Raw genomic sequence first — 243,793 nt, 5'->3', positions numbered from 1 at the left:
GGGATGAGATGGAACCCTGGAAAGCCCCAGAGGCATCTGTTCCCCAGTACCACGTTCCGAAACCTACCTTTGAAGTAGGTCCAAACCCACCACGGGACAGTGCCTCCCAGTCCCAACCCCGAAAGGCAATCCAGGATACCATGATTGATGGTTTCAAATCACACCACGCTGACCATCTGCTGGCACATGCATTTCAGCAAGGTGACCAAGTCAAATTCAGTCTTATAACCAGTCCTGAAACCAGATTGTTTGGATCTGTTCCAATCTGAAGGGCTGTTTTTTTGTACAATATGTTTTAGTCCTGAAAGAGTCTCAAAGTGGCTTACAATCATCTGCCATTCCTCTCCTCATGACAGGCACTGTGAGGTAGGTAGGGCTGAAAGAGCTCTGAGTGAACTGTGACTGGCCCAAGGTTACTCAGCTGGCTGCATATGGAAAATAAATGGGGAAACAACCCCAGTTCTCCAGATTATAGGCTGCTGCTGCTCTTAACCACTATGCCAAGCTGTTTTCTTCAGGAATCCCTGAAATTGCCCAGTCCCCCTTGTTCAGTCACCTTGCACAAGCATGGTCCATTGGAGAACTCAGCACTCCCCTCCCCCAAGGTAAGCAGCATTTGTTTCAGGCATGATGCTTAGATGGTTTTAAAAGATTAGCTTGTGGCTTTTAGCCCAGGAGGCAAAAAAGCAAGGCATCACAGAGGCCAAAGCTCCCCCTGGGTCTAATGGGATGCATTAGCCCTCTGGACTAATGCATCCCATCTCCCGAGTCTCTCCAGGATGTAAACATTTAAGGGGGAAAGATCAAGCTCTAACATTCTGTGTCCCACATGAAGGGCTGAGGTAGAAGGGCAAGGATACTACATAAGTGAATTATATAATATTATTTATATATTTCCAGATTTCTAAGCTGCCCCACTCCCAAGTTGGTCTAATACTTTATTTTTTTTATAGCCTGCCCTTCTCAGTTGGCTCGGCAGGTAGCAGCAGAATACAACATGTAAAACAATATATCCATACTACATACGTATAGACCAACACGGCTACTCATTTGAATACACACGTTGAAGTCATTATACTAAACCAATCTAGAGTCAGGGGCACCTTTAAGACCAACAAAGTTTGATTCAGAGTGTGAGCTTTCGTGTGCACTCATGTTTCCTCAGATACAATGTCCAATATTGAGATTGAGATTGTAGTGATTGATATTGTACACAGTATCTGGTATTGATTGATATTGCATTGTAGTGATTGACATTGTACACAGTATCTGGAATTGATATCGTATTGTAGTGATTGACATTGTATACAGTATTCGGTATTGATTGATATTGTATTGATTAACTGACATTGTACACAGGATGTGGTATTGATTGCTATTGTAGTGATTGAAATTGCACACATTAGTATCGATTGACGCTGAATACAGTATTTAATATTGTACTGATTGACGTTGCATACAGTCTCTGGTGTTGATTGTGCATTGTGTTGATTAACTGACATTGTATACAGAATCTGGTATTGACATTGTATTGTAATGATTAATTGAAATTGTATACATTATCTAGTATCGATTAATTAGTGTCGTAGACACTATTTGATATTGTCTTGACTGGCATTGTATACAGGCTCTGGTGTTGACTGATATTCAATTGCTGACCTGCTATTGTTTCTGAGGAAGCTCGCGCCTTAACTCAAACCTGCCCGGACGCTAAATTAGTCCTGCTGCTTCAGACCAACCCGGCCCACCCCCCTGGCATCTAGTAACATTCTCCTGTGAAAAGAGCCGCCTTCAGAAAACCTTGCAGAGGTTGCTTCTCTGCGACCGACGCCAAGGAAGCGCGACCCTCCTTTTCCCCCTGCAGACTCAGAAGCGAGCAGAGGCGTCGCCGCGGTCCGCGCGTCACGTGACGGGGCCGCGCCCGCTCCTGCGGCCGGACCGGGCGGTCACGTGACGGGGCCCTGGCGTTGCCTTGGCAGCGGCGGAGGCGGCGGGCGTCTGAGGCGCTTCTTGGACCGCTGGCCGGACGGAGCGCCGCCTGCTGCTGCTGCTGTTGCTGCTGCTGTCCGGCCGGGTAAGTGGAGGCGGCGGCGCCTGGTTAGGATGGGGGTCCCGAGAGCGTGGGGAGGGGGGCTCAGGGATGCACAAGGGGCGATTTAGGGCGTGTCCTCCGCCCACTTTTGGCTGTGGGGGGGGGCCGCGTGGGATTGACGCCCCCTCGCTGCGGGCTCCCGCCTCTTATTTTCTCTTATCTTTTATTCGTGACGGGCATGTTTTATTCAAGGCGCGTGCCCGCTTCCTCAGCCGGTGGAGCAAGCCTCGCAAGGGTGCGGAGGTCAGGAGCGAGTAAATTAGTAGTGAGTGAGTAAACAGCCTTGCAACAGCTATGCAGCCCGGGGGATGAAGGCTGGATGGTGCCTTGCTGGAATAGCGGATAATAATAATGATAAACCACTATCTAATCGTTATGCTGTGGATTTGTTGCAACGCTGTTTGCTGCTAGTGGTTAGGAGCATGGATTTCGAATCTGGCGAACCGGGTTTGATTCCCCGCTCCTCCACATGCAGCCAGCTGGATGACCAGGAGCTAGTCACAGCCTTCATAGAGCTGTTCTGGCCAGGCAGTGATATCAGGGCTCTCTCAGCCTCACCCACCTCACAGGGTGTCTGTTGTGGGGAGAGGAAAGGGAAGGCAGATGTAAGCTGCTTTGAGACTCCTTCGGGTAGAGAAAAGCAGCATATAAGAACAAACTCGTTTCTATTATGTTTAATACATTGAAACAGATTTCCTCAAATATTGGATATAGGGGGCAGTTGCTAGGAAGATCTAATTAGAGTTAAGATGCAGGAGTAAGTGAGCAATAAATAACACATTTGGTAAGACATGTAAATAGCAGCACATTGGCATACATTTAATAAAGGAACAGATGTGAGAATTAACTTTGGCACTTTTTAGACCAATAAAAGTTTAATTTCTGGGTCTGAGGACTGAGTGACTTAGTGTGTATAATGAGATAAGAAGCTGATATCTCTGTTAAACCCTGGGGGTTCCATTGTTCGAAGTGTTGTAACAATTTTGTAGTGTTCGAAGTGTTGTAACAATAATTTAGCAGTCTCCCATTCCAGTCTCCTTCTGAAATTCCTTTGCAATGAAACAGCTGCTTTGAGGTCTCCTACTGAGTGCCCTGGGAGGTTGAAATGCTCTCCTATAGGTTTCTCAGTTTTGTCATTCTTGATGTCATATTTGTGACCATTTAGCCGTTGGCCTATTTGTCTTCTGTAAAGAAATGAAAGTCATTGTTTGTATTTAATGGTATATTCAATGTTAGAAGATGAGCAAGTGCATAAGGCTGAGATGGTACAATTGCTTGTCCAGTGATTGTGTTGTCTGGATATATGTGGCAGCAAAGTTGGCATCTGGGTTTGTTGCAAGTTTGTTGCATCCCCATGCTGCCATGGAAGCTTGATGGGTGATCCTGGGCCAGCCATGCACTCGCAGCCTACCTTACAGGGTTATTGTGAAGATAAAATGGAGGAGTGATTGATATAAGCCACTTCGGGAAGAAAGGTGGGATATGACATAAAATGCAGCCTTTAGCTAGAGCATAATATTCATGCATTGATTATGAACAGAATAGAACATTTTAAAGTATAAAAACAGTATTGATACATTGACATCCGTTTCATATAATGGAATCCCATTTTTGACCACTGATTATCTTTGAGTGTGCTCTATATACAATAGCATAAAATTTAGCAACCTGCCTAAAAGGGGCCTCTTTCCTTTGCCACAGGAGGGTTTTTTTCTTTCTGAATTGGCACCAGCCTTACCGAGTAAAGGGGAGATAAGACTAGCTCTGGACGACATACAAAATGGACATCTAAATAACACATGTCCGACAGTCTCCAGAATTGCAGAGACAGACTCCTTCAGTTCTAGGGATTTTCTCATACCGACCCTCTAAATTCACAGAGGGGAGAGCCGAACAGATCACAAACATGAATGCCCTTCTGTGATTTTTTTTATTTCCAGGTAAGAGAGGTATTCAACTGAGATTTGAATACATCTCAAGCTTGGAGGTGTTAAATACTCTGGGTAAAATAGAATATAACAACAACAACAAGCCTTTAATAGCATATAAAAGTACAATATAAGAAGGGAAAGTGCAAAAGGATCCACTGCTAGAGAAAACAAAGCAAAGATCATGTTTTAGAGTAAGACCTAATACATTTACGATTTCTCATGGCAAGATATAAAAACTTTGCCACTGGTTCAATTAGAATAAATAAATAAGGAAAAATGTTAAATTTGTAAATTATTTCATTTATCGTCTGCCTTGCTCATTAAGACACAAGATAGCTTCCCCCCCCACCCTTCTTTTTCCTTCAAGTCATAGCCGACATGGGTTTTCAAGGCAAGATATGTTGGGGGTGGGGTGGGGGTTAGCCATGGCCTACCTCAGTGTAGCAGCCCTGTACTTCCTTGCTGATCTCCCATCGATGTCGTAAACTGGTCTGCCTCGCCTGAGCTATCCAGGTCACAATTACAAAGCGATGTGATGAAGACCAGCAAGTGCATAAAATTAATGATGCAATAAAACTGGGCCGCACAGAGACGTTTTTAAAAAGGATAATGCAGCTGGGCCCTCATCTGGATAGCAGAGGCGAGCCCAGTCTTGCCCGATCTCGGAAGCTGAGCAGTTTCAGCCCTGGCCGGTATTTGGAAGGTAGACCACCAAGGAACACCCGCATTGTGAGTTGCCTCTTGCCTCAAAAACCCCAGGGGGTCGCCGTTGACGGCCAAACGAAACAAAAGCCACTGGATCACACTGAATTAGAAAGCAATGAAAGACAGTATCATGCATCACGTAAAAGATGCAGCGCAGAATATCTCTGTTTGAACTAGTGGGGTCTGCAATCCTCCCAGGGGTTCAGCCACTCTGGAAATGAGTCAGTGGAGTGCAAATATTTGAAAAACTATCCCAAGCAATTAGTTTCAGGAGGGAACAGGAGAGAGCCTGTGTGCAGGCTAGGATGTTTTCTTCCATCCCCCATTGCTCACAGTCTTTTGACCGTGCCTAACCAGCCGCTGAGATCTAAGGCTTTCCCTCCCGCTGAGCCTGAAGCCCAAGATGACAAACAAGATCAAAGCCAGCATCCTCCCGGTGCTCACAGAGCGCTTTGCTGACCTGAGCTGCGGCCAGAAAGCGCCTGCCAGCGCAACACCCACCAGAGAAGCCTCGTAGAGTTACGGCCAGGTTGAAGTTGACTGGGGCTACGCTGTCAAGATTAGGGTAGGTTTTATTTCCCGGTGGGTTTAATAATTTGCAGTGAGGTTGTCCTGTGACTTTTCTTCCCGCAACTGACCGGCCTGCGCCAGGTAAAATGGATTCTTCGTGCTCTGGGAAAGGGAGGGCCACAAGGGTAGCATTGCTGAGTGCAGCTGCGATTCAAGAATGGGTGCTTGGATCCTCCTCCTAGGGGCCCATTCAAGGATTTCTCCTTGCAAAATCCTTTCAGTGGTGGGAAAAGCGTAAAACTTGCTCCATAAGCTGTCCCGCATGATGGTGACACAAATGTGACATTAATGTTGCGTTGTTGTGTTGTGTTCATGGGCTGGGGAAGCCATGGTCAGTGGTGACGTGTGTGTGTGTGTGTGTCTGAGTGTTCATACGGGTTCTATTTTGATACATACGATGTCCTGTTCTAAAGACTCAGGACAAACCAAAAGACAATTGGGGAGAGGGGCTCCAAGAATCTGGCAAAGTAAAATAAAATGCTGTTAGATCCATTGAAGAAGAAGAGTAATATGCCGCTTTTCTCTACCAGAATCGCCTTCCCTTTCCTCTCCCCACAACAGCATATAAGAACCAACTCTTCTTCTTCTACTACTATGTTTTTGCCAGGCACAAGCTGTTGGAGGTGCCATCACCCTGGGGCTGAGGTAGCCATTTTGTATTTCAGGACTACTTACGGTACTGTCGAGAAAGTGGCTCGATCCACATACAACAAAACAAGCGTGCCTTACGTTGTAAGGTCACATGCGAAGCACTCCTAGTATATGTTCTTGTGACTGAGGGAGTCTGGCAATATATTTTAGATTTTACTGTATGGTTGATTTAGAAATCTGCTTCGCTGAATCACTCACCATCCCGTCCTGACCCAGCTCTTCTTGGCCCAACGAGAAAGGATGCAAGATACAAAAGAGGCAATTTTGACTCCTCCTGTCGTAATAATAGGGGCACCCTATTAAATCCATTTGCCAGAGGTTTCAGGGCTGAATGTACTCTCTGTGCAAAGTATTGTTTGATGCACCATGCCAAAATGAAGTGTAGGCTCGTGGCACCTTCAAAGGCCGATAAAATGTTATTCCAGCCTAAGCTTTCATGAACGAAAGCTCACTTCTTCAGATGGAAGATCAGTGTAAGCCCCTCTGGGCCCCCTCTGGGATCAAAGGTGTGGGGTATATAAGTGAAGCTAATAAAATGAATAAGTAGAAAGGGGAAAAGAACAGGCCTGTAACCAACACAATGATATGGAATGGATAAATCAAAGCAAGAAATGTAGCCACCATAAACTGCAGCCACACACAAGCAACCGTGGACGCAGCTAGCATATGTTGTGGAACAGGCTGAAGTAATCAGGAAGTCTCCCCCGTTTCCCTCGTTCCACAAACGCTGTAAAACAAAATTGTTCAGGAGGGTGTTTTTACAAAGGGGATAGGGCTAAATATAACAGAACGGCTCAGGAAAATGCTTTTTATAAAGGGAAAATTGGGGCTGTAATCTCCGCTCCGCAGGTCCCGTGCAGTTCTGACTGCTTTGTGTTCTGATTCTGTAGTTCCATTTTCTGCATTGTTTGACGTATTTTTATTTTTTATAACCCTAGCCATGTCTCAAGCTATTATGCTATTTGACTGTGTCTCCATTGGAAATTTTTTATGAGGAGATTGGATGAGCCCCTGTGTGTGCTTTTCAAGTCCCTGAGAAGGTGGGGGGCTGGACTGGGTGGCCCTTGGGGGTCTCTTCTGGCTCCGCATGATACTGATTGCATTGCTTTTACTGTGCTACCTGCCTTGAGTCTCAGTGAGAAAGGCAGGTGATACATAATTTAAATATACATATATATCCCAGAATCAAAAGCTGGTCTAGATTGGGAGAAGGTGTTGGTTTTGAAGGTTAGTAACAGAAATGGGCAATTTCAGAAGCTCCATTTTCAAAATTTTAAGCTCTGGACTGGGCAGTTAATGAAAGTCAAACTCCTTTGTGCTATCATCAGATTGATTACCTGTAGGAAATGTGGGGGTTCCCAACCTGGAGTGGAGAAGCAAGGAGGATGAATGAGACTGGAGTTCTGTTCTCAACAAACCTGCATGTTCTCTCTCTCTCTCCTACTGGGAACTCTCCTGAACATTGTGCCTTTAAAAATAAATAATGCAAATAGCGCTTTTCCATGTGCAGCCACGTTTGCATATCTTTTAGGGGTAGCTCTGGCAGAAACAGAGTGTATTTGACATGGATGACTGCCTGGAGAACAATAAAAAGAAGAAGAGGTACAGAAGAGGTGGGGTTGTGGTTCAGTGACCAAGCACCTCCTTTTCCTGCTGCAGATGTCAGGTTCAGTCCCTGCCATTTCCTGAAGGATCTGAGCAGAGCACCAAAGACTTAGTTAAAGAATGGTCCTGGGGTCCCTCCTGAGCCAGAGAGAAAAAGAGTTTGAAGGCATTTGTTACAGTGAGGTCAGAAATGTCAGTTCTCTCCTCCAGCAATCTGAAAGAGCTAAAGTCTGTCTTCTGTCCCGGTTTCCAGGTCTTCAGACGGCTTAGATGAGTAGTCTGCAGTTTAGCAAGCTATACTGTGATCAAGATAGAACACGAATAAATCCACAAAGCACCTAATATTGTCATACTGATACAGTTATCTGTATCTTTTTCCTGTTTCCTGTAAACCGCTCTGAGCCTTCAGGGAGGGCGGTATATAAATTAAATAAATAAATAAGAGGAGCTCTGCTAGACCAGCATCCTGTCTCACACATTGACTCACCTGTTCCTCTGGGTGGCCAACAACAGGGCACAGAGGCTGAAACCTTCTCCTGATGTTGCCACTTGGCTCTGGAATCCAGGGGATTAATGCCTCTGAACGTGAAAGTTCCTGCCAGTCACTATGGCTAGCAGCCATCGAAAAAGTCCCAGATTCTTCCGCCTTTCCTCATACGGAAGGCCTTTAACCCCCAATCGTCTTGGTTGCCCTCTTCTGTACCGGTGATAATTAAATATGGCATAACGTTTTATTCTGCCCTTGCTCATCCAGCTTGTTGTTATTCCAGCAGAGAGGGGAAAAAAGGATTGCCAGCTACTTATAAAAATACATTCTGAGAATATGACTTACCTTTCCAGAGATGTTTATACAGGGGTAGTCAAACTGCGGCCCTCCAGATGTCCGTGGACTACAATTCCCATGAGCCCCTGTAGGAAATGCTGGCAGGGGCTCATGGGAATTGTAGTCCATGGACATCTGCAGGGCTGCAGTTTGACTACCCCTGTGTTTATATATTGTTAATTTTGGCAGACAGATTCTGCGCTTTAGGACACAAATACCAATGGGTGGGATAAAACTAGGCCGGACCGTCTCTAAAAGCTGGCTTTCCTTAACTCTTCCCTGCAGCTTATCATTCACCATGAGTACCGAGTTGAATGTCCCCGCAGACCCTCCTGCCTCTGCCTGCTGTTCTGAGCCTGCCGCCAAAGGTATGGACTACCGGGATTGGGTCCGACGCAGCTACCTGGAACTGGTTACTTCCAACCACCATTCCGTTCAGGCTCTCTCCTGGCGGAAGCTCTACCTGAGTCGAGCCAAACTGAAAGCCTCCAGCAGGACCTCTGCATTGCTCTCTGGATTTGCCATGGTATGTTTTTTCAGTCGCTTAGTCACCGTCTTCTGCTGGAGGCAGGCTTTCTCGATCACAGTGTCGTGAAATCCTGGGGTTTCTTAAAAGCCCTGCAAGGGTTTTCTGAACGGGTGGGCGTTAATTAATGTATATTTATATATTTCTTAAATTGTTAAACCTTTATCGGGTGATGTGACCATATATGTCGAGCCACTCACCCTTCCCAAAATGGCCAGTGATGGGCTTGGGTGGGGTGGGGTGGGGAGGGGAGGGGCCTTGGCTGGGCATGTCCACAGCAATACTTCCCAACCATATTCTGCACCATTGCACCACTTCTGGGGGTTCACAAAACCTGAAGAATGTTTCAGGGGTTTCTCAACAGTAAAAAGATTGAGGAAGTCTGATTGAGAGGTCTGTGCACCTCTCTTTTTCGATGCTGCTGGGCATATCGCCCTCGAATGTAGAAAGCTTACCTGTGATCCCCTCCAGCTTTCCCACTCTTTCTAGAAGTGTCTGCAGCTGCTGTTTGGCTGGTATGCGACTAAGAAGAAGAAAGTCAAAACCCTGAATGGGCCAGATGAGAGATATTAGTCCTACAACACTGTTTTTCTGTGCAAATCTCTCCTTTAGCAGTTCATCTTCCCTAGATCAGAAGAAGAGTTGGTTCTTATATACTGCTTTTCTCTACCACAAGGAGTCTCAAAGCGGCTTACAATCACCTTCACTTCCTCTCCCTACAACAGGCACTATGTGAGATGGGTGAGGCTGAGAGAGCCCTGATATTACTGCCCGGTCAGAACAGCTTTATCGGGGCTGTGGCAAGCGCAGTCACCCAGCTGCTTGCGTGTGGAGAATCAAACCTAACTCACCAGATTAGAATTCAGCTCTCGTAACCACTGTGCCAAGCTGGATGGGCACAGGGTGGGAAGGGAAAACCGGTGAAAAGTAGACAGTGATAAGAGTAAAGCAGTAGGCCTTACGACCTTTCTCTGTCTTTCTCCAGGGAGGTAGTGCGAATTCTCCACATTCAGGTCCCCTGTCCTCCATATTTACCCCATCCAGTGAGGGTGAGAAACTGATTCACACATTACGAAATACAGAAAGCTTCAAAATAGGCCACCCACCCTGTGCAACAGTCAAACATGAATTGCATGTTCTCTTCCATTCTAGCACACACAGTGCCCAACTGAGATTGATCCCATGGTGGATGTGGGAAAAAGGCTTCAGCCTTCATTCCCATGTCATTTCCCTGATTGAAAATGGCCCCAGAGGACACATGGGCTTCCAGAACTGGCCGTGTAACACTCCTCCCCCAGAGCATTACAGTTTAAGGAAACAGCTGGGGAAGGAAGGTTTTTCCCTCTTGGAGGCTAGTGGGAGGAGAGTGCCTGAAAGTAGTGTAGACAGACACAGCAGCAGATCAAGCAAGGAAAGGAGACTGAAGGATTTGACCTGACCACCTTGCTAGCTCTGCCCCCCTCCCCCGCCCTGTATAGGCGTGTTCTCTGTCCCTCATTTCCAGCATAAACAAGGCAACGAGCCCATGCAGATTCCCAAGGGAATCTCTTCGCCTTGCCAACACAACTTTAAAATTCAGTTTCAATCGGACATCCCCCTGTGTGGCTTACATCAAGCCTAATGTGTTGCTTTGTTGAAGCTGATGTTCTGGGAAGTCCTATAGCCCGCATGTGCCATGGACAGAGATGTCATCACTGCGGAATGGAGAATGCTGCACCTTTATGTTGGGGTGTATTGACCAATGTGGCATTCCAGGAAGCCGTGAGCTGCCAGGAAGGAGTCCTTCTGCGAGCCGCTTCAAGAAACCACAGAAAATAAATTCTCCCTGTTTGTTCAGACCAGAAGTGAGCGTCTCCCCTAATCTTTGGTCTGCATCAGATCGGAAATAGGGTAGCCTGAAGATGTGTTTGCGGTAGGCATTGACATCTGGGGAGTCTTTGCACGGTGCTGATGTAAGGATGGGGAACTGTTTCCTTTTTGAGGAGTCCTGGTGGCACCATGTAGGTTGCTGCCGGTTGGCATATTTTATCCAGGGAGCCTGTTAACTGGAGCTCAGTTCAAGGCTTAGGAAAGCCTGGAAGCTTTCAGTCAAATTCCAAGCACAGGAGGGAACCTTTGAGCCAAGCTACCTTTGTTCCTGTCAAAGACACTGCAAGGTTTACTGTGATGTCCAAGTGTGGCCATAGAACAGCAGTTTCCCGGTTTATTTCATCCATTCTTTGGGATTCTATTAACGTCTCTCAACTTTTAACTGGTTAGGAAGATTTGCCTTCACTAAAATATACCACTTTTTAGAGACACTTAGTTTCCAGTTTAGGAATTCCCTGCCACCCACCGCTTCCTAGGCTCTAGAAATTGCTAGAGTTTTTAAAGGCTGAAATCCTGCTTCTTTAACAAAAAGAAATTCTCTTAAGGCAATGAGTAGCTTAAGGGTTGTTTAGCTTGAGGACTCCCTTTCTTTATATATCTGGGCTGTTCATCTTGACTGGAGTCTCAAGCCCTGCTTCAGAGTGTTTTCAAAACGGTGGGTGTGTTTCTGATTCACTCCATAATACACTCACACATCTTAAAAAAAAAAAGAGGCCTTTTTGATCCTTGTAAGTTTTCCCTACCTGTGGGACACACGGCTTGGGGGAGAGGATTTTTGGCGAGAAAACGACATGGCAGGAAATGACTAGAAAGCCCTCTTCCCCTGCGAGCTGCTCTTAAATCACAGTCCAAGTGTGTGCATTCACCTTTAAAAAAAAAAAATCCCCAAAACAATGCCGGAGCATAACATGATGTACTGTTCTGCCTGATCGCCTATCCGGAAAGCTTTGTTTCTCACCTAGGGCGTGGTCCTACATTAGCAATCCCAGCAAGCCCATTTTCAGGGTGGCAAGCAAATATTCAACAGGAGGTGTTGATGCTTTTCAGGTGGCCATGGTTGAAGTCCAGCTGGAGATGCAGTACCAGTACCCTCAGATGCTGCTGATCGCCTTCAGCGCCTGCACCACCATCTTGGTGGCCGTCCATCTCTTCGCCCTTCTCATCAGCACTTGCATCCTGCCCAACGTGGAAGCGGTAAGTAACATCCACAACCTGAACTCCATCAGCGAGTCTCCCCACGAGCGCATGCATCCTTACATCGAGTTGGCGTGGGGCTTCTCCACTGTCCTGGGGATCCTCCTCTTCCTCGCCGAGGTCGTCCTCCTCTGCTGGATCAAATTCCTGCCGGTGGACTCCGTTTTGAAGAACGACACCACGGTCGTCCAAAAGCCGAGCAGCCACACGGGCTGGCAGGCGGCCCTCATCTCCACCATGATCATGGTCCCCGTGGGGATCATCTTTGTCGTCTTCACCATCCACTTCTACCGGTCGCTGGTCCGCCACAAGACGGAGCGTCACAACCGAGAGATCGAAGAACTTCACAAACTGAAAGTGCAGCTAGACGGGCACGACAGGGGACTGCAGGTTGTTTGATGGACAGACACATCTACCTGCCCGGTTGTATGCTCAGCAGAAGTTTGTCACGACAGGGATGAATGAAAACAGATGCAGAACACCCCCTGGAGACCTGTAACCCTCGGTCACCAATCTTGTCCTGTTTGATGGCTTTTTGTAGGTCTGGACGAGCCACCTTCTCCGGTCTTTTATGTCTGAAAGCAACACTGCCAGGCTGCGAAAGCCAAAGGTGTCATCTGCATCCCAAGAATTGTCCGAAGACGGGCTTGATTTTCAAATTAAAACCCAATTAAGCTGTCCTTTACAATCCATTTTACTTTAGTAAGGTAGGGTGAGTGTTCTGGGGTGCTTTTTTTTTGTTATTGGAGGAGGCAGAACAAGGGGAGGGGGAGGGGAGGGGACAGAACAAGGAAAGAACTGTAAGTTATCCAGAACTTGCACATTGGCAGTGGGTTCACACCTGTTTTCAGAGACGAGTTGTCAAGCAGCAGTGTGTTCCCATCCGTTGGGAATCCACCAAAGCCCATGAAATGCAGTCATTCGACATCTTTTACAAGGGGGTTCACCTGGAATAATGATGGGGAAGAACGTTCTAGCCATTGGTTCAAGCTTGTTCTTCCTTTGATTTTGTCTGCACTTGTTCCATACAGCCTTGGTAAGGGCATCCTTCCCTATCCTATTGTTTACTTCACTGAGAAGGGGAAAAAAATCTTGTTGGTCAAGAAGCTCCAGCGCTATTGGGTATTTGGAGCATCTGGGTATCCTTGGGAAGGCCAAGGTAGGGTAGTTAGAAAAAGGGGGAAAGGTTTTAAGGAGCCCCGTGTAGAATTTCACGAGAAGACTCGCTTTTAGGAATTAGTCCTTGGACTGGCAAGGAACAAGGACCTGAAGGACTAGCAAGGCAGGCGTCTAGGACAGGCACATCCTGACTGCAGGGACAGCCCCGTGGCGGAGTCCATGGCTTTGCAGAAGATTTGACCAAGGAGATGCACATTGTATGAGTCAGTACCACTAAGCAGAAAACAGGTGCTGTTATCTGCTGTTGCCTCCCCCCGTCAAAAAATATTACTGGACATAAAAACAAGGAAGAGAGACAATTTGGGGAGGGTCTGAATCAACCACGTTTTTTCACAGCATTGTGGTCCCTGAAGCCCTGCTGCTTTGACCAAGATTTAAGTTCTTATGTATCATCTGTATCTTGCTTGTGTGCATTCAAGGGGCAATTAAGCTAGCTGAAATAGGAATGATGAAGATCCATCTGTAGTCAAAAGCCTCCTTCCATTGTCACATGATCGCTAAAGAGATGTGGTAAAGATGACTAAGGTAAATCTGGAGAAATTAGCTTCCAAGGCAGCTATTCTGTGCTCATTTAGGAGGAAGCCGCATTGAATGTTATAGCAGTGGTAGTCAACCTGTGGTCCTCCAGATGTCCATGGACTACAATATCCATGAGCCTGTGCCATGAGCGTTCGCTGGCAGGGGCTCATGGGAATTGTAGTCCATGGACATCTGGAGGACCACAGGTTGACTGCCCCTGTGTTATAGGACAAATTTCCAAGTAAGCACATGCCTTCCAGCTGTTATGCCATCTCATCCTGCATATCAGGTCTTTGCACATCCTCAGAAGTGCTGTTTAGTATGGACTTGAGGGGTGGCACATAAAAGGTTTATGGTCCCCCTGACCACTGCACTCTTTTTTAAAAATACACTGTCCGCGGAACAGGGTTATTTGAAGAAGCAACTCCGTGCACTCACCTATTTCACTGTACATTGCTGCCAAAACATTTCACCAAGATTGTTAACTGCATAACGATACTATGTACCTAACGGCTATCCCTTATCCTTCCATTTCCCTGCCTGCGGAATACTGGTAATTCTAGTAGAACAAATAAGCATATAGTATTTATGACGCATACGAATTGTGAAATCCACCTAAACTGCCAGTTATTAAATACTTCTAAAACCATTTTGGGCAGTGTTTTTCTAAAGGAAAACATGACTTTCTTCTTCCATTAGCGTTCGAATGACTTGCTTAAGGGGAAGGCGAGGAGCGTTCCCAGGGGCTTTTGTTCCATGGCCCCGAATCATAGACCCAGCATGTATTTTTATCCGTGAGATCTTTTGACAGCTCCAGTAATTCAGCGGGCAGTTACGGTGCATATGTGGCAGAACAGGAACGTGCAGTTCCACAGTCATGAGCTGTAGCCGGAGCAAATTGTGTTCAGGAGCTTGAATGGTACAGTCAGTGCTTGGCACGCCCATGGCGAACGAGGCAGCTACGTTCTCCGTGCCTCTTTCGAGTCCCAAGTTCTTCCGGAGTCTGTCGGAAAGGGCCAAAAACCTGGGAGGGCCATTGCCTGTCACAGCGGCAACTTGCTCAATGAGATGACCCATTTGCTTTTTACCCTTGTCACTTCTGCCCACCCCCGCCTGCATCTCACAGAACTAGAGGTGGTGCCTGTACAGCTGGCGCAGGATCCTTGGGTGAGAGACTTCTAACAAATCAAACTAAATCTCAGAGGTGATCTATTGAGGGAAGGGGCACGTAGCGAGAACTGCCAAGTCACAGACACTGTAAGGAAAAACATTCTGGTAGGTTGAGCCGTTGGCATTCACCGTATACGTGGGAGTGTCTCTCCTTTTGCATGTGAGCGCGCATGGGTGCGGATGACCCAGGAGCCAGAGCAAAATAACTTGGCCGTTAATTGAGGAAAACAAAGAGCGGAGCCGTTTGAAGTCCGCAGGAGCGCCTGACCATGCTGTGTGCTCGAAGAACGAAAACATTTGACGTTGGCGGGAAGAAGCAAGCCCTCGCACTGCCCAGTTCAACAAGATGGATCGGAACTATCCGACCCGTTTTCCACAAATGCTCAAAAGTCCTTTCCCAGCCATTCCTACCCGAGAGCATTTAAGTGGAGATAAGAGATAGGACGTAGGGCCCTCCGCAGGGCCAAAGGTGTGCTCTGTCACTGAGCTATGGGCTGTACCATAAGGTATCTCTGGAAACAACAGATCCCTTCCCTCCTGTACCATCCTCAAGGGAGCAAACTCTGCAACTGGACTGCAGTCTTGTGGCCCTTCCTGGCATACCCAGGGAACTGCTGATTGCCACTGTGGGATGGCAGGTGAATTTTTTCCAGGCCAGGCTGGATTCTGGAGATTTTGGGTGATGGTGGGGAATCATTTGGGCATGAAATTGGGGTCACTGTGGGAAGGCAGGTAGTTGTGAGTCCCTGTATTGTGCAGGGGGTTGGACCCTGGAGGTCCCTTCCGACTCTTATGTTTCTATCTAGGGCAAATGAGCTGGAGACCAGAGAAAATGGGACCCTCCACCTCTATGCAGGATGCACAAGCTGCTTGTCCATACAGAATCTATCTCTCTACCTCTTCACTGCCACAGCATGTTACTTCAGTGTACAAAATTGGTGTGTGCTGTTACACGTATACAAACAGATCTTTCCTTGTAGGAATGCTTTACAGATTCTATGAGGAAGCCTTAACCTCTTTCAAGAACTATCAGTTTTGCCCCCCTGTTCAAGTTGTAGAATTTCTGACACTTGTCGTCCTTAGTGTGTACTTTACCGCCCGGATCTTTTGGAAAACAAGCAGCTTAAGTTCTTAAAGCACCTTTAAGGCTCTTACAGCGGCTGCAAGCAAAGCAGCTAAAAGCCATTCCATAGTTATTAACTATAGATTAAAAAAACATGTTTGCACTTTTTTTTTTTTCAAATCTGTGCAAGCATATCCAGGAACTGCAGAATGCCTTTTGAAAGTCCGCAGCCCAGCCATTTCCTCTGTTAGGGATTCTTGCTGTGTATGGTCATTTCAGCACCCATTGATTCTGTTCTTGTGACCCGGTGCAGTGATCTGGACAACACAGGTGTGCTGGAACATTGTTGACATGCATCTTTGCCCATGGCCTACGTTACTTCCCCCCATTCGATGAGCTGATAGCAGCATTTTCAGCCCCAACAGCGAAGGTCACATGGAGCCATTGGCTGGGGGGTCTCTCTGCCCCTGCCATTCCAGGTCTTCCAGCCTGTGTCTTCAAGCCCTCCCTCACCTTGATTCATCCTCTTATTCAATCAGTTCTTGTCCACCTCCACCCAGACAGGTCATTTACATGTAGGCTACACGGGTCTTTCTTCAAGCTGCTAGCTGTTCTTTCAGTTGTGGCATCCTGCTGTCCCCCCCCCCCCCACACACACACACAAAGGAAGCTGAAGCCAGTTGCTGGTCTGTGCCTCCTGCTGCATGGGGGGGGGGGAACCTAAAAGTTCTGACATTTGCTTTTGCCTGTTCTGTGGCTTTTTGGGCCTGGAAGACCATTATTGTCTGAAGCTGGCAACGCTACCTAGGTCTAAAAGTTTATATCTCACAAGTTTGGGAGGAGGGGAAAGACTTTTGTCCTGAAACACAAAAGGGTGGCCCATTAAAGCAAGCAGTATTCAGCCTTGGTACAAAGTAGTTCTTCAGCACAGCAGCGTTCAAATGGCATTCTGGGGTGCGCATTCCTCCGCAAAAAGATCAGTAATGGTAAAGATGACCTCCCTGCCCTTTGCTGTCTCTTTGACAAAGGACAACTGCAGAGGGTAAGACAAGAATAGCCTAGCTGGATCAGTCCAATAATTCATCTAGTCAGCTTTCTGTTCCCCACCATAGCCAACCAGGTAGCCTTGGAAAGCCACAAGGGCCAAACACCTCCATTTTGCCTTTCCCCACAAACAACTGCCGCTCAGAGAGAGACAGCTTTGGAGCGTGGAGCTTTCCTTAGCCATGATGGATTTCTCCTCTATGCATTTACTTTTTCCTGGTGAAAAACCATCTAAACCAGTGTGCACTGGTGGTATAAATTGGATGTCCATTATGTGTGAAGTATGTGTCATTGAGTATGTTCTGAACCATCTGCCCACTAATTTTGATGGGTGATCTTAAGTTATAGAATAAAATATAGAAAAGTTCATTTTCTTCATACCATGTATAACTTTATAAACATCTCTATCACATCATACCCCCAGTGGTCATGTTTCTATGCTTTTTAGCCTTGATTCATAAGGAAGGTGCCCTAGCATTTGAGATCATTTCTGCTGCTCTTTTCTGTACCTGTGAGATTGCTGTGTGTGCAAGGGTGCACTGACAGTTCACGTGGAATGAATGTCAGGCCCAGCCTTATCCTTTGAAAACATGAGTTCTAGGGCAGATGAGGAGGGCTTCTTTAGCAAACAAATCACTGGAAGAAATTCCCAATAAGTAGGACGCTTGGAAAACCCAGCATTCACAGAATACTTTTTACAACTTTGCTTCTTGGAAAGAAACGAAACAAGGCAAGTTCATAAAAGCTCTACACTTTAATTTTCAGTTAACAAAACAATCAAATCTGGCTCACCATTCTTTCTCTCCAGTGTTTACATGGGTGTTCCCTGGAATGTTAGGGCAATTTGAAGCAGCTTTCTACCCAGTTCTTCTTGCTCCCCTCCATCACTGAACTCCTGAGACAGCTCTCTGAAAGTGGCACAGATCCGGCGACCTGTGATATGATGCCGATGAATGGCATGTTTCCATGCGTAGCGCGCAGGGCCATACAAAACCACCAGCGATCTCCTAGGCAAGTGGACAGCAACAGTAATGTCTTTGGACGGAACCAACCTTGTGGCAGAAGAGCAGTCCGCTTCCCATCCAGTCGTGATTCTAAGTCTATCAGAAGTAAAACCGGTTGGCTGATGATGCTTCTGAGAGGCAGAGAGAGATCCAGAGGCACGCAGCTGCCCTGTTTCACTAAGGGAAGTGGGGAATAACTGGACACTGTCCTCAGAATCACAAGACATGGAAAGCACCGTGCTTGATAGCAAGTTCACACTCACTAGGCGCTCCCCCCAAAGCCACCAGTCGTCCAAGTGAGGGTCAATGGCGGATCCTCTCTCAGGGCCGTAATCCAAATTGCACTGCTCAACGGGAGAGAAGCCCTTCAGTGGGGAATGGTTTTTCATCCGTGTCACAAGCTCCTGGCTGAATTCAGGCAAGCCGGAAAAATTCGCCACTTTCAGTTTGTGCTTCTTGAAGTTGACTTTGGGGCCATAGTCCTATTGAAAAGGGGGAAAGGGGGAGAAGATACTTGAGGTTGCATGGAAGCATGGCTATGAAAATTAGCTGTGAAGCCCTTGTTCAAGTCTTGCTTTAGCCAAGAAGGGAAGAGCTGGTTTTAGCCCGGTACCTCTTTTGTTCAGCTCTCCACCTTTAACGTGGAAATAATAATTCTGATCCACCATGCAAAACTATTGATAAGGATTTCTGTGGGAATGGTTTTGAAGCCCTCTGAAAGGTTGCGAGCTGTGTATTCCTCACATCTGTAACCTCACGGTCTGCAAGTCTGATCTAGTTCAGAATTAACCCTAAAATAATCTCACGGTGCCATTTTTTAAGTGAAGGTTTCTTGTCGTGAGGAACTGGAAAAGTGCTGGCAGAACCTGCAGAACTATCAGAATCCAGAGGAGTGCAAGGCTACATTTCTCGTGACTGGGATGTGAGGGCTGAATGCTCTCCACAAATCTGCACCCTGCCCTCTTAAGTTGTATAGAAGCAGAGTAAATTCTGCTATTGGAGGCGGCAGAATCTTTAAAATAACTAATTATTTAGAATCTTGTAACATTCACGAGATGTGGTGACAGTTGGTAGCTGGAGGGAGTGTTTAAAAAGAAAGTCCAGACTGTTTTGTAGAAGACAGGCCTATCAATCACTATTAATCGTGAGAGTTAGAATTTGGAAGCTCTATCTTCAGAGACCTATGGGTCTGAAGACCAGGTACTGGTGATAAACAGAAGTGGGTATCATCTGTGTTCTTTCCCAGAGGCATCTGGCTTGCAAATCCTGATGGACTTAATAAAATCTTTTAAATCTTCTAAACCATTAGAAGCAGTACATGAAAAGAACTCTGCTGGATCAGACCCACGTGGACATCTCGTCCAGCATCCTGTTTCGGAGGCAACCAACCAAAAGTCTTTCTAGCATTGCTTTTCAGGCATTGCAACTTTAAGCATAATTGGAGGGGAAGTGGGAAAATATTCTCCTCCTTCTGCCATAACACTGGAATTTGGGAGAACACAATGATTCAGGACAGGGAACAGGAAATCTGTTTCACCTGACACAGAATTGACTTGTAAAACTCATTTCTACAGGAAATTGGGGTGTCTACCAGCTTGAAAATGGTGGCTGACAAATTTACGGGAGAAAGCCATCATGGCTAATAACGACTGTTAGATTAAATGGAACCTTTGTGTTTCCAGGCACTATGCCTCTGAATAGATGGGGGACAAAAGCCAAGTGAACTTTTAGCCTCTATGTCCTTGTTTGTGGACTTTCTAGGGCATTTTGGTTGACCATTGTGGAAAACAGGCTACTGGATTAGATGGACCTTTGGTCTAATCTACAAGGGCTCATATATATATATTTTTAAATGAAGGAGATAGGCATAAATACATTTGCCCAGGTTGGGGTAAAAAAGCCAGGAAGACGGAAGGCTTCTGCGCTAGGAGAATTTTCAGCACAAGGACAAGACCTGCTTTTGTCGGCCAGATTGCGATGGCTTCCAAGCATTTTGATCCATCAGCTTCACCAGCTTGCTCTCCTCCTCTAGGCTTACAAAGTCTTGCAGCAAAAAAACTCCTGGAAATGGAAAGGCCCAGCCTGCAAATTCCGATTGCTCTTCTCCCACGGCTAAGCCCGCTAGTGGACAGTAAACAAAGTTCTCTCTTTTCTGAGAAAAAGAAGGGAGGGAGGGAAGAAAGAGAACATTTTCCATTTGAATACGGTTGTACAAAAAATAGGTTATTGACAGTTCAACCTACTTTGAAAGATTCCACTTTACATAAGCGTAGCATCCTTACTGCAACCTTGCTCAACTTTTTTGCCGTTGAGAAACCCCTGAAACATCCTTCAGGCTTTTAGAAGCCCCCAGAAGTGGTGCCACTGTGAAGAATATGGTTGGGAAGCATAGCTGTGGACACACCCACCTGGCCCTCTCCTCTTCCCACCACATCCATGCCCATCACTGGCCATTTTGGGAAGGTGGGACAAGTTGACATAACCATATGTGGTCATATCTCCCGATAATTTTTTAGCAAATTAAAAAAAATATTTTAAAGATTAATTAACTTCCATCCATTTAGGAAACCCTTTGAGGACCGTCAAGAAACCCCAGGGTTTCACGAAACCCTAGTTGAGAAAACCTGCCTTACTGAATGAGCTGTCTTTGAGTATAAGTCTGTGTGCTGCATTTTGGGATGATCAGCATTCTCTATTGGAGGGCAGGCTGCTAGTTTGCATTAACTAGCTCCATCAACAGAAGCAAGTCCTTTCATTGTATAGAACTGGTTTTGAGTTATTCCCTTCAAAGTGAAGGGAAATGATGCTTGCTTGTTCTTCATCATTCAATTAATGGAATTTGGGAGAACATTCTAACTAGAGGATTCCTTTAATCCCATCTATGTTCCAATTTTTTATTGATAAAATGTGTAATATTAAATAGAGCACATTTAAAACAGGATAGATGCAAAGTATGTGAACCATTTTCAAGCATGCAATCAGAAGTGTGTGAATGTTACAGTGAGGATTTTCTAGGATGAAAATGATGTGTAAAATTCTTTCCTGAACCATCAAAAGGGCTAAATGAAGCAAAGCTACTCCATCCACTTGCAAGGAATGGAAATACATAGGGATGAGGAAGGAGCGCAAAAAACTAGACAGCCTGTTCTCTGGAAGGAGGCATGAAAAGAAAGTAATCAAGGCCGGTGGTTAAATATTTCACCAGCATTTGTTTGACTTTAAAAATTCTCTTACTAAAAACATTGGCAGAATAACGGTCTGAAATAATTTACTCATGTCTTAAAAGCTTCCCATTTCCTGGCGTTTTGTTATAAAAGGAGCAGAGATTGTTTTAAAACTATAAATACCTTTTGTAAATATGTTTATCTTAATATCGTTTGCATGTCAGAGGTCTTAATCGTGGCTGAAGGTTCTGCTCTGCTTGTTGTATTCCTTTACAGGCTCTCTTCTGCTAGTTTAAAAGTACTTTGTTGAAGGTATGCTAGAGAAACCAGAACTGTCTAGCAGTTGGCTGTGATCAACAGTTCAGAATCATGAGATATGGCAGGCCATGGACTGTGAACACAAAGGGTTCATATGCATAAATTTCCTTGCATGCGTGTGCAAAACAAAATGCAGTCCACGCTCCCTTCTTGAGAATTCGGGTAGGGAGGACCTGGATTCTGAATGTGCAACTCAAGCAATTAATACTAAAATTTTAACAAGGCATCTTCTTGCTACTCCCCCAAAGCAAAAATAGCAACATAACTGGGACAGTGGTTTACCAGGGACAAGTTCCAGTTGTACAGGTGATGTCCTTGATAAATAGAAACTGTATTTAGCCTTTGATAGCGCTATTTGGATATTTTTCAGCTGGCTAAGTGCCCTTGGAAAGCTCACAGGTGGCAGGATGTAACAGCCATATGCATCTGGTTCTACTGCCTTTGATGGAGGCTCCAGGTAGCATCTCATACGTTGATAAATTCTTCTATGTCTTTGTGAGGTAGTAGTTAAGAGTGGCAGACTCTAATCTGGAGAAACTGGTTTAATTCCCCACTCCTCCACATGCATTCATCTGGGTGACCCTAAAGCTGTTCTTGCAGATCCACTCCCTTAGAGCTCTCTTAGCCCCACCTACCTCAGAGGATGTCTGTTACGGGGAGCGGAAAGGAACAATGTTTGTAATCCACTTTGGGACTCCTTCAAATAGTGAAAAGCGGGGTACAAAAACAGCTTTTATTCTTTTAAACATAATTAAGAACTCGAGAGGCTGTGAAAGCCAGGAAGTCACAGGCCGAAATCTCATCATGCCCATGATTTGGGCAGGATAGTTCTGCCATTCCGATTTGCGGAGTTGTCTTAATGGTTAATGATGTAATATCATGTGAAGTGCCTGGGGCAGTGAAAAAACCCAAGCTCCCCATACATTGCTAAATATGGGTTTGGAGGGGTCCTCACTGTTATGATTTTAAAAGTGCCTGAAAACCATGGCACAGGTGCCAAGTGCAATCTTAGGGGAGATATTACCCCTTCTCTTCCCCACTATGGGTTAAAACAGCTCTTCCGAGATGGGCCCTGCCAATGATGCACTCCTACCTCATGTAAAAACAGCAGTTTTAGTACGTAAGGCTCCACAGGATTGTTAGCTTTGAATAATACTTCAGACATGTAACCCTGTCCACCTGCTGCAACAAGAGTTTCTTTGGGGCACCTCCAGAACAAAGATTTATTGTGGCAGAAGCTTTCTTGCACTCTTGTCCACTTTATCAGATGCACACAGGGCTGTCCTCAGCTGAGCATTATATATAATCACTCAGTGAAGACATCATCAATCCATAAAAACATCAGTTAACAGATATAATACATACTCTGCTAACTAAAGACTGGGGGGGGGGGATCCAGTGACTCCATTCAACTGCTGTTTTCCTCCATCAGAAACTGTGTATGTGTGTGTATGCTATCTGCCTAAAACTACCTACTGAGACATATGTATGTTTTTTTCAGTTTAGGATATTATGTGTAGGGAGATAATGTGTATTGTATATAGACTCTATGTACTAAGGTCTGTCAACAGAGGACAAATTATTTCTGGACAACTGATGAGGAAGAGTGAGGTTCTTTTTCTTGTCTATGCGGGGGGGGGGGGGAGTGGAATACAATTCTGCAAACATTGAACTCCCAGATGCCAAGAGGTATTTAATACTGTTTCACGTACTCCTTCCAATTCAAGGCAAAGGAAGGGTCCCAAAAAAACACAGTAAAAGGGCCTCTTTTAGGTAGCCCCACACTTGAAAAAGAATAAACTAAGAGATACTTTAGTTGGTACTAAAAGAACAAAATGCCCCCTTGTTGCTTAGCACAGTTACTAATGGATTTTTTAATGTGAACTATGTACATGTACATATTAAGAGTATCAATACAAGTATGTACACATAAATATTAAAAGTATCAATACAAATATAAAAATCACAGCAATTTTGTGGCACCAGAAAGGCAAAATTTTATTGCTACATAAGCATTCATTATAGCACTGGAGGATTCATCTTTCTTGCTGCTACTAACAGAACTACCTCCCCCATCTCTGCAGGCATGCTTGTTAAACAGGCGTCCAGAAGCACACCAAAGACTAACAACATTCATTCCAGTCTCAAACTCCCACATCGGGGCTGACTTCCTCCTTGTTCAGAAAACTGCAACAAACAAAAAAGAGCTCTGATGCAGGAAAGCTCCAGTAAATGAAGTTTTGGGTTTTGTTTTTTAAAGGTGCCACCGGCATCCTGTTCCAATTTTGCCACCCCAGGCTAACAGGGTCTGGCATCAGATTCAAGCGGGTTGGTCTGAAGCAGGAGAAGTCCGGGGGCACCTTTAAAGTCCGGGGAGAGTCCGGGGGCACCTTTAAAACCAACCAAGTTGGAATCAAAAGTATCGCTTTCGTGGGCACGCACATTTCCTCGGATACAATGTCCTGGGGTGGAAATAATCAGGCAAAGCGTTGAGAGTAAATCAACACAAACAGCATAACACAAATGGGTAACAGATCCCAGAGATTTGAAAAAAGAAAAAAAAAGAAAGGGGGGGGGGGACCCAGCAATTTCGCTGCGTTTGCTTTCACTCGAGATCATCTTAGGCCAGCAGCTAGCGGGGAAACCCAAGCAGCATCCGAAAAGAGAAAGCAGATCGCGAAGGCTCACGTGGGAACAACCCGCGGCCGGCCCTGGCGGAGACGCCCCTGGGCTGCTCGTGTTTTTATACCAAGCTCAACTTCTCCCCCCCCCCCCCCTACAAACTGGGTCGCTGCACACACAAAAGGACGTTCTGCACATGCCCAGAGGCCCGCGCGCCGCCTCCCTTTTTCAAGATGGGGGGGATAGTGAGAAAGAGAGAGAGAGAGAGGAAGGAGGGGGAAATGTTTAGAAATAAAACCAAAATTCGCGGGCGGGAGTGCGGACGTGCGCGGCCCCCTCCCCTTCCTCCTCCTCCTCCCCCGCCCACCCCTCTCCCCTCTCCCTCCGCCCGGCCCCTCCTCCGTGATGCCGCGCTGGGTACCTGCGGGGGCGGGGCGGCCTCCTCGCAAAGCAGGCAGGAGCGGCTTCCCTGGCACCCGCAGGCCCCGGGCCCGGCTGAGGAGGCGGCGGCAGCAGCGGCGGGGGAGGCCCCGGCGACCCTTCGTCCTCCTCGTCCTCCCCGCACCGCCTCCATCCCGCCTCGCTCGCTCGCCCGCCCGCCGGCCGGCCTTCCGCGCCCCTCCCGCGCCTTCCGCTTCCCCGCGCCGAGCGAGGCCCCGGCGCCTTCCCGCCTCAGGTGAGAGGAGGAGTCGCCTTGGCCGCCGCCTGCCGGGCTCGGGCCGGGGAGGAGGAGGAGATGGGGGGAAAGCGCGGGAAGGGCGCGCGAGGGAGAAGCCGCCTCGTCGGCCCGGCCTCGTCGGGCCCTTTCATAGGCCCAAACCGCTTGACTGACTCGGATCTGGGGGGGGGGGGGGGGACTGGGTCGTGAGGCGCGGGACTCGCTTTCCCGGCAGCGCCCGGCCGGCCTTGCCCGTAGGAAAAGCGTTCTCGGGCCGCGCGGGGCATGGCGGGAGTCGTAGTGGCAGCGTGGGCCGCGGTTTTAAAGATGCCGTTACTTGGAAGGTGAGCCCTCCACCCCGGCTCTGCGCGCCGCTGGCTTTCTGCCGGGGAGGTCGGAGGTGGCTTGTGTGTTTATTTATTTATTCTTTAAAAAAAAAAACATTTGCATCGGGCGAGAACGCGGGGGAGAGGACAGTAATCCAGCCAGGCGACCTCCCTCCCGAAAACCCCCCATCCTCGCCCGTCCATCTTCGTTTGCAACAACAGGATTCCCACAATAGGGCGACGGGGGGGGGGGAGGCCAGGGAGCCCATGCTTGACCCCGCGCGCCCCTCTCCCCTGGCCGTGGTTTTCCCGCCCATTTTCCCCTTCCACGGCTCGCCCCCCCCCTCCCCAATTCCCAGGCAGAACGCAATCCTCCCAAAGAGTCTCTCTCCTAAAGCGCCCTCTAAACCGTGCCGTTGCAAAGGGGCAGATGCATCGCATAAACAAACACCCGGGCATGGGTGCATTGGGCGGGAAGTTAAGCGAGGAGTGATAAGACAATGAGCCCCGGCCCCAGTTACCCTTCCAGCGAGAAAGGTCTGTGATCAAGATCTCCATGCCCAGCATGGAGGGAAATCCATTTTGTCCCCGCCCCATACGGGAGCCTGGAAGGTTTCTGTTGTGTTTGGAAGGAGGGGTGCAAATATTGTAAATAAATATCCCCTCTTCCTTCCCCCTGCTCAAAAACACAGTATCCTATCAATGGGAGTCACAAGGCATCGTCCCTGACCACAGAAAGCCAGCCAGGTTCCCTGTTCATCACAAGGGTGCTTTTCCGGCTTAAGACTTTTTTTTTCAAACCCTGTCCCCTTTATAAGATGTATTTTATGTTGTATAAATAAAAATGCACTGTGAATATTTTGAAACAGAATAGTAAGGCATCTGTCTACCCCCAATAAGTCAGATGGGTACCTCCCCATCAGACCCCCCCCCCCGCCTTCTGGGGTAGACTAAAATTCAAAACAAAGAAAAGCTCTTTCCTTGACCATGCACTGTTATGGAATTTAACTACAGATTAGTTACTGCAAAGTGTAGCTTTGAAGCCATTGTAAAGGAGAGAGTGCCTCTGTGCTTGTGCAAAGCATGGCTTTAGGTAACTGTAGTGCCCCATACACTATACATCTGGTGGAGGAAAACATCTCTCTGGTTGTTAGGCAGGAAAAGACACATAGTCACACTCACTCACAAATGCACACATGAATTTCGAGCAATCCCTGGAATATAACTAGCAAACCAACACTTGGTGGACCAACAGATGCATCTGTTGATTTCAGCAGGCTTCACTTGTTTATGTTGCCTTTCTTGTGTAGGTCAAACAGCTTACAAATTTGCCTGTAGGCCCGATGTGTATGTAAATTGCTGTCAAGTTGTAGCTAACTTATGGCGACCCCAACAAGTGAGAAGCAGAGCTGGTTTGCCATTGCCTTCCTCTGCAGAGTCTCCCTGATCCTACTCAGTTTACAAAATCTGATGGGATTGGGCTATACTATGCCAGCTTTTCTACCATAGGAGAGGCACTAGTATGTTCATACGATTTGAATTTATCTTATACCTATAAAACCTTTAGGTGTTTTTAATTCATATTGTATTATTAATAAATACTGGCATTTTTATAACTACATCATATTTTAGAAACTCTGTGGTGCACCCTCATTAGGCCTACAGGCATTTTCCTTTTTGTTAAACTTATATGGTTCCTGGACATTTCCAAGCCACTCATCGCTGTCATAGAACATAATAGTCTGACAATATTTGGCTAGTATGACCCCGCCCCCTCCCCGGAGCAATATACTGCTGAAATGCTGGGATGTATTCAATTCCTCACCCAAGTGGAGGATTGCCTCTTAGCCATGAATAGATTTCCCTTATCTTCTCACACCCGGTTCGAGTCAGGTATTCACCACAATTAAAAACCTCTATACATTGATATATTTTTCCTGTTCCCTCAGTTCAGATCCTTTTGAACATTACAGATTTCCCTATGGTAGCACGCTAGCTCACTATACCTGCACCAGTAATGCTCACACAAGGGTTGACGATGTCATACAAGCCAATGTCCTGAACTTTAACAATTATCAAAAAGGAAATAATACTGAGTGTATTTGAATAATAATAATAATAAATAATAATAATGTTTGAAAAGCATTCTTAATCAATCCAGAGCTTCTACTTTTCAGAGCTCTTCCCTTGACTCCTTCCAGCTGTTAGGGTTTTGACTACACTGATGTCAGCATCTTCTCATCGTGATCCATCAGCAGGGGCCCCTGTCACTCGGGTATGACGCAGCCAAGTATTGCTTCCCTCCACATTCACCACAGTGTGACTGGTCAGTAGGACTTGCACCAGGCCTTTCCAGTCAGATTTCATGGGCTTGTGTTTCCAAGTCTAATAAACCCAGTCTCCAGGCTGGTACTGATGGACATCAAGAGGGACTGGTTGTCTTGCTATCACATACCTTATAAGAGAAGATAAAACAAGACTGCAAGGCAACAACAGTCTCTTAACATTGTGTCACCTATTTCAAAAGTTGCATTCCCCATCTGTCTCGCCATTAGAAAAGCCTGCCATACAATAATTCTAATGGGGATATGCCTACCTTTCCTCTTGGAACCTGAATGCATGTAAGGGGTAGTAGCTTGCAGCCATGAAAGTGTACAGCAGATGTGTCTGGGGTTCCAGGGCCCACCCAAAATATGGACAGGATCTCACCTTTTCCAATCTCAGTCCCATCCCAAGAAACGCAGGGGTGTAACCGGATCTGACATTGATGCTGTGTGACGCCAGATCTATAAACAACGAATCCTCAACCCTGCAGGTATACTTTGCAGGGGATGAGGTAGATCTGGCATGTGTGACTGAGACCTGGATCACAGAGGATGAAACATTTGTCCTAAAAGAACTTGCCCATCCCAGGATTCCTGGTCCTTCTTCAGTCCTGGACCTGGGGTGCCTGCCTTCAGAGACTTAGAGATCCTGATGGATTCCAGAATGCTCTTTGGCACCTGAAGACTCACAGCAACTTGTTAGGTGAGACTAGCACAACTGGATGTCAGCTGCCATCGACAACATCACACCTTGTTGCCCTCTTTTCTCCTGCCCTAAGCCAGGTCCCTGGTACACTGATGAGTTGCATGAAAAGAAATGTGAGTTGAGATGACTAGAGTGAATCTGAAGGAAAACTTGTGAGAAGGTTTTGAGAACATCTTATAGGACGCTTATGAGATGGCAGTGAGAACAGCTAAATGTGAGTTTTATGCTGCTTCCATTGTGTCCATTAGCTCTTGCCCAGCTCAGTTGTTTAGTAGGGTAATTCAGTCCCTTACCGCCCTCCGCGAAAGGTGCCCAAACAATAGTCAATTGGGGATCAGCTGCGTGGCTTTTGCGAGCTGCTTTGCAGATATAATCTTGACACCCCGCGATGATCTTCCCCCAATTGCTAATACGGTAAAGGAACTGGAGACCCCTTGGCCATCTTCAGAAGGAAGTTTTGACAGCTTCAGATGCCAGCCACTTGCCCATTAGACCCATGCCCCTCATGGCTCCTCAAAACATGCTGCTTGCACTGTGCGATCTCACAGCAGTGTTTGATGTGGTAGGCCATGAGCTTCTTGCTAAAAGCTGAACCCCTTGAAGATGGAGGTCCTGTGGCTGGGCGTAAAAAGACCAGATCAGAAAGTGTGCTTACCCAAGCTGGATGGAGTACAGCTTTCAACTGCACAGATGCCCAGGAACTTGGGTATAATTTTTGATGCCCCTTATCTATGGAGGCTTAAGTTATGAGACTAACGCAGCTGGCATTTTTCCATCTTTGCCAGGCTAAGCTACTAGCACCCTATCTGTCCCTGGTACACCTAGCCACAGTGATCCATGCAGTGGTCACCTCCAGACTTGATTAATGTAACTCACTCTATGCGGCCGTTCTCCTATCCCTGCTTTGGAATCTGCTACTGGTCCAGGATGCGGCTGATCAGGTCCTAACCCAAACACCCTGGAGGGCTCGTATATGGCTGGTTCTCCGGAAGCTTCACTGGCTCCTAGTTGAATTCCAAACTGTGCGGTATAGAAGTCCCAATTTAAATAAACAGTGTGGTTTCTTCACAAAGTTTAGCCAAAGTCATTTTTAAAGTCCAGTTCTTTCATTTAATATTCACTTAATATGTTTGCTTAATTAGACCTCCATGGGACAGGTCCAGTCAAATGTTTCATTTGGCTACCAGTTTAGCTGACCTGAATAAAATCTGAATTTTTCTGGCTTTTATTTGGGGATAGTCAGCTGTATTGATCAGCTTTCCATTTTGCTCCTCTCTTTCCGCGCAAGAGGAAGTGAAATGGAATGTTGAAATGGCTGACAGCCATTTAAACCTAACCACTTGGCAGGGCCGCTTGGACTGCTGGGTTACTTCTTTTTGCAGTTCAGTTTAAACTGAGCTGTAATGGGAGGCAGCCTGGCATCTACAGTGCTAAGTTTTCAGCTTCCTTCGCAAGTCTATTGGACTCTCAAAACTTCATTTTTAGAGGGTAGCAAGAGCTGTACTATGAGAATTTCATTGGGAAACCTTACCCCATCCATCCTACAGCCCTGATCTTGTCCCTTCAGACTTCTTTTTGTTCTTCAGGGAAGGGCTAGAGATGGAACATTCTTCAGGGAAGGGCTAGAGATGGAAACTTCAGAACTGTATAGGCATAGATCAGGGTTTTGTGAAACCATGGGATTTCTTGACAGCCCTGGAAGGGTTTCCTGAATGAGTGGGAGTTAATTTTTTAAATTAAATTTGTAAAACATCAGGTAGACCTGCTCCCCCCCTCCCAAAATGGCCAATGATGGGGCTGGAGTGGGTGGGGAGGGGTCCCAGGTGGGTGTGTCCGCATCTCTGCTTCCCAACCATATTCTGCATGATCATGTAACTTCTAGGGTTTCTTGAAGCCTGGAGAATGTTTCATGGGTTTCTCAACAGTAAAAAACTTGAGAAAGGCTGACGTAGATTGAGGATATTTCCAGAAACACTTTGATATTATTTAATAAAGGTTTAGCAGAGAATGCAATGAAGCTCAAAACCACAGCTTTTGGCTCAAGCTGCTGAGGGTTCTCTATTCTGTCTAAAAATGCAACTTTAAGAAGAAGAGCTGCTTTTTTGTACCCTGCTTTTCACAACCAGAAGGAGTCCCAAAGTGGCTTACAATTGCCTATCCTTCAGGTGAGGCTGAGAGAGCTTTGAGAGAACTATAAGTGGCCCAAGGTCACCCAGCTAGTTGCATGTGGAGGAGTGGGAATCAAACCCAGTCATCCAGATTAGAGGCCACTGCTCTTAACCACTACACCAGGGGCTCATGGAAATTGTAGTCCATGGACATGTGGAGAGTCAAAGTTTGGGCACCCCTGCACTACACTAAGCTGTCCTTATGATCATTGAACTGTTAGGTTTCAGTGGTGATCCTTCTGTCTTTTAGAAGTTTAGGAAGAGACAAATTCCAGTGCAGCAGCCATCTTAATCTATTGCAGCAGAAGCGAAAGACAAGCAGGGTGGTATCTTAAAGGTTGATGAATGTTATTATAGCATAAACTTTGTGGAGTGGAACCCACTGTTTCACATGTAGTAAAGTGAATCCTCATTCAGGAGAACTTTTTTATGCACAGAGGAGGAGACAATTGCAAACAATGGTTTAAAGACTGATGAATGAAAACGTATACAAATAAACAGTGATTGTTCACAGACTGCAGGAGAATCTGAAGACCAGGTGTTTGTGAAGATGCTGTGTTCAAGCAAAATCAAATGTTTAGGCTACAAACTAAATATTTGGGACATTTACATGATCTTCTTAATCTCTGTTTATTTTGCTAGGAAGGTTTTGGAAAGAGTTTGGACAGCTCTGGCTGAGCAGAAAACTGGAAGAGATTTAAAATGTCCAAAATAACCACAGAACTTCTGTTGGAAAGAGCAGTGCCCAAGTCCACAAGGCTGAGGAAGATCAAAATTCTGAAGTAAGTTCAAGTGAAACATTCACAAAATCCCAGATCTTGGTTTGCGAAGAGAAAAAAAAAACTTGTGATGTTTAGGCAATCACAGTTTTGCCAGTAAGTTATATTGCAATTCCTAGCGCAAGGATGCATAGTTAAGACACAAGGCTGGACAAATTAAGTTGCCAAAAATAAGAAAAATGCAAGATTGAGAAAATACTGCCAAAATTAAAGAAAATGCAAAATCATGCAAGTATTTAAATTGCATTGCCAAAAATAAATACAAAATCAAGAATGTATTTTCAAGTAATGCATCCTTTTGTTAGTTCAGCCACAATCTAGACTCATAAAACTATTGGCCATTGTAGTCAAGCTTAACACGATTTAGGCTTAACATGGCCTTTATAATATCTGCAGTATTCATTTTTAAGCTTGGTGGTTTTTGTAAGCTGCCTTGAGGGCTTTTAAAATGTGGAAAGTGGGATATAAATAAAGCCATAATTTATTCAGGGGCTGCCACCACTGAATAGCAACAGATGCAAATTTTGATTTGTAGGGCTTTGGAAACTGCAAGCAAATACTAGAAAAAAGAAGATAGTGAAATTTTACACTGTTTGCTAAGGCATGAAGAAAAAGCAATAATGGTAGACATTAAAATCCCTCTTTAGATCTACTAAAGAGGCTGATGGCAGCTTTGTCTCAGTGAACCCAGCCAATGAATAAAGCTGTCGGGTTGATTCTGGAGAACTTGCATCTCCAAGGGCCTATTTCTGTTTTGGGGTTCTCTTATTGTATGAGCTACACCAGAGGTCCCTAATCTTTTTGAGCCTGTGCGCGCCTTTAGAATTTTGATATGGCATGGTGGGCCAACAGACACCAAACAGCTGCCACAGGAGGTGGAGCCAGCTACAAAATGATGGTCATAGCTTTACTTCATTCATACAGCAAAGCCGGTATGGCAGCTGTTTCCAAAGCAACATTTAAATCTGCACAGCCCATCAGCTTTACAAGAGCCATTCAAACCCATGCTGGGCAAAAGCCCTACCTGCCCCTAAAAACATTTGGCAGATGCCAGAAAAGGTGTTGGTGGGTACCATAGCAACCACCGGCAGCACATTGGGGACCCCCAAGCTACACCATTGGTCCATGAAGTTCAGTACTGTTAACTTCAGATAGCAACATGCCTCATGATCTGATCATAGCCATGCTGCCTGAGATCCTTTTAAGTGGAAATTCTAGGGATTGAATCTGGACCTTGTGCATGCAAAGCGCATATTCTGTCACTAAACTACTAAACCTCCCTTGCCTCTCCAGAGGGGATTTGACGTACTAAGTAAGTAAATAAAGTTTATCGCGTATGACCATAGGTCCAAAACACACAAAAGCAAAATACATTCCGATAACAATTCAACACACCAAAGGGGGGGAAAAGATATATACCATGTGCAAGATACCTAAGTAAGCAAATATATCTGAATTAAGATACCAGCTTGTATGTATTGAATGGTGCCACCTGGGATACAACTGAGGGTACTTTCACCTTTTTATCTACTTTGCAATATTTGAACTAGTAGCCACAGCATGAGAACATATCGAAGGGCTACTATAAGCATCATCAAGCCTGCTGCTAAACAGGGGAGGCAGGCGAGCCTTGATGGGATGGGGTTGAGGTAACACGCTGAATTGAATCAGATTTCACTGGAATTTTTTTATTTCCAGCCTGTCCAGATTGCAGATAACAACAGAAGATTTGGAACCACAGCTGTTTTCTCACCTGCGCCACCTTCAAGAACTGGACCTGTCTGACAATCTGCTAGAGCGGCTTCCTGAAAACCTGAGCCTGCCGAACCTCCGCATCCTCAATTGCAACAGCAACCAGCTCGAAGATGTCACTGCCTTGCAGCAGTTCCCACAGCTGGAAGAACTAAGCTATACGAACAACGTATACCTAACAGTGAGTAAAACAATGGGGGATCTGCAGGAGTCTTATCAATTTATGGGATTGGATTGTTTTGCAGCCACGATTGTTACAGTGAGGAACTGTCTTACTCTTTTATGCCTCTCGCGGAGCACTTCACTTTGTGAACACAAACGGGCTGGTGACCTCTGGCCTACATGATTCGCCTGGGCCTGGTAGATTGAGCTCCCAGAAGAACTACGGGCCCTGCAAAAACTAATGCAGTTCCACAGGGCCTGCAAGACGGAGCTCTTCTGCCAGGCTTTTGGTTGAGGCTAGGCTGAGGAGACATCACTGCCCCTCCTCCTCTGTGGCCCCCCATATTTCATCCATGCGGGTTAACATCTCCAGAGAGGTATCTGGTAACATCTTCTCTTGCTGGGTGTTGGTAGCTGGGGGATTAGTTGGAGCTGGGGTGGGAGGAGGGTATGTTATTGTTACAGCATTGTTCTTCACTCTGCGGGTGCTAATCTGCTTGGGGTCCTTGGCCTCAGGGAAACACGCCTGGCCTTGATCTAGTCAAAGCTACATATACTCAAGAGTTCTTCATTGCAGTGTAACAATACTTAATACTTGGCTTAAAATAAAGAATCTGAAATTGTGCTATAAATCTGTTAGTTGGGACCCAAACAAATTTTCAAGCACAGATAGCTCCTCTGGAGATGAATCAGTGGTTCCCCAACCACAGAGACCTATTAGGAATGTTAGGCATCCCTTCAGCCACAAGCTTGGTGATTTCTTCTTTTTTTCCTTGGGTCTGGGGATATGGGCTGGGGTGTCACTGATACATGGATGATACCCAGCTCCATCTGTTAATGAGCAAGCGACCAAATACCTCACCTGAGTCTTTGGCCAGGTGCTTGGGAGCCATGTTGGGATGGCTTCCGCAAAGTCACCTGAAGCTCAACCTCCACAAGATGGAGGTCTTGAGTCATGACCCGTATTGTACCTTAGTTTGGTCATTCTCATACCTTGTCTCATTTCATGGGACTTATGCATGCCAAACATGACAGATATTACGGTGTACTCCTGAGCAGAGTTACATTATGTTATTTTGCTAGGATTGTACTGTCTGTCAATTACCGTATTGCTGTTGGAAACGCTCCTTGTATCCAATCCAGAAACCCCCTATTCTTTTTTAGAAAATAGTTCAATTCATTCTTGGCAGATTCCACCCTTCTGCTAAAACCATTCTTGGTCTCCATCCATTGACGCCTCCTCCAAGTAGATTTCTCCTGGACTTGTTTACAACTCGGATTACTTTTGTAGCCATCTAGAAACTTTCCACATCTCGGTATACTATTGTCTGCTTGACCAGACCTTCCCAGCAAACTTTAGCCCTCATGCCAGAAACAGAGCAAAAAATCAGAAGGGCAGGTAGGAAAAAACTGAGACAGGCTAAAGATTAGCCATCTTCTCACAAAAGCTTACTACAGGTGATGCCTTGAAAATATATATGAAAGTAGGGACCTCAGAGAATGTAACAGAAGATTTGATACTTGACTTCGAAAAGCTTAAAGAGTAGATTCTCATGGCTGTTTTTCCTTTTTTTTGCCTCCCCTCTCCAGCCTAGTGATGACTATAAGGTCATGTTTCTTCTGCGAAATCTCCGACAGCTGAATGGCAAGGATGTCACCAAGCTGGCCAATCATGTGAGGGTGGTCAACAGTCGTGAGCTGACCACCAGGGTAAACTGGGCTGATGCCTCTTTCGTATAGCCATATATGGTGGTTGATATGGCATTAGAGCCAGATTTACGGCTTTTACATCGTTTTTTACTGGTAGAACTTCACTGTAAAGGGGTGTATCTGAACTGTGCATATATTAAGTGAATGCGGATGTCCTATATCTGTAGCCAGCTTGGATTGACAGTGAAGAAACACAGGCACAACTGTACGTGATGGGCCGCTTTTGTTTGCATTTTTGAAAGGTTTTCTTTTAGATAACCTGACATTTCTGACGAGTCACAGGAATGAGTACTCTGCACCCTATCTTGCTTGATGTGATTGTTAACGATTCCTGGTCCTTCTGCTTCCACTGTTTATCTGTCTCCAGGCCCTGTTTCAGTGCTACATCTTTTTCAGACTGCACTGTGGAGTGCTTCCCAGCAAGTATTTAAAACGGTGCTTAAAGCACAGAGCTGCATGTTAGGATCTGTAATCATTGTCACTGTGTTGTCCTATACCTGTGGGAGGATTGTAAAGGTGCGAATTGCCAGTGAGCTCCTATAGGGGTTTCCCCACCCCCATTTTATTGTATAAAATCTGTCATTGTTTTCACATTGGCACTGTGCAAAGGAGTGTCCCTCTGACAATCTGTATTTGGGGATTTGCATGGGCAAGAATCTAATATACGCCCCATTAAGCAAATCTCTCTGATTTACTGGATTTCACTTTTGACAACCAGTGGAACTGGGTCCCCAATTGTTATAGCCAATTTGCATGCCTCTTTTCATATGGTGTAAGAGAGCCAGTTTGGTGTAGTGGTTAGGAGTGCGGACTTCTAATCTGGCGAGCCAGGTTCGATTCTGCGCTCCTCCACATGCAACCAGCTGGGTGACCTTGGGCTCGTCACAGCACATAAAACTGTTCTGACTGAGCAGGAATATCAGCTCTCTCAGCTTCACCCACCCCACAGGGTGTCTGTTGTGGGGAGAGGAATGGGAAGGCAACTGTAAGCCGCTTTGAGCCTCCTTCGGGTAGGAAAAAGCGGCATATAAGAACTAACTCTTCTTCTAATATTTTTAAATTTATTTTGCAAGTGCTCGTTTTGATACCTGACCATGTTCTCAGAGGGAGGTACTTAATTTATAGTATCACTTAAACAGGATTTAATTAGCAACGAGACCTAAACTGGTCAGCAGAATTGTAAAACAATCTTAGGAGTCTAATCAGGGGGAAACCCCTGATTGAACAGATGGGTTTTTTAAGCCCCCTGGATCCTGCAAATCCTCCAACACAACTGCCTGGTTAATATCTCATGGTAGTTTTTTAAAAAACTTTCCTGTGAAAATGAACTAGTGACTGCTTGACAGTTTGTGTTTTGCTGCATTATTGTAGAAATTTCATTACATACTGAGTATCTATTCTTGGAGCAAGTGAAGTATAAAACTAAAATTGTATCAAAAAAAAATTCAGCACAGTATACACTAGAAAGTCAACACAGTAGATCATCCTGTGTGTTATTTTCAGATGAGTTCAATATGCTTTTCCCTTTGTCCAGGTCACTGCTCACTGGGGGAAAAACTTCCGTAACCAGTTACCTAAAACTTTGTCTCCTGAGCAGCTGAAATCAATCAGGAAAAAATTTGTCAAGTCTGCACAAGCCCATGTCGCATATGGACCCAGCTCACTCAGTGACTTTACCCGATGGCGGGTAAGTTTGTTCCCATACCCTTTCTGCAGTCCTTTAAATGCAGGGTCGAAATATTTATTGTAGTTTTTTCCCCCTACTCAAAAGTGAGTCGCCATAGATCTTCAAAATTAACATACAGAAAGCAGGCAGTCTAATCCTTCTTCCTAGCTTACCAATTTCCTTCCTGCAAGGCAAGACGAGGCAGCTAGAGCATACCAAAGTCAGGAACTCAAAAGTTGAGCTATAAAACAATATAAAATTTTAATGAATATTTATTAAAGTGCACAAATATAATGTTAAAAGCAAAGTAAAAACTATACAGATCTAACTGCACATGAATAGACCAAACGTGTTTTGACCCTCATGGGTCTTCCTCAATGGTCAATATTATTATACAATGCACTCCTATCTAAAACCAATTCTGAAGTTTAGCTGGGTGGTCAAGGGAAATCTCTTAGGTGTAGCCCCAACAAATCCTTCTATAGTGTTTCTTTTTGGAGCCCACCTTCTAAGATATATAATGTCTAGGACCATCACTCTCAGCTATTACCTTATTCTGCATAGACAATGCATTACATGCGTGTTAGAAAAAAGCTTTGGTGGACTCCGAAAGATGTCATTGCTTTCTTCCAGTGGCTACAGTCTTCGCTCATCTTACTTGACTAAGCTCACTGGGGATGCTATGGCTGTGTGAAACCGTGACTTCCTGTAAAACTAACTTTGTGTACGTCAAACCTGACAACATGCACAGTCAGATAGCAGATGCGTAACTACTCCTAGTACTCTTCCAAATAAGCAGCTACAGGAAGATCCAAAAATCGACTGGGCGGTGCTGACAGGCCTTGGCGGCCCCCGTATTTTTCGTTAAATGTAACCAATCTTTATTCTTCCGTTAGGTGAAAATGATTGCAGAGGAATTCTTGACCTCACTGATACAAGAAGATAACCCCGCTCCCGAAGCAGGAGAAAAAACGGAGGAAGAGGAAGAAGAAAAAAAGGAGGAGGAGGAAGACAATGAAGACAAAATTGCAGAAAGTACGGCAGAGACTGAAAACAAAGCTGCTTCTAAGGTCAGGACTCTGGCAATGTACCTACAGAAATATGCCTTTCCTTTTCTCAGGAGTGTCTTGGTGACCCTCGGGGCCTCTGTCTGTGCTCTTGAGGAGAGACCTCAGCTTTGCATACCGAGTGGCCAGCTTTGGTTCACAGCATAGCTGGAGAATACTTCTGCTGAAAAGCTCACCAGTGGTGGAGCTCAGTCCAGGCCTGTTTCATAAGCCAGCATGGTGTAACAGTTAAGGTGTTGGACTAGGATCTGGGGGACCCATTCAAATCTTCACTCTGTCACAGAAACGTCCTGGGCAATCTTGGCCTGGTCACATGCCATCGGCCTAACCTACCTTACAGGGTTGTTGTGATGATCAAATGAAGGAGAGGAGAAAGATGCAAGACACTTTGGGCCCCCATCTGGTAGGAAAGCAGGGCATAAAAGCAAGTAAATAACAGACAATCAGATAATCAGACTAGAGGTGTTACTTTGAGTTAAAAGCAAAAAGAGAAATTAAAAACAGAGTAACGACTATTAGAAAAACAAGCCAAGGGCTAAATCAGCAACTGGGCACTTCTCCCTGCTGGTAATTCTAACAGGAAGCCAACAGGAAGAGGTCTTCAGCCTTCAGCGTTGATACAAGAGGAAGATCAAGGGAAGCTGCTACCACACAGAGACATTCTTGGTTTCAGGGAACATTTGACCATAGTGGTCACGTAATGTGCAGTTGACTGGGTGCTTACTCCTTTGCTGGGGGGAATGTGTGGCTCTAGGGCATGGGATGCCACGCTTTTCTATCAACTCGCTCCTTTAGCATGTCACTCCCAGTCTGTGGGACATAGCTGTGTGGGATACCAAATGCAGAATTCTCTTAACTCCTTCAGGAAAAAAAAAAACGATAGGACTGTGCTTTGGATACAGAAATACTTATAATGGAAGGCTATTTCTGTAGGTCGTTCAGGAACATACGTGAAGCTGCCTTTTGCTGAATCAGATCATCAGCCCATCAGGGTTAGTCAGATTGGAGCAGCTCTCTAAGGTCTCTGGTAGAGGTCTTTTGACTGGAGAGGCTAGCGATCTTCGGCATGCAAAGCAGAGACTCTGCCAATGAGCCCTAGCCCTTCCCTTAGGCTAAAGGAATGTGGCTAGTAGAGCAAGTTGTAAAACCGGTTTTAGTGTAATCTTTTAGTTTTGTTGCAAGAATTAATGAGCTGAAGTTATAAAACATGCATGTCCCTTGATATTTGCCTTTCCAGGGCACAGTAACCCCCAGCAAGAGGAAAGGGGCTCGTTCCAGAGGAGGATCTGGGAGCAAAAGATCCCGTTCCCAGAGCAGCTCTAAGGAGGAACCATCTCCCAGCCCTAAGAAGACCAGCCGCTTGCAGGACGAGCGCAGTTCTGAGGATCAGAGAGCGTCTCGCCCGCAGACCAAGGAATCCCAGCCTGCCCAGGATTCTGAAGGGGCCCATCGAAATGGAGGGCGTATTCCAAAAGCACATAGCCACAAAAGGTCCAGTCAGCAGAAAGAGGAGCACAAGGAGGAGGAAGAGGAGGAGGAAGATGATGATGATGAAAAAGATGTTTGTAGCACCCCGGTCAAGGACTTGGAAGGCGAGGTACAGGGATACCTGTTTGATGGAGGGCTTGCTGGCACTAGAGAGTTGCGCGTTCCCTTTTTAAGACAACTGTTTTAATTGGCTGGCTGTATTGACATGCTGGGGGCGGGGGGAATGACAACTTAATTGTTTGAAGTTTGTCCAGATTCTGATATTTGAGGGGTGGCTATTAAAAACCCTTTCATAGGAGCTGTCAAATAATAAGAAATAATTTCCTTCTGTTTGAAAACAAGTATAAACGTTTATAAATCAACAATTGCTTGAAATGGGACATTTAGGGTTTGTAGTAAAATATTGTGTCAAAAGAGATCAGGTCTTGCATCTCAGTTTGCTGCCAGATATATTCTCTGAGGTCTGGGATGATCGAATGCCACTCCATTAAAAAAAGTGGAGTATAAACTTCCAAAGTTTTCAAAGAATGGGTGGGTAGGTAGGTAAATGTGTTCTGTCCCATGGGCTTAGAGCAAATGATGCTATACTGGATGGTGAGCTGGTTGGGCTTTTGGTCTGATGTCGGCAGGGACTCTTGTTGCTTCTTGTAAAACCACTCCTTCATCTCTGCCACTGGCTCTGGGATTTGTATTTGAAGCGGCCTGCCTTCTTTGCAGGAGACAATCAGCCTGGAGCCGGTCCATTTTCTACAGTGTCACAGTAAAGGAAACAATCGGGATGACTTCAAAACCCAGCTGTGGGCCTGTGTCTTTGAGCCACCCTTGGACTGTGGGACAAGAAAAGGTGAGTGTGGTTGATGCAGACCCATAAGTTGAAATGCCAGAGCAGACAAGGAAGAAGTTTTATACTGCTAGCCCTATGTGCTTGCCTTGTGAGGGGGTAGAGATATGCAGACATGACTCATAATTGGCAGTCCTGCTCTCTGGTTCTTTAATGGGCACTGGTATGGATCCAGCCAGCTTTTCCACCCATTAACAAGGAAGGAAGGAGTCCCCTTTGGCCACCAAAAAGGCTGTGCTGGGGATCCTGGGGCTTTCATAAACTCCCATTTGGGACGGGTGGCGTGATAAACACTGGAACCGTGTGAGATCAAGTGAAAACATTTGTTTGGCTCCATCCCAATGTTAATACGTTTCCTCGCTGACTAATTCCATGGTATAGCCTATTGTAACCCAAGTGTTCAGTGTTCTGTAGATCAAACAGTTCTCCCCAAAGGGCTTATAATTTAAGGGAAAATTGGAAGGAGGTATTGAATACCTCTGCCAAGCGCTTCGGCGCTGGTACAGATACCTGTGTCACTTGCAACATGAGGCCCACGATAGTAGGAGACGACCCATCAGTCAAGGTCCAGGAAAAATGAAAAGAAACTGGAGATGGCAGTTTATTTCCAACAATGTTTAGTAATCTCAGCAAACAGTCATAACCAGTCCCTGTTTGCTGAGATTACTACACTTAGTCGGAAATAAACTGTTTGCCATCGTCAGTTTCTTTGCATTTCTCCTGAACATGAGGCCCGCAGCAGGCTGGGTGGGTGCCTGGACTCCATCCCAACTTAGAGGCAGTGTCTCCCAAAGAACTTCTCATCCTCTATAAAAGCTTCCAGTTGTACAATTGTCTCCCAACATTGGCAGATGCTTCAGTTCACTCCTTCCAGTTCCCTTGGCTTCTCTTTATCCCACACTCACCTTAGCCCATGCTCACCTCAATCCCGGTCTACCTCCCTAGTCCCCTGCACCATCAGCCCAAGTGTCTCTCAACAACTGGTCCCATTCTGCCTCTCCAGAGTCCCACCACTATGAGCTAGCTCTAATGGGATGCCCTCGTGCCATACAGCAATGGCCTCCTGCTGTGGGCATTCCTGGCCAGCTGGCCACTTACCCACCTTGCTTCCTACAGTTTTCCCCAGTCATCTGTGATGGTCCTTTGTGATCCATCTCTGTTATCTTGACAAGGAACCCTGTCCCCCTTGGCCACAATCTTACTTATTGGTTAGATTAAGTCTTGTACTTTTGTGAAGTAACGGTCAGTTTCACAGCAGGATCTAATCTGCTATATCAAAGGAAGTCACGGAACACCAAGGCTTGCTGTAAGGATGTGGAAAATCTACCCCAGTCACCAAGTATTTTTATTTATTTATATTTATATATATAGACTGCCCTCCCCGAAGGCTCAGAGAGGTTTACATCAAACAAGAACAATACAAATAACTCCGTTTATAATAATACAATAATAACAATAACATTATGAACAATACAACATTGGGGAGAACAATAAATCAGCGCTTACTGATGGCCCAGGGAGTGGGCGAGTCTGCAGTGATGGTGATCAAACAGATTCGCCACAGGCATGTCATGTTTTCTTGATAAAAATCCCACCTTACTATCAATTCTTACAGTTTAATCTGCTGTGCAGACAGGTGGAAGAAAACACAGTGCAAAGGATGTCAGCAAATGCTTCTAGTCTTGTAAAGCTGTTTTGTATTCAGTGTGTAAACGGTTGTTTCAGGCGACAAAGAACACCTAAATTCTTGCCCCCGGGAGTTTAATACGTTATTTGCCACAATAAATTTCCAGTCATTGCATAAAGAAGCTGTAAATAAAAGAGTGTGTCCTGATGAATAAAGTATAGTCGCTAGCTATCTACTTATGGGGTAAAATGCGATTGTCAGTGAGAACAAATGGTATAAAAGGTAAAGGTATCCCCTGTGCAAGCACTGGGTCATGTCTGACCCTTGGGGTGACGCCCTCTAGCGTTTTCATGGCAGACTCAATATGGGGTGATTTGCCAGTGCCTTCCCCAGTCATATCACACATTGAAAATAGTATAGAGCAGGGGTAGTCAACCTGTGGTCCTCCAGATGTCCATGGACTACAATTCCCATGAGATCATGGGAATTGTAGTCCATGGACATCTGGAGGGCCGCAGGTTGACTACCCCTGGTATAGAGATAAGAGTGATGGCAAGAGAGACACACATACATTCCCCCACATCTCCGAGAACCGAATTGAGATGGAATGAAAGCATGCAGGTGAAAGTCACCATGTGCTTAATTTTTGCAGATCCAGTGGTGAGCTCATCTAGGACAGCAGCTACCTGTGGCGGGGACTCTGTTTGTCTGGTCGACTGTGAGACTGGCATTGTCTTGAAAAAGTACAAAGTGACTGGAGAGGTAGGAAAGGGAGACCCGCTGCATTTTTTGTGTGCAAGCATGAACATTAGTTGGGTTTTGTTGACCAAGGAATAGTAATGATGTCCTATGATGCACTATCTGGGTTGAGTCTAGAATACTGTACTGTAGAGCAGTGGTCCCCAACCTTTTTATCACCGGGGACCGGTGACAATTTTACTGAGGCCTGGGGGAGTAGTCTTTTGCTGAGGGACATCACTGCCACCACCTGAGCCCCTGCTCCACTTGCTTTCCCGCTGGCACCCCTGACTTCCCGCTGCCCACTGGGGGGCTCTTGCCAGCAACAGCTGCATAGTGCCACGCTGAGGGGGAGCCTCAGCCATGGCGGCCGCTGGAGAGCATCAGTGAGCAGCAGCCAGGGAGGAGAACGAGGAGGAGCCGCGGCCTGGTACCAACTGATCCATGAACCGGCACCGGTCCCCGGACTGGGGGTTGGGGATCACTGCTGTAGAGCATTCGGAATCAGACAGCAGGAAATTGAATGAAATGTGCAGGGGCAGCCCTTTTCCTCCTAGCTGTTCATGTCCAGAATCTGAGTTTTTAAATCTTTCGGCAGAATCTGCCTGTACATTTTAATCTCTCTGGCTGAAAGGAGGCAGATTTCAGACAACTCTGCTCTATGAGCTCATGGTTTAAAAAGGAAAAGAGCTCTGGAACAGGAGTGGCAGCTAAAATCCTCACACTGAGTCCCACTGTCCCTCTATTGAAAGTCCTTCCCAGCGACAGATGCTTAGACACCTCAGAGAATCAGAGATTCCACTTTGGCTGTCACTTATTTACCACCATTAATTTGCCTGATCTTTTTACAGACCCTTAAGTTACTATGCATCACCCAGTGATAGTGCTCTATTAGGCATTTTGAGAAGAACGTCTTCATCTCTTCTGAAACTGTTGCCCGAATCTTCATTGAGCAACCCCAAGTTCTAGTAGTACGGGAGAGGGAGAATTTCTTTCTATCCACTTTCTCTGCCTCATGCATCATTTTGTCACCTTCTATGATGTTCTTGGTATTTATAGGTTTTTTAAACTGTGGATCCCCACTTTGCCTTTCACAACAGAGAAGGTGCCTCAACCCCCTGATCACTTCAGTTGCCCTTTTGCAGGTCTTCCAGAGCCTGTGTTTCATTTGGCTTTGCTGTCTCAAGCAAGGTGTTTTATTTATTTGCAGGAGTCATACTTTCTTCGCCTTATACACCAGTTTTGTCCCCGTTATAGGATGTTTGGTCTGTTTGGCTGTTTTAAATCCAAGGATTGCATTTCTATGAAATCGAAACCTCTGTAGTTTTTTTTTTTTCATGTTTGCAGCCTGATTTCTGAACTGATGCTTCTTTCCCCTCTGTTGTTTCCGGCAGGAGTTTTTCACTGTCACATGGACGACCCTCACAATGGTGACCAGTGATGGGCGCAAAAAAAGGCACAACGTCCTGGCTGCTGCCGGGAGACGAGGAATTGTGAAGCTGATTCACGTGGCCGCCGACTACTGCTATGGGGAAATCAAGGCTCACAAGAAGCCCATCGCTACCGCCTGCTTCAGTCCAATCACCGAGACACATCTCTTCAGTAAGCCTCCCTCTCTGCGTCATTCGGGAAGCTCTGGGCTTGTCTCTCAAAAGCAGGAGACAGCTGCTTTTGCCTGTTCTATGAGTAAGACATGCATGCTACAGGTAATTTTACACCTGTAACCATCACATGTTGGAAATGCACCTCAGGTCTGTTAAATTATTCAAACGACAAACCGTGCAGATGTTTGCCTGAATGTGCGTTCAGTTGCCTTTTGGTGTATCCATTTTATGGACCTGCAATGCAGCAAACAATCAGCATGCTTCGGCTGGGCTGACTGCAGTGGGCTGTGATCTAGTACGCAGTCTAGCCGAACCACTGTGACGTTAAAAACAGTAGTACTGGGGAAGGAAGAAGGGAAGTCTATTTGGATAAGGGAGCCTTGCAGATCAAAGGAAGTCCTAAGCACAGGGAGAAAGAGCTCAGGAAATGCTCAGGAGAAGGCTTCAGTCTCCAAAACCCTGTCCATAGTCCTTACTCCCCTTTGGCCACTACCTTTAGACGTAGTTCTATAGCAGCAAGGGCTAGAAACAGATCCCTGCAACAGTGTGGGAGCCCTTGATGACAAATACTGTGATTTCATAGACTCATTTGGAAGGGACCTCCATGGTCATTTAGTCCCAACTCCCTGCAGAATGCAGGACATTCGCAACTACCTGCCCATCCACAGTGGCTCCAGTTTCCTGCCCAAAGGATGCCCCCCCCAAAGGTCATAAAGCTGAGACAAAGGACTATGCAGTTGTTCCAGTCTGTGGTCTGATTTTCAGAAAAGGATCCTTTCTCAGAGCCTAGGATCACATGACCTTGCTGTGGACTCAGCTGATTGGGCAGGAGCTGGGTGTGAGCATGTATGGACCAAGAAGGGCAGGGGTGCCTGAGAAGGCTGCCTTTATGGATTATGAGTGCCTCACCAGGCTGTATGGTTTCTCCTCCCTCGCCCTCCAGCTGCCTCCTACGACAAGAAAATATGCGTGTGGGACATTGGAGTGCCAGACTGCGACTATAATTTCAAAGAAAGGTAATGATCTAGGAGCTGCCTTTCAGGCCTCAAGAGGTGCAAAGTACTATTGGGAAGTGGGAATTCAGATGTGTTTTCGTTTGGCAGGCAGCTGATGGTGCTGGAGACAATTGCCACACCTTTGCGGATCGCCCTCGTCCCCTCTTGCCCAGACCGGTACTTGGTGGCCGGCTGTGAGCAAGGCTGTTTTGCCTGGGATATTAGACTGGATGAGAAGCAACAGAAAAACAGGTGAGTCGCATTTCCCCCCCCCCGAGGCAATAAAGTGGAAAGGGCTCTTCGTTTGTACAACTTCTGCGGCACTTTTCACGAGCGAAAAAGCCAAACCAACCCCCTCCAAGTTTCTCCTAGGCTACCTCACAGGGTCGTTGTGAGGATAAATTGGGCTAGGCAAGTGGCCCAAGACCATTTAGATTTCCTGTATTCAGCCATACTTCCAGTGAGGTATTTTGGACAGTATTGCCACTGCCCTGGTTTTGTTTTTATGTCAAGCCCACGAAAGCAGAGAGGGCTGCTTGAGGGACGATTCACAATGGGAGGGTTTGTTTGCTTCCTTCCCCTGTGACTGTGCTTTTTCCATGTTTCAGACCTCACGAAGTTGAGTTTCAGTTCCCGGATGATGAAGGGAATGAGACTTCTTCCCACCGGGTGGATGGTCTGGCCTTTTTGAATGAAGACATTGTGGGTATGGAACCTGCATACCCAAAAAGTTTTTAATTTTTGCTCATGTGATCATGTTCTTGAGAGCTAAAGCCCCATCTGCTAAAACCAAATTGACATTTAACCTTGTAGCAGGTAGATGAAGAACCAACCATAATTTGCTGTCCTAAATAGAGTTTAGGCCTTTCTAAGTGAATTGAAGTCAGTGGGTTTAGAAAGGTGTAACTCGGTTTGAGATTATACAGAAAAAGAGGACAGATGAGCAGAGAACTTGGCTTTGGCATGCAGAAGGTCCCCTCCAGGTTCAATCCCTGGCAGTTCCAGTTAAAGAAGTGGTTCTCAGCCTGGGGGTCGAGACCCCTTTGGGGGTCAAACGGCCCTTTCACAGGGGTCTCAGTAGGGCAAGCAGTTTGGCCGGTGGGGTGGGGGGGGGTCCCGCCACTGTTGTCGCTCCTCCTGAAGTTGCCCGCCAATTTATATACAATCATGAACAATGTATCTTCACGCCATTGGTCAGTTACAGTTTAATTTCTGTGAAGGAACACTTGCATAATGGGGGTCACCATAACATGAGGAACTGTACTAAAGGGTCACGGCATTAGGAAGGTTGAGAACCATTGAATTAACGTATCTCAGGCAGGAGCTATTGAGAAAGACTTCCCCTTCCCAGGACCCTGGCGAGGAGCTGCCAGGCAGAGCTGACAACTCTGGGTTTGCAGGACCAATGAAAGGTCTGCTCTGTGTGTAGGTGCAGGCTGCTTTACTCCATATGCCCTCATCGCTGCCCCAAGAGTCAGGCCCATGAGACCATGAAAAATTAGGTAAGGACATGGCAGAAGCAGAACGCCCCAGAGTCCCTGGATTGAGTTCTTTTCCCAGCCACTGGATTGCAGTACTCCCCCCCCCTTTTTTTTAAGGTTACCATAACTGACATCCAGTTTTCTAGGAAAAGATGTTATAGCCGCAAAGCCTGTTTCCCTCTCCCCTCCACAGTTAGCAAAAGCTCTAAGACGGGGTCCATAAACCTTTGGAGCTGGAGCCGGTCTTTCAAAGAACAAGGGAAGGGGTCTCGGAGGACAGTGCAGGCAGTCATCCTGGCCGAACTGGAATGGTCCTCCACAGATCTGCCTTACCTCACCCTCAGCACGTGCCCAAGTAAGTGGCAGCCCTTCCGCTTCTGTGAGTTCCGCCCTTAAGAAACCTTCTGACTGAAACCACGCACTGTGATTTGAACGCTCTGTCTTTGCTGTGCTCCTGCAGCGGAAGAGTACGTATTCTGCGGCGACGAGAAAGGAAGCGTGTGGCTATACGACCTCAGCAACCACTTGTCGGCTCTGAGCGCCACCAAGGAAGACCGTGCGACCAAGAGGATAGGGCCCTCACAGGTAGGGGGGCAAGCTCACCTTGTGGGATTGGTGGCTTAGGCCCTGTGCACAGAGGCAGAGCGATAAGACGTGCCTGGATCTGTCCAGTAGCAGAGAAGAGATGCTTGGGTATAAGCTCTCACGAGTCAAGGTTCCCATCATCAGATATCTTGGCTTTCGAAAGCTCATACACCCCACCCACCCAAAATTTTGTCTTTAAGGCAAATCAAACTCTTCTCCTCCAGGCAAACACAGATCTCCTGAAATAATCACTTTCTAGATTAAATTGGTAAGCAACACAAAAAAACTTTTGGGCTATCGGGAGATGTCAGATTGCAGATTAGTTTCCTTAGAACAACTGCGTAAGCAAATTCCTTCCAAGGAACAATCAGATCAATGCATGAAGGATTTTCTGGCATTTCGTTTTTTTTGTTTTTTTTTTGCTCAGTTTTGGTGTGCTTCCCATTCACTACTGAATTATTGTGCAGTACAGAAGCTGAGCAGGGGGGAGGGAAGTGAGGCTGAGAGCTGCAGTTATGCAAAACTCGCCTCTGCATCTGGCACAGTAGGGTCAGGGAGGCTGCCCTCTATAATCCAGAAGGGGCAGGAGTGCTGTCTTTATTCTGGAGCTATATCTATGGTCAGGCTGTTAGGTGGCATCTTTCCTTTGGGCCGAGTGGGAAGAAAGATGATTTCCTCACATCTAAGCTTCCCAGATGATGATACAGAAACCTGCATGCATAAACTTCCCCCAGCTCAAGCAGCCCACTGACAGCCCAGGTCTTTAAAGAAAATCGAACTGCTTGTGGGAACAAAATGTTTAAAGGGTGCCCTTGCACCCCTTTCTGGCAAGTGAGGATTTGTTTTACAGTAAGGCTGGAGGGATTATGTACTCCACGCATAGTTTAGGGCTTTAAAAGGCTTTAGTTCCTCTGTGGTGTATATAGTCAATGGAGCATGTAACACTCCTAATGACAGTTCCTCTAGAAATGGATCCATCCAGTTCATTGAAGTATAGGTCCCTGTTCATGTGAACACACACAGTAATAGTTCTCCACCCTTGCTTTTTGCCTGACAGTCTGCATACTATCTTGGTTTTCTTGTCCCCTTGTGAACATATATCAGCACACAGCCTTTGGTGGCTGCAAAATACAATGTAAAGGTAAAGGTATCCCCTGTGCAAGCACCGAGTCATGTCTGACCCTTGGGGTGACGCCCTCCAGCGTTTTCATGGCAGACTCAATACGGGGTGGTTTGCCATTCCCTTCCCCAGTCATCACTGTTTACCAGGCACACCTAAAAGGTAAAGGTAAAGGTATCCCTTGTGCAAGCACCGAGTCATGTCTGACCCTTGGGGTGACGCCCTCCAGCGTTTTCATGGCAGACTCAATACGGGGTGGTTTGCCAGTGCCTTCCCCAGTCATTACCGTTTACCCCCCAGCAAGCTGGGTACTCATTTTACCGACCTCGGAAGGATGGAAGGCTGAGTCAACCTTGAGCTGGCTGCTGGGATTGAACTCCCAGCCTCATGGGCAAAGCTTTCAGACAGCTGCCTTTCCACTCTGCGCCACAAGAGGCTCTAAAATACAATGTAAAACATATCAAAAAAGTGTCAAGAAGCCAATGTAAGTTGCATTTCTTGGCTTGCGAGTGCCTCCTTCTCTCCTCCTTTGACTCTACGCAGGTTCTCAAGTGGCCGGAACTGAAAGCAAACGGAGAGCCATTGACAGACGTCTTGGTGAACAATGTGGTCGCAGACCCCTCCTTCACGTACCTGGTGGCTCTAACCGATGTAAACATTGCTGCGATATGGAAGAAAGCCTAGCTGGCCTGGCTTGCTCCCCCTCCCCCAGCCCCCACCCCAAGGAGAGGAGACTCATTTTTCGTCCTGTTTCAGTAGTGCAGTATTTGTGACCGTTCACAGAGAATAAGCAGAAGGGGAAGTTTTAAATTCATGTTCTCAATGCAAGAAGAAGAGGAAAAAAAATCAACAAAAGGGGTTGGTTAGAACCATGTCTTGTTATTGCCAATACCTGCATCTCTTAACTGTGAGTTTGCTTCATTGGTGTACTAAGTGTATTTGTTTTATAGAAAGACAGTATTTAATAAAACTTGATACCAGATTATCTCAGGTTTTTTTAAAAGTTAAAAGTCAGGAAGAGTGAATGGTTAGGGAACGGAATGATATCCTTTTAGTTACATATCCTGCCCCTTCCTGATATTGTAGCAGAGGTAGCAGTGGATTAAAAATAACAGAAAAGGTTTTAGAAAACCATAACACGCCAGACTCCAGTCCCCAAAATCTGCCATCCCAGTTAATCGCCCAAGTGTTCTTGTATTTTGTCAGCTCAGAACAGACCGTTCCACACCTTGCATCCACAGGAGCGCATGCCCCTTTCTGTACTACTAGGTTTGTTTTTTTTAAGGAAGAACAAGTGAACATCCCAGTACAAAAATAATTAGCATCTCACATATTACAAACAAATTTTTATTAGCCAACAAACACATCTAATCACTGAATGAAGCCTATACAGAAGTCAGGAAATAACATTTCCTGAAAGCAACAAATTAAGAATGACAAACTTAAGAAACTAGTTATTTACAAAGAAAGGTACTAAATGACAATGAACTACTCAATTCCTTCTTGTTTGTCTTTAATGGCAACCTAAGAGAGAGAGAGAGAGAGAGAACACTTTATGCAATCTGAGCCATCTACTTTGTGATTGAAAAAGCAGAAAAAGATAAAAAGGAAGCAGCTTAGAATTTGAAATTAGGCTGCTGTTGGTGTGGACAGCAAGGCTTAGATCTTCCAGGTCCTGCCAACATCAGCTCAGCTTAAAAATCACAACTCTGAACAAGTCCCCGGCGACATGGGGGAACTGGCTATCTTGGAGGACTGGGAGAGGGAAAGACCTGCCATGTGGAAGTTGTGTTGCTGCTGTGCTCCATCAACAGCCACGGCAACAAGGGGAAACCACACAAGCCTGTCTTAGTGGGAAATGTCCATGTTTTGAAAGCAGGGTCAAGATTCAGTGAGAGATGCCAGCTTACCCGAAACCTTTCCTCCAGCAGGGAGAGCTCGCTGATGAGATCTGTGATAGCATTGGTGAAGGCTTCCTGGGGACTGTAGTCGGGAGTGGTCTGGACCCGAATGATGATCTTATGCTCAAGGGGGTGAGGGACTTTGTATCCTGCAAACAACACCTGTGGATCTTTCAATAACTGCCTGAAAAACAAGAAAGGACAGGCAAAATCCAGCACTTTCACAGTGCGGCCAGCAAGATTTGTCAGGAAGCTCAACTGCAAAACAAAAAAAGCAATGTCCTCCCTTTGTTTCCCCCAGCAATCTGTATGTCCCTGTGCACATAAAAGTTCTACTTGGTTATGAGAGCCAAAGGCCAATGTATTATTTATGAAAAATATTTACAAGCCATCTCTCCCAGCTCCCCACTTAGCATGAAAATGATGAAAAAACCACCAGCACAAGCAGTCTATTAAAATCCTTAATACATAAAACCAGCACAGCATAAAATCCTGTCATCAAATCAAAACAGAGGGCAGCACAGGTTTCTCTCTGAAAGATGGACCCCAAAACGTGAACCAGAACGGGGAGGAAAAAAGGATCCCTTGTACCACCATTTTATCCAGATGGTGCTTCTAAATAAATGCCGTAAGTGGTTACTCACGATTTAATGATATTCCCAAGCGTGTGGTCTTCCTTGTTGATGGTAAACAGACAGGCATTTGGTACTTTGGTATCCTTGTTTATTGTAATCCTGGAGGGGGCGGGGTGGAGGTAAAAATGGTAAGGTAAAAAGGTTTAAAAGGCAGTGTTTACACCACTTTGCTGCAGGGTGGGCTTGGGGAAAAAGTGGACTCAAGAAGCACATGGGGATAGGGCCGTGGCTCAGTGAAAAAGCATTTGCTTGGCATGCAAAGACTTACAGCTGGAAGAGACCTTCAGGGTCATCTGGTCTAATCCAGAATCAGAATCACAGAATCCTAGAGTTGGAAGGGGCCATACAGGCCATCTAGTCCAACCCCCTGCTCAACGCAGGATCAGCCCAAAGGTAATCCCCTGCAGAATGCAGGAAACTCACAACTCAAAAAGGTGCCAGAATCAATCCCTGCAGAGAAAGACCTTTGTTTGAGTCCTTGGAGTGACTGCCAGTCAGAGCAGACAATACTGAACTTTGAAGGACTTGTGGTTTGATTCCATATAAGGCAGCTTCAGATGTTCACACCTCCCCTGCCCATGTATAACTAAACCTCTGAAATACCAGTAGACAATCTGCCCTATACATTACAATGTGAGAAAATAAAGAGCTGAATTCTCTCCTTTTTTTGGATACTTACATCTTTGCCACTCTGAGCTGAATAACCCAGGTTAACCGGATCTCGCCAGATCTCAGAAGCTAAGCAGGGTCAGCTCTGCTTACCATTCAGATGGGAAACCACTGACGAAGTGTAGGGTTGCCACACAGAAGTAGACAATGGCAAACCATTGTCAGCGGCAACCTGATTGAACCTTACATATATTTTATACACTGCCATTTGTTTATCCCTGACTACCTTTCCTCCCACTTTCTAAACCAGCTTGGTGTAGTGGTTAGGAGCACAGACCTTTAATCTTGGTGAGGTTTGATTCCGCACTCGCACATGCAGCCAGCTGGGTGACCCTAGGTTCGCCACAGCACCGATATAGGTGTTCTGACCAAGCAGGAATATCAGGGCTCTCTCAGCTACCCCTACCTCACAGGGTGTTTGTTGTGGGGAGAGGGAAGATGATTGTAAGCTGCCTTGAGGCTTCTTCAGGTAGAGAAAAACAGCATATAAGAACCAACTCTTCTTCTCCCCCCTTTCTCCCTCACCATGCCTGGAACTTCAAGACTACTTGCTCATCCTAGCTATATCCTGGGATTCCATGCAAAGAATGGTCTTTCCTTGAAATCCTTTCATTAGAGATGCCTGGGGGCTTTATTATGCATACTTTACAGCCTTTCCACATGTGAACACTTATCCAATCTATACAAGGAGCAGTAAAAGCACTTCACAGATGGTGAACTTTGGCATCTGAACACCATAAATTCCCTCAGGCTGTGTAACTGCTCTGGGGACTGCTTCGGGTTTTCTGCTGGACAGACCTCAGTGCCAGTAAGTCAAAGACATTTTAGAAAACAAAATAGACTCTGGGTCTATATATGATCTATTAAACTTCCCCAAACCAAGTCAGACCATTGATCCAAGTTGCCCAGTACTGTTTACTGACTAGCAGTGGTTCTCCAGGGTCTCAGCATGCAGAGAAACGACTTCCCCAATACCTGCTACCTGAGATCATTCATCTGAGGACTGAACATGGGACTTTCTGCAAGCAAACTACCTCACTTCATCAGTAAAGCCTTACTGCTAACTAGCACTTCGTAGGTTTGCTGATTCTTCCCCATATATACTGCTGGGGCTGAATTGTAATGGTGAAGATAAAGCAATCACAAGAAACTGCCTTATACTAAGATGCCTCATTCATGTGGTCCAGTTTTGTCTGTATTGACGGGCACCAAGCCAAGTACCCATTTTATTAGAGAAAAATATTTTCCAGCAGCCGAACCTAGACATTTTTATCTTCCGTGATGTCCAAAGGTAGCAGCCACCTCATTTTTGGACCATCCCCATTAACCCGCCTCCCTATTCTTTCCTCACAACCCCAGTCAAGAACCTTTTTGTAGGGTGTGTATGTAGTCAAGCACCTTTTTGTAGGGGGTTTGTGTAATCAAGCACCTTTTTGTAGGGGGCACCTTTCATATTTCTCCCCTCGCTTAGCCTCCACTCCGCACTCCATGAATCAGATGATTTCAATGCATATTAAAAGAAATGGAGACTGCTCAGCAAGGTCTGCGGACGTCTACTTCAGACTCAAATGCTGAGACATGACCCTGAACATGCCTTGGGGTTGCACTCAGGGTTGGGAAATGCCTGGAGCAGCCATTTTCTCCAGGGTAGCTTATCTCTCGCCTGGATATGAGCTATAATTCCAGGGGATCCCCAGGTGGGATCCCTATTTCTTTGAGTTGCCAGCTCTGGGCTGGGAAATACCTGGAGACTTTGGGGGTGGAGTCGGGAGTGGGCGGGATTTGGGTGGGGAGGAAGCTCAGTGGAGTGCAATGCAATGGAGCCCACCCTCCAAAGCAGCCAGGGGGCAACTGCAGGGGACCCCAAACCCCCTTGGGACCGGCCTCCCTGGCCAAACGCCCTTTTCTCTGCCCGCCCTCCTTCTTTCCTCCCTTCCTCTTCTCCACTCACTTTTGCTCTCCCTCGAAGAGCAGGAAGGACTCGAAGGCCGGAGGCGCGTTCATAACTCCCCGCTGCGCTCTTCTCCTTATCCGAGGACTTCCGCTTCCGGGTCGGAGTGCGCGAGTTCAACTTCCGCCGTCACGAGACGGTCAGGAGGCAGCACCAGAGAGGCCGTCATGGGGAGGCCGGAAGACTGCGCTAGGGCATCACCCAGAGGGCGCCAGGGGTATCGCAGTCTGCCGCCCCTCTTTCAGTCCCGTCTGGTTGAATGTCCTCGCAGCTTCGCTTTTTTAAAACTGCATTTGTTCAAGGCAGTAATCTCTTTAGCCTGGAGATAAGCTTCATTTCCAGGGGATCTCCAGGTCCCACCTGGGGACTGGCATCCCTACTTCTTTGGGTTGCCAGCTCTGCGTAAGGAAATATCGGGAGACTTTGGGGGTGGAGCCAGGAGTGGGTGAGATATGGGGCAGAGAGGGACCTCAGTGCTATGGAGTCCACTGTTCCAATCAGCCATTCTCTCCAGGGGGAACTGGCCTCTGTTGCCTGGACATGTGCTATAATTCCAGGGGATGGCATCCCCTGGACCACTTTAGGGACCAACAAAATTTCAAGGAAGATTTCACAGAATGACCACCGATCTCTGGGTTACTGGAGAAAAACAGCCATTTCAAGCTAATGCTAACTATCATGGGAATATGGAAACATGCACAATAAGATGAACCAGAATGTGGGAACTGAGCAACACATCAAGTGGCTGTTGTACAAGAATTGGGCAGGCCAGCCCTGCCCAGTAGGGATGCTAGCCTCCAGGTGGGATCTGGGGATCCCCGGTTCTACAAGCTCATCTCGATCGATAGAGATCAGTTCCCCTGGTATTCCCCAGCCCAGAGTTGACGACCCTCCTGTCCAGTGACCAATGATTTGTTATAACCAAAAGGCAATTTATGCACACTCGAGAAGATAATTGGCATATATTCCTATTATTTTGGGTGGTCCACTTGGCACTTTGTTGTTACCTCTTATTGCGATAAAAGTTGATTCAAGTGGGTAGCCGTGCTGGTCGGAAGTAGCACAAAAAACCAGAGATCTTAAAGGTGATACTGGACTTTGATTATGTTGTACAATAAAAGTGTTACTCGGCTTAAATGAGATCTCCCTGTTGTGTCACGATGGGACATAAGCCATGGTCCTATTTGGGCTTCAAAGTCACCCCTTCCACGGCAGGCACCCATTTTGCTGTGCAAACAGGAACTTTAAAACCGCTTGCCTCAAGAAATCTCCATTCTGTTCCCAAGAGACCTTGAGCTCTGCTTGAATTTTCTGGTCGCGTGCAATCATTGTTACAAAGCTGAGGAAGTCTCACGACGAACCTAAATATGACCTAGGATATTAGTCTTTGGCTGTTTTGATGACTATTAAAGACTCTGAAGACAGGAATTTTGTGTGTGTGTTTAATGTTATCCTCTAGTTGGAACACACGGATGTTTCTGTGACCTGCAAACTGTACTGAGTCACGTGGTTTTCTTCCTGCGTGCATACTTCCTTCCGCGGGTGTGTTATCTTGATTCTCGAGCCATTTGGCTAGGGTACCACAGGCTGTTCTCAAAGTGCATCTCTGCCGTCTCATATTGTGAAGCTTTTTAAAAACCATTAGGCCAAGAGAACAGCTTCAGATTTGAAACTGGGGATGAAGGTAAGTGGTAATGATGGGCTATGAGTCATACATGAATTGAAGCTCTTCCTAGAAATGCTTTATTGTGCATTCAGGGTTTCTCTGGCTTGGAGGGTGGTCGTTTCCATGCAGACCCCCCCCCCCTCACACACAAACAGCTGACACACCCATGCCTCTTCCCTTGTCCCTCTTAGCCAGATGGCAAAAGCACTTATGTATTCATCTTCAACTTTGCAACAATACAGGGGGAGAAATGGCTCATTACCTAGCTGGGAGAGAGGGAATTGCTTCCAAAGTCCCATTTAGTTCAGCATCCTAGTTTCTATAAGGGTTGACTGGACACCCCAAAAGGCCCACAAGCCAAACTCGAAGGGCAAAGCCTCCCATTGTAGGTGTCTGCCACAGAGCGACTGGTCATCAGGGAGATATACTGGCTCTGAATGTGAAGGTCCCATTGTGATTAATACCCCCGGATTGACCTCTCCCCCGCAAGTTTGTCCAATGGCCTTTTAAAGCCATCGAAGCCAGTGTCCATCATCACAATGGGGGCATAAAGGGCCATTAGCCTGGATGGCTTTATAAACACCCATCAGTGGGTCTCTTTATCCCAGTTCAGTTCTGAGAACACACCGGGGGCAAACTCACTCTCCCAGTTCAGTTCCGAGAACACACCGGAGGCAATCACTCTATATGCTAAACTAGGAGTGGTCCAACTTCTGGGCCTTCTGAGAAGCAACCCCCACCCCACCCAAACACACAAGTGCTAGTCCAGAGAGACTGAGTCCCAGGAAGTTGGCCACAGTTCCGATGGATGTGGCAGAATCAGGGCCTGGCCCGAACGACTCGTTTGTGCCAGAATCACGTCTGCAGATCCACCAGGCAGTTCCGCTCTTGATCGGCCAGATTCCTCAAGCGGGAGAGTTCCTTGTCGTGAGCTTCCTCCAGATCCTGCAGCACTTGGAAAAGCTGGGCGGGGCCATCGGAATCTTCGAGACCTGCATCGCGAAAGAAAGATGAATCAAGGGCTGAAAGAAGCCACTCATAGCCACTGTGAAATTGTGGGTGGGCTGGGAAATTGTGTTTCCCTTGGTGCCTGCATAAGAGGTACCAACTATCACAGCATTTCCTCCTTTCTGACAGCAATTAAAGAGTCATACCTTCACTTTGGTTCAGAGGAAAGTCCCCTCCCTTTTCCGGGGTCAACAATTCCAGAGACTTTTCCCTGCAAATGAGGAACAAAACAGCCCCCATTGTCACTTGTGAAATTAAGTTCCAAAGGGTTTGGCCCACTCCACACTGCAAGTTGATGGGCAGCACCTAGTCAGCTTCAAGCACTACGCCTGTCTGCAACTCGTGCTGGGCTGGCCCAACTGTGGCTTCTCCAGCTGTCCATGGGCTACAATGATCATGAGGCCCTGCCAGCATGGGAAATGTAGTCCGTGGACATCTAGAGAGCCACAGCTGGGCCACCCCTGAACTAGAGGATATTGCCAGCCTGATATATGCAGGAGGACTTCAGTCCCAGCCAGCTCAATGAGGCTGACACCATGGTAAGGACAAGCAGCATTGCCACTAAAGCCACCTAAGCACGTGGCCGAAAATCAGAGGCAACTCACTTCATCGCCTCTCGGACTCCAAGGAGATGCCGGAATATCGAGTGAGCTTCTAAGTCTGGGTCCAAAGGGTCGTTCCATTCCCGCAGAGTAACTCCATGCCGAGTTTTGTCGCAGCCCAGATCTAGAGGCAAAAGGCAGGAGTGATTTATTTTTTAAAGGGCATTCTTCTTTAAGCAATCAGACTTAGACCAGGCATCCCTGTGGGCACCATGACTCCTACCAACCGCTTTTCTGACACCCACCAAGTGAGCACTGAGCAGGGGGTTGAACTGGATGGCCAGGTGAACTAGATAGTGCCTTCCAACTCGATGATTCTATGGATGTCTTAGGATGAACGTGCATTGAGCAGGGGGTTGGACTGGATGGCCTCAGGCCCCTTCCAAGTCTACGGTTCATAGTTCATCGGTATAATACGGCGGCAAAGAGTGCACTACCGGTTTTGTCCTTTTGGTGGCAGCAACTCCACTTCTCTCCCCGGAAGATGCCCGGATGGTAGGAGCACAGCATCCCCGTGTTGTTCACGCAGACCTTCCTCAAGGCCGACAGCCACTGGTTGAGCTCGTTGACACACTGCAAAACAACCCCGGAGGGTTAATGCCTGATTAAGTGCTAGCTAGCATGACATGGAAAAAGCACATTGTATTTCAACATCAGATTGACTTAGCCCTGGTTAAGATCCAAGACACAGAAAGGATCCCATGGTCTAGCTTGCCAAGCTAATTTCTACCTCCTAGAAACCACAAGGAAAAGCTGTGGTTGAGCTAACCCTGGTTGGTACAAACCACGGTTTGCATGCCATTCCTAAATGAAGTCCCTAACATTTTGAGCCTGCGGGGTACCCTTGGAATCCTGAAACGGCTTGAAATAGCTGCCACAAAACAGATGCCACGTGAGGCAGAGCCAGCTACAAAAGGGCTGCTGTAGCAAGTTCCGTCACACAGTGAAGGTCTCTGTACTGCCATGGTGGCTACTGCCAAAGCAACATTTTCAAAAATCTGCACAGCCAAGGAAATCTCCAGTAGCCAATCAGAAGCGCTGCTGGGCAAAAGGCTCAACTGGCCTCACCCACCTTCTAAAAACACATGCCAGGAAAAGCGTTGGGGGGGGGCACCACATTGGGGGACCCCTGGTTTAGCTATTCAGACATAACAGTTAACACTGGTTAAGGAAGAGGGCTTGAGGCAGGTTTTGGAGGCTCACATCCAGAAAGCCCTTCAGGGGTCTTCTCTCCCCAAGCATGCACACTCCTCTTCCTTTTTGAGTTCTGACTACCCAGCCCTACCCAGATGGATAAATAAAACAGAGCCACATGGCCCAGGTTCTCACAAACTGGATCTCTTGCCCGTTTGGGGATGGAGGCCTGTCGGACTCCTTAACATCGCCGGTGGCCCACCACTGCCACGGTCGCTGCTCCAGCTTTTCCCTCCCACCTTCCACCTCTGGCTTCCAGGACCTTGCATTGCAGGTAAACGGTCTCCGCCTGCCCGGCCTCGTCCGTGTAGACGATCTGCATGACGTGGGAGTTTCCAAAGCTTTTCTCTTCCACCTTCTCAGCGGCCCGGATGTTGGCCACGGTGATGAAGGAGCTTTTCTGGAAAGGAATCCCAAGATCAAAAGCTGCCCCCAAGCCTGCACGGCACTTCTGTCTTTTGAAGGGAGACTTCTGAAGGTTGTGCGCTAAAATTCCAGTTCTGATGGCAAAAATCCAGTTCTGGTGGAACCTGGGGCTCACTGAAGAAGAGCTGGGATTTTGTACCCCGCTTTTCACTGCCGGAAGGAGTCTCAAAGCAGCTTACAATCACCCTCCCTTCCTCTCTCCACAAGAGACACCCTGTGAGGTAGGTGATGCTGAGAGAGCTCTGAGAGAACTGAGACTGTCCCAGCTGGCTGCACGTGGAAGGGTGGACAATCAAAGCCAGTTCTTCAGGCCTGATGTTCTTGCCGAGTCCTTCTTGTATCTCCTGCACCAGCTGGCCTTTAGGGCATTGCCAACCAACGGTAGGCTGAGGAACGCGGCCTCTCTGCTCTGCCACATGGCCAGTTTCTAGTTCCTCTTGCCATCCCCGTGAGCACCTTACCTTGGAGTTGGGAGTCTTGGCATAGCTGAGGGCCTCATTCGTGAGGGCAAAGAAGAGCTTCTTGAAGGAAGAAGACAGGAGAGGGCCTTTGCTTTTGGCCTTGTGGATGAACAAAGGCCCCTCTTTCACCACCTGGCCCAGCAAGGTCAGGGCCTTCTGTGAGTCCAGCTCTGCAAGGAACATTCCCCGTTACTAGCTTGAAATGTACGCAAACCAGGAAAGGTCTCAGCAGATCTTGTGGCATCCTTGGGTACCACCTTGGGGGCCCTGTCTTCCACCACTACTCCCCACTAGCTTTGACTTACTTAATTTATATCTCCCTGCTCTCCCTTGTGGGGACTCAAAGCACCTTTCATGGTTCTCCTCTCTTCCGTTCAGCCTCACCCTGGCTAGCTTAGGCTGAGTGCGTGTGACTGGCCCAAGGTCACCCAGCAAGCTTCCAAGGCACAAGTCGGGATTCGAACCAGGGTCTTACAGATCCTGGTCCGACACTCCAACCGCTGCCACCATGTTGGTTTCCAGTCTGCAACCAGAACAACACCCTCCCTGGCTCCCTCCCTCCCTCGGCCCCCGCACCTTCTTTCTCCTCAATGTCTATCAGCTGGAGGATGAATTGCTTCATCTGGGCCACGCCCTGCTGGATGGTGGGCTGCAGGGGGGCCATCCAGGCTTCCTTGGCACAGCTGACAGATGGATCCATATTCCCCACGTTCTGCACCATCTGCCAATGAACAAGATGGGTGGGATGGGAACATAGGTCACTGTGGGCCACGCAACCACTTATTTAGGGCCCCAGGCTGCAGATGGGACCTCTCTTCTCCCACCCGTCCTTGATAGATGGCAGCAAGGCCCACAAGGACTGAAGAGCACCAGGTGAGCTCTGCCAAACCACCTAGGGCTCCATCAAACCCATCACACACACCCATCCATCCATCCCAACACCAGCTTGCCAGATCTCTGAGAAGTCCAGAAGAAGGAACTAAAGAAATGGGACACTCCACTGTCCCTGGTACCAACACCAGGTTTTTAAGAGGTAGACTGCTTCTCTATAGAACAAAATTTGAGTGCAGGGGCTCCTTTTGGACCTACAAAATTTGATCTTCCAGGTGCACGCACACTTCCTCAGACAAAGAAACAGGAGTCATCAGAGTACAGATACAAGGAGAGAGTGAATTAGCAGTAAATTAGTTATATCTGGACCGTGGTCCTCCTTGAATTCCATCTAATCCCAGCCCTTTCGTTCCTGGCAGCTGAGCCCTGCAGCTGACATTTCTGCCTTCTCCAAAGCAAAGCATGATATAAAAAAAGGGGGCCTCTTTTCTCCTCCAGGGTTAAGGAGGAGGAGAAGGAGGAGTGGAGACTTAGGCTGCCAAAGTCAAAGCAACACAAGAAATTGGCTGCCTTAACTTGCTCCAAAGCTTGACAGGATACAAAGGATTCCTCCCACTCCTTCCTTTCTCCCTCCTGTGGGTTCTCAGCCTTGCACAAAGCACTGCAGAGAGGAACTAGGTAAAGGTAAAGGTAAAGGTATCCCCTGTGCAAGCACCGAGTCATGTCTGACCCTTGGGGTGACGCCCTCCAGCGTTTTCATGGCAGACTCAATACGGGGTGGTTTGCCAGTGCCTTCCCCAGTCATTACCGTTTTACCCCCCAGCAGCAAGCTGGGTACTCATTTTACCGACCTCGGAAGGATGGAAGGCTGAGTCAACCTTGAGCCGGCTGCTGGGATTGAACTCCCAGCCTCATGGGCAGACAGCTTCAGACAGCATGTCGCTGCCTTACCACTCTGCGCCACAAGAGGCTCATTCCTCACAAGAGGAACTAGGAGTGACCACCAATTCCAGCTGGGCTGGTAAGCTTAGGCCAAGAACCTAGCATCAGATGCACTGACCTTTAGGGCTTTCTCGGAAACAGGGACAAGCGCTGGCCTTACCTTGGCGAGGAGCAGCAGGGCCCGGCTGGTGCGGGCATCGGCGTGCTTCTCTTGCAGGTGAAACAGTTTGGGGGACATGATGGCTGGAGAGAAGAAGCGCAGGCAGAGGAAGCTGGTGATGGCAATGAACTTTGTGTTCTGTGAGTGGAGAAGAAGCAAGAGAGAAGTCACAGCCAAAATGACAGAAAGGGTCACTCGCTTGCAATCAGAATTACAATGTTCTTGTTCAGCAGAGGACCAAGTTCTTGGATCAGACCCAATTAACTATGTCAGCATTCCAAAAGAGGGCGCTATGTGTCTAGCATTCAACTGCATGTGGGCACCGCCGCCACTGCTGGCCAAATGGTGGTAATGCAGTTTGACCTTGAGAGAATACTGTGGAAATCCCTGTCCCAGCTTCCAGCTCACTCATGAGCTCCCCAGGAACTCCTCCTCCTCCTGATTTTCAAAGGTCCCTGTGGCCTTGTCTCTGCATTTTGCTGTTTTTGTATTCCAACATTTCCTTGCTTGCAATGGTTGTTTCTCTGGCTCCCACCACCATCAGCTGTGACTGGCCCAAGGTCACCCAACTGGCTGCATGTGTAGGAGTAGGGAAAAGGTGTGAGACACCATGCTAGTTCCCCTGCACTCACCTGATCTTTCTCTTCAGGGAAACGTTCTCCGACCCTCTTGAAAAGCTGCCGAAAGGTGGTACGGATGACAGCGGGACACAGCTTGACGGACTTGGCAAGGGAAGTGAGAAGGTCAGTCAGGTAGGACTGCAGGAGGTGGACGCTCTGTTGGATCACGTCACTTTCGCTCTGGGACCAGTGGAGGCTGGAGCACCTGGGCGGGCAGGCAGAAGGCAAGGCTCACCTGTCAAGGCCTCCACTTCTCCCCTGTTCCTGCAGGGTTCCCTGGCAATGAAGGTACCCCCAACTCATCCATTCCCCATGCATGCTTAGTCCACATTCTCCAAGCAGGAATGAATGACATCAACTTTCTTATTAGACCCAGAAGGTGGAGAAAATTATTTTTTCCTCTCCAGAACCTTGGGGCAGCAGACACCTGAGCAAATGGAAGGGCAGTGGTTTCAGGAAGGACCAAAATAAAGTACTTCACATCATGCTTCACAATTAATTCGGGGAACTCAGGGCCAATGGGTGGCTGTTGACTTAGATTGCTGCAAAAGGAGATTAGAAAAAATAACAGGAGGATGAACCTGTTCATTTAGTCTTCAAGAGCGCCTGCAATCGAAAGCTCACGCCTTGAATAAATCTTTGTTGGTCTTAAAGGTGTGACTGAATTTTTGTTCTTTAAAAGCTGCTAGCCATCAAGAAAACCAGCTTGGCATAGAGCATGGGTAGCCAAACTGTGGCTCTCCAGTTGTCCATGGACTACAGTTACCATGACTCCCTGCCAGCATGGTCTATAGACACCCGGAGAGCCACAATTTGGCCACCCCTGGCATAGGGGTTAGACTGACAGCTAAGATCTAGGACACCCAGGTCCAAATCCACACTCTGCCATGGAAGCTGAGTGGCCTTGGGCCAGTTGCCTTCAATCTAGCCTACCTTACAGGACTGTTTGTTGGAAAAGGAGAGAACAGATATTGTGATCTACTTTGGGTCTCCCACTGGGGAGAAAAAGCAGGATATAAGTAGCTGCATAAATAAGCTGAACCTCCAGGTTCAGAATCAATGTGCCTCCAAACACCATCTGCTGTGGCTTTCAGACCCTGTTGGTGGGTTCAACGGTCATATCTGGTGGCCACTGTAGGAAACAGGAGGTGGGAAGAGGTCGACCTGACCCTGCCGAGTTCTCGGTCGGGTCCCCTTACCCAACGTCCTTGCTCTCCACTTTGCTGGGGTCCAGCTCAATGTATCTCTTCTCTTCAAACACACGGTTGATGGTTGGGCCAAGGACCCGGTGGAGGTACTGCATCCCTGCCACCTACAGGACAGCGGACGGAGAAACCAACAGGTAGGGTGAGACAGCAGGAGGCAGGAGCAGAGGAGGGCTTTAATGCGAGAGAACATTCATACCAGCAGGCGGCCACTGTGGCGATTACCTTCAGGAAGGACTCCATGGACTTGGAGGCCAGGGAGTTGCTCCGAAAGAGAGTGTTTGGCTCATCTGAAAGAAAGGAAACCAATTAGGGCTGGTGCCAAATTGCACCATTCCAAGGCTGCCATGTATATGTATATGTATATGTATATGTATATGTATATGTATATGTATATGTATATGTATATGTATATGTATATGTATATGTATATGTATATGTATATGTATATGTATATGTATATGTATATGTATATGTATATGTATATGTATATGTATATGTATATGTATATGTATATGTATAAAGGTAAAGGTATCCCCTGTGCAAGCACCGAGTCATGTCTGACCCTTGGGGTGACGCCCTCTAGCGTTTTCATGGCAGACTCAATACGGGGTGGTTTGCCAGTGCCTTCCCCAGTCATTACCGTTTACCCCCCAGCAAGCTGGGTACTCATTTTACCGACCTCGGAAGGATGGAAGGCTGAGTCAACCTTGAGCCGGCTGCTGGGATTGAACTCCCAGCCTTATGGGCAAAGCTTTCAGACGGCTGCCTTACCACTCTGCGCCACAAGAGGCTCATTATGTATATGTATATGTATATGTATATGTATATGTATATGTATATGTATATGTATATGTATATGTATATGTATATGTATATGTATATGTATATGTATATGTATATAAATATAAATATAAATATAAATATAAATATAAATATAAATATAAATATAAATATAAATATAAATATAAATATAAATATAAATCAAGCTAGAGCTGGACAAAGCCGGCTCGTGGCGGGTTACCGGATAAAATGTACTCCCCTAAAACCTCTATTTCCCTTAAAACCAACAATTAAAACTACCCAACAACCAGCAGCAACCAGCATCCCCGCATCCCTGGGGAATCAGGGAGAGGATGGCCCCCACTGATGGCATATGGTGGGGAATTCCACCTTTGGGGAGGCCCAATATGTAGCTTACATGTTGAATAAAGGGGGGACGGGGGAGAAATAAATCTTATTGCTCGCTTTTCACTTTAATTATCACACTCCTTTCATGGAGCCCCGATGAGTTCAGATAAAGTTCCCACTTTGCCTCCAGAATGGCTTATCAATAGCTGTTCGGCTGCATCACACACCTTCCGACCATTCTCCAATGGCAGAGGGCAATAAAAGAGCTAGGCAAAGGGTCTGGCTCAGTGGCAGAGCATCTGCTTTGCATGCAGAAGGTCCCAAGTTCAGTCCTGACCATCTCCAGTTAAAAGGATCCAACTGGAAAACCCAGTTGCAAACAACAGCTAGAGAGTGTGTTCAGTGGATTATCCTACATGAATGGAAGCTGCTAATTTGGACCACTCCCTCACTGTTGCAAAAGCACAAAAAAACACGTTTTTCTTTACTCAGAAAAAGACATTAGGCAGGAGCTGTCCTACAAGCTATTATTAATAGCTGAAAACCTGCTTCACCAGCACATGAAATGGCAGACAGGAATCTGCACGGCACCTTCATGCACATGCATGTTTGAGAGAGGCACAGTCAGAGATTAAACGCTGAAAGAGCCAGGGGCAGGAATCTCCACCCCCCTCAGGTCATGGTAAAGGTAAAGGTAAAGGTATCCCCTGTGCAAGCACCGGGTCATGTCTGACCCTTGGGGTGACGCCCTCTAGCATTTTCATGGCAGACTCAATACGGGATGGTTTGCCATTCCCTTCTCCAGTCATTACCGTTTACCCCCCTAGCAGCAAGCTGGGTACTCATTTTATCGGAAGGATGGAAGGCTGAGTCAACCTTGAGCCGGCTGCTGGGATCGAACTCCCAGCCTCATGGTCAGAGCTTCAGATAGCGTGTCACTGCCTTACCACTCTGTGCCACAAGAGGCTCATTCAGGTAGTGACACCCTCTTAATATTCTAGTGACACAAAGCGGTGGCTCCAACCACGGAGAGATCACCCTCTCGGATTTTGCAGTTCCCCAAAACTTACCGGTTTTGTCCAGCTCCAGCTTGATGAGAAAATCCAGTAACTCTTTGGCTAACCCTTGACCTAGGAAGAGCTTGACAAGATTGATAGCAACTTCCTGCCTGCATTCGGCGGTTGTGGTTTCATCGATGAGGGTTATTAAATGGGCTTTCTTGTCCTGGAAGGGAACAAATAAAGTTGAGGAAATCATTTCTGCAAAAATCACAAATATTCATAAATATCTCAATAGGAGAAAGTTACGTGAAAACATGATTTTGAGTGTGGGGCGAGAGGTCACCTTGCCAGGAACCCCTCACCCCTCACCTTAGCCCCCCACTGCAAAGGGGGGAAATGCCAGGCAAAACGGGTGGAGAGGGGGGCATCTGCAATACAATGACATCACTTCCAAAGACAGACGTGACCACACATTGGGAGACAATGTAGCAATGTAGCAAAGATCCCTGTGGTTAAACCACAAAGAGACGAGAAACAAAAGAAGGAACCTCAATTTAAATAAATAAATACATTTAATCCAGCAGAGAACAGAGAGAATAATTTAAGAAGGTAAAAAAATCCATCAACGTTAATGGCCCGGTGTTACAGGAGGATCCCCAGACGGGAGCTGGGCAGCAAAGCACAGCTGTGAGGGATGTGTGGTGCGGGAGCCAACATGGATTGGACCAGGGGTAGTCAACCTGTGGTCCCCCAGATGTCCATGGACTACAATTACCATGATCCCCTGCCAGAAAACGCTGACAGGGGCTCATGGGAATTGTAGTCCATGAACATCTGGAGGGCCACAGGTTGACTACGCCTGGATTGGACCATTGAGACTTCTTTCTCCAGAACATGGGGTCTTCTATGGCTCCTTTCTGTTTAAGAATCTCAACATGGATTCTCAGGCTTTCTCACACTGAGTGGCAACTACTTCACCGTGTCCTGGGTAGGCTAGGCTAGCCCGAATTCAACAGAGCTAAGAAGTGAAGCAGAGGTATGCAAATGAATGAATGAATGAATGAATGAATGAATGAATGAATGAATGAATGAATGAATGAATGAATGAATGAATGAATGAATGAATGGGCATTTTCCAGTTTGGGTCTATTGGACTTGGAAAAATTTTGGTATTCAGTTCCTGGATTTCTTAGAAATCCCAATTTTGGGGGGGTCCAAAAGACCCAAGAGAGGAAATACAGATTTTCTTTAAAAGCCAGCCCTAATCTGGGGCTGGCTTGGCTTCTCCTGCAGCATGGTTTAAAGCACGCTGGCCCCAGGATCTGGATGGGGTGAGAAGGTCTTTCCCCACTGCTTGCAGACTTGGCAGAGAACTCTCAGCCCCTGCCATGGCAGCTGATCTTCACTATAGCTGAATATGCCCAGGAAAATATGCCTTCATTCAGGCTCAGCCAATCAGATTCTCTAATCTGTATTTGGCTAAACTCAGACCCCCAAAATATGAGTAAGGTATTTGGGGGTATTCTTCTGGCTCAGTTTATGTTGAATGCATACCCCTAGTCCTGCTTAGTGGTTGGATGGGAGACCACGTGGAGGAAGGCAATGGCCAACCACTTCTGAACATCTCTTGCCTTGAAAACACCACCAGGGGGCACTATAGGTCACCTGCAACTTGACAGCAACCCCAAACCCCCAGTCACACCTCCAAAGGGACCTGGGAAGGAAAGAAGGAGACCCATGGGACATTCAGAGAAGAAAAGGGCCGGCCGACTCTTACCTGTGCCGCTGCCTTGACTTCTTGGCACAGAAGCTGCACAAGAGGCTGGTAGTGGCTGGATGGCAGCACCATTTCGTCTCGGAGGCGCACTTGGAGATGTAAAGCTCCCAGGTTGCCTCTGAAACAGGAAAGGAAACCATCACAGGATGTCCCATAAGAAAGTTCTCCTCCATCGGGCAGATCCTTGAGGACACAAATCACCACGCCCCTCTTGCGTCCCTGCGTAGCTCTTTGAGGGCTCATCTCTGCCAGCCATTCTCCGGTGACAGTTGTCTAGAAACTCTGTGAAATGCATGTTGGCCCAAAAGCTTCAATTCCCACGATCCCCTACCAGCACCATGCGTAGTCACCATATCACCACATCCAACTTGACCTCATTTTATCTTCCCTGATGCAATGATGGTCCATCGCATGGCCCAGGTTCAATTCTCAGCGAGGGAAGTTGTGCTTGGCTGAATCTGGGTGGTCCATTAGATTTAGTAAGCTAAGCAGGCTTGCCCTTTTTTAGTATCTGGATGGGAGAGGGCTAAATGAGCCCAGGTTTGCTCTGCAGAGGTAAGCAATGGAAAACTCTCTGCTCATCTCTTAGAGGGCTGTTGCAGCCTTACAGGGTTCTCGCAAGTGGGCCGTGACTAGCTCCTGCCGTAAATTGCTTGACCGAAGTCCCAGAACTCCCTGCAGGGACTTGTCCTGAAGTTGCCTTGCCCCCCCCCCCCCGGGCCTTTCTGTTCCCATATTCTGAGCAGACTGGTTCCCTATCATGCCCTGAGTTGTTTTGGCCGTTTCCTTCCTGTCTGGAGGTGTCAAATGTAAACTGTATTACCCTTGGAGGATAAGAACGGCTCTGCCTTGAAAATGAATTGTGTACAGAAGGGGGGAGGGGGGAGGAATTTTGCCTCCCTAATTGCTCTCTGTTTTCCTCTGCTTTTGTCTTCGGCAAAACAGAAGTTTGCCGTTTGCACTCTCCCGAAGAAATTGCTACGCTTCTAGCCTGGGCTTTGAGTTTGCCTTCCTGCAGGGGATTTGCCACGGAACATGACAACAGCACTGTGTGCAAAACACCCAGAAGTGTCACTACGGCCCATCACTAGTGCATTCCCTTGCAGGTGAACCCCCCTGGGAGAGACGGAAACTCACTCATCCTGCAGTGGCTTGGATTTGTCCGGTCGGAGCAGAAACCAGCCTTCCTCTTGCTGAATTGTCAGAAGTCCCTGGACATTGAACACCACCTGCAAAAAAGAATGATTCTCTAATCTTTTTGGTATCTCTTATGCACTTCTTGCTGTAGCCGAACACAAATTTTAATTTAAGAAAAGATAAGGTGGGTCAGAGCGCTAGGAGAGAGAAGCCGTCCCTTTGGGCAGCAGGCCCTCTCCCCTTCCCCGGACAGCCTGCCCTCCCGCTGCAGCTTCCAAAATAGCCTCCTTGCCCTATGAAAATTTACATGCCCGTCTCCTGCCTGCCTCTGCCTTACCTTTCCCAGGAAATCATTCCGGCTGACGAGGTCCCAATCCCACACCTCTACGACGCACAGCTTCTCGGGGGCTGACTCGTCCAGGTCGAACTCGAAAGCCTCATTCCATCTGGGATAGCAGGACTTTTTGATGACCTGGAAGAGAGAAAGGGGAGAATCCCATAGCCGCAACTGGCTTAGATAGCTGCCTAGGAGGAGTTAGTGGAGCTGGTCACGGAGAAGGCCTATCAAGGGCTGTTAGCCGTGACGGCTAAGCACAATCTCCATGTTCAGAGGCAGGGTGCCTGCGCATGCAAGTTGCTAGGGAAGGGGGAAAGAAGGGGAGGCTTGACCTCTGGTCTTCCTACCTGAGGATTCCCCAAAAGGAAGCAGGATGCAGGGTTAGATGTTCTATTGGCCTCATCCAGAAGGGCCATTCCTGTGTTCATTACGTGTCCCTAAGAGCCTCTTGTGGCGCAGAGTGGTAAGCAGCAGAAATGCTGTCTGAAGCTCTGCCCATGAGGCTGGGAGTTCAATCCCAGCAGCCGGCTCAAGGTTGACTCAGCCTTCCATCCTTCTGAGGTCGGTAAAATGAGTACCCAGCTTGCTGGGGGGTAAACGGTAATGACTGGGGAAGGCACTGGCAAACCACCCCGTATTGAGTCTGCCATGAAAACGCTAGAGGGCGTCACCCCAAGGGTCAGACATGACTCGGTGCTTGCACAGGGGATACCTTTAATGTATCTCCAACCCCTTATTACACAAATGTATTTGTTTATTTATAAGTTTTCTAGACTGCCCCTCCCTGCAGGCATATATGTTAAATACTGTCCATTATAAAAGTCACAATTAAAATCCTATTAAAACTTTAAAAGCTCCGTTTTTTTACCCGCTGCTCCATCTGCTTCCGCCCATGATGCTAACAGGGAGGTGGAGGGAGGGAGGTCCCTAGGTTTTATGGGCCGTGTGTGTTCTGGCCTCAACCAAGTGCCTGGGAGAAGAGCACCACTTTGCAGTCCCTTAGATAAGGAGGGCACACAGACCGCATGTGGCCTTGAAGGATAAGACCGAAACCTTAAACTGATCCAGAATTCAACTGGCAACCAGTGCAGTTGTCACATGGCAGGACTTTGCATTTCTGCCACCTTGGCGTGGCCAGAAGATGGTCTAGTTGGCAGAGCCTTGTGGGCGTAGGGGGGCACATACTTCTCCTCCTTGAAACACACCCGGTGTCTTGTTTAGCCCCACCTTCTTCTCCCCCAGCACAAACTCACTGAAGTCTCCTGGGTCTTGCCGTTATAGCGAACTCTGACGAAGGGGTCGGATGCTCCGTTCCGATCCTTCCGGGCCAAATCTCTGGGAAGGAGAAGGGGGGAGAGAAGAAAGCAACGGATGGTGGCTGACGTTCTAAAGGCTCTCAGGAGCCATGGGTGTGGATGGGGAGCCCTGCTGGAACGGAGGGGGAAAGCAGCCTTTGGAAGATTCTCTCTCAGTCTAGGCTACCTCGCAGGGGTGTTGTAGGCAAGTTTTAAAAGTATCGCTGAGCTCCAGGGAGATTGGACCCGTCTCATCAGTCTAGGAGATTAGTTCACAAACATCGGTCTACCTGCAATTTCCTACTAGCCAGTAAACATTTTAACTAGCTACAATTTTCAACTGGTCAGCAAATTTTAATAGTCCAGTAGATATGGGTTCAAGTTTAGACTTGGCCAGAAAGCCTTACCCTCTCAGAGTCGTTGTGTCCCTCGCACCTGGAACCAGCCCTAAGCCGAGTCTCCCCCCCCTCCGCCTTCTTGTCACTCTCACTTCCACTCCAGGCCTTGCCTTGTGTCTCTTAGCGTTCTCCGGCTTCCATTTCCACCCAGGACCTGCTGTCTTTCAAAGTGCAGCCCCTCCCAGCCCACCCAAGTCAGCCTTACCGAGCATCAAACACCTGGCAGCGCAGCTTCTTCGCCGCCTCGCTGCCCACAACTTCGATTCGCAGGTGAAGTTCCCCTTGCACTTCCTCATCCGGGTCAATTTCGGTGAGGTTCAGCCAGCTGCTGTAACCTGGAAGCAGGAGGAGGGAAAAAAGAAACTTAAAAAAAACAACAGTGTTCCATGTGTGCCTACCTTGCAGGGATAGCGCAAGGCTAAACTAAAGTTAAGAGCTGTGCACATCAGAAATGCCACAAGAAAAATAGCTTTCGGAGGAGATTGGATGGGCACCTGTCAGGCGTGTGTGAGTTTTAAGACCCCGAGAAGGTAGGGGGCTGGATTGGATGGCCCTTGGGGGTCTCTTCCAGCACTGCGTGATTCTGAACTCTCTGTCTCTTCAAAAACAAATGCTGTTGAAGATTTGCTTTAGAATTTGCACTGAAGCATCCAATGATGCCCATCTTTCCTCTCATATTATCAGCTTGAAGAAGTGAAGCAGTGGCTGTTTTGACACCCTCCCAACTCCTTGCCAATCCGAATTCCTCAATTCACCCGTTCGTAATCCTGGACAATAACACCATTCCTACTCCTCGACTCTACACAAGGTCGCCAGCTCCAGGCTGGAAAATCCCTGGGGATTTGGGGGCGGAGCCTGAGGAGGGCGGAGCTTGAGAAAGGGCAGGACATCAATGGGGCATAATGCCCTCGCATCCGTCTTCCCCAGCAGCCATCTTCTCCAGGTAAATTGACCTGTCGCTTGAAGATCAGTTGTAACCCTGGGAGATCCCCACCCACCAGCTGGAGGTTTCCAACCCTAACTCTGTGTGAAATTTCTGATTCCCCCTCAAACTGGTTTCCCACTTCTCTCTCAGCAGCTACTACATTTCTCACTGCGAGCTGCAGCCAACCGAATCGTCGCCCCCTGCAGTTAAAATGCCGCTCGGCTAACGGAGCCTGCCCTAAGTCGCAAACAGTAAATTGGATGTTTAAAATATTCCTTTGAGCCGTGCTTATCCTGAGGGCGGCTGTCTGAAGTCGTTCAGCCGGTGCCGAATTCATCACAGACGAATTTTCGACGTATGCGAAAGTGCAGAAGCTGGAGGAGCGTGCGTGCCGTTCCTCCAAAACATGACTCAACTCCTCTCCAGCCAAGCCGGCCGATTTCGACAGAGAGTGGGCATCACGGTTTGGACACAGCCCAAGATGAGTCAGAAAACCCCGGTTGGCATGACTAGCAAAAGGCGAACTGATCCGACGGTTCTCTCTTCAGAGCTGCAGGAATATTTATAGTGCAGAAAGAGAAATGGAGACGCCGACATTCTGATGAGGGTCTCGTGAGATCTGTGGACAGTGTGGGTTCTCCGTTTCTGGCTGCAAGGATGGGGTCGTGTAGGCAGACTGCACGGTTTTTATATACAAATCAAAATTTGCATCGTTTGCATGGGGAACGCTGCTTTATCGAGACACGAGCAGCTGTCAAAAAACATACGTACATTTTGCAGGAAAAAGCTGGGCGTGAGCAGACAGGAATTGTGGGTTTGATTTGCAGAGTGGAGGCCTGAAATTGCAACAGAGAATTGAGGGGTCCACAAACAGCAGGGAGACCTTCAGTTTTCATGCCGGTTTGCCACGGATCCTCTGAGAGATACAGCTCGGCAAAGAACCCCTGCCTGAGACCCTGGAGAGCCAATCAGAGTAGATGACACTGACCTGGCTCAGCCATGGTACAAGGTAGCTTCACGCGTCCTACCTTGCGTGGTTCAGCCCCGCTCCTGGTTAGTAGCTGATTTGCAGAAGATATATGAAATACAGAGGAGGACTGTAATCTATTTGAAATCTCTTTACTTGGCAGCTGACGGAGGTGGTGGGTGGGTGGGGAGATTGGTTTTCTGAGGCAGGCCCTCCTCCTCCACGTCCAGGATGAGTCACCGGGGTCCCTCCGCATGTTTGGCTGCTCCTTCAGCAAGCAGCTCACGTTCACTCTTGGCTCCTGTCTAGCCCAGCAGACAGATGATAGCAAAGAACGTTGGGGGGGAGGGGAGCTAGAGGGATTCTGCTGCAGGAACTCATTCTTGCCTGCCTGCTTCTGGCCCCCCGGTCTTTTCTGCAGGCCAGGTTCACCTTACGGCACAGGGAACATCAGCTGCCTCCGGAAGGCTGCTTCCTAAAGACCGTAAAAGTCTTGTTTGGGAGCGGCTTGGGCTAATGAAGTACATCTGCAAGCCTGTGCACAAGGTTTCGTTTAGGGGCGGAGGGATGCCAGTTTCCAGGTGGGACCTGGAGATCTCCCGGAATTAGATGAGAGAGACCAGATCCCCTGGAGAAAATAGCAGGAATGGCAGATCCCTCCTGACTGTAATGGACTCGGCGTACTCAGACAGGGAGTGCCAATAGCGGCTTTAAATAGCCACAGAGACACCTCTGCTGTTTACTCACTCCGAATTAAAAATAGATCACCGTCGCGAGACTCAGTCTCACCTTTGGGATGCTCAGCCAGCAGGCTGTGGGTAAGGGAGACTTTCCCGATCACGTCGTCCCGGCTGATGGGAAAATAAAGAGACAAAGGGGAAGGGGGAGAACAAAAGGTGTTCACAAATGACCACAGAAGATTAAAGCCTGAAAATGCCAGATTATGCAGGTCTGGCCCAGTGCTGGGATGCATGGAATGCTCCTCATTCTTTTGATACTCTGCAGTTCCTCTCTAGAGTATTTGCGCACTTACAATAACCTCGTTCATTTTGGAATTACAGCATGCACAGTAGGATACGGGCTTCACTCCCCTGGCTTGTTTCCTTTCTTCTGCATTATTGATGAGAAGGTACACATTGATAAAACAATGCCCCATGCCCCAAAAAAACCCCACAATGCAATTATATACATAACTGCAAACATTAATTTCGTATGTGGACTTAGTTATATGCCCATTTTTGCTACAGGCACAAAAGGTAAGGTAAAGCGGCATGCAAAAGGATTTCTTATATGAGCATACAAATAATCCCACCTGGATTTTGCTTTTGGAGATTTTTATTGATGTGTGCATAGACATCCGTACCCAAGTAACCGGGGATGGGGAAGGGGAAGGGGAAGGGGGAGATGCAAATAAAGGGAAGGAACTGAAAGCAACGTCAAAGCAGGCACAGACTGTGTACAAAATGCAGAAATTAAAAATTCCTGGAGAGTAGGCATCAGTTCTACTTTACAAACAAGACCATGCAGTCTAGGGCAGGGGTAGTCAACCTGTGGTCCTCCAGATGTCCATGGACTACAATTCACATGAGCCCCTGCCAGCAGGGTAGGGGCTCATGGGAATTGTCGTCCATGGATATCTGGAGGACCACAGGTTACCACCCCTGGTCTAGGGGAGGGAACAAAAGGAAGGATGGATGGAATCCACAGGAAGTGACATCGTACCTTAATGCATCTTCATCCATCACGTAGAAGGATACACAGTGGAAAGTGGGAGGCAGATGGACCTCATATTCTTCACCCCAGAAAGGGAACAGCGTTTTCCACACTGTGGCTGTCCTGGCGGAAGGAAGGGATTGACCGAAAAAGAAAAGAAAATGAGGCGTAATGAAAACACGTCAGTCAGAGTCATTCAGAAGTGGAACTGACTGCTTAAGGAGGTGGTAAGCAACCAGTCACTGGCGTTCTTCAAGCAGCAGCTGGGCAGTCAGAAGTGAGGAAACGGTCCCTGAACTTTGACAAACTTGTTTGTGGCTCCAGGGGAAAGGATGCGAGAGGAGAAAAAAAGTTAACTTTAGGGTGCTGAAGAATTTCCAGCTTACCTGACGATGGCTTCATTGTCGATTTTCACAATGCAGTAAGGGTCGCTGCTTCCTGTACTGCAAAGAGGTTAAAAAAAGAAAAAGAAATAAAGAATATCCATGGCAAAGATTACTTAGAACACAAATATACTTTAACTGAAGATGCCAAAGACTGAACTTGGGGAAGCTGGAGGATTGCAAACCAGGCACCCTGCTACTTAACTGAGCTTCTGACCCACGTTAGTATGATCAATAATTTTAACTCCTATATCCCTCTGTCCTGCTGGAGTCTGTGTACAGATAAAAGAGAACCAGGCCATCGGGCTTCAACTATGTTTCAACTTACATCAGTGCAAATAACCATCTACTTTCAACTTTCATCATCAGTGTAAATAACCATCTACTTTCAACGTTCATCATCAGTGTAAATAACCATCTACTTTCAACGTTCATCATCAGTGTAAATAACCATCTACTTTCAACTTTCATCATCAGTGTGAATAACCATCTAATTATATAATTGCGTGGCATCCCTCTCTGCATGGAAATCAGCAGGACAATGGAAGACCGAACGCTGAGTGGCCATGATGTATGATGGACAGGTATTCCAGCTTCCTTGTGAAATTGACTGGAATTTATGGTTGCCCCACAGGCCTGGGGTTTTCAAAGCAAGAAACGGAGGTGGTTTGACCAGTGCCTGCCTCTGCATAACAATTCTCAATGGCCTTGGTGGTCTCCTGACAGAATCCTCTTTATTTTATAAAAAATGTGATGATGCAGTGATAAATCCCGAGTTCAAATTCCGCCACCCACAACTTATGACAAGACGTGAGCTTGGACTCACAAATGGTCCCGTTGAAATAAATGTTGTTAGTCTGCAGCAAGGGTAGTCAAACTGCGGCCCTCCAGATGTCCATGGACTACAATGCCCATGAGCCCCTGCCAGCATTCGCTGGCAGGGGCTCATGGGAATTGTAGTCCATGGACATCTGGAGGGCCGCAGTTTGACTACCCCTGGTCTACAGGGATGGCTAAACTGTGGCTCTCCAAGATGTCCTTGGACTACATTTACCATGAGCCCTTGCCAGCATGGTCTCATGGTAACTGTAGTCTATGGACATCTGGAGAGCCACAATTTGGCTACCCCTGGTCTACTAGGTGCAACTGGGCTTTTATTTTACCATCCCTCTCTCTCCGCCTCACCTAACAAACAGGATTGGAGTCCAGTAACGCCATCAAGATGAACAAGACATCTGACAAATGAAGGCGCTTCACCCACAGACAAGTTCCTACAATTATTCTTTTGAGTGCCTAAAGTGCTTTCAAGTTCCAATTGACTTGCGCAACTCCGTACGGTTTTCAAGGCAAGAGGTGGTTTTCCATTGTGTGCCTCTCAGAAGAGGCTGCCTGTAGGAACTCTGCATGAATCAGTGCTCTGTCTTTTCCATCAGGAACCACAGTCAGGTCAGTGACTCACACAGAGATACGACGAGCATGCTCCTCTGAGGGATGCTGAGTCCTACCTCTTAGACAGTCTAAGAACCTTGCCCTCTCTTTTTGTGGCATGGAAGAGCAGGGGGGAAATGTCATTTTAATGTGGGATAGTCACCAGCAATTTAACACACACAAAGAAAGGAAGCATAAAAAGTAGCCTTGGCTGGATGTTCGGAAGAGCTAATTGGGAAACATGGGAACTCCCTTATGGGAAAGGTCATATCTAAAACACCAGAGGGGTATGGCTACTTTGAGCAGAATGTAACACAGGCTTTCTTAGCCAGGTTTTCATGCAACCCTGGGGTTTCTGGAGTTAATTAACTTACACATATATTTAAAATCTGTTAAGCATTTATTGGGTGGTATAACTACGTATGTTCTTGTTCCCTTGACCCCTCTCCCCAAATGGCCAATGATGGGTCTGCAGGGGGTGGGAAGGGGAGGGGCCCCGGGTGGGCGTGTCCACAGCTCTGCTTCCCAACCATTTTCTGCATGATCTCACAGGTGCTTCTGGGGGTTCTCGCAGCCTGGAGAATGGTTTAGGGCAGGGGTAGTCAAACTGCGGCCCTCCAGATGTTCATGGACTACAATTCCCATGAGCCCCCTGCCAGCGAACGCTGGCAGGGGGCTCATGGGAATTGTAGTCCATGAACATCTGGAGGGCCGCAGTTTGACTACCCCTGGTTTAGGGCTTTCTCAATGGTTAAAAAGGTTGAGAAAGGCTGATGAAACAGAATAAACAAAAGGCTTTATCTGGAACTGTGTGCATTTTGCCAGGTGCAGGAAAGCGGAAACACCAGCCATGAACTTGTTCGCCAAGTGCATTAGAGCAGGGGTAGTCAACCTGTGCTCCTCCAGATGTCCATGGACTACAATTCCCATGAGCCCCTGCCAGTGTTTTCTGGCAGGGCCTCATGGGAATTGTAGTCCATGGACATCTAGAGGACCACAGGTTGACTACCCCTGCATTAGAGAACTTTTCACAGGTTTAAATGCTGCATACATGGAATATTCCATGAGGAGGGACCATTGCTCAGTGGCAAAGCATCTGGTTTGCAGGCAGGAGGTCCCAGGTTCAATCCCCTGCATTGCCAGTTAAAAGGATCCGATAACAGAGAATGAGCAAGACGTTTGCCCAAGACCCTGGGGAGCTGCTGCCAGTTGAGATACATCATATTGACCTTGACAGACCAAGAGCCTGAACTCGGTATAAAACAGCTTCACGTGTTCACAGATGTTCAAACCCAACTGGGTCATTACCAGAGCCCCCCTCCTCAATTACTGACTGCTGCTGATTGTCTACAACATATTATGTACGGCTGAACACATACCTGCAGTGTGCAAGAGGTCACACTATATACAGAAGCATGCCTTCATGGGCATGGGCATGCCATTACACCAGTATGCACGATGGACAAGAGTTGGCCTCCAGAGAGCTGAGATCCCAAAGGAAGACTCATGTTCGTACTACAAGTATTTTCACAAGGTATTTTTGACACCCTGCCTTTCATCCCAACAGGGACCCAAAATGGCTTGCAGCATTTGCCTTTCCTCCACGTTAACCTTGCAATCACCCATCAGCTAACTATAGCAAAACCGAGCAAAATGCAAAACCACCCGGCTGTGCTGACTCAGCAGCGAAAAACCCATAAAGTTACCAAAATAGAGACTGTGATTCACCTGGGGCCGGCTGGAGAACAGCGTGGGCGTCCTGGGAAATGAAGGAATGCCCATAGAAAGGTCATTTTAGCATGCTTGCCCTTCAAGGCTTCCGTTGCCTGCTGGAGAACAGCTTATTTATAGAACTTGAGGCACCATGCCCTAGCCGTGGGTTCTATTTGATTGACCCTGTGGAATCTGCCTGGAGACTCAGTGAGAAACCTGGCCCGTAACTATCTTAACACAAGCCCGCGGCGCTGCGAACTAAATAAAAGAGTAAGCCCTTGGAAGGCGGGATGTGTCCGGGATGAGGAAGGGTGCCGATTGGCCCTCCGGACAGACTATCGAAGCACCTGCCGATTGGTCCCTCCGATTCCCCGCCGGAGCAACTGTGAGCCGGTGGCCTGACGCCACGGGAGGTGCGAAGCCAAATTCTGTTTCTGTTTCTTTGCAAACTTCCCTGCTTTGATGCAGAAGTTGATGCAAGATCTGGCACATCTGTAGTTTGGGATCTTGTAGGCGAACAAGCTAGAGAGAAGCGGGTTCAGGAAGCATCCTTCCGAAGGAGGAAAAGCACAGAGAACAGTGGCTCTCTGAAATCAGCTCTTTGATGACTCTCCCGTTGCTATGAGCTTTAACAGATAACAGGAAGCATTCATTCAAACCACAAAGACCAGCTAGAGGTAATTTCCTCTGTGCAGCAAGCAAACAACATCCATAGGAACAAGGATATTAAGGATCATTTCCTATGAGATTCAAGAGATAACATTTGCTGTCTAAGACATGGAAATCCTGATCAAAACAGGCCCATCGTATGGCTGTTTTTAGCCCCACTGTAGTGGGGCAGAACTAGAGAAGGAAGAGAACAGCTTTTTTTTTATATACTTTGCTTTTCACTACCCGAAGGAGTCTCAAAGGGGCTTGCAAACACCGTTCCCTTCCTCTTCCCACGGCAGACACCCTGTGAGGTAGGTGCGGCTGAGAGAGCTCTAAGAGAAACGGCTCTGCAAGAACAACTCGAAGATAACTGTGACAGGCCCAAGGTCACCCAGCTGGCTGCATGTGCAGGAGGAGTGGGGAATCAAAGCCAACTCTCCAGATTAGAGGCTGCAAATCTTAACCATGACACTGCAATGGCTCTCAGGAGTAGGTTTCTTTACTCCACTTTTCACCCAAAGGGGCTTCTGATTGCCTACCCTTCCTCTCCCCACACCCTATGAGGTAGAGGAGGCTGAGAGAGCTCTTATCACGAACCAAAGCTACTCACTTGTAACAGACAACTAAGACATACTTTATTTTTAAAAAGGGTTCAGAGCTGTTTATTGTGTTCAAGAAGAAATTTTATGATACTGCTAAGAATGACTGGCAAAAGAGCTTTTATCTTCAAAGGACAGTCAGCACAAAGCAAAATCTACATTTTAATTCATCCACGCCCTTAAAACTGGCTACTTTGAGGGCTGTTGCTTTTCCTACATCCCTAACAGAAGTGAACAGAGGAAGTTTCTTCACTTTGGGGTGCTTTGGGGGCTGGTTACTACAGAAGAAAACTTCCCATTTGTTGTTCTTCTTGGAAGAGGCTCCCTTTCTGTTTTCTGTTGTGGTTTTCGGTTCCTTCCACCGATTGTACATCTTTCTCTAAACATTCAATGATTACCGTAAATTGGAGGAGGAAGCCCTTCACATGTCATTCCGACGTTCAAGAGCCAGCTGGAATAGTCAGGATTCAAAACACATACACCCCCAATCATGAAGCACACACACCTCCAAGTTCCTGTATACACACAGACACACACACAAATCTCCACCGTGAAGAAGGTTAAAACATCAGCTTGATGTAGTGGTTAAGAGTGGCAGATTATAGTAATAGAATCATAAAATAATATAATTGGAAGGGACCTCATGGGTCATCTAGTCTAACCCCCTGCACTATGCAGGACACTCACAACCCTATCGCTCATCCACTGTAACCTGCCACCCCCTTGAGCCTTCACAGAATCAGCCTCTCTGTCAGGTGGCTATCTAGCCTTTGTTTAAAAATCTCCAAAGATGGAGAACCCACCACCTCCCGAGGAAGCCTGTTCCACTGAGAAACCGCTCTGACTGTCAGAAACTTCTTCCGGATGTTTAGACGGAATTTCTTTTGAATTAATTTCATCCCATTGGTTCTGGTCTGTCCCTCCGGGGCAAGAGAGAACAACTCTGCTCCATCCTCAATGTGGCACCCTTTTAAATACTTGAAGATGGTTATCAAATCCCCTCTCAGTCATCTCCTCTCCAGGCTAAACAGACCAAGCTCCCACAACCTTCCTTCATACGTCTTAGTCTCCAAACCCCTCACCATCTTTGTTGCCCTCCTCTGGACACTGATGTGAATAGATGTACCCTAAAGTCCCTCCCCCCTCCCCAAACCCCACCCACCTTGGGGGCTCCACCCCCTGCATCTCCAGGTATTCCCCCCACCTGGAGCTGGCCACCCAAGCATCCATGCTGGAAGCATTCCCGGCTGGGCTTTTGGGAAGTTCCAGCTTGCCTTGAAACATGCATGATTCTAGTCCTCATTGCTGCAAAGGAGAACTCGACCCGTTCCTTTGCTGCAGAGCACATGGGCAGCGAGGCACAGCCTACTCAAAGAGGTTATAAATCCATTTCTTTCCCTTTCTATGATGCACACTCGGTTAACGGGCAACACTAAAATGCGGGAACTTTTCACCCTTCACTGCCAAACACACATGCCCAAATTACCCAGTTTTCACCCCTGGCAGCACCCACTCCGGGACTGTTAATCATTTGTGAACTAAAGGGAAAGAGAGTCCATTCTTCTGAAAAATCAACACAGTTGAATGTGTGCACTGGGAGCAGAGGGAGCTCAATCTACAGTTCGTGGGCTTTGCATTTAACCTTTTAGCCATGGGTTATTTCCAAGCTGGGCAGACGAGGTTTGCAGAAAACGTAAGCGGGCACGGCTGAAGAAGAACGAACGGTTACTCCAGCGTGTCTTCACTGGATTAGTCACCCGGCTTTTCTAAGCCTTGAAAAATGTAATCCATTGGTTAGATGTCGATATTAGCATCATTCATAGAATCATAGAATCATAGAGTTGGAAGGAGCCATACAGGCCACCTAGTCCAACTCCCTGCTCAATGCAGGATCAGCCCTAAGACGATTCTCAGGGAAGAGGCTGTGGCTCAGTGGAAGAGCATCTTCTTTGCATGCAGGTTCAATCCTGGGCATCTCCAGTTAAAAATGAACCACTCTCCAAATGCCGAAGGCTGAGGATAAACACTCTCCATCAAGGAAGCTGCCCCAAAGTCATAATGGAGAAACATTCAGTCAATCCGTCCAATGCCATGTGACTCTAAATATCAGGGCTCTCTCAGCCTCACCTCCCTCACAGGTTGTATGTTATGGGGAGAGGAAAGGGAAGGTGGTTGTAAGCCGCTTTGAGACTCCTTCAGGTAGAGAAAAGCAGCATCTAAGAACCAACTCTTGGCCCGGCTCCTTCCCACCCACACCCGGGTACAGCGTCCCAAAAGGGCCAAAGAAAAATATGCGCCAGGGAGCCTGGGTTATTTTTTATTTTTAAGAAGCTGGGGTTGTGTTGATCAGCCGATTGTGCTATTCTACGAAAAGTGTATTCCCTATCCTGTCTTTTAAATGTTCCCATGGACAGATTTCCCCTTCCTTCTGGAAATAAATAAAATACCTTCCAACCGCCTGTCCCCATCTCAAAAAAGAGCTCGCTGGTCCGGCTTGTTGAAAATGTTTGTTATCTTTAAGTAGCAATAGGAGCGACTGTTCTCCTAAGACAGGGGTAGTCAACCTGTGGTTCTCCATATGTTCTTGGACTATAATTCCCATGAGCCCCTGCCAGCATTTGCAGTTGTATGGGAGTTGTAGTCCATGAACATCTGGAGGACCACAGGTTGACTACCCCTGTCCTAAGAGACCTATTTTATACCCCCTCCAAGTTCCATATAATAAGGACTTAGCACAATTGGGTTGGAAGTGTGTTTGTACATCATCTGTTATCTCTGGCCACGCTGTCAAGGGAGTTATTAGCCCTGGTTGTTTGTTAAGCCATACCTTCCTTAATTGTGGTCCTCTAAACCAACACCATATCGCCAGTAACCTGGCAGCATGACAACAATTTTCCACTGATGATACAACGTGATTTTCTAGAGGCCTGCATGTCTGTAACCCTATGTTCTGCGCATCTTGGTCTTTCAGTACGTGCAAGCTGGTCTTTCCGTATATCCCCAGATAAAGTGGCTGAATGACTTCTGGATTTTCCCTTAAGAGTAACAGCCCATGGAAAAAACAAAACAAAAACCACAGTTGTGCCTTCATTTGTATTACAGCAGCTCAAACCAGCCATGGTAGTTTTGAGACCAGTTTTTAATGTCAGACTCTTACCTGTTTCGTAACAGGATTAACCTTATCCTGTACTAGGCTATTCGCATTTCCTGAGAATTTCACCCTTAGATATTGAACATCTTTGTCTTCCTCGTGGATCTTATAATCTTAGAGAGGGGCACTGTTGACCTGGATGGGGTCATACTGTTGGGAAAGGGTTAATAGAAATCACACACACACACACACACACACTTGGCAAACAGCAAGTCAGTGAACAGATTTGAAATGATGCTCCAGCTGTGAATCCTGCTCTGTTGCATCAGCTTTCAAACTGGAGATGTCAAGGATTAAACCTGAGACCTTGTACAGGAAAAGCAGGGGCTGCACCACTGTACTATAGCTGTCTCCTTGGAAATGGACCCAAGAAGTTACCTTATATAATACGATAAGGTAGGTAAAGGTAAAGGTATCCCCTGTGCAAGCACTGGGTCATGTCTGACCCTTGGGGTGACGCCCTCTAGCGTTTTCATGGCAGACTCAATATGGGGTGGTTTGCCAGTGCCTTCCCCAGTCATGACCGTTTACCCCCCAGCAAACTGGGTACTCATTTTACCGACCTCGGAAGGATGGAAGGCTGAGTCAACCTTGAGCTGGCTGCTGGGATCGAACTTCCAGCCTCACGGGCAAAGCTTTCAGACTGCATGTCTGCTGCCTTACCACTCTGCGCCACAAGAGGCTCTGAAAGGCCATTACCAAGCCCAATTAAAACAATATGGTACGAATACAAATAAAACAATATTTCTCCAATATTACATACATAAAATTGCAAACATGGGCTACTTCGCCTCCTGGGAGAAGACCTGAAATCCTACGCATACTTCAGGGAGTAAGAGCTCATAAAACCAAAAGTAGCACTTGCTTCTGGGGAGGAGGCGGAGGGAGAAGAAAACATAAACTTCTGCAGAAAGCATGTTAAAGTCATCAGCTCTCTCCGATGCACAACACGCCCTAAATGCATAAACTAAGTGAATTCTCAGCCCCAAACAAAACATGTTTTCCCCTCAGAGATCTCTGGCTGTGAGCATTAAATAAACAGTTTCAAAAGGTCATGTCATCAATCATTTCCGCCCTACTCAAAGGCTTTATGGTTTGGTGACAGATCCGCGAGGTCTCCAGTTGCCCCAAGATGACATTCCAGTAAAAACACTGCAGGTTAAGTGGCCCTCCCGGATATTTCTTAGGTCAAAATTACAAAGAATGGGAATGGGAATTAGTCTCTGGGGGGGGAAAGGGAATTAGCCTTCAAATGCAGCCGATGTTTGCCTTGTTGGAAACTTGAATCCAAGGTTGTGAGCTCCCGGGTCAGGAAATTCCTGGAGACGCTGGGAGTGGAACCTCAGCATGATATAGAATCATAGAACAATAGAGTTGGAAGGGACCTCCTGGGTCATCTAGTCCAACCCCCTGCACTATGCTGGACACTCACAACCCTATCGCTCATCCACTGTAATCTGCCACCCGGAGTAGTGCAGCCTAGAAGTGACCGTTGCATGAATTCCAGGTGATCCCCAGGCAGGCATGGATTCCAGGCGATCCCACCTGGAGGGTCTCCTGCCATTACAATCAATACCCAGAGGACCGAGATCAGTTCTCCTGGAGAACATGGCTGTGTTGGAGGCAGACCCTGTAGCTATGCACCCTGCTAAGGCTCCTCCCCTCCCCAAACCCCACCCTCTTCCAGGCTCCTCCCTCAACTTCTCCAGGTTTTTCCCGACCAAGAGATAGAAACTGTATAAACTCTACTTTGTCTTGGGAGCTGGACGCTATCATTATGTGTGGAATTCCCTGTTACTTATCCTTCCCCACTGACAGGCTGGCCTCCCCCGCAAAGTGCTCTGATCCTTTTCTGAAGGACACCTAAACCAGAGTTTCATGCTCCTCCTTCCCCTCCCTAAGAGAGGGCGCCCAACCAGCAACAGGTGTACGAAGAGAAGGAAAGGTAGCCCAGGTAACAGGGCAGCCTGACATGTCCAGACAAAATGCTCCTTTCAATGGGTTTATGCACCGGCTCCACTATCAGGAGAAGAGAAACAGTTCAGAGAAGGCAAGAGGCAGAGGAAAGCTTTCCTGAATGACCTGAGGCCTTTGCAGCCTGGAGAAGAGGACTGGGAAAGGCCTCTGCCCCTTCGGCAGCTGCTACCAAGCGGGGGCTGGAATCTCCACACGTTCAGACAAAGCAGTCCCTACAGGACTGCCCCCAAGGGGCTCGATGACAGAGCCACTGAATTAGCGAACAGAGATGTGGTAACCGGAGGCCAGGCGTGGGCGGATCCGTGCCAGCAGAGGACTCCCTGCTTGACCTTTTGCTCATGACAACCAAGGATTCACAACGGCAAGAGATTTTGCAGGGCACGTAAAAGAAATAGAAGAAGACAGCACAGGAAGCAGCTCCCCCCCTCAAATAGCTGGCAGTGATTTGGGCTCAGAAAGACCCCCATCACCAAACAGCTTTTGGGCTGGGGGACTAGACCTGAGACTTCCATCATATTCATTCATTCATTCATTCATTTTCCACATTTATATACCACTCTCCCGAACACGTGTGCTCTGGCAATGAGTCACAGCTCCCCACGCCAAAGAAGACTCTGCACATGACCAAAACAAAGGCCAAGGTCCTTATTGTCACCCTCCCACACACACACACACACACACACACACACACACACACACACAAACAAACAGACACTATTTTTATTTATTTCTGTTTCAAGTTTTCTTTTTCCCTTTCTCAAAAAGACTCTTTCCTCTCCCTACAACAGACACCCTGTGAGGTGGGTGAGGCTGAGAGAGCCCTGAGATCACTGCTCAGTCAGAACAGCTTTATCAGTGCTGTGGTGAGCCCAAGGTCACCCAGGTGGCTGCATGTGGGGGAGCGGGGAATCAAACCCAGCTCGCCAGATTAGAAGTCCACAATCCTAGATGTAGGGGGTGGTTCCTAAAACACAGGCAGGACCCATCTTCTCTTCCCTGCAATTCAACCTTCCTCAGGCTTCTTCAGCCAAGACGAGCGGCCACTTGAACCCTGCCCATTTTTTAGGTATAACCCAAAAGCTATAGGCAAAAAGCTGCCCCCCTAATAAACCAGCTGAAGTCTCAAGCCGCCGTTTTACCTGCCGCTAGAAAACAAACAAACAAGACCTCCATTTCATACACCACCAGAATGTTTTCTTTCTTCAGGAAAAGGCAGCACAAGAAGTTCAAGGCCCCTCCTGTCAAACCTGCTCCTTTCTCGTGCTCCCTGATACGGCTGGTGAATCTAGGTCATCTTGAGCCGCAGACATTTACCTGCTACAGGGGAGTGCAGAGGGAACGTTCCGAGCCAGAGGACAGGCACTTGGAGTGGGGTGTGTGGAACGCAGGTTGCAAAAAGAACCTGTTTGCTCCTGCACATAAAACACAGGGTGACAAATGATGGATAACCCAGCTCCAAAGGGAAAACCCAGCTCCTACACATAAAACACAGGGTGACAAAAGATGGAAAACCCAGTTGGCCGAAGGGAGAGGGATTCACACACAGTTATTTCTGAGAGCTTTCCTCTAAAACAGGGGTAGTCAAACTGCGACCCTCCAGATGTCCATGGACTACAATTCCCATGGGAATTGTAGTCCATGGACATCTGGGGGGGCCGCAGTTTGACTACCCCTTCTCTAAAGCTTTCCTCTCTCTCTCGTCATTCTGGGAGAACTCCAGGCCCCACCTGGAGGCTGGCAGCCCTACACTCTAGAATCAGCCTTCTGTTGTATGGCCCGCTATTACCATAGAGTAGGTCAGCACACGCCAGTGATGAAAAAAGCAAAAACTAAACTAAACTGAAAGGCAAACTCAAAGGGAAGATAATGGGACACCTTTATGTGGACTGACAGGTTGGATGACCAACTAGAATAAGAGGCAAGAAAACGGAGCACTGCAAGGTTTTATAATTGTCATTGTAATAATAATAAAATGACAATTTCATAATTGTTTTCATAATGTTTTCATAGTTGTCATTTTAATAAAACATTGTATTATGATGCAAACCGTCCCAAGCCTGCATGCAGGGATACAACCAATAATAAACAAACAGATACATAAATACAGACATGCTAAGACAAACCCGGGTGCTCACCAGTACTTATTTTCCAGTGGGAAACTTTTTTCATTTAAATGAGGGCAACCAGTAACAATGGCCTACAGTGGCCCTGCCAACTTTCTGAAAAGCTCGGTGGGTGCAAAGTGAAACATTAGCGGCTGCCATGGTGCCCACGGGCACCATGTTGGGGAACTCTACCTAGAGAGCAGCCATTTGGGCGGCAGCCTTTTGGAAGGATCCGTGGCAGAGAGGGCAAGGGCGCTACACCTCCTGCCTGCCTTTGTGCACATACCGGAAGTAACAGCAAGAGACGTTCCTTAGTGGCAGGATGGATTCCGACATGGATCAGACCCTTGGCTTGTTCGCCATGATACGCTTCCTGGAACTTGTCTTGTCTTTCCGGCCCGATTTCTTGAGTTGCTGGCCGTGGTCCTGGCCTTGACGCCCGTGAGGTCACGCTTCTACCTACTGCTTTTCCTGTCCCGCGTCATGACTCTGATGTCATGCAAGCCCCTGAGAGAATCTGCAGCTCTGCATATCTGGAAAGGCTGAAGACACTTAGGGCAATGTATCCAGGTCTCCCTGCCTTTAGTTTTTCCTCCCAATAGCCCTGCGAGGTACACTGGGCTGAGAAAGACTGACTTTATTGATTATATGGCATGTGTGTGACATGGCCAGGAGATCCTAAAACATCCAGAGGTGGCTTGCCATTGACTGCCCCTGTGTCATGACCTTGGCATCCCTTGGATGGTCTCCCTTCCAAGTGCTCACCAGGGCCGACCCTGCTTAGCTTCCGAGATCTGACAGCATTGGGCTTGCCGGGGCTATCTAAACTGAATAATGTTGGTGGGAAGGGGGAAAGAAGGCGGGGGGGGGGGCTTTAAGGAAGTCCATAACCGCCCTCACAACCATGAACAGAGCTAGGAATATCAAGTCTCTCCTCCCCACGAGACACAGCAAAGCAGGCAGACAGAAAACAGGAGCAGGCTAACCCTCGTTGCAGTCCTTTGGTGTTTCTCGTTGCGTTTAAGAACCTTTTTATAAAGGCCACAAGGACTAATAAGGCTGATTTCATCCATGGCCACCTTTGACCTTGCAATGATGGTTTCAAAGCCAAAAAGGTGGGTAGAAATCTTCCACCAGTGGATCGTTAAAAAATAAAACTCATGCAAGGCACTTAACAAAAGCTTAGGCAGGAACATCAGCTGGTGGGAAAGCAAACTGAAGGGCAGGAAGAATACTGTGCCACCTTCCAACCCTGCCCTTGGTTGTTAATGCCACAGCAAAGAAGAATGCCATCTGGATTAAGAGGACAAGGGGAGGGAGGGTTTGCAACCAGAGATGGGGGAGCACAAAGCAGGAGAACGTCTCACAGTGGGAGACACCGATAGCCTCCGCTTCCCCGCTGGCAGCACAGAGGCATGCCCACCTCACAGGGCTGTTGTGCGAGAGACTGTTGGATGATCACAGCAAAACGCTACAGGGAAGCATTGTGACTGAAACGGCAGCCCTGTTTTCAAACGGGAAAAAGAAACAAAAATCCATCGGGGAGTTAGTACATGACGTCTCACCCTTGCGAAATCTGCAGACTGTTTATATTTTTTCCCTTCTCCGCAGCCCCAAAAAGGAAGCAGGAAAGCACACATGGTGCTGTTTTTAGATACCACCAGTTGAACCACGCCGGCGAGAGAAAAGAAAAAGTTATGGGCAGAAAAACCCAATGCTTCCCAGGCAGGAAGGCAGGTTGCCAGAGGTAAAACGCAGGAGAAAGTGCCATTCGGGTGACAAACCCTGCTCCCGACTCCAGCAGGACACAGAAGGCTAAATTCCAAGGGGTGCCAGTGAAATCAACAGGGCTTACTTGAGAGTAAACATGCAGAAAAGCCAGGCAGGGAGGACAGCTGCCCTGTGCCTGCTTTATGGGGTATTACATTCTAGTGCAATCGCAAGGCTTACTCTGGAGTAAGCGCACCTGGGCACAAACCACCAGACAGACAGGGAGTACACTCTGCCCCCCCCCCCATTTGACAAAGTCAAGAGGATGAAGCTCGTCGCAAAAGAAAACGCTCAGAGAATCATGGAGTCGGAAGGGTCCCCCAGGGCCATCTAGTCCAACCCCTTGCAGAACGCAGGAAATTGACAACTGCCTGCCTAACCCCCAGTGACTCCCAATTCCACGGCCAGATGATGACCCCCCCCCCAAAAAAAAAAACAGAATCCCTGGAAGAAATCCGCCTCCCGCCCCCAAAAGTGGCGACTGGCATTTCCCTGGGGATGCCAGAAAGGGCCACAAGCGCCAAGCTCAGACTCAATCCGCCCACCCACTCACCATCTGCCTCAATTCACCAAATCGAACTGAAATCCCTTGCTGGGATTTGAGGATTTCCCCCTCCCCTGCGACTTACATGTCCTTGGCCGGCAAGTTTTTGCCCTCCACTATTCGGATGAACAAAGAGCTCCTTTTGGCCATTGCGAAGCGCAGTCCGGCTGGGAGAGGCAGGAGGAATTGACTCCGCTTGGACAGCTCGGACGGGGGAGCTGGAGTGGGAGGCAATGCAGAGACACCCCCTCTCCCCCCAAAAGAGGCACCGATTCTGGACCCCCCCGGGCGCGAACCCCGAATCGAGGCTTCCCACGTCGCGTTTCCACGACTTCGTTTCGGAAATAGAGCCGCTCCGCTCTCGTGCCCGGTTTTTGATCTCTCCGCCAATCAGGAAGCCGAGAGCGCGGAGGGGCGTGGTCAGAACGGCGACTCCCGCGGCGATTGGCCGGGCCGCTTGCCAACTGCCCACGCAGCCGGGTGTTGCGCTTCTCGGGTGCGAAAACTCCCGCGGGCGGCAATGCGCCTTCGGAGCGCTCTCTTCCACTGTGCCAAAGGAATGAAGCACAACACAGACGCACGCACACCTGGTGCCTGTTGCATGAAATCTCGGTTGTGCTCTGTAGGGAAAGAACTCCGGAGTCAATCGGGATTAAACCGGGGTTGAACCGCAGCCAGGCGCTTAAATGTGGATGGGAAGCCAAGCAGCTGGGTCCATTCCACACTCATAGGATAATGCACTTTCAATGTGCTTTGGAAGCTGGATTTTCCTGTGCGGAACACAGGAACTCCGAAAGTTCATTAAAAGTGCATGTGATAGTTTGCGCAGAGTGTATTACATTTGAAGCCCCCCGTGATGGGAAGAAGCTTTTGTCTCTTGCACTTAAAGAAGGGACACTGCAGTTTTGAAACCAAATTCTAACCTGCGAAATGATTTTTCACCTGGTCTCAAAGCACAATGACTGAGAAACAGTCTCACTGTGTTCAACTGGAGTAAATACCCTACAAGGCCGTGATTTTTTGGATATACAGAGGTTTAGTGCAGGCTCTATGAAGTTGGCATGTAGCTTGCTCTCAAGGAAGTGTGCAGCATAACCCTAGAGGGATATAGCCCTACTATGTGAGACACATGCCCTAGAACAGGGGTGGCCAAACTGGCTCTCCGGATGTCCATGAACTACCATGAACTACCCCCTGCTGGATGCTGGAGAGATACAGTTTTTCCACCCCAGCCATAGAAAATCCACAGAACGGTTGTGAATAGACATGCATTGGACTGCACAACATTTCAATTTGAAAATATGAAATTTTCATGCCGTCAGCAAACGCTGGCAGGGGCTCATGGGAATTGTAGTCCATGGACATCTGGAGGACCACAGGTTGACTACCCCTGCCCTACTGCCTGTTGAGTGAGTCTGCAAAATGGGAAGGCCAAAGCCTAAACCCACATCTTTCTGTCACCAAATCCATAATTTTCCCCACCATCCCCAGTTTCTCCCCTACCTTCCCAGAGGCGGCTTCCCCCCATTCATGCCCTCTTCTGAGCCATCACTCCCACCACCTTTCTCATACCACCAATGGCTGTTTAGTAGCTATTTACTGCCTTGCAAACCAGTCTCCGGTGGATTTTGGCCCCGCTCCCAAGGATTAATGGACGTTTTTGCTTTACGACCTCAAACCATTCAGCTGTCAACAAGCACATAAGCTGAACCCAGGATTAAGAGAGGGTGGAAATGTTCTGTCCAAAAGAAAACAGATGCCATTACATTATTAACTGCTTTGTGGGAGGGGAAGGCAAGCCTCGGTGGCTGAACAGGGAGCCAAGGGTAAACCCTTTTTGGAGAAAACTAGAAACCCCAGGAACCAGGGGCCCCAAACCTGTAGGTTCTCCGTTTTTTATGATCTCCTGGAGCCTGTCCCTTGAAAGGCAGCTTGATCCACAGTCTGTGCATCCCTCAGATTATGGGGAGGGGGGCAGACAGGGTCGGTCGAATGAGATCCACGGCTCCACCAGATTGTCCTGCAGCTTTTTAAAAACGGGAGGGTGGCAGAACAAGGGTTACCCCTTCAGCATATCAAACTAGGATCCGGGAGAACCATGCTTGACTCCCCGCTCTTCCGTGTCCTGGGTCCGTCCCTTGGTTGCCACCTCACCGACCGTACAGGGGTCTTCTTGTGAAGAGAGCCATGTAGAAAACCCACTTTTGAGCAGTAAACGTGGGGAATAAATACAAATAAATACAAATAAAGAAAAAAGGGGGCAGAGAGGCAAGCCAGAATCTTAGCGTCTAGTTTGTTGTTACTGCTGCGCTGGGCCTGGAACCTCAAGATGAATGTTGTGCTTTTCCCTTGTCAAAATACACATAAACCCAGAGCCAAGAACTGTCCCTGCCAAGCGTCAAAAACACATTTATTAGCATGTTCCTGTCCAACTGCGCCCTGACACAGACTCCTTATTTTACACAATCAACGTCTTTTAGGACAAACATAGCTGTTTGGTTAAACATAAGAGGGGAATTTCAGATCTGGGCGCAGGACACAGAAATAAACGGGCGACTATCTAGCAGGTTTTCAGCACTGCCAAGTCAAATCCTGTATCTGTACTCCACAAAGCAGTGTCTTAAAAAACAAATAAATCCCTAAGCTCAACCAGCTCAGGATGGTGGTCCAGTTTAGCCTGCACTGACAAGGTTTGGGGAACAGCTTCTGTGCAGGAGCAGTCTATCTGAATGGGGATCTTAAGCCATAACACACTTAAAACATCCGCCTGCATCCAGCGTGGTGTAGTGGGTTATTTATTTAATTTGTATACCACCCCTCTCGGACTCGCCATCTCAGGGTGGTGAACATCTCAATCAAGATTACAATTCATTCCAGTATAAAAAAACCCATTCAGCAACACTGATACACACACTCTATTTTGTTGCTATATAACAAGGAAGTAGGAGGGGTCAGAAGGAGGGGGCATGGGATGGGGGGGAGAGCCAGCAGTGGGCCTAAAGAGAACTTGACCCATGGGCTGAACGGGGGTGGGAGATTAGAGCTCCTATAAGAATAGATCGCCATCTGATTAATTGTAACGTATGGGGTGTTTTTAGGGGGGTTTATTGTATGTTATTATTGTCTCCTGCAAGACCTTCTGGCATAGAGATAGATAGATAGATAGATAGATAGATAGATAGATAGATAGATAGATAGATAGATAGATAGATAGATAGATAGATAGATAGATAGATAGATAGATAGATAGATAGATAGATAGATAGATAGATAGATAGATATAGGCAGGCAGGCAGGCAGGCAGGCAGGCAGGCAGGCAGGCAGGGAGGGAGGGAGGGAGGGAGGGAGGGGGGAGAGAGAGAGAGAGAGAGAGAGAGAGAGAGAGAGAGAGAGAGAGAGAGAGAGACTGCAGGTCCGGCGGAGGAGCTCTGTCTGGCAGGCCATGCAGAACGTGTTCAGATATTAAAGTGTCAAACTAGGGAGACCCAGTTTCGAATCCCCACTCTGCCATGGGAGCTTGGGCCAGTCGGAGACACTGAGCCTAACCTACCTGGCATGGTGGTTGTGAGGCTAAAACCAAGGAGAGGAGAACGTTCTAACTTGTTTTGTGCTAATTCTGGATTGGGGGTTTTCCCTGGAGATTTGGGAGTGGAGTCTGGGGTTGGCAGGATATAAGGCCTTAGAATCCACCCTCCAGAGCAGCTGTCTTCTACAGGGGGACCGACCGCGATGGGCTGGAGATTTGTTGCAATTCTGCAAGATCTCCAGGAGTCACTTGAAAGTTAGCGAGCATCCTTGGGCCTAAACCAGCTTACAGGGTTGTGGCACGAAGCTGAGGGGCATGCATCCTGCCCTGCGTTCCCAGGAGGAAGAGCAGGATCAAAATGGATAGATGTCCGGTGCAGAATGATCATTTTTATGGGCAGTTTCCCACCCATCCACAGAGAGCCCTCAACAAGGGCTCCTGCCTGAATGCCTGTAATGACAGCCTGCAAAGACTGTTTAGGCGCCTTACCTATTTGGGGATAAAACATTTCAGTACTTTCTTCGCCACTCACACCAGGCTGCCTCCTTCTGGTGCATCCAGAGGTTCAGCGGCTTGCCCCAGGAGTGGGGTCGGGGAGCATGAAGTGAGTTCTGTAATTCTGCCCCTCCCACCATAAAAAAACCAGAGAAACGCTTCAATATCCATGACATTTTGCCTTGATGTGCCCTTGCAGGAGACCTTTTTTCACCGTTTTTGGCGTGAGTCACAATTCTGAGTCCTGGTTTAGACGGTAGCAGTGACTCATTCAGGGACATAACAACTAACCTCCTCTGAGACCAATAATTCTCTGTATGTCAAATGACTGAAGAGGAGGGGGAGGCAAAATAACCCAATGGTACAATAGAGGACAGCAGAAATTTATTGAATTAATAATCCTAATACAGTTTGTGTTCGCTTCCTCGAAATATCCATAACCATCAGGGGATCTGCCACAGCATGTTGTTCACAAGCATTAACTCAGAAATCTGTCTCAAAGACAGCCTTAATATAAAAATCTCTCAATTCTTTAAAGTAGTACAAATAAAATAAATCTGTCAAAACATGCCTACACCCACACATACAAGTATTTTTAGAAGAAAAATTGGTTTTTATATGCCGCTTTTCTCTACAAGGAGTCTCAAAGCGGCTTACAATTACCTTCCCTTTCTTCTCCCTACAACAGATACCCTGTGAGGTAGGGGAGGCTGAGAGAGCCCTGAGATTAATGCTGTCAGAACAGCTCTGTCAGGGTTGTGACTAGCCGGAGGTCACCCAGCTGGCTGAATGTGGAGCTGGGAATCAAACCCAGCTTGCCAGATTAGAAGCCGCCCCTCCTAACCACTACACCAAGCTGACTCTTTTTTATGTCTATAAAATTCTATAAATTAAATACATACAAACAAGTTCTCATGAGGGAAACTCTCTCCCCTTTCAGTTTTCACTTCCCCTATACTGTTGGCAGCCTCTTGTGGTGCAGAATGGTAAGGCAGCCATCTGAAAGCTTTGCCCATGAGGCTGGGAGTTCAATCCCAGCAGCCGGCTCAAGGTTGACTCAGCCTTCCACCCTTCCGAGGTCGGTAAAATGAGTACCCAGCTTGCTGCTGGGGGGTAAACGGTAATGACTGGGGAAGGCACTGGCAAACCACCCCGTATTGAGTCTGGCAAGAAAACGCTAGAGGGCGTCACCCCAAGGGTCAGACATGACCAAGTGCTTGCACAGGGGATACCTTTACCTTTTATACTGTTAACAGACCTGCAGCAGGATCATTTCCTCCCCTTTCCCCACGCACACCACTGGTAACACTGCCTGAGCTGCAGTGGTTCCTGACTATTCCCACTGTCAACAGGGTCACTGCCAGGCCTACCACAGCTCCTGGCCAACCCACCACCAATGGTGATGCTCACCAAAAGAGGAGAAAGTAAGTGTGTTGCCTGCCCATGGCCAGACAACACTTTTGTTTTTAGGGGGATTTAAGCCTCTCCAATGTAATCATCATAATAAAAACACTTTCATGTTTCTCTGCAGTCCTGGGGTGTCCCCCAAGTTTGCAGAACTATCGGGTTAATGTTAGAATGGCCCCGATTTGCAGATTTAAGTATCCACCGATTAGACCACTCTGGACTATTAGAACAGAAGATGCGACTACCAGAAACCGGCAGCCACTTAAAAATACATCAAGGCACAAGGCACACGATTATTGTGCACCAGCAACACATGAGGACAATTGCGTTAAAGCACTGGATTTTGAACCAAGCGGCAGACCTGCCCGCCTTCAAATCCAGCGTGGGAAGCTCTCAAACACACACGCACACGCACACTACCCTTGTGGTAGCTGGAGATGGTCATGAACAAGGCTATATTTTGGGATGGAATGATGCCGAAGCCCCAGCTTTGCCATCTGTCCCCCTGGGATTTTAGCACAGCTTCAAAGACGATAACGGGGGTGGGTGGGGGGATATTCTAACAGTGACAGTATGAAACAGAGAGTTCAACGTCACCTTTGCCTCCGTCACTGTGAGGCTGGCATTGATGCACTGGGATCCCTAAAGAATGATTTCCTGTTTTCAGCAACAGAATAAAGAGGATCAGATCCCTTTTTTCCTCTGGTTAATCCACCGGGTATCTCAGTTCAGAAAGACCCCAAAGGCTTGCCAGCCTCCAGGTGGGAGCTGGAGGCCTCCTGGAATGACAAACAGCGCCCTCCCTTGGAGGGAATGGCCACTTTGAAGGCCAGGTCTATGGAATCAGATTCCCGGCTCAAAAGCCACCCTCCCAGGGCACTGTCCCCAAACCTCCAGAAGTTTTCGAAACCAGAGTTGGCAACGCTAAGATTCACTAAGGACTAGCTACCCTTTGATTCAGCCAAAGGGGACCATCTCTCCTTGTGTGGATTGGGCCACCAGCTCAAGTTCTTTCTCCTTTCTGATAGTTCCCTCTCTCAGGTCAATTCAGCAGTGGAATTGGCTGCCTAAGGAGTTAGCGAGCTCCCTTCGCTGGCCGTCTTCAAGCAGTGGCTGGACAAATCCTTCTGTCTGCTTGACTCTGTGTAGCAAACCTGGACTTTCTCAGTGGCCTCCAAGCCAAGGACTAACCGGGACTTTCTCAGTGGCCTCCCAGCCAAGGACTAACCTGGACTTTCTCAGTGGCCTCCCAGCCAAGGACTAACCGGGACTTTCACAGTGGCCTCCCAGCCAAGGACTAACCTGGACTTTCTCAGTGGCCTCCCAGCCAAGGACTAACCGGGACTTTCTCATTGGCCTCCCAGCCAAGGACTAACCGGGACTTTGTCAGTGGCCTCCCAGCCAAGGACTAACCGGGACTTTCTCAGTGGCCTCCCAGCCAAAGACTAACCAGGACTTTCTCAGTGGCCTCCCAGCCAAGGACTAACCGGGACCAACCTTGCTTAAGTTCTGAGATTTGATGAGCGCAGGCTGGACCGGGCCAAAGACGCTCACCAAGATGCACTGTACCCGCCTTCTATCCTTGGCAAAGAACAGTTCCCCTTTTGTCCAAATTTGGAGGAGGCTTTGGAGGGCAACGTTTTTAAAAAGAACACTCGGTTGCGTGCACACATATGTAGAATTGTCATATTTTCCTTCCACCCCTGCCAAACCTGCCTGTCCCGCCAGGAAATGGATTTGGGTTACGAGCATAGAACAAACACTGCCTTAAACAGACGAAGGAGCTCTGCTCTGTGTATTTGAACGGCTGCTATTCTTTATTAAATAGAAGCAGCCTCATGAGATGAAACATTCTGACATTGTGTGTGTTTTTAAAGGATCCCTTGGCTGCAGTCCCAACACAGCCCTACTGGGAGCAAGCCCTGCTGAGTAGAACGAGACTTATTTTTGAAAAATATGCTTGGGATTTCTCCCTTACAAGGCTAAAAACAGGACATACCTTTAAAATATTATAGTGAAAAATAATTATACTCAGAAAAGACAATCTGTCCTTCTTCTGTTTTGGATGTTTTAGCTTCAGCATGAACCCAAGACAAAAGGAGATCTGTAGGCTAAATAAATTTTCTGAAGTATTTCTTCATTTGTTTCTTCTTTGTTACGATTTTGCAGTTTTAATCAACAAACGTCCCAAGAGTTCTCTTTCCAGATTTTCCCTTTCTTAAATATTTCTGCCTGTAAGCATTGGGGTCATACCATAAACCCAGGCAGGTATCTATGAGTATTAAGATTAACAATCACTGATGAAGGTGCAGGAAAACGGGCAGAATACCGTTTTGATTGTTGATCATAGTTAAGAAATGGAAAAAAATGAAAATAGAACACTTGGGACTTTTGTGGATTCGAAGTGTGAAATCATAACAAAGAAGAAACAAATGAATAAGTACTTTAGAACATTTATCTAGCCTACAGATCTCGGTCATCTGGAGGTCAGCCATAATGGCGGGAGATCTCCAGGTGCTACCTGGAGGATGGCAACCATACCCCCACCCAAGAGACTCTCTGTTTTCCACACAGGAGTGGGGCACAAGCCGCGTTAAAGCCCTGCTGAGCTGCTCCAGCCGACCCCACGGCATTCAGAGGATTACCAGGCCTGAGCTGCAAACCACAGATATATATATTTTTTTGGTTACGTCCTTTTTGGCGGTGGGAGGAAATAATCCCTCTGGAGGAGATCCACAAGGGAGCTTTGTGGATGGAAGGGAGGCAAAGGTCATGGGGAAATAACCCACAGAGTCCCCGGAAGCCGAGCAGCAGGACTGGCATAAAGATTTCCACGGAAGGAGGCTCATCCCGGGGAGTTTTATTGTCTTTTCAAACACCGCTCTGCTGCCAAGATCCTCCTCAGTGGCTATTTTTAGTTGTTTTCTTTTCTATTTTTAAAAATCTGGTCGGCAGATGACGTCTTGGAATGAACTTTTGCACCCCTAAACACAGAGGAGGACAGGAGGAAAGGTTTCCCAAGAGCACGGCCGCCAGGTGCAAGATTTAACTATCCATTCCATTTTTGTTTCCAGCTATGCTGGGATTGCATTTTGATCCTGGCCTTTCTCTCAGCTCTCTCCTCCTCCTTTTCCTCCTTATTATCCAGGCTGGATTCTGGAGATTTTTGGTGGAGGGGATCACTTGGGCATGAGACTGGGGTCACCATGGGCAGGTCGTTGGGAGTTCCTGCATTGTGAAGGGGGTTGGATTAGATGACCCCTTCACAATGCAGGAACTCACAACTACCTGCTGGGTCAGGATCCAACCTCCAACTGAGTGGAATCTGCAGCTCAGAAACTGACCTTTTCGCATATGTCATATGTAGGTTAACTCCCCTGCTATGGATCCTTTTCCTCATGCATTTTGAATGCACCTGGCAGATTGAAGAATGAAACCAGACTGGGGAAGGTCATCCATATGCTGGGTCAGGAGGTTCTCGAACAGTTGGGTCACAGCGACACAGCTTGTAAGCTAAGAAGACCTCCCTTTCACTGCCTTACAAGGTTTTGCAAAGATGCAAAATCAAGCAAAATAGATTCCACTGAAGGTCACCTTCTTCTGGCTCCGGGAAGTGAAAGGTGTGTGTTTCCTGTTTCACACAGGACCATCTCAGTTTTTTGCAGAACATCTGGCTACAGTTCTGTTAGGGTGAGGAAGGGAAGTCTTCTCCACATCGATCCAATGTTGGATAAAAAGAGGAAGGGACCACTTGCTTAGAAATAGTCAACAGGCGTCTGTGCTGAAAGAAATTAAAAGTTTGGGACCGAGAAAAGTTGGGCCCCACGAGCTGTATAATAATATTGGCCAGCAAGTCACAGCCGAATCATGGAGATCCTAGGACCATGGGGTTTTCAAGGCAAAAGGGAGCAGAGGTGGTCTTTTGCTTGGTAGCACCCTCAATCACTTTGGTGGACACCCATCCCTTCCTAAACAGGATCGATCAGTCTTAGATTCTAAGGTCTGAAGAGCTTGGACTAACCTAGGCCCATTCCGCACACACAGGATAATGCACTTTCAGTGTGCTTTGGCAGCTGGGTTTTCCTGTGCAGAACAGGAAAATCTACTTCTAAAGTGCATTGAAAGTGCATTATCTATTGTGTGCAGAATAGGCCCTGGGCTATCCAAGTCAGGGAGCAACTTCATCTCCGTTTGCATAACCTATTCCAGAGGGCCTATCCAGTTCAACTTCTGCATAACTCTTTGCTTCCGGGGGAGGACCAATGTGTCTTGTGATCCTAATGGGAAAGCTGGAGGGTGGGTAAGTCCTGACTAGGCCAAGCACAAATCAGGACCACGGCTAGCGCCAAGAGCAAATTTGAGGTATGGTTGCTGGTAGGTGGGAACTTAAGCTTCAATAGCCTTGCAAAAAGACAGGCCCTCCGCCTTGGCTAGGATCTGAGCGGTCTATTCAGTTTCAGAAGTGTGCACTCCACTGGGGCTAGAATGCGAGGTGGGTGAGGCTGAGAGAGCTCTGAAAGAACTGTGATTAGCCCAAGGTCGCCCAGCTGACTGCACATGGAGGAGCAGGGAACCAAACCTGGCTCACCAGGTTCTAAGTTGGCACTCCTAACCGCTACTCCATGCTGGCACCAAGGTCACCCAGCTAGCTGTGGTTCTGGATAGTTCTAATCTTGACAGAAGATTCAAGGTATTTAGAAAAGCCATCCTTGCGTCAAACTAGCTGTCATAGATGTGGAAGCCCCATCATCAAAGATCATGGACATTATCAGGCCCAGCAGTGGCACACTGAAGATTAAGGACTAGACACTTGTGAAAGTTAAACCAGGAATCCCAGTCTTAATGCCTTCCCACATTCTTCCCTTTCCCAGTGCACCTGTGGGACTGCTGCAGGTGCACCTCCCCATCACAGATTTCAGAGCACAACTTTCCTTTGGAAACTCAATGTCCAGAGATCTGGAGGAAAGGGGCTCATACCGGAAGAATATCTTCTCTAACACCCTGGCCTGGATAGTTCAGGTAAGCCTGATTCTGTCAGATCTCCAAAGCTAAGCAGGGCTGACCTTGGTTAGCATTTGGGTGGGAGACCTCCAAGGATTGGAGTGGTAGTTCCTCCAAGGAACAGTAGGGGTCATGATGCAGAGGCAGGCCATGGCAAGCCACCTCCAGACATAGCTTGTCTGACCGCTAGACAACCCACAGGCCTCCTGCTTATGCCACACGTGCCATGCGACAAATAAACCGGCCTGTTCTAGCATCCCTGAGAAAGCCCCAAGAACTTTCCTGACCCCCCAGGAGGTAAAACAGGGCCGTCAACCTGGCAGCAAGCAGCAAACACCCTAGTAGCACAAGCCCTCTAAGAGGCCTCAGACAACCTGCACCAGCCGGCCGAATAGAATCCATTGCATCTAATTGAAAGGTGCCACCCGGCCACACCACTCTCGGCACAACGGTAGCAGTCGGGCCCCGCTTCAGGCGCCATTAAATCCGCAGCGGCTCTCGACCCCCACGGGAAGCTGCTTTTGAGGGGTGTCAAGAAGCAAACCGCATTCAGCCGCCTAATGGCAGGTAATGGCAGCCAGGAATTATCGGTGCTCTAAAAGGAGTTTGCTTTTGTCAGCCACCATTCAACCGACGGCTCCCCCGCCGATCCGGTTTGAATGGCAGCTCCCTGGCAAAGAGAAGGTCACAGAACGGAACGGGCATCCCGGCTAAAGAGGCGGAGGCATCAAAAAGCCCTATTTGGCAGAGGGGGCTTGATTAAGCGCAGGGTGGCTCGTTGCACACACGGATGCGCTCACCTGCTGGCATGTGACTCACCACCTCAGTGGCTTTGGTGAGTCATGGCCGGGCTGGATTGTTAAGAGTGAAATGGCAAGGTCCCCCCCCCCCCCCCAATTCTATCAGCATTGTGAGAGGGTTAGCTGTCCAAAGCTCTCTAATGGGAAGAAATGGGGAGCAGATCCGGGTTAAAATGACACATCTCCGAAGATCTTCATGGGGGCAACGTTTCCAAGTCTGATGCTCAAATTTTGTGCAATTTCAACAATGACCGGATCGTTTTATTTCGCGGTGTCAGCTTTTACCACTTACCAGTTATAATGGTATGCTGTAAAGTGCTCTAAGATGCTTAGGGCTGATCCTGCGTTGAGCAGAGGGTTGGACGAGATGGCCTGTATGGCCCCTTCCAACTCTATGATTCTATGATTCTAAAGTCACCACCAGAGACTCCAGAACAATGGGGATTTCAAGGCCAGGGGCTGCACAGAGTTGGTTTACTATGGCGTCCCTCTGCAGAGCATCCCATCCGGGGAGGTCCCCATCCAAGAACCAACCAGGGTTGACCCAGCTTAGTTGCCAAGATCTGACAAAATCGGGACAGCCTGGTGTTATGTTGCTTAGGGAAAGTCTAAGAAATGTGGAAAGGATTGCCCAGTTTCAGCCAATGCATGGCAACGCCACTGGGGTTTCAAAGCAGGAGAGATGTTTGCCACTGCCTTCCTCTGCATAGAGGAAGTCATGCAGCTGGCTGCACGTGGAGGAGCAGGAAATCAAACCTGGCTCGCCAGATTAGAAACTGCCCAAAGGAGTCTCAGCGTGGCTTACAATTGTCTTCCCTTCCTCTCTGTGCAACAGGCACCTTGTGAGGGAGGTGGGGATGAGAGAGCTCTGAGAGAACTGTGCCTGGCCCGAGGTCATCCAGCTGGCTGCATGTGGCAGAGGAGAGGGGAATCAAACCCGGGTCTCTGGATTAGAAACCGTTCGTTGCTCTTCACCACTACACATGGCTCTCATGTCTGTTTGTGTGTATTCACTTTGTCTGTCCTGATCCCCCAAATCTGCCTTAAACAGGGTAGGTTTGTTGTAGTGTACTCCATACTTTTCAGACCCAGCTCAAATATAATGAGAACGGGTCTATCATTGTCTCTTTCAATGGGAATTTGACATTACTTACTGCCTGGTCCTTCTCATCAGAGATGCCGGGGATTGAACCTGGGACCTTCTGCAGGCACTGCAGGGCCCCTTCCACTAAAGCCGACCCCCTGTCCACTTCACCGGGTGCCTCTTAGTATTATAAGAGAGGAAGTCATCTCTGTCTAAGAAAGAATCTCAGGGCATGGCCCTAAAGATGTAATGCAAACAAGAATCTACCCGCATGGACATAGAAATCACTGCTTTTTGACCCAAATGAAATCTCTCAGTGGATTCGTTGCTGTGAAAGACTATGAGATCAAAGGCTTCCCCAGTGCTACGAACAATATTGGGGAAGCGCATGGCTGGGGGGTATCAGAGAGAGAGAGAGAGAGAGAGATCCCAGCAACACACTGCTCTTTAATATGTGTTTTTTTTCAATTGGCATCCTCATTCTTAAAAAAATGACTTTCATCTCAGCAAACAAAAAAAGAGAAAATCTCAACAAGGGGACGTTCAAAGGGCAGCAGCTTAATCTGTAGGCTTTAAATCTCTAAAGTGGGCAGAGCTCAGCTATATTTGGCCATGGGGGAAAAACAAGGTCTATTCCAGAAATTCTTTTAAAACTGTTCCATCCCCCGGGATACCGTTTCTGAAAGCAGCGCTCTCTTGAAATGTCTTGGCTAACAAGACCAGGGCTGCAAACAGCTCCTACAGGCCCCCAGGAATAGATTTATGGAGCTTGCCCCATATTATTGTTCTTTGGATGTCCAAGTTTGATGCATTGTTCCTGTTTACGTTCTATGTGAACCGCCCTAAGCCTTAAGGGACGGCGGTATACAAATGCAATCAATAAATACATAAATATTATTCAGACCCAACTCAAATATAATGAGAACAAGTCTAATTGATGTAGCTCACCTCTAACCTGCTAACCCTTCCTGCTTTCTTTATTTGGGAAGCTGTCTGTTGGGAAAGCCCCTACAGGTTTTACCTTCTCCCCATCTCAAGATTCCCCTCTGGCATCACTGGAAAGGCTCAGACCAGTTTTTTCCTGCACCTCTCTAAACCCAGGATAATTAAACCTTTGTTCCTTTTACTCTCAGGAAGCTACAATAATAGCAGCTTTCATAATTCCCATGGGTGCTCAGCTTTGGCCTGATCTGAACTCAGTACCCTGGGATCTGCCTTGCTTGCCCAATACAGAGGATGATTCCCCTAGGAGCAGAAACATTTGCAGTAGTAATTGGGGAGTATCCACAAAGCGGTTTTATACAGCCTCCTGCAGCTGCCATTCCTTCCCTCACCACTGGAGGGCTCTTGGAATTTAAAGAAAAGTAATTGACAAATTGCTGCCTCAGTGTGTCAATTACCCATTTCAAGGCGCATCCATGTCAATTACATCTGGTAATTGATACACTATAGTTTAAAACTAGCAATGGACATATTGCTTTATTGTGATACTACACTGATATGTCAATCACAGATTTTCTTTTTTTAAATCTAGAACAAAGTCCTTCAGGAGTGGGGATAATGGCAGCCGTGGTGGGTTGGAATAAGCCAAATGATACCACTGTGGGCAGGACATTCCCCTCCATACATCATGCAAACACACTTGTATTTCCGAAAAGATCCTATTAACCAAGTTTGGAAAGGTAAGATGGCTCCCGGAAAGAGGACATTAGGGGAAGCTGCTGTGCAGAGGCTGAAAAAAAAGACAAGAAACAACAGGGGGCTTTCCGCACCGGGATCCTTATAGCAAATTGTTTGCTGAACGAAAAATCGCCATTTAAAATAGTGGAATTCGTCATTATGCATACCTGACTTTGTAGTGGAATCCAGTTGCGTTTCTATCGTTTCCCAAAGGCTTCCGGTCTCAGCAAAAATCGCTAGAAAGGAAGCGCTATTGCTGAGCTCGTCCCGCCCCTGGCCGTCAAGCAGCCAATGGGCAGCCATTAGCATGCTCCCAAACAGCCCCTTTCCCTTTAAGAAAGGTTTTTTTTTTAAACACACCCATTGCAACGAATATGTGTTGATTCGTTGCAACGGAGAGACCCATCCAGCTGGCAGGTGTGTTTGAGCTGTCGTTTTATCGTTGCCACGCTCCTCCCGAGTGAAAAAAAAAAAATCCCCCCCCCCTCACGGGCCCGATTTTCGGCCGAAAACAGTGTAAAAAATAAAGGGAAAATACATCAGCAAACGGGCTTCTCTGTGCTTAGTGACTAAACAGCTCTGGGGAGGGACTGAAGCCGGGGAAGCCTCTAAATAGAGGCTCGCTGGTGGGTTGAGCCCCGCTTGCTCGGAGAAAAAAAAATGGCGATCGCTTCGTCGGAAGATCAGAGGAGAGAGCCAGGGGGAGGGACTTTGTAGAAACCACAACAATGGTAACGCACAGAACTTTCCCGCTAGTGTTGCAGATTGGTTGCAGGAGTGTAGCGCTTTCCGGAGGGTGAATCCACTTTTGGGGATTTCCCTGAAAGCGCTACAAGGAAGCGCTTTTTGCAGATCGGTTTCAGGTGTGTGGCAGATTGTCAACGACGTTGTGCATAATGGCAAATCTGTAGCGTTTTCAATTGGCAACCATTGTGCGATTTTGAAGGCGTGCGAAAAGCCCCCAGAAATCACACATCTTGCTCCAGAATGACCATGAATCCTTGGTGCGGAAGCAACCCCAGTTGACCTGCTTTCCTCTCCAGACCTTCTTTGAAATGGTGCTTAAACGGCTACCTTTGTTCGTATAAACTCCAGATGATCCGAATGCACCCATAACTCATTTTCTGCTTCGTAAAGCTTACCATTAATGCTGGGCAAGCCAATTTGGCCCCACCCAGCTTAAGCAAAGCACACCTTGTCCTATTCCACCCTTCCCTCTGCTTTGGGCTGTTCCATTTTTGAGAAAATGTGCTCCTTCCGGGTGGAATTGAACGTTTACATTTCCCTGATCTGTGGGTGTTTTCATGCCGTCCCTTGAAGACGTTCCGGTTGGTGCATGGAGAACTCTGTGAAGTAGTCTAGGGCTAGGCGGAGAGACTATGAGTGCCTGGCCCAGGAACGCATCACTGAATGGAGATCTGAACCCAAGTCTCTCCTGTCCTCACCCAACAGGCTGACGTAGTGTCAGGGGTGGCCAAACTACACTCTCCAGATGCCCAAGAACTACAATTCCCATGAGCCCCTGCTTTTCCTGCAGCCCATTGAGTGGATTTAGAAAGAGGGCGGGGTCAAGTGGGGCTCTTGCCCAGCAAGGCTTCTGAAACTTCCTATTTCTTATTAAAATTGTGCTTTTACATGCATGAAGAGGCAGCTCCATAAATGGGAAAGTCCGCCACCTAGTGGTGAACATATACCACTGCATCCTTCGAGCTCTTTCGTTTTCTCTGGTTGGTGTAACTTCTATAGATTCCGCAATGCTTGCACTCGAAAGCTCACACCTTGAATAAATCTTTGCTAGTCTTGCTACTGGACTCTTATTTTTTTGTGCTACTTCAGACCAACAGGGCTACTCAGATGAAATTAACCCTGGGTGGCTTTGCCTGTGAGTGATCCCTAGTTGTTTGTGTTGTCTTAAAGGTGCCCTGGTCGTGCTCCTTCAACCCTGCAAACTGCTTGAATCCTATAGGTCTAACAGAGTCCAATGCAGAAAACTGGCCCAAAAGTCGACGTGCATAGGCCACAAAAGGCAAATGCACCTAACGGATCGCTTCCTTTCCCTTGCGGCTGCGGAAGTGTGCGTGCACTCGAAGGAGCCATGTCCCTTGGATCAATCCGGTTGGGCCTTAAGGGTGCCCCGGGGCTCGAACTCGGCGCTGTCCTGTCGGAAGCGAACCCGCGTCTGCGCGAGGCCCGAATCTGAGCCTGGGCTTGGGCGGCCAGGCAAGGCGGAGCGGCGCGGCGGAGCGGCCGGGGAAAGGGCTGCCTCTCCGCCGTTGCATAACCGCCGCGGCGCCGGCCCTCCCTTCCGGAGCCCGCCCGCCTGCCCTTCCCCAGCCGGGCACCGGCGCCGCCCCCGAGCGGCCAGCTAAGGACACAGAGGCCGGAAAGTCCAAAGGTCCCGATCCAATCAGGGAAGGAGCAGGCACAGCAGCCACGAGCGGCCCTTCCCCGTGCCCCGCGCGGAGGCTCCTGCAGAAGCGCCGCTCCGGTGGGCGTTGCAAATAATGGCCACGCGCTTGTTCGAGGGCAAGGCGCACGCCTCCATCTACCAGAGGTACCGCTTCGCGCCCCCCCAGCAGCTGCGAGACGCCGTCTTCGCCTACCTGGCCAGCAAGGTAAAGCGCGCCCCTGGAGGCCCCGCCCCGCGCCTGCAGTCTGCAAAGCTGGGGAAGGGGGGGGGGGAGCAGAGGCCAATTCCCGGGGGCAGCAAGGTGGGGAGGGGGGGAGAGAGCTGCTTTTGGAACAGTCCTAAAATCTGTGTGTGTGTGTGTGTGGGGGGGGTGGAATTGGATGAGGAGGAGGCTGGCTTTGGTGAAAGGGTTTTGGGGGCAGGGGTGGGAACTTGGAGAGGGGTGCATATTTAGGGTGGCAGGGGGAGGGCTGCCAGATTGGAAAACTCTGGGAGATTTAGGGATGAGTCTCGGGAGGACAGAGACCTCAGTGGGGTACATGGCCCTAGAGTTCCACCCTCCAAGGCATCCGCTTTCTCCAGTGGGGTTGATCTCCGAAGTTCAAATAAGAGTTGGAATTCCAGGGGCTCTCCAGGTCCCACCTGGAGGTTGGCATCTGCTCCTTAGTTTGCCTTTTTTGGGAAGATGGAGAACACTGGTTTCCGAGCTGGCTGCAGGATTTCGGGGATCCCCCAAGGAGGGCCCTTGCAGTGGGCAGTCTTAGCCTGGAAGGGGCGGGCCACGCAAACCAGTTGATAATGTTCTCATGAGCGGCTGATGACCAGTATGAGAGGAGAGTAGCAGAGCAGAAGGGGCAAGAGATCTGGTGCCAGTCTGGAGAAAGCCAGTGAAGGCCAGACTCTGCCACCTTGGAGCGGGCATCGTTAAAATGCCCATGAGCTTCTTGGGATGTCGTAGCGGCTTAACCAACTGGCCGCAGGCTCCGTGGGTAATTTTCGGCCTTGTTATTGACGAGGAAGAAAAGCAGGCATGTGGGACGCCAAGGATTTTGTGTGTGAACGGCAGGGTGTGTCCCTCTTTCCTCAGAAAGTGAGCTCCTTTCGGCTGGCGGTGGACGTGGGATGCGGCTCAGGTCAAAGTACCCTGTGGCTGGCGGAGAGGTTTGAGAAAGTGGTTGGAACGGACATAAGCGACGCTCAAATTGAGGAGGCCAAGCAAGCTGCCCATCCGCCAAATGTCTCTTACCTGTAAGTTCCCGTTATTCCATATTGGGTGTACATAAGTGGCATGCACCCAGTCACAATAAAGGATTCTGGGAATTTACCCAGCATTCCACTGAATCAAATCAGCCAGGCTTATGTTATGGCCTATGGTGCCAGCAGGAACCTTTCCCTGCCCTCCTCCAAGTGACAACCTTTCAAATACTTAAAGAGTGCCAACATGTCCCCTCTCAACTTCCTCTTCTCCAGAATGAACATTCCCAAATCCTTCATTCTTTCCTCATAGGGCTGAGTCCCCAGGCCCGAGATCATCCTAATTGCTCTCCAATGCACTCTGTACAGTTGATGATGTCCTACGAAGAAAAGGATCTAGAGCTACTTTTCTCTGCAGTTTGCCCCCAAAAGTACATCCAGGGTTGGAAATTCACTCCAAGAGAATTTCCAGGCATATTTAAGGCCTAGTCATAGCTCTCTGATGAGGTGTATCCAATAGGAAAGCAAATCTCATAAAACCAGGGCCATAAATAAGGTCTTGCCTTGATTTATGGTTTCACATTGTCCCCCAGGGGAGTCCCATGTGAACTGGGGGCTGTTCTTTCTCCAAGTGCCTATTCTGCACACAATAGATAATGCACTTTAGAAGTAGATTTTCCTGTTCCGCACAGGAAAATCCAGCTGCCAAAGCACATTGAAAGTGCATTATCCTATGTGTGCGGAATGGGCCCTAAAAGAGCCTGTGCCCCAGCTATGATAGCCTCCATGAACCTGGGCCGAACTCAGAATGTGGCCAAGAACTGCCCCAGAATCCGCTGTAATTTGCAGAGGTTCTGTTGCAGAGGCACCTACGTTTCCAGACAGAAAGTTCGAAAACAGCAGGGGGGCAGTGTGCATTTAGGCACTGTCTCCTAAAGTGCATTTAGGCACTTAATGAGCAATAAACACGGTGTTCCCTGCTTCCTCTCCCAGCGTGTGCCCTGCAGAAAACCTCCCCTTCGAGGATGGCTCCGTGGACTTCATCTTCTCTTTTGCTGCCGTCCACTGGTTTGACATCCCGCGCTTCATGAAGGAAGTGGAGAGAGTCCTCACGCCTTCTGGCTGCGTGGTGCTGTCCACCAACTGCTTGGACATGCAGGTCTGCTACAAAGATTGTACAGAGAAGCTGACGGAGATCTTTCAGGAGGTGAGCCAGTAAGTCGGCCTTGCAGAAGAGAATCCAGAATGCTGTGCTAGGTCAGGGGGGGGGGGGGGCTAGGGAGAAACGGATCAGAGAGAGGCGAGCCTGATTCTACATCTTTGGCTTTGCATGCCAAAGTCTTTGGTGCTTTCCCCATAACTCCAGCTAAAAGGATCAAATGGTAGGTGATGGGAAATATCTTTTCCCTTGTGCAAGTGTTGTGTCTTGCTCTTCAGCAGATTCCTGCGTCTCAACATTCATGCACATTGACTTCTCAGCATGCACGCTACTGCAAACGAGAGCCATGTGACACCCTTGGAAGGTTTCACTTCAGAAGCAGGGGGGGGGAGAGCTGGATTGCAAAGAACGGAAATAGTTGGACACACAGACGGTTTTGGAAAGATTCAGTTGGGCAGCCTGTCTGAAACGACTGAACCAAGTTTGAGTCCAGCAGCAAATTTAAGCCCAACAAAGTTTATTTCTGGGCATGCACACAAAAGCTGATACTCAGAATTAAGCATGGTTCTAGGATTTTGGAAAGGCATCCTCCAAATTTGCCCCATAGAACGGTTGAATCATAGAAACACAGAATCATAGAGTTGGAACGGACCTCCAGGGTCATTTAGTCCAACCCCCTGCAGAATGCAGGAAATTCACAACAACTTGCCCACCCACGGTGACCCCAATTCCTTGTCCTTGATTACCCCCCCCCCCCAAAAAAAAAGAAACCCCAGGATCCCTGGCCAGTGTGGCCTGGAGGAAATTTGCCCCCTGCCCCCAAAGTGGCAATCCCTGAGCATCCAAGAGAGGGCCACAAGAGTCAAGCTCAGACCCAATCCCTCTTCTAAGAAGAGGTTATGATCCAGGAGGGATGGGTTTCAAAATACAGTGTTTGTAACGGGGGCCAAAAATATATACGGTCGCTCTAATGTTGGGAGATTCTCACAGATAGAGCGGGGACATCCAGAGGTTTAGCTCTGTTTCCATGATCTCCTTTTCCTTCTCAGTTTCGGAAACAGACATTCAAATACGCTAACGACAAAGTCCGTTGCATAGAAGATGAGTACAAAATGGTATTCGATGCCATGCTGTTTCAGGACAAGCAGAGGTGAGTCAGAGGTGCCATTTGGGATGGCTAAACGTGCAGGTGCGATTTGGCTAAGCCCTGCAACAGCTCCTTGGCATCCTGTGTGCCCAGGGCCCCAGTGGGCTGGGCACTGGTGAGAATCTGGATCAGAGCCCTGGGCACAAGCCCAAAATGGCTGCCAAAGAAGGTGGAGCTAGCTTCAGGGATGAAGCCAGAGTGCAGGAGAGAAGAGGGCCATTTTAAAAGACAGTGGGACATAGGGCTGAGAGAATAAAACCTTTTCACCTGTGAAAATGTTGTTAAAACCAGTATTGTTTTTAACCTGCACACCTGATTGGATCTTCAGTGGCCAATCAGAAACCCTGCTGGGCAAGAACCCCACCTGGCCCAGCTTGGTAACCCAAAATGGCAGCCGATGCTCCTGTCAACCCGTTGATCTTTTCCTGGGGTTTGATATCCGAGTGTGATCACTTTCATTAAGCTGTTGTCTGTTCCTGTCCTTTTTTAATTTATTCTTTTTTGGGTGTCGAGTCTCAGCTGATTTATGGTGACCCCTCATACGGGCTAGTATATGGATGGGAGACCACCTCATGAGCTCTGCACTTCTCTCCCCTTGAGAACTCCACGAGGGGTAGCCGTAAGTCGGCTGGGACATGGCAAAAAGAAAAAGACAAGAATTATGAAAGAATCCAAGAACCCCCTCCCCTCCATTCTGCTCCTGCCTGCTTATCCATCTTTATAAGACCATTCCCTCCAACAATTTCACAGGTGAAAAGGGGGAGAACCTTTGGAATTCCTCTGATCCTTATATCTGTTGGAAATAAATATGCGAGATTTGTAGTGTGCACTCTTTCAGTGCCATCTGTCGCAGTCATAGTCAAGATTGACATCCCAGGTGATCACTTGCATGAGAGGATATCCCACCAAATCCAGCCAGGTCTGAATTCTGAATGAAGACAAACGTGAGCAGGGTAGAAATTGCCTTTCCACCCACTTTTCTTGCAGAAGGCTGTTGAATCCTCCAGATGATTCTTCCCTTCCTAAACTGTTCTTATTTCTTTCCAGGGTCATGGATATTTATGGCACAGTGCCTTTCACCGTGTCTACGGTTCTGGGGTATTTCCAGTCCTTTTCTATGTACCAAACCTACCTCAAAGATGACCCTGAGGCAGCCAAGGCCCTTGTCCAAAACACAGAGAAAAGGTAACTAAAAGCCTAGAATAAATAAACCTACCGGAGACCCTAAAGAAAACATGCCTGTGTTCCTTTGATCAGAGATGGTACCCTGTACGTATTTTCTCCATCATGGAGAAGCAGAGAGAGGGGAGGAAATGGTGTCAAATGAACAAGTGGAACAGAGCCCCTATTCCCCTCCCAATAAGCTTCTTCTTTCCGTTGCAACCCTTGCTGGTGCAACCTAAAAATAAAAATCATGGGTCTCCTTGTAGCTTTATTCACCCTTGCCCTATAAGGACTGATTCCTGGAATTATCTCTTAAGGAGAAAAATGCAGTGTCTCTGAACATATGTAAAGTGTATCGCCCTCAACACAGAGCAACTGCAGCCTTCTGTCCCCAGTTCTCCAGATTCTCCCCCCTGCAAATATTTGATGTTAAATATTTTCTGCCGGTTTTAATAATTGAGATCTGTACCTTATTTTGCCTTCTCTGGTTGATATTAAATGTGCTGACACTCTCTGCTGATCTGGTAGTGTGATGATTTGATAATTGACATGCGCTGGTCTGTAAACCCCGCCTTGCACTTCTATTTTTCCGGTTAAATGGACTTTTTAAAGCTTATTTTTGTTCCAGTTGCACGAAAGAAACATCCGTATCAGCAAAACACAAAAACAAAATGGCAGGGGGGGAAACCTTGCAGGGACAAACATATCCTTGTTATGTTATGCCCTGGCCTGAATTAATGGCTTAAGCCGGTGTTTTCATGGGCGTTTCTTTAATGGCTTTGTTATCCATTTGTTAGAAGTTTTCACCACTGTAGGCATCAAAGGTTTCATTTACTGCCTCATTAACCCATGGATCCTGTTACTATTCAACAAAGATTGAGTCCAATAGTGCCTTTATCAATGATGGTGTGTCAGTTTACTAATTTGGCACAATTTACCTTTGCCTTTATATCTCTAACACTTATGATCAAAATCACATCAAAATCACAAGATGTCATAGTCCCATTGTATACGGCACTGCTCAGACCACACCTGGAGTACTGTGTGCAGTTCTGGAGGCGTCACTTCAAGAAGGACGTAGATAAAATTGAAAGGGTACAGAGGAGAGCGACGAAGATGATCTGGGGCCAAGGGACCAAGCCCAATGAAGATAGGTTGAGGGACTTGGGAATGTTCAACCTGGAGAAAAGGAGGTTGAGAGGTGACATGATAGCCCTCTTTAAGTATTTGAAAGGTTGTCACTTGGAGGAGGGCAGGATGCTGTTTCTGTTGGCTGCAGAGGAGAGGACACGCAGTAATGGGTTTAAACTACAAGTACAACGATATAGGCTAGATATCAGGGGAAAAAATTCACAGTCAGAGTAGTTCAGCAGTAGAATAGGCTGCCTAAGGAGGTGGTGAGCTCCCCCTCACTGGCAGTCTTCAAGCAAAGTTGTTCATTTTGTCTGAGGAAGAGTGCTTGCACTCCAAAGCTCACACCTTGAATAAATCTTTGCTGGTCTTAAAGGTGCTATTGGATTTAATTTTTGTTGCGCTACTTCAGACCAACACGGCGGCCCACTTGAATCTGTCACTACTCAAAACCATTTAGCTCGACTGATGGATCTCTTACTAGCTGTGGCACAAATAGGATTTGCTGCTGCTTCCACATTAAAAACTAATAATGTTGCAGTAGGCAATTCAGCTGTAGATTCCCCTATCCCTTTGGAAATACAGTGGTTAAAGGAAAGGGCAAGCTTGGGGTTGATAGAGATCTCGGGCCTTGTAACTTTTAACGAGACATGCCAGCTTGCAATCTGGAGATTTTGCAGTCCTAGCAATTCTTACTTACCAAACAGATGAGTTTTGGAATGAATCCTGATTTTTTTCTCACTTAACCTTCCCTTCTCCTCAGGATCCTGGAAGTGATGGGAGTTTCCTCGCTTGAGACTCCGTTGGAGATCAGGATGCGTCACGTTGCTGTTCTCGGGTGCAAGAAGTCCTGAAAGGGACTCGGATCCATGCAGGAAACCTGCAGAATGGCTGGAAATACACGAGTTTTCCCAATATCGAAAACGGCTGATTACTGTTCGGAGGGAAGGAAAATAATCAATTTATTCCAAGAGGACCAAAAAACAAGGGAGAGCCTAGGGGCTGCCAGGTGGCTTCCTTATCTGCCAAAGCCATATTGCTTTCCGGCTTTAAAGTTAAAAGTGACAGTGTGGTTGGAACAGGCTGTAGACCCCCAGAGCTCATCTGGGTCAACACTTGGTTGAGCCTATCTTACCAGGTGCTAATTAGAATACGACAGGAGAGTCCCTCCTTCCAGTATATGTTACTCTGAACTCCTTGTATCACAAACAGTCACAGTTTATCCTGTAAACAGTAGCTCACCTTTCATTTGCGCCTTAATCTCTGGTTTGATTTCTCCCATCTCCTCATCTCACTCCTGCTGTTAAATCTTCCAATTTTTCTCGGTTTTGGTAGTTGATTTCACATTATGATTATTTTTTGGGTCTAAAATCAATAAAAAAAGTTTTTAAAAATCTATAAAACAGCTCTTCTGCTGTGTGTGTGTGTGTTTTGTTCAATGGCTGTGTTGCCTTTTTTTTTGCAGACTGTCCAAAGTAGCTTTCAGCGTCAGATTGGGGGGGGGGGCAATGAGGGAGTCTATTAAAAGCACAATCATACATTCATTTTCTATAGAGCAGGGGTGGCCAAACTGTGGCTCTCCAGATGTCCATGGACTACAATTCCCATGAGCTTCTGCCAGCAGACATAGTTCCTTTAGTCTTTGGGAACTGCCCTGTATCAACACATGCCTTGATTGATTTGTTTTCTTCATTTGATACCCTGCCTTTCTCCCCAGTGGCAACCTAAAGTGACTTACGCCGTTCTGCCTTTCCAGGATGGAATCTGTAACTGGAACTGTCTACAATTTTACTTTTATGCTTTGCCATTTTATGCCAATAAAGGTACTCAGTCACCACTCCTTCACTATATCTTCTTCACAGCCCTGCAAGGTAGGTCACTCAGCAAACTTCCATCCTTAGTGGGGCCTTGAACCTGGGTCTCTTAGGTGGTTGTCCACAAGTTTAACCACTGATTTACACTGGATCTTCCTACAAAGGCCCTTGGGATGGATTGCTTGAGGCTAGCAATCCTGCCACAAAAGGTTTTCTCACTACATCATGATCCCAGGGGGAATTAAGAAAGTTTTGAGAAGACAGAATCTGGGCCTGGCTATAAGCCTATTCAAACAGAGGGGACAAAAGTGAAACTAACAGATGAAATCATAATAACAATCAACTGACAGTCAATCTCTTTCTTTAAAGTTATTTTAGTCTTTGACAGTTAATTGAAACAGTTACAGAATAATGGAGTTAAAACTGGTCTTATCTTGCTTTGTTAGATGTAACTCATTTGTACCTGCTGACCGGCTCATTTGCATTTTTGATTAGCTTGTATTTAGTTAAGAGCAACTTATCTAGACAGTAATCACCTGATTATTACAGGTGACATTTGGAAAAAGATAAGACTGGTATTTTTCTATAAATATGCACTTCCACAGTGATAACCAAATCCAATTTCCCTGAATGGAAATCTCAGAAAATGGGATGTGATTTCTGGGGATGTTTGATTGGGATTTGTTGATAATCCCTAAAAGCAGAGAGCCAAAAACTTGACACTTAGGTTGCTTTTAAATCTTACCAAAATATGATTAAGCAACACTAGGAACTTTGATAATTTTAGCATTTTTACAGTAATTGCAGGGTTAATTTTCACATGTCTATATTTCTTACTGTGTTGCACAATAAAGAGAACTATTTCTTTTTCAATGAGATCCGTTGGAATTCCAGGCCCTATCTGGAGGGTTGGCAAGCCGAGCAATAGCAGTGGAGTATGTCACAGGGCCTAATTGTCTCACTTCCAGTTCCCCCTGAAATGCAGACTGGCCTACACTGCAGTGTTGTCATCTGCCTCTCACCTGCAACAGGGAAGAGTAACTAATAACCGTAAAAGTATTCACTGGACAGTTTCGCTTTTAAAGGAGGTGATTTTATGGGATGGGAAAAATGAAATGGACACGCATGCTTCCAAAAGCTCCTGCCTTTGCTTGTAGCGTTTTCGCCCAACCAGCACTGCTTCCCAAATCAATACAAGCCAAGGTGAGAGCCTTTACTTACACCGGCCTTCCATATATTTTTATTGGGAGAGGAAGGGATCTGTTGCACCCTCTCCCTTCCGCTTCAAATCCCCAGGATCCAGAAACAAAATCAATCCATCAAGTCACCCAAAGTCTCCCAGCCTCCGCACCAAGGAATTAGCTGTCAAATTCGGTTTGGTGCATTGGCTCCCGGGGTTCTTCGCCCTTCGGGCCAATCAGGAGCGTTAAGAGGCCGCACCTGTGGACTGGAGCATCCTCTCGCGCGGTGGGAGGAAGGCAGGTGGATGGGGTAAAGACTACAATTCCCAAGAGCCTGTTCGGCAGGGCGTGCAGAAGCCACGGTTATAAGACAGACGCTGAGCCGGCTAGGTGTGATAGGTAGAAAGATTTCGGGCTCAGCCTTTGATTTTTCGCGGGGCTTTTGGGCTGAGTAGCTACGCCTGGTTGTAGCTGCGCCTGCGTGTATCTTCTGTTCCTTTTCTCTGCTGTGGCTGCTTGGAGGTTGCTGGCTTGTCTGACCCTGTTTGCTTTTTGCGAAGTGGAGGAACTGCGGTAAGGGAGACGCATCACTGCCCAGCGATGGACCTAAATCTGTTTCCTTTCCTTGTAGCTACAAGCCAATTCGGTCCTGTTGGAGAAGTTTCATTTCTCCCGTTTTCTCTGCATTAAAATGGCTCTCTTATTAATTAAAAAATTAATCTTTAGCAAAGCCGAAAGGCTGGGTGCATAGGAGAGGCTCTGCTGGGCTCTGGTTATAGGAGAACAGTGCAAACTCTCTGGAACTGTGAGTATGGAATTGCCAACAGCCTGGAGAGTCTTAAGCCCCAGGGCTCCTCTAATTGTGAAACTTGAAGAAGAAGAAAAGGAAGAATTGGTTAAGAATCTTATATGACATTTTTCTCTACCAGAAGTCTCAAAGTGGCGTACAATCCCCTTCCCTTTCCTCTCCCCACAACAGACACCCTGTGAGGTGGGTGAGGCTGAGAGAGCCCTGATATCACTGCCCTATCAGAACAGCTTTTATCAGTGCTGTGGCGAGCCCAAGGTCAGCCAGCTGCCTGCATGTGGAATTCTGCTGGGATGTAATTTAATTTGAGTTGCTGTTACTGAAATAATTTCATTGGGTCCTTTAAATGGCCTGCCGAACTTGGCTTAGGTTTTTTTTTATCAGGAATTTTTTTTTTCACAGTCAGAGTAGTTCAGCAGTGGAATAGGCTGCCTAAGGAGGTGGTGAGCTCCCCCTCACTGGCAGTCTTCAAGCAAAGGTTGGATACACACTTTTCTTGGATGCTTTAGGATGCTTTGGGCTGATCCTGCGTTGAGCAGGGGGTTGGACTAGATGGCCTGTATGGCCCCTTCCAACTCTATGATTCTATGATTTTTCATCCTCTTGTTCTTCATATGTATTGGCTTGAATTATTTTATTTACGGTGCGGGTACGCATGGGCATTTGGTAAGCTTGTTTAGACCTTCCTTAACAGAGAATCCTTTTTAAAAATGCCCTTTTCACTTTCCTTCCAGGAAAGGCAGTAACCCTTCCTCTCGAATCCTTCATCTTGCCATTCAAACTACCTCCCTCACCTTTCTGCCAGTTTGACTGAAGCCAAGACTTGACTTTTCCACTTGCAAAGGAGTGCCCAATTGCCTTGACTGAAGATGGCCGAAGAGTGCCCCCAAGTTACCCTTCAGCGGGAAGTGACTTGCTCCATCTGCCAGGACTACCTGACAGACCCGTATACGGTTGACTGTGAGCACCATTTCTGCCGCGTCTGCATTTCCCGGCACTTGGAAGACTCCGCCGCGGAGTCTACCTGTCCACTGTGCAAAGCGCGGATTCAGCTGCAGAATTTCAAACCAAACACGGCCTTGGCCAGGTTTGTTAAAATAGCCAAACAGATGAGCCGGCGCAAAGAATGGGATGCAGTCAGGAGGGCTAAACCTGTGTGCACGACACACCAGGAGCCCCTGAAATATTTCTGCAAAACCGATAAAGTCCGCCTCTGTTCAGTGTGTGACAAATCAGAAGGACATGAGGGCCATGACACGGTTCCTGTGGAAGAAGCTGCCGTTGAACTGAGGGTAGGAACCTGCTCCTTGAAGTAGTGAAAGCTCTTTCCGCGTGTGGGTGCAAGAAGACTCCAAAAGCAATGGCAGTCTTATACAGGGGTCCCTAGCCTTTTTGAACCTGAGGTCACCCTTGGAATTTCAACACAAGGTGGTGGATGCAGCCACAAAATGGCCACCACAGCAGGTGAAGTCAGCCACAAAATGGCTGCCACTGTTGAACTTCGGTCTTATAGCCAAGATCCATCTGCTATGGGGTCTCAGATGTTGCCAAAGCAACATTTTTTTAAAGAATCTGCATAGCCTGTCAAATCTCCAGTGGCCAGTCAGATCTTGCTGGGCAAAAGCCCCACCTGACCTTGCCTGCTTCCTAAAAATACTTGGCAAGACCAGGAAAGGTGTTGGCAGACTCCACATTAGGGACCCCCAGTCTTGTGTCTTCATTAAGACAGACTTAAAAAATCCACAAATCTGGATACTAAGCAAAAAGTGTGTGTGGAAGAGAGATACCCAATTTTAAGAATTAGTAAACTTTCAGCCAATTTTTGTATTCTTTGCAGTTTCTAGACCACCTCTTTCCCACTGGGCTCAAGGTGGTTTGCATATTAAAATGTATAGTTTATTAATTTGGTATTAAAATTCCAAAAAGTGTACACTAGCCAACTCTCCATCCAGCAACAGAACTGGTTAATCAGCTACCTACCTTATTTTCTGCGATATTTCTCTCACCACCCCCCCCATTGCACATGGATATGAGGAGATGGAGGGAGATACCTGTCCTCAGCAGGAAAACCTATCTATACTTTTTTGATATAAGGGTTTGTTGAAGTAGGTTGTGTCATATCTCAGACCTGTCCCTGATAACATTTTCAGGAACCAACAATTTAGGCATCCACAAAATAGAAATATACAAATATACACTGCCTCATTTTCTTTCATGTATTCGCAGAAGCTACGTGCACACACTAAAAATTTTGGCAGACGTGCAGGAGACTTAAATTTAACAAATGGACGTCTTTTGTCAGCTCCATTTTTATTGAGCTTGTTATTCACAGAGAATTAATTGAATGTTTTTCTCCCTGGCCAAACACATGTGTGTTCAGGATTAGACCACTGCGGAAGACCCATTTTGGGGTCAAAATTCTAGCATTGTATGGTGCATATGTTGTGATTTCAGTAAGTAGCCCATGGATTCTGTCCATGTTTTTAACGTTATAAGTGGTGGCCGATAAATGTTAATTTAATTTATGTGTTCATATTTTGCAGGCACCTAACCTTTCAGTTCCTAACTACTGTTTGGTTAGCTTTGTTGTTTTTTTTGTAACGCTACCCCCCTTTTGGTTTTCTACCGATAGGTTTTTCACCTGCTCGGATACAGTTAAATAGGATGGGTGACCTTGCCAAATGGGGAGACCGTGGAATCTCCCCTCCCAATTATGATGAGAGCTGTGATTTTTGACAGCGACTGCTCTGATGTCAAATGAAAACTACCAAGCTTCTGACTGTGTATCAATTTCTTTAGGGGTTGGTTTTTGAGTGCCTGGATCATGTGAGGCGTCAGAGAGACAAAGTTGTCTACTATAAGAACAACACTGAGGAACAACACTATGAATTAAGGGTATGTACACAGGTAACTGGGAGGCAGCTATTGGGAAGACTGGCACACCTAGCTTCCAAGAGTGGGGTAAGGAGTCTTTCTGGAATTCCAACTGATCTGCAAGCTACAAGGATCTACTCCCTCTCCCCCTTCCTCTGGAGGAAATGGCAGCTTCATAGGGTGGACATCATGGTAGACCCTAAACTTTAGGTGAAATTCCTCCCTAAATTCCCCCCTCTTCCACAGGTCTCCCCCAAATATCTCCAGGAATTTCCTAGGTACAGGGTTGCCAACTTTAGGTTGGAGACTTCAGGAGTAGATTTGGGATGGAGAGGAACCTTGGTGGAGGATAATGCTATGGAGTCCCCCCTCCCAAGCAGCCATTTTCTCCAGAGGAACTGATCTCTTTGGCCTGAAGAGGAGCTATAATTCCAGGGGATTCCCCAGGACCCACCAGCAGACTGGTATCCCAGCCTTAATCTCTATACTTCATATCCCACTCTTCTATCCTGTTTTTTTTCCCCTTCTCAGTGTCACTTTTGGTCTTTCCCACTGCTCCATTGGCAAGTCAGGAATTTGACCTGCTTTTCCTTCTTCCTGCCTGTCCTTTTGTAGTTGAAAATGTCACAGAGGAAGGAGACGATAACGAACGCTTTCATAGCGCTGCGGGAATTAATGACCGACTCGGAACTCCGTGTGTGCAATGAGATGAGCGTCCTGGAAAAAGCGCTTGTGAGGACAATGGAGGAGAACATGAGCCGAGCATTGGATAGGCTCTCTTATTTTGACCACGTCCTTGAACAAATAGCAGCGATGTGTCAATTGCCAGAAAGTGAACTCCTGCAGGTAAAGGAGAGAGAGGGCTTGGTCTGTCATCTGGGAAGCAGTACCTTCTGCCTCAAAGCTCCTGCTTTTGAGGGAGGGAGGGAGGTCTCCCTTTCCAAGTTAGAGACATGTGCAGATACATAGAGGGGAGGTGACATGCTAAGGATCAGTCAGTCATTTTGTTACTAACGTTGACCCAGAAACTCCAGCTGGTGCGGAATCCAGCTGCTAGAGTCCTCACTGGTTCATCTTGGAGGACCCATATCCAGCCAGTGCTGAGGCAGCTGCATTGGGTACCAGTTCTGGCCCGATTCAAGTTCAAGGTTTTGTTTTTGACCTTTAGGGTCATCCGCGGGTTGGGCCTAACCTCTCTGAGGGACTGCTTATCTGCCTATGGCCCCATAGGGCGCTCTGCTCTGTGGGTACTAATTTGCTGGTGGTCTCTGGCCCCAGAGAGATACACCTGGCCTCCTTGAGCCAGGGCCTTTTCAGTCCTGCCCCCAACTTACTGGAATGAGCTCCGGGGAGATCTGAGGGCCCGGATGGATCTGTCAGCATTCCGCAGGTCTTGTAAGACAGAGTTCTTCTGCCAGGTCTGTGGCTGAAGCTGGGTTAAATGGCCCTCCCCCCTCAGGCTTGGCTGTAACATCTAGGGCACCCCTTGTTAGATGACTCGGAGAGTTAGGAGGGATTTTGGCATCTTAAGATCTTTAGGTTTAATGATGTCTTTAGGGTTGGGTTTTATGGGAGTATTTTTTATGTAACCCGCCTTGAGTCCCAGGAGGAAGGTGGGCTATAAATTTAATAAATAATAATAATAATAATAATAATAATAATAATAATAATAATAATAATAATAATAATAAAGAATTAAAAAGTGAATTTGTCATTCTGAGTATTGAATGTTGGTGCCATGCCCTACAAAATTATCTTCAGCTGCTTTTGATATAAGTTGGGGTGAGGAATCCTGTCTTTGGAGAATCCTAAACCATCTCTTATCTCGTTTCCCTTTTAGACTGCTGGAAATTGCTTGCAGAGGTAGGTTAATTCTATTGTTTTATTTGAAGACCATCATCCCGAGCTGGAAATGGAGACCTTGGAGAGCTGCGTCCTTTGTGAAAGGTCTTTGAGACTCTTGCTAGGTTGAGAAGAGTAGGTTCTTAATTATTTTAAATTTGTTAAACGTTTATCAGGTGATATGAACATCTATGGTCATGTTGACTTGCTCCCCCATCAATGGCCAATGATGAGCCTGAAGGGGGTGGGAAGGGGAGGAGTCTCGGGTGGGCGTGTCCACAGCTTTGCTTCCCAGCCATATTCTGCATGATCATGCTACTTCTGGGCTTTCTCAAAGCCTGAGGAATGTTCAGGGCTTTCTCAACAGTAAAAAAGGCTGCCTTAGCATATGAATTGCACGCAGAAGTTGCCAAGTTCAATTCCTGGCGTCTCCCCATCGCAAGAGTTGGGGAAGACTATTCTTTAAGACCTGGCATTCAAAATTGAGGCTACGGAGCTAGACAGACTGTGGGGCTGAGTCCGCATGAGCCATCTGTTGTTCGCTCTACCTCCTCTGCTCTACAGGCAGCGGAAGAGAGATCTGGATGGGATCGCTGCCTAATAAATATTGGTTTTCCTTTCAGCTGGTCAAAGGCGAATTTTGATAAACCATCGGTATACCCTGCAGCACTGAAACAGAGAATATGGGAGCTGTGTGATCTTCAAAACTTTATGGACGTTGCCGTGAGTCGAATCCGAGGTAAAGAAAGAGAACTTCTAATGCTGGAAATGGTACTACTCTGGAATCTGGAATCAGTAGCTTGGTCTTTATGGTGCCCCCTCGAGTTTTCAGGGCAATAGATGGGTAGTGGTGGTTTGCTATAGCAACCCTGGTCTTCCTTGGTGGTCTCCCACCCACGTACCCACCTGGACTGACCCTGCTTGGGTGAGTGATGTGATGTGTTCTTTTGGCATCTGCTTCATTACTGTTTTCTCCCCCTTCCTTCTGCAGATCTCTTCAACTCTGGGTTTTACCTGAACTACCAAAAAGGTAAATTTTTTGTCTAACTGCTTAATGTCCGCTGCTGGTTGGTTTTATTTTATTTATTTTTAGATTTCTATACCGCTGTTCTCCAACGGTCTTGCAGCGGTTTCCAACACCAGTAAATACAATAAAACATCCCATAAAAACAATTACAAATTAGGGATAGCCTTTTGCCGAGGGACATCGCTGCCACCACCTGAGCCCCTGCTCCGCTTGCTTTCCCGCCGGTGCCCCTGACTTCCCGCCGCCCACTGGGGGGCGCTGCCAGCAGCAGCTGCACAGTACCATGCCGAGGGGGAGCCCCAGCCACGGTGGCCACCGGAGAGCACTAGAGGTGACCCAGCGGCAGAGTGACAGGGCAGCCCCCGATGCAGCAGCCGGGGAGGAGGACAAGGAGGAGCCACAGCCCGGTACCGACTGATCAATGGACCGGTACCGGTCTCCGGACCAGGGGTTGGGGACTACTGCTCTAAAGCATTGCACAACACCAAGGTCCATCCCTGCTCTCACTCTTGGCTCCACCCCCAAAGCCTGCAGGTATTTCCCAACCCAGAGCTGGCCACCCTCCGTGCAGCTTCCGCAGAGATGATTGTTCCTCTCCTAGCAAGGACAGGTCCTGCTAACTTATCTTCTCCCCCCTCCCCTTCTTCTACAGTAAACGTGACTTTAGATCCCACAACGGCACATCCCAAACTGTGCGTGTCCGAGGATTGTAAAGTAGTGACCTGGGTTCAGCAGGACCAAGCCGTTCCCGACACGCTGCAGAGGTTCAACGTCTGCCCTTGCGTGCTGGGCTCCGAAGGGTTCGAAACCGGCAGGCTTTATTGGGAGGTTGACGTGGGGACAGAGGGCAATTGGGCCTTGGGGGTGGCCAAGGAGTCTTTTCCGTGCAAGGGGAGCATAGTCCTGGCGTCTCCGCAAGGCGTCTACGCGATTGGGAAGTGTGGGGAAGGGTACTTTGCTTTTGAGAAGGTGGGCTTCAAGTTCCCCTGGAAGCTTTTGAAGCCTATGAGAATCCGAGTCTACTTGGACTATATCGGAGGTTGTGTGGCCTTTGCCGATGCCGAAAACGGAACGAACCTCTTCGAATTCCGGGAGGAGTCGTTCTACGGAGAGATACTTTTCCCTTTCTTCTGGATACAGAAGGAGGGGCAGTTAAAAATCCATTCCTAGGTCAATGCAAGTAAAACCTACCCATTGGAAACGTAGCTTTTTAAATTTGTTTAGCCCATGACCCTTTTTGATTCTAGTTGGTTAAACAAGCTTTGCTGAGTACATCAGGGGTTTTGTTTTGTTTTGTTGTTTTAAATGCTCACCCGTAAAGCTTACTTAAATCAAGGTTGTAGCATGCTGGTATGGGCCTCTGAATAATATTGAATAAATGGAACTATAATTAGCTCAAGTTGTCTGATTTACCAGGTACACTTTTTTTTCCGGGGCGGGGTTACTATACCAGATGCGCACTGCTCCCATTTTCTCATTTCCTTCGACCAAGGTAACACAAGCTGCTCAGTCCCACATTCAGGTACGTAAGAAAAGCACAGCTTTCTCGGGCCAGTGGTCAATGGAGGCCAGCATCCTGTCATATAATTTGGGTCTATTAGTATCAAAGGTCCATAAAGGTAACTATCTTATATATGACTTAAAATATAAAATAGGTATATAAAATATAAGAATTAGGTTGTGGGTTGAAGACTTGGTTGGTATCCCTGAAAAAAAGGCTCTTTTAAGGTATATAAAATATAAGAATTAGGTTGTGGGTTGAAGACTTGGTTGGTATCCCTGAAAAAAAAAAAAAACCAATTCAGAAATAAGTTTATCTTTGTCGAAGGGGCAAGATCAGGGCTTTAGGGTGGGTGGGGTAAGGTTTCCCAGTGAAATTCTAGCAGTAGAGCGCTTGCAACCCTTGGAGAATAAGCAGGGGCATTGTCACGATGGGGGGAAAATTCCTTGGTGCAACTTCCCTGGCCCTGTTCTCACCAAGAAGAAGAGCTGGTTCTTATATGCCGCTTTCCTCCACCAGAAGGAGTCTCAAAGCCAGGGGAGGCAGGAATCAATGGCTTAACCTATCAGTGGTTTCTCAGCCTGCAACTGATACCTGATCCTTCCTGCGGCTGGTGTTGGCCACAATGGAACCCGAGTGCCTTTTGTTCTCTATTCTACGGGGAAGTTTGCAGTCGGAAAAATCTCACCCGGCCAGCGGTGGTACGGCCTTGCCAAGGATGGCTATCGTCCTCTGAGCCTCAGTCATCCTGTGCGACTGAAAGCAAGGGAAGGATGTGTGTGCAGGGAGATAGCATATCTCTAAACAACGGTGGCTGCTTTAAAAAAAGAAATGGCAAACAGCTGATGAAAGGGCCTCTGGTCAGCAGAGCCTCGTAAATCACTTTTGCCTTTTCTTCTGCACTGGCAAAGCGTGTGAGCATCACAGTTCCACCCTGTTTCTCAGACCCCATCGTCTTTTCTTTGACGGCCACCTTGGTGGAGCAGTCGACCAGGTGATTGATCGTCTGCCAAAATTACCATGATAAGGCAGATGGGTTGGCCGTGTCAGTAGAGGAGGGGGTTGTCTGGGTTCATTTCAGAAGGAAGCTTAGAGCTAAGCTAGGAGGAAACAGCCCCTTTTCTCTCCACTTTGCAATGAAAGATGAAGCTTTCTTAGCCTTTGAACGCAGCTTGGCTGAAATTCTGGAGTAGTGGAGGTAAGCAGATCCCTTCTTAAAGTTTTTTTTTTCTGCTTTAAGGAACATAAGTGGTATAGGAACAGAGGAAGTGGTCTAGCCAGGCTCGTAAACAGACTGATTCCTGTCCTTATCACACTGGCCTTTGCTATATGCAGTGTTTTCTTTCCCAGATGTTTTTAAAGGCTGCCATTTTGTTTGACGTTTGACATCTTGCAGACAGAATTCATGGGTGATGGATGGGTCTTATCAGTGTCGATCAGGCATGATCATTACATGGAGCCCTTCCTGTTCAGAGGCAGACTACCGCTAGATTTCAGATGTTGAGGAGGAGCAAAGCTATCACCATTGTACTATGCATCTAAGCTTCCCAGTTAGGAGCAAGCTGCTGGATCAAGGGGACTGTAATTCAAATTTCCTTCTGGCTAGGCAAATTCATGTGGGGAAATGTTTACTTTCTTGTACTTGTTACAAGACAAGTGTGGAGGGAACCCTACTACGGAAATAGTTAGTGTGATCCAGTGGGTATCTCTGATGGGTTGTATCCTACCTCTCCCCCCCCCCCACGTGTGTGTGTGCTTGTTTTAAAGAGGACATTACAGCTATGGAGAAGAGAAAACACAGTTGGGGAAAAATTAAAAGGCCCACAACATGGCATGAATGGGTAGCTTTATGTTCACGGAGTGTGAGGTCCTTTCGCCCTCTAGTCTTTTGCCTGTCCATTCCTAGAATGCATGCCACTTAATCACTTGAAACCAGTTTTTTGCCTGCACGCTGCAGACTCAAAGTTGGGGACATTTGGGCTGGGAGCAGCAAAAATCAAAACAAAACAACGTATGTGTGTATATAGATGTACACAATAATACAATGATACATCAATCAAAAATTCCAAGTCCTGTTCATTGCCCAATCGTTGGAAGACCAAGTAGAATAGGATTCCGGGATAACAAAGCCGTTTTCATGACTTTCTTCAGCAGCATTAACCTAATAGCAGGATGGAAGCTCTCCATGGCACCTGGCTCACAGTGGCTTGTGCCTCCCCTTTTCACTGAGTGACTGCAGGAGGTATTTTTTGAGTGTCTACTGATCCCTCCATGTGCTTCTGTTTCTGGGATTTGTCCTGGGAGCGTCCCACCCACCTGCTCCTCTTTCTTCCGCATTTCCAGCCAGGGTTGGCGTTCTACATAACCCCCAACGCACTTCACAATAAAATGAATCTCTGCACTCAGTCACACCTACCAAAGTCACATTCCTTAGCTTTAAAACAAAAATGGACCATTTGAACTACATTTGCAAGAAAAGGCTAAAGCACTGGGTTGACAAATATGGGGTCTAAGGTTGCCAGCTCAGGGTTTGGCAAACCTGAAGATTTTGGAAGTGGAGCCTGAGGATATTGGGATTTGAGGAGGGGAGGGGCTTCAGTGAGATATAGTGTCATATAAACTCCACCCCCCAAAGTGGCCATTTTCTCCAGATATCCCCTGATCCCAGGAAGTCTCCAGACATCACCTGGAAGTTGGCAACAGAAGTGTGGTTCAAGCTCTGTGCTTGCTAAATCAACACAGGTACAGTGTCTGGGACTGGCCAGGGATTCACCCTCTTTTATCGTATCCTGGTGTCTGTAGGCACCACCCCTCCCCCAGCAAAGAACTAACGGAGACCAAAAGTCTAAGATGTTTACATTTCGATGGGAGCAGAGTTCACAATTCAGATTTGAGTTTTTCTCTCAAACTTTAAATGGCAAAAGTGGAACTCAACGATTCATGAAATGTGAGAACAGCCCTCTTTTTAACAAATGCATCGCAGTTAAAAGAAAAGATCTCTGGTTATGCGGCTACCTCTTCAGCTTGTCTAGGATGAGCCAGGTTAACAAAAATCTAATATCTTCCACAGGAAGATCCCGAGCGGAAATTAATGACAGAATAAAGCCAAGAGAAGACACACAGTCCTTCTAAACATTCTGGAGATCTTACTGCAAAACTGACTTGGTCCACCAAGATACCTCAAAGCTCCATATTTTGTAGTGATTCAGGAGCGTTTCATACTGAAGAGATGGGACCCTTGGGACTTATGGCCAAAGTCCTTCAGCATACCCAAAGGATCCTGGCTCGCTGCTTAATCTTGTACACCTTCCTCTTAGGAGGTCTCCTGTGCATTGAGTTAATGTTGCAATTCCTAGTTGCAGAGTGAAGTTTGCAGTCAATTCTTTCTTTAAAAAGTGACGTTCCCTGGGGTACGTGTACTGCTGTATCATGCAATCTGCACCATTAAAATTCATTTTAGAAATGCCCCCCCTCCCAATTAACTGGGAAACCAGGGTTTTGTTGTTGTTTTTTGAAAAAGCAATGACTTTGAATTAGGCTGACACAGAATAACAGAGTTGGGCTCTCACCTGAGCAAACGCATTTATTGATCTATGGCTTACATTGGTCTCCCCTCCTCACAACAGCCCTGCGAGGTAGGTCAGGGTGACTGAGTCCAGTTGTGAACTGAGGGCGACTGTGAGTGGGTGGGCAGAAGGGGTTGTATCAGTGCTTGGCTCTTGTGCCATTTTGTAGATGGCACCACCTTGTCCAACAGCCATTTTGGCTGCCATTTTGTGGCTGCACCTGTCCATTGTTGTCCAAATCACAAAGGTGCTTGCAGGTTCAGAAAGGCTGGGGACCCCTGAACTAGGGTATTGAAATAGGGGGTTCACAAGTGCCACGAGGTAGTTTTGTTTGTTTTTTTGTGAAGGAACAAACCTTTAAATAAAACTACACACTTGTCTTAAAGGAGAAACCACTGAGCATTTTGGGACCAGTTCACAAGTAGAAGAAGAAGAAGAGTTGGTTCTTCTATGCCGCTTTTCACTACCCGAAGGAGTCTCAAAGTGGCTTACATTCACCTTCCCTTCCTCCTTCCACGACAGACACCCTGTGATATAGGTGGGGCTGAGAAAGCCCTGATATTACTGCTTTGTGAGCTTTATCAGGACAGTGACTAGCCCCAGGTCACGCAGCTGGCTGCATGTGGAGGAGCGGGGAACCAAACCCGGCTTGCCAGATTAGAAGCCGCCACTCCTAACTATTACAAGCAATGCCATGGGCCATGGTTGAACTGGTATATAGCCAATAGGATATAGTGACACCCCAAATCTTAGATTTCCACAGAAAGAGGATTATGACTCTCCCGTCTCCCCCTTCCCCACATCTTGGTCCTGCTGAGGAGACTCAAGGGTTGGATCTGAACGAAGAAGGATGGAGAAACTCATGACTTGGATGTAGGTTGGTTGTACATATGGTGGGCGGTGTAGCGATTCACACTCGATGCATCCCGTATGCTTGTGCTATCAGCGTTGCTGCAATTGTCAGAACTGAAGAAGAAAGAACAGGAAAAGTGAATGCAGAGGGCAAGATGGTTGGATGGGTCTATGCATTTGATGCTCGCTCAATAAACGAATTTATTAAAACACTGCTTTCTCTGATAGGTTATTCTCATGTAAAATTATTTTTTCAAATTCTATCGGTTATGACGTTGGCAAGCCAAGAGGATGCAAAATCCCTACTCTTTAATGGTGCTTATAACTTGATAACTGATACCAGTCCCTGGGAATACGGTGTGACTATACAACGCTATACAAGAGCCTCTTGTGGCGCAGAGTGGTAAGGCAGCCGCCTGAAAGCTTTGCCCATGAGGCTGGGAGTTCGATCCCAGCAGCCGGCTCAAGGTTGACTCAGCCTTCCATCCTTCCGAGGTCGGTAAAATGAGTACCCAGCTTGCTGCTGGGGGGTAAACGGTAATGACTGGGGAAGGCACTGGCAAACCACCCCGTATTGAGTCTGCCATGAAAACGCTGGAGGGCGTCACCCCAAGGGTCAGACATGACCCGGTCCTTGCACAGGGGATACCTTTACCTTTATACAACGCTACACCGAATAGTAGAAGCAGTTCATACCGAACACGAATTTAGAAAAAAACAGATAACTGGCATCTTTCAGATAAAAGTTGTGCTCCATCATGACTTCTTTACTGCAAAGTTTTTTCGGGGGTGTATCCACATGACATCATCTTCTACTAGGCCTCTTTTCATGTTCACTTGCTACCATCTTTTTAAAAACATCACAGTCAAAGCTTCTTTGACAGATTGGTATTTAGCACAATAATGTTGTAATAACCTGCTAGCATGACCTACTAATTCCCACTGCTCATTTTTAAAAGTAAGTCTCCCTTTTCATCGAAGAGCTGGAAGAGCAAGGTGAGGCTGGTCCTTGCCCTTTATAACTCCACAGTGAAAATGACACTTTTTAAAAACAAAGAAAGCTCAGTCGTAGAAAATTGTATCAACAAATCATTACAGTGTCAGTGAGCCATGCCACTCAGGTTTTAATAAGATGGCCCAACCTTGGTTCAGAACTCTAAGTGTTGTTCAGATTCTGGTGTATTTAGGAGGGCTCCCTTTGCTGATTACTAACAACTGCAAGCTATTTTAATTCCTGCAGACTGACCTTGGGAGATGCTCCTGCCCTCCTGAGTGGTATTTTTTTCTTTGCAGCCAAATTATTTCCCTCACAGCTTGTCATGACCTCCCATTTTTTGGGAGGGGAGGGGGGGTAACAATAAGAACACCTACTATTTGTAGAGGAGGACAGCAATAAAGGAGGCCAACAGGATCGCAAAGAGGACTGAGAGGATGGACGTGATGGCGATCATTCCCTTGCTCCTCGGCCTGGGCGATGTGTTAAGAGTGGTGTAGTCTCTCCCTGGCAAAGAGAACGATCATTATAATCAGTGCTTCTTTAATTCGTTAGAGCCTTCAACAAACTACACCTTCATCCTTTCTCTATTCCAAGGGTTCCCACCAGCCTTTTCGAATCTGCCTTTGGAGTTCTGACACATGGTGCTGGGTATAATCCCAAAATAGCTGCTGAAAGAGGTGGAAGGACACAGAGGCTGAGAGAGCCCTGATATCACTGCTCAGTCAGAACAGTTTTATCAGTGCCGTGGCGAGCCCAAGGTCACCCAGCTGGCTGCATGTGGGGGAGCGCAGAATTGAACCCGGCTCGCCAGATTAGAAGTCCACACTCCTAACTACTACACCAAACTGACCACCAAGGACATCCTACGCAGAGACAAACAATGGCAGACCACCTCTGTTCTTCTCTCGCCTTGAAAATCCTACCGAGTCACCATAGGTGAGCTGTTACTTTACGGCACTTCCCACCACCCAATAGATGCTCACAATTACCTTGAATCAGTGTGATGTCATCTGACCATCGAGACTGAAACATGGTCCCATTGGGTCTTACTGCAATAAACTGGACTCTAGGGAGAGAAGGAAGAGATGGTCAAATCAAATGTAGGGGTCCTTCTCCAAAACAAGCTGACTGGAGCCTTCCCTTTCCACGTTGCCATCGTGACAACTGGGTTGGGAAATATAGAGATTTGGGGGTGGGTTGAGCCTCTGAGGGACAAGGTTTGAGACGAGGAGGGGCTATTATGGGGACACAATACAGTTTTCTTAAGGTTTAATAGCCCCAAAGCCATACGCCTATAAAGTCACTAATTTAAAAACATTAAAAGAGAAGTTTGCTACATCAGCAACACAATGTTGACATAAACTGCTCAAAAAAGAATCTTAGTCTTACACTACCACAAAAAGAGGAATATTTCAAAATCTGTTTTCTCAGAAATGTCTCTCTTTCTGCTTCATATGTTGGACAGTAAACATGAGATAATGAACCAAGTTCTGCCTTAGAGGGTATAACACCATAGATTCAACCTTCCAAAATGGCCGTTTTCTCCAGGTTAACTGATCTCTATCATCTGGGGATATGTTGTAATAGCAAGAGATCTCCAGCCCCTTCCTGAAGTTCACGGACAAGAAGAAAGCTGACAAAACGGCTACACGTAAACAAAGAATCTTCTTTATTCAAGACGTGAAAGCCAAAACAAGAATCCAATATTAAACTCGCTTTCAAGGAGAAAATGTTTCCTCAGTGGCTTATATTTCTAAATAAACAATACCTCAGGCATACTAATTTTTGCTATATAATTTGTTGTATATAATTTTCAACTTTGGATATATTGTTTAAAGCATTTAAAACAAATGGGCAACAAACTGTGATATTGCTATAATTTGTTTACTTAGGATAAAGAAGATTCTTTGTTTGCATAGAGCTGTTTCATCATCTTTCTCTTCATCTGTGATTCTTCTCAGTTGATGGGTCCTTGTTCCTTATTACCTGGAGGTTGGCAACTAGGCTTGGCTTGGAAAAAGAGACCTGCTCAGGTAAAGTCAGCAGTAGTATGCCGGTATTTTCCTTCCTGACACAAGAGAAATGCTTCAGAGGTTTGGGAAATGGGGGTAACTTTACCTGTAGGGCCCAGGGCCCAGGAGTGGGCCATTGCAGTCAGGTTTCGAGGCATTGTCTGCACACGAGGTCTCGCTTCCAACCCGTAGAACGGTAATCTCATCTGGTGAAGCAGGGCAAGGGTAGCTACCAGCGGCCGTGTTCAGGGTCATATAATAGGAGTTATTCTTAAACATCTGGTAGGGTAGATCCTGAGGAGCTTCAGGCAGCTTAACTTCGTTAACAGCTGCAAAGAAAATGTGGAAAGCAATTCATTCGTAAGGGGGGTGGGGAGGTGTAACAAGAAGGTGACAAAACACTGAACTGACCCACAGTTATGGCTTTAAACTACATGTAGAACGGCCTGGTACAACTCTAGGATTCTATTCTATGACTTAGCCCAATGAGCCTCTTGTGGCGCAGAGTGGTAAGGCAGCAGACATGCAGTCTGAAAGCTCTGCCCATGAGGCTGGGAGTTCAATCCCAGCAGCCGGCTCAATGTTGACTCAGCCTTCCATCCTTCCGAGGTCGGTAAAATGAGTACCCAGCTTGCTGGGGGGTAAACGGTAATGACTGGGGAAGGGAATGGCAAACCTCCCCGTATTGAGTCTGCCGTGAAAACGCTAGAGGGCGTCACCCCAAGGGTCAGACATGACTCAGTGCTTGCACAGGGGATACCTTTACCTTTTATGACTTAGCCCAACCTACCGCTGCTGCGGGCCACCAACAGCCAGATTCGGTCGTCTTCTCCAACATCGCTGAAGTTGCAACGGGGTTGTTCCAGGACAAACGTGGTCGTGGTGATCTTCCCTTCCATCTCCCGGTGGGTGATGTGAGGCATATAGCCAGCCAGAGTTCCTGGGGAGTGACAGGGACAAGATCAAGCCAATTTAGTCTCTCCATCCTAAACTCTTGAGGAAGGGCCAACCTGCCCATGACTGCTGGGGATCTGTGATCAAATTCATGCAATCTCTATATTGCGGGTGTGTGTGTGGGGGGGGCAATGTGGACACAGACCATGTTTTTGGGAAGGAAGGGTTAATTCCTTTCACTTCAATCATGCTAAAAATGCCCCCCCCACCTGCTTTTACAAAGGCAGGCTCAGCACCACTGATGTGGGGTGGGAACTTTTCCAGTGCTTATTTTCCTTTGGAAACATTTTTGCCCCTCGTATTTAAATATAGCCTGTTTATCTAGACCAGCCTTTCTCAACCATTTTACCACTGAAACTCCTCCTGAAACATTCTTCAGGCTTTGAGGAACCCCAGAAGTGGCACGATCGTGCAGTTGGGGACTGTGGACACGCCCGCCTAGGCTCCTCCCCTTCCCGCCCCCTCCAGGCCCATCGTTGGCCATTTTTGGAGGGGGTGGGTCAACATGACCATATATGGTCATAAAGGTAAAGGTAAAGGTATCCCCTGTGCAAGCACCGAGTCATGTCTGACCCTTGGGGTGACGCCCTCTAGCGTTTTCATGGCAGACTCAATACGGGGTGGTTTGCCAGTGCCTTCCCCAGTCATGACCGTTTACCCCCCAGCAAGCTGGGTACTCATTTTACCGACCTCGGAAGGATGGAAGGCTGAGTCAACCTTGAGCCGGCTGCTGGGATCGAACTCCCAGCCTCATGGGCAGAGCTTTCAGATGGCTGCCTTACCACTCTGCGCCACAAGAGGCTCTATATATGGTCATACCACCTGATTAATGTTTAACAAATTAAAAAAATATATTTAAAAGTAATTAACTCCCACCCATTCAGAAAACCCTTCCAGGGACGTCAAGAAACCACAGTCTTTCATGAAACCCTGGTTAAGAAAGCATGAGTTTTTAATGCTGCTATGCTACAAATGTGGCTTATTTAAGAATGGACAAACCCTCTATGTGTACCTTGCCCCCCCCCCCCGGTTTGTATACGGTGTCAACGTGTTTGTCCATGTTTTGCTCACACTCTTTAAATTTTGGTAGCATCATTTAAATATTTCAATCATTTTGTTACATTTCAGTTTGAAAATTTCCCTGGCAAACTCCTATCAGTGCTCAGAGCCCGTCTAGTACAGAGGTTAAGAGCGGTGACCTCTAATCTGGAAAACTGGGTTTGATTTCCCCACTCCCCCAAATGAAGCCCCTAGATGCCCTTGGGTCAGTCACAGTTCTCTCAGAGCTTTCTCTGCCCCACCTATCTCACAGGGTATCTGTTGTGGGAAGATGATTGTAAGCCGCTTTGAAGCTTCTCGAGAAAAGCGGGGTACAAAACCCAGTTCTCCTTTTTCACCCGGGGAAAAGCTAATTGGAAGCTGGAACCAGCCCAACACTTGTGTCTTAGGGAATGCTTTGCTGGGATCTGGCCAGTCACAATTGGAGTAGAACAAATGTCCCCTTACTTTCCATGAAGACAGACGGTAAGAAATGATTCTTTGGAACATCGTGTTTAACTCAGGCACAGGAGCACGCTTGTGCGTCCGGAAATGACCACACAAAATGAGACAGGAGATACTTGTACCTGAGAAACCCAAAACAGATGCTTTCTGCAAGGGTTTGTCAGAGTCCAAGGGAGTAATTGGTAATGCAAAAGGGAGTGAAAACACAGGGTCCAGGCATGGAAACCTGTTGCAATCTGTGCCTGTTCCGATTCCACAAGCTCCTGTTTCTCCCAGCAAATCTGGAATGGAGGGTTGCAGCACAAAGACACAATACAGAAAAATCCAGGGACAGAATGGGCAAAATCTGCTCTTTCTTGGTTGGGGCACTTCAGGAGGCCCTGACCTGGATAACCTAGGCCAGGGGTAGTCAAACTGCGGCCCTCCAGATGGCCATGGACTACAATCCCCATGAGCCCCTGCCAGCGTTCATCTGGAAGGCCACAGTTTGACGACCCCCAATCTAGGCTAGCCAGGGAAGCTTAGGGCCAGCCCTTGGTTCATATTTGGATGGGAGACCACGAAGGAAGTCCAGGTATGCGACTCCGAGACAAGCAATGGCAATTCACCTCCAAAGGTCTCTTTGGAGCTGCAATTTGATGACAGCCCCCCCCCCCCCGCTCACTTTAGAAGCCTTTGTTTCATCTTCTGTGAAACTCTCCCAAATGCTAATACCCCCTCTGCCGCCAAAGAAGGACTTACTGTATCTGGCGTGAGCACCAACAGCCATCAGCACCAGGATCGTCACCACGAAACCCATTGCACCGGTGACCCCGGCCTCTGCCAGCCTCTCCCACAAAAAAGCCAGCGGGTAAAGGAGCTGAACGGTCTCCTCTCTCCTTGTGGTCCTGCCTCCTGGGGCCTCGCCCACACCTGCTCCTCCATTTGTCATTTACCTGCACAGTCTCAATCGCCCCCCCCCTTCCCATCTCACCTCAACTGAGAGGGCCGGCAGAAAGGCAGAAACGAGTCTGCCTGGTTTGGGAGAGGGAGGGATGGATCGTGCACAGTCAAGAGAACCATTCAGCCGTGCCAAGGTGGGATTGATGGGGTGGAATGTTCCTCACCTGGACCGGCAAGGCGTTGAGCAGTGATTCATTTCTCGAAAGGAGGAAAGCTAAGCCCTGCTGCGGAACAATACCTGCTTCTGATCCCCTGTGTGTGCGGGGCAGTGGCATGTTTATGCGGCAGAGGTGGAATTCCTCTTGACACATGCTCTAGCCCGGCCCTGTTCTGTTGTTTTATTTAGTTCCTTTTTATCCTGCTCTTCTGCTGGAATGTTCAAGTTGTTATGTGTCATTCTTTGTGTTATTCACACAACAGTCCTAAGAGGTAGGCTTGCCTTCCCTTTCCTCTTTCCTCTCCCCACAACAGACACCCTGTGAGGTAGGAGAGGCTGAGAGAGCCCTGATATTACTGAAGAAGAAGAAGAGTTGACTCTTATATGCCGCTTTTCTCTCCCTGAAGGAGTCTCAAAGCGGCTTACAGTCGCCTTGCTTTTCCTCTCCCCACAACAGACACCCTGTGAGGGAGGTGAGGCTGAGAGAGCCCTGATATTCCTGCTTGGTCAGAACAGCTTTCTCAGTGCCGTGGTGAGCCTAAGGTCACTCAGCTGATTGCATGTGGGGGAGAAGCGGGGAATCAAACCTGGCTCGCCAGGTTAGAAGTCCGTGCTCCTAACCACTACTCCAAGCAGGTCTTTTCTCCAGGGGAACTGGTCTCTGTCGTCTTTAGCTCAAAGTGAGGCGCTTGCCTATGAAAGAAGTTTTCTTGATGCAGGTCTTAATTCCGGACCTCAGTCCTGATGAAGGTGTCCTGAAAATGGTTATTACCGGAAGCCGGTTCAACCATTAACTGACTATTGATTTCCCTGCACAACTCTTTCTTGAAATAATTCAAAGAAGCAGAAAGAGGTGTTTTGGTATTAGAACCTTTATTGTGCCCCAGACAGTTTTACGCTCGCCAGGAGGTTGGCAATCCCGCTTGGTGGGCATAACGTCCTGCAGTCCATCCTTCAAAGCAGCCATTATCTCCTAGGGAAATTGATCTCTGTAGTCTAGAGCAGGGGTAGTCAAACTGCGGCCCTCCAGATGTCCATGGACTACAATTCCTATGAGCCCCTGCCAGCAAACGCTCCTGGGAATTGTAGTCCATGGACATCTGGAGGGCCGCAGTTTGACTACCCCTGCTCTAGAGATCTGTAGCAATTTCCTGGTGGTTGGCAATCCTACAGACTTCACGGCGTCTTGTGGCAGGGAATTCCGCAAGTTAATTACATAAACAAGAACACCTCTTGGTCGGGATTTCTGCCTGACGTACAGCTGTCAACACAGTCCCAAGAAACAATGCCACCAACCGCTCCCAGAGATTTAAAAAAAAAGAAGCAGAACAGCCCTCCTTCTCAAAGAACAGGCCTCACAGCCCCACCCAGCAGCAAGCGGCTTTTTGCCCTGCGGAAACCCATCCCGTTGAGAAAAGAAAACAAACACACGCCCGTCAGAAGGTCAGGAGCATGCATGAGGTGCAAGAATGCAGCTGAAGCGCCCGTGCGTTTGGTTCTGGGACCCGATGAGCTGACATGCACTGGGGGGAAGGATGCTGGAAGACTGAGTATTGCAAACATTAGCACTGCCTAAGCACGCTTGCCCAGCACCTCCTAAATTTGAGGACTGCAGGCAAGCAGGAGACAGAGAAGAGAAACACACACATACCCCGGATAAAGATCTGATAACCTGATAAACTCAGCTTGCTCTTCTAGCATTGGCTAAACACTTTCATTAGTTGTGAATTTCCTGTGTTCTGCAGGGGGTTGAGCTCGATGACCCTGGAGGTCCCTTCCAATTCTGTGATTCTACTGCGTATTTGTTGGATCTTTTTGTGATGCTGTTTACTAATTTACCCTCCCCTTATATATGCAGCCTGGTGGTTTATTGTCTGAGGAAGCGTGGGTGGCACAGGAAAGCTTGCTCCTTAAATAAAACTGTTGGTCTTAAAGGTGTCCCTGGACTCAAACTTTGTTCTGCTGCTTCAGACCAACAGGATGACCCTCCTGAATCTGTATTTATTCCCCTGAGCATCTTGGAGCAGTTTTAGCGAAGAGATACCTGCTGGTCTTTGCTTTGCTGATCAACCAGCCTTCCTTCTTGTGTTGCCATTTGGAGATGGCAAACTTACCTATCTAGAAGAAGAAGAGCTGGTTCTTATATGACTCTTTTCTCTACCCAAAGGAGTTTCAAAGTGGCTTCTAATCATCTCCCCTTTCCTCTCCCCACCCTGTAAGGAAGATGAGGCTGATATTACTGTTCGGTCAGAACAGCTTGATCAGTGTTGTGGTGAGCCCAAGGTCACCCATCTGGCTGCATGTGGGGGAGCAGGGAATCAAACCAGCTTTTCCAATTACAGTCAGGAGAAAAATGTATAAGATAGGTCTGGAGAGTAACCCAGCAGGAGGAGGTGGGTGGGCCTGGCGGTGGAGAGAAAGAGAAAGAATCGGGGAAGTCTGACGGGGAGGGGAAATAAACTAGCGTGCAGGTCAGGTTCTAAGAAGAGGTAGTGATGTCCACCGGGGCTGGAGGGCGCACAGGAGGGGTAGGGGGGATGTGGTGGGTGTCGTAGTGACTCGTCTGGAAGGGATCCTGATGCCGCTGCTCGACGGTCTCCGGGGGGCTGTTCCTCCAAAGCTTGAAACTGTTGAAAGAGAGAACTGATATTACCGTCTCCGAGGTTAACACAGCTGGTTAATTCAGGTGGACAGCCATGTTGGTCTGAAGTAGCACAGAATCCAATGGCACCTTTAAAGTCAATTCAAGGCAATAGCTAGTTAATATCTCCCCTCATCGCCTTGACTTCAATTTGGTTTCAGACCATGCCTATGGCTTTGCTAGCTGGACGTTACTCCCAAAGACTGATGGTTTCACACCTTGGCAACTGCCAGGCTTCAGGTCCAGAGGACTAGTCGCACAATATGTTATCTTGTCCTCTTTCTATAAAGGCTGGAGAGGAGACGACTGAGAGGGGATCTGACAACGATTTTAATGTATTTAAAAGGGTGCCATGTAGACGATGGAGCAGAGTTGTCCTCTCTTGCCCCGGAAGGATGGACCAGAACCAAGGGGATGGAATTAATGCAAAAGAAATTCCATCTAAACATCCGGAAGAAGTTCCTGACAGTCAGAGCGGTTCCTCAGTGGAACAGGCTTCCTCGGGAGGTGGTGGGTCCTCCATCTTTGGAAATGTTTAAGCAGAGGCTGGATTACCATCTGATGGAGAGGCTGATTCTGTGAAGGCTTAAGGGGTTGGCAGGTTACAGTGGATGAGCAATAGGTTTGAGAGTGTCCTACATAGTATAGGGGGTTGACCCGATAGCCCAGGAGGTCCCTTCCAACTCTATGATTCTAAATTTCTTACAGCACTTTTAGGGAGCCTAAATCCTTCTCTCATCAGTTGACACTGATCTATTTGTGTCTTACGAAAGTGTCACTCTTGGCTTTAGCAGCCAAGAAAAGACGAGCTAGAATGCATCTAAAGAGAACAATGCTTTTATTTTAGCATTTGATTTGGTTCTGGTGGATAGCAGAGGATAGGAACCGCGGTACTGGCTTTAAACAATGTGTAGAATGTTATTGGCTAGATGTGGCCCTTTCCGACTCTATGATTCTATGATTCTACTCTCTGCTTAGATTCTTTCAATGCTGACCTTTACATCTACATTATGCGATGTGTGTCATATTGTAATGGCCTTTGGCCACAGACCATAAACGTTATATTGAGAACATCAAGAGCCACAGAAGATGACATGGGGAACAATGTGGTGGTGCTGTTGTTCAGGGACATGGGAAAATTGGGATGCCAGCTTCCATGTGGGACCTGGGGACCCCCCGGAATTACAGCATGGGGATCGTGTGGCTTAAATGCTCCTTGCACAGCTCTAGGATTCTCACCTGCAGGGCCCTTACCATTCGTAGCAGACAGTGCTAAGGAAGCCAAGGGTGACGACCCCACAGAGGACAGAGAGGATGACCGTGATGACAATCATGTCTCCACTGCGACGTCCCGGCCAGGTGTCCACCGCTTGCCAAGTCTGAGCTGGAATGGATGACAAAGAGGAAGGGATGGCAGGTCCTGGATCCAGCTCCCAACCCGTCATCAACTTCTTGGGCAACCCTGATTATCAACAAGCCCCACAGTCTAGGTTAGGTTTTCTCAACCAAGGTTTTGTGAAACCCTGGGGTTTCCTGACTGCCCTGGAAGGGTTTCCTGAACGGGTGGGAGTTAATTGATTTTTTAATATATATTTTAAAGTCATTGAACATTTACCAGGTGACGCGACCCTATGTAGTCATGTTGACCCACCCACCCCTCCCAAGATGGCCAATGAAGGGCCTGGAGAGGGTGGGGAGGGGAGGGGCCCCAGGTGGATGTGTCCACAGTGATGCTTCCTAACCATATTCTGCATGATCGCACCACTTCTGGGGTTTCTCAAAGCCCGAAGAATGTTTCAGGGGTTTCTCAAGGGTCAAAAAGTTGAGAAAGGCCCATCTAGTTAAACGGTGATTGTAGGTCAATTGTTGTGCAAGGATGCCCAAGGGCCGACTCGGCCAGCCAAAGACAGGTCACATCCTGAACAGAACAGAACTGCTGCAATCTTAAAATGGGCAACTGGCTATGGGATACCCCTTGCAGCTCCAGACTGCTGCTGAATGGGGCTTCCTGGGTTCATGAGTAGCTCACACCACTGAGAGCAGGGGTAGTCAGCCTGTGGTCCTCCAGATGTCCATGGCCTACAATTCCCATGAGCTCCTGCCAGCTAACGCTGGCAGGAGCTCATGGGAATTGTAGTCCATGGACATCTGGAGGACCACAGGTTGACTACTCCTGACTTAGAGGGAACATACTGTATGGGTCACATTACTTCACTCAGGACGCTGTCCATGGTGCCCCGTGGCTTCCTGGTAGTCTGCCACTGAGAGGCCAAACTTATTTATTTATTATTACTAAACACATTTTTCCCGCCATGTTTCCACCCAATCATGGTCCCCAAGGTGCGTGGAATGTAACAAAACATTAAAACATTTGAACAATTAAAAAGATATTTAAAACGAATCATTCAATAAAAACACCAAAGCGAACAACACCGTCGCTACGAAGGAGGGCCAGTAACTGTTATCGGGGGCATCACAAACAAACACTCAAAAATCTTTTTCTGGGGAGGGTCCACACATCAACGTTTACAAGTCCACTTGTCTAGCAGATCACTCCAGCGCTATCTGAGTTCCAAGCACTACTTTTTTAATGTGTACTTGCACACGAAAGCTTAAACCTTGGTCTTAAAGGTAACCCTGGACTCTCGATTTGTTCTGCTGCTTCAGACCAACATGGTGACCCTCCAGAATCTAACCCCCACTCTGTTTGAGAAGCCCCTGTTTTGGTTTGCCGTACCTTTCTTCAGTGTGATCGGACCAGACCATCTTGTCTCTGCCTTGGTGCCTTTAGAGTCCATGGCGAGGAATTTCACTCTAAAAATGAAACAGAACAGATTTTTTTTTACAAAATAAGCAATTCCCTGCTAGACTGCAATGTTATCACTGGGCCCCAACCTACTCTGACAAATTTCCCGGAAGCTGATTGAACCCCAGATGTTTGGCAAACCATGTCGAGATTAAAATACACATACAAAATACATATATACGTATGCCCCTGTACACACATAGAGCAGTCTAACCAGCATATTAAAGAACTACAGGAAGAGAATAACCAAGACGTGGCAAAATTAGGCATTTGCAGGACTTCCAGGTTCCCCCTGCCCTCTGGTGAGGCGTGGGAGGTAGGTTTTCTAGATCCAGGTTGGGAAACACCTGAAGATTTGGGAATGGGGCCTGAGGAGGACAGGAACTTCAGTGGGATACAATGTCACAGAGTTCACACCTTCCCCCCTGAACATCCTTTTTTGCCAGGGGAACTGATCTCTAGACTAGGGATAATTCCAGGGGATCCTCGGGTCCCACCCAGAGGTTGGCATCCCTAGGCTTTTGCTTGGCTGCAAAGGGTCGCTGTTCTTAACTTTCTTTGGAGCACTCCAGGGGATAAGTGGTCAGGCTCAACTTTTAGGGAGGGTCCCTAAATCCTCGACCTGATAGCAGTGAAGCAGTGGCTCGCTGGCCCAAACCCCATTATTCCTCATCACATCAGGTCCGTTCGCAATTCCACAAGGATACGTGTTAAGTCATCGTGGTACAATCAAAAGTGCCACGCTAGTCTATAAATCGCCATCTGTGCAGGCAAGGAAGGTACTGGCCAATGAATGAAACGGGGCTTCCCATCTCAAGAAACAGCCATTTCCTGTAGCTCTCACTGTCTCCCTTAAAGCACAAAAAGGAACTCCCAGTATGTCATGCTCAGTCATGCTCAAATAGTATTTTCCGTATTATGCAGGTTCACGTGATAATATACAACAAACCAGACACCTGGCTTTCAGCTGCCACTGTATGTCCGGCTTTTTCCCGACACACGTGGAAATGCACTCTTGGTGTAGAGTTAGGGAAAAGCTGAGGGTGGTGGCCTCAGATAAGACATATTTTAGAAGGTGGTCTTCAGATACTTTAGAAAGACTAGTTGGAGCTACACTGAACAGATTTTTCTTTGCCACCCAGCGAATGCTGGAGGGGGGCGCTCATGGGAATTGTAGTCCATGGACATCTGGAGGGCCACAGTTTGCTTTAGATTTAGTTCTTATACAAGAGAGCATCTCACACCATCTATTGACCACTGAGGAAGACCCCTGTGGGTCGGAATGCGTTTGGTCTGTTCTGTCACGTACAGTCAGCTATGTGTTGTTTTTACTTTGTTTATTAATATATTATTGGTGCACTTTGTTGAATAAATATTTGTATTGATTTTTTAAATATTGTTTTGCAGCTCATCTTTGGGGTTCCTGACTCTTGCGGGGACAGTCTCCTGAGTGTGGGGATATGTCATTTGGGGTGGTCCAGAGATGGTTTGGCGGTCCCGCCAGGCCCCAGTGACTGCCTGATTGTTCTGGGGGCATCCCACTTTGGAGCAGCTGCCATGAGTCCTGGACTTTGGACCAGGAAACAGCATGTGTCCTCTCAAAGGGGAGAGTCCCCTGAATGTGAGGACGCATGGTTGATGGGGGCCAGGCCTTATTTTGGGGTTCTGAGCTTTCAAACTCTCCTCCATGTCTTTGGTTGACTTCACGAAGAAGTCACACACCAGGAACGAATCAGGAACCAGGAACCAAGCCCAGCCTCCTCGCAGGGAGTCTGTTCTGTTCTGCTCTTTCCATTCTGTTGCACAGACAACGATCTAGAAAATCCAGTCCAACGGATCTGCCCTTGCATCGGCATCCTGGCGGAGGGATGGCCCTGGGTGTCAGAAACTGTTTTGGCCCCGGGCTTCAAAATAGCTAGGTTTGGCGTGGCTGTTTAATATCTGAGACAGATTCAGGGCACGGTGCTATGAGAACGGCAAACAAATAAACTTCTGTGCTCAACTGGGGGCGGGGTGGACAAAGAAGCCACCGCCCCGTTTAAACTTCAAGTTTTGTCTTCAGGTCTAGCCCATGAAGAAGAAGAAGAAGAAGAAGAAGAAGAAGAAGAAGAAGAAGAAGAAGAAGAAGAAGAAGAAGAAGAAGAAGAAGAAGAAGAAGAAGAAGAAGAGTTGATTCTTAGATGCTGCTTTTCTCTACCCTAAGGAGTCTCAAAGCAGCTTACAATCCCCTTCCCTTTCCTCTCCCCACACCCTGTGAGGTAGGGGAGGCTGAGAGAAAACTGGGAAAACTGGGACTGGCCCAGTCAGTTTAATCAGCACCGTGGTGAGCCCAAGGTCACCCAGCTGGCTGCATGTGGGGGAGTGCAGAATTGAACCCGGTGATCCACACTCCTAACCACTACACCAAACTGGCTCTCTGGTTGCCCCTGTTCACACCGGAACAAAAGCAAAGTGAAATTATGGTGCTGCCCAAGCAAACTGATCAGTTAGTTCCTCTCTGCCCAAGCTCACCTGTAAGGTCCTGGGGAGGGCAGCAGTCCGTTGCAGGGCGTCAGGCCGCCGTCACTCTTGCAAGTCGATTCGTTGCCAACCCGGAGCACGCTCCCGGATTTTGCTTTGTCGCATGGGTACTGGGAGACGGTGGATTTCATTGTCATGTATGCAAGCGTGCTGCGCAAGTTTTCGTATAGTGGGATTTCCTGCGGATCTGTCGGGTTTTTGAAGCTGCTGGTCGCTGTGGAAGCAAGGAGAAAGGAGGAAGCAGGGTGTGGTGATAATGGAAGCCCAATGATATCAGTGGCTGATCTCAGTAGACTGGAGATGGGGAATTGGGGACCATGTCCTGGATTGGTACCCTGGCCCTGCAGCAGCTCTGCTGAATTTTGCTCAAGGTCTACTACGCAAGGCAGCCCATAGCATCACTAGGAAAGGAAGCAAAACAAACGGACAGCTTTTGGCACTCAGACAGATATTTGGCTAACTGAGTGAATGATCTCTAAGTACAGAGACGTTTGCCATCCTTGAGTTTGCCAGCTGACCGGGGAGTCTATAGTCTAGCTGCAGATTCATTTTCAACTGTATCTAAATATATATATATTTGCATTTCCCCCCAACCTTTCAGCAGAGGTACCTCTTGCCATCTTGGGGAAAGTTGCTTCATAAATAAAGGGTTACTAGAACAGGAACCAGAAAGTCATTTTGACTTGGTTCATCTAGAAATCCATGAAATCTTTAAATCATAGAATCATAGAATTGGAAGGGGCCATACAGGCCATCTAGTCCAACCCCCTGCTCAACGCAGGATTAGCCCTAAGCATCCTAAAGCATCCAAGAAAAGTGTGTATCCAACCTTTGCTTGAAGACTGCCAGTGAGGGGGAGCTCACCACCTCCTTAGGCAGCCTATTCCACTGCTGAACTACTCTGACTGTGAAAAACTTTTTCCTGATATCTAGCCTATATCGTTGTACTTGAAGTTTAAACCCATTACTGCGTGTCCTCTCCTCTGCAGCCAGCAGAAACAGCGTCCTGCCTAAAGGCTAGCAGTTCTTCAGTATTATCCAGTGTTCTACGTCTCTTTCTGCCCTACACTCTATAAGAGCTGAGAGAGAAAAACTGTTTTTTTATACCCCGCTTATCACTTCCCGAAGGAGTCCTGAAAGCGGCTTAAAAACACCTTTCCTCTCCCCACAATGGACACTCTATGAGATAGGCGGGGCTGAGCAAGCTCTAAGAGAACTACTCTGCCACAAGAGCCCTAAGAGAGCTGTGACTCGCCCAAGGTCACCCAGCTGGCTGCGTGTGGCGGAGTGGAGAATCAAACCTGGTTCTCCCAATTAGAGTCCACCACAACCACCGCCCCAAGCAACACAGCAGCCTCCCTAATTGGAAAAGCTGTCGAAATGGAAAGTCGGAAGAAGGGAAATCAGAATAATTTGCAAGCCCATGGGAGCTAGTGAGAACCTGAAAGTTCTGAGGTTTATCATCCATCGAACGTGACTTTAAAAAAGCCCCATCAGTCTAGAACAGGGGTAGTCAAACTGCGGCCCTCCAGATGTCCATGGACCACAATTCCCAGGAGCCCCTGCCATCAAATGCTGGCAGGGGCTCCTGGGAATTGTAGTCCATGGACATCTGGAGGGCCGCAGTTTGACTACCCCTGTTCTAGAACATTGGGTTGATGATGGTATGGACTCACCATTGGCGAAGGTAACGACCAGCCAGATTTCGTCTGTGGTGTTGACCAACGAATTGAAGATACAGTTGGGCGGAGCCAGGGCAAAGGTACTGGCGGTGATCTTCCCTTTGAACTCCTGGTCTGTGACCTGAGGTACGTACGGGATCACCTCTGAAAATACACATCGGGAGATCCCGGGGTGGGGGGAGGGGGTGGGAAAGAACCCGAATGAGTTTATTTTTATGGATTCCAAGAATTTTTATGCTGCCCCTCCAGGGAACCTGCTGGAGGCAGCTGACAAAATAGAACATAATTAAAAACACCAAATAATAATCGTTTTTTTCATTAAAACCTCCTCAGTTCTGGAGCTCTTCCACCAAGCGTTCGGTTGAGGCCAGGGAGATGATAGAACAATATCTTTCTCTGCAGTTCTCTCCCATCCTGGACTAAGAAGGGAGCTGTTTAATCGATAATTTGTTATATTTTTAATGGTTTCAATGTTAAATGATTTCACTCTTGTGGTAAACCGCCCCAAGATGGCTGAACTGAGAAGGGCAGTTATAGAAATCTAATAAATAAATAAATGAAACAACCAACCAGAGCATAAGGACACAGCAAATTAAGCAGCTTAAGGCAAACACAATTGTCCAATAAAACATCAACCCCTGAAGAATAAGAACATGCTTAAATGCCAAAAATCTTGTTCGTCTCTTAGGTGCCACTGGAATCAACTCTAGCCCTGATTGCAGACCAGCATGGCTGCTTTCGGAAATGATCTTTACATGGTGCTGTTAACTTGAGGAACTCCCTGTCACAAGATGGCCACTAGATTAGATTCTTCAAAAGGAGACGAGACCAATTCAGTCCGCTGGTGGTTGTAAGCCCTGATGGCTGAATGGAACGTCCATTTCCAGAGATTAAAAATACGGCAACAAAATAAATGGAAGTTTCTCTCAGCCATCAGGGCTCATATCCACCAGCGGACTGAATCCATCTCGTCTCCCTTTTTAGAAGCTAATCTAGTGGTCATCTTGTGGTCATAAGTTCCACAAGCTAACAGCGGTGCGTGAAGATCGTTCCAGAGACAAAAAATACGGCAACAAAAGAATTAGATCACCTATTTGAGCAAAAGTCCCCACACTGGCCAGCAGCAGCAGCAGCAGCAGGATGAAGTCCATCACAATTGGGACTGGTTCTTCTCAAGAAGTTTCTTCTAACTAAAACTAGAAGATGCTCCGAGCGGGTGGGGGAAATGCTCCCTCTGTCTTGTTTGCAGTCCTGGGATCAAGTGAGCAGATGTCTGCTAAGGGGAACGGTCTTCTCCCAACCAGCTAGCCGCCACCTTATCCCTTATGCCTTGTGTTTATGTGTGTGTGTGTGTGGGGGGGGAGATCTGCCTTCAACCCACCCAGTGCCGCTTGTAACATTCTTGACCTCTCGTGTAAGGATCTTGACCCTGATAGGAAACAGGTCTGCCTTGTTCTTCCCAAACAAACAAAGCCGAGGCAGCGGTGAGGGGCAGGACAGTGAGAGGAAAACACAAGGTTTTGTAGTCCAGACAAAACGTCGAAATGGCACATGATCCGAGAATGAAACTGACCCCTCAAGGGGTAATAGAGCAGAACATACAATGAACTGTGTGACCAAAATATGAATCTATATCTTTAAAAGCAGAAGGAAAAAAAGAGTATGCAAAAAGTCTCTTTAGTATATTATCAAATTTTTATTCTAAGAAAAATGAATCCAGGGGAAATAATCCATGGACAAGTGTGTCTTCTTTAAGCAATGCTGAAAAACCGAACAGATTTCTGCTGAGGCCTTGTTTCCAAAAATTTCTTCAGCAGCAGAGCCTATGAAGCATTGAAAACAGCTTGAGGAAAGAGCCAAGCTCGAAATGGCTGTTTTAACTTTTCTTTCTTAAACGACCCATTTGAGGCACGGCTGCCTGTTAGTACATCTGCCCTCTGAAATTTTGCTCAGAATGAAGATTTGATAGTATAATAAAGAGACTTTTTTTACTTCACCTTTCGTCATTGTGCTTTTAGCGATACTGATTCATATTCTGGCCACATGGGCCCTAGTTTCTTTTGCTCTATTATATTGTTTTCGTGTTCTCCTGTAGCGCTTCCATTCCCCCAAGGGGCGAAAGCAGAAGACCCATGGAACAAGGCGCTTTGCTTTTGGAATACTGGATTGGATACCACATCTCAAAAAAGGTAAGGGGAGAGCAAAGGACGAGGCAGAAAACAGCCCCTGGAAGAGAGTGGTCAGTTTCTCCCTAGCCACCGGCAGGGGGTAGGGGGTAGAGGGTACAGCGGCCAGATCCAGGTTGGGAAAATTCTGGAGATGCAGGGATGAAACCTGAGGAGAACCTTTGTGGGTTATAATATCCCAGAGTCCACCCTCCAAAGGACCCACCTTCTCCAAGGGTCTCTGTAGCATGAGGTTTTCCTGGAGATCTCCATGTCCTGCCTGGAGGTTGGCATCCCTAACCCAGAATGATCACGGGTGGGGGAGGGAGCTCCTGCTCTGGAAGGCCAGACTCAAGTCTTGGAGGCTTTTCAGGGGGTGGCATGGCAAGGTCATGCACAGGGTAGAGAAAACGGATGGCCTTTCCTCCCATTTCCCCCAGGACTAGAACACGGGGTCACCCTATGAAAGTGGCAGCCAATTGACACTAGCCAAACATTGGGTAGAAGAGCCAAAAGTGAGAACCACAGAAGAATCTCTCCACCATGGAGCGACCTCACCTTCTCCTCTTGCTGTTCCGTTCCGCACGGGTCCGTGGAGAGGCAGAAGGATCGGCAAGCTTGCTCTTCAGACAGCAGGCTGTGCCTCAAGCCAAAAACACAAACCACACACACACAGATCCCAAACCAGTGTATTCTGTTGAGACTTGCTCCATGATCTACCTGAGGGTCAGAACCACGGACCAAAGGCAGGGGGACATAAGCGCTGGAAGAGGAAATTTATTTTTGAAGCTTAAATGCGTGTAATGTGGAATACCTATTGCTATTTTTGGGTAGCCTTTAGGGAAAATCTTGAAACATGCATGAATGTGCTTTTGATGACCGTCCTTTTGCATTTGGCAAAAGGCGTTTGAGCCCAAACAGGGTTAGATGCATGTAACCGGTGTGGTGTATGTGTGTGTGTGGAGGGGCACACCTGATGCAGCATCGGCCAGCAGAAACTGGTGTTTGCAAGAGAAGCCGAGGCATCTGAGAAATGCCGGTAGACCTGTCCAGGTCGGAGAATGATGGCGTCGTCTGTCAAATGTCTTTACTTGCCATGCAAGTACGGGTGGAAGGCAGACTATGCAGTCAGCCTGGTTCTGCAACACAGGGTGGAAATCTCGGGGAGCCCGTAATCCAAGAAATCTGAGCCCTAAACAGGCAATGCCCAAATCATGCATTGAGTAATAGTCACTGTGACCTCCCATGTATTCTATAGCAGAACTACACAGATCTCCCAAAGGGGGAAAGGACAAGGAAGCAGAAGGGGAACAAAAGGTCTCTGTCCAGGGTACTGTCAGAGTGATGTAGTGGCTAAGAGTGGCAGCTTCTAATCTGGCGAGCCAGGTTTGATTTCTCGCTCCTCCACGTGCAGCCAGCTGGGTGACCTTGGGCTAGTCACAGTCCTGTTAGAGCTGATCTCACAGAGCAGTTCTGTCAAAGCTCGCTCAGCCTCCCCTACCTCACAGGGTGTCTGTTGTGGGGAGAGGAAAAGTTGGTTGTTGAGACTTCTTAGGGCAGTGAAAAACAGGGTATAAAAACCCACTCTTCTTTTTCGTGTAGCCAATGCCCACTAGCCTGATCTTCTCAGATCTCAGAAGCTAAGCTAGTAGGTGGGTGGGAGACCTCCAAGGAATACCGCCAGCGAGCATCCACCTGGGCAGCGATTTCTGCCACGTCTTTGCCCAGGGTGTCATTTCACCCTACGATCAGAGATACCACAGCAATTACCAATACCCAGAGGCTGCCCACCGAATCTCTGTATGAGTTTGTGCTCTGAACTTAGATTCTTCCAATGAACCTTTACCAGGGAGTGGGATGGGCTAGTACTAGGATGTCAAGCCTGACGGAATGATGCAGGTACCCCCGTGCAAAGTACGTCAGATTTACGTACCACAGAGAACACTACGTCTACTCACTATTTACTCCGTTCAACAAGCTTCCAGTGGGTGGGTAATGATTCTGTTGCCTGACTGCGGGAGTTGTTCTTCATACCCCGCTTTTCTCTACCTTAAGGAATCTCAAAGCAGCTTCCAGTCACCTTCCCTTCCTCTCCCCAAAACAGGCACCTTGTGAGATAAGTAAGGGGCTGCGAGCTCGAAGAGAACTGGGATTGGCCAACGGTCACCCAGGAGGCTTCATGTGGCAGAGGAGGGGAGAATCCAATCCGGTTCTCCAGATTCGAGGATGTGACTCTTAAGTACACCATGCACAAGAGTAGGTTTTTATGCCGTTATATTCTCTTCCCAAAAGACCCTCAAAAGCAGCTTACAGATACCCTGTGCAGTAGGTAAGGCTGGGAGCAACCAGAGAGAACTGTGGTCAGCCTAAAATTCTCCCAAAGGCTTCATGTGGAGGAGCAGGGGGGGAATCGAACTCGGTTCTCCAGATCATAATCCACTGCTCTTTAACCACTGTGCCACGCTGGCTCTATTAAGGGCACAGACGATCGGAGGAAAACAGGCCTGACCGTCCCTGCAAAACACCCGTTTGTTTTGCCTTCGCAATGTTCTTTTCTGTCATGTCCTTGAGAAAGATAAGGTGTGAATTCATGGCTGCCTGCCCAGCTCCCAAACTGAAAATATGAAGAACAAACAGAACCCAGGGCAGCCGCAATTAGTTCTGTGGGAAATTCCTCCTAAACTCCGAGAATTTGTACCACGCCTTCAGGGAGAACAAATCCAGCGGGTGCCAGAGAGCTGTGTGAGTTGGGCCTGTATCAGGCGGCCACTCCCCAAATACCCCCCCCAAGCCTCTCAAAGGACACAGGTGATGATGCATGGCAAAGGAATTTCGTTCGGAGAAGAGTTGGTTTTTACGCCCCGCTTTGCACGACCCTGTGCTTTCTCAACCAGGGGTTCGTGACACCCTGGGGTTTCTTGACGGCTTCCCTGAATGGGTGGGAGTTAATTAATTTGTATATATTTTTAAGTGCATCAAAGATTTAGCAGGGGATATGACTGTATATGGTCATGTCGACCTGCCTCCCCCCCACATCCCAAAATGGCCAGTGATGGGCCTGGAGGGGTGGGAAGGGGAGGGGCCCCAGGTGGGCGTGTCCACAGCTCTCCTTCCCAACCATATTCTGCATGATTGTGCCACTTCTGGGGTTTCTCGAAGTCTGGAAAATGTTCCTGGGGTTTCTCAATGGTAAAAAAGCTGAGAAAGGCAGTGCTACCCAAAGAAGGCTCAAAGCAGCTTAACCATCACCTTCCCTTCTCTCCCCACCACAGACAACCTGTGAGGGAGGTGGGGCTGAGAAAGCTCTGAGAGCAACTGGGATTAGCCCAAGGTCACTCAGCTGGATGCATGTGGAGGAGCGGGGAACCAAACTGGGCTCACCAGATTAGAAGCCGCTGCTCTTAACCACACCACGCTGGATCTCCTGGTCCCTCCTGGCTGTTTTGCTCTAGGTGATCCACAGCTTGTACGTAACAGTTGTTCACCCTGCACTGGGAATTCTGCTCATGACTGCAGATCAAGTCTCTAGTTCCTGTTCCACATGGTGAGGTTGGGAGATATGTAGGGCAGGGCTTGGTGTGTGTGTGTGTCCCCTCATTGTGGAACTTCACTCCTTGGGAAGTCCTTTATGGCCCCGTGTATTTGGCCTTCTGGAAACCTGTCAACACCACTTGGAAAAGCTTTAGGAACTATTACCCTTTTTGCATAATGGTACCTTAAATCCAGGGGTAGTCAACCTGTGGTCCTCCAGATCTTCGTGGACTACAATTCCCACGAGCCCCTGCCAGCATTTGCTGTATTTACTGGCAGGGGCTCATGGGAACTGTAGTCCATGAACATCGGGAGGACCACAGGTTGACTACCCCTGCCTTAATCCACACTGACGGTTTTATGCCTCTTTGCCAAATCTCTTATCAACTGTTGTTCTTGTTGCGGTTCTAATAAATGCCTGTGTTTTGTCTTGTTGATGACTCAGTTGTCGTGCGCTGGTGGTGAAAAGGGCTGGCAAGTCACCGCTGGTTTATGGTGACTCCGTGAGGTTTTCAAGGCAGGAGATGTCCCAAGGTGGCTTGCTGTTGCCATCCTCTGCGTCATGATCTTGGTATTCCTTGGGGGTCTCCCATCCAAATACTCATCCAGGTCGACCCTGCAGGGTAGCACGGGCTACCCAAGTCAGAGCAATCCCACATCGCAATCCTAAGTTTTTGCTTTATGTTATCAACCCCCCTGAGTAGAAAAGGTGGGCTACCCTCTCTCCAACAGCGTGACGAGTTTAGAAACGCCCCCCCCCCCTTTCGATGCATTTGCAATAAATCATTAAATGTTTCACGCCTGGGAGTTCTCATGCGACATTCTGTCTGCTCCCCACTCCTCCAATATGGTCACATGGCCAGGTTTGCTCGCCGGATAAAACTGGTGTTTCCTTCTTTTCCAAAAAGAATTAAAGTGGGTGCCCTCAGCGACGCTGTGCCAATTTTATCAACGTTTTGGACTCATGTCAAGAAGGGAGATAAATTAGGCGGGGTGAGGCAGGAATGAGTCTAGGAAGAAATCCCCAATCTAGCCGCTCCCTGATGCATTCCCCATAGCGGGGAGCCGTGGGGTGGGATGCAAGCCCCTTTGAACGGCCCCACAAGAGAGCAACATGCCCCCCTCCCCCTGTCCACGAAGACTCACTTCTGGAAATGGTGTACGGCATCAGACGACAACTCTTTGCTCCTCCTTCAACCAAAATGAACCTTTTTATTAAGTCCATGAACACGGGGGGGCGGGTTGAAATCCTTTTTTCCCCTCCCGGAAGAGGATAGCTACCCTCAAAGTGCAGCAGCGGTGCCTGGGTTGCTGAAGATGGGGGAGGAAGAGGACAAAGACAGAAAACCTGCCCTCCTTCCATTCCCACCCCTGACCACCTGGGAACCACAGCAGCCCTATGGTGGAAGAACAGGAGCGAAGCTGCCGGGTCTTTTTCTGCCGCCCTCCAATAGGAGGAAGGACGCTCGACCACGAATACATTCGTGGCGGGTCAGAATCAGGAGCCCTTAAAAAGATAGGAGGGGGGAAAAAAAGATTTCTCTAGATGTACGTCTACGTATATATTGACCTCCTTCTCCGCAACCGGGTTGGGCGACCCCAGAGGCCGTGTTATTGCTCAGAAAGGGGCAAGCAAAGTTAAGGCAACAGGGGTGACGGCCGGGTCCCTTGGACGAGCATCCTCGGTCCGGCAGAGTGCAGGCTTCGGCGTCCGTCGCTGGCCGCTTCCAAGACCGGGGCTGGGCCCACGTTCAGGACCTCAAACAGACCTCCGTGACGCCCTGAGCCGCAAGCTCGGCCAGCACGTTGTCCAGGTAGTTGGGGTCTGGGTAGCCGTGGCCCGAGGCGTTGGAGTTCATCTCCGTCTTGTGGTGGATCTCGTTCCACACCACGGTGTTGCTCTCCCCCGTCGTGCTGGACGTCCCGATGGTGAAGATCAAGCGCCTCTTCCAAGCCACTCGAAGGAGATCCAGCACCTGGGAGGGAGACAATTCCAGGTGAGAAGACCTTTCCACATGTGGGAGAGATGCAGTGCGGTGGGGCTCATGGGGTCACAGGGGGATCAAGACATACAAAGGGGGACAATAACAAGGCCTATCAGTTGCTGCTGATCACGGTGGCTAAGAGGCAGCCTGCCTTGGCGTGCCAGTGGCGTTAATCTGGACGGCTGAATAGCAACTGATAAGGAAGCTCCAGACAACACGTCCTCCTGGACTGAATCAAGAGCTAGGTTTCCTCTCCTATTACGAAGGTTAATTTCTCCAGTGCCTACTATCCCCCTCTGCATATCCCGCCTAATGCCTGCTATTATCATTCACCGGATACTGTCATTCGACATCTGAGATCATTCTGCTCTCCAGTTATAAGGACAGGTGGACCTGAGTTCGAACTAAATCTGAAGAAGTGAGCAGTGACTCACAAAAGCTCATCCCGGGTCACAAAGTTTGTTAGTCTTTAAGAAGAGGAAGAGCTGTTTTTTTTGTACCCCACTTTTGACTACCCAAAGGAGTCTCAAAGTGGCGTACAACTGCCTTCCTTTCCTCTCCCCACCACAAACACCTCTCCCTTCTACATTGAATTTCCTCACCCACGTTGAAAGGTCTGACTGCCACAGAGAGACCCAGCCCATGGGATTCAGCGCTTGCCTACCTTTCTCCCCTTTGCGTTGTCGGGCAGGTAGCAGTAACGTGGGAAGCCCCTTGCAGTGTACGGCATCCCCGGGTTAGGGTGCTCCGGTCCCTGAAACAAGGAGAGGCAGAGAGTTTTGGATCGACTTGCTTGAAAACACTGCGCTTTGAAGAGAGATCGAGACCATGCAAAGGAAAGCTGATCTAAGGCGAACGTGAACTCTTCCTCAACTCTGCCTGCTTGGAGCCTAACCCACAGCCTAAGTCAGCACTTCTGGAAAACGTTTGGCTTCAGCTTTGGAGAGTATCCAAGGTTAAAAAGTTTACTTGATGGGTCACGATTCTAGATCCTCTTTCAACAGGGATTAAAAAACACAAATGACGGTAAAACCGCATTGTTGCAAAATGTCAGCAGGGGCCTCGTGGGATAAGAATGTTTTTACACGCAGCTCCTTAGCCAGCCTCCTTCCCCACCCCTTTTCTGCTAGACACTAAGCCTATGAAATGGGAATGAGTGCAAGCCCGTCCCCTGTTTACGCTCACTCGACCCCCCTTCTCCACCTCCGCGGTCAAATTTTAGATTGGACGCAATTAGGGGCATGGATGTATCCCTCCTTTATCCTCCTGTAAAGTGCGGTGCATTCTAATAGGCTGGCCTCCATCACATGAGTACAACTGAAAAGGTTTGCTTGTTCCCGCTGGAGGACAGCCACAGCGCCGGAGCAGAGCTTCACAGTCCAATATGGATGGGAGGGTGCCAGCAGCGGTGGGTTGTCTGGGAATCAGACTCTTTGAACTGGGCCCAGAAGCCAGGTGGCAACCAACGAGGATGGGTTTATTGCTGCACAGAGCACTCCATATTTAACTCTTTCCATTGCTAGTAAAATACTCGTGCAGTCCTTTTGTATGCTGGCTCATTGGCCTTTAAGTGCACTCATGAAGGCCCGCATACCCCTGTGCATGGAGACACACTTCACCCCACATGGGGATGCTGAGATTAGAGCTTTCCTAACTAATACCAGGCAGCTTCTGGGCTTTGTACCGTTGTGGCCCACAGGATGGGGTAATTTCCTTTGTACCTGAATGCCTTTGCTGATGGAGTATGCGATCTGTATGGAACCGCAGTCCTCATGGCCCGGGAGGGAGTCCGGGAGTTTGGAGACATCCATCCTCCCGTTGGGCTGGGTCCCCGTCTTCTCCCCGTAGATGGCCTTACAGGATGGGCACTGAAGGCTGCCGTCCTGCAGGAGGAGAGCAGACATAAAGTCAAGACTTCCTTTAGGTAAAGCATCCGGAATGTCCATCTTTGGTCCCCAGGATGGACATCAGGGTGGGGGAATGGCTGGAGTGACAGAAGAGGGTCTGGGAGCCCCAGATTTCTCTCTCCATGCTGGTACAGAAGCTTTCTGGGTGGCTTTACCAAGCCTCATACACACAACACCTACAACCACACCCTCCATCCAATCTCCTTGAAAGAACTTCCAACCAAGAAGACTCCACCACCTTTCAAGGCAGCCCGTTCCATTGATGAGCAGCCCTCCCCGTCCAAAAATATGTCCTAATATTAAGTAGAACTTCTTTCCCCTAAATTGAACCCCTTGCTCCTCGTCTGTGTCTCTAAGGCTGCAGAAAACAAGCTGGCTCCCTCTCCCATCACCCCTCGCCCTCCTCTTCTCCAAGGGCGACGAACCAGAGCCGTGCCATACCTTGTTCCCGCTGGTGTACATGGCTAGCAGGCAGAGCAGGTGGAAGGCATGGCTGCATCTGGCGAGTCTCCCCACACTCTCGGGCTTGATTGCCTTGCATTCACCCACGTCGCTGTAGCCCGAAGGCATGGCCAGTTTCTCCATGCAGATGATGCAGTCCTGGCGGGTGGGGACAGAAAGCAGAAGGAGAGATCTTGAGCTCTCACACCTGTGGGTATGAGAGCTCCAAGAGAGGTCCTTGCTACACGTTGCCTTTTACCTTATTAATATGGTAGCCTTTTCAACCTTTTGATCAGGGAGGAACCCCCCAATTACTTTTCAGGCTTCAAGCAACCCAGGAAGTGGTGCCGTGCCCTTCAGTGTAAGAGAGGTCTGTACTCCAGACCGGGGGAGACCTGGGAGTTTTGCCTTCCCTTACCTCATCAGCAGGGGGCGCCTTCACCTCTTCCAAGTACCTTTTCACCACCTCTTCAGGGCTGCTGGAGACGCCTGAACAGAAAAGGAGAGAGGGAAGGAGCGTCAGAGGAGGATGAGGCGTGGCCGGAGCGAGAGGGCGGAGGAAGCGGCAGCCGGAGAAGGCAGGGCAGGCACGAGGACGGATTAGAAGCTGCAAGGAAGTTAAAACCCAGCAAGACTGTTTCCGGTCAGCACAGAGCTAAACTCAGCTGTTAGCGCGCTTCGTGCAGAAGGAAGGCGGAGCGTCGCAAGGCGGTTAGTTGCGCCTCTGGCTAGAAGAAGAGAGAAAGGTCAGGCCGGAAATGGTGAGAAAGGAGGCTAAGGGATGGAGCTTCAGAATAGAAGCCAGGCCGAAGAGGGGCGACGGGGAACCTCTCCTCCAAACAGAGCCTGAAGGGGTTTGTGGTTAACCTCTGGACTGCATTACTTCTGAAGACCGGGGGGGGGGGGGAGATATCCCATTTTGCAATGCCTCTTCCATGTACAATGTTCCCTCTGATCCCCCCCATGCACTGAACAGGACAGTTCACGTCCTGTGCAGAACAGAACGGCTGCCGTCTTAAAATGGGCCACGGGCAGTTGGAGACCCTGTGTGCCTCCAGAGGGTGAAAACTAGATCTGTGCAAGAAAAAAAAAGAATCAGCACATTTCAGGTTGAATAGATCCTGACCAGAATTGGGGTATCGTGAATCACCTGAATCCCAGTCCCTGAGTCAAACTAGAGGTGCAGGGCTGCCTAAAAACAACTAACAGACAATCCTGAGCCAGCACTGATGTTTTCCCAAATTTCGCCAAGCTGAATGCACACCCCTAGTGCAACATCCAGGGGGAGTACAAGCCAGGCACGCCCACAAGAAGTGAGAGCAGAAATGTGGAAGGAAGGTGACGCACTGCTTCCCCCCTGTGGCTGGAATAATATAGTTCCCTTGCAAGGTGTGCGTTTGGGTGGAGGGGGGTTTTGAACATACCAACACGGGCCATGTGCTGAGTAATTCAGAACAGAAAGAAAACGGAGGGGAACTTGCACAGAAAGGGAATTCCAAGGGACCTACTGGTTCCCCATTCCCACCTGCCTATGAATTACACATTTTTTCAATCAATATATTGGGGGGAGGTGTTCTTCCTCTCCACTTATTCCCCCCCCCTGCAAATCTGGAGGCTCCCTTGGGGCTAGCAGAACTCTGCCTTGTAGCTGGCCTTGGGATTGGCCCTTGCTGGCCACCGTAAGAACGTTAAAGACTCAGCTAGGTTTGCCAGCTCTGAGTTGGGAAATATTTGGAGTGAGTGGATGCTGGGAAGGGTGGGACTTTGAAAGGGGCCTCAGCAGGGTATAATACCCCAGAGCCCACCCTCCAAGTGATCAGTTAGAATTGCGAGAGGTCTCCAGAGGCAACCTGGAGGTTGGCAACAATAGACAGGAACCTTCCTTCCTTCCTTCCTTCCCTTGAGCCAGCCTGCCACAAGTCAAATTCCAAAAGGAGCTACAGACCAGATCCTAAAAGTGAAGACTAAAGCCCTTCTAACACAGCCCCAAAGACCTGGGAATGCACAGCCAAGCACTTTAGGGCTGCCTGCTTTCTGGAGGAGGTGCTGTGCAAGAACCCTACATGTTTTGGATGGTTAATGATGGGACAGAGAAGGGGGGAGAGGAGAGGAGATATTCTTGTGCTCGAGGGGTCTGGAAAACCCATTTACCTTCTTCTCTCTCCAGCTGGCTGTTCCCTTCTCTAGCTCCTGTGCTAGTACTGGGTCCTTCGGAATCCCCACGGCGTCTCTTACCCTGCCTCCTGGAACTGCCCCCTGAAGCCTTCCCGGTAGCATGCCTGCCTTTCATCAAGAAGGGCTCCCTCTCTGAGAAGGGCTGCTTCCCTCCAGGAGAGGGCTTCTTCTACCCACCTGCCCCCGGAAACCACTCCCCCACTTACACCAGGGAGTAGAAAGAGGAGGCGGGGACCGTTAGCACCTACCGAATTCTGCAGGTGGAAATGCAGAAGGAACAGAAAGGGGGGAGGGGAGGAGAGCTAGGACTGGCAGGTCCTGTCCCCCCTTCCCACACCCGGCCACCAGTGGGGGATCTAGGGGGAGGAAGGTTGACAGATCCAGGTCGGGAGATCCCTGGAGATTTTAAGATGCAGCTTGGTGGAGGACAAGGGAGCTCAGTGGGGTCTGATACTGCGGAATCTACCCTCCCAAGCAGGGGTGGTCCAACTGGGGTACTCCGGATGCTCATGTACTATGATACCCATGAGGCCCTGCCAGCATGATGCTGGCCAGGGGCTCATGGGAATTGTAGTCCACGGTCATCTGGAGAGCCACAGTTCAGCCACCCCTGTTCCAGTCTGTTCCCCAACACGGCTCCAGCTGAAACGCCCCCATTCTTTGATGCAAGTCGCCTGTTCCATGCTCTGATAGACAGCAGGTGCTAGTCACCCCACACAATAGCAGATAATTGGTCAAGGTCATCCCTCTAGGCCTGCTAATGAGGCTCAGCTGGGGATCTGGTAGGGGAGGGAGGAATACGTTTTGGCCCGGCCGAAACCTAGCGATTGGCTGAGGCCAGGAGGCCCTGGCCCACCGTTTCCTATAAATAAAGAAGTGTAATGCCCCTTTTCTTGCTTTTACCCCTTCCTCCTTCCCTCACCAAGAAGATCTCTGTGTTACGCTCAAAGGACTCTCGGCTTCCAGAACCAACGGTGCTGCATTAGGATTGCAGTCAGAGGTAGCCAGTTAGCTTTCTGGTTTTTCTGTGCATTTTTTCCTGAACTATAGGCTTTGTTTTTGAATTGTTGAATTGTTCTTGAATTGATTCAACAAAGCCTTCCTGTCTTTTATTGAATGTGAGCGACGCGGAGAGTTTCTGAAGCCAAACCCCGTGGAGCTTGACCCAGGTGGGGTCAGCCTTGGCAAGAACACAGATATTGTGATTTCTGGTTCTTACCTTATCATTCAGGGATCCCCAAAACAGCACCCGTGGGTGTCATGGCACCCACCAAGTTTAAGGAAGTGAGTGGGGGCTAGGTAGGTGTTTCCCTGAGCAAGGCTTCTGATTCGCTGGGCAGGTTTTTAAAAAAAATCTTGCTCTGGCATCTGATGCAACAAAAAAATGCGCTGTGTTACGGAAGTTAATTTGTGGCCACCGTTTGGGGGGGGCTCCGCCTCCTGCAATGGCCACTTGGTTATGGTGCCCACCCTAAATTCCAAACGTGCCTGCAGGCTCAAAAATGGCGGATGGTCCCCTCCTCGAGCTGATCTGGGCTATCCCACTCTTCCCCTCCCCATAACAAAAAAAACCCCTCTAGTTAATAAAATGGAACCTTTCATTTACAGCCTTTCATTCATCAGGGCAAAACCCTTGAACAGACAGGAAGAAAAAGCCGCTGGCATGTACCTCGAAGGGCATGCTTGCGGCCTCTTCCGAGGATCGAGCGTTAATAGTTCCCCGACGCTGAGTTTGCCCAGCCGAGATTGAGCAGTCACTCTCGGGACACAGAACAGGGAGCTGCCCAAAAAGGGAAGCACGTGTTTGGAAGCATGACCCAGCAATTAATTACTAACAAAAAGCCAATCCCGTTGCTCGCTGTACATAATCTTATGAAAGAGAGCGCAGCCCCGCTAATTTAATACCACGAAGGTCAGCGGGAGGCGGCGGAGAGCAATCTGGAACGGAGCCAAGCTCCCCCTTCCAATTAGGGACGTGGTCAGCAGGACCGGCCTCTTGAAGTGTTCCCCTTTTGGTGAAGGGGCAATTATAGTCGCTCTCCCTCGCATGAACGTGGATGTGTTTGTGCAGGTTGTTTTGGCTCAGTGTTTACCTGAGAGTACGTTCCTTGTAACTGAACTGTGGAACAAGTTTATGCCTGGATAAGGAGACTTTGCCAAGGCTAGAAGAGAAGAGCTGGGTTTTGCATCCCGCTTTTGACTACCCAAGGGAGTCTCAAAGTGGCTTACGATCGCCTTCCCTTCCTCTCCCTGCAGCATACTTCCCGGGAGATTGGAGGGGCTGAGAGAGCTCTGAGAGAACTGCTCTAAGAGGACTGGGGCAGGCCCAAGGTCACCCAGCTGGCTGCATGTGGAGGAATCAAACACAGCTCCCTAGATGAGAAGCTGACCCTCTTAACCATGATACCAAGAGCTAAAGAGATGCCATTCTCTGAGTTGTCTTTACCTTCCTCCAGGGGAGGAAATCTCCCCTGGCTATCGGCTTCTGTTGCAGAGACTGCAGCCTGTCCTTACAGCATGCTAGAGAGGAGGCAGGTTCTCATCGGGCTGCTAAAAAGGGAACAGCAGCAACACAGAGGTGTGGATTTTCCAGGACTTTCTGCAGCAGGAGGAGGCTGTTCGGGTTCAGGGGTGGGGGACATCCCGAGCCGTCCGATCGAACCATTCCCAGAGAGGCCAGATGTTAAACGTAAAGGGAAGGAAGGAAAGTGGGATGCAGAAAGGAAGAGGAGGAGGGTGGCGGAGGAAGGAGGGTCCCCCCACCCCACCCGGTGGCATCCGAGCAAATGAGCTACCTTTGGTGTGCATTTTCCTCCCTTCCTTAACTGAGTTGCGTTTTTTAGAGGCTCTATGAGAGCTGGCGGGCTGAGATGCCGGGGTGAGGTGCACAGGAAGTCCGGGGACTGACATCAGAAAGGCCATCATGCCTACAGGGGACATGAGATAGTCATGCTCGGGGTTGGGACGGGACGGGATGGGAGGGAGAGGAAGAAATTTGCATCATAACACTCCTGCAAGAAAAATAAAACCATCCGCCCTGGGCGCCAAAAAAAGAATCTGATTAGAGGCACACACTGGGGTCGGGGGAAAGAGAAAGCAGGCCACAAATGGGAGTAGCATGGAAGAGAGACAGGGAGTGCTAAAGAGCTTCTTTTACCCCAGAAGGCTGGACTTGAGGAGGCATGAATGATCAAAACAAATGCTTCATTTTCAGTCTCTCTCTCTCTGAATCATGGTCCAATTAACTTATCTGCCTAAAATCCCAAACCCATGGCACAGAAGGGGACCCTGCACCTTCTGCAGAGATTCTCAGGTATGTTCTGGTAAGAACACAGCTTGTGCTATGTTTGCGGGGAGGGGGTACCCATCAGCCAGCAAGGGGCTACCAAGTTCCTGCTTTCTTGCAAAGAGAGAGAGTTCATTTTTTGTTCCCCGTTTTTTACCACCCGAAGGAGTCTCAAAGCGGCTTACGATCGGCTTCCCTTCCTCTCCCTACAACAGACACCCTGTGAGGGAGGTGGGGCTGAGAGAGCCCTGGGATAACTGGGACTGGCCCAAGGTCACCCAGCAGGCTGTGTGTGTCTCAGAGTGACTCACAATCGCCTTCCCTTCCTCTCCCCACCACAGACGCTCTGCGAAGTAGGTGGGGATGAGAGAACTCTGCAAGAACAACTCTCTAAGAACCATGACTGACCCAAGGTCACCCAAAGCTGGCTCCATGTGGAGGGGTGGGGAAACAAACCCGGTTCTCCAGAGCAGAGGCTGCTGCTCTTAACCACGACACCATGCTGGCTGCAAGTGTATTTATCTAGTGTAATTGCATTCCATTTTCACCCACAAGTTGGAAATTGCTCACAGGACTCCCAAAGGGAGTTATTTCTGATACAAAACGTGCCTCTTAGCAGGGGAATCTCTCTGATCTGCAGCTTGGTCCAAGTGGTGGTGAAGAGGCGCCAGGCTGGTTTCCTGCCCTGCTTCTGATGATAACAACAGGAAACTGGGTGGGACGGGGGCTCTTGGCAGCAGCTGGGCCCAGGCCTGATGGAAGGGTGCTTGGCTGCTTGGCCACAACTTTCCCAAAATGCATGCTGAGAAGCAATGGTGACTCGTTTCCTGAATGCCTTGGAGGTTCTGTTTGCTACCCTTCTGGGGACCTCTGGGGCTTGCAGGGTCAAGCTATGAAGCCAGCAACATCCAGGGGGATACAAAATAAAAGGTTTATGCTAATAGGCCTGGCAGGCCAGAAAGATTGGCAACTTTTAAGATGCTCTTTTAAAGCAAGAGTTTTACAGGTGCTGCCTACTTGGTTGTAAGTTATACAGGCATTGCTCAGGAACTGGGAATCATTAAATCACAGAGTTGGAGGGGATCTCCAGAGTCATCTAGTCCAACCCCTTGCAGAATGCAGGAAATTCACAACTACCTTCTCAGTTGGCCAGGGCACTTTCCGTGGAAGCCTTGGTCTTAGAGAGTTTCTCACCAAGGAAAGGCCTCATTTCTCCCTTCCTACAGTTCTTGAGGGTGTAGGAACTGCCCTGCAGGGGCTGGCAGCTGCAAGCCTTGGCAGAGGAGAGGCCTTCCGTGACATTAGTGGGGGAGTACCATGCAGGCGGCTGTCCAGATGCCACATCTATGTGACCGACAGCCAAATCTGTGGCCCATGCGGCCATGAGGAGTAGAGGTGAGAGAGGAATGGAAAGGAGAATGAAATGCTAAAGGAGAGAGGATGCAAACAGAAAAGGCTGGTAACGGAAGCCGGGGCATGGTGGAGAAAAAAGAAAGCAGAGGACGACACGGTAGGGAGGGGAGGATTACGCAGTCGGAAACAACTGCAGGCAAAATGTTGCTAACGGGCTGGGTTTCGCCGTCATCTGACATCCTGCCACCGGACTGCCAGAGCGATGCAGCGGTCAGCGTACTGGGCTAGTGATTTCGGAGCCCCGGGTCTGAACCCCTGCTCTGCCATGAAGCTGTCTTGGTGGGAGGGGGAGAGAACTAAGGCTACTCACTCCTGGACTAACCTACCTCATAGGGTTGTTGGGAAGACACAAAAAAATAGGGTGTGTGTGGGGGGGTGGGACAGGGCAACTGCAGTCGCTGCTCTGTGGAGGAAAGGCCAAGGCAAGCTACACTACGCAAGATAAATAAATGACACCCATCGTGCCATGGTGTAGGCAGCAGCTACCTTTAAAAAAAAATTCATTCCGGAATAATTCATTTGGACTTTTTAGAGTCCATTTCATTGCCGCTGTTGCCTTGTTTCCACCTCTGCCCTCCTTTTGCGATCACTAGGAAAGATCACGCATCCGTTGTTTTCTGTTCCAATCGATGCTGCGTGTTTTACAACTACGGGGCCTATAAGCCTATCTGCTGTATTCCACGGGGGGAAATAGCCAAACTGGAATATAGAGAGTTTACAAGTTGGCGGTGGCACATGCGGTTCAAGGGCCTCGGAAAGTCGCAGCCAATCAGGGCAGTGAATTCTAAGAGAGGCGGAACGGGATTATCAGGCAGCGTCAGATGCATAACAGTGAAAGTAATGCATCTGCGATGGCAAGAAGGCCATGGGAAACACAGAAGCCTTCAGGAAGGGGACTCTCTAGGGCAGGAATGGGCCAAACCAGGGGTAGTCAAACTGCGGCCCTCCAGATGTCCATGAACTACAATTCCCAGAAGCCCCTGCCAGCATTTGCTGGCAGGGGCTTCTGGGAATTGTAGTCCATGGACATCTGGAGGGCTGCAGTTTGACTACCCCTGGGCCAAACTCTGCTTCTCCAGATGGCCCGTGGACTACGATTACCATCAGCCTCCACTGGCACCGTGCTGGCAGGGGCTCATGGTGATTGTAGACATCTGGAGAGCCACCGTCTGGCCCACCTCTGCTCTAGGGGCAAAGGAGCTGTAGAAATAAGGATTTGAGGGATGCGGTGGTCACTGCATGAGCAAGGGCCAAGGAGAAGCTTCTTTCAGGCCAGATCTTGTCCCAGCGGAGGACAGTTGCCAACCACCAGGGATATAAGCCGAGGGGGAGGGGTGGGGGTGGGAAGGAGAGGCAAGAAGGAACTGCAGAGGCTACGTTACCTGCCAGAGCTTGGCTCAGTTTGCTGGGTCTCGTCACGTTCACAGGCAGTTTTGGGACACTGAACAAAACACACACAAAAATGAGTAAGTTACGAAACACCGAGTCAAAACATCAGCAGAGAATCTTGCTAACCACTGAAACAAGCACAAGCATGCCTTTCATTCCCCACCTGGAAGTGGAACTAGAGACTCTATAGAGACTATTGAAGTTAACCAAATATAGACTGGTCAGTAAAAATTTAGAATCCTTCGTAACTCTGAACTACAAAGATAATATCAATTTTAATTTTTTAAAAAAATCACCCAATAAAAGAATACTGCAAACTTTGGCCATACAAAGAGTTATTGGAGTCTTTTGGTCACCGAGGAGCTTCTTCAGGTTTTGCCCAGATGAGAGAGACCCGGATCTCTCTCCAGCAGAGGCTGGATTTTTTGGCCTCGGATAGAGTTATCTATGGAACAATGGAACGAAAACCGGCAGGGCAGATTTGCAAGAGTCGGGAGGGTCGCTGTGTGCGTCTGAAGCAACTGAACAAGGTCTGTGTCCAGGGGCACTATTAAGACCGCCGAAGTTTAATTCTGGGCATGAAGATTTTGCATGCAGGCATGCTTCTCTGGACACCCGGAAAGATCTCCAACGATGTGTGCGTGCGCACAAAGGTTATACCCAGATATAAACTTTGCTGGTCTTAAGGGTGCCCCAGGACTCAAACATCATTTCGATTTTTAAGGAATCACTTCAGGGCTCCCACAGCACAAGGTTTCCCATTGCGTGACCCAACTTGTAAGGATGTCTGCGAGGAAATATTTTTAAGTAGTACATCCATCTGAAAAGACATCCTGTTAAGCAGAGCTTCTGCCTGCAATGTTGGAGAGTTACTATCAGCGTTCTGCAGGACTGGTGGTCTTCAAGCAGCGGCTGGATAGCCTGGATGCTTGAGGCTGATCCTGCCTTGAGCAGGGGGTTGGACTAGATGGCCTGTCTGACTCCTTCGAACTCTATGGATGATGTAGGCTGATCCTGCTTTGAAAAGGGACTTGGCCTGTCTAGCCCCTTCCCACTCTAGGATTCTATGCTTTAGGATGATCCTGCCTTGAGCAGGGAGTTGGACTGAATGGCCTGTCTGGCCCCTTCCCACTCTAGGATTCTATGACCTCTTGCCCTGATGTTTTGTAGTCAGCTCCGCCCCCTGCAGCAGCAGCAGCAGCAGCCAATCTGGACCATGGAATTCCAAAGGGGCCCACAGACCCCAACAAATCTGGGGACCACAGATCTCCTTTAAATCATACAATCAACAGGGCTGACCGGCAAGCGAGGAATTCCAAAAGCTGAACAAGGAAGGCCTCTTGTTTGTACCGCCAACTTGGCTTCACCGGATGAGCACCCCACCCACCCCAACGCCAAACACCATTTGTAAAATTCTCAAAGTCAGTTTTACAATTAGCCAAGTCGATGCATGTGCTTGGAATTCTCCTTCTGGCCAAATATCAGCATCAGATGATGACAGACACGTTTTGTACAGTTCCCAGTACATGCGAAGAGGCCGTACCTAACTCCTTTGGACGTGACAACCGGCCCTGGGCTCGGCCCACCGACCGCCGTGGGCTGCGGCGCTGCCCCCGTGCTGTGTGCGTTCAGCCTCGGCATCGACCTTGCGCCGGACAGGGTTGGTTTGCTGTACGGCAGGAAGCCCGGAAGAGAAGCCCCCAACCCAGCAGTCCTGCTGGCCGCCTGCATTCCAGCTGACGACCCTGGCAGGTTCACCATGGAATGCCGGTACCGCGTGGTAATGGGTCCCGACCCGCTATTCAACAGGCACTGTTGGCATGAACAGGTGGGCCCCGTGGGAGCAGGCCCTGCGGTCGCGGCTACTGGGTACGGTGAGTCCACCCGCCTCCGGATCCTGCGCTGGTAGCCGGTGGTCTTGTTGTTCTGGGTCTGAGTCACAAAGTCAACGACGTAGTTGTAGCCGAAGGGCCCGAGATCCACTTGGGGGCAACTGAACGTGAAGGCTTGCTCCAAGTGGATGCAGACGTTCATCTCGTAGGGGAACCAGCCTCCTTCGTCGTTCTGCCACTCCCAGACCACGCCCTGCCCGGCCGCCGAGTCCATCTGGAAGACGTGCCGACGCACCGCCCGCATGGTCCCTGAGCAGAGGGGAAAAGAGAAGGAGAAGAGTTGGTTCTTATATGCCGCTTTTCTCTACTTGAAGGAGGCTCAAAGCGGCTTACAGTCGCCTTCCCTTTCCTCTCCCCACAACAGACACCCTGTGAGGGAGGTGAGGCTGAGAGAGCCCTGATATTCCTGAAGAAGGAGAAGAAGAAGAGTTGGTTCTTATATGCCGCTTGTCTCTACCCGAAGGAGGCTCAAAGCGGCTTACAGTAACCTTCCCTTTCCTCTCCCCACAACAGACACCCTGTGAGGTGGGGGAGGCTGAGAGAGCCCTGATATCACTGCCCGGTCAGAACAGCTTCATCAGTTCCGTGGCAAGCCCAAGGTCACCCAGCTGGCTGCACCTGGGGGAGCTCAGAATCAACCCGGCATGCCTGATTAGAAGTCCGCACTCCTAACCAAATGCTGGAAACAACAGAAGTGTCCAGGAAGACACATGACACTGATTGAGCAGGGCCTAATAGCTCGATTTGAAAACCCCAAACAGACATTTTAGGGTAGATTCGCGGAGGGAGGAGACGAAATTTCGCTCGCGCTGAATAATGCGCTTTCAGGGTACATTACAACGGGATTTTACCGTGTGAAAACAGCTAAATCCACCTGCAAACAAATCACAGAAGTGCCCTGAAGATGAAACAAAAGGGCACTCTCTTTATTTTTTTGCCATCAAGACACAGCTGACATGGTGAGGTTTTCAAGAGGCATAGAGAGGTGGTTTTCCCTTGCCAGCTTCTTTGTTGCATCCCTGCCCTCCCCTGGAGGCCTCCCGTTAAAATACTAATCAGGGCCGACCCTGCTTAGCTTCCAAGATCTGGGCTATCCAGGTTCGGGTGAAACGACATTATCTGGCATTAATTTGCGGGGTACTCTGAATGAACTCTGAATGGGGTACTCCGATCTCCTAGAGGAGATCAGCCCTGCCTGCTCCTTAGAAGGCCAGATCCTGAAGATGAAACTCAAATACTTTGGCCACCTCATGAGAAGGAAGGACTCTCTGGAGAAGAGCCTAATGCTGGGAGCGATTGAGGACAAAAGAAGAAGGGGACGACAGAGAATGAGGTGGCTGGATGGAGTCACTGAAGCAGCCAGTGCAAGCTTTAATGGACTCTGGGGAATGGTAGAGGACAGGAAGGCCTGGAGGATCATTGTCCATGGGTTGGACACGACTTTGCACCTAACAACAACTGAATGAACAGACCTGAATGTCACTGGGCCTCCCTCTCTCAGCTTCACCTTCCCAAGGGCTGTAAAGAGGTTAAAGCAGAAGTGGGGAAGATCACGTAACAGAGGCACCTCCCTCATTAGGAAGTGGGTGATTCCTTCAGGGGGGCTGTGCAATCAACCTAATAATTCTGGGGATCTAATTTCCCAACACGAATGACTGGGAGGAGTATGCCGAGCCTGGGCCTCAAAGCCCTGGGAAGGGAGCCTTACTGTCACCCTCCAGGCTGCGGAGGCTGCCCGCTCCAGACGAAAGCCGTACAGATCCCAGAAGGCTGAACAGCGGCCCAAACTCTCCAGATCCCCGCAGCAGCGCCTCTCTGCAGCTGTGACGGCCTTCTGCCGGGATGTCCCAAAGCCCAGGAAGAGAAGTTTCCTGTTATTCTCTGCAGCTTCCTCTGAAGAGCACAGCTTTTGTCTGCCCGGCAGCCGACAGACAGAATGCAGAGGGCCAATTTTCACGCTGCGGTTAGAAGGTGGTTCAGAGTGTTTTTGTGTCTGTGTGTGTGTTTTTTTTAAACACCTGGTTTCCTTTCTGCTTTCTCAGCACAGAGAACCAAGCTTGGCTCCTGGGGGAAAGGGCTGCCGACAGAAACAGTTCTAGCTGCAATTGAGATTTCAGGGAGCTTTTATTTAATGCCGGCACTGAGCGCGTCCCAGAGACTGGCAAACCACTGGAGGCTTTTTCAACGTCCTTCCTTTTTTAACCAGGCACTTGGAACAGACAGACGCAGCTGAAGGAGATGCAATGGGAAGGCCTGGTACCTTCGCATCCAGGATGAGCAGGCGGGTATTAAAACCAGGCAGTGCTCCCTGCTACAAGTTTGGCAGATATTTTGCCCTCAGATAGCCAACTTTTATCAATCCCTACATGTGCAACTTTGGCTGCAAGGGGGAAAGCAACTGTCAGAAATACATCCGCAACCCCATCTATCCTCTGGAAGGGCCGTTAGTAAGCAGACAGAAGGGTTAGTTTGCTACTTTGTCCGCTATCTTTTCATGTACGATGCAGAGGGGTGAATGGCGGGGCATAGTAGCTTGCAAACCAAATGGGAGGTGTCTGTGTGGGGAAATCTGGATTGGCTCTTGCTAAGCCAGGTGGCTAACAGTGGTGTTTCCCCCTCTTCCAGCTCAAGAAGACTCCCTCTTATTCAGGAGTCCATTAGCAAAATGGATCTGTTGGATCCCAACCTGTCAGCTTGATTCCTCTCCCGGTGTCCATCATCAGCACCATGCAGGCAGGTGCTCATGGGAATTGTGGTCCATGGTCATAGAATCATAGAGTTGGCAGGGACCTCATGGGTCATCTAGTCCAACCCCCTGCACTATGCAGGACACTATCAACCCTACCACTCACCCACTGTAACCTGCCACTCCCTTGAACCTTCACAGAATCAGCCTCTCCGTCAGAAGGATCGCCAGCCTCTGTTAAAAAATGTCCAAGTTTTCTGGAGAGCCACAGTTTGCCCACCCCTGCTTTACAAACCTCTCCCGAAAGGTACTGCGGAATGAGAACAGGGGTAGAAAAGGACCAACCGAGATGATTGAGGGCTTGGAGCATCTTCCTTACAAGGGCAGACCAAGCCTTTGTTCATAAAACACAGCAGAGGGGTATAAAATTATGAATGGCACAGAGAAACACAGACTTTTATTGTCCTATTCATATTACCCTCAATCTTGGGGGGGTGTATGAACGGGACAGCATCAGCCTCAGGAAAGCACTTCAACCTAGGCGACTCCTTACCTGTGTCCTGCCGAAACTGCGTCAGGCTCTGAATGTCGATGATGTACGGGGCCAAGGAGGCGTCGGCCTGTCCCAAGGAGATGCTGCCGTTGACGGGCCAGGTCCCCGACAGCCGCCGCCCCTTCATCAGCAGGGCCTGGAAAGACTGCTCGATGTAGCTGCACACGCTGCTCCGGTACGGCCTCCACCGGCCGAGTTCGTCCTGCCACTCCCAGACGGCGACTCCTGGGTCGGGCAGGGCAGGAGGGGGGCCGGACAGCCCGGCCGAAGTACCTGGCCCGGCAGCCATTGGGACCAGTCAGCGGGCAGAGGCACTAAACCAGGAGCTTTGGAATGGTGTTAGTCGGAGTTCATCCGACCATCTTCAGCGTGTCAGACCCTGGAGAGGAAAGAAAGGGGTGAGGGAGGGCAGCAGTCATGAGATCTCTCTGGACCAGGAGAGGTGGCAGGTCTTCCCAACTTTGGCTAAGAACCGGGGGGCAGTTGTGTTCCGGTGCTGCCCCAAACCCAGAAGGCATTCTGCCCTGTCCTCCAGAGAGTTTGCAGGATAAGTTAGCTACGCAGGGAGGCTGGTGATAAGCAAAATGGATGGGAGGCTCAAAGAACAATGGGACAGTCCCAGAAGTGAAAATAAGAGTGATGGTCACTGGAATAAACAGCTTTGCAAGGGGATTAGAGAGATTCATGGAGTTTGCTAAAGGATACTAGCGCTGGGGACTGAGGACAGCCTCTACATTCAGAGGCACTAAGCCAGGAAGCAACCTCAGGGGAAGGTCTCGTCCTCTCTGCCCTGTTGCTGGCCCTCCAGAGGAACTGGCTGGCCGCTGTGTGAGACAGGACGATGGGCTAGATGGAATGATGGTCTGATCCAGCAGGGCTCTTCTGTTGTTCTTATGGTGCAGCCTCATTTGGAACAGTTCTGGTCCCTGTACCTCAAAACAGCTTTCCCCTTCAGCATTCATGAAATAATAATAGTAGTAGTAGTAGTAATAATAATAATAATAATAATAATAATAATAATAATAATAATAATGTTGTAGAGCAGGGATAGTCAACCTATGGTCCTCCAGATGTCCATGGACTACAATTCCCATGAGCCCCTGCCAGAATACGCTGGCAGGGGCTCCTGGGAATTGTAGTCCATGGACATCTGGAGGACCACTGGTTGAGTACCCCTGGCTTAGGGGAACTGCCACCCAAGTCCTTGGAGGTCTCCCATGCAAATACTAGCCGGGGTCGGCCCTGCTTAGCTTTCGAAATCCAGCTTGCCTGGCTTATCCAGGTCCGGGCACAGAGGCAAGGGCTTGTGTGATACAGGAAAGCAAACTCCACTCCCCGGAAGGCGGAGAGGAACAGGTCTGCTCCAGGTATCGCTTTCATTTCAGAGCTCTCTTGCTTTCTGTTTTCCCTCCTGGGACTGCCACAGAGGAAGGCTCAGAAGTGTCTCTGCAGTTCCAAGGGACACAGAAACTCCCACCAGGGCATCTAGAGGGCTCCTGAAACTTGGCCCTCAGGTCTGGCTGACTGCATCCCTCCTCTTCAGGACCTGGGGAGGCCAAACTTGTCAACATGCATGCAAATGGCCCGGAACAAGGAGGGGAGAGCAACGAGGGTGCCGGTGAAACATAGCTGGGGAATTTTCCAAGTCGAAATGGAACAGGCTTCGTTGGGAGGATCACCTCCCTTCTGAAGCTCGGTGAACAAGTAAAAACATGGCCGGGCTTCAGGTCGCTGCCAAAAAAAAGCAGCCCTAAATTGAACACAGGGCCAGTTCCCAGTCTAGCTGTAACTGTTAAAAACAGTGCATACGACACCTATTAATCAAAGAGCGTCCCTCAATGTGCCAGGCGATTACTCAGCAAACAACAGGACAGGACCCGGCCTTGAGGAGCTAATTGTCCAAGATTTGCCTTGAGGAGCTAATTGTCCACTCCTTTGCCACTGGAATTATTACATGGTGGAAAGTTCACCTCTGGAATGTTCAAACCGCCCAGAGCCATATGGAAGGGCAGTATAGAAATCTAAATAAATAAATGTGACCAATGCCAGAATGACATTTCCTTAACCCTCACCCGCCCCCCCAAAAAAACCCCACACACTCAAGCATCAATAATAACCATTGTTGAACAGTTACAGTTAAAGATGTAAAATACTTGGAAATGTTGATGTCATGGGGGGGGGGGGTTGTTGCTTTTGCCAGGAGAAGCCCTGATCTATAGGGAGAAATTATAACATATGCACTAATTCCATTTCTATTAAACCTACACTTATTTTGCCTCTTCAACAACATAAAATGCATTCATTCAAAACTTGAGTTGCCCTATGGAATGGCAACTAGTGGAATGGTTATGGGATTTCCAAAGTACAAGGAAACTTCACAAATACGCAATACTTGAAAGAGGGAGCACAAACAGCTGTGCCCTCTGCTACCTTAGCACGTGGATCTTAAAAAAATTGCCACTTAAGAAGCAGGAGGGAAATAAAAAGTGAAAGTAGAAAACAAAATTTAGCAGCAGGGAAAAGACAGGGCGTTATTTGGATAGGAAAGTCCAATACAGTCACAGGACTGAAACGCACTCTTTTTAAGCCAAATAAGGATGGATTTTATATTTGATATATAAGAAATCAGAACCTGTGATATAACAACGTAAGCTATTTTGGGTTCCCAGTGAGAAAAGAGGAGAATAAATGAACAAACTAACAAATGAAATCAAGTCTTGTCCTGGATTTTCATGCCTGCCCTCAACTACTCAGCGCTGAATTTCCCCAGGCGATTCCATTTCAACCGCCACAGCAGAGGCTAGGCCAGAACGTCCCATCCCCATCTTTACCTGTCAGCAGGTTACAAAGCATCCTGTGCCCGCAATCCTGGATAGCAGACTAAAGTCTACAAACAGGAGTAGTCAACTTGTGGTCCTCCAGATGTTCATGGACTACAATTCCCATGAGCCCCTGCCAGCAAATGCTCATGGGAATTATAGTCCATGAACATCTGGAGGACCACAGGTTGACTACCCCTGCTCTACAACATCATCATCATCATCATCATCATCATCATCATTATTATTATTAAACTTTTATACCGCCGTTCCCTTAGGCTCACGGCGGTTTACAAGATAAAAATTACAACAAAACCCATAGTTAAAACCATTAAAACATCAAAAACAAAAGACAGAACCCTTGATCATCAAAAAGATACAGTGTGCAAAAGCAAAAAATGATCCCCACAGAGTTACTGCAAGGAGAAAACGGAGAAAGGGAGCCAAGCAGGTATAAAGGAAGCAAGTCAAGGTGTCTGTGGAGAGGGGGGGGGGGTTGTTGTTAATAACAACAACAACAACAATAAAGACCTTTGCTTGCCTGAGGCCCCCGAGACGGACCGGCAATCCCAGAAGACAACCCTAAAGGCTTCTGATTCCAGACCAAGACGCCCAGCCAGGTTCAAACCACCCGCAGGCCCAAGTCCTCTGCCAGCCCCAATGCCCAGGGGGCAGCAACTGTGAGCCACACTGGTGTCACAGCGCTGTCGACAAGGAGACGGGGGTGGGGGGGGGGAGGGGAGAGGCATTCATCATTGCAACACAAAAGTCACGACGCCTGCAAACCAGCTCCCACTCCCCGGCCGGCCACGATCCGCGTCGTTAGGGAAGGAGCCCGGTCGGTTGCCAACGCGGCCTGGCCACTCCCTGGAGATCTGGAGGCAGGACGGGGGAGGGGGAAGCCCAACGGAGAGAGGGCGGCCAGTGAATGCAACTATGAATTAAATGCACGCCACGGGGTCCACCCTCTGCAGCTGCCATTTCCTCCAGGGGAGCCGATCTCTGCGGTCTGGAGGCCGGGCATCATTCCGGGAGAACTCCAGCCCGGACCTGGGGGTTGGCACCCGTCTCCTTTAGCGCTGGCAGCTGCTGCACCCACTCCCCTTCCCCCTGCTGACCTCTTTTTTGGGAAGGGGAGGGTCCCGAGCTCTGCTGACCCCCAGCCACTCACCTGCGCTCGCCGCCCGTCCAGGGAGGCTCTCTCTTCCTCTTCCTCCAGCCAGCGCCGCCTCATTCAGGCGACGGAAACATCACGGCAGCTAGCGCGCAGGCGCGCACTCTTCCCGGAGCGCCCCCTTGCCCCGCCCCTCACGGCCACGGAGCATCATGGGACTTGTGGTTTTTTTAGAGGCCTGAACGCGCGCGCCCTGCCGCTGAACGAAACGCCCCGTTCGCCAGCGAGTCGCGGAGCACCATGGGGGATGTAGTCTGTAATGCCTAGGGGAGATCTCTTGGATCACGCTTCAGTTGAGCTTCCGAGGATCTCAGCAGATCGGGCTTACGCGAGCCTATTATACGCACATTGGATGGATAATGCAATTTCCATACACTTTACAAGTCGATTGTCCTGCCCTGCACAGGAATATCCAGCGATCTGTTGAGATCCTCAGAAGCACAGCTGAACTACCCAGGTCGGGCGAAATAAGAATTACTGCACCTTCCCAGTCCTTAGTTCAGTTCATCGCTACACCTCCATGCTAAAAAGAGAAGAAGCTTTGTTTAAATTTGGACATTTGGCTAATCTCTTATAGGCTCAGCTGGGTCCTGGAAGCAAATAATAATTATAATAAAAGATAGCAAAAACGTGTTTGCTTTTGTTCTCTGACTTTTGGTTCCTAATGCCAGGGGTGGCTCAACTGTCAGCTTGTGGCAGCAGAATTTGGATGGATCTCTATTTTTAAACCTTTTAGCCCACCTCGCTCCCACTGGCAGTACCACAAAACACAGTAAAGTGATCCCCAATTTCAAAATTGACCGTAAGTCCATAAACTCAAACAGGAAGGAATCCTGTGAACCTTGAAAACATGAATGGGTTTCTTGGGGCTATGGGACTAGGACACATTGTGGAACACGTGACAAGCCATTATTAGACACCATTTGCGCACGCTTCAGTATATCACAGATGGAAATGCAATTGTGGCATCCACATTCTCATGCCAAGAAGTACACCAAACCCATGCTGCCTTTATTTTCATGCACATTGGCATGCATACGCACCAGAGACAAGATATTTACACTTCCCCAAAGTACTTCTAGAAACTGAGAACCATTCAGGGGTCATCGATCACCAGCCAGTTGGAAGATGCTGGAGGACTGAACGTGGGACCTTCTGCGTGGAAGGCAGATGTTCTGCTACTGAGCCACACCCCTATCCTTGTGCATTTTAGCCAAAATTCATTCTTCTCTGGCAGGGGGTTGTGGGTTCCCATCCAAAGCAACTGGGCAGCCTCCAAAATCCCTTGTCAACAGGATGTCCTTGGGCTGCTTTCTCCCCACCCTCAGGGCTTCCTTGGCCGGCACAGTTTCGGCTGCTCACGCCCTTCACGAAGCTGATTAATGCAGGTGAACAAAGGTGATTTTGTTCTGCTTGGGAACTGCTCAGGAATAAGCAGCTGAAAAATTTTCTGATTTGGCAAAATGATCTTCTCACAGCTGTGCCAAGGCCAAGGAGCCCAGAATGTTACAAAGCAAGGCGATAGAAACCAGTGCATCTAGAGCAGAGTGTGGCTTTGTACAGGACCAAATATGGCTTTTCAAGATGAAAAAACAAGTCTTAGGGGTGCCAGCTTTAGATTCTCATGAAGCCTTTTGGGTGACCTTGGGCTGGTTACAGTTCCCTCAGAGCTCTCTCAGCCTCACCACTCTCACAGGATGCCTGTTGTGGGAAGAGGAAGGGGAGGCAATTGTAAGCCGCTTTGAGACACATGAGGCCTTTTGGTGGCTTTGGGCTTGGCACTGTTCTCTCAGAGCTCTCTCAGTCCCACCTCACATGGTGCCTGTTGTGTAAGGTGACCAGATTGTCGCACTTTTGGAGGGACATCTGGGGGTACCTGGCAAATTGTACTTATGTTGAAATTAAATATATATATATTTAAAATACTATTTTTGCGTTCTGTGCATTCTATGAAACTTTTTGTTGCTCCATATAGACCAAATTTTTAATCAAGAACCCCCCCCCCCCGGTTAATGGTATCCCGCTTTACCAGTGTTAAATTCTGGTCACCTAACTGTTGTGAGAAGGAGAAGGGAAGGCGATTGTAAGCCACTTTAAGATTCCTTAGGGTAGAGAAAAGCAGGGTATAAAAACATATTTTTCTTCCTCATATCTGATGTGGCAGCAATCAGTTTATTAGTTTTTACAATCTCCTGTTCATTGCTAAATGAAAAAGGAACACCATCAGGATCCTAGCTGGGCCATCAGATAGTTTAAAAAAGAGTTTCATCTCATGCTGCAGAACACCCAAACTGCCATTCTGCCTTCCAGGGCACTTGACCAGTTGAAATTCAGCCTCTACCCAGCCCCCAGCCCAGAAACTACCTGCAGCTCATTCTTTTGGGACCACTGGATATATGAAGGCTGAGAGCCAAGGTACTGACAGCCAAATGGTTATTACAGACTTCCTTTCCCAATTTAGACATTTCTTTTTTTACTTAAAGAGGGGGGGAAATGCCTTTTGCAAAAAAAAAAAAAAAAAGTTATTTCCACTTGTGTTTCGAAACTAGATTCAGCCAGAGCAAATGCCTTCTTGCAGTAGAGTATGTCTATCACTTCTTCTGGAAACCTGACCCATTCTTCCGAGAACAACGTCTCATTAAAGGTGTCCGGGTTTTTTGTGTGTGTGTTTTCCCCCTGTTCCTGCATCTCTGCAATCAAGGAGAATTTGAAAAATCCCAATCAAGATGCGTGCTTGTGAAGATACCGCTTGCCTTACAAACGAATTTTAAGCCTTGTTCTGGCTCTATGCATTCCCAAAAGGTTACAGCAATGACACGCTGGAACGGTGCAATTGACGGATTACGGACTCTCTCCCTCTGTGCCTCTTTGTAATTTGCAAGAAAAGGAAAAAGGAAAGAAAAAAAAAAGAGTTTGGATATCATCGGGCATGAAGATTACCACCAACTTAAATTGTTCCTTTTCCCCCTAAAGCTTCTGTTTTGGGAGGGAGGGAAGGGGAGCTTTTGGAATTAACCGTGGGCAGCCTTGACAGACTGCAGGATAGCAAAGAGGTATGTGATTTTTAAAATATATATACTGTATATAACCCCTTTTCTTCTCTCTTGTTTCTGTGTGATGTTTATAAAGGCAAAAGAAACATCCGTTTCTGGAAAGACAGCAAAAGAATCGTTTGAAGCGTTTTTGGAAGGAAGGAAACTTTTTAAAAAATTTGCAACTCAGGTGCAAAGTTAAAATGGGTGCTTTCATGCCTTCCTTCTCTCTACCTCAGGTGCACATTTTTTAAAAAGAAAAATAAATCGGAACGAACTGTATAAAATATAGGAAAGCCTAAGGGTGGAGCTTAAGTTAAAAGGAGGACTGGCGTTGGGGGTCAGCAAGAAGGGGCCACAGAGGGGCCCCCATGTTGCCAACCCCTGACTTGAAGGGGCCTGAATTCCCTGCAGCAATCCCTAACCATTGGGGAATGGGCTTGAAAGAGTTCATGCTCTGCTGCTTTTACCTGGGCACCCTCTTCTATGCCAGAAACAACATGACCCCATGTAACATTGCTTGCAGAAAGCACCTGTGGTCCTCCACTCCCCCCTCCCAGAGAGAGGGGGTATGCATCCTTGAGAGCCAGAACAAGGCCTCGATTCTCACTCGTTTTCAGGGCAACCCCTTTCCCAAGGCTCCCAACCACTTATTTACAATCACGGAGTAATTATTTCATACTATGTCTTTCCAGAATAGTTTACAACTCGTAAGTATCAATCAGACCCCTGCTTCTAGGGGTAAATGGAAGATCCCGTGTAGCAGTCCCACAAATGGCAGAGAGGACTGCTTTTTGGGGTCCTCCATTAACCCCTAGAAGCCAGGGTCTGGTTGATACTCAAAAGTGAAACTGTTAGTTTGCTGTTGCAAGTAAGTGTTTGGAGCCACTGAGGAAAAGGGGTCACCCTGAAAACCATCAGAATGTGATCAGTTTCGGGTGGTACTGTTGGGAAATTAAGGGAGTGTTCCAAGTTCTCTGCCACCAACAATGGGCTGGTGATCTCTGGCCCCAAAGAAGCACGTTGGTCCTCAACAACAGCCATAGCCTTTTCAGTCCTGGCCCCACCTGGTGGAACGAGCTCCCTGAAGAGATCAGGTCCCTGCCCAAACTCCCACAATTCCACAGGGCCTGCAAAAGGGAGCTCTTCCACCAGGCATTCGCTTGAGGCCGACCGACCCAACAACATCCGCCGGTCCCCCCTGACACCCCCCCATACATCACTAAATATGACCTATCTAAGGGTGAGGAAGAGTGCTTGCACTCGAAAGCTCACGCCTTGAATAAATCTTTGTTGGTCTTAAAGGTGCTACTGGACTCTGATTTTATTGGAACTATAAGGGTTCTGTTAAAGACGCTATCTTTGTTGAACAAAGTTCTGTTAAAATGTCCTAGTTCAGGGGGAGTCAACCTGTGGTCCTCCAAATGTCTATGGACAAATGCTGGCAGGGGCTCATGGGAATTGTAGTCCATGAACATCTGGAGGACCACAGGTTGACTACCCCTGTCCTAGTTGATACGTTATATGTTATGTTATGATTGTTATATTTGTTGTGATGTTCCATGTACTTAACTCATGAAGTTTTATGTAAACCACCCAGAGCCGTATGGAAGGGCGGTATAAAAATATAAATAAATAAGTATTTTAAACTAAGACAAAGTTGGATGATGAGCTTTCGAAATAGGTAGAAGGTCGTCAACCCCCAAAACTGGGATCCTACAGGGGTCATGCCTTTCCCATCCCACCGCAGCAAAAGAAAAAGGCAGCGTGGAGACCTTCTGTTCAGACGAGGGAGGAGAGCATTTACCTGAGCCGAGGGGCACACCTTCCCCAAGTTGGGACAGGGACATGCTGTTGGCAAGTTGAGACCATCTCGTCTGCCATCATACAGCCGTTCCCAGCCAATGGCCGAAGAGGGGAAGGCAGAAAGGGCCCCTCTAGACAAAAGGTGACATTATTCCCCGGAGAATCTCAGTACGTGACGGATGAATGGAGTATTCAAACGCACAACCTTATGGACTAGATTGTTTTTCATCTTCCGATAGAAGGATGCCGTTTGTCCGCAGGCACGCAGGTTTGCTAGCAAGGAGAGTGGGGAAACTTCAGGACTTCTTCAAACTTTTATAGCCCTTCTGGATCAGAGGTTTCCAGGCTGTGTTTCCAGGGGACCCTCTTTCCCTGGAGATGACTAGGCCAATTAGGAATGGTGGACCGATATCCCTGAAAGTAGGGTTGCCAGCCTTCAGGTGCACCCTGAAGAGCTCCCAGAATTACAGCTGGCTTCCGGGTGACAGCCATCAACTGCTCTCGAGAAAATGGCAGCTCAAGAGAAAATGGCAGCTCAATGGGCTGTACAGTGTTATGCTCCTCCAAGGTCCCTCCCAAAATTCCACCCTCAAATCTCCAGGCATCTCTCAACCCAGAGTTGATAATCCTGGCCTAAAGATCTCCTGATCTCCCCAGCCCAATGGAGAAGCTGCAGGAAGGATCATTTGAGGAGGCACACCCAGTTCCTAAATGGCCACTAAATCTTGCCCGGTTCAGGGAGATTAGCTGGGTGGGTCTGCAGTAGATGAGATCTGAAGCTCAAAAACTTGTACCCCCAAAAATCTTGTTGGTCTTGAAGGTCTACTGGACTCAAATCAGGCTCTCCAAACCTGGCCAGTAGTATCCCCACAATCACAAGGTATCCCCACATCTTCCCTGGCCCTGCATCTCGGTGGAAGGGCGGAGAAAAGGGAGACGGACAGAAAGCTCAGCCAATCCTAACATGGCAGGTGTTTCTTTTCCAGGTGTGGCTTTCCAGTTATTTCCTTGGGAAACAATCGGGGAATCCTGGGTGTAACTTGTGAGGAGCAGAAATGAGAATTGGTCCCTGCCAGGGTCAGAGGAACAGAGACCGGTGGACTGGATGCTGGGTGCTGCCTGCCGTGTTATCAACGCTGGGGCCCCTCCTTCTCCTTTCGCCGACAGGTGAGCTGTCCCTTCAGAAGCGAAATTTGGCCCAAGATAGGAAAGTGTTTTTTCGCAAGATCACAGTGGGAGTCCCGCCCACCTTTTTCGGTAAACAGGGCCGTCATGGTTCCCGGTTGGCCTTCTCTGAACAGACCAGAGAATTCGGTGCCTTCTCTTGAACCAACGGAAACTTCTAGAATTCTGTGCCCAGCTCCAGACATCTATTTCAGCATCAGCAAATAAGTTGACACAATGAGCTGTCCCTACGTTTGGGGAGAGCAGTCTTGAAGCAATCACCGTGGTTTTACGTCAGCTCTTTAAATCCCCTGCTATGCTCATGGTTATAATGGGTAAAAGGGAGGAAAATTTCACAAAGCAGTTCAGCAGTGGAATCTGCTGCCTCAGGAGGCAATGAACTCCTTTCACCAGCAGTCCAATCAGCGGCTGGACAGAGACTTATCCTGGATGCTTGATACTGATCCTGCATTGAGCAGGGGGTGGGACTCGATGACCTGCTTGGCCCTTTCCAACTCTATGATTAAATAGTAAAAAAGCTGAGAAAGGCTGCTCTAACACCTCTCTGGCTCTATGCTTGGGTTGCGGGCGGGATTTTTTGCTATAGACTAGGAGACACACCAAGACCCAGAAGCAGCACTGTGTTTTCTGAGAAGTTTCTCATCCTAGTGCTCTCCTGTTCAGGGTGAATCCAGGATGTAATTTGGCCTCTCTTCTCTCCCTTTCAGCCCGTGGCACCAACGCTGCAGTGATGCCTGTTCCAGGTGAGATCTTGTGGCCATGGCTCGGCAGGGAGTCATGGAGCCTTTGCTCACTTGCTGTCTGAACTTGGAAGCCGTGTCTTCTGGGAACACTGGGTGTTGGGCAAGCGGCTCCTGAAGGCTTGTTCCCGTAGGAGTCTGAGAGGAGAGTCCTTCATAAGCAGAGGCTGCTCTTCTTGAATGTGCTTTGCTATGGTTGATGATTTGGAGGCATCGAACAGAGCTCCTGTAGCTTATTTGTGACAGGCTGAGGCAGGGATTCCCAACCAGGGTTCCCTGAGGGTTCCCCCAGGGTTCCCCAGCCTTTCTGGGAAATTCAGGTGGTTGCTGACGTCACTAGACATCACTGGAGCGCACTGCCCCTAAACTTTATAGGATTTACACCAGGGGTGGGGAAACTGTGGCTCTCCAGATGTCCATGGGCTACAATTCCCATGAGCCTCTACCAGCCCTGAGATGGCAGGTCCAAGAGGGGGCAGGATATAAATCGAACAGTAAAATTAAAATATTACATAACGTTTTTATTCCTGTGAGCAGTTGTGTAGGTAGGCCCCCGATGCACTGCTTTCCCCAGGGGCCTATAATGCCATTAAAAGAAGAAGAGTTGGTTTCTATACCCTGCTTTTCGCTACCCGAAGGAGTCCCAGAGCAGCTTACCATCACCATCCCTTCCTCTCCCCATAACAGACACCCTGCCAGGTAGGTGGGCCGAGAGAGCTCGGTGAGAACAGCACTATCAGGACTGCGACTAGCCCAAGGCCACCCAGCCGGGAATCAAACCCGGCTCACCAGGTTAGAAGCCGCCGCTCTTAACCACAGCACTAAGCCTTTGTCTAAAGAGTGTTCTCTTTCCCCCCTCTAGATCTACGGCTAGTCAGTGGCCGCAGCCGGTGTCAGGGGCGTGTGGAGATCTTCTACAACAATACCTGGGGCACCGTGTGTGACGACGACTGGGATATCGTGGACGCCAATGTGGTGTGTCGGCAGCTGGGCTGTGGCCACGCCCTAGCGATGCCGCCCACCCTCTTCTTTGGCCGGGGCCACGGGCCCATATTCCTTGATAACGTGGACTGCAAAGGGAGGGAGAAGGCCCTCAGCGAGTGTGGGAGCCGGGGGTGGGGCATCCACAACTGCTACCACTATGAGGATGTGGCTGTCACGTGTAATGGTACAAAGGTTTGCTTCTGCGTGGTTGTGATGGGGGGGGGGGGGCTTTTGGCTGCATGTGAAGTCTTCCCCTAAGTCTTGAAAGCAGCAGACCTCCTTCCATTCTTGGATTTTTTTCCCTCTGCGCTGCAGAGAATTCTGGTTAAATCAGATTAATTCTAAAATAAAATATAATAATTTGCCATAGCTCCTTCCTTCCTTCCTTCCTTCCTTCCTTCCTTCCTTCCTTCCTTCCTTCCTTCCTTCCTTCCTTCCTTCCTTCCTTCCTTCCTTCCTTCCTTCCTTCCTTCCTTCCACATGTCTTTTCCCCTCCTACCTTACTGATGCGCATGTGCTTCATGAAATTAATAAAACTCTCTTCCCAGTTAATGGGGATTCTCTTTTCTAATCAATCACTCTGCCCAGTCACTTGATCAGATTTTGCAGCCCTTCTGTATACGCCTGCAAAGAAGGTTGCTGGGGGGGGGGTGCATAGTTGGGGTCATAGCAGAGCACTCGTGCGCAGGGGCTTCATAAAACGATAATATTCATGCTCCCTTGATTGGTTGTCTTTGCAGAGCTGATGCCCACGCAAGCCGCAAGAGGCCTGACTAGCAAAGCGGCTACCATCTCACTACAAAACGGGGAAAGTGAGTGCTTTTCTGGGTGGGGAGTATCTGGCTTTTTCTAAAGGTCGACATTCAGTCTCTCCTTGCTCCTCCCCATTTCACAGGTAAAAACAGGGACACTGTTATGACCTTGCAATGGCCCTGTTTTCCCATGCTGGCAGGGGCTCTTGGTAATTGTAGTCCATGGACATCTGGAGAGCCACCATTTGGACACCCCTGATTTACTGCAGCTAGGGTTGCTGATCCTTGGAAAGTGACACCTGCTGGTATAGCCACACCTGGGGTGAGACCATCAGAGTCAATGGATGGAACTAACAAAAAAATGACTAAATCATCTAAGGTGAACAGTTCCCACCCTGTTCTGTCTCCTCCTCCTCTCTCTCACTTTGGCTAGGGAAGTACCAGGAGAGAAAAGACAGCCAGCTACAGTTTTACGGTGTTTGGAAAAGGTTTCTTTGAGGCACAGAAAAACATGGACTGAGAAAGAAAATTAAAATTGGCTGCATACTTAGAGCTGATCAAGATATCTCATTTGCAGGGTTAAAAGGAAACCAAATAGGGGACAGTGTTACAAAACAAAAACAACCAAACCTAAGTAACAAGTAGTTAGGGTCCAAAAGGTTAGGTGTCCACAAAATATAAACAGTCAAACTATATCAACACTTATTGTGCACAGCTTATAAGTTAAAAACATAGACACATAGGGTGGCTGAACTGTGGCTCTCCACGTGTCCATGGACTACAATTACCATGAGCCTCTGCCAGCATGTGCACGTGTAGCATTGTATGGTGCGTATTATGCTATTTCAATGATTAGCTTATGGGCTTTGCCACCATTCTATGACTTGGTTGTGAATTTAATAATGTCACTGTGTTTCCCCCTATGTTCTGATGTGAGCCAATGACCGTAAATAAACCAAGAATAATGCATCGCATTTCAAAAAACAAAACATGCTCACGATTCTCTGAACTCCTGCAGGAGACGGAAGCCTTCGGCTGGTGAGGGGCCGCAATTCCTGCCAAGGCCGAGTGGAGATCTTCTACAAAGGGAACTGGGGCACGGTCTGCGATGATGACTGGGGGCTGAGTGATGCTGGCGTGGTCTGCAGGCAGATGGGCTGTGGCCGCGCAGTTGACTATAAGACCAACGCCTACTTTGGCTACGGTATGGGCCACATCCTCCTGGACAACGTGAACTGTGACGGGAACGAGCCGCACCTCTCTGCTTGCTACAGCCTTGGCTGGGGCATCCACAACTGTGGCCACCATGAGGATGCCGGAGTCATCTGCTCAGGTAAGGAAGCCGGGAGGTCAGACTTCCATGGTCACCTGACTCAGCTCTGTAAATGTCTTGAGGAGGGGAGAGATGCTTCTGGAACATTTGGAGGTACGGAGAGGCAACCGGCACTGCCCGTCTCCAGGTGAGGGCTGGAGATCCCTAGGATTATAACTAATTTCCAGGTGATCAGTTCAAAAAGTGGCATTGTATCCCAAACCTCCACCCCACAAATCTCCAGGTATTACCCAACCTGGAGCTGGCAATCCTGGAGACAACTTTCCCTTGCTCTCTTGCTCCCTTTAACGGAGTGTCAGCAGTTCTCAGTCATCCTGGTCTACAGTGCATTTAATGCTGATCAGACTCTCCCCCTCCTATTGGTTCCAGCCCACAGTGTTCTAATGCAGGGGTAGTCAACCTGTGGTCCTCCAAATGTTCATGGACTACAATTCCCATGAACTCCTGCCAGCAAACGCTGGCAGGGGCTCGTGGGAATGATAGTCCATGAACATCTGGAGGACCACAGGTTGACTACCCCTGTTCTAAAGCAAATACCTTAACTTCCACCACGTTGCAAAAGAGAGATCTTAACCTTGGTAGGACTATTTCCCACCTTGCCTGCCATGTCAGTTTCCGCCGCTAGAGAGCTGCCTTGTCTATTTTTACAGCTGCCTGACTGGCTGAACTCCCTCTATGCTGCATCCATCTGCAATAGACCCTTTTCGCTTTTATTTCCCCCAAACACTTTAAAAGCATCCAGTTGCACCTTGAGGTATCGGAATTCCAAAGGGGCCCTTGAAAAGGTGCCCTTGAAAAGGATGGGGAGCTTAGAGCTATGTATTTGAAGAAGGTGCATCCCCACCCCGTTAACTGATTTCTCCAACTTTTCTGGCCCGGTCGTCCATGCAGGGCTCGGGTTGACAACAGCCGTGCCGGTCACCACCTCCTTGGCCCCCAGCTATGAAGACTCGTTCACTGACACGGCCACAAGTAAGTACAAGCAGGCTGCCTTTAATCCTGGTCCCCAAATCTCACTGTGGATAGCTTTACATTTTGAAGGGGGCAGGCCTCCGGTTCTGCCAGGCCGGTAGTTTTGAAGGAAGAGTCCTATAAGATCAGTACGCTAGTTGGCCTCCCTGCCTAAGTCCATCTGGTTAAATTCCACCTGGGAAATAAATTCTGTCACATAGGCCTGTCTCTTCTCTTTTACAGTAAAGATGTACGATCCGGCATAATAGTGTTTTAAAAATAACTTTATAACTTTAGAGGAAACTGTGAGTTAAATTTTCATATTTGCGTATTTTAATTTATCATTTGCAAAAAAAAAATTAAATGGTATTGTCGTATGCTGTGACCCACCCTGAGCCCTTTGGGAAAGGCAGGATAAAAATTCTATATTAAATGAGATTAAGAAGCTGCAGCAGGTGTACTAAGCTCTGCTTGGAGTGTTGCTTCCCTTTCCAAATGGATAGAAAACCGCAGTGAGTTCCATTCCTCTTAGTGATGAAAACAGAACTGAATGCAAAAATGTGTGTGTATGTGGGGGGAGGGGGGAGATGGGGAAGGACTGTGGCTCAGTGGGAGAATATCTGCTTGGCATGCAGAAAGTCCCAAGTTCAATTCTCAACATCTCCAGTTCAAAAGACCAGGCAGTAGGTCACGTGAAAGGCCTCCATCACTGGAGAGCCACTGCCAGTCAGAGCAGGCAATACTGGCCAAGATAGGCTCATGGACAGCCTCAGGAGAAAGCAATTTCGTGTAACCGTACTTCAGGCCTGACCTTTGAGGGAATGGCCTTCCAGTTTGATGAAGAGGGCGTATGTGATTTCTGCGGATTTCCTCTCCCCTATGCTGTCCCTTAGAGCAGGGGTAGTCAAACTGCGGCCCTCCAGAGTCCACGGACTACAATTCCCATGAGCCCCTGCCAGGATTTTCTGGCAGGGGCTCATGGGAATTGTAGTCCATGGACATCTGGAGGGCCGCAGTTTGACTACCCCTGCCTTATACTAACCCCTAGGAATAGAAGAGGGGGCTGACAGGACAGCAACAGAAGTGGCATCACAAAATCATAGAGTTGGAAGGGACCTCCAGGGTCATCCAGTCCAACCCCCTGCAGAATGCAGGGAAAGGGAAAGGGAATTCTGTTCCACAAAGTCTGCAGTTTGTAGTTCTGATGGGTACCTGCCTTTGTAGTCACAGAGAGCCAAGATCAGTCTTCTCCCGAGACCGAAATGATGACCACTGGGCTTCTCCTGTTGGAAAAAACAAGTAAGTCTTGTGGCTGGACGTGGTCCTGATCCACGAGCCTCACCGAGAGGGGAAGGAGGAGGGCTGCAGTGAAGTCTCACCAGAAACAACAATCGATCGTCAGGCCCAAGAAGTTCTAGGTGCCAGTTAGCCTCTGTGAATCACGAGCATCAGAATCACACAGCGATTAAATGCTGTCAGGGCAAAGTCAAGCTCTGTGTTAGGGATTCTTAGGGGAGGGTTGGACATAAAAATGGCTGAAATGACAATGCATGTAGGATGGCAGCCCCCAGAATAGACTAAAGGGGGCTTAGATAGAGTCATGGAGGAGAGGCCTATCAGTGGCTATTAGCCGTGGAGACTGGGGGTCATATCACCCAATGAAGGTTTAACAAATTTAATTTAAAATATATTTTAAAAATTGACTCATACCCATTCCAGAACCCTTCCAGAACCCTTCACAAAACCCTGGGTGAGAAAGCCCATATGGTCATATTGACCGGCCTCCCCCCCTCCAAAATGGCCAATGATGGCCCTGGATGGTATGGGAAGGGGAGGGGCCCTGGGTGGGCGTGTCCACAGCTCTGCTTCCCAACCATATTCTGCATGATTGCGCCACTTCTGGGCTTTCTCAAAGCCTGGAGAATGTTTCAGGGGTTTCTCAAGGGTAAAAAGGTTGAGAAAGGCTGCTCTAAGGATTGCAGGGGGGAAATACCTAAGGGTGGGGTAGGAATGTGATGTCACTTTTGGGTGTTCAGCCAGAAGTGATGTCATGGGGTCTGTGATGCTGCACCTCTTTAAGGTCCATCTCCCCAATGCTCCTGGGGTTGGGCCAGTGCAAGGCTGGCAGCCCGACACGTATCCAATCCAAATTTGACACCATGTACACAGGAGCTGAGGGTGACCCACAACCGACAGGAAAATCCACTATCAACATCTGACTTTCCTAGGCTCAGCTTGTGCATTCAACAGCGGGTGAACTGACCTTCCCAAATTCAGATTAGAAGAAGAATTGGCTTTTGCACTGCTCTTTTCACACTCTGAAGGTGTCTCAAAACAGCTTGCAATCACTTGCCCCTCCTCTCCCCACACCTTGCGAGGTAGGTGGAACTCAGTTAGCTCTGCGAGAACTGTGACTAGCCCAAGGTCACCCAACTGGCTGCATGTGGAGGAGTGGGGAATCAAACCCAGTTCCCCATATTAGAGCCCACCGCTCTTATCCATTACACCATGCTGGCCCAGACTGTCTGCAAAAACCTGAAATCTGTGGAAGGTGAAATCTTTTTCCAGTGGTCATACAAGTCCCTGCAGGAAGACTGGAGTGCAGACTGTCCGTGGGACCTTCACAAGGGAGGCTTCCAGATCACGCCAGGCTGGGGTTGGGGAGGTGGGACTGAATCGGATGAGATTCCATCGCATGGCAATATTTCATTCTCTCCCATTCGATCAGCAGGTGGCGGCCTCCGCCTGGCCAATGGAAACAGCAGCTGCCAGGGCCGGGTGGAAGTCTTGTACGGGGAGACCTGGGGGACCGTTTGCGACGACGACTGGGATTTCCCCAACGCCCAGGTGGTCTGCCGGCAGGTGGGCTGCGGCTCCGCACTGGCGGCCACCGTGCTGGGCTACTTTGGCTACGGTCGCGGACCCATCCTCCTGGACAACGTGGACTGCTCGGGCAGAGAAGCCGACTTGGCCGAGTGCTTTAACCTGGGCTGGGGGCAACACAACTGCGGCCACCACGAGGATGCCGGGGTCATCTGCAGAAGTGAGAAATGCACACGATTGCAGGGATCCCAGGTTTAATGGCGGCCCTGCCGTTTGAACCAAAAGGTTCTTCAGCGCTTATGAATCGTAGCTCGGTTTGGGGGAGAGATTAGGGTTCACTTGTTTTGCAGGCAAAAGGAAACTGGAGTCTTCACCTGAAGGGTCTCAGGTTGCAGATGTGGGGAAAGCTCCCCCCCTCTCTATCTGTATCTGTATCTGTATCTGTATCTGTATCTGTATCTGTATCTGTATCTGTATCTGTATCTGTATCTGTATCTGTATCTGTATCTGTATCTGTATCTGTATCTGTATCTGTACCTCTCTCTCTCTGTATTTCAGGTAGTGAAAGCCAAAAAATGGGGTACATTGTGTATAAAAGTTATACAAAAGAAAAAAATCCACTGTGTAAAGACAACACCCTCTTTACAACAAAATGAGTGTCCAGGAGCACCTTTAAGACCAACTAAGATTTATTCAACGTGTGAGCTTTCGAGTGCAAAGCTCACACCTTGAATAAATCTTTGTTGGTCTTAAAGGTGCTCCTGGACTCTCATTTTGTTGTACTACTTCAGACCAACACGGCTACCCACTTGAACATTCCTTTACAGTCTTTTATATGTGTAGGAGTTGTCACTCTGCGATTAAACTACCAAGAAACTCATTAGGATGTGAATATGATCTAGGGGCCTTTGGCACTTGTGCAGTCAAGTTTTTGTTGGGGTCGAGGAAGCATTCATAAGCAAAAGGCAGGATTTGCCTGTCCCTCATTTGGATTTGGAATTTCCAGTGCCATCCCTACAGCTTCTTTATGTCTTTTGGAGTGTTACTGTCATTCGTTTGTGCTTTCGGAGCCTTGGATAAAGCGTTTCTTCATATTGTACCAATTTGTATTGTGTTGTCTTTACACAGTGGTGTCTGGAGATCTCCTGGAATGGCAGCTAGTCTCCAGATGACGAAGATCTCTTCCCTTAGAGAACAAGTCTGCTTTAGAAAGTGGACCGCAGGGCTTGCTGAAGTCCCTCCCCTCCCCAAACTCTACCTCTGCAGGTTCCACCTCCCAAAAGTCCAGGTGTGTCCCAACCCAGAGCTGGCAACCCTCCTGAGACCTCGTAGAGCTGCTGGTGGGTCAAAACAGATGTAAAGCATTGATAATATCCCTGGTCACAAGTTACGGCAAATACATTCAAATGCATCTACATTCAGTCTGCCTTTCTCACTTGGATTCAATACAGGTGAAAGAAAAGCAAGACACAATCCAATCCAATCAACAGGAACGAACCAGAAATATAAACAGACTTCCAGAATACAATGCAATAGGATTCGGTTTGTGAGAATCATTCAGGAACTAACCAGAAATATAAACAGATCTGAAGCAAAACATAAGTATTCATATGACACATTGAATGGTGCAAAAGCTACACGATAGGATCCTCCTTAGAGCGACGGGCAAGAAAAACGCTCCTTCCGGGCAGGGTCCTCGGGAGGCCGGAATTTCGTTGACCACATTGTTCAGTGCAAAACGTGTCTGGCCCTAAATAGAACCCCTGACTAAAAGGAGCAGGTCTGTGGGGGAAGTAAAGCAAAATCCTTTCCAGATCGATGAATTACAAGGACATTTGTGGCGCATGGCTTCGTGGCTAAATATACCCTCCCTTTTTTCCCGGATGCAGGTGCGGAAGAATCGGACGAGCATTTCCCAAAAGATGGGTCGGGCACCACAAGCTCAACCACGACACGCCCCAAGGATGGTACGTTTGGCACAGGGAAAACCGCTGTCCCCGAATAATCTCGAGGCCGCTGAGTTCTCCATTGTTTTGTTCAAATAGGGCCCTCCATTCTCCATCTCCAAATTTTTCCCCAGTTTCTTGGCATTCCACATTATCTCCATTCTGTTCAGGTTTTTAACATTTCTGAACTTTTTACAGTCTTCTTCGCATGAGCAGAAGTTGTCTCAGAATTCAGCTTCTTCTGTTCCTCAGTATTACCGATGTGCACATGTGCTCTGATAAGGTTTTCTGCATCCCACTCTCAGCCTCCCCTCCCTCACAGGGTGTCTATTGCGGGGAGAGGAAAGGGAAGGCGACTGTAAGCCACTTTGAGACTCTTTCGGGTAGAGAAAAACAGCATATAAGAACCAACTCTTCTTCTTCTTCAGTAATATCAGGGCTCTCTCAGCCTCCCCTCCCTCACAGGGTGTCTATTGCGGGGAGAGGAAAGGGAAGGCGACTGTAAGCTGCTTTGAGACTCCTTCGGGTAGAGAAAAGCAGCATATAAGAACCAACTATTCTTCTTCAGTAAAATCAGGGCTTTCTCAGCCTCACCTACCGTACAGGGTGTCTGTTGTGGGGAGAGGAAAGGGAAGGCGACTGTAAGCCGCTTTGAGACTCCTTTGGATAGAGAAAAGTGGCATATAAGAACCAACTCTTCTTCTTTTTCTTCAGTAATCTCAGGGCTATCTCAGCCTCACCTACCTTACAGGGTGTCTGTTGTAGGGAGAGGAAAGGGAAGGCGACTGTAAGCCGCTTTGAGACTCCTTCGGGTAGAGAAAAGTGGCATATAAGACCCAGCGCTGCTGCTTCTTCTTCTTTTACAGCCGTGCCGAAAGCAGAGGCAGTGATTTTGCATAGTGGTTTACCCATATTCCAGAAACACAGAGGAGTCTCAGTAAAACACAATAACTCCCTCCACCCCCACCGCAAAAAGGAAACACTAATCTCATGTATCTGGATTGGGGTTTTGCACTGTTTTATGAATGTACTAGTAAGAAAACCCGTTGTGGGAAAACTGTAACAGGTTCTGGAACAGCGGGGAGGGCGACACTTTGGCGTGTGGATCCTTGGTTGGGCCCGTGATTCTCACAGTGTTCTCCCCATGCACAGGTTTCCTGCGCCTGGTCAACGGCAGCCACCGCTGCGAAGGACGGGTGGAGATGTTCTACCTGTCGCAGTGGGGGACGGTGTGCGATGACGCTTGGGACCTCAAGGACGTGAAGGTGGTGTGCCGGCAGCTGGGCTGTGGGCGCGCCTTGGCCGCTTGGGGGGAAGCCTGGTACGGCCAAGGGACCGGGTACATTTTCCTCGATAACCTCAAGTGCAAAGGGGACGAGTCGTCCCTCTTGCGCTGTTCCCACATCCGCTGGAACGTGCACAACTGCGATCACTCCGAAGACGCCGGTGCCCTTTGCAACTTGCTATGATGCACTGGAAAGTACGGCGAGGGATTGCCAGTCCCCAGGTGGGATCTGGGGATCCCCTGGAATTACAGCTGAATCTCCAAGTGACAAGAGAAAGCTCCTAAAGAAACAGCCGATTCTATTTATCTATCTCTGTGTCCCCCTTTCCCTCACCCCCACCCCCCGAGGAACACAAAGCAGCTCACAACATCCTTTTCCTTCTTTTCTACTTTCTCCTCACAACAACCCTGTGAGGGAGGTTAAGCCAAGAGAAGCCCATTAACACAAAACTTGCTTCGTTCTCGCAGCCCGTCTTTCCTACACGTCGCCGACCGAACGACAGCAATGCATCGAACCAGGAAAGTTTGCACAGCCTCTTCCTGGGTTTCCTTTGCAACCTGACAGGGCTGTTCCAAAGTGGCCATGCCCAGTGATGGTGAAACTCCAGGAAAGATGGACAACACCGTTGTCTTTCTCCTGCTGCCCCTGGGACTCAGAGGACATGAGAATGGCAGCCCAGAGGCTCCCTATGGAGCCGTCCAGCAACTCAGCCATCAATTTCCCTGGGGTGGACTGTATGGCATTATACTCCATTGAAGTCACTCTCCTCCCCAAACCCCGTCCTCTGTAGGATCCACCCCCAAAGTCTCCCGGTTCTCCCCAGGGTTGTTGTGAGGAGAAAGTAGAAGAGAAGGAAAAGGACGTTGTGAGCTGGTCACCGTATACATCACCCAGCAACTTGTCCAAGGAGAGCTTGCCCTCTGCTATGATGCAGCGCCACTCACAACAGATAGGCAGAAAGCGGTATTGCGCCTATTAGCTGAAGGAGGATCGGATGGCCCAGAACAGGGGTAGTCAAACTGCGGCCCTCCAGATGTCCATGGACTACAATTCCCAGGAACCCCTGCCAGTGAATGCTGGCAGGGGCTTCTGGGAATTGTAGTCCATGGACATCTGGAGGGCCGCAGTTTGACTACCCCTGGCCCAGAGGGTTCTAGAGGGCTCCTCCGGAAGGTATAAAGTCGTCAGCAGTGGCCTGGCTTCTCAGTATGAGCAACTGACTTAGCTTGATCCTAAAGGAACTATCCCAAACTCTGATGTTAGAACAAAGCTACTGTGGGCCTTCTCCTCTGGCCTGATCCTGGGTTGAGCTGCTGGGGTACTTACGGATGTGGCCTCGCCCTCCCTCCCTCCCTCCCTCCCTTCCTTCCTTCCTTCCTTCCTTCCTTCCTTCCTTCCTTCCTTCCTTCCTTCCTTCCTTCCTTCCTTCCCCACAGCCTCTGTCTGGGTTGCCTGAATTAACCTCCCTGCTGCCATCTCCTCTGGAGCCGTTAAATACAGGGATAGCCCCCTCCCCAACATCTCTCTCTCCATGCTGGATTTCCCATTTCAATTGAACTCCCTGGATGGTTTTACCAGCCAGCATTTTCTCTTCACCTCAGCTTGGGGCATTAAGACCAAAACCAAACAAACAAACCCTTGTTCTCAGTTATAAAAATCTCCTTATTTTTTGGTGCTGGATTCTGGACCCTTTTTGTGTACAAAATGCATCTTGACTCTGTGTAGAATTTAATTGCTTTTCAGCGTCTCGGCACGAATACTGTCGAAGTCGGGTTAAAATCTGTAGAAGGGCATTACAGCGCCAAGCGACCTGGAGCAGCCAAAAATCAGAGGCGCTCAGGACGGAAAGACAGACCAGTAGAAGTGGCTCTGGAAGACTCACCTGCCTAGACCAAGAAAACAAAAGGACCCCTGTAAATATATGTAATTTGGGGAGGGGGTTGTGGGGAGATATAAGGAATCCTTTTGTTAATAATACTGTGCGCCCGTTCCGGGAGTTGTCGTTTTCCTTCGTGCATTTACAATTTGAATAAATAAACACCTTTCCGAAGAAGCCATGAGTCAGCAGATCCATTTACGCCGATGACGGACAGGCAGAAAGACGCAAGGAAGGAAGGCAGGTGTACAGCGCATAGCCCGATGCTTCATCAATGAATGTTCTGTTAAGAACATATTGCGATAAGAATCGCAATACAGCCCCAACCTCACTTCCACCTACTAAGAAACAGAGCCGTGGGCGGAAAAGGGGTGGGAGCATTTGTGAGGGGTTGTGGCTCAGTAGCATCGCTTCCGCTTGGCGTGCGGAAAGTCCCAGGTTCAATCCCCAGCACCTGCAGCGAAAAGGTCGCTGGCATCTCCAGTTAAGCGGATCAGGCAATGGGTGACACGTATCTGGCAAGGGCATCAAGCAGAAGGCCCCAGGTTTAGTAATTTGCACCCGCAGTTAAACAGCTCAGGTAGCAAGCAAGGTGAGAAACCTCCGCCTGGGACCCTGGAGAATTGCCGCCAGTCTGAGTAATCCAGTGGTTCTCAGCCTTCCTGACCAATGGCGTGAAGATCCATGGTTCATGATTGTATATAAATTGTTTTTTTCCTGGGGTTTCTCAGTTCAGTTCTGCCTCTTGTCCCACCATGCCGATCTCGCTCTTTTCCTCTGCTCCAGACAGACAAACTATCTCGATCTACCCCGCCAGGCTGTTGTGTGGATGGTGCCCCCACCCCTGCCAAGCTGCTTGCCCTGCCGCAATCCTTGTGAAAGGGTCGTTCGACTCCCCAAACCACTGGAGTAGACAATACTGATCTTGATGGAATGATAGTCTATTTATTTACTTATCATATGGCATGTGTACGAGGCAGCTAGGAGATCCTAAGATTGTCTGGCTGCCAGGTAAGAGACATTCAGAGGTGGTTAGCCATTACCTGCCTGTGTCACAACCTCGGTATCTCTTGGAGGTCACCCTTCCGAGTGCTTGCCAGGGCCGACCCTGCTTAGCTTCCCAGTTCTGACAGGATCGGGGTTGCTTGAGCCATCCTGGTCTGGCCTACAGGTGGTTTGATTCAGTATAATGCACCTTCCTGTGCGTTTGAGGAAACTTCATCGGACTGTGAGTCTCTGCAGTTCCCTCTTTGGGCCAGCGGTGGGTGAGTGGGCTGCAGCTGGAAGATCTGCCGGACATCTTTCGGCTCTCCCGTTCAAAACTTGCTGCAGGCATTACCCATGATGCGTAAAGTGGGGCGGAAAGGAACCTCGGTGTCTTACTGGTCCTGCTTTGGCAGGGGGCTCGGAGCGGAGTGCCCCTTTGCCTCCATTCTCGATTGGGCCTGCAGGGGCTCCCTTTCCTCCCTGTGCATAATGAAGACGGGGTCTGTCTTACAAAACCAAGATGCTGCAGGCTGCAAGGAATGGGATGCTGAAACAGCCCCGGGATGTGTTAATGAGGTGTTAATGGCCCTGAAGGGAGGTGTAAACTCACTGGATTCAGCATGGCTCCAGGTGCTGTTGTCCCGGTGGTGCCTTAGGAGGAAGAGCACGGAAGCCTGAAATCAGCCGTATTGTGTACAACAACAAGAAGCCTTGAAAAATAACTTTAATTAAAAGCTTCTGGGAGGAGGCTGCCTGCCGCCTCTCTGCATGATTTATTCCTCTGGTTTGACTTCTTCCCAGTTGCTCTCGGGAGGGAACGGAGGAATTCTTCAGTCTCGGGAGTAACAGAAGTGTTCAGTTGCTCTCTGATTCAGCCGGAAAATTTAATCAGAGCCCCGAGGATAACAACAAATGTCCATCTTGTACAATGTCCTGCTCCGTACAGTCACCTGCCACATGGCCCTGGAAGGCCCCTCTGCAGGAATGTGAAGCCAAAGCCTTCCTTGGTTGCTTCTCACCACTAGGGTTGCCAACCTCCAGATGGGGCCTGGGGATCTCCCAGATTTACAACTGACCTCCAGATGACAGAGATGAGTTCTACTGCAGAAATTGGCAGCTTTGGGGGGCGGGGTCTCGCTGGCATTGTACCCTGCAGAGTGCCTTCCCCTCCCCCAGGCTCCATTCCCAAATCTCCAGGAATTTCCCTAACCTATTCACAACCGGTATTTGGAAATGCACACTGCCTCTGCACAGGGAGGTTCTATTCAGTCACCATGGTTCTGTGCACTGCATTGGTTAGACCATACCTGGATCCTTGTGTGCCGTTCTGGAGGCCTCACTCCAAAAAGGGTTTGGACAAAATGGAGAGGGGGGCAGAGGAGAGCGACGAAGATGACAAGCCCTAGGAGGAAAAGCTGAGGGACTTGAGACTGTTCAGCCCAGAAAAGAGGAGGTTGATGGCTCTCAAGTCTCTGAAAGGTTGGAAGAAGATCTTATCCTCTGTTCCTGCTGGGAACAGAGGATTAAGACCATAGTAATGGCTTTAAACTATATGTAAAACTGTACCTGCTTGATATCAGGAAAAAAAAACCATGCATAGTTCAGTGTGGAATCGGCAGCCTAAGGAGGTGGGGAGCTCTCCCTCACTGCCGGTCTTTGAGCAGCAGCTGGACAGAGACTTATCCTGGATGCTTGTGGCTGATCCTGCACTGAGCAGGGGGTCAGACTAGATGGCCTATAGGCCCATTCGAACTCTAAGACTCTATGCTTCCAGTGGCCTTCCCCCTCTGCTTCAGGAATTTGTCCAATCCCCTTTTTAAAATAATCTCAGCAAGTGCCCCGGCCTTGTGCCTGGGAAGTGAGAAGGCCTCTACCCTGAGTCACGCAGGACCGGAGCACAACATCCCCCGGGGGGATCCGCAGTCTATACCCACTTCAGTCGGCTCTTACCCAGCTTGGACCAGCTCGGATCAATATCATCAATCAGTTCCTGCTTCAGCATCTCTTAGCAGGAGATGGTGGTGCAGGAGCCGGAGAACGAGGGGGGGAGAGGGAGAGAGAGAGAGAGAGAGAGAGAGAGAGAGAGAGAGAGAGAGACGGATGAATATTTCACAAGGTCTGAAGTGCAGCCAGTGGTTATTTTCGGGCTGGATTTACAACCTGTCCAGGAGAAGGAACAGGAGGGCAGGAAGGGCAGCACTAAATGAGAACAGAATGCTGGCTCCTGCAATGGCGGCGAAAGACAGGAAAGGGGGAAACGCCGGGGGCAAGACATCCCAAGTCTCTTCTGGAGTCTGGCAACAGCCTACATTTCGATTGCAATAGGGGTATAGATATATCCCACCTTGTGAACAGAGACACCTTCTCCAGAACAGACTGGCTGTTTAATTTACGGAGCAGGATCCTGGAGGGGTGCTACCCTGGCAGGTTGCCAGTAGCCAGAAACAGGCTGAGCCAAACCCTAGGAGTTCTGCCAGCACTGCAGGGGCTGCTTGGCTCGGACCCCCCGGTGGCAACAGCGACCTGCATCAACTGGCCGGTTCCCAATGCAGAGAGAGGACTGGTGCACTGCCTTGGCCCCTGGAGTAGGGTCACTGGGTCTGTTTGATCAGCCAGCAGGGGACACGTGGGAACTTACTGGTGAGCAGGGAGGGTCATGGGGATAGAAGCCTGAAAAAAGCGACATTTCTACATCACCCAGAAGTAACGTGGTGGCATGAGTGTGGGGGACACTCTGGTTTTTGGGGACAGAACTCTATGGTAGAATTAGCTTCTTACCACAGAGTTTTGCCCACAAACCAGAGTGTCCCCCCCCCCCGACATCCTTACATCATTTCCAGGTGACACAGAACATTGTTTTTTCAGGCTTCTTCCCTCTGGACCTTCCTCACTCCCCGTAAGTCACCTCCGGGTTGTGTTTTTCCTCAGGATGCTGTCCTTTGCGGGGGGGGGGGGCTGTGATTTCCCCCAGTTTCTCAAACCCCTGAAGCAAGGGGAAAAGCACCAAACCAGGGGATCCCCAGGCCTTGACGGGGGCGAACGGCAACTCTGTCCTGTAATGCTACCTTTTGGGGCTGCTCAATCTGACTTGCTCCTGGGCTATTTTAATGTCCCGATTTAGATGGACAGCACTTCCTAGATGGAACTAAGAACACTTGTGTGAGTTTAGGACATTCCAATACTCATAGCCGGAAGGCTCCCCCTCCCCGATTTATCACATGAAAGCCTCCCCCTGTAGCATCCTGCAAGCCTCTGCAGTTATCCACCTTCCTGATGCTGTCATCAGGGGGCCTGATCCAGAACCCAGGATGGACTCAGCATCCAGACATTTACAGAATCCATTGGTTAGCTTTGCATTCTTTCCAGAGCTGATTTGGGCAAGTGTTTGCAAAACCTCACCCCTTCTCCGGGTTGGGGACGAGCCACCTCACTAGCACCTTTCCTTGTGAGCCACCCCACTAGCACCTTTCCTTGTGTGGTCAGGGGAGCCGAGAGAGCTCTAAGAGAACTGTGACAGGCCAAAGGTCACCCAGCTGGCTGCATGTGAGAATTAAGGGAATTAAGCCTGGTTCTCTTAACCACTAGTTGGGTCGAGCCTTTGCAGGGTAGTGTGTCTTATTTGTTCCTTCGTTTTGACCAAGGTATAACTTCCCCCGTCTTGCGCCTATAAATTGTCTTTCTGGTATCATTGCAGAGTGTTTTCTTTGGCAGACGTCAGCTGCCCTGGGCCCTCTTTGGAGGGGGGTGGATGGGGAGGAAGGCTACAGATACTTTAATAAATGCAAATAAAGAAATGGAATCACATTTCACAGCAGGAAAGAAGGAGGCCTTCTGGCTGAGCCCGGCCGGGTCTTTCCCTTTGCAAGCTGTAGTGTGAACTGATCAGGAACAGAAAGGCCTCTTCTGTTGAGATTTGGAGTTTAGGGAATTCCTTGCTCTAAGCTACAACTGCAGCATTTGTCTGTCAGGCCCTGCAATGGGTCATCATTTGCAGCTGGAAATATGCGGAGGGTGCGCACAGGAGCGGCTGGCTGTGAGTCTTGTGGAAGACAGCCACCCTGTCTCCAAATCGGGGCGTGGCCAGCTCCTGAAGTGACAGCTCTAGAAAGAAATATCTTCCAGTGGATCAGCAAACACCATCTGTGCAAACAGACCTTGGTGACAACACACTCACACTTGGCTAAGCCTTCCTCCCTCCCTCCCTCCCTCCCTCCCTCCTTCCTTCCTCCTTCCTTCCTTCCTTCCTTCCTTCCTTCCTTCCTTCCTTCTGGACATTGCATCTTTCTCCTTCCTTCCTCCCTTCTCCTTCCTTCTAGGCGGCTCATCTCCTTTCCCAGGACTCCCTTCCCTCCACGGCTCTCCTTCCCCACTTCCCGTTTTGTTCATTTTGTTCCGTCTCCATTCTCGCCAAACAAGCTGGGAGAAAAGAAGGGGGTCAGCGTGCATGTTGAGGTTGCTAAGAAACGGGAGGGTACCCCTGCTGTCCAATCGGCTGTGCCCGGAGCAGAAGAGAGGGCGTTGCTAGGAGCCAGATTGTGGGCAGCAGCAGGCAGCCGAGGGAAAAGTGTCTGGGAGTTAAATGCAGCTCTGGAAAGGCTGGTACAGAGAATGAATCTCATAGGGTTGCCAGCCTCCAGGCGAGGCCTGGAGATCTCCTAGAACAACAACACGGGTTCACATATTCCCGGAGCTCGGCCCCTCCTTAGCTGGGGTGTGGTGCCTTCTTTTTATGGGGTTCCATGCACACTGCACCCGGCCTGTATCCAATTCTCTTTCTGCTGTTCCACCTGAGCGTTTACAAAAGGAAAGGGAAGTCATCCCTGCCTCCCCTTTGCTCCCTTCCCTGGGTGGTTTAAGGCTGCCTCTTAGCCTCCCCCAAGTCTGGACTCAGCTGTGCCTTGATGCCTTCTGACCGCACCACTCCCCCGTGCGCTTGCCAGGCTCTTGGCCTCCCCCATGGCTGTTTTGGGGCAATCTGCCCGGGTCTCTTGGCCACCTCCCTCCCATGGGTGAGTCAGACCCCTGGCTGTCCTCAGGTTGGGTGGGGTCACTCTGGGGCCAAGCATCGTCCCCCAATCGCTGCCTGGCTGACTCCATCCAGAAGCACGCATGCCCTAAGCAGTGCTCTCTTTGAACAGCGCACAGTACCCAGGGCGTTTTCCCGGAGCAAATGGGTTTTGCGAGCAGGGTGGCTTTGATATTCACGCCCGTCGTTTGCTGAGATTGCAGGCTGGAAAGGAGGCTGGAAAACAAGTCCTGTCATTCTGACTCATCGGCTCTGCCAGGGAGCCAGAAGAGGCTGGCTTTCGTTGTCAGAAGCACGCTCTGCCCTGGAGACTGGGACATGCCCAAGTCTGGCCGACTAATCCGAACTGGGCCCATTCCGCACACGTTGGATAATGCACTTTCAATGCACTTTAGAAGCAGACTTTCCTCTTCCGCCCAGGAAAACCCAGCTGCAAAAGCCAATGGAACGTGTGTGGATGGGCCCAGGTCTGAAGAGAAGAAGCAGTTGCAAACTGAGTCAGGCCACCAGTTCTCCCGCCTTCGGAGGGAATAGCCTCCCCCTCCCTGCATTTGCTGCTGCCACCTAATCCCTGGTTCCTCTCTGCTAGGTCCCATGCCAGGTCTGTTTGCTCTAAATGGCATCTCTTCCCAACAAACCGTGACTTCTCATGCCCCGCTTTCTGCCAGGGGTCGAGGCCCTGTGTCTGTGCAATGTGTGTTCTGCGACCGACCGGAGCCCTGCCTCGTCTTAGATCCCGCTTCCCTCGTGCGAGTGCCGCAGAAGTCCCAGGAACGTGGCGCACGGCTATTTTAAGGAACTGCAAAGTCACTCGTGCAATCAGCTCCTCGGGTTTCGCCAGGAGCAGGCCCTTCCTTCTCTTGAGAGCTGTTCCGCTTTCTCCAGAGCAAAAAGCGATTTTGGCACCAGGCGGATTGGGCCTCTTTGGCTTGGGAGTGCCGGGCAGAAAGGGAGCTGGAGGTCAGTCCCAGAATCAGGTTTCTCATCCCTTTCAGCATTCAGGTTGCCAACCTCCAGGTGGGAGCAGGGGATCTCCTGGTAGTATATTTGATCTCCTAGCGATGGAGATCAATTCCCCTGAAGAAAATGGATGTTTTGAGGGAGACCTTAGTGTTATACTCCATTGGGGTCCTTGCCTGGGCTCCACCCCCAAATGCCCAGGTATTCCCTAAGCAGGAGTTGGCAACCTTAGGCTCCTTTAGCTGGCTCCAATGCCATGAAGTTAGGGAGGGAGGGACATCAGCTACTAGAATGCTATAGAATTAAGATGAGAGGGATCTCAGCTGGCTCCAATGCCACAGAGTTAGGGAGGGAGGGATCTCAGTGGGCTATAATTCCATAGAGTTAGGGAGGGAGGGATCTCAGCTGACTAGAATGCTATAGATCAGGGGTAGTCAACCTGTGGTCCTCCAGATGTCCATGCACTACAATTCCCATGAGCCCCTGCCAGTGTTTGCTGGCAAGGGCTCATGGGAATTGTAGTGCATGGACATCTGGAGGACCACAGGTTGACTACTCCTGCTGTAGAGTTAAGACAAGAGGGACCTCAGCTGGCTCCAATGCCATAGAGTTAGGGAGGGGGAACCTCAGTGGGCTATAATGCCGTAGAGTTAAGGAGGGAGGGACCTCAGCTGACTAGAATGCTCTAGAGTTAAGACGAGAGGGACCTCAGTGGGCTATAATGCCATAGGGTTGCCAACTTCCAGCTGGTGGCTAGAGATCTCCCAGAATTACAACTGTTCTCCAGACACAGAGATCAGTTTTCCTTGTTCTTTGGGAAGGTGAGTTGTATGGAATTATAACTCGCTGAAGCCTCCCCTCTCCCCCAAACCCCAACCTCCGAGGTTCCACCCCACAACTCTCCAATCTTTCCCAAGCCACAGCTGGCAGCCTTAGAGTCCATCCTCCAAAGCTGCCAATTTCTCCAGGGAAGCCGATTGCGAGATGAGTTGTAATTCTAGGAGCTGTCCAGGCCCTGTGGGAGGATGGCAAGCCTAGCCTTGCTTCAGGGAGTGAGTCGAGAGAAGCCCGAAGGCAACCCATCGCCTGCTTCCTGTCCAGGGGAAAACGTCACCTGCAAACAGCCCATGCGCAGGTTGCATATCTTTCACTATGTTTTGCACAAAAGAGGCAACAGTTACGTTGTTCGTGTTGCGGGAGCAGGTGAGGCAGAAAAGCATCTTGCTCCCAGGCCAGGGTTCTGGGCAGAGTGATTGTCCTCCTGCCCCCCAGGTGCTGACTCAGGGGTTCTAGCCTCTTTGCTGAGTCACTCTGCAGAGGCATTTCCTCCAGACTGCAGCACTCTGCTGGCGGGGAGGCATCAAGCTGCTGCCGATTCCAGATGAAAAGCAGTGTGTCAGTTAATTGTTCTTTATGGGCCCCCGGCGCGTTCTGCTTACTGCCTTCTTTCTGGGTTCTGGCTGAGCCTGTCTGCAGAAGCAGCAGGCGAGAGGGAAGGAAGGAGACATCCTGGGAGAAGAAAAGGAAAGAGGGAGCGATGCGGACACCCTGTGCAAAAGAATCCCAGGTGGAGTTTTTTGTGAGCTGCTGGGTAACCTATGGTAGGACCGTACATATGCTTTGGGCGTGTGCATTTATCTGCTTATATCCTGCTTTCCCCCCAGCAGGAACCCAAAGCAGCTTAGAATATCATTTCCCCCCTCTTCTTCTTCCTCACAACAACAACCCTGTGAGGTAGGCTAGGATGAGAGAATGCAACTAGCCCAAAGTCACCCAGTGGGTCTCCTGGGATGCTAGTCTGCTACTCTCTCCACTACCCCATGCCAGCCCCCAAATGACTTTTAAACTAGGGGAAGACTGTTGTGGGAAAAATAAGTGACAGGGTACAGCAGGGGGAGCAGACCGGACACAAGAAGAAATAAGGGAGGCAAGTGGAGGAATGTCATGGCAGTGATTCTTGGAATGAGAACAATGCCGTGAAAATCTGTCCCTGTTTCCCCCCTCTATGGCAGGGATTCCCAACCAGGGCGCCCTGGCCTTTCCCCTGTATCGTCCCTTAATGGACTCAACCATTTTATTCCTGGCATTGCCGTGAAAGCAGAGAACCGGCTGATTTCATCGACCCGGGGATGGCATTCTCATGTGGTTACTGCACTTGGGGAAAGGGGCGGAGCCTGGATGCTTACTCCTGCCTCAAACGCCTCCTTTCTCTCCCCTCTCAGTCCTGGGCATGGCCGGGAGGTGTGGCCAGCTGACATCACTTCCAGCCTGGTTCCAGGAATCCTCGGAACCTGGAAAATATTTCAGGGGCTCCTTCAGGGGCTGCTTATGGAAGATTGGAGCATATGCCTCTGGCAGAGGAAGAGTTAATGCCTGGCCTGGGCATGTTCTCCATTCTCAATCACATTCTTCCCCAAAGGATTTTTCAGGATGGAAAAGGTCCTTTGAGGTTGCCAGCTTTGGGTTAGGAAATACCTGGAGGTTTGGGGAGTGGAGATTGAGGAGGGTGAGGTTTGGGAAGGCAGAGGCTTCAGAGGGATACAATCCCATCGAGCCTTATCATTTTAAGATCATAGAATCATAGAGTTGGAAGGGGCCATGCAGGCCATCTAGTCCAACCCCCTGCTCAACGCAGGACCAGCCCTAAGCATCCTAAAGCATCCAAGAAAAGTGTGCATCCAACCTTTGCTTGAAGACTGCCAGTGAGGGGGAGCTCACCACCTCTTTAGGCAGCCTATTCCACTGCTGAACTACTCTGACTGTGAATTTTTTTTCCTGATATCTAGCCTATATCGTTGTACTTGTAGTTTAAACCCATTACTGCACGTCCTTTCCTCTGCAGCCAATGGGAACAGCATCCTGCCCTCCTCCAAGTGACATCTTTTCAAATACTTAAAGAGGGCTATCATGTCCCCTCTCAACCTCCTTTTCTCCAGGCTGAACATTCCCAAGTCCCTCAACCTATCTTCATAGGGCTTGGTCCCTTGGCCCCAGATCATCTTCGTCGCTCTCCTCTGTACCCTTTCAATTTTGTTCGGTTATGTAACCCCATGGCCTATTTTATTATCTCGTTGCCTTTTTAAGCCCTATTTCTATATGTTTTACACTTGTTTTATGCCAATAAAAGGTGACTGACTGCCATTGAGCCCACCGTCCAAAGTGGCCGCTTTCTCCAGGTGAACTGATCTCTGCCACCTGGCCATCAGTTGTAATCCCAGGAGGCCTCCAGCCACCACCTGGAAATTGGCAACGCTAATTTATGATCAAACAGGATAAAACTTTTTTGTCGCTGTCTTCACTTACCCTAGATCCAGCCCCAGGGGTAGTAACGTGCAATCCTGTTTTGCCTTCCCATTCTTCACTTGAAGTGCAATCCTAGATAGAGTTACGCCCTTCTAAATGTATTACTTTCCGAGGTCTCAGGAGGACAACTCTACACAGGAGGACACTGTCAACCTTCCTTAAATGTTCTGGCCGGGGTGTGCATTCTCTCCCACCTCCCCTGGGAAATGTTAGGAAGCGGAGTGTTTAAATTTGACCTCCGGAAAACTGACTCTGGACTGGAGAGTGTTATTTTGGGTGGTTAGTCACTATGGCTGCTGGGTGAGGCCAGAAATAGGCCTGTGGCGTAGGTAGCCTTGTAAAATATGGTTTTGTCGGTAGCACAGGAGCTGTGGGGTATGAAGAAGTGTTCCTAGTTAAAATATTAACCGAATCTCGAAGGGTCACCGAAAGCACATTATTGGCCTTCCACATGTACTGGGAACAGAATTATACGGGCTTAACTGCTACAAGAAGTGCCAGTGTATGAAATGTTTGGGGTATGCGGGAAAGAAAATGTGTCTTATCAAATATATTAATCTCTTCAAAGGACAGGACCATTTTTTCCCCTCCAGAGTTGTTGGCATCCCTGGCTAGGACATATAATAGTGATTGTTACATCAGTGGGTTCAAGCCAGAACCACTGGGAGTCCAATCAGCTCTTTATTGTAATCTCAGCTTGATGTTAAAAGGGGCAAAAACTGAACTGATCTATTTTATTTCATTTATATACCACCCTCCCCAAAGGCTCAGGACGGTTCACACAAAACAGAAACAATACAGATAGCTTAACAATAACTAACAAGAAGCAACATAGAACAGTAGAAAAATATGGCAAACACAAAATTAACTCCTACTGATAGCCAAGTGGGCGCTATTGGTCAATATCGGTTTAAATGGACTGCATCCTACAGATCTAGCCGCACATTGGTCAATTAAATGTCTGCTTTGATCCTGCCTTGGACCTCGGCAGAACCACCGACACAAGGCAGATCACTGTTGTGTCAGTGGTTCTGCCGAGGTCCGGGATCCAGTCCATTTAAACAGAAACAGACCAATAGCGCCTAACCACCCTTGGCTCAGTCTTCTCTACCCTGCTTGGCAGTGGGATGCAAGCAGGGAGAGGGTCTTCCCCCTTTCCTGACACCCTTTCACTGGTGATGCCAGGACCCGAACTTGGTGCTTTTCAAAGCAAGGCCCGGAACCACCGCCTCTCTCCACAGTCACTGCATCCAGGCAATCAATAGGGCCTTTATGGAGCCAGGGAAAGATTCACAATGACGAAAGCCCCATTTCTCTCCCTCTTGGCCTCGGCCCACGGCACCGCCTGCCGAAAAGATCTGTGCGAGTTCTAGGACTGCCTCGGGGGGGGGGGGGGGGGGAGGGAGAGAATCGGCTGGCAGCTTTTCCAGCTCTAGCGCTGCAGTGAATGCAGAGGGCTTCGCTTGCGTTGCAGACCCAAATTAGTATGACTTGCAAAGCAGCCCAGGAATTCCACCGCAGTCTGGAGGATTGCGTTCAAGTGCCGGTGGAGGACCACTGGCCCAGTGGCTGGGCTGCAGCAGCCTGGGGAAAGGCAGCTTCCTCACACAGGCCCCTGAAAAGAGCACTTTCCTTCCTCTCCCTTAAGGGTTTTTTTGTGTGCGAAAGTCCATTACACCGACGAAAATCAGGAGGCCTGCAATACATTTTGAGCAGATGCCACAGCTCAAGTGTTGGGCGGTACGCTTTGTAAGTGGAAGGTCCCAGATTGAATCCTGGCCCTTCAGTGGCTGACTGTGCATGACGTGGTGTAAGGTTGCTGACTCAGGTTAGGAAATTCCTGGAGATTTGGGGTGGGACATTTGGAGGTGGTGGAGCAGGGCGAGGGACCTCAACAGCTATAACGCCATAAAGCCCACCCTCCAAAACTGACATTCCCCCCCCCCCGGGAAGTGATCTCTGTCATGTAGATATCAGTTGCAACTCCAGGAGATCTCCAGATCCCACATGTGGGCTGGACACCCCACCTGTTGCTTTTTAAAAGAAAACCGAACTTACCTGGTGCCCAATTAGAGAGGAGAAGACCTGGTGGCTGGTGTGTTTGTGTGTGTTATACCCCAAGGTCACTCAGCTGGCTGCATATGGAGGAGCGGGGAATTAAACCCGGTAGTCCGGGTTAGAGTCCACCACTCTTAATCGCCACTACCTGGAGACTTTGTGAGTGGATCCAGGAGTGGGAGGAATTTGGGATGGGGAGGGACCTCAGTGGAGCATAATGCTATGGAGTCTACCCTCCAAAGCAGCTGTTTTTTCCAGGGGGGTGGGTCTCTAGTCTGCAGATGACCTGCGATTCTGGGGGATCCTCAGGTCCCTATGCCCAGTTCAGGGGGAGACCAATACCTTGCCCCTGAGCAGTGCATTTGAACAGAAGCAGCCTCTCCCTCTCTGTCTGCTGTGCATCTGAGGCTGCCTTATGCTGACTCACATCCTTGGTCTAGCTAGCGTTGACCTCACTGGTTATCCAGGTCTGAGATGGAGGTCTTTCACAACGCCCATTGCTTCGTCCTTTTGCCCCTTCTGCCGGGGCTTGACTTTGGTTCCTTCTGCCTGCAAAAAGGATGGGCTTTAGTGCTGAGCTTCAGTCCCTCCTCCTGCTTTCCTTTCATCTTCTTGACTCTCTTGTGCCGTAAGGTCTGTTGAGCATCTGCCTGACCCAAACTGGTTTCACGCCCAGCGAGCTCTTTCCTCCCCTGGGTGTCAGAGCATGGCTTTTAGGCCTGTTCCCGGTGGTGGGTGTGGCACAGGAGATGACCATGGGACAGGTGGTGGAGCGGCTTCTTCAGGGGCTACCCCTCCTCATGCCTGGTGCCCCCCCATGGGAATCCCACCGCCAGAGCAGCTGGCAGATCTCCCAATGGCGTCTGTCACTCCCTCTCATTACAATCCTAATTTGTCACTGTTCATTCATCCACGAACCCAGAGCACTGCACAAATCCCAGCTTTTTAAACACTGCATTCCTGCTGGGTGCCTTTGCATGTGTGGCACGTTTGATTCATGTCCATTTTGACATGGTGTGAAATTGCTGCACGAGGATTTGTTTAAATGCTTTTTACTTGCTCTTGGATAATGGTTTTGCAAATACTCCCAAACAAAGAGCCAGCTTGGCATAGTGGTTAGGAGAGCCAACTTCTCATCTAACAAGGTTTGATTCCCTGCTCCCCCACATACAGCCATCTGGGTGACCTTGGGCTCCTCACGGCACTGATAAAGCTGTTCTGATCGAGCAGGAATATCAGGGCTCTCTCAGCCTCACCTCCCTCAGAAGGTGTCTGTTGTGGGGAGAGGAAAGCGAAGGTGATTGTAAACCGCTTTGTGATCCCTTCTGGTAGATAAAGGTGGCAAATGAGAACCCACTCTGGCTTTCTACACCAGGATAATGATACTAGAAGCTGCTTTCTATCCCTATCAGGGACAGTTGTGTATACTGGTGCAGAAGTGTGGGATGTTGTTTGCATCTCCCTTTTTTAAGTCCCTTTTTAAAGTTTTTGTGTAGACTGACATAATGACTACATTGTAACAGTTATGTCTAGTGAGTCTTCTTCCCAGAGCTGGGGACGTTGACCTTGAAAGACGAACACTGTGACTGCAGAAAAAAAAAAGTTGCCTACATTCAGGCTACTACTAAGACCCATAGATATCAGATACATCATACCATAGCCTATTGAACGCAATGCATGAGCATAACCTTTGCTTAATTCCGCCGCACCACGTCTATTCCATTACAGTTCTACCAACTCAACATTGGCTAAAAACCACCTAGACCGCGCGTTGCACTCTGGGAAACGGAGTCCCCTCCTGCACGACGACCCTCATGCCGAGGCGGCCCAGCGTTCCCGTTCCCTCCCCTCAGGGCGGGACTACAACTCCCAGGATGCTTTCTCAAACGGCGAGGGCCGGGGAGACCAAGGGCGAGGCTGTGGGGCTCGCGCCCGCGGCCAATAAATGCCTCGCAGCCTTGCGGGGGCGTGGCCGGATAGGCGAAGAAGGCAGCGCCCCGGGTTGGGAGGAAAGAAAGGCGGAGTGGCGCTTGCGCACTCGGGACTGGGCGCGGCCACCCCTTTTGCCAGGGAGCGCCGCCGTCACCACAGCGGCAGTAGCAGCCAGAGCAGCAGCGGCGGTGGCGCGAGCGTGAGGGCGGGGGAGCGAGGCACGAGTCCCGCGCGCAGGGAGCAGCCGCAAGCAGCAGCAGCAGCAGCAGCCGTTAAACCGCCGCCTCGCGCGCCAGCCCGCCTCGGCCAATCGCCTTCGTCCTCCGCCTGCCTGCCTGCCTCGCGACCTGCCCTCGCCGCGCCGTCCCTTTCTCTCCCGTCTTCCGCGGAGCGCGAGGAGAAGGAAGCCCCCCCTCCCCCGAAAGCCGCCGCCCCCCCTCTCCCCGCAGCCGCCCCGAAAGCGAAGAAGATGGTGGACCGCGAGCAGCTGGTGCAGAAAGCCCGGCTGGCCGAGCAAGCCGAGAGATACGACGACATGGCGGCCGCCATGAAGAACGTGAGTCCGCCTGCGGGGAGGAAGGGCTGGGGGAGGAAGGAGAGCCACAGGAACCCCCCTCCCCAGGCTGGGGGGAGGGAGCCCCTGTGATCCAGGAGCTCAGGAAATGCATTTGGGGAGGTGGGGGAGAAATGCAATTTTTTTTTGGGGGGGGGCATCATAATTGAAAGGGAAAGCTAATTTATTGGGGGGGGGGTTGGAGGCAATGTGTCCCGCTTCAGAAGAAGGGAAAGCTGTGCTGTTGTAAAGTCAGGTCGGGGTTGGAGATATTTCTTTTTTTGGGGGGGGGTCGGTGGATATGTGCCTGCTTATTGAGCTTAAGGGGAAGGGAAGGTGTGGATAAAATATTGCTTGTCAAAGGAAGAGGGGATATAGGGTGTGGAGAAAAGGGAAAAATAACACTGATTATCTTTGCTTTTTTTCACCTTCTCCACCTTCCAGTGTTATAGGGGCAAATGCCCCCTTTATGGATGTTCTTGGTTGCATATTCTTCCTCTTCTATTACATACGTTCTTATTTATTTTAGATGTATATCCTGCCTCATTTGTAATGACAGTAGCTTTAAAATGTCATGTTATGTACATTAAATTATGGGAAGATCCTTTTATCTTAAGGAAAACTGCCATATCATGGGGGTGGGGTGAGGCACCTCAGGTAGCTTTCTTTCATGATCTTGTCTTCCCCTCCCACACCAAAATGCTCTTCTGCTAGGGCTGATGGCCTCTTTAGAGGCAAAGACCATTCCTATTTGAAATCTTTCCTTGTGCACATGTCAAAAGGTGGCTGCCTCTCCCTAGGTCGAGCATCTGTTTCATTTCTCCTTTTCAATATTGTAAAACATGTGCGCAGTTTTAAATACTGTTTGATAGCCTGTGGTGGTAACTTGAATGCCAGTTTGCTAGAAAATGCAGTTTTGGTATAATTAGTGAGAAAAATGATCTTTTGAGGTCACTTTTGTCTTCTCTCCAACCCTTTGCTCCATGAGACAGGCTTTAAATGTATGCATGGTAATGAACATGCTTTTAGGATCAAGTAGCTTGTCTTCCACTTCCCCAAAGCCCTGGGAAATACTGCTACCAGAAGCCAAAACTTTCCTGTATCTGATGGGACACTGCCCTTCCCTGCCCTCCAAAATTGCTGTCATTCTTATGGAGGAAGACAGGCATTCCTTCTGACATACGCTGAATAGAACTCCCCCATCCCCTATTGCATCCTTTTGGGTGGATTTTACCTGACTTAGTCTTGGCTCCCTAATTGGCCTATTCCTCTATTATGTTCCCATTTAAAATGCCTGAGTACAGTTTTGACCCTTCCAAAAGCCTTTTGAATGCTGTGAATGCCAGTAGTGGCCTGATGGTGTTTTCTGTTCCCCCTTCTATTGAGTACTTGTGTGGTGGTGATGTGTGCAGTTGGCATCTCTTTTTCATTCCATGACTTTTTGGTTTGTTATTTGGTCGCTGCAACCTTATTCTCACAATGTCTTTGTTCTTTCTCCCTGGGATAAACTGTTCTTGTTTCTGCATTATCATTGGGCCTACTTTAAAATGGTCTCTTCCTTGGTTGCAAGAGGCTCTGTATCTTTTATGTATGAGTTAGTTTGTGGATGACCTGTACTGCCCTCTTCCTTTTCTGTCACTATATTGTGGGACTTTCTTTAAGGTCCTTTTCAGAGGTTGTAAGTAGCAGTGAAAGGCATAGGTGTCCATGCCCCCATCTTCCTCTCTGCTATTTGGGCGGTGCCGCTCTTTGACAGTTTTCCCATTAAATAATTCAGCTAATGTGCCCACCCCTACAGGCAACCCCACCCACTGTCTGCTACCCCCTCCCTTAATCTGCCTTTCAATGGGCGGTAGGCTATCCTCTGTAACCAAAGACCTGCTTTAGACTAGTACAAAAAATAACATTAATAAATTGTAAATCCCCTCTGTTTTGCATTTGACATTTCTCTTAGAATGAGATATTGCACAGGTAAATCTCAATGGAATATTTTATATAGGTTAAACAGTGTGTAAATCTTACCTATAGGCTATTTCTCACTGTCCATACTTACACATCCTTCAGGTGTCTGCTATGAGAGACATCTGTGTTTCTTTCCCTGTAAAATCTTAATCTTTGTGTGATAGCTTTTTAAACATTGAATGGAAGATTTGTTCAGTGCTAGCCATAATATATTAATATGTTTTATACTTTAAAAACTAGATGCTCATGGAACTGTATAGTATTTTTTAAAAACCTGACCCCTTTTTAGAATCCAAGAAATAAAAAAATACATGTATCTTTGATCTGATCTTGCAAACAAAGCGGTTGTGGGAGGCAGCATCAAGTCATTCCAGAAGATTCTGCATTTGTCATATTGCAGAGAGGCTAGACTGGGTGGAGAGAGGGAGGGAGGGGTTGCTTTAAAGGAGAAAACTGTTCTTTATATTTGCCTTGTTAGTCAGGTCTGAGCCTTTAAGAGAGGCTGGGGTGGCTTCCTTCTCTGATGAATAGTGAATACTGATCCAGAATTGTCGCAGTCTGCCTAGGGTTCTTTCTCTTACTGCACCATTTTGCTATAACCTTGTGTTCGTCAAGCAGATGGGGCTGCCAAAGCTTGGTTAGGAGTGAAGGAAGATGCAGCTACCAATATAAATGGGATGGAGGTGGAGATTTAGCATAGTGGCGTGGTGATTCTGTTAATATTTGACAGCCCACCTTTGCAGTATGATTTGATGCCAATTATTCTTATTGAATGAATATATTTGAGCAGCTTTGTGCAATTATTATACTGTATATATTATATACTTTTCATTTTGATACTGTTTGATGAATAATTTCTTCAACAGCCCTCTAGATTGTTGTTGGTTAATTTTTGTATTTTTTCATTCAAGTTTTGTAGCGGTTATTCTTTAAAAAAAAAGAGGTATAATGGGAAAGGAGATTTGGATATGTTAATTCTCTTCTTTAAAAGCCCACAATAGTAGAACATCTCCCTTTGGCCCTTTGCATTTGACTCTTTGGAAATCTTTACTCACTACTTCTTCCGGTACCTAGCAGACATTTTGGATGTTACCATTCTGTTACGTGGATGTGAGATAACAAATTTGTTTTAGAGACTGGCTGAAGCTAATCTTGATAACTTCGTTCCTGTCCCCCTTCCTATCCTATTTAATTTTCCTCCACCCCCTATTCCAGTTATGTGGGAGACTTATGACCTCGCACTCATTTCCGTAGCAACACAATGATGTCACACGTAACAATGGAAGCTGCATTGCACCCAGGTGGTGGCAGTGTGTGCAAGTGGTATTTGTCCAAGATAATGCAGAAATGTAAGTACAGTGATTGAATTGGCATTAGCATATCCTGTATAGAGAACTAAAATGTACTGGAGTATAATGGTCATGATTTCTTTCTTATCAATATATATTGGTTGGTACAGACACCTATATTAGATTTATTAAAAACTAGGTGTGGATGAAATGATTGTGGACACATTTTATACTCATGAACAGAGTAATCTGTGAGTGAAGCATTAATTTGCTGATGACTGGTATATAACATGTAGATACAAAGGCAGCAGCAATGTCTGAGACGTTACCGCATCTGCTGATTGGTCCAGTTGAGTAAGATGGCAGGCATTTCACAGCCATGAAGTGTCATAGCATAAGAGCTCTGATGGACCAAGTTAAGGATACTGCTTATTTCTAAAATCCTGGTTTTGAGAGGCCACTGGGAGCTGATGTTCTTCAGTTCCTTGCTTTTGAGCATGGTGAATAGCCATTGAAGGGTCCCATGAATGTGTTTAGTCACTTTTTAAAAGCATCCTTGCATCATGTGGCAGTGAATTCCATGTTACCTCTTTGTAGTATGAAGAAGTATTTCCTTTTGAGTGTCCTGAGTAAATCTCATTGGATGCAACTGAGTTCTAAATAGAGGGAGCATTTTTTTCCTCTCCACTATGGAACTTACAGATCCCTCATTGTCTTTGTCTTTCAGTAAACCTTTTGCCACAGCTTTTGGAATGCACATGCTACTGCTAACCATTAATTTCAAGGACAGTTTTTTTTAAGGGCCGATGTTTGCACATGAAAGCGCATATGACATATCTCCAATACCAGGTCCTACTTATATTTCGATTAAAGTAGTAGAAATCAATCTTGGCGGCATATACTGAAAATTAACATGGTTTACAGTAACTGCTTAGGAGTAAATCGCTATTGAACCCTTTACATGTTTCAAGCATTACCTTAGGCAATATGTGAGTATTTTACAATATGTGAGTATTTTACATCAAGCATTACCTTAGGCAATATGTGAGTATTTTACACCTGCACATGACATGAAGTAAGGGTTCTGTTTTTTTTTTCTTTTTTTCTTCTAAATATGAAGGTTGGCTATTCAGAATGAAAGGTTGACTTACTTGAGCACCTTTACAATGGCAAAACTCCTAAGGCTACCCAGACTTTAGGGGGATATGTCTAAGACATCTGTGAAATTGATGCTTTAACCTTAGTCCTACATCAGCTAATCAAGGGATCATGCAGCTGCTATTGCAGGATGTCAAAATCAATACCCATTAGCTGTAATGGAGGTGAAATCTCTCTGGAGGAGAGGATCCCTCACCACTTTGTACGATCTACATGATGCTTGGATAAGCATTTATATATAACAGCTGTGGACTTCAGTTATTCTGCCACATTCAGTCACTATTTGGGATTAATTCCAGTTCCCTTGGAAGATTAAGGCTTTTGGATCTTACTTCTGATGTCTGTTCATCTGTATTAAAGGTGGTCATTAGGAATTCTTTTGTTTCCTGGGATTTTGACTACATTATCATATTTTCCTTCCTGAAGTAATTTGGTGCCCTTAAGAGTAAAATGGGTTCTAATTTAGCATTTAGTACAGGTAAGGCTGACATTTTCTTTTTTCATGTTTAGGTTTAGAATTATGACTTTAAACTGAAAGCCATTGGAATGTTTTTGTTCAGTACACAAGGAAACTTTGAAGGAGGTTTGTTTTTTCTCCTTTGTGATACTATGAAACATTTTTGAATGTTTCTCTGTAACCCAGCACCCAAAATGTAGTAATAACATTACGCAAAGTGTGATATTACAAGTGACCTTTAATGCAACATACACTTGACAGTGCTATAACTACACAAAGAGGGAGCAGAAATCTGCCTTCTGTGACTACCATTTTATGTTAGGTCAAGAAATAACATGTCATGATTAGGGCTGGCCCTCAGTATTAATTTTTCTTGTAAGGATGAAATGGTAGTCTAAAATATCCAGTCAGGTCAATCTTCTTCATGTATACTCCCCCCCCCCCCCCAGTATTTCTGCAATCAGCATATTTTAGTTTGGGTAAGTAAGCAACCTATTCTGTGTGAGGGCATAGTTAAATAGTGCACTAGTTTAGTTTTGACCTGCAGGTTACTAGCTGCAGGATAAATTCATACTGATTAAGTTTTTAAATAGGATGAAATCAAGTCAGCTTTTCTTGTGTGGCTTCTAAAAGTAATGGATTAATTTCTAGAAGGTTAGCTAACTAGATGAGATGTGTTTTGAGAAAATGAAGACCAAATTTGAGTGACGTCTTATTTGGTAAGGCCAGGAGCTAAACATTACATTTCTGACGGTGACTTTACAGTTACTTCTGATGTTCAAAAAATGTGGCTTTCATTGATTAAAATATACCCATATGTTTACCTGTAAAGATAGTGTTTTGAGCTTATTAAAAGTAACTGAGGTACGTGGTGCTTTACAAAAGTATAAAAGAGTTTTAATTTTTTTAATGTAAAGTGGTTTGAGTTTTCTAGTTTCTTGTTGACAGATTAATAGGAACTCATGGAAATATTGTCAGTGTTGGGGGCTGGTATTCGTTTGGCGAGAATGGTGTGTGCATCAGAAACACAGAGCTTTACTAAAACCTTTAATTTCCTGCTGGGGTATCTTATTTTTTTGCAGCTTGTGGTATTCTGTATGGTTCAGTCTAATCTGGAAGTAGTTAGTATGAAGGGCTAGTTTCATTCAGTGAATGTTGAACAGGGTGACCTTGATCTTTTTTCAACTCTGATTCTTAAGCATAACTTCCTGTTTTAAAGGGGCTTAGAATTCAAGGCTCTTGAAGCTGTTTTGTAACTCAGCCATATGACATCATATTGCTCCAGTTCTAAAGTGGCTGGTTCATGCTTTTAGTCAGGCTGCTCTGGACTATGGAAATTGTAGCAGGCTTCGCTGGTTAACTCATGGTTTTGGGACATTTCTATACTGGGAACAGCCATGCTTACTAATCCTTTTGAACTGTGAGACTTTTGAGCAATAAGCTGTGTAGCAGTGTGCTGTGCTCTGGTAGTGGGAATGGAAAACATGATTTCTTCCAGACAAGTTGGTTCCCTGAAAGTTTTTTGTCTTAAAATCATTTCTTACCTTTCCACATGTAATCCAACCATGTGACTTTCAAACTTCCTCCAGTAGCTCTTCTGTTTTTTCTTTTTATCTGAAGGGCTGTGACTCAGTCATAGAACATTGGCTTGACTTGTAGAAGATAAGAGGTTCAATCCCTGGCATTTCCATTTAAAGGATCTGGCAGTAGGTGACATGAAAGACCTCAGCCTGGGACCCTGGAGGGCTGTTGAGTAGACAGTGCTGACTTTGGTGAATCAAGGCTTGAATTCAGTAGAAGGTAGCTTGGTTTATATTCATGTGTTGCTCTGCTCTTGTGTAATGAATCTAAAGAAGGAAATGTTCCTTCTGTAAATGTTTACTGGTGAAATACTTTGTTTCCCTATCAAATAGATTGGCAGCCCTAGCTTTAGTTTCATTTCCAGCCTAGTCAAAATTGGTGCAGATGTCTTTCTGTTAACTTGAAGGACAGTGATAGTTGTAATGAATGAGTTGGGACTGCTGGATTTTCATTGAATTTCATATTAGTTTTATTGAAATATTTCTTGTTTTTCCCTGGGCCTGCTCCTTATGGCTTCCTTTCCAGCTAATGATGGTGGCTCATGAGGTCCAAGCTGGAGCAGGTACCAATCAAGCATATTAAGCGTGCATTTTTTGGTTTTTATTGGTAGCCACTAAACATGAGGATTTTTTGAAGTTGTTCCTCTTTATAGTAACGGTGCTGTATAGTTTTAAAGCTTTAACAAAAATAATGAATAAACCTAATGACCATATTCTGTGGCTTTTTCTTCTTTGAATAACAAAGGTGGTCTTGACTGTAGAATGCCCTGATTAGTGAAGCTTTCCTTAAAGACCACCTTTCTGGCCTGGTCTCAACTTCTTGTTTCTGCTTCCCATGCTGAAATTGGATACTACTAGGTCAGTGTATGTGTAGCAGTATTAACGAGCCCCCTCCCCCAGCTGAATAAGAGTTTTAGCAGGTCTCTAGTCTCCAAGGCATTGTTCTAAATATGATTATATGCATTTGTAAATTAATTTTGTCGAAAAGTAATTGCTGAAACATGGTCTACATGTGAATCTTGCAGGTACACACAAAATTGTTCCTTTGGACTGTCTTGGCTACTGCTTCCAGGTTTCTTCCATACAGAGAACAGATGAGAGCTGAGTCTTGATTTTTATAACCATGGTTTTCTCCCCATTGGGGACTTAAAGTAGCTTACAACCTTGCTCTCCTCCCCTTCATTTTACCTTCAACACCAACCTTATAAAGTAGGTTAGGCTGAGAGGGTGACTGGCTGAAGGTTACCCAGTGAACCTCTGTGGAAGAGCAGGGATTTCTGATCCTAGTCTCATGCTATAATCCAGGGATTCTTGGGGAACTTTAGGATTACGCAAGAGCTCCCCAGGGGTTACGTGACCTTTCCTAGAAGATCAGTTTGGTATCATCTGTTCAAGACCAGTATTTTTTAGTCACTATTGCTATGTGACCTTTGGTGTGTAATCTGCAGATCGATGGCACATTGGAGTGGCAGGCCATATAGCATCCCTTTCTCCTGGCACATCTGGATACTTAATGTGATGGCAGGTAAGTTGAAAAGCAGCATCATTTCCACAAATGGTTTAGGGATTTTAAAGAAGAACAAACTGAACTTGCGTGCTTTTGCTTTTAGAAGCCTGCAGCTCAAAATTCAGTGCTGTACCTCAATAGCTCTTGGCTATCACTCCACAGATTAATGGGCCACATTGTTGCAGTGCTAGCAGGAAAAAAAAGCAGCTGGCAGAATTCTCCCTTCTGTACAGTTCTTAAGGTGGCACCATATCTGTTCTCAAGACTTTCTTTCAAACCTCCATCTCTTACCCCTGCTTTTCTTTTGGCTTCATGCCTATATCTTCAGCACTGTGCTCCATTCTTTCAGACTCTGAATACACTACTGCTTAGGTTTCTACTGTTTGGGAATTTATCCCAGTTAGTTTCCAGTACTTGGCCTTTCCTATACAGTTGTTTCTTCACTGGGAAAGAACTGAAGTTCAAACTTGGTATGAATTCTTAGTAAGATGGGTCAGGGTCCCTTGACTCACTGTCCCTAAAGCCACATTGCAGCTTCAGATAACTTCCCCTGGCATCATAGGGCTGAATTTGGATCACAGCTACAGCCTTCCTAGTATACCAAGACAAAATGGCCTCAGGGGGGTGCTTTCTGCTCCTTTAGGTAGAGCCTGGGCTGTGAGCTTTATATTGCTGATGGTGTTATTCCTGGAAAGCTGTGGTGTTAATTATTTGGTTGCATTTAGCCTTAATTGGATCTAATTTGAATTCTTGGACTGGGTTTCTCAGTTAATTTTAAGTTGGAAAGCATTGAGAAGAGAGTAGTTCTGGTAGGGGGGTCTAGATCAGGGGTAGTCAACCTGTGGTCCTCCAGATGTTCATGGACTACAAATCTTGAAGGTATGACTTGCTAGCTGCTTAGGTAGGAGGATGTCTGCTCCACTTCAGGGATGCCAGGATCAGTTCCCATGCCAACAGTTGGGCAGTGGGAATAGTCACCAAAAGATACACAATGGAATTCAACCGATACCAAGTGGACCAATTCATGATATCAGCTGTCCACAGGAACCCACAGAAATGGCTCTAATCCATCCAGACAATCAAACATCTCAGCATTCGAACCTTAGAGCCTGTCTAGTAATATTCGAGTACCACTGCTGTGATTGCCTTAAGCTGTTTCTATCCATATCTTTTCTTCACTACGGAATGTATGCGGCACTATGAATCTTTTTCTTATCTCTGAAAAGGTGCAAACTATGATACATATGCTGATAGTATAAAAAGCAGTAGGTTGCTGCTCCTTTTCAATGTATTTGTGTATCATGCTTGTAGAACATAACAGCATACCTTTTTTGACATTCATGAACTGCGCAAAATATAAGTGACGGAGTCACAGTTCACTCTTAAAACTGTAAAAGAAGTTTAGAAAGTATTAATGCATATTTCAAGTTTTTGTTTCCATGTCTGGGAAAGGAGTTTTCCTCCATGGCCTCAGAATGTTTGGAAATTTTCATTAGTTACTTGAAAATGATTTTGTAGATGGCCATCATTTTTACTCATCCCTGAATTCCCAGTGATTTAAAATAATTATACCCTACCATTATTAAAATCACAGCAGCTTCAATTAACACCTCTATTGTAAAGCACTAAGATTTTGTGGTGGTACCTCTTTTGTACTGATGGATGAATTTTTGTTCTAATTTTGCCAAGAAAAAGTAGGCAGGAGAATCTCTGGCTTTCATTGGCCAACCTGCAAAGAATGTCCAGAAAGGTATATGGAAGGAGTCTTAGATACAAACCTAGAAAAGGAAAGAGAAGCAGGCCAGTGAAAACAGGTAAGCTTGGAAGATAATACAAAAGCAAAGGAAGCTGAAGGGTCGCATAATGACTTGAAATACCAGTATTGCCAGTATAAAAATGTCAAATGCAATAAAGTTGCAAAATATTCCATTAAACCTTTAAGGTGAACTGTCTTCCTAATTGGAAATGTGTTTTGTCTGCATCCTAAAGGCAACAAAGCCAAAATTACATGGAAAAGATGTATAAGTTGGCAATGGCGAACCACATGTTTACTCAAAATATATGAGTAAAGTTCAAAACGAATTCCTAGGTACAATCTCACTTTCGTTTTACTTAGTGATACTGTATCAATATTGTATTTCTTTTAAAAGATTTCTTCACAAAGTTTTCCACAGTGAATATTCTTAACAATGAACCTGATTTTATAAGACATCTGTCTTGTACATATAATAAGAAATAACATTATTGAGGAAACATATCATGATGGATATTTGATATTAGTAAACCCATTTTTGAGATATATAGAAGGTGATTTGAATGTACAAGATGATGTCTTTAGAATGCTTCTATTAAAAGAGCTTCACAGCAAAGGTTATTTCTGCATTTTGGAACTGAGCCTGTAGTTCAGGGTTTATTCTGGATTTTTTTTGTAAAAGAATTAAAGATGTGCTATCAGCATTTCTGACAACTGCTCCCAATCACTTAACTGCTCCCAAGTTAAAGCCTTTAGTGAGGTCATACAGAATTCTGAGGTGGGCTGGGTGTATCAGATAACTAGATGCCAGTGAAGTAAGTTCTAAGTTTGGATGACTAACTTCATAATGAAATCTTGGGGGAAGGGGAGTCCTGTAACCTGAGATGTCATTAAAGGTTGCAATAATGCTCCTGTTTGTGATTTGTATTAAAGAATATATTTTCTCTATAATAAAGCATATACTTGATATAAAGTGTGAAATCTTATTTTACTGTTAATGGATAAATTAAATGTATTTGCTTGAGAATTCTTTATTTTGGATTCCTCATTCCAGGGGCCCTTTTATTATTTTGTTTATATCCACTAAATGCATTTATCCAGTCCAGTAATTTGGGCTATGACTTGGGAGTTGGACATGGGTTTAGCATGCTGAACATCTTGGGTTCAATTAAAACCTGTTAAAGGACTTCAGGCAGTACATAATCCTGGGAAAGGGCTGTTTTTGCCTGAGGTATTTAGAGAATTAGTGCAGTTCAGAGTCGACACTACTCACCTAGATGGTTTGTTGGTTTCCAGCATGCTGTTTTAGATCTCTTATGATCTATTGATATGTATTTGAGTAGAATGGGGTTTGAGATGAGATTAGGTTTCAGATCTCTATTTGGCCATGATGCTTGTTGAATGGCCTTGCACAATTTTTTGTCATTGCCCAACCTGCCTTGCAAAGCAATTAAGATAAAATAGGATCGACTCATGCATGCTGTCCTCCCAGCTATACGGTTTCCTGACCAGGTATCACTGATTTCTGTGCAAGAGTTTGGTAGAATCAAGGAACATAACAACTCTGAGTCTGCATCAAGTCAGGTTGCAAAACATCCTTATTTTTTCAATGTGTGCATGTTAAGATTTTTAAAAATTATTTTAAAGGATAAATGGACCCAAGGAAGCTTGCTTGACCTCAACCAGGGCCAGACCTTTCTTTGTCCTGGTCCCCACCTGGTGGAATGAGTTCCCAGAGGAGATCGGGGCCTGCAAATAGAGATCTTCCACCAGGCATTTGGTTGAGGTTCACCAAAACGAACATGTACTGGGCCCCTGAGCCTCTCCCATGATTTTCAAACATCCACAACTGACCGACTATGGGTCTGTCAGTATGCTGCGGTTATGAATTTACTGCCCTCATGGTTTATTACTGTTCTATTGTTCCTTTTTGGTTACCAGCATTCTCTGTATTGTTCCTGTTCCCCTGGTTCATGTGAAAGTATATAAATATAAATAGAGATAAGCAAAGAGCTCTCCCCATTGCCTCTACTCAGTGAAGGCATAATGTCCAATCAAGGCGATAGACACATTCTATCCAAGGGAACCTACAAGTTTGCTTATGTCGGTAAATCTTGTATGACTGTTTCAGATTTCACAAATGTGGGTCATGATATTTCACTTGCAGATCCAAGGCATAGTAGGGGTAGATCTGTCTTCTGTGGTTTTGCCACCTTGCCTTGTACCAATGTCATTTTTTGTACTTAGTCCACGGGTTATGTGTTTTACAGTAGGATTCTCTTTCTAGCACTTCATTAGGAGAATTTCAGCAGGAGACAAGAGCTATCAACAAGACTGAGCTAGAAGGACCAACTGTCTTGTCTCTTTATAAGACAGCTAATTATGAGGGAGCTGTGCTACCTTTGCAATCTCCCATCTAGAGCAGACTATATTTTCATGATATGAATGAAGAATCAGTTTTAAGTAAAGCAGTTGTGATATCTCTTTGAAGGATAAGGTTTAGGCACAATTGCTGAAATTTTTCTATTTAGGGGGCAGGGGAGAATAGTAAAACTATGTTGTACTGTTTGCATCTTCATGCTCCTTTCTGACTCATGTCTAAGTCTTTCAGAGGGAAAACATACACTCACAAGCAAAAATAGTAACAGTTGCAAGAGTTCATCATATCTCTAGAAATGGTGAATCCTGAAATGGAGGAAATTTCTATATGTATTCTGACTTTTTCTTTGACCTTTTTTCTTCAACTTGGATCGTATTGTTTTGCTTCTAACAAAAATAAGAGCTTCAAAAACAAGCTCTAATCATTGTAGGGAATCTGCTGTCCTAAGTATTTAACTTATGAAAGGAAAATGACAGTAGCATACTAACTGTTAAATCCATGTAATCCAGGGTGTGTATTGTAATTGTTAAACACTTCCTTTTCAAACTTCAGCATCATTCTGTTGCTAGGGAATTGATTTCCAGCGGTGGCAGGACTTGCTTACCGATTAATTGAAACTAGTGTGGCCTCTTTAGTGCAGATTAATCAATGTAGCATAGTAGCCATTGCATCCTGTTGTGCCAACGCTTGTTTAAATTGATGCACTGTGTAATAGGGCTAATGGACCGTAAAAATTCCTGCCCAGATAGGAATATATGTGTTTGGGATTCGGACATCGATGTAGAAGACAAAGCTGACATTTAAAATTATTTATTTTGAGCTGCCAAAAAAGTGGAGCATACATTTAATGTATAGATAATCAACTTAACTGTCAGAGGCCATTTGCAAAGTTAATTTTGTATGTAAGAAAAACAAACTGGTTTTACAGCAAATGAGAACGCTGTTCATCCAAAAGCTGTTATGACTTTACTGTGAATAGTCTGTAGTATGGGCATAGAAATAAGCAGTTTGGTCTCTATGTATCTGAACAGAGCACCCTTGGGAAATTTCTAGACCAAAGTTCAGAGATGTTAAATAGGTAGAAAGTGTATTTCTCCCCCTACCCAACCCCATAAACTGGGGGCGGGGGACTGAAATGGGATACTTCCCTATCAAACCTGACTATCATGGGTACCCCACTGAAATATATTAACACCTCCTTGAAGGTGTCTACTTTTGCAGGCAACTGTCTTTTTAACAAGATTGCATGACCTGTTTTGACCTTTAAGCTCTGGAAATTACATGAATCACCTTTTCATCCATAACCTAAAACATATTTGCTTTTTAATGGACATCCACCCATTTTGCCTGTAGCCATGTTCATGGGTTACAGTAAACACAAATCTGTAAGGAAGAGCTAGTGTGTGTTCAGTTTACACTAGGAACTGGGGACCAGCACTTGGATAGATGTGCTGTTTTGATTACATGTTCAATGTTCATTTGTACATGCATTAAATATAACATGAAATAACCGAACACATGTAAAGAAAAATATGCAGATTGTAGCTGTGTTTCTTCTGGAACAGCTTCTGTGCTTTCCACCCTCTTTTTAGGTAGAGTCAAAGGAACTGCTTCTGTTATGGACAATTTCTTCCAAAGGAGCAACCTTAGACCTTTACCTGTCTCTGTTCTTACAGCAAAAGTAGCCAGACATGCCTCCTTGGCCAAATATACAAGTCGCCCATGGTGACAGGCTGCCACTTTGTAATGGCTTCCTTCCCGCTGTCATGCAGTTTTCTTGCTTCTGACAAGAGAAAACATCTTAGTGGCAGGGTAAAAAATGCTGCAGTTGCCTGAAATAGAACATCACACAGGGACAAGGGGTAAAGAAGATCTATGCTGTTATTGTTGATAGAGTAGAATAAATACCAAAAAAAGGGTCTGTGAAGTCAGAAAGTGGAAAGATTTTGTTCCTGAGTGGAAGGTGGGAATCACCCACTAAGATGTCCTCCTTTCCTCAGAGGACAAGGACCCTTCATTGTAAGTTGCCAGTGATCCATCCTGCTCCAGTCCAAGGCAGAATAGAATCAACCTTACTTTGCAGGTGCTGACACCATGGTTGTATTGTTTATTTTAGTGTCACCTTTCTTGTAATTCATAGCCTTTATGATGAAGGGAAATTGTCAGAATGAGCTTAAGGTTGCATAGAATGGATGGTATATTACTGTTGGGCACTTCAGCTCTGCACCTGCATGTGTGTGCCAACTGACATGCCAGCGCCGTGCTTCCCTCCCCGTGCCGTGGCGCTGGTTGCTTTGGGTGGGAACAGCTGCTTCGGATGCCAAAGCGCCCAATCCTATGTTATATTATGCATTAAGATACCTATAATCAAAACGGACCGCTTGTTCAAAACAAGTTGAAGACGAGCGGCATCGAATGGCTGGCTTAGTAACTTGTCTAAATGGAACTCAATTTTGCTATTTAATAGTTATTCAGAGCAACCTGTTCTAGGATGCAAATTACTGTCGCGTTGCAAGTTACCTTGAGCAGAACGGCTGGTTCCAGAAAGGCTTTGGTTAAAAACTGAGGATTGAGTGCCTTAGCAACAGTAACATCTCTTGGTAGTATGTTGGAAACTTGGTTGGTGCAGTAAGCAAGAGTTGATGCTAGAATTAGAGAAATTTGAATACCTCTTACACTTGTGTGCATGTCTGTCCTTTCGAAAACATGAAAATCCCTTCTTTGGATGGGGTCATGAGTAGGACTGAGTTAATTTTGTTTTAATAAAACAAATGCCTTCTGAAAGATGGGGAGGGGTAGTGTGTAAAAAATTAAAAGCTTTATTATCTGGCACCTGATTATTCAGAATGCTCTGTTAACTGATATAGGGCACATTCTTCTCCCCTTCCACAAAAAAAAAATACTTTCCCTATTCACGTTTGTTACCTCCCGTCATTGCTGGGCTTCTAGTAGCTGATGTTGCCAGCTGACAGCATCCTTGGCTGTTATTTTTCCCTTCCATCTGACTTGCATCTTTTGAGAGCCAGTTCTGCTGGAGGACTCTTGGTTGCTGACCTGGTTGTCTGCCTCCTGTATTAGGCTGTTCCATGGCTTTTTGGGGGAGGAGGTAATAATTCCCCAAAATGAGGTTTGTGTTAAATTTGGTCACCATGGATGTAGGCTAGATAAGCTGAAGTTATCTGTCACATTGAGGAACTGGTAACTGGGATCCCGCATTCACGAAAAGTGCCAGATAATGAAGGTTTTATTATACAGTTCTTTGTACATAATCCTTTCTTTCCTGTCAGTCAAGATAAGTTGGAACCTTTTATTCTGTGAATTGCTGGGCAGGTTTTCGTGTTCAGGTGCTATTCTCTTTAATTTCTGTGATGCTGGGTGGGACCCAGGATAAAATATGGTACTGCTAGCAATGACACCGGTAAAAAGAAGCAAGTATTTTAAGATGAAGCCTATGATAGAATGGAACAATGAGCGCGTGCTATTGGACAGCTGAAGAGCCTCTTGTGGCGCAGAGTGGTAAGGCAGCCGTCTGAAAGCTTTGCCCATGAGGCTGGGAGTTCAATCCCAGCAGCCGGCTCAAGGTTGACTCAGCCTTCCATCCTTCCGAGGTCGGTAAAATGAGTACCCAGCTTGCTGGGGGGTAAACGGTAATGACTGGGGAAGGCACTGGCAAACCACCCCGTATTGAGTCTGCCATGAAAATGCTGGAGGGCGTCACCCCAAGGGTCAGACATGACTCGGTGCTTGCACAGGGGATACCTTTACCTTTACCTTTATTGGACAGCTGTACCACAAGAATATTGGGCAGCGGATCTGAGAATTTCTGGTTCCTGCCCCCTAAAGTTGTTTCAGTGAATGGATGTTAATGCAATGTTAGGTTAACCTGGGTAGTTTCAAAGTTGTGATGTGTTTCAGATTATTATCTTTAGGAATTGCATTAGAGAACATGTATATTTAGTGATATAAATGGGAGGTGAAGGGGGGAAAACCAAACAAATGAATTAATCTAAATTTTAAAATCAAGTTTATGATTGCACCTGATTGACTGGGCTAGTCAAATGAGGGCGAAAGCTCAAATTCTTTTCTCATGTCTTACACAACGTGTAAGAAATTAAATTTGCCTGTTTGATCCAGAACTAGCAAATGATTCAGTTTTCAGTGCCTTTTCAGGTTCATTTTTAAAACACTGCATTCTGAATTTTTACAAAATATTATTTGAAAATTCCCCATCAAGTTTTGAGTGGCATTTTTTTTTTAAAATTAGGCATTAGGATCTCCATGCAAGTTGCTAGCTAATGTGTGCCTGTAAAAATCACATAGATGTATCAGTAGCCTGAGGGGACAACATTGTGATTGAGCTTTAAAATCTTGATCTACCTGGCCTCTCTTCTCACCCTAAATGAATACCTATTTGCAAACATGATTTGGATTGTAAAGAATGGCAATAAAAAGTTAGATAGAAGGGCCTGTTCTGGTTCAATAAATGGGCAGAGAAGAAAACTTCTGAAGTTTTAGAGTCTGTCATGGGTGGTCATCTGGATGTCTGAGCAAGAAGCTAGAAGAGCTTCTCAAAATTACTAGCCTACACTCAAGACCTGTTCCTGGAATGTTGCCTTGGTTCTCTGTGTCAAAGATTAGGGAACATTGAACCTTTTATACTAAAAAAAATAAAAGGTATCACCAACAACTTTTCAGAGAGGAAGGTAAAGATTAATGCATACCCTCAATGCACACATGCTCACAGTCCTTCCTTCTCCTGGCTTTATAAACCCTATAAAATACAATTTTCCCCAAGATATAGTAAGTATGTCTCCTTGAAGTAGGTTTAGGACAGTCTAATTAAAATAAGCCCAAAGTAGTTTTTTTTTTTGAAGTACTCCTAAAAATGTAGTTGCTTCATTGCCCAAAATAGAGAGATGCTTACTCGAGGGGTGCAGTGACCTCCTTGAACATATCTCTTTGCCTTTTCCCTTAGATCCCATCGTTGTGTTCTTGCTGGAGGCAAAAGCATGCTTGCGTCTGCTGATGTCTGCCTCTGATTAGAAATGTATGGGGGAATACAAGCAACCTTGACTCACTGGTGCCCAGTCAGCTTTGATCAGCTCATTTACCATGAAGTGCTTCCATAGGCAACCTAGAATATTCACTGGAAAGTAGCGGCTGGCTTAGCTGTGCAGAGAGAGCTCCTGCCTTGTGCGTGGGTAAGGCTCTGCAATGGTAGCCTTTCTGCTTCATTTACTGAAATGCACCTGAAGATGGCTACTCTCGTCTTGAGTAGCCGCTTCCAGTTGGGACAGTGTGTATTCTAGCCGTGGTGCCACGGATTAGCTACAGACAGGACGGTGTTCTGGGCACCTGTTTGTGAAACTCATGCTGTCAGTGCTAAATTCAGTATAACAGTGACCTGTTGTACATGCTGGTTATTGGTCCTACATGTTTTTTTGGCTCTACTGCCGGGTAGGCTCTATCCAGTGCAGGAGGTGGTTGGGTTTTGAGAAGCTTAAATGTCACTCTTAATAAATCAGGTTGCTCCATTGTGGCAGCCTGTTAAAAACTAAAGGATAACTTGGTGGGGTCCAGTAAATAAATAGCTTTCTGTTTTCACTATCTGTCAGAATTTCCCCCTTTTTCCTTACCTTTGAAGACCCATGCTACATTTACATGCCTTCTATATTCTATTAAAGCACTCTTATTTCCTACATCCTTGCTTTCAGCTTGCCTTTCTCCTGCTTTTTATTTTCTAATATTTACTACCGGGCTTCGATTTTTGTTTTGGGCATTAATTTTTCTCTACCCTAAAATGATGTCCTTTATCCTTCAAGAATCCCTCATTAGGGTACTATTGTGGTGTGTCTGTTCTTTTATCCAACTTTTTCTTCCTATTTATTTCTCTGGTCCATGCATTTTGGTGAGGCTTGGTTTCTAATCTTTGTTTCTAGTAGCTAGTGAGACTAGTCTGTCCAACGCGCAATTCATTCCCACTGCCTGGTGGTGGGGCGAAGTAGAGTTTTGTAACGTATCCTTTCTTCCTCACAACTCTGAGCCTGGATCCTTGCACAAGGTATATCCTTGTCTCTCAGTGCTGTCCTATGCCCAGTATTCACACTATGGAGTGCACTGTAAATTTTTGCTGTTGACCAAAACAATTAAGGCAATGGCCACTGCTGGAGTTCTGGGATCCAAATCTGGTTTCCCTTTCACACTTTAATGTGACAGCCTTTAGGGTTGGAGTTTCCCTTATTACCTAATGTAAGTCTACTAATGCAAAGTAAGACACCATTCCTGTCAAGGATGTAAACAGTCACAATAACTGTTTTGTTTTTTGTCTAAATATTTTGTGGGCTTACGCTGACGAGGACCCAGCATTGCTCCCTTGAAAAGCATTGACATTCTGTTGACAGGTATCAATGGTCTGGAAATGTTTTAGTGTCAGTCTTGGCTATTTAAGGCAGTAGTAGTGGTGTAGGTTCTTGGAAAGAATGAACCAAGTAAAGAGCCAAGTCTGATTTATGCCTGTTTTTTTTGTCTCTTCTGTAATACAGGTGACAGAGTTGAATGAGCCACTGTCCAATGAAGAGAGGAACCTGTTGTCGGTAGCCTACAAGAATGTGGTTGGGGCGAGGCGTTCCTCTTGGCGAGTAATTAGCAGCATCGAGCAGAAGACTTCTGCCGACGGCAACGAGAAAAAGATCGAGATGGTCCGTGCTTACCGCGAGAAAATCGAAAAGGAGTTGGAAGCCGTGTGCCAGGATGTGCTCAGCCTCTTAGACAACTACCTGATCAAGAACTGCAGCGAGACCCAGTACGAGAGCAAAGTCTTCTACCTGAAGATGAAAGGGGACTATTACCGCTACCTGGCTGAAGTTGCCACTGGGGAGAAAAGGGCGACAGTTGTGGAATCCTCCGAGAAGGCGTACAGCGAAGCTCATGAGATCAGCAAGGAACACATGCAGCCGACTCACCCCATCCGGCTTGGCTTGGCGCTTAACTACTCCGTTTTCTACTATGAGATCCAGAATGCCCCTGAGCAGGCGTGCCACCTGGCCAAGACGGCGTTTGATGATGCCATTGCTGAGCTGGACACCCTCAACGAGGACTCCTACAAAGACTCAACGCTCATCATGCAGCTCCTCCGTGATAACCTAACGCTCTGGACAAGCGACCAGCAAGACGACGACGGTGGTGAAGGCAACAACTAGACCTTGCTGACGGACTGGCAGCCGCACGCCGATGCTACTACTGCAGTCTTTATTTTTTTTCCCACCAGTGGGGGGGAGGGGGTCAGGGGAGGGGGAGGGGAAAGGAGGGGTGACCTTCCAGGGAGGCTCCCCCGTAACCTGTCTTTGATTGCCTCGTTGACACTTTTGCCAAAACACCACTAGTGGAAAGTCAGGCTGGCTGTGCTGGTAAGGAGTGGGATGGGATGGCAGCCTCACAATGGCATATGGACTGTTCTGTAGACTTAATTCAAGGGGGAGCTGTCTTTAAGTTACCTTAATTGCTAGAAATACACGAAATTGATAATGACTAACTTGAATGGAATGGCCCCTGTTTTCTTTTCTTTCTTTTTTTTTGGTTTGGTTGAAAAGCAGTTCTGTGGTTCCAGTAAGGTTTCTTCCATCTTTTCAGTTTGAATACCATACGTTTCTGTTAAGTACAGCTATGTATCTCCCCTCTTGCAGCCTGTCCCAAACTTTGAGGAACTTCCTAATCATGGCATAATATTAAAAGAGCCCCTCCCCAGGCTCAAATTGATAGGGCCTTTGGGCTTTCTTGTCAGGATGCTTAAAATAGTTTTCAGTATTAATACTAAATTATGGTTTACAGTATTTCTATATGACAGCCATATTTGACATCGAGCCATTGAGTGTAAACTTTTTTCTGTTTTTCTGGCTTGCCACCCTAATCCAGTCCAGTCTGTGTGGATGATCTTACCCACCCTATTTGTTTTTGTGGGTGCCAGAACCTGCCCGAGAAGCAACCGTGTTCCAATTCTTTGCCATTTTAACGGGTGCTTGGCAACCTGCTATATAAAGTACCGAGTGTCCACAGCATATAGGGTTCAGAATTTTAATTAGAGTGGGTAAGATGTTAAAATACAGTGCCACTTAATGCTGATTCAGGTTTGTGTGTTCCATATTTCCTCTGGTATTCTCAATATCATCCCAGTTTATTTATTAGTTTCTAAATAGTATCCTAGCCCCTGCCTCAGGGATCATGCTACCATTTTGCTTGTAACCTGACTTTCTCCCATTGTCCCATGAGGTTTGTCAGCAGACCTTTGAAGACCCCCAAGCTCCTTTTTTTTGGTCCTTGTCAGAGCTAGAGCTCTGATCTTTGGTAAAGGCTGCAGTAAGAGTGGAAAATTCTGTTGGAGAAATCCACAAAAGTGAGAGCTTGTTGCCAATGGTTGGCTTGTGTGTTTCTTTTTAAACCAAAATCTTAGGCACTGTGGAACTTGTCCTCAAAAACAGGGATTTGTTCATGCATAAGTCTCAGTTGTCTAGAAGAAAATAATATAGATAATCAATTAATCCCTTAGCCCCCGATTTGACTACTTCTTTTAAAAAAAGCAAAATCATGATTGATGGAAATCCATGGCAGTTTTCCTTCTCAACTTTGAAGTATATTTGACTGTTACTTTTGTTTAGCGAAAGCACCACAGAAGGAAACTGTGCACTCATGACTACCCCACTGCACAGATATCCGTGGTCCTTGTGCAAGCAGAGTGTCTTGTTTCACATGGTGGTCCAGTTGGCTTGGCAAAGTTAGGTTGTGGTGAGCCTAAGCAACAGGATAAATTTTCTTAGCGGTTTGCAGTCCTAAAGTCAAAAGTTTAAAGTGGGTTGATATTGCAAATGCTAGCAAGGCCCCGTGAATGCATCCAGTGCAGATACCTTTTTAACTCCTTGTACTCCGTTCCAGTGTGACAGTTTGCACTCAGTGACTTTCCATTGCTGGCCACCTGAGTAACGCCAATAGCTTGGCTCTGGCATCCTGTTGAATCTAGGAGGAGGAAGAGAAGCTTGCAGCTTAGGTAATTGAATAAAGGGGGAAGTCATGGACTGGAAAAGGATGCTTAGGCTCCTCTTTAATTTGCAGTCATGTCATGTGAACCGTGCGTGTTCCTGGCTTTTATCCTTCGGAAACGATTTACTGGAATTACAAAACCTTTCTTGATTTCAGCTTTTTAGCTCTGGCTGCTTTAGGAAAACTTTATGCAGGGGAAAAGATCGCACAAGAGGGCTACATACGGAGTGGGCGGGTGGGGGGGTTGGGGGGGGACTTGTGAGCAGCTTGAATGGTTTCATTTTTTTTTAAAGAAATGCACTTGCCTATGATAACTGTCTCTCCAGTGAAATGAATAACTGCTCCATTACTCTATTGATACAATATTGTGCATGCTGGTGTTGTATTTCTATAAAGTAGCTTGAAATTTATTAACTTATAATGTAGATGTTATGTATTCCTATGACAATAGTCTTCAACAATTTTTTAAAATTTTTTAATTTATTTTTTTTCTTTTTTGGGAGGGTGGGGGATAAAGTTTGCTCTACCAAATAGTGATCGTAACAAAACTGATCTGTTATGGATGTTGCTATAGTGACATGCAATTATGTATGATTTTGTTTTTTGTTTTTTAAAGGAAAGCAAAAGAAGACACCAGTGTTAGCTTAATCTTAATGTCTGGTGTTCATCATGGTGAAATTATAACTATTACAGTGTAGGAGAAAAATGACTCTGTTCTTTGAATGAGCCTTTGTTTGTGCTTTTCTGTCATGTTATGCAGTGAACTCTTTTTAAGGTCTAATCAGTGATTATTTTTCCAACTCCGTGTTTCTGTAAGGAATTATTTCACACACGGACCATTCTTAGCAGTTTTCCTCAGTGATGGAATATCATGAATGTGAGTCATTATGTAGCCGTCGTACATTGAGCAAATAAACTTACAGATCTGATGTCAGTGCTACTTCACTATGGTCTTGTGTTGGAGTCTGCTTTATTCTTGCTAGGCACAAGCCAGGTGCCTGGGAGTGTGCCTGAGGGCCACTGCAGCTTCAGAGTGCAGAACACGGCCTATATGCTGCACTCAGAATTTTCTGCACAGTTTTAGAACTGGATCCTGGAAGCTGGAGAGGAATAGGGGACAAAAAGAACCCATTAGAGTTATTCCAGGAGCAGTTTGGTTATTGTACTAAAGGATGCTCTGCCACGGTGTGGTGGTTGAGTCCAAGTTTGGGGAAAGAACATCAGTATGGCTGTCTCCTTTTTGTTTTGACCTCAAGGTATCTAGTATCCTAAAGAATCCCAAAAGGCAGTGGTTTCTTCTCCCCCCCACCCCCCCACCCTTATCCCAAGGAAAAGATTTTGGTGGCTTAAGCTCAATTATAGTCATACATGTTAATTGTGGGATCTGATCTCAGAGTTAAAACGCCACCTGTGTAATTGCCTTCCCAAATAAAACATGACATAGTACCTTTCAGGTTACGCAACAGCAATGTGGCTTCCAAGGCCAGTTGAGAATATCAAGCAATAAACATGCATATGGGGTTGAGCTTGGACATAATTGCTGCTGAGCTCCTGCAGTCTTGGAGGCCAGCTAAGCCTCTGAACACTGCAAACTGGGGCTTTCTTTTGGGGCTGATGTTTGCATACGGCCTGGCTTTAATAATATCACAGTCATGTAACATGACACTTAAGTGGGCTGGTGGTTTCTGTCTCAAACGCAGAAGTCAGAGAAGGTCTTGTAGGTGGGAGAATGCGAGAATGCCAGCAGCTGGCAGCAATTTGCTGAAACCGGTCACAGTCCATTAGTGGCCAGTCTTCTGCCCATCAGAGTATGAAGACTGGCATATTAGATCACAGGGTAGCTCCATCATTACACAGATTCCAACTGGTGCTGGAAATCTCCATTGTTACCATCTTGCAGTCTTTGTTCACCCCATACCAGCAAGAGGCTTTTGGACTGTTGTGACCTAGCATGATTGATCTCATGAGACTGGCTTCAAATTGGGGAGACAAGCTTTCTGTGAGAGGTGTGGTGTGAACTGGGGCTGGTTTTCGATCCTAGTGCCAGTGGAGCTGGTGGTGAAGGAGGTGGACCCTGCTGTTTTGACTGATGGGTAACAAAACCTGTATAGCTTGAACATCTTTCATAGAAATCACTGGAGTTGCATGGTGTTGTGTGCTCTTGAAAATTGCTGTGCAGCTACTCCAATGGCCTCCTGACGAAGCAGATCCCCTGGGGAGAAATATAATGCTGGTGGGCTTGTGCTACAGCAAAGTGCTTTGCACATCATTCATTGTATTCCACCCTGTCCCCTTTGCTGATTCCACCAATACATCTTGAATGCAACCATATCATGGGAACTCTTAGGCTATCATAGCTCCTGTAACTACCTGTACTGAGTGATGATGGCTTTCCTTCTATTCATTGTAGCTCCAGCAGCTTTGAGACCCTACATTTAAGGTATATATTACATTAAGGCAGCATACTGTGGTTTTATCCAACACTCCAGTCACTGCAATTTAATTTTGTTGCATTTTGTTCCTGTACAACTGATTTCACACAATATATATAATATATACAGTATACTATAATAGGAGTATTTCAGTAATGGTTCACCTGAAAGGTCGGCTTAGACCAGTTTGGCCACTCCTGCCTTAGAGCTTTGGTGTTGTACTGGCAGGGGCTCATGGGAATTGTAGTCCATGGACATCTGGAGACCCACAGTTTGGCCACTCCTGCCTTAGAACTTTGGTGTTCCATGTGTGTGCATTTGCAAACATATGCCAGAGTCACAATGCAAATGGTTCCTTCAGTGATGAAACTGCTAGAGTCTAGCGGGGGGCTGAAAGAAGAATGCCAGCCCCTTGTCTCCTGCCCATTTTTTTAAAAAACAGATAAGTGCACAGTAATTTATCAGGGCAAATACCGCAGGAATGCTTTATACTGAAATAGACCACTAGATCGGTATAGACTCAAGTAGCCTATCAACTTTTCTATGGTTGAGAAGTCCCTGAAACATACTTGTGGAAGCCAGAACGGGAGTGTACATGTCCGTAGGCATCCATGAGCGGGCAAAGAAATTCTGTGTGTGACCCATGGGATTCTTGGGGATACCCTGATAATACCCGTTCTATTTCCTCTGACCTCTTGAACTAGGGAACTTCCTGTGGGCAAAGCATCCGCTCTACCTCTAAGCCGCACAGCCCGTTTTCACAAGGGGCCTCTGGGCAGCCCTTCGAGACCACCAAATCCGGGCAAGCCCTAGGAATTGGTGGGAAATGGCCACCAATGTATTTTCTGAGTCCTTGGTCCAAAAGCTGTGTATCTTAGTAGGGCCAGAACCTGACATCAACTCCACATTAACGGTCCCAATCAGAAGCCCTTGACTGTCATGCGAGTTCTCTACCTCTTACGGTACTTCCAGGAATATAGCAGTCCCAGAAGAGACGCTGTGCAGGGTGAAAACTCTTGAATGGATAGTGACTAACAGCGGCAGCCCGCCCTGGGGTTTCTTCTCCTCAAGAGTCTGAGATCTGCGCAGCAACTGTGACTCACCCTTTTAAATATATAGCGTCTGTGTGTGGAACATCAGCCCTAAAAGTGTGCGCTGACTCATTTCATCTACAAAAGAGGCAGGCGAAGGAGTGCCAAGGGGCGAACGTTTCAAGCGGCTTTCTCAGAGCAGAGACCCCAAGCGAGAGGACCAGGCCGTCACGCCCTGCTCATGTTTGTCCATGTACTCCAAAACTCCTGAGAATCAGACAGCCGATTTGTTTTAAATGGGAGAGGTTGGAGATTGTTCCGCCCAGCCTGTGTTGGATCATTCTCCCTAAAGGGCTCGGCCATGCAAGAGAAAATCTGTCCAGCGGGTTATCTAAAGAAAAAGCTTGTGTGAACTCACAGCTGATGTACGGCAAATCCTCACGGGACTTTCAAGACAAGACACAAAAAGGTGGTTTGCCATGGCCAGCCTCTAACTCTGGTCATACAAAACAGAAAAAAAAATGAGAGACCAGTAGCACCTTAAAGGCTGACACAATTTGTGGCAGGGGAGGAGCTTTTGTGAGTCACTGTTCACGGAAAGAAGCAAGCAGTGACTCACGAAAGCTGGCACAAATTTTGTTAGTCTTAAGATGCTCCAGGATTTGCTCTTTCCTTAAGGCACTCTCCTGTCTATTTGTGTCACCAGGTTTTCCTTAGCGATTCCTCCAGAATCACATTCAGAGGAATCTTTGGTCAGCAGAGGCTTGGATCTTGGAGCCTGATGCTGTTTTTGGAAATTGCTGATGGGATGGGAGTATCTGACGGGAAGATAATCCGTAGCTGCCTTAGGCCAACTCACACCCACGATCTTGCAGCAGTTCCTGAGGGTCTCAGAGAAAGTAGATTCAACTCCTTCTGCGTGCAGGCCAAACACACTGTCACTGAGCTACCCCCACCCCAGAAGGTGCCAGAAGCTACAGATAGTGCACTTTTTAAAAATTCTGCCCTTCCTCCAAGGAACAAACCTGGTTCTCCCATCTCACCCACACAACCACCCTGGGGAATAGGTTAAACCAGGGGATTTGTCATGCTGAACTTTGTCAGTGCAGGGTCGAAGGGGCGGGGGGAGGACTGTGGCTCTCCAGATAACCATGGAGTACAATTACCACGAGTCCCTGCCAGAAGGGGCTCATGGTAATTGTAGTTCCTGGACATCGAGGACCACAGCCTTGCTGCCCCTTGTGCAGGGGTTTCTAGTCTTGTCCGAATCTCACGGTCTTTGTAACTATCCTGCACTAGTTGCGATAGAATATTTTCAATGCCAACTCCTGTGGGGGTTGCTGCCTCTTCAATACCACTCTGCCCGTGATACCAGACAGGCAGAAATTCAACTAGTGTAGCTTTTGCTTCCTTCAGTGCAAGAACATGCTGTCACCCACCTTTGCCAAACAAATGTTTCCGGGAAGCCCGCAGGCTGCGCATTTCCCTGCTTTATCTCCACCCCATCTCCCGGGCACGCGCAATTCAGGGCTATGCTGCTCCTGAACGTGGAGGTTCCATTTAGCCGCAGTGGCTCATAGCTTCCAGAATTCGCCTAAGCTCCTGGAAAAACTGTTTACATCAGCAGCCATCCGGACCTTCTCTCCCTGCGGGATTGTATGCACCTGTTGGATCGCTGCAGATGTTAAAACAGCACCCCCCCCCCAACCCCCGGCGGAAGTTCTTTGCGCTTTTTGCAAAAGCGATTCGGCTGCAATGCAGTCGGGCCTTCCCGAGCTGCGCAGGCGCACTTCACGCCTTTCCCTGCCTCCCCGTCCCGCAAGACTCGCTGCAGCAGAGATTGCCGGTGCCGTTTGGCCGGAGCTCGGTGCTGCTGCCATCGTCAGGACGAGGGTGGTATTGCACCTTGGCTGCCGCATGAACGGAGTGGGGTCGCGGGGGCATAAGGGATGGGGGCAGAGGGGCTGTGGTCGCGTCTCACAGAGGCTAATGATCTTCGTTATTTTTCCAAGCCTGGCTATTGAATGAATTTCGAAGGCGACACTTGCCCTTGAGCATGTGCAAAGCGCAGTCTTCAGAGCCCTGTTGCCTTATTTTTTGCCTTTTAATTTTCTTTTTGCAAGATTGCCAGGAAACTCCTGCAGATTTGGGGGTGGGTCCTAGGGAGGGTGAAGACCTCGTGGAATCCACCCTCCCAGGCAGCCATTTCCTTTGAGGGAACGAATCTCCGTAGTCTGTCCTGCAGATGATCTGTAATTCGGGGGGCTCCCCGGCTCCCGCCTGGAGGCTGGGGTCCTTAGGTTCGATTCCTATCCAAACCATGGGTCAACAGTACTTTAAAGTCTGCTGCAAAAGACAATCCCTTGCGCTACGAGAAGGAAAGGAAATTTAAATAGATAAAAATCATCATTTGCTTTAGGATGCTTTGGGCTGATCCTGCGTTGAGCAGGGGGTTGGACTAGATGGCCTGTATGGCCCCTTGCAACTCTATGATTCTATGATCATAAAGACATCTTAACTTTTTATTTTTCTGGCTGACTGTCAAGATCAAGCCAGCCCAAACTACCTAGGGAAGGCAGAGGTTATTCAGTAAGCTTCCAAAGCACAACCGGGATTCGAACTCAGGTGTCCCGGATACTTGTTTGACACTCTTAAGCACTACACCATACCACGCCGGCCCCTTCCAGGCCTGTCTTTCTCCCTGCAGGGTATTCATTACATATATATATGTAATATGCAAGTATAGCCAGGGGTATTCATTACATTAAGCCAGCCTTTTTCAAACTTTTGAACATGGAGGAGCCCCTGAAATAATTTTTCAGGCTTAGAGGAGCCCTGGAAGTGATGTCAGCTGGTCACGCCCCCAGAAGTGACATCACTACCTGCATCCTTAGCCCTTCTTTTGCTCCCTCTGCCACCTTTAATCCCACTATGCCAGGTCTGCCCCATGTAGGCAGGAATGAAGAGTAGGAGCTGAGAAGACAGCCTGGACCACCCCCCATATCACACCACTTCAGCGTTCCCGTGGACTCCTGCATTAAGCTGTCCATTTTAATCAACTCCTCTTCCACAGAGCTTAGGGCCACAGGTCCCTCCCTGCATCCTCGCAACACCTTTTATATCTAACCATATAATACTGACGGGTAGCAGTTCTTCAAGCTCTCCGGCCAAGAAAGGTCTCTTCCGATGAGATCCTCTAACTGGAGAATTTGAACCTGGGAGCCAAAAGAAGATTCTGACATATCAAATCCCAGAAAGCTCTCGTTAGTACAGCTGCAAGAGCAACGGCCCTCAAATAGCTTCAAGATATCCCGAAGACGTTTCTATTGTCATATTAACAACACTGTGGCCATAACAATAGGATATTGTTGTTGTCGATCTGCAACAAATGGTGCCACCCAGATGTGAATTTCCAAATGCAAGCCCCGCCGATGTGGTCGCCAGGGGTCCAGAACTGACATCAGCGTTGAGCTGGGGCTGCTGAGGCCGGATGGGTGAAAAGCCAGGGGTGATGTCATTTCCCCAGTGACTCAATGCTCTTGTTGTACCAATACGGGCTGGTGCCTCTTGTCAGCTGTCAGATGCTGTTAGAGATCGGATGGCTTCTGCAGAATCACTGAGGCGGAATTCGGCAGGGCGGCTCTCCGGCTCTGAAAGGCCAGGCTTCAGAAATCTGGCAGGTGCCACTTTGGGCAAATCGGAGGCCTCCCCTCCGAAACACAAACCGTGTTCATCCGCAGAGCATTGAGGGTGAGAAAGAACAGCCTTTCCAAAAACTCCCCCCACACCCAGTCCTCCCACAAACCATGTAAGTGCAGTTGCCAAATTTTCCAGAATATGGGATGATTTTTTTTTAAGTCTACACCCTCGTTGCTTCCTTCAAATCAGTGGCTCTCAATCTCCCTAATGCCGCGACTCTTTAATACAATTTTCATGATGTGGTGACCCCAACCATAAAATTATGCAAGGGTTCTTTCACAGAAATTAAACCAAAACTGACCAATGGCGTGAAGATCCATGGTTCTCGGTTGTATATACATTGTTTTTTCCCCAGGGTTTCTCAGTTCAGTTCTGCCTCTTGTTCCATCATGCCGATCTTGCTCTTTTCCGCTGCTCCAGACAGACAAACGCTCTATCTTGATCTACCCCACAAGGCTGTTGTGTGGATGGTGCTCCCCCAGCCAAGCTGCTTGCTCTGCCGTGACCCCTGTGAAGGTTGAAAACCACTGCTTCAAATCAATATCTTTGGTTCATTCCCGGAGCCTTCTTGACTTCTCTGATATCTTTGTCTATCCACTGACACCCCCCTGTCCCCTACCCGAACTGTCCTTTCCCCTGTCCTTTCTGAACCTGCGGTGACTTTCAATATTCCATTAGTGGCCCCTTTGTGGGTTGGAAAGTTTGGGAAGATTCTGTAGCTCTGCAGCAGCTCGCGGGATCACAAGCAGTTAAAGAAGTGGCGGAGGCTTGTTTGAGTATATTAATTTGTTGAAAGATGTGCCCGTTGATGAGCATAACGTACAAATTTAAAGCATGCTTGCACAACACTGTTTGGCCACAGATAAAAGCTCTCGCTGTACTCTGAAGCCGTTTCGTACTCGATGAGGAAAGAAAGATGTCTCAAGGCCAGGTATGAAGGAGGGGGGCCTCTTGTCTCTTTTGAGTGTGAAGAAGGGAGAATTTTGGACAACCGCAACCTCATGTCCTGACCCTGCAGAAGAAGAAGAAGAAACTGCATCTGCTCCAAATCGACACAGTTGTTCCGGTCCTTTTCTCCCTCTTGCTTAGGAAGGCCCTTTGGTTATCCTCAGATGCACTCTTGGGGTTACTGTCCCGTCACGTTTCTGGGGCTGAAAGCTGGCACTGGGAATGGGAGCCTCATCAAAGCCCTGGCAAGCTCCATCCCAATTCGTTATCCTCTTCAGTCAGATGATCTTGTTTTGAGGGGTCACAGCTGAGTGACCGATCCCTCTTTGGGGGTGCAGTCCCTGGCATCCCCAGTTGAGCCATCCTCAGAAAGCCAGCTTGGTGTAGTGGTTAGGAGCGCAGACTTCTAATCTGGCGAGCTGAGTTTGATTCCCCATTCCTCCTCCACATGCAGCCAGCTGAGTGACCTTGGGCTCATCACAGCACTGATAAAGCTGTTCTGACCGAGCAGGAATATCAGGGCTCTCTCAGCCTCACCCACCTCACAGGGTGTCTGTTGTGGGGAGGGGAAAGGGAAGGCGACTGTAAGCCACTTTGAGACTCCTCTGGGTAGAGCAAAGCGGCATATAAGTACTAACTCTTCTTCTTCTTCTTCTTCTTCTTCTTCTTCTTCTTCTTCTTCTTCTTCTTCTTCTTCTTCTTCTTCTTCTTCTTCTTCTTCAGTAATATCAGGGCTCTCTCAGCCTCACCCACCTCACAGGGTGTCTGTTGTGAGGAGAGGAAAGGGAAGGCAACTGTAAGCCACTTTGAGACTCCTCTGGATAGAGCAAAGCGGCATATAAGTACTAACTCTTCTTCTTCTTCTTCTTCTTCTTCTTCTTCTTCTTCTTCTTCTTCTTCTTCTTCTTCTTCTTCTTCTTCTTCTTCTTCTTCTTCTTCTTCTTCTTCTTCTTCTTCTTCAGTAATATCAGGGCTCTCTCAGCCTCACCCACCTCACAGGGTGTCTGTTGTGAGGAGAGGAAAGGGAAGGCGAATGTAAGCTGCTTTGAGACTCCTTCAGGTAAAGAAAAGCGGCATAGAAGAACCAACTCTTCTTCTTCTTAAAAGGGGGTCGCCGGAGAGATCTTCATTCTGCTCGTGTCTGATGAAGAGAGCGTCAACGCTGGAAAACATTCTACTGGGAAACTCTCACTGGTCTCCAAGGTGCCCAAATCTAACCCCCTTCCTATTTGAAATCTGCCGCTAGCCAGCCTAGACCACAAGCAGTGAGGGAGAGATCAGCGCTTTGAACGCGCATCGAGCACATCTTTCGGTCCGACTGTCAAGGCGCCACATCAGGGGTTTGCATCCCGAAACTCAGACCCGAAGCCGCCGTTACATAAAGCCTCACACACAACAGAAGTCTGTGTGAACCCCCTCCCTCCCCTGCCACACACGGTCCTTCTTCCACCATTGGAGGAGCTCCATCTCCCCTCCCTTTGGCGATGGCCTTAGCAACAGGCCTATGATTGGGCAGCTCGCTGCTGGCTGGGGCTGGCTTATTGGCTGTCGAGGCTGTGCAGGGATTGGCCGAATGGCCTGATTGTGTGTGTGTGTGTGCATGTGTGTATCAGAGAGAGAGAGAGAGAGAGAAGGAGTGTGCTATGGATTTGCACGCAAGGCCCACAAACAAAGGGTGGCATGTGGAGGGGCAGGGCAGGGCAGGGCAGGAGGGACTGTGCAGGCTGCAAGCCCATTCGCACTGTGACTCTTGCTAGGTTGGAAGGCTAGGCTTTGTCACTCAGCGTCTCTTTATGCGGTGATACGGAGCAAGCAGGATCCGTCCCTGGCAGCAAGCGGAACAGACGGCTCCGGCAAAGACTGGGGAGGACACGTGCGGCCCCCACCGGCATTGCACAGAGGGATATGGTCTAGTAACATAGACTGCTGGGCCCATACCCTGCATGCGGAACACTGCTTAGAGCAGGGGTAGTCAACCTGTGGTCCTCCAGATGTTCATGGACTACAATTCCCACAAGCCCCTGCCAGCGTATGCCTACGCTGGCAGGGGCTCGTGGGAATTGTAGTCCATGAACATCTGGAGGACCACAGGTTGACTACCCCTGGCTTAGAGGGCGTTGCTTGCAGCTAGTAGCCAGGGGACTGGCTGTGGAGGCTTCGCCGTTTGTTCCAATGAGGCCTTCACAATTTGCAAGCAGGGCTTTTTTGTTTATTGAGGTATCCCTCATGTGTTTCCGCAGGGGCCACTCAAAGCAGTTTACAACAGCTCTAGTTGGGGGCGGAGCCGGGAATGGGCGGGATTTGCGGCAGGGAGAGACCTCCATGGAGTATAATGCTAAGGAGTCCCCCCTCCCAAGCAGCTATTTTCTCCAGGGGGACTGATCTCCGTCACCTGGAGATGAGCTGTAAAACCAGGGGGTCCCCAAGTCCTACCTGGGGACTGGCATCCCTAAGCTTACAGTACTGTTCGCCTCTGTTTTGTTCTCACTGTGATACCCCTGCAAGGTAGGTTAGGCAGAGAGTGATTCACTCAAAGTCGCCCAACCAGGTTGCAATGTAAGAATGCGGAGCTGAATTCAATTTCAGATTCTAGCCTGGCACACTCAACATTATGCCGTGCTGGTTTGGGGCGTAATCCTCTGCTGTGTGCAAACCTCACCTGGGTAGCACCTACAAGAAGATTGGTTTTTAAAAAGCAGCACCATCACTCTAAGCCGAGTTCTGTGAGCATTGTAATTTTGCTCGGCGCCTGTGGCACATTGCGCAAGCGGTATGTGCAGAAAATCCAAGGGTCGCTTGCCAGGATTTCCTGTTAAAGCATGTTGGGCCATAGATGCTGGGTGGGGAAGGCCTTTCTTTGCTTGTGACCCAGGAGAGCCACTGGTCTGAGTCAGTCGTCCGACAGTGTGACGCCCTGTCTTCATAACCCTTCTATTGTATCATATTTTTTGAAGAGAGGAGGCTGTCCTTTGTGTCTCTGCATGACTCACTGCACTGCAATGCTCGGAATGAGCATTTCTTTCAGTGCTGGCTGCCGTAAGCTCTTTCAAGCCTCCTCGAATGCACGGATGATGCCGGTCCCTGCCCTCAGAGTAAGATACCTGTGGCTGGAATAACTGCTTTGGGTGGGTCTCCATCCACGGAAAAGGGCATAGAAATATCAGGGATCAGCATCTCTAAAGGATAGACAGTTTTGTCACTTTATGTTCACAAGAGAAAAACTCTTGGGGCCTGCAGGTGATCCATAGGTCTACCTATTTTCAGGAAGAAGAAGAAGGAGGAGGAGGAGGAGGAGGAGTTGGTTCTTATATGCCGCTTTTCCCTACCCAAAGGAGCCTCAAAGCGGCTTACAGTCGCCTTCCCATTCCTCTCCCCTGTGAAGTGGGTGAGGCTGAGAGAGCCCTGATATTACTGTCCAGTCAGAACAGTTTTATCAGTGCTGTGTCGAGCCCAAGGTCACCCAGCTGGTTGCATGTGGAGGAGCGCAGAATCGAACCTGGCATGCCAGATTAGAAGTCCGCACTCCTAACCACTAAACCAAACTGGCTCTCGCAATAGGGGGTGGGTAGGGAGGGGAAGGGAAGGGCCATGCGTCTGCAATCAGGAATTCGGCGCATTATATAGTAAGCCTTCCATTCCCAGCACTGGGTAAAGGTGGTACTGCTTACCTCTGCAGCCTTCCTGCTTTGGCCTAAAAGCTCCTGGCATTAACAGCCTTTTAGTAGCTGCTGTTATCTGGTCTGTAGCATCTCCGGTGGGATTGTCCTTCACAGATTCCTGGCATCTCCTTCGTAGCCACCATCCATCACAGCTATTAGATGGTTTTAAGAAATGCCCTGGCAATTCAAGGAGTATCGATTCTGGCCAGGTCCGCGCCTCTTTAGATGGGGCTTGGGAATCCACTGAATAATGAACCAAGGAGAGGGTGAGCCAAAGGAAAAAGGGGGTCTGTCTCCATTTCTGAGCTGAGAAATCGACCATGTGAGGGATGTAACAGGGGGAGAGGTGGCATAAGCTTCCAGGTGGGGCCTGGGGATCCCCTGGAATTACACCTCCAGGCTACGGAGATCTGTTTTCCTGGAGGAAATGGATGCTTTGAAAGGTTAGGGATTGTACCCCTCTGAGCACACTACCCACCCCAAATCTTCATGTTTCTACGTCCCCTGTCAGTGTCCAGGGGGGAATGTAGCAACCCTTTTATCACAAAGTGCTGGTGTAGCGTCTGGGAAGACCCAGCTTAGAATCCCTATTCTGCCAGGGAAGTTTACTGGGTGACCCTTGGGCTGGTCACCCTCAGCCTAGCCTACCTCGCAGGGTGGTTGTTTGGGGGATAAAATGGAAAAGGGGGAAATTATGTCAACGGCTCTGGCTCATTACTGGGGGAAGAAGAGGGGCATAAATAACATGAATTCTTTACCAACATTTTGACAAAGGAGAAAATAGGAATGCCATTTTTTAAAAGAGGATTTTCATGGTGGTCACAGCTACAAAATGGCTGCCAAGTCGCACCAAGTTACCTGTGGCGGCAGCTGCTGCCAATGCAACATTTTAAAAACTCTATCAAATCTTCAATGGCCAGTCAGGAGCCTTGCTGGGGAAAGTCCAACCTGGCCACACTCCCTTTCAAAAAGCATTTCGGGGCACCAGGAAAGTTGGTGGGCACCACGTTGGGGACCCTTGCAGGATGGTATGCAAGCTTACAATTGCCAGTTTGCTGTTCTCACACATGGCTTTGCAGAGCTATAAGGTGGCTGGATTTTTTCAGGGCCCGGCCTGGCTGGAAGGAGAGAGGCCAGAATCAATGTGCCACCCAGCGAGAGGAGCATATATTTCTCAGTGTGCTCATCATCTCCTCCCTGCCACCCTGCCCCCTTTCCAAGCTTCCTTGTCTCCCGGCTTCTCTGCAACCCAGTTGCCAATTGCAACGCACACAAAAGGACGAGCAAAATCGGCATGGATATTTTTTGCGGGGGAAACGTGAGGCTTGAGAAGGATTCCGCTTGTTCCGGAGCAGGGGGAGGGGGGGGCCTGCGTGCGAGCTCTCTTGGGGGGAGGAAGGGAGAGAACGTCCTTTTCAGGCACAGCTTTCCTTGGAGACGTGGAGGGCTGCAGAGAAAGCGGGTTTTCCTCTGCCACAGGCTGAGCATGGGGGTGGGATCCGCGGCCTCAAGGCTGGAGCAGCTGAGGTTGCTATAGAAATCCTGGCTGAATTTCACAGAGCTGGCGGGGAGGTATTCTGCCAATCCAAGTGGCTGCACCACGTCTCACTCCTGCCCTTCTATGAGGCGCTTCTAGTAAGGTTGCCAACCTCTGGGAGGGGAGTGGCTTGAGATCTCCTGCTGTTATAATTGATCTCCATGCAACCTGGAGCAAAAGGCCCTTTGGATGGAGGCTCCCCTGCATGTCTCTCCCCTCCCCTCCCCAAACCCTGCCCTCCCCAGGCCCCACCCCCCCAAATCTCCAGGAATTTCTCAACCCAGAGCTGGCAACCCTAGCTTCGGAGGATTAGGGACCCCGAGAATCCCAGCACAAAAAAACACAAAGGCTTTTGCAGAGTGGCACGGATCCGTTGTGAATGAGGTGGTGCGGAAGGAGCTGGGAAGGGCAAGATTCTTGCTGTGCCTGGAAGGGCGGTTGTTTCAAATAGATGACAAGGTACAATGTGGTCAATTGCATGCACAGTGCTGTTGGGGATGCCAGCCTCCTGGTGGGACCTGGAGATTTCATTTGGCTATTGCAGCTAAGGATTTTTTTTTTTTGCGGGGGAGTCCTCTACGAACATACGAACATACATACCTTTTTCTAAAGTGCTCTTGACGAGCATCTGCATCCTTTCGAGCTTTACACCATCCCACACCTTCACTAATGCCCTGAAGGGACAGGAAGCAAACCCCCAAACGGAGGCAGAAAGATATCTCTTGTGCTCAAGGGAGGGAGCCCCAGAACATTTAATTCCTCTGGTTTTTCCAAATCGGCTTGCTCACCCTGCCCCTGCTGTGACTTTGCCTTGCCTGGACAAGAGGCAGAGTGTCCCATTTCAGTGGGCAGCTGGCCAGGAACAGTCTGGCTGGCCTTGCCGCATTCTGCCAAGGGTCGCTTTTGGCCAGGAAGGCTGTCCTCTTTCTTTGGGGAGCTCCTTTAAGACATGACACGAGAAGGAGAAGGAGAAGAGTTGGTTTTTATATCCTGCTTTTTACTGCCCAAAGGAGTCTCAAAGTGGTTTACAAACACCTTTCCCTTCTTCTCCCCACAATAGACACCCTGTGAGGGAGGTGGGCCTGAGAGAGCTTGGAAAGAATCTGCTCTGTGAGAACAGCACTATCAGGGCTGTGACTGGCCTAAAGACACCCAACTGGCTACATGTGGAGAAGGGAGGAATCAAACCCAGCTCTCCACATGTGAAGCCACTGCTCGTAACCACGACACCAAGACCAACCATGCTGTGGAACAGTTGTGTGAGGGTCACACTCCATGCTCTGGCTGGGGACATATGGGTTCAGATCCGTGCTCTGCCACAAAGGACAGTCTATCGGTAACAATTTCCTACCTTACAGGGTTGTTGGGAGGAGAAACACAGAGGCAGTGGGGATCATGACTGCCTCATCGAGCTTCTCAGAGGAAAAGTGAGAGCAAAGTAGAAGAGAGTCTGGCATTGCTCATGGCAAGGTGAACTCCAATCACCTGCCTCTCTTGGGCTCTCTCTTGCTCTGTCTCACACACCTAGCCCAAAAAAGAAGAATGTTAGGAATGCTTATCTCTATGTTTCTGCAAGAGTCTCTGTTCTGGGTAAGGTCGAGGTCTGGAAGTCTCCCTTGAATGGACCCGTCCTGGTTGCAGAGATGAGATGGCATTATCGGCTCTCACTGGAGGCTTATTGGACCTGGCCGAAGCTTTGAGTCATGCAGAGATGCGACAGGCAAGCTGGTGAATGCCACTATGTCCACTATGTCCTTGCACTGGGGATGACTGAGAGTTACATTGCTAAGTAGCAGGGACTGTTTGAAGGGAGAGCAGCCTGGAGCAGTGACTCATGCAGAGATGCAAAATGCACCCTCCTCCGACCGGTTGTGCCATTTCACTGCCCCAGAGTACTTGGGCCACGGAGCCCCAGGAGCGCAGTAACCGTCTCCTAATCGGGGCTGACTGGAAGTCCCAAACCAAAGCTAGAGCAGTAAATCATGTTAAAACAACAGGCCGCTTCCTATGACGGCAGGCGATTTAGCTGTTTCTTTGCATTAGTAGGGCCTGAATCACAGAGGCATCGCTTGCCGCCGTCAAAAACAGATCGGAACGGCCAGAGCGGCATATCGTGCAGAGACACAACAGGAGCCCCCTCAGCGGGTGCTTCGTTCTGCTACGTTCCCGCAGCAGCTGTAATTGAACGGCCGCTTCGCCCCAGCCAGAGACCTGGGATGACTTGTTTCTGGCAGGCGGCCCGGTGCAGAGTCATGCAGAGATGCGGTGGGGCGACGTTCTTCCGCAAGGGGGTCGTCTGGGTCCCGAGGAGCCCGCAGTTGTTTAATGATTTCCCCCGCGGCCCCCGAGCAGCTCTCTTTGGGCACCCTGATTGCACCACCAGCACTTGAGAAGCACTTGGCTCCTGATGAAAATCGATGCGTCGGAGAGGGGCGACGCTGAGACCTCCTTGCCCGGCGTTCTGCCAGTGCTCCTCCACGCAGGCTAAAAGCAGAACCGTTAAGTGCTCAAGTTCGTAGCAAGCCCTTCTCCGTCCCCCAACCCCCCCCCCCCCCGAATCTTTTTCAGCGTCCCGAGATCAAGACACACCGACAACAACCGGCCCGCTCTTTTCTTGCCAAGCCCTGAAACTTCCATGTAAGCTGCCCCCGAGACCATTGAGAATCATGCGTTTTGGGATGCCTTGGGTTTGTCCGGGCAGGTTTATTCCATTCCTGGCTTGGATGGGTGTGCTGCTTTAAGATGCGCTAGAGAGAGAGAGAGAGAGAGAGAGAGAGAGAGAGAGCATGTGTGCATGCACACCGTCTGGGTAGTTCAGTGCTGCAATGCAGGAGGGCCGGCAAGGAAATCTGGGACTCGGTAAGAAGCTGGATCCCAGCCCGTTACTCGGCGGGGAGAGGAGCACAGAAGCGGGGACCGGGAATGAAATGGGTTTTGAGCTCAGGCTGCATCATCCCTCAACGGACTACAAAAGGCGTAATGGTTTAGGATGTCACTGTCAGGGGCCAGTCCCTGCTCACCGGTAGCTTTGGGCCAGTCGTGGTCTCTTAAGGGCCCAGATACCCTCAAAGAGTCTGTGTGGATATTGTTTGAAAAAGATTCAGGACAGGCTGAGCTCCCTTCTACCGACCCTTGACCGAAATTGCTGGAATTTAAATCAGTGAGTAATTGGGTGACGTATGCCTTACAGGGCCGTTGTGCACAAATCGACCTACCCCGTATCAACAAAAGACAAACACAGGGATGATAACTGAAATCGCTGCCATTCTGTCCATCCTGGGGGGAGTGATGTCATTTGTAAAGCTATCCCCCCTCTTTCAAACTGCACCCTTGAAAAATCTCCCGGGAGATCTGGAAACCAAAATCTTAGCTGTGGTTTAGGTTGCATTCATGGACAAGTGCAAGTCACACTTTACCATTAGACACAGAAGTGAGATTCCAGCCTGGGACTCATGATTCCCCTCACCTCCTTATTGAAGAAGAGGAAGAAGAAGAGTTGGTTTTTATATGCCGCTTTTCTCTACCTGAAGGAGGCTCAAAGCGGCTTACAGTCGCCTTCCCTTTCCTCTCCCCACAACAGACACCCTGTGAGGGAGGGCAGGCTAAGAGAGCCCTGATATCACTGCTCAGTCAGAACAGCTTTATCTGTGCCATGGCAAGCCCAAGGTCACTCAGCTTGGCTGCATGTGGGGGAGCGAGGAATCAAACTCGGCTCACCAGATTAGAAGTCCGCACTCCTAACCACTACACCAAACTGGCTATCTGCCGGGGTCACTGAAAACAGCATATCTGGGACCAGCCAAAGACATTGGGGGGGGGGGGGCAGACGTAAGAACTCCATAAGGATGGGATCAAAAACGGGTACAGGGTGGGTGGACTTTGTTCTGGTCTGCTCGAGGCTCCAGCTGCCGGTAGCAATGAAAGTCATTCCATCCTCCATTCTGCATCTCCACCAGCTGGGCAGATGGGATGCGGGATCAGCTGTAAGGATTAAAGATGCTGCAGAGAGAGAGGGGGGGGGGAGAGAGAGAGAGAGAGAGAGAGAGAGATGCATCCTCTTTGCTGCACAAAGCATTTACTCCTTGGAATCTCTGCACGAGGAGAGGGGAAAGGAGGGGCGTCTCCCTCACCCACTCCCTCTTTTCTCCCCAGCTGCTTTTGGCCCCAGAGACAAAGGGACTGCCCCCCCCCCCACCGCTACAAGCTTCTAGCAGGGAAAAGCTTGCAGGCATTGCCTGAGAATGCTTTTATGTCTGCCTTTGGTCTTCGTTGTTCTTGGCCAGCTCGAAAAATGAAATCGCCTTGTGGGGACGGAGCCGAGAGGGTATATGCTGAGTCATATTTGGTGCATTCCCTTTGCTCCCATCCCAGAAGGTCTGCCCCCTTGGGCAGGGCTGTTTAGGGGCCCGTCATAGGCATGTAAGAACGTCAGCAAAGCCATCTTGGATCAGGCCAATGGTCCATCGAGTCCAACACTCTGTGTCACACACTGGACAAAACCCAGGTGCCGTTGGGAGGTCCAGCAGCGGGGCCAGAACGTCAGAAGCCCTCCCACTGTTGCCCCCCAAGCTTATGGGTTTGGGGGCCCAGGTTGTTCACAGCACTCTCCCTCCAAACTCTTCCTGCCGTCCCAGTTATAGTCAATTGGTGGACTTTCTCTTTTTTTTCTCTCCACTTGACTAGAGGTAGAGAGACCTTGGCAGTCTCAACAAGGAGGTGGGGCAGTGCCCTCTAGTGGCGCAATTTGGGGAGTTTGCGGCCTCCCCCATATTCCGAGCAGAAGAACGCCATTTCTTAACCCCAAGCCCATTTTGATTTCGTTTTTCCCGTTGCACGTAGCAAACCTCTGATTCTTGAGTCTGGTGTTCTCTCGGTCATCCCTCCTTCCAGACCAGTGTTTTAATTATTTTATGGCTTTGCATTTTAGCCCTGGTTTTAATGATGCGTTGAGGAGGGGGCTGGTTGCATGCCAAATGTGCTCAGAAAGGAGGCTGGCCTTTGTAAGGTAGAAACTGAGTCTTGGGTCACTGTTATGGACAATTGGCTGAAAATTCACTTAAATCCAACTGGGCAATTACCCCATTTCCTTTCTGCAGCCCTGTACCCACCATGGTTTACCACATCCTTTCTCAACATTTTTTGACTGTTGAGAAACCCCTGAAACATCCTTCGGGCTTCGAGAAACTCCGGAAGTGGCACAATCTTGCAGAATGTGGTTGGGAAGCAGAGCCGTGGACACGCCCACCTGGGGGCCCTCCCCTTCCCCTTCCCTCCAAGGCCTATCATTGGCCATTTTGGGGAGGGGTGGGCGGGTCAACGTGACCATATATGGTCATATCACCCAATAAATGGTAAATCGATTTTTAAAAATATTAAAAATTAATTCTCTCCCACCCATTTGGGAAACCCTTCCAGGGTCATCAAGAAACCCCGGGGTTATGAAACCCTGGTTGAGAAAGCCTAGTCTAGCAGGATAATTTTAAAAAAACCTAGACTTAGAACAATTGATGGAGATGGGGTTGAGTAGGGCCAAGTCTATAGCTCACCGACGATTCATCAACCTTGAGATGCAGACGGAGAAGTCATTTCTCCCTGATTGTTATAAAGATCTTAAGTAGACAGGAAGCTGCCCTGCCCCCCCTAACTTTCCACTATTACTTCCCACAAATTTAGGCGGGCTTTTTCCAGAGTCCATTTCGAAGCCCTTCCATCAGCTGTACTTATCGGAAGATTTCAACATCGGCCTTTAGAAATGCGTAATTGCCCTTGAAGTACTGAACGCGGTGGAGACGGTTGCACGTATATTGCTTTATTGTGAACTTTATGACGAAGGTAGAAACCATATAATCTTCCCTCTGCTGCTTTGGCTCAGAAACTTAAAGCACTCTCCTACAACTGAATTGCTGATGATTAAATTCTTGCTTGGAGACAAAGAGCTTGCCGGTCCAAGCTTCTGCTTTCTTGGCTGCAGAAAGCAGAGTGCTTTGATGAATCATAGAATTGTAGAATCATCGAGATCGAAGGGGCCTCCAAGTTCATCTAGTCCAACCCCCTGCAGAAATCGGGAAATTCACAACTACTTGCCCACCCACACTGACTCCAATTCCATGCCCAGATGACGCCCCCCTTCCCCCCAAAAAAACAGAACGGGCCACAAGAGCCAAGCTCAGACATAGCCCCTTCTGCCCACCCACCTACATCTGCCTAAATTCATAGAATCAGCATTTCTGTTCGATGGCTCTCCAGCCTCTGCTTAAAAACCTCCAAGGAAAGAGAACCCACCACCTCCTGAGGAAGCTTGTTTCACTGGAGAAATGCTTCTTCCGGATGTTTAGCCAAAAATTCTTTTGAATTAATTTCTTCCCGTTCGTTCTGGTCCTACCCTCTGGGGCAACATAGAATCATAGAGTTTGAAGGTACCTCCAGGGTCATCTAGTCCAACCCCCTGCAGAATGCAGGAAACTCCTAATTACTTGCCTACCCACAGTGACTCCAATTCCATGCCCAGATGATGATCCTGTTGATAACAAATCCGCCCTATTATCTCAGTGACAGACCTTCAAGTACTCGAAGATGGCCATCCTGTCACCTCTTAGTTGTCTTCTCTCTGGGCTAAACAGACCAAGCTCTCTCAACCTCCCCTCCTATATCTTGGACTCCAAACCCCTCACCGTTTCCATTGCCCTCCTCTGGACGTGCTCCAGTTTGTCTACATCCGTCTTCAATTGTGGTGCCCAACACTGAACGCCGTACTCTTAAGTGAGGTCTAACCAGAACAGACTTTGTGCAATCTGGGAAGGATCAGTTGCATTATGTGTTTAATTGCATTTGCCGGAATGACTGTTGGGATGTCAATCTTGGCCTGTTCTGCACACAATAGATAATGCACTTTCAATGCACTTTAGAAGTAGATTTTCCTGTTGTGCACAGGAAAATCCAGCTGCCAAAGCACATTGAAAGTGCATTATCCTGTGTGTGCAGAATGGGCCCTTGTTGACCATTTTACCTTTTTTATATACAGTAGTTCACAAGTTTTCTCTATCCCTTTTTGTTGGTGCTCGTCTTAAGCCTGCAACAAACAAACGGAACTGAATTAAACTCTCTGAACATACATGTGCAGAAACACGTCTGGTCGCTAGCATCCTCAGGACATGTGCAACACCAAACTAGACCCGGAACCAGGAAATGTGCCCGACACCAGCTTGGTGTGTGGTCCTGAACGTTCTCCTGCTTGGTGTTCCAGTGAGCATGATGCATAACAATCCCACCCGCTGCTTTTGTCTGCCTGGGTTATCTCCCATGCCTCAAATTCCAAATGCTGCAGAGGCTCCTGTATGCCTGGCAGCTCTGACCATATAAGGGCCATTGCTCCGGGCGGGTTCCAGCCCCCCCCTCCTCTTGGGGGCTCCTGAGAATTATCTGCAAC

General features: G+C 47.9%; 12 protein-coding genes and 1 long non-coding RNA gene across 31 annotated transcripts; 7 read left to right on the top strand and 6 right to left on the bottom strand.

The window, feature by feature from the left end:
- The first annotated feature begins 1,904 nt into the window (after nucleotides 1-1,904).
- On the top strand, nucleotides 1,905-14,314 carry ORAI2 (ORAI calcium release-activated calcium modulator 2). 9 transcript variants are annotated; one of them, XM_077311495.1, is made up of 3 exons: nucleotides 1,905-2,074; nucleotides 8,663-8,745; nucleotides 11,820-14,314. In XM_077311495.1, the coding sequence occupies exons 2-3, from the start codon at nucleotides 8,692-8,694 to the stop codon at nucleotides 12,363-12,365; spliced, it is 600 nt and encodes a 199-aa protein (XP_077167610.1). In that variant the 5' UTR covers nucleotides 1,905-2,074; nucleotides 8,663-8,691; the 3' UTR covers nucleotides 12,366-14,314. The 9 variants fall into 9 exon arrangements, with proteins under 9 accessions (XP_077167610.1, XP_077167605.1, XP_077167609.1 ...); XM_077311490.1 differs by having other exon boundaries at nucleotides 8,663-8,903; XM_077311494.1 differs by lacking the exon at nucleotides 1,905-2,074 and adding an exon at nucleotides 2,176-2,361 and having other exon boundaries at nucleotides 8,663-8,903.
- A 3,366-nt stretch (nucleotides 14,315-17,680) lies between these two features.
- On the bottom strand, nucleotides 17,681-24,623 carry ALKBH4 (alkB homolog 4, lysine demethylase). The gene is made up of 3 exons (XM_077311484.1): nucleotides 24,471-24,623; nucleotides 19,900-20,097; nucleotides 17,681-18,427 (listed from the first exon to the last, which is right to left on the bottom strand). Exons 1-3 carry the CDS (start codon nucleotides 24,621-24,623, stop codon nucleotides 17,753-17,755), a joined length of 1,026 nt encoding a protein of 341 aa, XP_077167599.1. The 3' UTR covers nucleotides 17,681-17,752.
- Nucleotides 24,568-48,828, top strand: LRWD1 (leucine rich repeats and WD repeat domain containing 1). Of its 6 annotated transcripts, none has more exons than XM_077311477.1 (17): nucleotides 24,581-24,725; nucleotides 28,141-28,277; nucleotides 30,874-31,013; nucleotides 32,709-32,943; nucleotides 34,515-34,634; nucleotides 36,169-36,321; nucleotides 37,197-37,370; nucleotides 38,605-38,964; nucleotides 39,573-39,699; nucleotides 41,976-42,085; nucleotides 43,456-43,663; nucleotides 44,609-44,681; nucleotides 44,769-44,912; nucleotides 45,269-45,366; nucleotides 46,335-46,496; nucleotides 46,602-46,726; nucleotides 48,390-48,828. In XM_077311477.1, the coding sequence occupies exons 3-17, from the start codon at nucleotides 30,934-30,936 to the stop codon at nucleotides 48,528-48,530; spliced, it is 2,310 nt and encodes a 769-aa protein (XP_077167592.1). In that variant the 5' UTR covers nucleotides 24,581-24,725; nucleotides 28,141-28,277; nucleotides 30,874-30,933; the 3' UTR covers nucleotides 48,531-48,828. The 6 variants fall into 6 exon arrangements, with proteins under 6 accessions (XP_077167595.1, XP_077167591.1, XP_077167592.1 ...); XM_077311478.1 differs by having other exon boundaries at nucleotides 24,601-24,725; nucleotides 28,137-28,277; XM_077311480.1 differs by lacking the exon at nucleotides 28,141-28,277 and having other exon boundaries at nucleotides 24,568-24,725; nucleotides 30,878-31,013.
- Nucleotides 48,829-49,175: 347 nt separating this feature from the next.
- On the bottom strand, nucleotides 49,176-53,153 carry POLR2J (RNA polymerase II subunit J). Its single transcript, XM_077311500.1, has 4 exons — nucleotides 53,003-53,153; nucleotides 50,392-50,481; nucleotides 49,757-49,931; nucleotides 49,176-49,370 (listed from the first exon to the last, which is right to left on the bottom strand). The coding sequence occupies exons 1-4, from the start codon at nucleotides 53,053-53,055 to the stop codon at nucleotides 49,335-49,337; spliced, it is 354 nt and encodes a 117-aa protein (XP_077167615.1). The 5' UTR covers nucleotides 53,056-53,153; the 3' UTR covers nucleotides 49,176-49,334.
- A 1,565-nt stretch (nucleotides 53,154-54,718) lies between these two features.
- LOC143824513 (ras GTPase-activating protein 4-like) lies at nucleotides 54,719-87,447 on the bottom strand. 2 transcript variants are annotated; one of them, XM_077311887.1, is made up of 21 exons: nucleotides 87,205-87,447; nucleotides 73,185-73,241; nucleotides 72,808-72,921; nucleotides 71,875-71,936; nucleotides 69,399-69,528; nucleotides 68,754-68,835; nucleotides 67,501-67,635; nucleotides 67,164-67,255; nucleotides 66,027-66,144; nucleotides 64,319-64,472; nucleotides 62,343-62,407; nucleotides 62,112-62,224; nucleotides 60,925-61,117; nucleotides 60,293-60,430; nucleotides 58,936-59,080; nucleotides 58,360-58,529; nucleotides 57,735-57,872; nucleotides 56,716-56,851; nucleotides 56,282-56,402; nucleotides 55,823-55,887; nucleotides 54,719-55,660 (listed from the first exon to the last, which is right to left on the bottom strand). In XM_077311887.1, exons 1-21 carry the CDS (start codon nucleotides 87,267-87,269, stop codon nucleotides 55,524-55,526), a joined length of 2,430 nt encoding a protein of 809 aa, XP_077168002.1. In that variant the 5' UTR covers nucleotides 87,270-87,447; the 3' UTR covers nucleotides 54,719-55,523. The 2 variants fall into 2 exon arrangements, with proteins under 2 accessions (XP_077168002.1, XP_077168003.1); XM_077311888.1 differs by lacking the exon at nucleotides 87,205-87,447 and adding an exon at nucleotides 85,092-85,170.
- Nucleotides 87,448-103,254: 15,807 nt separating this feature from the next.
- Nucleotides 103,255-110,720, top strand: LOC143824547 (putative methyltransferase DDB_G0268948). Its single transcript, XM_077311932.1, has 6 exons — nucleotides 103,255-103,727; nucleotides 104,610-104,770; nucleotides 105,710-105,923; nucleotides 106,925-107,025; nucleotides 108,070-108,207; nucleotides 110,081-110,720. The coding sequence occupies exons 1-6, from the start codon at nucleotides 103,617-103,619 to the stop codon at nucleotides 110,169-110,171; spliced, it is 816 nt and encodes a 271-aa protein (XP_077168047.1). The 5' UTR covers nucleotides 103,255-103,616; the 3' UTR covers nucleotides 110,172-110,720.
- Nucleotides 110,721-112,670: 1,950 nt separating this feature from the next.
- Nucleotides 112,671-120,256, top strand: LOC143824675 (E3 ubiquitin-protein ligase TRIM11-like). Its single transcript, XM_077312158.1, has 8 exons — nucleotides 112,671-112,885; nucleotides 113,855-114,412; nucleotides 115,920-116,015; nucleotides 116,610-116,840; nucleotides 117,835-117,857; nucleotides 118,460-118,575; nucleotides 118,828-118,866; nucleotides 119,516-120,256. The coding sequence occupies exons 2-8, from the start codon at nucleotides 113,990-113,992 to the stop codon at nucleotides 120,031-120,033; spliced, it is 1,446 nt and encodes a 481-aa protein (XP_077168273.1). The 5' UTR covers nucleotides 112,671-112,885; nucleotides 113,855-113,989; the 3' UTR covers nucleotides 120,034-120,256.
- A 3,660-nt stretch (nucleotides 120,257-123,916) lies between these two features.
- LOC143824952 (uroplakin-3b-like protein 1) lies at nucleotides 123,917-131,207 on the bottom strand. The gene is made up of 6 exons (XM_077312813.1): nucleotides 130,990-131,207; nucleotides 128,582-128,731; nucleotides 127,898-128,120; nucleotides 126,769-126,845; nucleotides 126,154-126,283; nucleotides 123,917-124,896 (listed from the first exon to the last, which is right to left on the bottom strand). Exons 1-6 carry the CDS (start codon nucleotides 131,177-131,179, stop codon nucleotides 124,791-124,793), a joined length of 876 nt encoding a protein of 291 aa, XP_077168928.1. The 5' UTR covers nucleotides 131,180-131,207; the 3' UTR covers nucleotides 123,917-124,790.
- Nucleotides 131,208-132,431: 1,224 nt separating this feature from the next.
- On the bottom strand, nucleotides 132,432-142,316 carry LOC143824692 (uroplakin-3b-like). Of its 2 annotated transcripts, XM_077312188.1 has the most exons (6): nucleotides 142,087-142,316; nucleotides 140,991-141,140; nucleotides 139,306-139,528; nucleotides 136,726-136,802; nucleotides 135,243-135,372; nucleotides 132,432-133,974 (listed from the first exon to the last, which is right to left on the bottom strand). In XM_077312188.1, the coding sequence occupies exons 1-6, from the start codon at nucleotides 142,145-142,147 to the stop codon at nucleotides 133,827-133,829; spliced, it is 789 nt and encodes a 262-aa protein (XP_077168303.1). In that variant the 5' UTR covers nucleotides 142,148-142,316; the 3' UTR covers nucleotides 132,432-133,826. The 2 variants fall into 2 exon arrangements, with proteins under 2 accessions (XP_077168303.1, XP_077168304.1); XM_077312189.1 differs by lacking the exon at nucleotides 135,243-135,372.
- Nucleotides 142,317-147,884: 5,568 nt separating this feature from the next.
- DTX2 (deltex E3 ubiquitin ligase 2) lies at nucleotides 147,885-168,549 on the bottom strand. 2 transcript variants are annotated; one of them, XM_077311582.1, is made up of 10 exons: nucleotides 168,410-168,549; nucleotides 164,420-164,798; nucleotides 160,832-161,429; nucleotides 159,282-159,340; nucleotides 155,996-156,127; nucleotides 151,444-151,514; nucleotides 151,026-151,184; nucleotides 150,399-150,560; nucleotides 149,342-149,431; nucleotides 147,885-148,668 (listed from the first exon to the last, which is right to left on the bottom strand). In XM_077311582.1, exons 2-10 carry the CDS (start codon nucleotides 164,706-164,708, stop codon nucleotides 148,444-148,446), a joined length of 1,785 nt encoding a protein of 594 aa, XP_077167697.1. In that variant the 5' UTR covers nucleotides 164,709-164,798; nucleotides 168,410-168,549; the 3' UTR covers nucleotides 147,885-148,443. The 2 variants fall into 2 exon arrangements, with proteins under 2 accessions (XP_077167697.1, XP_077167698.1); XM_077311583.1 differs by lacking the exon at nucleotides 155,996-156,127.
- A 2,793-nt stretch (nucleotides 168,550-171,342) lies between these two features.
- On the top strand, nucleotides 171,343-186,268 carry SSC4D (scavenger receptor cysteine rich family member with 4 domains). 2 transcript variants are annotated; one of them, XM_077311581.1, is made up of 11 exons: nucleotides 171,343-171,465; nucleotides 174,237-174,417; nucleotides 175,143-175,178; nucleotides 176,038-176,343; nucleotides 176,900-176,971; nucleotides 177,930-178,244; nucleotides 179,136-179,216; nucleotides 180,420-180,494; nucleotides 181,927-182,238; nucleotides 183,908-183,985; nucleotides 185,117-186,268. In XM_077311581.1, exons 2-11 carry the CDS (start codon nucleotides 174,306-174,308, stop codon nucleotides 185,431-185,433), a joined length of 1,704 nt encoding a protein of 567 aa, XP_077167696.1. In that variant the 5' UTR covers nucleotides 171,343-171,465; nucleotides 174,237-174,305; the 3' UTR covers nucleotides 185,434-186,268. The 2 variants fall into 2 exon arrangements, with proteins under 2 accessions (XP_077167696.1, XP_077167695.1); XM_077311580.1 differs by having other exon boundaries at nucleotides 181,924-182,238.
- A 15,219-nt stretch (nucleotides 186,269-201,487) lies between these two features.
- YWHAG (tyrosine 3-monooxygenase/tryptophan 5-monooxygenase activation protein gamma) lies at nucleotides 201,488-224,006 on the top strand. The gene is made up of 2 exons (XM_077312812.1): nucleotides 201,488-201,948; nucleotides 220,574-224,006. The coding sequence occupies exons 1-2, from the start codon at nucleotides 201,862-201,864 to the stop codon at nucleotides 221,228-221,230; spliced, it is 744 nt and encodes a 247-aa protein (XP_077168927.1). The 5' UTR covers nucleotides 201,488-201,861; the 3' UTR covers nucleotides 221,231-224,006.
- Nucleotides 202,171-220,566, top strand: LOC143824953 (uncharacterized). 2 transcript variants are annotated; one of them, XR_013226919.1, is made up of 3 exons: nucleotides 202,171-205,256; nucleotides 209,840-209,916; nucleotides 211,588-211,613. It is a non-coding gene; the product is annotated as an uncharacterized LOC143824953 (long non-coding RNA). The 2 variants fall into 2 exon arrangements; XR_013226920.1 differs by lacking the exon at nucleotides 202,171-205,256 and adding an exon at nucleotides 207,267-208,611 and having other exon boundaries at nucleotides 211,588-220,566.
- Nucleotides 224,007-243,793: the final 19,787 nt, after the last annotated feature.

This window comes from Paroedura picta, chromosome 15 (assembly GCF_049243985.1).
Source record: "Paroedura picta isolate Pp20150507F chromosome 15, Ppicta_v3.0, whole genome shotgun sequence".
NCBI lineage: Eukaryota > Metazoa > Chordata > Lepidosauria > Squamata > Gekkonidae > Paroedura > Paroedura picta.
This window is presented reverse-complemented; position numbering and strand designations above follow the sequence as displayed.

Bases quoted from the DNA above. Each gene is read 5' to 3' on its own strand.
- ORAI2 (XM_077311490.1), top strand. From the start codon at position 8,676: ATGAGTACCGAGTTGAATGTCCCCGCAGACCCTCCTGCCTCTGCCTGC. The intron at 8,904-11,819 runs GTATGTTTTTTC...GATGCTTTTCAG, and splicing joins TGCTCTCTGGATTTGCCATG to GTGGCCATGGTTGAAGTCCA.
- ALKBH4 (XM_077311484.1), bottom strand. From the start codon at position 24,623: ATGGAGGCGGTGCGGGGAGGACGAGGAGGACGAAGGGTCGCCGGGGCC. The intron at 20,098-24,470 runs GTACCCAGCGCG...TCTTTTTCTCAG, and splicing joins AGGCCGCCCCGCCCCCGCAG to AAAAGAGAGAACTTTGTTTA. The intron at 18,428-19,899 runs GTCTTGTCCTTG...CCTTTTCAATAG, and splicing joins AATCTGGCCGACAAAAGCAG to GACTATGGCCCCAAAGTCAA.
- LRWD1 (XM_077311480.1), top strand. From the start codon at position 30,934: ATGTCCAAAATAACCACAGAACTTCTGTTGGAAAGAGCAGTGCCCAAG. The intron at 38,965-39,572 runs GTACAGGGATAC...CCTTCTTTGCAG, and splicing joins TCAAGGACTTGGAAGGCGAG to GAGACAATCAGCCTGGAGCC. The intron at 39,700-41,975 runs GTGAGTGTGGTT...TAATTTTTGCAG, and splicing joins GGACTGTGGGACAAGAAAAG to ATCCAGTGGTGAGCTCATCT.
- POLR2J (XM_077311500.1), bottom strand. From the start codon at position 53,055: ATGAACGCGCCTCCGGCCTTCGAGTCCTTCCTGCTCTTCGAGGGAGAG. The intron at 50,482-53,002 runs GTGAGTGGAGAA...CGCCCCCTCCAG, and splicing joins CTCTTCGAGGGAGAGCAAAA to GATTACAATAAACAAGGATA. The intron at 49,932-50,391 runs GTGAGTAACCAC...CTTGTTTTTCAG, and splicing joins CTTGGGAATATCATTAAATC to GCAGTTATTGAAAGATCCAC.
- LOC143824513 (XM_077311887.1), bottom strand. From the start codon at position 87,269: ATGGCCAAAAGGAGCTCTTTGTTCATCCGAATAGTGGAGGGCAAAAAC. The intron at 57,873-58,359 runs GTAAGGTGCTCA...ATTCCTTTCCAG, and splicing joins CCAAGACTCCCAACTCCAAG to AAAAGCTCCTTCATCACCGT. The intron at 55,661-55,822 runs GTATGACTCTTT...TTCGCGATGCAG, and splicing joins TCCTCTGAACCAAAGTGAAG to GTCTCGAAGATTCCGATGGC.
- LOC143824547 (XM_077311932.1), top strand. From the start codon at position 103,617: ATGGCCACGCGCTTGTTCGAGGGCAAGGCGCACGCCTCCATCTACCAG. The intron at 103,728-104,609 runs GTAAAGCGCGCC...CTCTTTCCTCAG, and splicing joins TCGCCTACCTGGCCAGCAAG to AAAGTGAGCTCCTTTCGGCT. The intron at 104,771-105,709 runs GTAAGTTCCCGT...TTCCTCTCCCAG, and splicing joins CCGCCAAATGTCTCTTACCT to CGTGTGCCCTGCAGAAAACC.
- LOC143824675 (XM_077312158.1), top strand. From the start codon at position 113,990: ATGGCCGAAGAGTGCCCCCAAGTTACCCTTCAGCGGGAAGTGACTTGC. The intron at 117,858-118,459 runs GTAGGTTAATTC...TTTTCCTTTCAG, and splicing joins GCTGGAAATTGCTTGCAGAG to CTGGTCAAAGGCGAATTTTG. The intron at 118,576-118,827 runs GTAAAGAAAGAG...TTCCTTCTGCAG, and splicing joins TGCCGTGAGTCGAATCCGAG to ATCTCTTCAACTCTGGGTTT.
- LOC143824952 (XM_077312813.1), bottom strand. From the start codon at position 131,179: ATGACAAATGGAGGAGCAGGTGTGGGCGAGGCCCCAGGAGGCAGGACC. The intron at 128,732-130,989 runs GTAAGTCCTTCT...GTCACTCCCCAG, and splicing joins TGGTGCTCACGCCAGATACA to GAACTCTGGCTGGCTATATG. The intron at 128,121-128,581 runs GTAGGTTGGGCT...TTTTCTTTGCAG, and splicing joins GTTGGTGGCCCGCAGCAGCG to CTGTTAACGAAGTTAAGCTG.
- LOC143824692 (XM_077312188.1), bottom strand. From the start codon at position 142,147: ATGGACTTCATCCTGCTGCTGCTGCTGCTGCTGGCCAGTGTGGGGACT. The intron at 141,141-142,086 runs GTGATCTAATTC...GTGTATTTTCAG, and splicing joins GGGGACTTTTGCTCAAATAG to AGGTGATCCCGTACGTACCT. The intron at 139,529-140,990 runs GTGAGTCCATAC...TTGCTTCCACAG, and splicing joins GGTCGTTACCTTCGCCAATG to CGACCAGCAGCTTCAAAAAC.
- DTX2 (XM_077311582.1), bottom strand. From the start codon at position 164,708: ATGGCTGCCGGGCCAGGTACTTCGGCCGGGCTGTCCGGCCCCCCTCCT. The intron at 151,515-155,995 runs GTAGCTCATTTG...TTTTCTGTTCAG, and splicing joins GAGGAAAATGCACACCAAAG to GCGTCTCCAGCAGCCCTGAA. The intron at 149,432-150,398 runs GTACAAAGGAAA...TCCTTGTTTCAG, and splicing joins CCATCAGCAAAGGCATTCAG to GGACCGGAGCACCCTAACCC.
- SSC4D (XM_077311580.1), top strand. From the start codon at position 174,306: ATGAGAATTGGTCCCTGCCAGGGTCAGAGGAACAGAGACCGGTGGACT. The intron at 178,245-179,135 runs GTAAGGAAGCCG...TCGTCCATGCAG, and splicing joins TGCCGGAGTCATCTGCTCAG to GGCTCGGGTTGACAACAGCC. The intron at 183,986-185,116 runs GTACGTTTGGCA...CCCCATGCACAG, and splicing joins CACGACACGCCCCAAGGATG to GTTTCCTGCGCCTGGTCAAC.
- YWHAG (XM_077312812.1), top strand. From the start codon at position 201,862: ATGGTGGACCGCGAGCAGCTGGTGCAGAAAGCCCGGCTGGCCGAGCAA. The intron at 201,949-220,573 runs GTGAGTCCGCCT...TCTGTAATACAG, and splicing joins TGGCGGCCGCCATGAAGAAC to GTGACAGAGTTGAATGAGCC.